The sequence below is a fragment of the Prunus mume genome, linkage group LG1, assembly GCF_029339155.1.
Source record: "Prunus mume cultivar Tortuosa linkage group LG1, ASM2933915v1, whole genome shotgun sequence".
NCBI lineage: Eukaryota > Viridiplantae > Streptophyta > Magnoliopsida > Rosales > Rosaceae > Prunus > Prunus mume.
The window spans coordinates 29640971-29927823 of record NC_142698.1 but is presented as its reverse complement, the minus strand read 5'-3'; the positions used below and the strand labels follow the sequence as shown (position 1 = coordinate 29927823).

The 286853-nt window shown below is 36.7% G+C and overlaps 23 protein-coding genes, 5 long non-coding RNA genes and 4 pseudogenes across 40 annotated transcripts in view; 22 read left to right on the top strand and 10 right to left on the bottom strand.

Moving 5' to 3' along the window:
* HDA9 (histone deacetylase 9) overlaps window positions 1–4602 on the bottom strand; it is a 6874-nt gene extending 2272 nt beyond the window's left edge. For 2 of the 6 annotated variants that reach the window (XR_016126252.1, XR_016126254.1), the window contains exons 1-10: window positions 4427–4601; window positions 4120–4232; window positions 3842–3959; window positions 2991–3065; window positions 2690–2909; window positions 1844–1907; window positions 1469–1561; window positions 1269–1377; window positions 1050–1099; window positions 874–964 (exon numbers count right to left, since the gene is read on the bottom strand). Coding sequence is in view for 2 of the 6 variants with exons in the window: in XM_008229171.2 (XP_008227393.1) it covers window positions 874–964; window positions 1050–1099; window positions 1269–1377; window positions 1469–1561; window positions 1844–1907; window positions 2690–2909; window positions 2991–3065; window positions 3842–3959; window positions 4120–4232; window positions 4427–4463 (970 nt within the window). In the remaining 4 variants the exon portion in view is untranslated. Of the gene's footprint in view, window positions 1–873; window positions 965–1049; window positions 1100–1268; window positions 1378–1468; window positions 1562–1843; window positions 1908–2689; window positions 2910–2990; window positions 3066–3550; window positions 3640–3841; window positions 3960–4119; window positions 4233–4426 lie in introns of those variants that run through there. The other 4 variants (XR_016126251.1, XR_513747.2, XM_008229171.2 and 1 more) reach the window with 4 other exon arrangements.
* A 17397-nt stretch (window positions 4603–21999) lies between these two features.
* On the top strand, window positions 22000–24916 carry LOC103326912 (cytochrome-c oxidase/ electron carrier). Its single transcript, XM_008229163.3, has 3 exons — window positions 22000–22141; window positions 24400–24559; window positions 24676–24916. The coding sequence occupies exons 2-3, from the start codon at window positions 24401–24403 to the stop codon at window positions 24721–24723; spliced, it is 207 nt and encodes a 68-aa protein (XP_008227385.1). The 5' UTR covers window positions 22000–22141; window position 24400; the 3' UTR covers window positions 24724–24916.
* An 89-nt stretch (window positions 24917–25005) lies between these two features.
* Window positions 25006–25781, top strand: LOC107880235 (uncharacterized). The gene is made up of 2 exons (XM_016791394.2): window positions 25006–25011; window positions 25197–25781. The coding sequence occupies exons 1-2, from the start codon at window positions 25006–25008 to the stop codon at window positions 25779–25781; spliced, it is 591 nt and encodes a 196-aa protein (XP_016646880.2).
* Window positions 25782–38248: 12467 nt separating this feature from the next.
* LOC103326904 (pleiotropic drug resistance protein 2-like) lies at window positions 38249–46140 on the top strand. Its single transcript, XM_089053562.1, has 20 exons — window positions 38249–38888; window positions 39214–39334; window positions 39430–39518; window positions 39722–39806; window positions 39921–40211; window positions 40296–40386; window positions 40597–41497; window positions 41618–41778; window positions 41929–42032; window positions 42158–42317; window positions 42406–42483; window positions 42695–42831; window positions 43127–43459; window positions 43657–43947; window positions 44037–44120; window positions 44415–44548; window positions 44647–44874; window positions 45007–45178; window positions 45273–45527; window positions 45631–46140. The coding sequence occupies exons 1-20, from the start codon at window positions 38527–38529 to the stop codon at window positions 45898–45900; spliced, it is 4347 nt and encodes a 1448-aa protein (XP_088909688.1). The 5' UTR covers window positions 38249–38526; the 3' UTR covers window positions 45901–46140.
* A 122-nt stretch (window positions 46141–46262) lies between these two features.
* MC9 (metacaspase 9) lies at window positions 46263–47806 on the bottom strand. The gene is given in 3 exon segments (XM_008229146.3): window positions 46263–46748; window positions 46751–47041; window positions 47363–47806. Coding segments are annotated over 3 exon segments (978 nt in total). The 5' UTR covers window positions 47733–47806; the 3' UTR covers window positions 46263–46431.
* Window positions 47807–52676: 4870 nt separating this feature from the next.
* Window positions 52677–61599, top strand: LOC103326872 (pleiotropic drug resistance protein 2-like). Of its 5 annotated transcripts, none has more exons than XM_008229136.3 (20): window positions 52677–53038; window positions 53174–53294; window positions 53396–53484; window positions 55290–55374; window positions 55485–55775; window positions 55852–55942; window positions 56131–57031; window positions 57155–57315; window positions 57465–57568; window positions 57655–57814; window positions 57912–57986; window positions 58228–58346; window positions 58679–59011; window positions 59160–59450; window positions 59539–59622; window positions 59915–60048; window positions 60149–60376; window positions 60519–60690; window positions 60781–61035; window positions 61244–61599. In XM_008229136.3, exons 1-20 carry the CDS (start codon window positions 52677–52679, stop codon window positions 61511–61513), a joined length of 4326 nt encoding a protein of 1441 aa, XP_008227358.2. In that variant the 3' UTR covers window positions 61514–61599. The 5 variants fall into 5 exon arrangements, with proteins under 5 accessions (XP_008227358.2, XP_008227349.2, XP_088899307.1 ...); XM_008229127.3 differs by having other exon boundaries at window positions 58219–58346; XM_089043181.1 differs by having other exon boundaries at window positions 57912–58004; window positions 58219–58346.
* Window positions 61600–64118: 2519 nt separating this feature from the next.
* On the top strand, window positions 64119–71673 carry LOC103326863 (pleiotropic drug resistance protein 2-like). Its single transcript, XM_008229116.3, has 20 exons — window positions 64119–64691; window positions 64878–64998; window positions 65097–65185; window positions 65269–65353; window positions 65453–65743; window positions 65821–65911; window positions 66148–67048; window positions 67175–67335; window positions 67464–67567; window positions 67692–67851; window positions 67948–68025; window positions 68284–68432; window positions 68683–69015; window positions 69168–69458; window positions 69541–69624; window positions 69916–70049; window positions 70154–70381; window positions 70505–70676; window positions 70764–71018; window positions 71164–71673. The coding sequence occupies exons 1-20, from the start codon at window positions 64330–64332 to the stop codon at window positions 71428–71430; spliced, it is 4356 nt and encodes a 1451-aa protein (XP_008227338.2). The 5' UTR covers window positions 64119–64329; the 3' UTR covers window positions 71431–71673.
* Window positions 71674–100349: 28676 nt separating this feature from the next.
* Window positions 100350–107706, top strand: LOC103326846 (pleiotropic drug resistance protein 2-like). Its single transcript, XM_089055171.1, has 19 exons — window positions 100350–100961; window positions 101146–101266; window positions 101365–101453; window positions 101566–101650; window positions 101749–102039; window positions 102116–102206; window positions 102390–103290; window positions 103414–103574; window positions 103692–103955; window positions 104069–104146; window positions 104403–104551; window positions 104821–105153; window positions 105307–105597; window positions 105681–105764; window positions 106055–106188; window positions 106292–106519; window positions 106643–106814; window positions 106903–107157; window positions 107303–107706. The coding sequence occupies exons 1-19, from the start codon at window positions 100600–100602 to the stop codon at window positions 107567–107569; spliced, it is 4356 nt and encodes a 1451-aa protein (XP_088911297.1). The 5' UTR covers window positions 100350–100599; the 3' UTR covers window positions 107570–107706.
* A 261-nt stretch (window positions 107707–107967) lies between these two features.
* Window positions 107968–109408, bottom strand: LOC103326831 (uncharacterized; annotated as a pseudogene).
* Window positions 109409–113533: 4125 nt separating this feature from the next.
* Window positions 113534–121463, top strand: LOC103326818 (pleiotropic drug resistance protein 2-like). Its single transcript, XM_089053535.1, has 20 exons — window positions 113534–114219; window positions 114407–114527; window positions 114713–114801; window positions 115036–115120; window positions 115252–115542; window positions 115622–115712; window positions 116098–116998; window positions 117112–117272; window positions 117483–117586; window positions 117701–117860; window positions 117955–118035; window positions 118127–118272; window positions 118482–118814; window positions 118959–119249; window positions 119344–119427; window positions 119743–119876; window positions 119967–120194; window positions 120315–120486; window positions 120588–120842; window positions 121031–121463. The coding sequence occupies exons 1-20, from the start codon at window positions 113864–113866 to the stop codon at window positions 121298–121300; spliced, it is 4353 nt and encodes a 1450-aa protein (XP_088909661.1). The 5' UTR covers window positions 113534–113863; the 3' UTR covers window positions 121301–121463.
* Window positions 121464–121645: 182 nt separating this feature from the next.
* On the bottom strand, window positions 121646–126909 carry LOC103327747 (uncharacterized). The gene is made up of 3 exons (XM_016794574.2): window positions 124600–126909; window positions 122573–122880; window positions 121646–122090 (listed from the first exon to the last, which is right to left on the bottom strand). The coding sequence occupies exons 1-3, from the start codon at window positions 126654–126656 to the stop codon at window positions 121732–121734; spliced, it is 2724 nt and encodes a 907-aa protein (XP_016650060.2). The 5' UTR covers window positions 126657–126909; the 3' UTR covers window positions 121646–121731.
* An 8575-nt stretch (window positions 126910–135484) lies between these two features.
* Window positions 135485–137016, top strand: LOC103326809 (RAB6-interacting golgin (DUF662)). Its single transcript, XM_089053543.1, has 4 exons — window positions 135485–135843; window positions 136126–136236; window positions 136522–136602; window positions 136692–137016. The coding sequence occupies exons 1-4, from the start codon at window positions 135592–135594 to the stop codon at window positions 136764–136766; spliced, it is 519 nt and encodes a 172-aa protein (XP_088909669.1). The 5' UTR covers window positions 135485–135591; the 3' UTR covers window positions 136767–137016.
* A 5035-nt stretch (window positions 137017–142051) lies between these two features.
* On the top strand, window positions 142052–143444 carry LOC103327721 (two-component response regulator ARR17-like). Its single transcript, XM_008230093.2, has 5 exons — window positions 142052–142205; window positions 142638–142714; window positions 142863–142940; window positions 143123–143193; window positions 143312–143444. The coding sequence occupies exons 1-5, from the start codon at window positions 142052–142054 to the stop codon at window positions 143442–143444; spliced, it is 513 nt and encodes a 170-aa protein (XP_008228315.2).
* Window positions 143445–144453: 1009 nt separating this feature from the next.
* IPT2 (tRNAisopentenyltransferase 2) lies at window positions 144454–151092 on the top strand. 2 transcript variants are annotated; one of them, XM_008229044.3, is made up of 10 exons: window positions 144454–144712; window positions 144815–144894; window positions 145896–145964; window positions 147553–147625; window positions 147791–147912; window positions 148666–148740; window positions 149242–149661; window positions 150203–150278; window positions 150417–150580; window positions 150737–151092. In XM_008229044.3, the coding sequence occupies exons 1-10, from the start codon at window positions 144490–144492 to the stop codon at window positions 150887–150889; spliced, it is 1455 nt and encodes a 484-aa protein (XP_008227266.3). In that variant the 5' UTR covers window positions 144454–144489; the 3' UTR covers window positions 150890–151092. The 2 variants fall into 2 exon arrangements, with proteins under 2 accessions (XP_008227266.3, XP_016648481.2); XM_016792995.2 differs by lacking the exon at window positions 148666–148740.
* A 3833-nt stretch (window positions 151093–154925) lies between these two features.
* Window positions 154926–157928, bottom strand: LOC148921553 (protein FAR1-RELATED SEQUENCE 5-like; annotated as a pseudogene).
* Window positions 157929–158873: 945 nt separating this feature from the next.
* Window positions 158874–169880, top strand: LOC103326788 (MLO-like protein 1). The gene is made up of 14 exons (XM_008229032.3): window positions 158874–159288; window positions 159645–159702; window positions 159819–159970; window positions 165688–165804; window positions 165943–166000; window positions 166146–166240; window positions 166627–166701; window positions 166837–166925; window positions 167267–167316; window positions 167670–167710; window positions 168769–168978; window positions 169078–169145; window positions 169254–169314; window positions 169422–169880. The coding sequence occupies exons 1-14, from the start codon at window positions 159172–159174 to the stop codon at window positions 169620–169622; spliced, it is 1392 nt and encodes a 463-aa protein (XP_008227254.2). The 5' UTR covers window positions 158874–159171; the 3' UTR covers window positions 169623–169880.
* A 142-nt stretch (window positions 169881–170022) lies between these two features.
* LOC148921552 (MLO-like protein 1) lies at window positions 170023–174602 on the top strand. 2 transcript variants are annotated; one of them, XM_089041520.1, is made up of 12 exons: window positions 170023–170401; window positions 170506–170645; window positions 171335–171451; window positions 171587–171730; window positions 172071–172145; window positions 172261–172349; window positions 172763–172812; window positions 173201–173241; window positions 173562–173771; window positions 173873–173940; window positions 174036–174096; window positions 174201–174602. In XM_089041520.1, the coding sequence occupies exons 1-12, from the start codon at window positions 170338–170340 to the stop codon at window positions 174477–174479; spliced, it is 1338 nt and encodes a 445-aa protein (XP_088897646.1). In that variant the 5' UTR covers window positions 170023–170337; the 3' UTR covers window positions 174480–174602. The 2 variants fall into 2 exon arrangements, with proteins under 2 accessions (XP_088897646.1, XP_088897652.1); XM_089041526.1 differs by lacking the exon at window positions 174036–174096 and having other exon boundaries at window positions 174097–174320.
* Window positions 174603–175474: 872 nt separating this feature from the next.
* LOC148921551 (MLO-like protein 1) lies at window positions 175475–176615 on the top strand. The gene is made up of 4 exons (XM_089041530.1): window positions 175475–175730; window positions 175830–175897; window positions 175994–176054; window positions 176162–176615. Exons 1-4 carry the CDS (start codon window positions 175500–175502, stop codon window positions 176252–176254), a joined length of 453 nt encoding a protein of 150 aa, XP_088897656.1. The 5' UTR covers window positions 175475–175499; the 3' UTR covers window positions 176255–176615.
* Window positions 176616–177042: 427 nt separating this feature from the next.
* Window positions 177043–178319, top strand: LOC148921550 (uncharacterized). Its single transcript, XR_016123561.1, has 3 exons — window positions 177043–177134; window positions 177241–177380; window positions 178203–178319. It is a non-coding gene; the product is annotated as an uncharacterized LOC148921550 (long non-coding RNA).
* Window positions 178320–186169: 7850 nt separating this feature from the next.
* On the top strand, window positions 186170–186688 carry LOC148921549 (secreted RxLR effector protein 161 pseudogene; annotated as a pseudogene).
* A 7359-nt stretch (window positions 186689–194047) lies between these two features.
* On the top strand, window positions 194048–197174 carry LOC103326773 (beta-amyrin 28-monooxygenase-like). The gene is made up of 3 exons (XM_008229015.3): window positions 194048–195240; window positions 196110–196297; window positions 196725–197174. The coding sequence occupies exons 1-3, from the start codon at window positions 194211–194213 to the stop codon at window positions 197034–197036; spliced, it is 1530 nt and encodes a 509-aa protein (XP_008227237.2). The 5' UTR covers window positions 194048–194210; the 3' UTR covers window positions 197037–197174.
* Window positions 197175–204357: 7183 nt separating this feature from the next.
* Window positions 204358–207519, top strand: LOC103326766 (beta-amyrin 28-monooxygenase-like). The gene is made up of 3 exons (XM_008229007.3): window positions 204358–205553; window positions 206426–206613; window positions 207026–207519. Exons 1-3 carry the CDS (start codon window positions 204521–204523, stop codon window positions 207335–207337), a joined length of 1533 nt encoding a protein of 510 aa, XP_008227229.2. The 5' UTR covers window positions 204358–204520; the 3' UTR covers window positions 207338–207519.
* An 18143-nt stretch (window positions 207520–225662) lies between these two features.
* On the top strand, window positions 225663–226565 carry LOC103326757 (Stress responsive A/B Barrel Domain-containing protein). The gene is made up of 2 exons (XM_008229001.2): window positions 225663–225968; window positions 226154–226565. Exons 1-2 carry the CDS (start codon window positions 225817–225819, stop codon window positions 226380–226382), a joined length of 381 nt encoding a protein of 126 aa, XP_008227223.1. The 5' UTR covers window positions 225663–225816; the 3' UTR covers window positions 226383–226565.
* A 663-nt stretch (window positions 226566–227228) lies between these two features.
* Window positions 227229–228416, top strand: LOC103326748 (uncharacterized). The gene is made up of 2 exons (XM_008228992.2): window positions 227229–228030; window positions 228142–228416. Exons 1-2 carry the CDS (start codon window positions 227253–227255, stop codon window positions 228243–228245), a joined length of 882 nt encoding a protein of 293 aa, XP_008227214.2. The 5' UTR covers window positions 227229–227252; the 3' UTR covers window positions 228246–228416.
* Window positions 228417–228457: 41 nt separating this feature from the next.
* LOC103327703 (fructose-bisphosphate aldolase 1, cytoplasmic-like) lies at window positions 228458–230084 on the bottom strand (annotated as a pseudogene).
* Window positions 230085–238435: 8351 nt separating this feature from the next.
* LOC103326739 (DUF868 family protein (DUF868)) lies at window positions 238436–239907 on the bottom strand. Its single transcript, XM_008228981.2, has one exon. The coding sequence runs from the start codon at window positions 239453–239455 to the stop codon at window positions 238550–238552; it is 906 nt and encodes a 301-aa protein (XP_008227203.2). The 5' UTR covers window positions 239456–239907; the 3' UTR covers window positions 238436–238549.
* A 5629-nt stretch (window positions 239908–245536) lies between these two features.
* On the top strand, window positions 245537–247282 carry LOC148921548 (uncharacterized). The gene is made up of 2 exons (XR_016121929.1): window positions 245537–245893; window positions 246513–247282. It is a non-coding gene; the product is annotated as an uncharacterized LOC148921548 (long non-coding RNA).
* Window positions 247283–248674: 1392 nt separating this feature from the next.
* On the bottom strand, window positions 248675–250070 carry LOC103327695 (PPR containing protein). Its single transcript, XM_008230061.2, has 3 exons — window positions 249816–250070; window positions 249619–249719; window positions 248675–248959 (listed from the first exon to the last, which is right to left on the bottom strand). Exons 1-3 carry the CDS (start codon window positions 249953–249955, stop codon window positions 248928–248930), a joined length of 273 nt encoding a protein of 90 aa, XP_008228283.2. The 5' UTR covers window positions 249956–250070; the 3' UTR covers window positions 248675–248927.
* A 386-nt stretch (window positions 250071–250456) lies between these two features.
* Window positions 250457–255136, bottom strand: LOC103326730 (phosphoglycerate/bisphosphoglycerate mutase family protein). Its single transcript, XM_008228972.3, has 9 exons — window positions 254619–255136; window positions 253353–253458; window positions 253021–253237; window positions 252817–252935; window positions 252469–252567; window positions 251924–251977; window positions 251735–251833; window positions 251522–251629; window positions 250457–251105 (listed from the first exon to the last, which is right to left on the bottom strand). The coding sequence occupies exons 1-9, from the start codon at window positions 255002–255004 to the stop codon at window positions 250725–250727; spliced, it is 1569 nt and encodes a 522-aa protein (XP_008227194.2). The 5' UTR covers window positions 255005–255136; the 3' UTR covers window positions 250457–250724.
* Window positions 255137–255392: 256 nt separating this feature from the next.
* On the top strand, window positions 255393–260652 carry LOC107880804 (uncharacterized). 2 transcript variants are annotated; one of them, XR_016121928.1, is made up of 5 exons: window positions 255393–255600; window positions 258642–259406; window positions 259515–259629; window positions 259751–259883; window positions 260060–260652. It is a non-coding gene; the product is annotated as an uncharacterized LOC107880804 (long non-coding RNA). The 2 variants fall into 2 exon arrangements; XR_016121927.1 differs by having other exon boundaries at window positions 259497–259629.
* A 2359-nt stretch (window positions 260653–263011) lies between these two features.
* Window positions 263012–264669, top strand: LOC148921547 (uncharacterized). The gene is made up of 2 exons (XR_016123259.1): window positions 263012–263521; window positions 263640–264669. It is a non-coding gene; the product is annotated as an uncharacterized LOC148921547 (long non-coding RNA).
* A 9697-nt stretch (window positions 264670–274366) lies between these two features.
* Window positions 274367–275240, bottom strand: LOC107881417 (uncharacterized). Its single transcript, XR_016122639.1, has 2 exons — window positions 274717–275240; window positions 274367–274580 (listed from the first exon to the last, which is right to left on the bottom strand). It is a non-coding gene; the product is annotated as an uncharacterized LOC107881417 (long non-coding RNA).
* Between the last annotated feature and the right edge of the window lie 11613 nt (window positions 275241–286853).

Here is a 286853-nt window from a genome sequence, read left to right as displayed (position 1 = left end):
ATAAAACCATTAATTACAGGAATTTACTTGTCAACAGTCATGCATGCAGGTCACTGCTGGCTAGCGAGAAGATATGCACACAGGAACCAGCAGGGTATAGGTCATTCAACCCTCCGATGCCATGACAGTTAAAAAAGATAAGTCATATACAAAGCTGCATAACAACCCAAAACAACTTAAAATATCATACAGGATCTAGAATAAGAGCAACTGAATATAAAACCAATTCTATTTATCAATGAGTCTTGAAACAGCATTTATTTATTCCAGCACGAATCCTTATTAATATCAAGATATGCACGCTGAATGCCATTTCACATTCTGACAAACTTCTTGGAAGCAAATTAATTTTTTATAAGAAAGAGGAGAAACAGCCTCAGGAATTCTCCATGGGGATCAATATCAAAATATCATTAAAGTTTCAAATTAGATATGAATGGTTTTTTTAAATCTCAGAGAGTGAGGGAGTTATGTCAATATTATGAGTATAACAGTGCTTTTGAAATAATTTTTTTTAATATTTCGTTCCAGATGCTTATGGATATATTAACCGAAACATTAAAAATGTCACAATCAGCTTGAAGAATGTAACCTAGAAAATAATTATCATGATTATGCAATATATCTACCTGCTCCCAGCAAGCCCCAAAAAGAAGAGGGAAGAAATAGTTTATCGTAAAGTCTATACAAAGACAATGCACAACATTATGTTCAGCATTGGTTTATGAAGCCAAGATCATATCAGCTTGGTTATCTTACCTAGATTTTTTCTTAACTTGTGTTAATGAAGTTTTTCTGTTCCATTAAAAAAAAAATTAAATGAAAGTGGCAGAAATAGAGTGTATTTGATAAAACAAAAATCACTTGCTCTACCATTAGGAAGTTCTGAATCAAGAAGAACTCCAGTTTCAACAGTCCAACACCGAGCAACATTCTCTTTCGTGTATCCACCACCTCCTGTAACCTGTAGGCAGAAAACATTCCCTCTGTATGCTAGATGTATGACATTGATGAAAGGCAGGTAAGATTCAGTCCAATGAAGAACATACCAGTAAGGGTAAATTGAATTTCTTCACAAACCTAACACAATCAGCATGACCTGTAAGAAGGATTCAAATGACACCAGAGAGTAAATTTTACCACAAACCATATGCCACTACCAAAAGTTCCAAATAGCTTGAAACCATTAATAATTGAAGAATAAAACAAGTATGACATGGTTGAAGAGGAGCAAAAAAAAAATGCTTCAATTACAATAAGATACGCACCATCAATGGAGAGATTGAAGCAGCCCAAGCGGTCTCCAGCAAGAGAATCTGCCCCACATTGGAGAACTATCACGCCTGGTAGATATGTTTCAACAACCTTGGAAATAATCTACAAAATTGAAGTTTGCAAGTAAAGTTTTACACTTGACACCATCAAGCGAAAACAAAAGACAAAAATCTGCTTTTCTAAATGAACCTACAGTCTTGAAAAGTCTATTGAAGCTAGTGTCATCTATTCCATCCTTCAGTGGGACATTGATGGCATAAAACTTTCCTTCTCTTTCTCCTACTTCCTTCAAAATAAATAATGTTAATAAATACCATTAAAATTTCAACTTTAAAGACTAGCAACGGAACATAAAACATTTCCAGTAATACAACACCTCAGGTAACAGGTTATATAATGTAAATCTTTCATGCCATATTGTCATATACATGAATGCAAGACCCAAAAAAAAAAAACAAAAGCAAGCATGCTAACTAGTTGTTAACTTATTACCATGTGTCACATATGATTAACAATTTTCACCATTGAAAATACTACAAAAAACAAACAAAAAGGTTTAAAAAGTTACCTTAACATCACCCGTTCCAGGGAAAAACATATCCCCAAATTTGTGAAAACTAACCGTCATCACCCTGTCAATCAAATTTCAGTGATTCGATTAGAGTTCAACAAAATCACAAAACCAACATTAAAAATTCTGGTAACTGAACAATTAGAACATTTGTCACTATTGGAGAGCAAATTCTAGTTCTATCAACTTTTGAATTTTTATTTTATCACAGGATTGGCAACAAGCAGAAAACAGATACCAAGACTGCAATTCTTGAGTAAAAGATAAATAGGTTGGATGCAACTTAGCTTATCAAAATCTGAAGAAAGAAACTGTATAAATAATGGTGAGTGTTATTGACTCTTACATGCCTTAATTAACCAACCCAGGTCTTATCTGAGGAATCACATTACTTTCTGATAAGAACTTTTTGTTTTGACGAATTTTGATAGATAAAATAACTAATTAAGCTATACAAAGATTTAACAATTCATTATTGGACCAAATTCCCAAATACCATATGCATAAGATAGTATATTAAAACACTAATTTGTTCATCTATAAATAGTATATTACATACAGGAATGCAAACTTTTATCTTCTCCAGCAACAATTCTATCTCTTATTACCAACACCCTTTTGCTTGTAGTTTCAACATCATAGATGCAACAATTAGCAAGTTAAAAATTGTCCAGAAAAGGCACTAAACTTATATCAACACAATCAATTATTGTACATCTATTATTGCATCTAAAAATTTGAGGTAATTTTGCTAACATTAAGGTTAGCTTTATTATTGTCATAATTCTAGTGTTATTCAACTATCACATTCCTTAACCATATTATAATATACAGGTTATGTACCTATCAGTAAAATAAAAAGCTTCTTCTACGCCATCACCATGATGCACATCTATGTCAATGTACAATACTCGGGCATGATGTTTTAGAAGCTCCAAGATCCCCAAGACCAAGTCATTGATGTAACAAAATCCGGATGCCTCGCACTTCTTGGCGTGGTGTAGTCCGCCAGCCCAATTTATAGCAATGTCACAAAGTTTATTGTTCAACCTACGTGCAGCATCTGTAAAAAAAAAATTCAATCAGTACATATGGCAGAATAGTCAGAACCCACACTTTTTTGACTTCATATAACTAGAATTACCTATTGTTCCACCAGCATAAATTTGACAAAATTCAAACAAGTTATCAAATACAGGGCAATCTTCTCCAAGATTATCTGGCATAGTGAAAAACAGAAAGAATCAGTAAATTAAAAAAGCACATTAGATAGAGATTCCAGTGACTGCAGCCAAGTTAGATCTTTGAAGTGCTCATGTAGGAAGCAAACGAGAGCCACTCAAAGAGAAGAATAACTGAAAATTTATGTTGTAGAGCCAATCAGAGGTTTTTTTTAGCATCCTCTATTACAGCAAAAACACAGAAAGGTATAACAAACATTTTGAATTGGTGATTCCCAGAACCTAACTGTGCAGTCAATGACATTTCCTTTCTGCAAAACCTATTCATTGAAATTAAACTAATTAACATGGGCTGTTGATTAACACCAGATCAACCTTTTTTTGTTGATTCACATGTAATTGAGCGATAATATTAACTCGCATAAGAGCAATCAGTAAGCATTAAAAGGGTCAAGGAGAACTTCAATATTGTGGTTTAATAACTTGTTAAACATTAAAGTTGACCATGCCAAAAATCAGAAACCAGAAACACGGTCAGAGGTCATCCAATTGATTTTGACTCCACCACTTCTGCTCAACCGTGCCCTCAGGAAGTTCTAAAATTCCCCATCCCTGCATAAGAGGGTCAATCATGATTTCTTCTTTTTAGTATTCTGTAAGTGTAGTGAACAATCCTATCTCATGATCAAATTTTCTATTACAGCTCTGGCGAAATACCCTCACTTAACTTTTTTGTGTTGAAGCTCATAACAAGAACAATCTATGCACACATACAAGCAAAAAATAACAATATATAAATATCCAAGAGTCATACATCTTGCCAGTTCATTCGAGAACAAGTGCTGTGTGTCAGGCGTAATCCGATGTAGAAACTCGACATAGTCAGCTGAATGGAATTGCGCAAGCTCCACCGGATAGGCCTTATGGGGCCGCTGAGAAACACGATAATAATCAACAAAAAGATTGATACTTAAAGTCAAAACTTGCATACCCAATGATACAAAAAATGAAACCAGTTATTACTCAGTACAATAACAAAAGTGGAAATAAATAAAAACAAAAACAAATTCAGAAGTATTATGGGATACTAACATAAATTTCCATCTTCTTGTGGAGGTCATATGAGAGGACAAGATGATGGGTCATACATAGTCGGTGTGGTTTCATGGGATGGTTCGGTCCAAAGTAGACGCTACCCACATCCCCTGCAATACCCATTTTTATTGTGAAACTCAATTTCTCAACTTTCCATAATTATATGATTACAAAAACTAAATGTTCGAAGAAAAGCTATAATCCATAATTAAAGAAAACCCAAAAGGGATTATGAAGCACAAAGAGACAGAGAAAGTTTTGCTGGGGTGAGGGGTTAGGGTTGGAGGAGGAGAGAGAAGTGTACCGTCGTAAAAATAGGCGATTTTGTCCTTTGAGCGCATTTTGTTGCAAAAGTTGGAGGAGGAAGGGCAAGGCAGATGATGGCTACTGAGGTTGCGCCATTTTCAGAGCTCCAAAGAAAAAGAGAGAGAAGGTTGATATGTCCTGCTCAGTTGTACTGGATAAATCCCCTTTCTTCTTTAAAGTTTTCAACAAAAATATAACCTTAAAAAATATATTAAAAAAACCCTTTCTACGATGCTTTGCGGTCACTATTTTCAAATAGGGGGAACTTTGAAAAAACACAAAGAGAAATTTTTTGTAAAAGAAGTTAAAATGGATAAAATTACCCTTATTTATTTTTGGATTTTCTAAGGAATCTTTTACATTTGCATGTTTTTTGACAGACCCGTCCCAATTTCTCGAACCCCGAGATTTAACCCTACGGAGACCCGGCATCATACTCACGCCGGTTCACTCCTTAAATCTATGTCCTCGCTACCATAGAGGATTTAGGGCACGAGACTTTCACAAATTTCGCAGAGTCTCCCGTAAATTGAACATTTCCCCAAAATTTTCACCTGCACAAAACGCATTTTATAACCCAACCGGCAGCACGCACAATAAAATCTCATGCAATTTACATAAAGGGTCTCCGGCCTTCAAATGATTCTAGCAGAACTGCCCACCAAGTTTTTAAAATAACTTAATACATCAAACATGTATATAACAAATTCAAAATCTATTCATGCCCACCTTCACTCACTTAGTCCCAAGGACAAGCCTCAATTCAACCAAGTTTTGGGACCAACAATGAGGTCCAAACCAATCTCAATAAGACCACCTAAGTGGGGTCTAATCTGTGGCTGCACCTAGTAACTTCAGTGCCTACGTACTACTAAGGGATCAAGTCACACGTAGCTCTTTCATATCTATCCTGGCTCCTAATATCAGAGAAACCATTACAGCCATACAAATTCATACATTCTAGGATTTAATCATCACAACTCACCAAACACAATCATAATATCTCCCCATACACCGAAACATCCAAAATTACTTATGGGACCTATCCGCACGCCGGATAAACCTACGACACGTGAGAATTCATCAACATATCACATAATCCCCTCATACGACGGGACGCACCCGACCTCGAATGGGGTCCAACACGCCGCTAATCCAAAGACGTGTGCGATCTCACACCGGGCACGCTACATTCTCACCGGCCTCACACAATCATATCTCCTCATACGCCGGACGCACCCGCCACGTATGAGGTCCGCCAACACGCCGCTAATCCAAAGACGCGCGGCGACCTCACACCGGGCTCGCTACATTCTCACCACCCTCACACAATCATATCTCCTCATACGCCGGACGCACCGCCACGATGGGGTCCGCAACACTCCGCTAATCCAAAGACGCGCGGCGACCACACCGGGATCGGCTACATTCTCACCACCTCACACAATCATATCTCTCCTCATACGCCGGGACGCACCCGCCACGTATGGGGTCCGCAACACGCCGCTAATCCAAAGACGCGCGGCGACCTCACACCGGACTCGCTACATTCTCACCACCACACGGGTTTAAAGGCCTCAACATGATCACAATATGGGGGGGTACGTGGGGTAGTGCGTATAGCACTGTAAGCTAACATTCAATCACTTTATTTACCTTTATACATCCACACAATTTAATATATAATGTATAATTTCTACTCCTATACAAACATCAACCCTGGCATAGCATCTGATAATTCCGCAATTTAAATTATATAATAATATCCTAAATTCGCATAACAACCATTTAACTCGACAACGCTCAAGACCTGTCGCTAAGGTCATTCTAACCCTCCTGGGATGGTAGAACTACAACGAAAGTCTAGCGGTCAACACAGGGTCAAACTACCCAAACTTGGTCAAACAGGCCCGCGGGGCCCACGACCTCCAAATCATGATCCGAAAGTTCCTATAGGTTCTACAAGGTCTAGGACACACGTCCTGCAAGTTTGGTCCAGATCGGATGTCAGATCGCTCACGATAGCACAATCGGACGGTCACTAAAACCCTAACCCTAGGGTTGGCGTTTCTGGAGTATCCGGGACTCCATTTTATGATCCGTCAAATCCTTACATGATCCTGGTAATACCTAGATCAACATATTATAACTTCAGGACCATCCAACGGTCCAAACCTAGCGAACCCGAAAATACGCGATATGCGATATCCGTTCGGAACTCTAACGGTATCCAAAATGAGATCCGAGCACACCTACGCGCTCGTGACATCGAGAGGATCACAGGGAACAAAAGCCCTCAGCCCACGCCGCCACACGGCCGGCAGCGTGGTGTCTAAAGCGATATCGCATCGCCGGAAAACTTCCAAATCGTGAGCCAATACTCCTCCCCTAGGTAATACACCTAATTTGGAGTCACTTTTGTTCTTGGGCATACCCCAAAAATTGACCGGAGGTGGCCGGAATCGCGATCGCAAAACCGGCCGAAACCTAAATCGAAAATCGGATGATCTACACTCAAAATCGATGCAAACCTACCCAACCATCAGCTAGAGCTTGAAAAATAAGTGAGAAACCATACCTCACTTGCCATAATCGGTGGCCGGACGACGGAGAACGGCCGCGGTTTCGGCAAACAGAGCTTTTCTTCTATTTTCCGCGAAATCCCGGTGGCGGCATGACTGGATGGGGTAGGAAGAGGACGACGGCTCGGTCATTTTGGTACCTCAAGTTTGGTGGCGGACGAGAGCACGGCCGACCAAAACGTGGCTGGTTCCAGCCGTCGCGAAACCAGAGGAGAGAGGGAGAGACGCGCTGGAGAGAGAGAGAGAGACGGGGGCAATTCCGTCTTTTAACCAAAAACCCACTTCAAAATATTTACGATTATGCCACTGAGCTTCATTTGACCATATCTCTCTCGTTACAACTCCGATTCGAGCCCACTACGTGTCTACGAACTCATCTTACCGTGCTCTACGCAACGGTACAACCGAAATTCCCAAATTCCTTCTGGATAAGAAAATGACTAAAATACCCCTATCCCACGGGTAATTTCTCAATTCCACTTAAATAAATTAAAACATGGGATAAATTTGGAGTCGGGGTGTTACATTTTTTATTTGAAAGTTGAAAGGCTTTTCTGTCTTCTTGAAAAAAGTTTTGGCTTTTTCCAAAAGTGAAATTTTTTTTTTTGGCTAAAACTTAAATTTACTTTTTCCTCTTATTTAGAGGCATGAATGCTCTTTAATCTCCAAGTAACGAGTGAGTAAAACTAGGGGTGGGCACAGTTCAGATTCAGATGGGATCAATTTCACTTTAATATTGTTAACCTCAATTATAACAAATAAATTCTCAACTTATTCCATACTTGATTGATTTTTAAAGAGTTATAAAGTTGATGGAGTTTAATTGAATTTAATTGAGTTTGATTGAATTCTACAAAATCTACATAGATTTTGATTGAATTCGTGTATAGATTTTAATTGAGCTTGTTAGAATTTTATTATTGATTTTAATGGAGTTTGTAGCGATGACGGTGGTGGTGATGGCAGTAGCGATCCTGCTTTGTTGGGGAGGTAGTGGTGGAGGAGGTGAGGGTGGTAGTGATGGTGGTGGTGGTGGCGATGGTAGTGGCAGTGATGGTGTTGACATTGGCAGTGGTTATGGTGGTGGTGACAGTGGGGCTGATAGTGGGTGTGGTAGTGGTGGTGGAGATAGGGGTAAGGGTGGTGACGATGGTGGTGGAGGTTGTGGCGGTGATGGTGCAAGCAGTGTAGGTGATGGTGGTGGTGGTGTTGGGGGCTGGCGGCGATGACTATGGTGGTTGTGGCGACGACGATAACTATCATGGTGGTGGTGGTAGCGGTGGCGCTGATGGTGATAGTCATGATAAGATAGTGGTAGTATTAGTGGTGAAATTATATCTTGAGAATAAAAATAATACATCTATCAAAGTCTTTGGGGGAAAGCAAAGATTTGTCGTGGCCTAAAATTTGAATGGAGTTTAAAATGTCTGAATTGAATAGACCCAAAATTGAATATACTTCTATAAAATCATGATTGAATACACCTAAACTTTTAAACTTTTTAAAATCTAAATTGAATACACCCCTTAGTGCCCGTTTGACATTGCTTGTTTGGGGTGATAAGTGATTTTTCAAAAAATTTGGGAAACCCAACCCCTTTGGTAAACTGTGAGAAAATCACTTATTGTTAAAAATTGCTGTGAGAGAAAGCTATAAGAGAAAACAGCTAATGATGTGCTTTCATTTTCTAATTATGCAGGAATTAATTTCGAAGAAGTGCTAGGTTTAATGATTATGTGGCATTTATTTTTTGATTATGTGTAAAATCAATACCAACAATACTTTTAACAAAAATTTTACCAAACACCAAATTGCTTTCTTTCACAACTGATTTCTCTCACAGCAATGCCAAACTGGCCATCATTTTTAAAGTATTTCATCAAAAATAAAAAATAAAAAAAATCGTTTTCTAGAGTACAAAAGCATCCTAAAGCTCAACATGCCATAAAACTTCAAATTTCCATAATTAATATAGCTCAATTCATTTATATAGTTATACCCCAATTGGAGTATTACACATGTAAAATATAATATAAACAAATAAATATACACATATATGATCCGGTTTGGTTTATGTTAGTTTATAAAAGCTCAAAATCAAATCAAATCATATACAGTCCGGTTCAGTTTTTAAATCGTTTGGCTTTTTCTTGGTTAAAACCAAACCAACTGATAATTACAGTTTGAATTAGCTGATTTTATTGGTTCGACTTGATTGATGCCCACCCCTAAGTAAAACGGTGCCAAATCAACTTTTAAAAAAAAATAATACAAATTTATAAATAAACCCAATCCTAGACATGTATTTATAAAAAAACCCAAGCACTATTTAAACATAGAAACACACCCAAAATCAACTTTTTGTGTGTGTTTATAAATGGGTTTTGAGTGTGTGTAATGATGGGTTTTGGGTGTGTTTATAAAGTATTTTGGGTGTTGGGTTTTTTAATAATTTCAACCTCCATTTTAGATGTTTTAGTGAAACTCCCAAAAAATAATTGGATTTTCATTAGTCATTTAAATTTTTTTTAGGTTTATTTATTGATATGCCCCATGTGCTTTTAAAATAGTCTCAGATTACTACATATTCTTTGAAATGTCTCAATATACCACCTATACTTTCAATAAATGTCTCATGTTAGCTATTCCGTCATATTTGAGAGAAGTTCCGTTAACTGATGTGACCCCACTTCTTTTCAATATCCTAATAAGGGAGAGGAATGGTTAGTCAGGTTGAGAACATAGGGAATTTAGGAGAAGAATGTTAGGTTGGGGGAATTTCAGATTTGGGAGAAAAACGGGAATTTGATTTGAGGATTTCAGATTTGGGAGATCCCCACAATATTCAAACCAACCTTCTTCTCCCAAATCTGAAATCCCAAAATCCCTCATTTTCTCCCAAGCCTGAACCTGCAGATTCCTAAATGTGAAATTCCCTCAACCTAACCTTCTTCTCCCAAATTCCTCATTTCTCAACCTGACTAACCCTTCATCTCCCTTGTTAAGAGATTGAAAAGAAGAGGGGGCCACATAAGCTAACAGAACTTCTCTCAAATTTGACGGAATAGCTAGTGTGAAACACTTATTGAAAGAACATGTGGTAATCTAAGTCTATTTTGAAAGCACAGGTGACATATCCATAAATAAGCCTTTTTTTAAAGTCCTCTTTTAGCAATAAACTATCAAACCATGGTCCTTTATTTTTAGTCTACATATCAATTGAGTCTATAATGTCACATTCTCATAAAACTTCCGTTAAAAGTATTCTAGCAAAACTTTTGTTAAACATGTATTTTTATCAAAATAGTCTCAGATTATCACATGTTCTTTGAAATGTCTCAATATACCATTTAGATTTTCACATTTGGGTTCCACTAACGAGAGCAGATAATGGGAGCTTGAATAAAGATTTTAACAGAATACCGCTTTAAAATTGGTTACATGCATGTGAGCACTTTTAATGAAGATTTTGACAGAATACCACAAGATGGACCAAAATTATATGTGAGCTGAAAGATTAGGACATCATTGATTTATTTGAAAGTTTAAGGACTAAAATCGGCACTTTTTAAAACATTTAGGGATCATTCGTGATAAAAACAACAAAAATTGAAAATAAAAGGAAAAATAGACAAGAATTACCGTTTACCACTTATCTTATAATACACATAAGTTGCTCATTTGAGTCCACTGTAAAACTTTATTTTAGCACTCTTTTAAAAGATTTGAAACTTCTTTAATAAGGCTTTAATGGTCAACAATTGTGTTAAACTCAAATTAGGGTAAAGTTTGGGCAGGTCGTGTTGTTGTTGATCATTGATGCGAACAATGTAAATGTCATCACAATACAGTGATTTTTGGGAGTGACAATATTCATCTCATATTTTATTGGCGACTTGTTTTCGATGAGAAATAAATTTATAATTGGCTAATACTAAAATATGATTGTTGTGTTGATGTGACTCCTATTTAGGATATGATTTATATGTTGACCAATTTGTAATTAATTGCCAATTATAATTATGTTTTAGGCTTTTTATCACAAATGGTCCCTGAAGTTGGCAAAATTATCGCCTTTCGTCCTTAATTTTTTTGGTGACACAAATAGTCCTTAACGTTACACTCCGCACATTAAAATGGTCTCTCCATCAACTTTCGTCAAATTTTCTATTAAAATGCTGACGAGTACATATATGGCCCACACATCCAATAATATAGAGCCATGTGGCTTTTAAATAATATATTTTTAAAAAATTAAATTTTTTTAGGGAAAAAGAAGAAGATTAAAACTTAAATTTTTTTATTTTAATTTGAAAAATGAAGTTGTTTCTCGGCCCCTACCGCTCTCCTTCTCCTCCCAACCTTCCAACCCACCTCTCTCTCTCTTAGATTCGTTGGTGATGGTCAGACAAGCAAAGAATTGGGTCGTAATCTGGGTGGGTAAATGGATATAATGCAAAGGCATAATTGGTTTCGATAGTTGAGGAAAGCATGGGGGTCCAAATATGGAATGGGTATGATGGGCAAAGGGTTTAGTTGGTTTGAAGGGGTGGAGGAAGTGGCTATGAATCTATGATGATTGGATTTTGTTTTGTTTTTTTTTTTTTTATAGTCAGAGCTACTGAGAGAGATGAAGCTTTTGTGATTACTGTACTGTGTACATGCTTTAAAATTTGAAATTGTGTTGGTTTCTTGTTGTTGTTTTGTTTTAATTGAGTGGGAAGAGGGAAGAGGGAAGATGAGGGATTTTTCAGTGGGCATGGAAAAACAAGTGGGAGTGGGAAAGGGAGAAATGGCAGAGAGGCAGAAGCAAGGGAGGGCGAAGGGCTAAAAGAGGATGGCTGTAGGTTTTATTTATTTATTTAAGTTTTAATCATTTTTTTAATTTTATTTTAAATATATTATTTAATATCATATGGCTCTATATTATCGGATGTGTGGCTCATGTATGTGCCACATCAGCATTTTAATAGAAAATTTGAAGGAAGTTGACAGCATAGACCATTTTGATGTGCAGAGGGTAACTTAGGGACCATTAGTGTCACAAAAAAAATTAAGGACGAAAGGTGATAATTTCACCAACCTAAGGGACCATTTGTGATAAAAATGTTTTATTGTATAATTCTTTCCTTGTAAGAAAAAAAAAATTCCTTAGAAGAGAAGTCTTTGTACCTTATATATAGACATCCATTTGGAAAGAATAAACATTCAGAATTATCCAAGTACTCTCTCTTTCTAATATTCTTTTCTTCTCATTGATCCCATTTCACTACAAGAAATGTGACAATAGGCATCAGCGACAAATAATTTCTCTTATTTTTACCTTAATTCTTTAATAAACACGATTTGTTTTTATTATAGTTCTCTTGTTTTAGTTTCAAATTTAATTGCCTAGAGATGAATTATGTTAACCAACAATGACATTTATTGTAGTCATACATTTTAGGGCAAAAAAGAAGAAGGAATATTTCTTTTACATATAGGGTTTATAGAAAAAGTATTTTGTAGGGTGGAATTGATTTGGTAACCAACCCGAAATGGAGGAACCAACGAATCAACCAACAAGCGCCGGTATGGCCTAAAATGGAATCACCGACAGTCGGTTACTGACTTTTTAGGTCTCGGTCAGTTTCGGTAAATGACCACAACCCAAAACCAGAGAAATAAAGAGAGAATATCTTCACGACATCCACCATCACATGCATCAGTATTTCTTCATGAAGGTGTTAATAGCCTTAGGGTCTTCAAGAGGAGTTGATGATTTCATGGTGATAGAGACATAGATATAAAGAGGAGAAGAAAAGAGAGGATGATGAGGAGGAGGAGGAGGATAAGAAGAAGAAGAAGAAAAGACTTGGAGGAAGGAAAAAAAGAGTTAGGTGGCTGGAGAGAGAAGAGAAGAAAGGGGGGATTAAAACTATGGATTTTTATCATATTTTTTAATTACTCTAGGAAGTCATTAAATACCTTGATTATGCATTTAATTCACAAAACAATGATATCCTCTCTTCTCGAGAATCCATACATCCCTTATCAGTATATGGAAAACTATCTCTCGAGCACAAGTTTAGGTTCGGCCTCAATGGGAAAATAAAACTGAGCACCTAACAACGTATCTTCACAGACCAAGAACTACGAGATCACCCTTTTCATTCTGGGGTGACGGAGGGATTGTACCATTCGAGCTTTTTTTTTTTAATGCTTAATCGCAGTGGTAGGAGGACTTCATTCTCCAACATGGAGTGTAGAGGTTTGACTCCTCACAGGCGCATGATTTTTTGCCATATATTCGGTTGCCAGTTCGATTCATTGAATTGACTGTTTGAGTATATTTGAACCGTGGTTGAATAGATTTAGCGCGGTTTATAGACTGAAACTGAAATTTCAAAATTAAACCGAATCAATCAGTCTCAATTTGGTTAGTTTATTAGTCAATACAAATACAAATACATAAATTATGCCACAATACAAATACAATAGCCACAAGTGTCACTAGAGATCCACTGACAACATAAAACGACAATCACACACATTACACAGATTTAGAGTGGTTCACTCATGAAAATGGCTACATCCATTGTAGAGCTTGGTATTTATATTTCTCTATGATGAAGCATTACAATATACATGGAAAGAGGTTATAGAGCCTTAGAACAGTAGAAGAGAGAGTATGTTGAAGGTCTTTCATAAGCCCCTCTCAATTGGATATGGGCCTCTCCAATTGGAAAGAGGGTCTCTTCCATTATATAGGAAGAAGATGGGAGCCATGCATGCCCTTTATTTAATAAGCAGCATGGGTTGGGTCATTTGAGGCACAGGAAAGAGGCCAATCTTGGTACTTGCGGCATGTAGGAGACCAACATAAGTGGTCCACTTACTTAGGCATGTTAGGCCAGCTAAGATGAGGCATTGACTTTCCTTCAATTGCATGGGTTTCCTACCTTGTCAGATGATATGGTATATGAGACTTAACCTACGTGGGAGCCCACTATATTAGAGAGAGCACGTGAAGCCAATGATGGTATTAATAGGAGTCCCCAAGTTTCTAGTTAAGAATGAGTTCTTAACTAGGAACTTTCAAGTTAATGCAGTTGGCCGAGCCAAACAGCTAGCTGAGAGTCATAACCTGTCATGAGCTCTTTGCTGTGAATGGTTAGCAATCAGGCAAGCTATATAACTTTCGATGGTGAGCCTTCATAGGCCTAAGTGGCGAGTAGAGTCATGTCGGTCTTAGTTGGCAAGTCGAGTAGTGTCGGTGGCAAGCCTTTGTAGGTCTAGGTTGTTGTATAAGCTATAATGGAGTTTACGCATGAGATATCACATTATAACATTATGATGATGTATGTGATGACATGATAAGGGATGATGGCGTGGTGATGTTGTATGCTATGTTATGATGATTAAGTGTGATATGACACATTATTTGTTAACTGGCAAAGGTAGACATCTACCACCAGAAGATGTATTTTTCCTTGTCTCATTTTAACCATGGTGGGACTTCCTTGTCTCTCTTAAACCATGGTAAGAGATGTTGAAGGTAGAGAATACTTCCTCGTCTCTCTTTAACCATGGCGGGACTTTCTTGTCCTTCTTAAACCATGGTAGGAGATGTTGAAGGTGAGGTTCCTCTTCTCTCTTTAACCAAGATGGGACTTCGACGCCTATCTTTATCCATGGTGGGACATGTCGCAGTAGATAGGTGGCATTCGGACAATTACCATCCAACCAGATGTGATGTCTACAGTCCCCACTCCGAGCATGGTGGGACATGATAGAGATAATGCAAATGAACTGAGCACATCTCTGGAGATTTATTTTTCCCTCCATCTCTTTTTAACCATGGCGAGATTTCAATTTCTCTCTTTAACCATGATGTTGGAGGTTTGGTGAGGTCGATATACATGGTGTGCCCTGAGCACCCAAGTTTCTAGTTGATAATTTGTTCTCGACTGGAAACTTTAACTTAAACTTTTGTTTGGCCGAGTCGATCAACTTGTGCCTTAGTAAGGAGAGCTTTTGTTCCTTAGAGAATCAACCATGCAATATGGGTAGTCATGTAAGCATAGTGGTTGGCCATGCAAGGTGGCAAGGTGGTGGATGGCCATATATACAAAGTGTTTAGGTCATCTATGCGGCATGGTTCCGTCAGCTACAACGTGGAGATTGAGCATGCAAGGTACTCAGATCGGTCGTTCAACGTGGTGGATGGCCATGCAAGATGGTCGGGCATGCCATGCAATGTGGAAATTTTCCATGCAAGTTGCTTGGTCCGGTCATGCCATGTGGAGATCTGCTGCAAGTTGCTTGGTACGACATGCGACGTTGACGGTAAACATGCAAGATGGTGGTCAACCCATCAAGGGGAAGAGCTATCTATACAAGGTGCTCAAGTCCAACCTTGAAGTTAACAGTGCAATATGCCAAGTATGCAAGGTGAGCGGGTGGGTGTCATGATGACAAAGTCTGGTCCATAGCGATAGAACTGGCACTATGTAACACCCTGACTCCAATAAAATTTCCAATTTAAAGTGTTTAATTAAATTAAGTGTGAATTTACGAAATTACCCTTGGGGTAGGGTAGTTCGGTCATTTTCTTAATCCGGAGAGGGAGTTTGGGGCAGTGTTTGGTATTTTTGGATTGATCGTTTTGGATTTTTCAGTTTTATCTCTCTCTCTCTCTCTCTCTCTCTCTCTCTCTCTCTCCCGTGCATTTCTCTCTCCCCGACCCTAAGCTCACTCTTCGTTCTCCCAGTGGTCACGCAAGGGCCGGCTTGGTCTTGTTCGAATCGCCACTCCCTCTTCCACCTTCGACCGATCTCCTCCCGTGAAACCGCGCAAGTCACCGGAATTTTTGCAAGTTTCGGGCCGGTTTTCATACGAAATTTCCAACCCCGGTTCTCTCTCGATTCTTCATCATTTCCGCGGTTGAGATACTCACCACGCATACACAGCAGGTGGGGCCCTCTCAGGGTCAAGCAGCGTGGGACTACTTGTGAGTGGACTTTGTTTTTAACTAATATGCATGGTTTTATGATGAGGAAATTTATGCATAATGTTTAAGGGATATATTATTATTTATTCAATGGTGGAAATTGATATTTTTATGAAGTATTGGCCATGTATGGAGTACTTGGGGTACTTGGGTTGTTAAAATGAGTTTGTGGAAAGGGTTGAGTATTGAAATATCTGTTTTGAGTGCTTTAAGCTCTACCCTATGTACCTCCCCGGATTTGGAACTTGGTTACTGATACTTGAGATACTTGGACTTGTCGGAACTCGGGACATCCTTGATGGGATGTTGCTGTAGGCCCTGGATTTGGGGTAGTCTGCGCGCGAGGACTGGTTTTTCAGCGCACAAACTTTGAGTGTCTCGGTTGTACGTGCTAGCTGAGAGTTAGTCCCCTAGTTGGACGGCTCGTTCCCTATTCACATGGTGAATTGAGGAATGGCTTTGCCATGTTGACTAGTTAAACAATACCCCGGTTGGATTGTTTCCCTGGTACAACTAAATGTTGGTTAGAATTATATTTTATTATTATTATATTATATTTATACATATGAATATACATTCGTTCTTGTTTCTCGGTAAGGATACTTCATCGCCGGTCGTGCCAATGGGTACGTTTTCGAGAGTTTAATCTTTCAGGACTTTAAGTTTTGAATGGTGGGTTTGTGAAGTGTTGTTCACGGATTTCGGACTTGGTATCCGGTATTATTTTAGTATATGTTCATATACTTGCTTTTGACGATTTTAAGATGCATTTGGAATTCTTGCATGATTTTCTAACGGTGGGGTTATGCTACGTTGATTTATTTGAACTGAACTTTATTTTTTGTCCACTCAAAATTTTCTGTTTTGCGCCCACCAAGAGTGACCGAGCTCCGCAATGAGCCGGATCGGGTGTTTCTGAACCTTGAGTCTTTGTAGGGACTCCTTCATCTTTCTTTTCCAGTGGGACTTTGTTTATGTTGTATTTGAATTTCTTAGATATGCTCTGTATCGCCTGCTTATGGTTTGAATTGTGAGGCCGAGGCCTTTGTTGTAAATTATTTAATCGCTTTTAAAGCATGTCTGGTTGGGTTTATTAGCAGGTTGAAGTTTGGGAAATGTTCAATTTATGGAGACTCACAAATTTTTGGTAGAAAGTCTCGGCTTTAGTAAGTGGGCCCGGCATCGGGTGATGTCGGTAATTAGGCAGAGTCCGTCCCGATTTCCGAGGAAATTCGGGCGGGTCCTGTCACACTAAGCAAGATCAGGTCTATATACAATAAATATGGTGGGAGGCCTTGGGACTAAGCCAAGCTGTTTCTTTCTTTCTCCCTTGGCTGCTATGTCAGTGCAATCGGTAATGGGAGAGTTGAGCGGTTTCTTATACTTCGAAGATTCACGCTAAGAAATATATTGAGGGTCGACGTGTGTGGTCGAAAGCAATGATACCCAGTCAACAGCAATGCTGAAAGGATATTTTTTCTTGAAATGCCCAAATGGGTGCTCCTTGTGATGGTGAAGGTGCCAAAGCATGTGTGGGAACTCCCATTCCAATAGTGATTGTTGGTAACAACAAAGAACATACAGCTAGCAAGGGGAGACCCGATCCATGCAGCATGGTGCTGGGCAAATTATTGCTTGATAGTATGGTGGACGTTGACATGTTAGATGTTCGCATAGTGCCCAACTCGTTGATGTGGCTCTTAACGATACAGGGGTTGGTAGAGTGGTGCTCAACGGAAATCATAAGGTAGTTGACATGAGGTGTTTTGACGTTTGAATGGTGCAGAGCACCCCATGCCTATGTGTCCAAGAAGGCATCCAAGGCCAGAGACAAACTTGGAGAATAGTGAGGTTCATGAGCAACAAGTATGCCAACCATGTAAGTTGTATGTCCAAAGGTGCATTGGCTTCATCTCTTGTTGGTCCAGCAATGTGGTGGTCAACCATGCAAGGAGGTTGGTCGGCATGCGACGTGGAGGTTCGCCATGTAAGGTGTGGCATCAAGCTAAGCTAAGCACATTTTGGAAAGGTGATATTAGGATGGTTTGAGCACACCTTAGAGCTGTAATGCCGAGCTAATCACATAACAATGCATATTATGTAAGCATGTTTATAATGTATTAGCATGGTGGAGAAGTTGTATTTGCATGTAAATTTATTTGCACTTATATGCTAAGGAGTATATGCATTGGTGGTGGGGTGGTAATTTCTAACATGCATGGGCATTTACTACTGAGCCAAATGTAAAAACCAATGAATATGAGATAAAAGTGACGTGGCACAGTAAACATGCACAATAATAAAGTCAGCATGTGCATCTCATTTTTCAAACATATAAAAATATACATATTTTATGCCTTCACGTGGTTGGCTGTATAAAGGGTGCAATGGCCACAAGGCATCTTAATAGTACATAGGTTTTGCATAACATGGCAGGAAGATAGTAGTAGCATACAATATTATAATGTAAATATCACGGCAAGAAAAGATTTATTCTATCTTTAGTGGGCACATGGATAAAGTTGAGTCAAGCTCCCTTATAATAGTTTTAAAAGGATACATATTCCAATTGTGGGGAGCCATATATATATATATATATATATATGTGATTTTATAACTAGCTTGGTGCGGTTTGTAACATCCCACATCGACCAACGGAGAAGGGGTGATGTGCCTTATATGCACATACCTACCTCTATTTAGCACGAGGCATTTTGGGAGCTCACTGGCTTCAAAATCATGGGAACTCCAAAGTTAAGCGAGTTAGAGCTAGAGCAATCTCAAGATAAGTGACCTACTGGAAAGTTGCTAGTGAGTTCTTAAAAACAAAATCTTGAGGGCAGAGATGGGGGCCCAAAGCGGATAATATCGTGCTACGGCGGAGCCTATCCCGGGATGTGACAATTTGGTATCAGAGCCACTCTGCCGTGTGGTGCGAGTTTGTCGACAAGGACGTTGGGCCTTTAAAGGGGGTGGATTGTAACATCTCACATTGACTAACGGAGAAGGGGTGATGTGCCTTATATACACATGCCCACCTCCATCTAGCATGAGGCTTTTGGAGAGCCCACTGACTTCGGAGTCATGAGAACTCCGAAGTTAAGCGATTTGGGGCTAAATCAATCCCATGATGGGTAACCCATTGGGAAGTTGCTCGTGAGTTCCCAGAAATAAAACTATGAAGGTAGAGAGGGGGGCCCAAAGTAGACAATATCGTGCTATAGTGGAGCCGATCCCGGGATGTGACACGATTCATATTATTGACTCAGAGTATTTGTAGACCCAAACGTGGTTTGCCCAAATTATCACGCGATGGCCGATGAATATGGCTAAATATGATAAAGAAAAATGAGACATTTTGTTTACGTTTCCCACATACAACGCCAACTGTACGAGTGATTTAGCATAGGCCCTAAAAGATATACGAACAGTCACTGTAGAGCTTGGTATTTATATTTCACTATGAAGGAGTATTACAATATACATGGAAAGAGGCTCTAGAGTCTTATAATAGTAAATGGGAGAGCCTGATGAGGTTTCTCATAAGCCCCTCTCAATCGTAGATGGGCCTATCGTTGGAAAATGGGTATTTTCCATTATATAGGAAGAATATGGGAGCCATGCATGCCTCTTGTTTAATGTGCAGCATGAGTTGGTCACTTGAGGCACATGAAGGACGCCAATCTTGGTATTTGCGGCATGTGGGAGACCAACATAAATGGTCCACTTGCTTGGGCATGCTAGGTCAGCTGGGAGGAGACGTAGGCCTTCCTCTATGTGCATGGGTTTCCTGCCTTATCAAATGATAAGGTATATAAGACTTAACCCATGTGGGAGGCCACTATATTGGAGAGAGCACGTGAGGCCAATGATGGTATCAACAACGCTTATTCAACATTAAAAACTCACACCCAAACAAAACCAACCCAAGCCCATAACTGAGGCATGGAAGAAGAGAGACCCAAACAAAAACGAAAAGCAGTAGATCCATTGTCGTCGGTACCGCAGTGGGGACATGGTAAACATCACCAAAACTGTTGCAGCCTAAGAACCTACATGAACAAAGAAAGAACCCCCATAAATTTGGAGAGAGAGAGAGAGAGAGAGAGAGAGAGAAGGTTGAAAGGGAAGAGGAGAAAAGAAGAGGGAGAAGAGATGAAAGAGAAGGGAAGAGGGCAAAAGGACCTCCCCCTTGTTGCAACATTGTAGGGAGACTAGGGTTTGGGTTTGAGAGCAACAACACAAAAAAGTTTTGACTAAAGTATACCATGATTGCATGATACAAAATATACATTTGTACTTAAACGGTATTTTGATGCAAATTGGATTTTGATAGTATATAAACCAAGTCAACTGGTTGATACGCTCTTGCCTTGGAAGGTGCCAAGGACCTTATTATCTCTTTTCTCCTATTTCGGGGTCACAATCTGATTTGTCCTTTACTATTATTGTGAATTACTACAAGGACCTAAACGCAATTACTGAAATCACTACCAAAGTGAAAATCATTCAAATTATGGGCCGATTAAAAAAGAAAATAAAACTCATTTCCATTTAGAGGTGTTAAACAGACTAAGCCGGCTTGACATGGCACGAGAACAATTGCCGATTTAAGTAAGGCCTAGCACGGCACACCAGATATCTTTGGGCTGTGCCAAAACGAGGTAATTAGATCCTATGAATTGGGGTGGCCTGTGCCCTGTCAATAGCCGTGCCGGCCCAAAACTCAATGGGCCCGGTCCATTGAAAGCCCATTTATTAAATTATACTTGTTTTAGAGAAAAATAATATATAATATTATTACATTTATATCTTATATTCAAGTCTATTGCTATTCTTTAATAATATATATTAAAATTTAGTGTTTTATTTATATATAAAATAATGATTTCATTTTTCAATTTTCAATTTTTAAAACCTAAACAATAATCTAGCCATGTTTTATTTAAATGTAATATATATATATATATATATATATATAAAGCAAAAGACAGAAAATTGTGAAACATTTAAAATATCATAAAATGCCCTTAGTTAATACAAACATTAAGAATTGAAATTATTAATTAAATTATGATAATATGATAAATTCACACTTTTTCATATTTAAAAAAAATTAAAATTAAAAGAAAAATCAGATAATTGATTCTATTTTTATGGAACACAACTACTTATTATCTTTTTTAATTCTAAAATAAATTTAAATTTTTTTATTTAAAAAAAACCTCTCACAGATGCAGAAGCGCATACGAAAAGGCTATTTAAATAAAGTTATTGACCTATTTTTCATAACAAATAATAAATATTATTAATATATACATAATTGTAAAAATAAATAAATGAAGTAGTAAAAAAAATACAAATTTATAAATAAACCCAATCCTAGACATGTATTTATAAAAAAACCCAAGCACTATTTAAACATAGAAACACACCCAAAATCAACCCAAAAGTCAACTTTTTGGGTGTGTTTATAAATGGGTTTTGAGTGTGTGTAATGATGGGTTTTGGGTGTGTTTATATGTTTCAATAGTGCTTGGGTTTTTTTATAATTTCAACCCCCATTTTGGGTGTTTTAGTGAAACTCCCTAAAAAAAATTACAAGAAAAGAAGAAGCAATACATAAGTCAAATTTGAAGTGGGCCCATATCGATCTGTTTAGGAGCTCGACATGAGCACAACCCGAGCCACAAAAGCTCGAGCCGTAAGCTCAAGCTGGAATTGATGATTTTCCTAAATGGACGAGGCCAACTCTAAATAGATCGGGCCAGCCCAACACAGTTCGTTTAACATCTCTATTTCCATTAAAACCAAAGGCTTAACTCTTGATTTGCCCCCTAAACACATACTTAACTTTTAATTTACTCCCAATTCTCTCTTCTTCTTTTTAAAAAAAAAATAAAATAAAATAATGGATATTAACTTTTTTAACCCAATTTGGCCCCTGACGTCTTAATCCGCAACATTTATCCGCGGTTGGCATCGTCAGCTTTCCCAAACGTGACCTACCTAGCGTGAGTATACGGTATTAAACTATAAATCTCCATCTCATTTTCACCTTATACTATCTTCTCCCAGCCCTCGGCATCGTCAGCTTTCCCAAACGTGATTGTCGAGCTCCAGCCACTCCCAATTTCACGTAAGATTTTCTCCACTCGTCCCCTATTTCTTCATCCCATATTCGAATTCCCACCAATCTGATTTGGGCTAACGCTTAGATCTAGGGTTAGTGTTTGTTGCTTGTCTCTGTTTTCATTTTCCCGTTACATTTATTATTTCATCGATCCCTATTCTGTGATTTGATCGGCTTAAGCGGTTGCTATATTTTTATTCTTTAATGACCTGATTGGTTGCTCAATTAGGGTTTCCTGTTTTTTGAGGGAAAATTTCAGAAGGAATTCCGTTGATTCAATCTTGATGTGGGATGTCAATTTTCTATTCAATTTGTCATGACGTTTATTGCAAACTAGTAATTTTGTTTGGTAGGTAAGTTGTGGGTTGAGTGGGAAGGACTGGGGCTTCAGTAACTCATGCTCGACAGTTTTGGGTTTATGATGGTGTTATGTTTTAGACTTAAGAATAGAGAGGAACGATTAATTTGTAGAATTGCATTCTCAGAAATGCTACTTTTATGCACACACAAAAAGGTCGAAAGTCTTCAGTTTGAATCTGACCCATTGTTATTTCGAGGTGCTTCATTGGCTAAGAAAATGGCATTAAGATACTGTACTAGCAAATTTCTTGGTGCATTAAGATAGTGTACTAGCAAATTGTTTGGCACATATTAACTGAACTTTCATAAATTATCAATATGTTGGATTCGATTTTCAAGTTTGTGGGCTGATTGAGAAGGGGATTTATGGTTTTTCTTTGCTGTTGGTTTATGAATTTTGATTACCATCCTTTTGGAATAATCCTGGTGAGCGGATGATGAGTTTGGTAATGACATTCTTAAAATTTCTATGACTTTTTGTTTGTCTCTAAATTTCAAATATTCATCCAAGTTGAGTTTATAACAATTTTTCATGTATTATATGTTAAAGTTGTTGTCAAACTACAAAATTGGTTTTCAGATCATGTATTCCATGAACTGGGGGACTAAAAGTTAGTTTTGTTTGTTATAGCATCGATGTAAACACGATTTCTGTGTTTTCTATTTTTTATTATTACAAAACATGAATTTCTGTTGGAAATGCAAGCATGTGATGGGAATAGAAACGATGAAATATTTGAATAATTTTCTTTTTGCTTTCTTAATGGTTCAAGATAACTCATTCAGTCCAGCGTGATTCGTCTCCAGCATTGTATGTCACTATTGTCTGTGAAGTGATTCTTAACTGCCATTTTTTGACACCTAAGGGTCTTCCTGAAGATTGATAAAGTCACAGTATTGGATAGCATTCTGGAGCTTTAGTTTTGTGATCATGATGATTGAATAAACTATAAGCTCGTCCACATCATTATCAGTTGAATTGAACTGCACATGATAGTAGTTTCATAATGATTTATGTGTGCGCATGCACCTGAGTATTCATCATTATAAAGACAGTGTAAAGAATTCTATAGAAATAATGAAGCTTAAATAGAATGGAGCCAGATGATGTATTACTATTTTCTTTATACCTACTTGTTTTTTTGTTTTTTTTTGTTTCTCATTTTAGTATGTATGTTATTTTTTAAATTAGCGCATTGTTTTGCTGATCTGTTCTCTGTTCAACTTGGCCGTGTCGTGTTGAAAAAGATGAGTATCTAATAAATCCAGTTCGTTTGTGCTCTTAACCATTTGAAAGTGAATGTACAGTGGACAAGTAGTGTGGCTACTGATGCTGGTGTATAAATTGTGCTTGTTAGTTTACAATACCATTTTGTAGTACACATTTTGTGTTTGGAATAGGTCAATGAGTGCTGGAATTATTGCCTAAGTGGGAGGAGGGGTTTTTACCTAAGTTGAAAATGAAATATATTTTGAAAATATTTATTGACCTAAACCAAATTTAATAAATTCTGACATCACAAGTAGCTAATTGCTGCGTTTCTGCAGAAGCTTGATGCAGAGTTTGTGCATTGATTAAGTCGAATTAAGTCCATCCTGTCCTAATTTGGTAGACTGCCCCCTTCCCCTTCTTTTCTTTTTCAGTGTAACTAGAAGGATTAGTGTATGGTCTAATGGGACAGTTTGGGCGACCTTTGTCTCTCTTTAGCAATTGAGGCCTTGTGCTTTCCCCCTCTGGGTTTATGGTGCGTATCCAGTGTTGATATTTTTCTTGGTGCGACTTCAGTTGAACCCTAAATATAAACCAGAGAGCGCACAATGGTCTTTCCCCTTCAGGAGAAGTTTAGTTTTTGGAAGTTGCTTTCATAAAATGACGTTTAATAATGTTTTGATCTATAATACAGGATGTCAGAAGAAGCACCCTTCCGACCACGTGAGAAGCTCCTCGAGAAACAAAAATTTTTCCAAAGCGTCCACAAATACACATATCTGAAGGGACCCTATGATAAGATCACCTCTGTCGCCATTCCAGCTGCTTTAGCTGCATCTTCTTTGTTCCTTATTGTAAGTTTCTAATTATTTCACGTCTTTTAAGGCTTTCTAAGCCGTATTTATGAGGAAAGCGTAAATTTCCGTACTTCTTGCAATCTAATTGTAAGGTTTTATGACATTTCCTCCAGGCACGAGGAGTCTACAACATGTCACATGGTATTGGAAAGAAGGAATGAGGCAGCTCTTAAAAATGACCATTGGCTGGCAACCAAAATGCATAAATTTATGTGCTAGTCTCAAGTGGTGCTCTTGATTTTTTTGTGTTTGTTTGCTCTAATAATTGCTTAGTAGCAGATTCTGTACTTCCTTTGAAATCTGAAACTTTTCGTTTTAAATTTTTGTTAATGGAATTTTCTGCTTGGTTATAAATACTGCACCCTTTTCATTGAACGCTTCAGCCGCTCATTCGAAACGTTGTTATCCTCTCATTTGTGGTTTCACCTCATTCATGTTCAAATATGGATGTTTGCTTTTTGTCTCTCATCCTGCACTTTATTGTCACTGACAGTGAAAAATGTCCACGAACTTTATCAAATAGATGTTTTGATTCATCAGTTCCAGTTGAATCATTTCATTTAAAGATCAAACCCTATTATTGAAAGAATAGTAATGCTGACAGAACAAACTATCTAAGATTCGAACATTACAGGGAATTAAACTGAGTAGGGGAGGCCCAACTCTATCCCACTTATTTATTGCAGATGACTCTTTAGTCTTTTTGAGAACCACTAACCAGAAGTGCAGAAGCTTCCAGAATTTGCTTGATGGGTACTGCACTCCATCTGGACAACAGGTGAATTACAGCAAATCCTCCATCTATTTGTCTCCTAATGCTTCCCCCGAGTTAGAAGCTGAAATTGGGGTAGCTCTTCGGATCAACCCAACCACCGATCCCGGAGTTTCCCTTGGGATCCCAGCAATTCGGGGCATATCAAAAAAGGATGCTCGAGGGTATATTTGCGACAAAATTCAGAAGATGGTACATGGTTGTAAAGCCAGTTCTTTGACCATGGCTGGTAGGGAAGTTCTAATCAAATCTGTGCCTCTTGCGATACCTGCATATCTTCTGTCTTGTTTCAAATTTCTCTCCTCCACTTGCAAAGCTATTAATGGGGATTGGGGATCGCATGATGACGGAGGGAACAAGATTTATTGCAAAAGCTGGGAGCAAATCTTTGCCTTTCCAAGAGTGATGCAGGTATGGGCTTCAGCGACATTGAGACTTTCAATGTAGCCGTCCTCGCAAAGCAGTGCTGGAGACTCTGGAATAATCCGTATGCCATTTGGGCTGTTATTTTGAAGAGTTGTTATTATTGGGCTTTCCCGAGTTTGGGCAAAAAGTCCCTTCCTGCCCATTCTTGTCACCAGATTGATACTCATGTGTGGAAAACAACTTGGAAAATTGACGTGGTTCCAAAGATAAGGAACTTCCTTTGGAGGGTAGTGTCAAATGCCATGATCCATCCCTACCAAATTTAATTTATATAGGAAGAAAGTTAGTTGCAATCCTCTATGTCCTTTCTGTGAACTACATGAGGAATCTTTGGAGCATATTTTATTTCTTTGTCCGCGGGTGAAGGGTGTGTGGTTCGGCGCACCTCTGAGCTACAAACCGGATATGCAGAGAATCTCCAAGTTCGATGTTTGGCTTTTGGCCCTGAGCTCCAATTCTGCCATTCCTAGTCATGTGCGAAAGGAAGTGTTGGCATCTGTTAGCATTATATGTTGGGAGATATGGAAGGAAAGATGTAACGCTTTTCTTCTCACATTTCCCTCCCGATCCTGGTATTGTGCTCAGGAAATCAAAATCTTACCATATTTGGGTTGCTGGATTCAAAATCTTCCCACATTTGGGCTTAGCAGGATCCAATCATTATTAGTGCCTTTACCTCGCACAAATATTTGAAAAATCATCTTTAGTTGTCATTTTCAGTCCAAAAAAACTATAGTTGTTATCACTTTCGGAATCAATAATAGAGTACGGCAAAGGGGGAAAATCTGACAAATGCAAAACTAGATAAATCGATAAAGACCTAGCCAGCCAGGTAATTTAAACCAACATTCTCCCCAATTAACCGCATAGATTCGTCATGGTGTGATGTAGCCCCCGAGCCAATCCGCATATAGAATTTCATCTCAAAAGATCTCGGTACAATTTATACCACTTAATTAACCCATTTGTCGACTTTTTTAAATAAAAAAAATATGACATTTGTATTTGATTCACAATTCCGAACAAATAATTGTGCATGTTGGGCGTGATGTATATAAATTTTTTTACTGCTATGAGTCATGGCTGGCATGACCCAGAATGTGTCTGCCTCATGACATACTGTCACAGTCAACATTGACGGTGCTTAAAACGTGTGGTACATAATACATGTTACATGCTCATATTAGCTCCAACAACTTTTTACTCTCCCATGAAGCTAAGAGGTCAAAGGACCAAAGTGATTTAGGGTTTTTATAACATGCAGTTAGCAAAGAGGGTTATTGGGGCCACTCTAGGGACAAAGCAAAATTGAAAGAATCAAAAGCTTAAACTTTGTGTTCAATTATAATAAAAAATAGGGAAATTCTACCATATTATAATAATTGATGTCCTAACAAACTTAAATTTATTTGGGTACAATGAAAACCTGACAAAGACACAATAGAAGATAAATATCCTGCAATTGGCCAGGCACTGCCCTGGTGACAGGGTAAAGCACTTGGAGAGCTGTCCAAATGAAATGAATGCATGCTGCCTATATATATACAATGAGTTTTTATTGAGCTTCCATGTAAAGAGATGCTCATCTTTCATGCAAATCACAGTTTGACATATATATATAAATAATTCATGAAAAGCACGAAAGGAAAAATTTGTGCACGCATATCACATTGCTATTGACAACAACGTAAAAGCTCATACTTTCTTGGCATGGAGGGAAGTATTTTCCTTTGTTAAAAACTAGTTGAGAAATTCTAATTAATCTCACTAATCATGTAGATATGTTAGTGAATTAAATATATTTTTTAACAGACTATATGCGCGATTTAATGTTTGATATTAAAAGTCCTTAAATAATTCTTAATGTAGACTTTACCTCTATATTTGTCCTAATTAGAGCATTGACTGTGAGTATGTGACTTATTACTAGCCAAATCATTAAAAGGGAGGAGTAGGCTATGATGCTGATATTGGCATTTTTTTAAACAAACTAGATAGGGATTGTTCATCCTAAAGAGGAGAAAGAAAGGGAAGAGTAGATAATTGGACTCAATAGAGGTTGACAGAAGAGAAGAAGAAAGATAATTATAGTAAACCTAATTCTCTATTATCCATTAATAAGCAGCTAATACAAAACCAACTTATGATAAGGGCCTACTTGTATAGCTTAATCTTATCTTGGAATATCCAAATATTTTATAATATAACTAAACCTTGAATTTTACTCAAAAAAAAATATATATATAAATAATAATTCAAGGTTTTCCCTCTTAATTTTTATTAATACGAAAAAATTAAAACCGAATAAACAAATTTGATATCTAAAATGACCTCAATTGTATCCATCATCAAAATTAAACTAGTGGTTTGAATCCAACTTCAGGTACAAAAGTCAGTATATTGAGACATTATTGGTAGTTTTCCTTCCCCCCTCCCAAAAAAAAAAAAACAAGAGTCTTCCATGTGCATGAGATGTTCCCTTGGTGGACCGTCATCCTAGCTCCATGTCTCCAATAATTATGGACAGGGAAATCTCCTTTAGCATGACCTATGCCATCTTACTTCATTTGCTCCATTTCATTTACTCATTTTTCTTTCTAGTTTTCTCGAATGCGTCCATGTCAAGATCTTTTGGCTTTGCCCTTTTAATTAGCTCTAGCTTTTGACTAGTGCCCTCGAATGCCCGATTAATCTCTACACTAGGAGTGGCAGATTTTCTAGGGTGGTAACAAACTAGACAGTTCACTCATCAATTTAAAAGAACGGAAAATTTTGACTTACGTACAGTCATGTTGTTCTATAGTGTTGTTAATTTATAGCTAATAAGACTATGCGACTTTAATAAACTTGTAACACTATATGACAGTACGAAATGAACTTGCGCATCCTCCCGAAGATTCTGTATATTGAGGCTTTCCCATGGCTTTTCTGTGTTAACAACTCAAAGATTCTTGTGTATTGATGCTTCCCAATGGTTTTTTGTGTCAACTTAACCAATAATAAATTAGTGGATAGCCTAATGATGCGTACAAAATCTGCAAGTCACAGGTGAGACCTTCTAGATATATGAAACGTGTCCCATTGGTTGATTCCTTGCTTTGATTTCTGCTCAATTTCACGGACCCAAATTTCTGGTCAAACTTGGCGTTAAAACTTAAATGCATCCTCCTCCTATAAGAAGCGTCCAAGGAGGGTTCCTTAGCCACTTTTAAAATTTAGCCAGACCAAATATATATATATATATATATATATATATATATAAATTAATCACAATTTATCAATGATTGTTGAAATTTGAATAAAAATATATATATATTATTTTAAAAGATCATACTCGTATGAATATGCTGCCGGTATGAAGCAACTATCCTTTTTATTCCTCTGCTAGCTCACTATCACTGGAGCAGAATGTTCAAACGTCTTACAATATTGAAGTGGAGAGGAGAAATATCAGTTGACTATATATAGCTAGTTGGTGCCGACCAGTGGAAGTTGGATATGTTTCCAAATCACATCCTCATCTCCTAACACTTTTTGCTTTTATCTCATAGGCAATAAGAAGATTTTCCTATGCCAATATCACTTTGAGATATCTAAGTGGAAAGACCAAAGATGTCGAGAAATTTAAATAATAATATTGGATGCACTAACTATTTTCCCAACTCTTGTCTCATTTCTCTCACATAATATGAGAAAGTATGAAATCATATAAGACCTATGTACGTCTCATTCTATGCTTAGAGAGTTCAAAAGTAATAATTGATATACGTTTAGCATTATTCGGATGCAAATCATGGGAGATGGTATCTTATCTACTTTTCCACATGTGTGGAGTCTTCCCACGTGCCAGGCTTCGTCTTCCCCTTGGCTTTAGAAGGGAAACGATGGCTGGAGGCTTGGACTTGGAGCATCATGAACATATAATAGTAGTAGGGGTAGTCTTTTTCCACGGACGCAAACCTCCTACAGTTAAGTTGAAAAGTATGTTTGGCCCAAAGAAAAAGACTTTCGAAGTAAGCGGGTATCATTTTGGTGTTTGTCAAAGGCTCTCCAATGATGAAGTGAGTAAAAGCTTCAAAAGTTTCAAATTGCAGAGGCTATAATTTAGAGATAGAGGAAACTAGTTGCATGCATAAAAAAGAAAAAGAACTTATACTCAAGATAGAGAATGTCTCATTAGGGTTAGAGGTGTTGAAGAAGAAGAAGAAGAAAGTCTTGATTTCAGGTTGTAGGAAGAGATGAAAGCTTGTAGCTCGTTGTGTAAGGCTAAAGCTTCTCATAAATTGAAGAGTTTATTTGCTCTTCTAAGTTCTAATCTTGGACGTCTTCCCCCCATAACAAAATACTCACTTGGAAATGAAACGCGCCCTTTATCAAGTTTTGGTTTTCCCATTATATGCATTTCGTCTATCAGGGCCCCACTAATTTGTCTAATATTTTTCAAAAAGGAAAGAACCTACCATATATAAAAACAGTTTCTCAAATGAAAAACGTGCTGTTAAAACGTACAAAGTAGTCTCATCTGAACCGATTATAAAGTTAAAGTCCGAGAGACATCTCTCATATAAACTTTTTTATTATCCACGCTTGATACCAATTTGTCATAAGGGAATAGAATCTCGAGAGTACTTTAAACAAAGGTCATGAATTAGCTGTTAAGCATTATTATCCACGCTTAATGTATGCCCAATTTAAATTCGTTTCATTATAAAATAAAACACATATACAGACTGATAAATAATTGTGCCTGCATTGTTTCGTTCAAGATAGTTAGGTGACCATTATTTTATTCATGCCCTATTGTAACTCATTTCTTTTAGATTAGGCCATGTGCGGTATTGTGGTGGTGAAGATTGTCGGCTTTATGAAGAAATTAAAAAATAAAAAATCAATAAAGAAGTTTGTACCATAAGTGATTAAGAGTATTTATCCGAACAAATGTTCTAGGTTCAATTTCCTTCTACGATATCGCTTGTATAAAAAAAAAAAAAAAAGGAGTTATATGACCCCATTGACAGGTGTTGATTCAGTCAAAGTTAAAATTTGGTATTACTTATATACCAACTTGAATTATTTTATTATTACATAATTGGAATAATTCAAACTAGTATTAATATTCAAAACTTTCCCTTCCCCTAAGGGCCCAGTTTCTTCTTCCTCCTATGGATCCTTTTGCAGGAGCCAACCATCTTTTAACAAATTTCAATCATGGACTGAATATTTTTTTAGTAATAAAACTTCGATGCTTTTAGTCCGAATATCTGTCGCTTTACACCTAAAAAAGGTGTGGGGAGTGGATCTTTTAATCATGTTGAAGATTTTCTTTGCATTCTTGTATACATAGAGTGTAAATTAAGGATGACAATTTCCTAGGTGGCTTGAGAATTTAGTGGGTTTGAGTTAATATATGAGACAAACATTTTTGACACAACAAATTAGAATAATCATGAATAAAAAAAGACTTAGAAAATGACTCATTTACCTTATTTTTCAATATCTATGGTACGAATATTTCCGTTACACAAATATGAGGAATTTGCTTTTGAAAGTTTGTAGTTTTAAAAATATGTCTGTCAACTTGAATATAACATAAATCATAAACTCGTTGGGTTAGTTATTGACGAAATTAAAAAGTTGAGTTATGCGAAAATAATTTTCAATATAAACATGAAATGACATGATGTGAATGCCATATGCTAACTCAAAGTGTCAACTCTAATATGATTATGACTAGGTTAATTGAAGTTGCCCCCTAATTTGCCTCGAATTCACCTTGGATGGTCGTGTATGTTACCTATAATTTATCAAAGATTTTCATGAATAGGATACTATAAATTAGGATGTGACTAAAATATGGGTTGTTACTATCATCTAGAGTGTTGGAATTGGGCAGACTTTATCCATATGAACACAATCACAATCCCTACCTTACATATATATATGTATGTATATGATGCATGCCCCATCAAATTAAATGGAGAAGACGTTAAAAAGCATCAACTTGCAGCTTGAAAGCGAAGCTCGAATTAATTCCTCCTAAAAAAAATCCAAGTTGATGAATAGTTCATGGATAAGAAGGGTTTGGATTGGGACCCACAAATAATTCGATACAAGCTTATTTTCACCCATTCAGCAGCCGCCTTGGATTAATTTTCTTTTTCTTCCAGTTTAATATTACGAAAAGGGACCCCACAGATTGGCAAGTCTCGGGTGGCTGGCTGTCTATGAAATTGCAAAATCTACGTAAACTCCTTCTCTTGCCAGCTCAGTTTGTTTGTTTGTTTGTTTTTTGGTTTTTTGTTTCTAGAAGGCGTTGAAAATTATATCTGCCTACCGTACGTTGATTCATTCAAACAATTTAAAAAGTGTTACAGAGCATGCACACATTCGTTCCCATTACATTTTTCAGAAAGTAGATGCTTATTGAACGGCGTCTACGACTTTTTGTGTACTTTTTTTTTACTTGGTAATTGACAGTGTTCCGATTGTAACAGATTTGATATGAACTTTTGGTCGAAAATGAAACAAATGTCAATGCCACTTCGTCACATGATATTCATATCATCATAGAGTTACTCACTTTTAAGCTGTTATTAGTTGATCATTTGCATATACGGTTAGCATTTATGACATGTTTATTAATCTATAATTAGAATTAAAATAAGTAGTTGAATTCTATACAGATACTCCTCTATTTACTTCACATTGAGGAATCAAAATGCGAGTGGGACCCACCTAAGCCTCCACCCTCATTTGAGCCAAAGCTGGGCGCCCAATGATGACATTGTAAGCTGTGGGGCAGTCGGCGATAAAGAAGGGAGTAGTGACTGTCGCCCGCTGGGGTGCTGAACCAATAGAAATAGAGATATGGATGTTGCCAATGGGTTGGACAACATCACCAAATAAGCTCACAAGAGGTGTGATGCTTCGGTCTAGCAAGTGAGCAAGGACTTGGAGCTCGTTGAAAGCATCAACAAACAGCACACTGACCACGATCACTTGTCCTGGGAGGGTTGCTTCTGCTGGGCTGGTGGTGGTTGTCATGTCTGCCACGCTTGCTATTGCTGAAGGTATGCTGGTAGCTATCTTTTTTTTTGGGGTGCTGGGTACCCTGAGTACTTGGTGTGGGAGTAGAATGTTGGGGTGATGCTGAGGTGGGTACTGAAGCAAATGGATGATCACCAAAAGTGTTACGTGCCAGGGTGGCTGGGCCATGCTTGGAATTGAAGTACTCAGCCTTGGCATGAACTGTTGCTTGTTTCATTAGCTCCGCATATGTGTTCCAAGGGTTACTGTGGACTAGGTACCGGAAGTTGGACTCATGAGGCCACTCTTGAAAGCACCAAGGCGGTCGATCGTCATCTCTGGGCAACAAGAGTATTCGTGGTGAAGCGGGCTGCATACTCTGAAGGGTTCATCCTCACCTGTCAAAGCATGTACAAGTCGTCTGCGCGCATAATCACCGATCATGAAATGGTTCAGAAGGTCCGCTTCACAAATGTGTTGATGGTGCAGAGGTTCACCTGTAGAACCAATTCAGGGCCGAGTCGCTAAGGATGGAAAGGAAGATGAGACACATGCCTTCGTCACTAAGACCCTTGCATCCAAGAGCAGACTGGAATGAGTGGATATGGGTGATAGGGTCTTCTGTGCCAGTGTAGAAGGCAATGTAGAGTGGCTAGATGTCCTTCTCCTAGTGATAATTGAGGATATGCTCGTAAAGGACCCGGGTCGTGGCTATGATGCTGCTCACTTTCTAGATGCCGAACCTTCTCAAAGAGAAGCCTCATGGCCGGGTCGGCATGAGGGAGAGTGTCGAAAGTCCGGGTGTGGGTGGGGGAGCTGGGTCAAGTTCCCACTCTTCATATGCCTCGGTGTGATAATTTTTCCAGTTTTGAATGATAATTTTCCTAGTTGTCCGAGTCCCCTGCACCTTTTCCAGCGGGTAGGTAGGTAGGCTTCGGTGAGGGGCCTAGGTCTTGGAGATTAACAGCGAGGTAGGAATATGATCTTCTGACGGTCCAAGAGACGATTTCTGCAATCTCTATAGACCTTCATCGGTTCATGGGGCGATCCTTTGGCGGGAGATTCGAAGGAGCCTCGACTTGGTCATCTCGGATGGAGAGGGCTTTACCCTTCTTGAGTCTAGATGGACTGGGGCACTATGGCTAGTGTGCACGACTGATTTGGCGGTATGTTCAAGATCCTGGTAAAGTCATGTTGGAAACCCGGGCCCGAGTCTTCTCCGATTGCGCTTGGTGCGATATTCATGTTCTAGTTCAATGTTCTTGGTATGAAGGTGTTCGTATTTCTCGGACATCTTGGCGACGCTGGCGCGAAGACGCTCGACCTCTGGAGGTTGACATTTGCCGAAGGTTTCCTTTAGGAGGTATCCTCACGGGGTATGGTGCTGAGTATTGTGGCTATCCTCGATTAGCATAGCGGAATGTGGGGTGAAGAAGAGGTGGCGGGGCCTGATGGGAGAAGGAGGCAGCTGGGTGGTAGAGAAAAATAGGATTGAAGTTGATTCCCACATACGGGGCCAAACTGTTGATGCTATTTTTAGGAGGTCAACTTAGAGAGAAATGGATAGTCTTCAGTAGAAGAGAAGGTGAGGACCTTCAATAAGGGAAGAGCATGCGAAGACAAAGTAAAAGAAGCATCATTAAGCTTCGGACACTGTAGTGCTGCCAAAGGCTCTCCGATGCTTAAGTCAGCTATGAGTGGTAAATTGGCAGAGTAACAGTAAAAGTGAGAGAGAAGTTACCCTTTTTATTTGGGTATTGTTCCTTATTTATAGGGAATTGTAAGTGGGAGGCTTGCACAAAGTTTCGATGTGGGACTTTGTGCAAGTCATTGTGGTGATGACACGTGTCTTAGAGATTAGGTTTTGCAGTTGAGAGCTTGGCATCGGAGGTTTGATAGGTGTCTGGCACCTCGGAAGAATGTCTTCCTTCGGCAGGGGAGAATGCGTGTTTGCCTTGGTGCTAGTCATTTTGAGGTTGGACATGCTTGGTTGATTATGGTGTAAACACAACTCCTGATTTTGGAGGAATTGAAATCTTGGGTGGGAGGTAGTATTCTAATTCATGGAGAACGTTCCATTAGGAATTCATCTTTTTTACCCATTATATCCTTACACAATTTTAAAATTTAAAATTTTTCATCTACTTTAACTCAACAACAAGGGCATTTTAGTAGTCAATTTGGTTTCAATTCCAATTTGCGTGAATTTAGTAAACAACTTATAAAGAATTAGTACTGCTCCTACCCCAATTTTATACGGTTTAGTAAACAATTTTAATAGGAATTTGGAATCTAACTCTCCTCAATCCAACTTCTACTTAATTCAATTCTTTCTAATTCGATTACAGATTCATAAATATGCTTAAGGTTTAGAGTTGGAACGTGGTTTTTTTTTCCTTCTTATATTAATATCATCATAGAATTCTTCACGTTCATTTTCAAATTAAATAATTGTCATGACGCTAAGACTTCAGCCTTTAATCCATGTCAGCATTTGGCTTGTTAGTTGAGATGTCAAAAATGATTGTCTTTTGTCCACCATTTTTTTTGTGTGTGGCCATAATTAGGAAAGGAAATGAGGGTTTCTCACACACACTAAGATACTATGGAGGTTTAAATTCGAGACCATTAACTACAAGTCAAAGCTCTTTTATACTGGGTTAGACCCCATTAACCACCGATTCATTTGATATCTCAATTAGAGATGCTCTAAAACAAACATTATAAGTGAGTTAATTAATGGTGTAGAGTAGGTAGTTAATACTTGGCCTTTTCTTTTGATGAAGTGGTGCAATCACATAGAAAGAGAGATGGGAGTACAAAATAACTAATTTTAATAATTCATCAACTTTTTTGACCCACATACTTTGGGTAGAATAAATAGTCGAACATCTATATTCATATAGAAATGATCGTTTAACAAGTCGAGCATACATATTTATATGGTTGAAGCAAGCTTGAATGTTGAGACATTTTTATCCGAAAAAAGTAGAAGAGTTAGAATTATTCAACTTTTAGTTCTTTGATAAAAAAAAGAAAAAAAAAGAGAAAAGAATTGAGGAGTCATTAAAGTGAGTTGTTTCATCTAAAGAGCTTGGCTTGTGATAAGTAAGGAGCCAAGCTTTTTTCTCCATCTAAATCAAATTTTTTATTATTGAGAAATTATGGAATTGCATTAATAATTCAGTCAAAAAAAGCTACTAGCTACAAATAGACCATTACAATAATGGAGCGATCTAACATCAAAATTAAGACAATCTATGGCTCTCTCACTAACCATCACGCAAATCGAAGAAATTCTGAAAATAGGCATCCCAACTAAGAGAGAAGATTTAGAATAATAAAAAATAGATAAAGCTTGAAAAAACCAAGTCATAACAATACAAATAAAACTCTTACAAAGGAGAGAGAAAATTTTTACAAAGGAGAGGTGAAAACTATACAGAAAACCCAAAAAGTCTTTGCAACTTATTCCAAACATAACATCTAATTCATATACAAAGAGTTTCTTGTCCTATACTTTGTGATAAGTAAGGTAAAAAAAAGTAAATAATATAAAAGTCATGGGTCATTGTGAAAGAGACTAGTAAAGAAAAATTAGGTAAAGTAAAAGGTCTAATTTGAAACTTGATCCCAAATTTCAACCAGACAATGAAATGAAAGTGATTTCATTACTACTTATTTCACTCCATTCTCATTCTACTGAAATAGAGCCAAACATGCACAATTTAAGATTAATTTATATAATATTATATAATATTTTCAGAAATTCAATGTTGATATAATTTTTTTTAGAGTAAGCGATAATTGTATTCATAACTTAGGTACCAAGGCCATCAATCACAAGGACATAAACTATCAAAAAAAATTTAATACAAATGTGGAAGCATAATAACCACGCAACGTTATTCCAGATACATAGAAATACATCACATGATATATCTCCACTAATAGTGGCATAAAGCCAAATAAATTTCCACATGAAAATCGCAAGTTTGAACAAATCAGGCATGGACCACAGTGCCCAAAACTATCCAATACAACTACAACTTTTAAACTCTAAAAAGAAAAAAATACAAGTAGAGTCTCAACTACAAATAGAACACCCAACTCACAAAGAGTTGGTGTAATTATTACGACCCAAAAAACTCGAAAACCAACCGAGATGACAGAAAGTAGAGTCACTGCCGTCGCCACCAAAAAAAAAGAAACACCACCGTCGAAGTCCAGGTTGAGGGGAAAACCGCAACCACGCAGAAACCTACAACAGAAAAAACACAAAACCCACATATTTGCAAAAAGAACCCAAACAACACCAAGACAAAGCCACAACGCAAAGGGGCAACATAAGGTGAGAGGGATTGAAATAGATATGGGGCAACAAAACAACTAGCGGAAGGAGATTTATTTAATACAAGCTATAGAATAAACTAGAGATCTAGGTAGGTTAGCATTCTACCCATGAAATTATTTTAAAAATTTATTTAATATAAACTACAGTTTAAACTACAAAAGGAGGGAGATTTATCACACACATTACAAATATGCCATGAAGATTCAAACTTGAGACCACTAATTTACAAATTAAGACAATTTTTCATTGAGCTAGACGATTAGCTTCTACCCCTAATTAAAGTCCTAAGCAGCCACAAGTGAATAGCCATTTATATATCTTAATATAACTGCAACACTTGATATGGAATGCCATTTAAATACTTAAATCTAATTCAGATGTAGAATTCTTGTTATCTGCCATGCAATTATGGATGGAAATGGAAGCCATTCTGATGTCTTCTATGACAATCACATGTAATAAGTAAAGGTAAATTCAACCCCCACCTCACCGTTGGTTGACAGTAACACAAAAAGAATATTCCCACGAGCTCGACACCCGTGGATCCAATTTACAAGCTTTTTTCCACCAAGACAAGAAATAGCATTTCTTATTAAATTCAGAAAAAAGACACAATGCAGCATTTTTTTGTATTAATTTAATGTTTTTTTTCCAAGAGAAGCAGAATTATTGAGTGTGGCGTTAACCACAGTTGGTCAGCAAAATACAACACTGGACAATTTTCCGGGGTCAAAATTTAGGGAGGAAAGGTACACATGGCTTTCACCGTACACCCTCATTATAGTCCGTTAGATTCAAATCCTAAACCTCATCCTACGGTCAGAAAATATATATGACGTTCTTCTTTTTCCACGCTGATTCGCCGAACCCGTCCGCGGGACGAAGATATAAAGAAGCAGTCCCAGTTTGACCGACGACCATCAAACACACACAGGAAAAATTAAAGACACCAAAAAAAAAGAGACTTAAAAAATATTAAGAAAGTAAAACAAAAAACAGTTGGAGAGAGAGGAGACGACGACTCTCTCTATCTGTCTCACAGAAGACTTTCTTCTTTGTCCTGCTGGTCTTGTTGGTCTATATAAGGCTGACCCGAAACCCATGGCAAAAATATCTCTCTCTTTCTTTCTTCTCTCTTCTTTTCACATTTTCTCGTTCTTCACCAAAAACCAAGTGCAAAAGTGTGAAGAGTTTTAAGAAGGCAAGAATTAACAATTCATTCTTTGGGTGCAGATTTGATTTTTTTCAACTTGAGCAGTCCAAGCTGCTTTGAACATAGAGTTCAACCGGTTTCTAAAATTGGGTTCACCTAATTTGCTCTGTTTTTCAAACCCATCAGTTGAAATCTCGAGTTTTGAGTGATTTGATCGGTTTTGGGAATTAAAAATGGCGGCGGCATTAGCCGGAGATGATCTGGCAAGGCAGTCTAGCAGCCGGCGGAGCTGGCGGTCGACGAGTGTTCGGGAAATGTGGAACGCGCCGGACGTGTTTCAGCGGAGTGGGCGGCAGCAGGCGGTGGATGAGGAGGAGGAGCTCAAGTGGGCAGCTATAGAGAGGCTGCCCACTTATGACAGGATGAGGAGGGGGATGTTGAGACAGGCCATGAGCAATGGGAGGGTTATAACTGAAGAAGTTGATGTTGCAAACCTCGGAGCTCAGGATAAGAAGCAGTTGATGGAGAGCATACTTAAGGTTGTTGAGGAGGATAATGAGAGGTTCTTGCAGAGGCTCAGAGCCAGAAATGACAGGTTTGTCTCTATTTCGGTTTTCTGTAGTTTGGTTGATCAGAAAAGCATGAAGTGAAAAATTAGAGTTGGATTTGAAATTGTGAGAAAAGGGAAATAACTAAAATTTCCAATCTGAAATTGTTTGGTTTGGAGCTTGAGAAAACATAATCACTGCTTAATTGTCTGCATGATTCAATCAACTATAGCCTTCCGGGGAGGTCAAAGTTTAAATCTTTGAAAATAAAACATAAAACCAGATGATATAAAGATGTATTTTTCCTTTGGTTTCTTGCTAACCATGTTTGATTTGGATGACCTTGTAATTTGTGTTTTACTTTGGAAACAGGGTTGGTATTGAGGTTCCTAAGGTTGAAGTTAGATTCCAGAATGTATCAATAGAGGGAGATGCATATGTTGGCACCAGAGCACTTCCAACTCTGCTAAATTCCACCTTGAATCAACTAGAGGTATTGTTTCAGCGTTTCTTAATCCCAAACCTCACTTCTTAATCTTGCTTCTGCTAGTGAATCTTAGGTTTCTAAATTTCTATATCTGTGAATAGGGACTAATTGGATTGATTGGACTCTCACCGTCAAAGAAAAGAGTTGTCAAGATACTCCAAGATGTGAGCGGTATTATTAAACCATCAAGGTATGCTCATGGGTTTCCATATCTAAGATCTTTGCAGGACTAGTACAAGTTTTGTTGCATCAATGAAAAAAATCTAGTCAGTTATCATTAACAAAGTCATTTGTTCCTCTGAAAGATGATGGAAACTATTTTATTGGTATGCTACTCATGCGAGGTAGTTTTGTTTCTGAACTCCATCATGAGCTTATTGTTTTGTTTCTCAGGATGACACTGCTTCTTGGACCTCCTTCGTCAGGAAAAACAACACTGTTAAAAGCACTTGCTGGAAAGCTTGATAAGGATCTAAGGGTTTGTCATCCTCTCTATCTCCTTAGTTTTTTTTTTATCAGTTTATGTCAATTTTATTAGTGTGCATACATGTACACTGTTTAGCATGTATTAATAAGTTGGGGTTATAAACAGGAAACTGGGAAAGTGACCTACTGTGGCCATGAATTCAAGGAATTTGTGCCTCAGAGAACCTCTGCTTATATTAGTCAGCATGATCTTCATTATGGTGAGATGACAGTTCGTGAAACATTGGATTTCTCTGGACGTTGCCTGGGAGTTGGAACCAGGTATGATATGCTTGTAGAGTTGTCTAGACGGGAGAAAGATTCAGGCATCAAACCAGATCCTGAGATTGATGCATTCATGAAAGCCACATCTATGACAGGCCAGGAAACTAGTTTGATCACAGATTATGTTCTCAAGGTTTGTTGACTCAGTTAGAAGGTTGTCTCCTTGGCTTTCGTATTCTTATTGTACAAGGCTAACGTCTTATAATTATTTTGATAGATACTTGGACTTGATATCTGTGCTGATATTATGGTGGGTGATGACATGAGAAGGGGCATATCTGGTGGACAAAAGAAACGTGTAACTACTGGTATGTTACTCTGTCATGGAAATTTTGCTTGTTTACTTTTAAAACATTTCTTAGATTTTCTATATGCTTAGGCACCAATGCGGTTTATGTCCACTGGACCTTTTCTTTCTTACAAACCCTTTTTAGTCTGGCTTCGCAGGGTAGGAATGATAATTAAGGTACAAACATATGTCCTTGTATTATAATCTGTTGTGTTTGCTCTGAATGCAGGAGAAATGTTGGTTGGACCAGCGAAAGCATTTTTCATGGATGAAATATCAACAGGGCTGGACAGTTCCACAACCTTTCAGATTGTGAAGTTCATGAGACAGATGGTTCATATCATGGATGTGTCTATGGTCATCTCTCTCTTGCAACCAGCACCTGAGTCTTATGATCTTTTTGATGACATTATCCTTCTTTCTGAGGGTCAGATTGTCTACCAAGGCCCGCGTGAGAATGTTCTGGAATTCTTTGAATTTATGGGGTTCAGATGCCCAGACAGAAAGGGTGTTGCAGACTTTTTGCAAGAAGTGACCTCAAAGAAGGACCAAGAACAATACTGGTATAAGAAAAACCAACCTTATAGATATGTCTCAGTATCTGATTTCGTTCGGGCTTTTACGACTTTCCATGTTGGCCAACGGCTTGTGGAAGAACTAAGAGTTCCATACGATAAACGAACAGTCCATCCTGCTGCATTGGTGAAGGAAAAGTATGGAATATCCAATATGGAGATCTTCAAGGCATGCTTTGCGAGGGAATGGTTGCTGATGAAGCGTAACTCTTTTGTATACATATTCAAAACTACCCAGATAACAATCATGGCTACAATTGCTCTGACAGTATTCTTAAGAACAGAAATGAAAGCTGGACAAGCACAAGATTCGGCAAAATTTTGGGGAGCACTGTTTTTCAGTCTCATTAACGTTATGTTTAATGGAATGGCAGAGCTTGCCATGACAGTTTTCAGGCTTCCTGTGTTCTTCAAACAAAGGGATGCTTTGTTCTTCCCTGGCTGGGCCTTTGGCTTGCCCATTTGGCTAACCAGAATTCCCATTTCAGTGATGGAATCTGGGATATGGATCATTTTGACATACTACTCCATTGGATTTGCACCTGCTGCCAGTAGGTGAGCTTTAATTTATCAGCAATATTATTCTCGGAAGCTTTAGTTTTTTGATACTAAATAAATGATGAAGGATATTGCAACCTAGTTAATTTTTAATCTTACATATGCCAATATGTTCAGGTTCTTCAAACAGTTCTTGGCTTTCTTTGGTATACACCAGATGGCTCTCTCCCTCTTCCGTTTCATTGCTGCCCTTGGTAGAAGTGAGGTTGTTTCTGGCACAATTGGTTCTTTTACATTGCTACTCGTGTTTGTCCTAGGAGGTTTTGTTGTTGCTAAAGGTTAGAAATCCTTCTCATTTCAATATCAAAGCTACTGCATTGACCAATTTGATACCAGCACTTTCTATGGACTTCTGAATAATTGCATTAATGACTGTTATTCCTTTCATATATTTTCAAATGTTCACAATATTCCATTGTGTTGTGCAGATGACATTTTGCCATGGATGATATGGGGCTACTATGTTTCACCTATGATGTATGGGCAAAATGCAATTGCTATCAATGAATTTCTTGATAAAAGATGGAGCTCTGTAAGTTCTCTTAAGCCTTAAATTGAATTCTCAGTATACCTTGAAAATAAAATAATTTTTTTTTTTTTATAAATCTAAGTTGATGTGTGTGTGTGCTTAATGAACTTTTTAATCCCTTTCCACAGCATGTCAACGGCAGCATTGATGACACAGTTGGAAAGGTACTTCTGAGGGAAAGAGGCCTGTTTACTACAGAGACTTGGTATTGGATTTGTGTTGGAGCACTCTTCGGGTTTTCTCTTCTTTTTAATGTTCTTTTCATTGGAGCACTGACCTTCTTAGATCGTAAGTGAACAATTTTCATTTGTCATTAGGTATAGTTATGGTAATGGATAAAGCACTGATTATTTGTTTCTTTTTTACTCAATTTCAGCTCTTAGTGAAACTAAAACTCTAATTGAGAATGACGACAACTCTGAAAGTAGGAAGAGGCGACAATCCAATCCAGAAGGTAAATAATAGGAGTTTCTAAAAGATGACACGTGCTTTATACATTTAGAGAAGTAGCCATTTTGCATCATTATGCTAGCTAGATAACATTATGCATCATTTTTTTTTATGTCATGTGGCAGGACAAATTCTATTGCATAACAATTACATCTTGAGCGTTAGCTTTGCTATCAAATTATTTTCTACGCCTAATAAATAGTGATCAATGGCAGGTATTGATATGCAAGTCAGAAATGCTCAAGGAATTGTTAGTGCCGAAAATAACCAAGCCAAACGAGGAATGGTTTTGCCCTTCCAGCCCCTCTCGCTTGCTTTCAACCATGTGAATTACTATGTGGATATGCCTGCCGTAAGTAACTTGCACATTTTTCCTCTGAGGTCTGAAGTTTTAATTTCAAGAATCTATATGGGAACTTATCAGAAGAAGCCGACACAGAATTGGAAATGAGACAGTGTCTTCTCTTCATATATAGTAGAAATATTTTACTTTAAAGCATTTTGCATAATTCGCTTTAGTTTAGGTTGACTTTTTTTTAATGAACAGTTCCGCTGATTTAAGTCATGAATTCTAGAGCATATGATATAAAACAAATGTCATGGTTTAATGTGATTCTTCTTGGTAACAATTTTTGTGTCCTCACCAGGAAATGAAGACCCAAGGGATTGAAGAGACCCGACTGCAACTTCTACGAGATGTTAGTGGTGCATTTAGGCCAGGTGTTTTGACTGCATTAGTTGGTGTCAGTGGTGCTGGAAAGACCACCTTGATGGATGTCTTAGCTGGAAGAAAGACCGGCGGCTATATTGAAGGAAGTATTACGATCTCTGGTTACCCAAAGAACCAAGCCACATTTGCCCGGGTCAGCGGTTACTGTGAACAGAATGACATTCATTCACCATTTGTTACTGTCTATGAATCTCTCCTATACTCTGCCTGGCTACGTATTTCCAAGGATGTCAAGACGGAGACACGAAAGGTATGCTATTTATTTGACACCTAAAACAGTTCTAACCTTTAATTTCTGATAATACAATGTAATGTGTCTACATCAGTCTTTTTCACCTAAAAAGAAGTCATAGTTAATCGCCAAAATGACAATCATGTTGCTCCATATTTAAGAACAGGATGAGACGGATGATGTTGCTGACCCTGATTTTCTTTTTCTTATCTTAGATGTTTGTTGATGAGGTTATGGACTTGGTGGAGCTTAACCCATTGAGGAATGCTTTAGTTGGACTTCCAGGAGTTGATGGACTTTCGACCGAGCAGAGAAAGAGGCTCACCATTGCTGTAGAATTAGTTGCCAACCCTTCCATCATCTTTATGGATGAGCCAACGTCAGGTCTTGATGCTAGAGCAGCTGCAATTGTTATGCGTACTGTGAGAAACACTGTGGATACAGGACGAACTGTTGTCTGTACAATTCACCAACCTAGCATTGACATTTTTGAAGCATTTGATGAGGTATGATTTGATTTTTAATCTGTTAAATCTGTAGCATTGTTCATTATTTTAAGTACTATATTTCACATTAGTTTTGTTTTGCATTGCAGCTTTTCTTAATGAAAAGAGGAGGACAGGTGATTTATGCAGGTCCTCTAGGTCGCCAGTCTCACAAGCTTGTTGAATACTTTGAGGTAAGTTTATGCTCAAATCATTATCCATGGATCCAAAAGTTAATAGTTGGTCTAAACCTGACTTAGACCCAACTTCAGTAAAAAAAATCTTTCAAACATCAATCTCACGTAATCCATATACATCTCACTCCCAACATATTTATTTGTGGGCTTTAATTTGTTGTTATGCAAATGCAAGTTTCTAGAACCATGAATATTATTAAGGATCAAATATGTTTCAATCATGGAAAAAGTTGTCCTCTACCAAAGGGGTTTTATAGTTAAAAGTTTGACTTTATCTATTTCACCTTGCAGGCTATTCCAGGGGTTTCCAAGATCAAAGAAGGTTACAATCCTGCTACCTGGATGTTAGAGGTCAGCTCTGCTTCAATTGAAGCTCAAAATGATGTGGACTTTGCAGAAATATTTGCAAACTCTGATCTCTATAGGTAAGTTGCATGTAACTTCGTTTTTCCTCATTTCTATCATTGCCACTCACTTGTCGTTGTGTGTTAAATTTTTCTTCATTTTTGTTTAATTTGTTCAGGAGAAATCAGGAACTTATCAAGGAACTAAGCATACCAGAACCAGGCTCCAAGGATCTTTACTTCCCCACCCAGTACTCCCAAAGCTTTTTAACTCAGTGCAAGGCTTGCTTCTGGAAACAAAACTGGTCATACTGGAGGAACTCACGGTACAATGCCATTAGGTTTTTCATGACAATTTGCATCGGAGTATTATTTGGTATTATCTTCTGGGGCAAAGGAGATGATATGTAAGTTTAAGAACTTTATTATGAGCTGCATCTTTCGTACATATTATTCTTTGAATTTTGTGATTCAGTTGCATGTTCTTTGCTATAAGTGTCACGTATATGATGTTTAACTGTATATTATCTTGTGAACAGACACAAGCAACAAGACCTGATTAATCTTTTGGGAGCTACCTATTCTGCTATTCTTTTCCTTGGAGCTAGCAATGCTTCTGCTGTGCAATCTGTGGTTGCGGTTGAACGAACAGTTTTCTATCGTGAAAGAGCAGCGGGAATGTATTCAGAGTTGCCATATGCATTTGCTCAGGTAAGATATTGGAAGTTATGCTTGGTTACGTCTTAGCTTTTATATAACATTAAATCTCGTATCTTTGTTATTGATACATATATTGGTGTTGTAGGTGGCTATTGAGACAATTTATGTTGCAATCCAAACCTTTGTCTATTCCTGTCTTCTATTTTTCATGATCGGGTACAATTTTAAGGTGGAGAAGTTTCTGTACTTCTACTACTTCATATTCATGTGCTTTACCTACTTCTCAATGTACGGGATGATGGTGGTTGCCCTAACTCCTGGCCATCAAATTGCTGCAATTACTATGTCTTTCTTCTTGAGCTTCTGGAACTTGTTCTCTGGTTTCCTCATCCCCAGGCCGGTATGTCATTTGAAACTCATTTGTTCTTATACCAATGATTAATCTTGTTCCAAACCATCTCTTTTATTTCTGCAATCATAACAATTGAATCTCACTCTTGCAGCTAATTCCCATCTGGTGGAGGTGGTACTACTGGGGCTCTCCTGTTGCTTGGACAATCTATGGCATCTTCACATCCCAAGTTGGTGACATAAAGACAGATATCATAGTTAATATTGACGAAAGAAAAGCTGTTGATGTATTCCTTAAAGATTTTTTAGGTTTTGAGTACGATTTTCTGATCCCTGTTGTCATTGCTCATGTTGCTTGGGTCCTCCTCTTCTTCTTTGTCTTTGCATACGGCATCAAGTTCTTGAACTTCCAAAGGAGATAAGCAAATTCACTGTGCAGCAGTGAAGAACCTTAAGAATGTGAAATAGATAGCTTGAGTGTACAACATTATAATTAGAGAGACAAAATTTGTCCTCTCTTTTTGTCATTTCATTTTTGCTTTTGCTTCATACGTTTGTGTAATTTAGTTTGTCTTGGATACCTTTTCCTTAATACTTTGTATAGCTATTTTTATTCTTGAATATTTAATAGAAGGACCTTGTGAATGTTCTTTTCAACAAAAGATGTCTTCAACCTTGTCATAACTTAAAAAGGTTCGTGGTTTACTGCTATATTTTCCCCCACGGGAGGCCTGATGAGTAAGAATTTATTCAACCAAAGAATTCAGTAATGCCTCACTTGAGCTGAACAAAGAAACAGTAGATAATAGGCAGATTCTAATAAACTTGAGCTCTGAGAGGTTGCCACAAGAAAGTGGCAATATCAGTGCCCTCTTTATTTACACGAAGAAAACAATAAGCAAGTGATATGGTCTTACATTACTTATTAGACAAATCATAGCATAACCAATATCTCATAAACTTGAGCTGATATGAGATTCGCATAAGAAAGTTGCATCAGCATTCTCATCATTGCAATAGAGACAAGGGTGCTGCTCAAAGCCTTGTTCTCTCAAAACTTGTCTAGCAAGCATCACAACCTGTCTATTGCTTAGGTCAGCCTCATGCTCCTTCAACACCATTTGAACTGCATTGCTGAATGCACCACATGCCTTTCCTCTAGTCATGACCGGGTTCGTCATGTCAGCAGAAGTCTCATTTGCTTGACACCCACTTAGTAAGATTCCCTCATCAGGGTTCGATGACTCGAACATGTTGAGTAGTTCGAGGGAGGCAAACGAAACTTGAGGCTGGCATCTGCTGCAAACAACTCTAACAAGTGGGTTGCAATGTCAGATGTGTTTATGCTTGTCAATGATGCGAGGTGGTGTAATATGGACTCAAAAGGAATGCCCTTAGGCTTAGAGGAAACTGATGGGGATGTGTTGCTAATTTCAGTGACATGAGAAGGTCCAATCTGCTCTTTCTCCTTGTCAATGAGCCCTCCACTGTGGCATGAGTCTGACAGGATTGTAAAGCTTGCTCCCTTTGGCAAGCGGTTTACTAGTTGTCTGAAATCCACGTCTGCACATAAAAGTTACCAATAAATTAACCACGTTATTTTCACCGACTTCCAAGTTTACAACTCGTCTCATACTCACACTTGCTATCCGTGCATGTTGTAATTAGTTATATATTTAACTAATTGAACAATAGCAAAAATGCATAAGGGTCTTACTGTGAATCAGGAAAAGATACCACATTGTAGACCACATCTCTATGATAGAGGCGGGATGTATAAAGCGAAATCTCACCTCTATAATTACTCATTAGAACATTAAATTACTAAAATTAACATGTATACAAGAGATTAAACAATTGAACAATTAGATTAAAAGCACCCACCAGTGATGAGATTGAAATCACAAGGCACAATAGCCTCATCCTGCCTGAAGTGGTTGCCTGGCTTCAATGAAGGGATCCTTGTTCCATGGCCACTATAGTGAAAATACAAGACATCACCTGGCTTAGCTTGATCAACCATTGCACCAAGTGCCTTCTTAATATTTGCACCTGTGGGCATGACTGAGGAAGAAGAACCTGCAGCTGCAGCATCAGTCAACAGCTGAATGTTTCCTGGATCAAACCCAAAGCGATCCACAAGCGTGCCTCTCATGGCCACCACATCATTTATGCAACCATGCAGCTCATTTCTGGTGTTTGGGTAATTGCAGCCCACCAAAACTGCCAACCTCTTCTTGTTTTCATTCTCCATAATTATAATTTGCAGGCAATAATCTGAGTGTAAATTGTAGACCAATAAATTAATTTTGTCACCCAATTTACAAGTTTTTGTGTCTGCGATTTGGTCTCTTCCTAAGTTTTGGTTTTATACATATTGTTGCTGGAGTGTCAATGCCTCGCTTGAAATTTCATTCAAGTTACATTGGCATGCTTTGGATTGGCTTCCAAGCCTGGGAAGGTTTCTGCATTTTAAAGTCTAGTCCTTCTTCCTTTCAAGAATTAGAAAATAAAATAAAAATAAAAATTCGGTGAAAATAATAAGTTAACAAAGCCTCGCAAATAAAAAGTGGAATTGTCTCTCTTCATCATTTGTGGGAATAAATTCCCAGTTTTTTTTTTCTTTGAATACATAGAATTTGCTACTTCTATATTTTCTTTACATGACTTATGTTCTTTCTCACCCTAGGTTTTCTATTATTTGGGTGAACATGATTTAATTTCCAATGCCCATGGAGCTAGTTACTCATTCGACTCGATATTCATACTCTTCTTGGTAAGAACGTTGTTGTGTTTTAAGATTGGAGAAAGAAAATATGTAAATTTTAATAAGGTGCTATGTGGAGAACAAAAGTAAAGTAGACCATGGTAATGTAAATCAAAGCAGATGATCCGAATCCATAGAACAATTGTCAATGGGCTGCATTAAATTCAATAATTATTTACTTTCTTTTTTATTCCCATAAATAGCATTAAATTATGCAATAATAATGGGTTAACACAATTGTAGTAAAATAGGAACACAAAAAAATTGACTAATTGAAATAATAAATATCGGCTGACTCATCATCTTGTTGTGGTAAGTTTGCAGACATGGAAGGCTAATCATTGAGTTTCCATAAAAAATAAAAACGCGTGTGTGTTTTTCCTAGAACATCATTCCATTTCCTAAAATTTAATGACCAATATTAGTATTAGTACATGGTATTGTTCACTTATGATAACTAGAACATTTCCAAAGAGCTAAACATAATCAAGTGTCACTTCTGAATTAAATCCGGTCATTCCATTAAATATAAGAACCTAATTATTTTTAACCATGTGTTGTAAACTTACAAGGTTATTTTAGCTAGTCCTTTTTGAAGAGACTATTCCAACCATACTCTCATGATACCCATCATATGTGATTTTACCATTTTTTTGACTTCAAACTTGTTGGTACGAAGATTATATCAACTTTCAATCCACTTTTCTCTTGAAATTAACTTATGCGGCTAATAAACTGGGCATCTCTCTCCATATTGTAGAGAGCGTTTCCCCCAATTTTGTGATGGGTGTTAATTCTCCCCAGTTTTGTGTGGGGTTTTTTTTTTTCTCCCAGTATTTTTGATCGGATTTTAAGGTTCCTTTGTCTTGCGAAGGTGGGAGTCATTAGATCTAGGTGTATCTTTCATTACTGGGTTCACAAAAAGAAAAGAAAAGAGGATTTATGTTTGATACGCCATCACCATGCATCCCCTTTTATAGTCCGTCTGATTCAATATCCCAACTCTCATTTCTAATCCAACGGTCCAAAATGTCCTATTATAATATAACTATCTTAAAAGCGAAGCATGTGATTCGTCGTTTTGTGCATTTCACGTTAAATATTTGAGGAAATTCAACTGTGGGATGAACTGGAAAGTTTTTGACTAACGACCCTCTAATCAAAACACACACAAGAATTGCTCACCATTTTAACTAAAGGGTCTATAGCCATAAATAGGTTAAATGACTAGCACACATTTATCTCCCCCTTTTTTCTCCTTCCCTTTTTTATATATAATTTCTTTCCTCCTCCTGCCCCGACTCCTCTCTTCTCCCTTTTCTCTCTCCTCTTCCCCCACTCTCTCCTGCTACTCTTCGATGTCTTAATTTTTTCTTCTACATCATCAACTGGCAACTTCTAATCCAGTTTAATAATTAATTACTATTAGTATCGTGGAACGAAATTGGAGACTCCATTATTATAGTTCTGTATTTTGTCTCCAGCCATATGTATACATAATACATATTTAGTTTATTTATGTAATAAAAACAAGAAAATAAGAAATGAACTAATTTGCATTTAAATTTCATTGATCAATCTAATCATACTAAGATCACAAAAAGCTTAATCTCAATAAGAAACCATGCATGTAATCAAAATTTAAACTGAGGGAGAGAGAGATACATAGGGGAGAGAGAAGGGTTGGGGAGGAGGAAATGAATCTGGTTCTCTTTTTCAATTTTTTTTTAAAATTTTCATATAAAAGAAACTAAGGACATAATCTTCAATAGTGGTGGTGAATCAAGTTCAAAAATGCATTTGGTCTAGCCTAATAGGAAATGACTTTGACTTGTAGATATTCTAATCCTCATTGCATCTTGATAGTTATTAGAGAGAGAACTCATGAATTCTCATAGGGGTGTGAATTGGTTCGAAACTAATATAATTTAGTTAATTCGCAAATATAGATTGAATTATAATTTTTCCAATCGAATCCGATCGGATTAGAGGTTTAAATCTAATTCAATTGATCCGTTCCAGTTGATATTAAATTGGATTGGATGATTGGTTTTCATAATGAAAAAAGAAAATAATGAAATATGAAACATTTCTCATCAAATTTAATATAATCATTTTAATATATGTAAATGTAAAATATAAATGAAATATGATGCATCGGCACTTTGAGCAAGACGAAAGGATACACGTTTGAAACAAATCCAAGTTATGTTGAGTCTGGGGGGTGTATTTAATTCTAACTTTTAAAGACTTTTAATGAGTTTAAAAGTCTGGAGGTAAAACTATGACTTTTAAATAGTCTTTAAAAGTTTAGTAGTATTCAATTGTGATTTTAAAAAGTCTTTAAAAGTTTTGTGGTATCCAAAAAATTAATGACTTTTAAAAACTTTGTTACAATGAATGATTTTTCAATACTTTTAAGCCTAATTCTTAACACCAAAAGTCTAGCTAATTTACCCAAGAATTTATCAATGAATTCAATCATGCTGCAGCTTTGGCCATTCGAGGGTGTGCCACCATGTTTGGGTCTCTAGACCCCCTCCCTCTTCAGTCGGTGTACTATCAAGAGATGGCCTACTACACCTCCAATTTGAATTTTTGTTTTTGGCTTCCATTATTTGTCTTGGGAATTGTTATGATGATGAGCCATTTCTTGCTTGTTTTTTTTTTCTTTTCAATGCTTGAAACAATTGCTACATACAAAGAGCTACGGTGGGACTGCATTGGTTTCTTCCATAAATTTTTTTTGCCTCCATTTGAAATTTTTAAGGCCAATCTGTAGGAACAGATGATTTTGTTACAAAACCCACATTCTCCAATAGCAATTTAGCTCTTAGCATCCTAGGGTTTACAGCTAACCCCACATTCTGGTGCTGTTATTTGGCTTGGCGCTATCACCATGCCACTTTACTGGTATCTCCCACCCAAACAAAGTATACTTCTAGAAGGTCTTGAGGATCTCAACTTCGTTCCAGCAATTAGATAATCTGTCCCTTCTTCCCCAAGACCCAGCACTACAAACTAAACTAATTAAATCCATAATATTGATTGCACACCTTATATTTGAGTTGCATCCAAGAGAAGCAGCCTTATTTTCTCCATACTTGACACTATTCTCAAGTGAAAAGTTCTTAGACATGGAAAAATATTTCTTTGCTTTTACAAAATTGTATCCAATTGTTTTCTTTTTTGGCTACTTGTTCCATATGCAGACTAGTTAATTCACCATACAAAACATATATATTAGAAGCAATTTCTTTTTTCGTTATACTACTCTATGATAAATATTAAAAAGATAAATACTATTCATAAATAAATGTTACAAAAAGTAGATAAAAGTATGTAAAACTCTATGAAAGTATATCACTTTACTTTATAAAGTATGTAAAAGTCATTAAGAATCTGTCAACTCTATAAAAGTCACTTACTTAAAAAAAGTCTTTAAACGTTAGAATTGGATACACCCCCTAAGAATACCCAGAACAAGAAGAGAATGTAGGTTTCCAAGCTTTGTTGATTCTAAGAATACCAAAAACAAGGAGAGAGTGTAGTTCTCAATAGTAGAGAAAATCTCAATTTGTTTCTATAACTCAAACTAACAATTCTAACAACTATTTATAGATAGTAGGAAGATGTCACTTACATTGAACCAAATCCCCCAATTTATTATAGACAATTATGTCACTAACATTGAACCAAGTCCCCAAAATATGAACTACAAGGCTAATACATGAATCTATGCATGAAACATTTATTTTAAACGCATGAATTCTATTCCAATCCTAGAGCTTTTTTTTGGTTTCGATTTTATACTATATAAAACATAACTCCACCAAATGACTTAAATGTTCATAACTTTCTATTTGCAATTATCTACATGAGCAAACTAAGCACTAACTTGATTGGATTGGATTTGATGTGATTGGATTCTCACAAGCAAATCCGTCATCCGATTCAATCATGTTGGTTTTGGAAATTAGGGATCCAATCCAATGCCAAGTTATCGAAACCAATTAAAATTGGATTGAATTGAATTGAATCGGTCAGTTTGGGCGGATTAGATTGGATCTTGCACACCCTAGAGTCTCATGAGTTTCCTCTGTTTTTCTTCTTCTATGTCTATAAAAGGGAGACCCAAGTCTCACCCCCAAAAAAAAATCTCTTTCGTTTTCTCCCATTTTCACATTCATCACCAAATACTAAGTGTGAGTGCAGACAAAAGAACAAAAAAGTCTCATTCTTTAAGTGTATGCATTTGTTCATTTAATTCAATTCTTTTTGAACTTGAACAGTCCAAGTTGGGGGGAAAAACTAGTGAGTTCAAACTTCAATCAGTTTCTTACATTGGGTAAGCCAAATTTGGCTGAAAAACACAAACCATTACCAGAAATCTTGAGTTGGGAATGATTTGATTGGTTTTTTGAGTTAAAAATGGCAGCTGCATTGGCCGGAGATGACTTGACAAGGCAGTCCAGCAGCCGGGGGAGCTGGCGGTCGATGAGTGTGAGGGAAATGTGGAATGCGCATGACGTTTTGGAGCGGAGTGGGAGGCAGCAGAGTGTGGATGGGGAGGAGGAGCTGAAGTGGGCAGCCATAGAGAGGCTGCCCACATATGACAGGATGAGGAGGGGGATGTTGAGACATGCCATGAGCAATGGGAAGGTTGTGAGTGAAGAAGTTAATGTTGCAAACCTTGGGGCTCAAGACAAGAAGCAGTTGATGGAGAGCATACTTAAGGTTGTTGAGGAGGACAATGAGAGGTTCTTGCAGAGGCTCAGAGGCAGAAATGACAGGTTTAATACTGTTTTTGTTTTTGCTACATTGGGTTGTTGATATATATTTGGCTTGTTTGGTTGATGAGAAAGCAGGAGGAAAATTGGGTTGGATTTTGAAAGTCCTGGTTCTTGTTTTTGGTTGATTGGGAACAGGGTTGGTATTGATGTTCCTAAAGTCGAGGTTAGATTTCAGAATTTATCAATAGAAGGAGATGCATATGTAGGCACCAGAGCACTTCCAACTCTGCTAAATTCCACCTTGAACTCAGTGGAGGTATTTTCTTAACATTTATTTACAGTAAACTTTCCTTGTTAGTCTAGTGTTCCGATAGATGGTAAATTCACAGATTTCTAAATTCTTATAAATGTGAATAGGGATTAATTGGAATGCTTGGACTCAGACCATCAAAGAAAAGAGTCGTTCAGATACTCCAAGATGTGAGAGGTATCATTAAACCATCAAGGTCTGCTCATGAACTTTGCAAATTTAACCTCTTTTCTGGACTTGTATTATATTTGTTGCACCAATAAAATCTCACATAATGGTTTTTAAAAAGTTTATAAATAAATAAACAAAAAGTGTTCGTTGAGCAAAAATGTGAACAAAATCTCCCAACACAATTTCACCCGCATTCAATGAATAGGGTTTTATTATTTTAAGTCCGACCCACTTGAGATTAAAGAATCTCTTGATTATACCCTTGTTATGAATTAAAAGAGAAGATCCTTTGATTAAAATTACAAACGAGTGTGATTTGGGGGGGAAAATGGTTTGTTTGGTTTTGTGGCTGCACTTGGAACGAACACCAAGTTGACTACGTCTCCTTTTGAGGGAATCAGGCCAACTCATAGTTTATTGGAATTTGTTTGAGATTTTTGGTGAGAAAATTTGGATGGAAATTTGTGTCGTTTAGGATATAGAAAGTGTTTGTGGCAAATTTGGTTAAGGTGAAGAGATTCTGTATGGGCTTGACTTTGGTTGGTTGGAATCAATGATTTAAATTCGGTTGCGGTTGTGTCTGGTGGGATGCTAGACTGCCTACGTACCCTTGGCGGGATCAAACCAACGTAATTCATTTTTGGACTTGGGTGGTTTTGTACCACTTGGGTTTTGGAGTGGTTTGCACGCACCACTTGGGCTTTGTGGTGGTTTTGTACCACTTGGTTTTGGTTTATTTGGGGAATTAATAGGCATTTTGGATTTAAGCCCATTAATCCAAAATTTGTAGATATGAAAATTTGGACCAATTGTATGCCAATTGGATTTTTTCATTAGAATTTTATAGTGAGAACCTTATATATAGCCTTTAGATGATGCATTATCTCTTAACTGTTGGATCAAATTCGTTAGCCTAATCCAACAATTAAGAAATATGACTCATCTAAGGGCCGTATATAAGGCCCTCACTATAGAATGACTCAATTTTTCCAATGAACTTGGGCTCTTCAGTGAATTGTTTGCCAATTGAAATTTCTTCCCTTGATGGGGTTTCTTTTCTTTACTTCCGGAGGTCCATTGGTCACCATGACTCAGTCCAAAATGTTTACTTTGGCATAGACTGTATTTACTTCCTCCTCCATTGATTTCCCGACACCATGAGTTTTTTCTTGGACATAGAAGTTAGTGCAGCGAGCCTTTAGTCCAACATCCAATTAATTCTTGGAGTTTCTAATTTTTTCTTTCCGGCGGCAATTATCTCATTTTTGTGCTTGGGCAGCATAGTGGTTTTGGAAATTGCCCAATGAATTATTGGCTTCGTTAAGTTATTCGTTGTTGCTGGTGTTATTTGTTTGGACCCACATCCTGCAGTGCATGTGCATGTGACGAAGTTAGGCTCTACAGCTTCAGTGCCAAAATAGGGAGGATAAAACAAACAGCTTCTTTTATGTCTTGGGTCCTCATGAAGCTTTGTCTTGCGCATCAAGGAACGGACCAGATTTGGGAAATTTAGGATAAAACAAACAGTACCGTAAGGTACACTTTTTATGATGGCACAAGTCCACTGCAAATGGATTGAGAAATTTGTTTCGATGCTCAAGAGCATCAACTTTTGTTGTGATGACGTGCAATCATCAATTTGGCTCAAGAACCTGGTGGAGGGAGATGGAAGGGAACCGCCATCTACCTTGCTTTTTGCAGTTCTTCACGAGTTCTCTCCTTGCTTTGGAATTTTGCTCTCCTAATTTTAGTTTCTAGTAAAAAATTAATTTCCTTTCCTGCAAAGGATAAGTGATTGATTTCTAGTCAAGTGAAGTAATTTTGTCCCAGGTTGACACTGCTTCTTGGACCTCCTGCATCCGGAAAAACAACACTTCTAAAAGCACTTGCTGGAAAGCTTGATAAGGATCTAAGGGTTTGCCATCCTCTCTATCTCCTTACCTTTTATTGGTTTATTTTTATTGCCTTAGTGCACCTGCTTGTTTAGTACTTCATACGTATTTAACAAGATGGGGTTATAAACAGGTAACTGGGAAAGTGACCTACTGCGGCCATGAATTTAAGGAATTTGTGCCTCAGAGAACCTCTGCTTATATTAGCCAGCATGATATTCAATATGGTGAGATGACAGTTCGTGAAACGTTGGATTTCTCTGGACGTTGCCTGGGAGTTGGAACCAGGTATGATATGCTGGTAGAGTTGTCTAGAAGGGAGAAAGATTCAGGTATCAAACCAGACACTGAAATCGATGCATTCATGAAAGCCACATCTATGTCAGGCCAGGAAACTAGTTTGATCACAGATTATGTTCTCAAGGTTGGTTGATTATCATAAGATTGTGTGCTTGCTCTCCTATTGTACAAAGCCTAACAATTTTTTGTTCTTCTAACAGTTACTTGGTTTAGAGATCTGTGCTGATACAAGTGTGGGTGATGGCATGAGAAGGGGCATATCTGGTGGACAAAAGAAACGTGTAACCACTGGTATGAGACTTTACGCCATATTACATAACTAAAAGAAAACTGGGTTTCCATCATGGTTATGCTTTCATATGTGTTTCGAAGTGTGAGTGGCGGAACTCTGCATGAATGTATGTTCAAATAGGAATGATTATTGATGTGCAAACATTCTCTGCAATGATTTTAACTGGTGGTGGTTGGTCTGAATGCAGGAGAAATGTTGGTTGGACCAGCCAAAGCTTTTTTCATGGATGAAATATCAACGGGGCTGGACAGTTCCACAACCTTTCAAATTGTCAAGTTCATGAGGCAGATGGTTCATATTATGGATGTGTCAACGGTCATCTCTCTCTTGCAGCCAGCACCTGAGACGTATGATCTTTTTGATGACATTATCCTTCTTTCTGAAGGTCAGATTGTCTACCAAGGTCCGCGTGAGAATATGCTTGAATTCTTTGAATATATGGGGTTCAGATGCCCCGAAAGAAAAGGTGTTGCAGATTTCTTGCAAGAAGTGACCTCAAAGAAGGACCAAGAACAATACTGGTATAACAAGAACCAAGAATACAGATACGTCTCAGTGCCCGACTTTGTACAGGCTTTCAGCTCTTTTCATGTTGGCCAACGACTTTTGGAAGACCTAAGGGTTCCATATGATAAAAGAACAGCCCATCCTGCTGCCTTGGTGAAGGATAAGTATGGAATATCCAATATGGAGCTCTTCAAGGCATGCTTTGCAAGGGAATGGCTTCTGATGAAGCGTAACTCTTTTGTATACATATTCAAAACTGCACAGATAACAATCATGGCTACAATTTCTTTGACAGTGTTCTTAAGAACAGAAATGCAAGCTGGGACGGTACAAGATTCAGCAAAATTCTGGGGAGCACTGTTTTTCAGTCTCATTAACGTCATGTTTAATGGAATGGCAGAGCTTGCAATGACAGTTTTCAGGCTTCCTGTGTTCTTTAAACAAAGGGATGCCTTGTTCTACCCTGGCTGGGCTTTTGGCTTGCCGATTTGGCTAACCAGAATTCCCATTTCAGTGATGGATTCTGGGATATGGATCATTTTGACTTACTACACCATTGGATTTGCACCTGCTGCCAGTAGGTAAGCTTTGATTTGTCCAAAGTATTATTGTTGGAAGCGTCTTCTTTGTGTTGCTACATATGAGTGATGAAATATAAAAAAATCTAGTAATTCTTGCATCTGACGTATGTGCAATATGCTCAGGTTCTTCAAACAGCTCTTGGCTTTCTTCAGTGTACATCAGATGGCACTATCCCTTTTCCGTTTCATTGCTGCCCTTGGACGAACAGAGGTTGTTGCAAACACTATTGGTTCCCTTACATTGCTAATTGTGTTTGTCCTTGGAGGTTTTGTTGTTGCTAAAGGTATGGGGTCTTTTGCCTTCATTGCCAATGCAGGCACATATATCAGTTTGATACTAGCATTGTTATCATGTTTCAATCAATACAATGACAGAGTTTTGGATTTTTTTCATTTGATTTGACATTCACAAGATTCTCCTTTTGGTTTGCAGACGACATTGTTCCATGGATGATATGGGGCTACTATGTTTCACCTATGATGTATGGACAAAATGCAATTGCCATCAACGAATTTCTTGATGAAAGATGGAGCGCTGTAAGTTGTCCTAAATCTCAATTGAATTCTACTTATACATTAATATCAACTTTGAGCTTAACAAAATTTGTTATTCCTTTGTACAGCCTGTCAATAACTCCATTGAGCCTACAGTTGGAAAGATCCTTCTCAGGGGAAGAGGCTTGTTTACTGAAGAATATTGGTATTGGATTTGTGTTGCAGCGCTTTTCGGGTTCTCTCTGCTTTTTAATGTTCTTTTCATTGCAGCATTGACCTTCCTGAATCGTAAGTGAATAATTTTCATTATGTACCACTCATCAGGTACTACTAATTTTATGGACTTAAGTACTGATTTTTTGCTCTCTTTTTATCTAAATTTTAGCTCTTGGTGATACTAAAACTCTAATTGAGAATGATGACCCCGAAAGTAATAGGAAGCGACGACCCAATCCAGAAGGTATAATGTTATATTCTTGTGGGTCTTAACTTGCATATATTCTTGCTGTAAAACAATGTATAAGCTAGATAAGCACTATCAACCCATGTCCACGCTGCAAACCCCTTATTCACCACATGCACCGTTCTTCATGTATGTCATCATGGGGTTGTACCAAATCTACTGCATAAAACGTACATCTTATTTAGTGCCTTTGCTATCAAATTATTTCCCTTTTCTAATAAATAATGAGCAATGTCAGGTACTGATATGCAAGTGAGAAATGCTGCAAACAATCAAGCCAGAAAAGGAATGGTTTTGCCCTTCCAGCCCCTTTCCCTTGCTTTCAACCATGTGAACTATTATGTGGATATGCCTGCTGTAAGTAATGTTTTAATTATATTTTCTTTGAGGTTTTAATTTCAAGAAATCTAATGAGAAGTTATATCTTAAAAAAAAAAAAAGAATAGAAATGAAAACGAAAGTTTCTGCTCATTTTTTTAAGAAAAAACAGAAGACGAAAGCATCTTATTTTAATGCATTTTTCAAAAGTCATTTGAAGTTAGATTGTCATTAGCTATGAATTGATTGTTATAGTCTCGAAACTATGAGCACGATATATGATGCCAAACACGTCATGGGTCTAATATGATTCTCCGAACCTTTATTAATATGATTCTCCTTGGTAACATTTTTTTCGGGTTCCTTACCAGGAAATGAAGAGCCAAGGGATTGAGGAGAACCGATTGCAGCTTCTACGAGATGTTAGTGGTGCATTTAGGCCGGGTGTTCTGACTGCATTAGTTGGTGTCAGTGGTGCTGGAAAGACCACCTTGATGGATGTCTTGGCTGGAAGAAAGACTAGTGGGTACATTGAAGGAAGTATTACCATCTCTGGTTTCCCAAAGAACCAAGTTACATTTGCTCGGGTCAGCGGTTACTGTGAACAGAATGACATTCATTCACCATATGTTACTGTTTATGAATCTCTCATATACTCTGCCTGGTTACGTCTTGCCAAGGATGTCAAGAAGGATACACGGAAGGCATGTTTATTTATTTAATCACTTTAATTTTAGCAGTTATCCCATTTTAATTTCTTATTATATGCATTTTATCTCTCTACAACCGTCTCATTCGTTCGCGTATAAAGAAGTCATGTTAATTAATTTATGTTTTCATTATTTTCTTTAGATGTTTGTTGATGAGGTTATGGATTTGGTCGAGCTTAATCCATTGAGGAATGCTTTAGTTGGAGTTGCGGGAGTTGATGGACTTTCAACTGAGCAGAGAAAGAGGCTCACTATTGCTGTAGAATTGGTTGCGAATCCGTCCATCATCTTTATGGATGAGCCTACATCAGGTCTTGATGCTAGAGCAGCCGCAATTGTTATGCGTACTGTAAGAAACACTGTAGATACAGGACGAACTGTTGTATGCACAATTCACCAACCTAGCATCGACATTTTTGAAGCTTTTGATGAGGTATTATTTGATTTTAATTCTGTTAATCTGTAGCACTGTTTATTATTTCATGTGCCATATTTCACGTTGATTTTGTTTTCTATTGCAGCTTTTCTTAATGAAAAGAGGAGGTCAGGTGATTTATGCTGGACCTCTAGGTCGCCAGTCTCACAAACTCGTAGAATATTTTGAGGTATGTTTTTGCTGTACCTTTTACGTTAAATTTCCTTCCAATGATCCAAACTGCAACATCTACTTCAGTAAGAATATTTTCGAACATGATTTCATGTAATCCAATATACATTTCACTCCAATATATTTCTGTCTGAGCAATGAATGGTTTGTTTTCATTACAACTTTCTCGAAGCATGAACGATTTATTAAGAATCAAATTCTCTGTTTCAGTGAAACATCAAAACCTCTTTTTTATACACCAATGGTTTCTGTAGTTAAAAAGTTTGACTAATATCCAAAACATGTTGCAGGCTATTCCAGGGGTTAGCAAAATCAAAGAAGGTTACAATCCTGCTACCTGGATGTTAGAGGTCAGCTCTTCTGCCGTGGAGGTTCGACTTGAAACTGATTTCGCAGAAGTATATGCGAACTCAGAACTCTATAGGTTATTAGCATATAAATTTGTTTTCTTTTCATTTCTATTATTGCCAACTGCTTGTCCGTGTGTATTAAAATTGTCTTCATATTTGTTTTCACTTGTTCAGGAGAAACCAGGAACTTATCAATGAACTAAGCACACCACTACCAGGTTCCAAGGACCTCTACTTCCCCACCCGATACTCCCAAAGCTTTGGAACTCAGTGTAAGGCTTGCTTCTGGAAGCAACACTGGTCATACTGGAGGAACTCACGGTACAATGCCATTAGGTTTTTCATGACAATTTGCATTGGAGTATTATTTGGTGTTATCTTCTGGAGCAAAGGAGACCAGATGTAAGTTTAAGAAGTTTATTATGAGCTATCCTTCGTACATATTATTCTTTGGATTTTGTGATTCAGTTGCATGTTTTCTCCAATCTTTTGTTTTTGTGAAAGGTTCTTTGCTGTGTTTAACTGTATATTATCTTGTGAACAGACACAAACAACAAGACCTGATTAATCTTTTGGGAGCTACCTATTCGGCTATTCTTTTCCTTGGATCTAGCAATGCTTTTTCTGTGCAATCTGTGGTTGCGGTTGAACGAACAGTTTTCTACCGTGAAAGAGCAGCGGGAATGTATTCAGAGTTGCCTTATGCATTTGCTCAGGTAAGATATTGGAAGAAGTTTGCTAGTTTACATCTTTTAGTTTTCATATAACATTAATCTTTGTTATTGATACATATATTGGTGTTGTAGGTGTCTATTGAGACAATTTATGTTGCAATCCAAACCTTTGTCTATTCCTGTCTTCTATTTTTCATGATCGGGTATAATTTTAAGGTGGAGAAGTTTTTGTACTTCTACTACTTCATCTTCATGTCCTTTACCTACTTCTCAATGTATGGGATGATGGCGGTTGCCCTAACTCCTGGGCATCAAATTGCTGCAATTGTTATGTCTTTCTTCATGAGCTTCTGGAACTTGTTCTCTGGTTTCCTCATCCCACGACCGGTATGTCATGAATTTAACGCAGTTCCTCTTCTTATGGTCACGCCTGAGCATGTTGAACTGACGGTTTCTAAGGAAAAACGTCCAACACATTTACATTAGAAACACAATGTTCAAGCATTACAAATGAAATTTTCTGATACTGGATTTATCTTTTCCGAAGTATCTCTTTTATTGTTGTAACCATAACATTTTAATCTCAATGTTGCAGCTAATTCCCATCTGGTGGAGGTGGTACTACTGGGGTTCTCCAGTTGCTTGGACAATCTATGGCGTCTTCACATCTCAAGTTGGTGACGTCAAGACCTTTATTGATATTCCTAGTCAAGAACCACAGAGAGTGGATCTGTTCATTAAGGACTATTTGGGTTATGACTATGACTTCCTAATACCTGTGGTTGTTGCTCATGTTGGTTGGGTCCTCCTCTTCTTCTTCGTCTTCGCCTATGGCATCAAGTTCCTTAACTTTCAAAGGAGATAAGCAACTTCACTCTGCACCAGTGAGCTGAACCATTCAGAAATGTGAGATAGAGAAAACAAAAGTACACAAGGCAAGTATTGACTAAGGAAATTTAAACAGATCAAAAAGTCTCCAAGCATTTTCCTATTACTTTTTAATGGGAATTTTCTTCATAACTGTTTCCAACATCTGCTCCTCTGTATGAATCTTTAGTCTAAATTATGTTATTTCTCTCAAGCCAACAGCATTTATATAACCTTTTTACCTTTTTACCCTTCACATTGTCATAGAAGTTGAGACTGACACTTCTCCACCTGTATCTTGAAGCTACACTTCTGCAGTAGAGCGACTGACTGTTAATTGACTGGTTGTAGGTTCGAATTCTACTTGGGGAGATTTGATTCATTCCGAATTAAGGATTTGCTTGACCGTTAAAAATAGATAACACGTTCCCTGTGTCTTTGTTGCTATTGCATTCTATATCATCGTATCATATTTTGTTCTGCAATATTTGAGAATCACTGTTAATTCTAAATCTTTGGTAAAACTACATTCAGAAAACAAGTGATGAAACTTCACTCTGTCCCTTCCCATTTTATAACCCCCCCATCTTCTCTCTCTCTATTCTGACTTTTACTACGTGTGTGTGTGTGATCCGTCCATTTATAAAAATAAAAAAATGAAAACCATTTCTTTCTCACATGGAAGCACATCAACTTTTACCCACGACTTTTCAACATCTCTTACATACTTTTCAACGCCCTTTCTAGAATTTGGAATTATCATAACATATTCAGCTCCTCATCTCACGAAGTAAATAAATGAAAATGACAAACGTTCGAAGAAATTGTAATGCAGTGTCATTTATCATAGCTTAAGAAGTTTATCCATCATGATCTTTGTCCTTTTGCTTACAATCAACACCCTAAAATGACAACTGCTGTGTTAGTTGGATTGACTAAGACCTTCGATGTACTCTCAAATTGTTCTGAGTTTAAGCCCCATAATACCTGTGGCATGTAAGCTAAATAATAAAATCAGTGTGTTTTGTTTAGTCAATAATTTGGCCCGGGTATTCAAATAAAGGAAAATATTATCAAAAAGATTTTTTAAATAAAGTATTAACCCTTGACAGTTGGAATAAGAATGTTATAATACAGTTGTCTTAGTTCCCTCACAGAGGTGAAGCATGGGAATAAGGACAATGTAAAATTTGATGACCATCGTTTCGTATGAATAATCCAAAGAGTATTTGATCAATTTAGACGAACCAACTGACTCTTTTTCTGATTGGTTCAAAGTACGAATTCCCTCCCCAAAATCTTTTGCAGGGAGGCTAGTTTTGAGAATCTCCTTGGTTTTTCAGACACAGACTAAAATTTTATACTAATTCCCATATTGAACGGAAAAGTTCAAACTTCTCTAGAAGATTTGTTGTGGTTAAATTAATTAATTATTTATTATTTAAAAAGTCAGATGGGAATTTTATAGTAATTCCCATATTTAAATTTCAAATTTGATTAGTTACTAAATAACCCCTCCCCTAAGATATGCAACTATTCATAGAATATGAATTTTCAATTTAAAATTAATTAACAATAGATGAAGAGAACTAAAATCTTTTAAGTATTTAAGGTTAATCTTTTCGTTCTATGTGGGCGCCACATTGCCGATGATATGATTTAATGGTGGAACTATATACCTCCAAAGGCACTCATGTATGACATGGGTTCTAGTCTAATAAAATAATTAATTTGTAATCCCTAACAGCCATTCACTTTACTCATTAGGCATCAATTCTTTGAGTCTTCAATACAAGCAACATTTGTATGAAACGGGCATAACATTGTTTTGTTATTTTTATCCATTCACATTATATGAGGTGGTGTTTGATGAAATGTCTCACATCACAGGTTAACTAAAACAATAGATAGTGAGAAGATATGCGGGTAGATTTTTTTAAGATCCTTTTCATCTCGCTCATAAGAAGAAAACCTTAACTTTCAATATTGACGTTCAAACATTCTCATTGTGCCGTACAAGTAGTTTTTTTAAATTTTATATACAAGTAGTATTGGAGGGAAGGGAGAATCAAATCTGGAACTCGGATAAATGATCCTAATCACTAGAATTACAAATTCCTTACTGTAATAGTTGTATTTTATTCATACAATTTTGAAATTAGTTAATACCATGTTGTCAATCACATTACGGAAGCTTTTTAATAAATGTCATGACTATTGTGACAGTTGAATTACGCACATAAGAATAAGACCATCTAGAAATGTTCAGCTTCCGCGAACGTCAAGGGACTTTTGAAATTTCCTAAGCCATCATAAATCGCCTTTTTTCCAAATGAAAATATCTTCTATCGAGAATTTTAATAGAAAGAACGCCTCCACGGCAGCGGCAAAGATATTATTTTCACACGTAAAAATATGTTCAAGAAACAACGCGAGAAAGTCCCATTTGGTTGGTTTTTTTATTTATAAATATTTTGCTGACAATTCCCACCTGAGTTACACGAAGTAGATATTTTTCTCGCTTTTTTTATATATTAAAAAAGTTTAGAGACTTTTCTTCCTCACGTGTCTATAAATTCTCACCCAAAGCTCCTCACAAATGTAGTTTTTTCCTTGCATGTTCTCATTCTTCACCAGACAACAATGATCTCTGTGTGAAGAATTTTGAGAAGACAAAAGAAAAGCATACTCTGGGAGTATATTTGATCATCAATTCTTTCAATCACTTCCCAAACAATTGGGTTGTACTTTTCCAACCCATCATCTGAAATTTTGAGTTGAGAGTAATTATTTGATTGGTTTCGGGCCATCAAAATGGCGGCGTCTTTGGTGGGAGATGACTTAGCTAGGCAGACTAGCAGCCGGAGGAGCTGGCGTTCTTCCAGTGTTAGAGAAATGTGGAACACACAGGATGTGTTCCGGCAGAGCAGCAGGCAGCAGACGGTGAATGAGGAGGAGGAGCTCAAGTGGGCCGCCATAGAGCGGTTGCCAACGTATGATAGGATGAAAAGGGGGATGCTCAGACAATATATGAGCAATGGGAGGGTTGTAGCTGAAGAAGTTGATGTTGCACACCTTGGAGATCATGACAAGAAACAGTTGATGGAGAGCATACTTAAGGTTGTTGAGGATGACAATGAGAGGTTTCTGAAGAGGCTAAGGGCCAGAAATGACAGGTTTGTATTGTCTTCCTTTCTGTTATGTATAGTTTGTTTGGTTGATGAGAAAGCAGGAGGAAAACAAAAGTGTTGAACTCTGAAAGTTTAGGTTGTCTTTGGCTTCATAAAACATACAATTGAAAGATGTATTTTTGCTATGTTTGATTTGGATTACCTTGTAATTTTTTTTTTCTTGGGAGACAGGGTTGGTATTGACATTCCAAAGGTTGAGGTTAGATACCAGAATATATCAATAGAGGGAGATGCATATGTTGGCACCAGAGCACTTCCAACTCTGCTAAATTCCACCTTGAACCAACTAGAGGTATTGTTTCAACATTTTTTCAATACCGAACCTTATTTCTTGATCTAGCGTTCCGCTAGTGAATTCCTAGATTTCTAAATTTCTATACGTGTGAATAGGGACTGATTGGATTGATTGGACTCTCACCCTCAAAGAAAAGAGTTGTCAAGATACTTCATGATGTGAGCGGTATTGTTAAACCGTCAAGGTATACTCATGTTTCTTTGAAAAGAAGATGGAAACTATTTCTGAACTCCAACCGTGATATTGCTTGTTTTGTCTGCTTTTCAGGATGACACTGCTTCTTGGACCTCCATCGTCAGGAAAAACAACACTGCTAAAAGCGCTTGCTGGCAAACTGGATAGGGATATAAGGGTTTGCCATCCTCTCTGTCTCTTTACCAGTTATCAGTATTAGTGTGCATACATGTGCAGGGACTTTTCATATGTATTGACAAGTTGGGGTTATAAACAGGTAACTGGGAAAGTGACTTACTGTGGCCACGAATTCAACGAATTTGTGCCTCAGAGAACCTCTGCTTATATTAGCCAGCATGATCTTCATTATGGTGAGATGACAGTTCGTGAAACGTTGGATTTCTCTGGACGTTGCCTGGGAGTTGGAACAAGGTATGATATGCTAGTGGAGATGTCTAGACGAGAGAAAGATTCAGGTGTCAAACCAGATCCCGAAATCGATGCATTCATGAAAGCCACATCTATGTCGGGCAAGGAAACCAGTTTGATCACAGATTATGTTCTTAAGGTTTGTTGATCCAATCACAAGATTATATCATTGCTCTCTTATTCTACAAGCCTAACAAATTTTTGTTCTTATGACAGATACTTGGATTAGACATCTGTGCTGATATAATGGTGGGTGATGGCATGAGAAGGGGTATATCTGGTGGACAAAAGAAACGTGTAACTACCGGTATGTTACTCTATTCTTTCCAATCTGTTTCTGAATATGAATATGTGTAATATATTGACCATGATATTTCTGCATATGTAGTTTTAACCTTAAATATATTTTACTAGAAACGTAGGTACTAATGCAATTAATACCAAGAAGTGAAATTTTTTTCTTCTTCTAATAATAGGAATGATTATTGATGTGCAAACATTCTCTGCAATGATCATAACTGGTGGTGGTTGCTCTTAATGCAGGAGAAATGTTGGTTGGACCAGCGAAAGCTTTTTTCATGGATGAAATATCAACGGGGCTGGACAGTTCCACAACCTTTCAAATTATCAAGTTCATGAGGCAGATGGTTCATATTCTGGATGTGACAATGGTCATCTCTCTCTTGCAGCCTGCACCGGAGACGTATGATCTTTTTGATGACATTATCCTTGTTTCTGAGGGTCAGATTGTGTACCAAGGTCCGCGTGAGAATGTGCTTGAATTCTTCGAATATATGGGGTTCAGATGCCCTGAAAGAAAAGGTGTTGCAGATTTCTTGCAAGAAGTGACCTCAAAGAAGGACCAAGAACAATACTGGTATAAGAAGAACCAAGCATACAGATATGTCTCAGTGCCTGACTTTGTACAGGCTTTCAGATCATTTCATGTTGGCCAACGACTTTTGGAAGACCTAAGAGTTCCATATGATAAAAGAGCAGCCCATCCTGCTGCCTTGGTGAAGGAAAAGTATGGAATATCGAATATGGAACTCTTCAAGGCATGCTTTGCAAGAGAATTGCTGCTGATGCAGCGTAGCTCTTTTATATACATATTCAAAACTACCCAGATAACAATTATGGCAACAATTGCTTTCACGGTATTCTTAAGGACAACAATGAAATACGGGGAAGAAAAGGATTCGGCAAGGTTTTGGGGAGCACTGTTTTTCAGTCTCATCAACGTCATGTTTAATGGAGTGGGAGAGCTTTCAATGACAGTTTTCCGGCTTCCTGTGTTCTTTAGGCAGAGGGATGCCTTGTTCTATCCTGGTTGGGCTTTTGGCTTGCCCATTTGGATAACCAGAATTCCCATTTCGCTGGCGGAATCTTTTTTATGGACAGCCATAACATATTACACCATAGGATTTGCACCTGCTCCTAGTAGGTAAGCTGTAATTTTTTCTCACATTGTTGTCACAAGTTTTAGCTTTGTGATGCTAAATAAATGACGAAAAACAAAACAATTTTGTGGTGGTGGATCTTCTGTCTGACATATGTCCAATATTATCAGGTTCTTCAAACAGTTCTTGGCTTTCTTTGGTATACATCAGATGGCAGTCTCCCTCTTCCGTTTCATTGCTGGCCTTGGTAGAAGTGAGGTTGTTTCGGGCACACTCGGTTCCTTTTCACTGCTGTTGGTTTTTATTCTAGGAGGTTACATTGTTGCTAAAGGTTAGAATCCTTCCCTGTTTACTGTTAGAGTATTTTGTTTCAAAGTAAGCTACTGTTTAGATCAATTTTCCTGCTAGATTTTTTTATATGTTTTGAAATGTTCAACATATTCTCATTTTTCTGTGCAGATGATATTGAACCATGGATGATATGGGGATACTATGTTTCACCTATGATGTATGGACAAAATGCAATTGCTATCAATGAATTTCTTGACGACAGATGGAGCACTGTAATTTCTCTTAAATCTCTCTCAACTAAATTCTCACTCTACATTAACAATTATAATTTTGAGTTTTACATTCAGGTTCAACTAGTGTTTTAGCTTAATCAAACTTTTTTATCCCATGGCGCAGCCTTTGAATAACTCCCGTATGCCCACTGTGGGAAAGACCCTTCTCAGGGAGAGAGGCCTGTATACAGAGGAATATTGGTATTGGATTTGTATTGGGGCACTCTTCGCGTTTTCAGTTCTTTTTAATGTTCTTTTCATTGCATCACTCACCTTCTTAAACCGTAAGTAAACAATTCATTTATTTTCCTTGGACTATTGTTATGGTAATATGGATTGAAGCATTAATTATTTCTTTTCTTTTTGTGACTCAATTTTAGCTCTTGGCGAAACCAAAACTCTGATCGAGAATGATGACTCTGAAACAAAGAGGAAACAGCAATTGTCCAATTCAGAAGGTTGAAATATTATATATCTTGTGGATTTTAACTTAGATGGTTTCACTGTTTCTGCAAGATGGGATGCGTTTCATATGTTTGATAAAGAATTACTTCAGCCTTTGCTAGCTGCAAATTCTAGTTACCACTTGCATATTTTTCTTTGGTGTCATCACATTGTGCTTGTAGTACAAATTCTACTGCAGAAACCTTACATATCGTGTGGCAGATTAGCTAACAAAATAATTTTTTGGTCTCATATATGATGAACAATTACAGGTATTGATATGCAAGTTCGAAATGCTCGAGGAAGTACTAGTTCAAATGTTAATGTTGCAAGCGGTCAAACCAAACGAGGAATGGTTATGCCCTTCCAGCCCCTTTCACTTGCTTTCAACCATGTCAATTACTATGTGGATATGCCTGTGGTAAGTCGCTTTTTCTTTTTGCTCCACTTAGCTTTATATTTCTAGAGTTATTATATGATAACTTATCTAAAGAAAAGCTAACTCTAGTTATAAACTGGAAGAACATTGTTTCATCTTTCACATTAGTTACTTTCTATTAACCGTTGACATGAATTTATGTCTAAGAAACTATGACCTTGATTTATTGATGACAAATACTGTTCTGTGTCAAATATGATTCTTGGTAGTAACGATTTTTTGTGCTTTTCAGGAAATGAAGAGCGAAGGGATTGAAGAGACTCGACTGCAACTACTTCGAGATGTTAGTGGTGCATTTAGGCCGGGTATTCTGACTGCATTGGTTGGTGTTAGTGGTGCCGGAAAAACCACCTTGATGGATGTCTTAGCTGGAAGAAAGACTGGAGGGTACATTGAAGGAAGTATTAGTATCTCTGGATACCCAAAGAACCAAGCCACATTTACTCGGGTCAGCGGTTACTGTGAACAGAATGACATTCATTCACCATATGTTACTGTTTATGAATCTCTCGTATACTCTGCCTGGCTGCGTCTTTCGAGGGATGCTACGAAGGATAAACGAAAGGCATGTTTTTTATTTAACAACCTCAATATTTAGCTGTTCCAACATTTAGTTTCTGACTACATGTCACTGAACTGACAATCATATTGCTCCATATAAGAACGGGATGAGATGGATGATGTAGCTGACTTTGATTTTCTTCTTCTGTTCTTTAGATGTTTGTTGATGAGGTTATGGATTTGGTTGAGCTTAATCCATTGAGGAATTCTTTAGTTGGACTGCCAGGAGTTGATGGACTTTCAACTGAGCAGAGAAAAAGGCTCACTATTGCTGTAGAGTTGGTTGCAAATCCATCCATCATCTTTATGGATGAGCCAACATCAGGTCTTGATGCTAGAGCAGCCGCTATTGTTATGCGTGCTGTAAGAAACACTGTCGATACAGGACGAACTGTTGTATGCACAATTCACCAACCGAGTATTGACATTTTTGAAGCTTTTGATGAGGTAGGAACAACTAATACAATTTATTGAATTTGTAACGTTGTCATTTCATGTACCATATTTATGATTTTTTTTTCCCTTGCAGCTTTTCTTAATGAAAAGAGGAGGGCAGGTGATTTATGCTGGACCTCTTGGTCATCAGTCTCATGAGCTTGTTGAATATTTTGAGGTAAGTTTATACTTTACCTTGTATGTTCAGTTCCTATTAACTAATATCCAAACAGATTATACTGGAACTGAATTTGGTTAGCCCTTTTTTTCCTAAATTTTCTTAGGTTAGCCCTAACTTACTCTGTCTCCTAAGGACGCATTTAGACTCTGGTGCATATTGTTGAATATATTAGTGATTGAATCCTCCATCTCAATGCAATTCTATGATCTTATCCAGCAAGAAATATTATCCTTGGACCCATGAGTTTTAGAGTTGCAAAGTTTGAATAATATCTTAATCCTCTTCCAGGCCATCCCTGGAGTTCCCAAGATCAAAGAAGGCTACAATCCTGCTACGTGGATGTTAGACGTCAGCTCTGCTGCAGTTGAGGCTCAAAATAACATTGACTTTGCAGATGTATATGCAAACTCTGAGCTCTACAGGTAAGCAAGATGTACTGTATTCAATTAATTTATATTTTCTTTTTCCCACAAACCCCTTCATTGTATGCACAAAAATTCTTCAACAATTATTTTCAATTGTTCAGGAGAAATGAGGAACTTATCAAGGAACTAAGCATTCCACTACCCGGCTCCAATGACCTTCACTTTCCCACCCAATTTTCTCAAAGCTTCATAGTTCAATGCAAGGCTTGCTTTTGGAAACAACACTGGTCATACTGGAGAAACTCGCGATACAATGCCATTAGGTTTTTCATGACGGCTGTCATTGGCATAATCTTTGGTGTAATCTTCTGGAGCAAAGGAGACTCGCTGTAAGTTTAAGAACTTCATTGTGGGCTACATTTTTTGTTAATATATTCCTTTGAATTTGTGATTATACGATTTAAGTTGCATGTTTTGTTCAATCACTTATACTAATTTTATCTTGTAAACAGACATAAACAACAAGACCTGATCAATCTTTTGGGAGCTACCTATTCTGCTGTTCTTTTCCTTGGAGCTGGCAATGCTTCTGCTGTTCAATCCGTGATTGCAATTGAGAGAACAGTTTTCTACCGTGAAAGAGCAGCGGGAATGTATTCAGAGTTGCCTTATGCATTTGCACAGGTAAGAATACTGGAAATTATACTCGGTTATGCGTTCGTTTTTCATATTATTAAAATCTTATTATTGATGCATCTTTTGGTGTTATAGGTGGCTATTGAGACAATTTACGTTGCAATCCAAACCTTTATGTACTCGTGTATTCTGTATTCTATGATTGGGTACACTTGGAAGGTAGAAAAGTTTTTGTACTTCTACTACTTCGTATTCATGTGCTTTACCTACTTCACAATGAACGGAATGATGATGGTTGCACTAACTCCTAACCATCAAATTGCCGCAATCGTTTCGTCTTTCTTCACGAACTTCTGGAACTTGTTCTCTGGTTTCCTCATTGCCCGGCCGGTATGTCATTTGAAACTCAGTTATTCTTCTTATTTTCATGTCTTGACAGGTTAAACAGGTGTTCAAATTTCTAAGGAACCCAGTTCGAGTCGTTGTCTTAATTTATCATTGCAACCATAATAACAATTCATGCTTAATTTTGCAGCTAATCCCAGTGTGGTGGAGGTGGTACTACTGGGGGTCTCCAATTGCTTGGACAATCTATGGCATCATGGCATCTCAATTTGGTGACAATAAGACCTTTATTGATACTCCTGAAGGATCTCAGAGAGTGGATCTATACCTTAAGAACAATCTAGGTTATGAACATGACTTTGTAGTACCTGTGTTCTTCGCTCATATAGGTTGGGTCCTGCTCTTCTTCTTTGTCTTTGCCTATGGTATCAAGTTCCTTAACTTCCAAAAGAGATAAACAACTTCACTCTGCAGCTGAGCTGAGTAACCTTCAGAATGTCAAATACATTTTTCAGGGTAAAATTAGCATAGTAGTGAGTCAGAGAGAAGAAATCTCATCACTACTCTTTTTGTCTTTTTTATATATACATTTTGTAATTTTGATTGGCTTGGACAGCTTTTCCCTATTAATTTGTATAATCAATTTTATTCTTCAATATCTAATAAAAAGCCTTGTGATTTGTTGTTTTTAATATGAAAATACTGGTTATGCTCTTCATTATCACTTGTGGTGTGAAAGTATGATGAATAAAAGGATCTACACCAAAAGCTCTTCACTTGAGCTGTACAAAGAAAAACATAGAATAATCTGGTCTAATATTGCAGAATATACATCATCAGATTTTGGTTGATAAGGATTGATCCTGAGATGGCCATCCAATCAACCAAACAGAAACACAACAGATTTTGACCTAAGCTACTGAAAAACATAAAATTACAGATGAAGACTAGAAATTAAGATTTAACTCGGAATGAGGCTGATGTTGTGGGTCTTGTAGCAACATGGTTTGAAGAGGCGCCAAAAATTCACTCAAGTCATTGTCACAGAACTGCAAATCTTCTTGCATCAACCCAATCTCACAATCAGTCAACAGCAACCTAATGTCATCATGCTCATCATCAGTAATATGATTAGTGCTATGAGGTTGCACATCATCTTCCATTGCATTATTATCATTTTGATCTTCATCACCCAATACCCAACTGAGAAAATCATAAATAGTATCCACAGTTGGCTCATAATCATCAAGGATCATCACAAAACTGCATATCATCTTCCATCAAACCAATCTCACAATCACTCAATAGCAACTTCATATCATCATCACTAATTTCCACACTTGGCACAGAAGGTGATTGCGACTGCAGCTGCTCTTGTGGTTCTTCTGGCAATTCAAGATCACAAAGTTGCAGATAATCTTCCATTAGACCAACATCATTATGATCATCATTATCCAATACCAAACTGAGATAATCATTTGCATCCACAGTTGGTTCATGAATTGATGAAAGATAATCTTGCTGAAATTGACCAATTAAATTGGGTTTGGGTGTGGGTATGACGACGTTATCTGGATCAAGATTCAAATTAATCTGACCAATTAAATTGGGTTTGGGTGTGGGTATGACGAGATCACCTGGCTCAAGATTCAAATTAATCTCACCAATTAAATTGGGTTTGGGTCTGGGTTCGACGAGATCAGTTGGATGAAGATTCAAATTAAGATTAAGAGATGATAGTTGTTGTTGATCTGCTGGATCTGGTTCCATGATATTCTTGTACAAGTCCATGAAACTGCACTTACCGTCATCCTCATCATCATCTCCATCGTCACAGCTCCGATCCTCTCATTCAAAGACTCCAACTTGGCCCCCAAGCAATTATCCTGAATACCCAAATCCCGATTTTCTCGATCATCAACAATTTCCAAGAAACCCTTTTCGACGGAGAACAGACCCTTTTCAATTTGATCTTTGAAACCCCTCTTCAGATTCTTGTACTTGAGTAGAACTGATTTCAAATCTTGTTGGTTTTCCGGCCAATCGTTGATCTTGCCGTCGGCACCAAGAGCGATCATGTAAACGGCAATATCGCACAGCTTCGAGAGTCGGCCGGCCTTATTCTTCAGAGTGGAGCCTCTCTTGGCCATGGCAGTTTTCTGAGGCTTCATAGCATCAGAGACCCTTTTCATCTTCATGGACGCTGAAACCCTAGGGTTTGATTTAGGAAGAGCCATAAATCAATAAATCAATTTCGAGTGGAAATTAATTGAATAACAGAGAGATTAGCAATGTAGTCAGTGCGATTAATTAGCGACTGATCAAAACTTGTAGAGAATGGCAGTGAAAGGTAGCGAATGTAGCGATCGTGAGAAATGAGAGAGTGTGAGCGAGGAAGGTGAGAGTATGGCGGTATTTATAGAATCTGTGACCGAGGGTATAGTTGGTATTACAAGGAAAGTAACCGTTACGCGGAAAGTAGCATATCATCACACTATCGGTATTACAATAAATACAGTATTTTATTGTCTTATTTTATTTTGTAGAGTTTTGTTTTTTTCCTCTTTGCAATTGAATAAAAACAAAATTTGTTTGTCGTTTCAACATTATTTAGGTATATGGTTTGTTGTATTTAAATTGTTGTACATAATTGTATTATTCAAGTGAATGTACAATTTGGTACTTATTTTATATGTATTTCTTTTAATGTTAAAGTCTTTCTTATAGTATATACATTAGCTATAAAGCGTGACTCGTTTGGTTGAGTTAGTAGAATTAGAGTGCTGCTAAACGAACTCTAAAATTAACTAAGTACACCATATTTACAAACTATTTATTAAATTACTAATTTATCATAATATAAAATGACTAAAAAGGATATATCAAATTGTAAAACAAATATAATTTTAATAAATACACTACTCACCATATTAAACTTTAATCAAATGTAAAGAAGTTTTCATATTGCTTGATGCCCAGGAATAACCCATCGAGCACTGACAAAGGCATAAAGAGGTGTTGTTAAATGTTCGAAGGAGCAAGGAGGTGGGTTCTAATACCGACACTCATTTCCATCCATTGCTGGAAGAGATTTGTGTAGCAGTACAAGTTCAACGCCAAAAAAAATAAATAAATAAATAAATAAAAATAAAACAAAAAACCAAAACCCCCTGAGGTTGACTTCAGATTCCTATGCTTTGATATTCTTGTAATTTCAAGTTTTGTTAGTTATAATATCTTCAATAATAGTTATAATTTTATTAATTTGTTTACTCATATGAGATCATGAAATAGTCATCTAAGATTTCAATATGTAAAGACAAATATTCATTTGAAGTTCTGATCACAAAACTTTACAACCAATCAATGAATGGTTTCTTGTTCTATAAAAGAAGTGTAGAACACTTTCATTTTACCCTGTTTAGGCCTAATTTCTGCACATCAGCCCATCTGGCTATTGGGTTATTTTTAACAAAACAAACTTGCGCTCTATTTGCCAAAATTGGAAAATAGCCCAGGTCATTTCAAAGAAGGGGGTTAAAATAAACATTACCCAAAGTAATTTTCACAGGATAGATTTTAATTACCATCAATGGTGATTTAATCTAATACCCAAATTTAATTAGTTTATTCTTTATCCAGTTTCCGGATTACATATTTTGAGCTTGAGGTTTGATCATCACCGTTGGTTACCAACTCAAAACCAAATTAGCAACTCTAGAGCTAGAAAGGTAAAAGCAGCACTCGACACTCTTCTCAACCACAGCCAGGGGGATTCCCAGGAAAATAGGCAACTACAAGCCAAGGAATAATCTGCCGAGATGAGGCTTTTGCGGAAATGGGTTGAAAAAAGCAAAGCTAGAAAGCTAATTTATTCTCTTAGAGCTACCAAGGGTTAGTGGGTTAACACTTTTCAGCAATTGTGCTCTAGTTCTCATCATGCATTTCTCTATAAATACAAGAGCACGTGAATTGGAGCAAGGATAGCCAAAAATCAAATCAACACAATAAAATCAAACCAATAAAAACAAACAACCAAGAATTCTCAGTCAAACTGACAAAAATCAAGCATGATCATACGATCTCAAAAGCCTTCAAACTCAGAAGCAATCAAGCTATCTAGTTTACAAAAGCCATCTAGCTCTCAACAAAACAAGTAGAACTTAGATTTCTGACTTCAATCCAGCTTAGAGAAGCAGCTAACCAACAGGAAAAACGAGATTTCTCTCATTGCAAATACGATGCAGCTCAAAAGAATCAAGCAGAACTCAGCTTTTTGTTGTTACAAATTCAGTTAAGAACATGTGAACCAGGCAAAACTCAGGTTGTTCATCATATGGAAACCTCGACAAATGCCCAGAAACACCTTGATGCCCTAAGCTCACCAGAATAACTCACAGGTGATCCTCACCAAGGTAACAAGCATCAAGTGCAATTACATGCCAACAGCTGCCAATTCTGCTACTTTCTTATTAAAATATTTTTGACATATTTTGCTAGTTTTATTATGTAATGTTGCTATCTTTCTACCTAAATTAGGAATGAAATTGCTAGCATAATTTGATAATTCTAAAAATGATTGTAACTGCTTTTTATCTTCTAATTTATCTAAAAATTTCAATATTTTTTTTGGGAAATAGCTCTAAATGCCACCCTTTTTATAATTTTAATTGAAAATACCACATCTCCCCAAAAATTTGCAACTATCACCTATAAATATATATTTATTGACCACTTATTGCACACATATCACTTTTCTTAAAATTTTGTTTTCTCTCTATCGCGCCTCTCACTCTCTTTGTTGCTCAACTCTCTCTGTCTCTGTTGCTCAGGTCTCACTCTCTCTTTGGTTAGCTCTCACTCTCTCTTTTCTCTTTCACAGTCGCAGGAAGCTCTTGGCCACTCTTGTGCAACTTTCTCTCGTGTAGCTTTCTCTCTCTCTCTCTCTCTCTCTGACGCAGTGGTCTTCCTCTTCCATCGTTCACCTGCAAAAGGCACTGTTCATCGTCAATTTGAGTTGGTTGAGGGGTTTCTGTGAAGTTGGTTTAGGGTTGGGTTTCTATGAAATTGGTTTAGGGGTTTCTATGAAATTGGTTTAGGGGTTTCTCTGAAATTAGTTTAGGGTTGAGGGGTTTCTTTGAAATTGTTTGATTCTGATGATTCCTTGTTTGAAACATTGAATGGGTTTGTTCTTTATGGATTGATTCTTGCGTTTGATTTGGGATTCTGTTGTTTTGCTGCTGTTATTGATGTTTTAGTGATGTTTTTTGCTATCATATTGCCAATTTAGTGGTTTTGTATTGGCATTTTAGTGCTGTTGTATTGCTAGTTTATTATGATTTTATTCCCGTTCCATTATGGTTTTAATGGTTTTGGCGATTTATGCAATTGAAGTCTGTGTTTCCTGTTGTTTTTTTCATCCAAAGAAGGGAAATTGTAGGTGCCATTTATGGTCTCTACATTACCTATTTTGTGGCATCCAATGCTTAGAAATTCCAGTAGGTCATTCTTTAATATATGGAAATATATCAGAATGACAACATTGAGTTGCAGAGACTATAAATGTAAAAGTTGCCTCAATGTTTTGATACTTGTTTTTTACATATCGAATCGGATGCCCAATACTAGATGGCTGCTTGGGCGGTGGGATACCATGCAACTCAATCTTTATTTGCTTCCACTTGTTCGAGGCCACCAAAACTGAGAACTTTAAGCAAACCTTGTGTTCCATGTTGTTTGTATTACCAATCTGATGCACACGATCCAACAGTTCAGCAAATGTGGTTCGTGGAACTATTAAGCCTTTTGAGTCACCCCCTTCGTATTTGCACATCTTCTTTGAGGTTACTCATTTTTCATTGTAGCAAACCAAAATAACAATTGTCTCCATTTCTGACCATGACAAAATAACATTTCATTAACACAATACAACCACAATAACTAGGCAACACAATGACAATATAACATAATATAACAGCAATATAACAATAACATAACAACAATACGACAACAAAATAACATGAACAGAACAGCAATACAACACTAACACAGCAGTGAACAAGGATTCATCACAATCACACTATACAAATCTCCTACATCAAATGGAAAAGTCCAAGTTTCAAGATTCACATATCCAAAATCTAAATGAAATTGGTAAAAACACAGATGGATGAGCATGAAGATTCAAAAAATCTAACCAAAACCAATTAAAGCCAAAACCAATTTAACAAAAACCCAAGCAATCAAAATAAAACCAATTTCACAGAATCCCACAGATATTAAAAAAATAACCATCAACGCTACCTATTTGAGGTCGACAATCTAGTAGAGCTTCAAGGTTGCAAGCAGCTATTCAGAAGACATACCTAAAAGATGGGGTCGAGGGAGGGTTTCACGGTTCAAAAGAGAAAGCGAGAGAAAGCTGCGAGAGAGAGAGAGAGAGAGAGAGAGAGAGAGAGAGAGAGCAAGCGAATACAGAGAGAGTGAATAGGGAGCTGAGCGAGGTGAGAGGGAACAAAATTTCAGCATAAGTGATATGTGTGCAATAAGTGGACAATAAATATATATATTTTATAGGTGATAGTTGCAAAAAAATTGGGGAGGGGTGGTATTTTCAGTTAAAATTATAAAAAGGGTGGTATTTAGAGCTATTTCTTTATTTATTTTTTTAGCTATATGTTCTTGCAATTGTATTGTTCCTAATTTAATATACATGACTAAAAATTCATGACTTGTTTATAAAGTTCTACTTGATTTCTACTTATAACTATGGACAAGTATATCATCTACATATACACTGCAAAAGCTATTATATTTTTTAAAAATTTGATCCATCTTTGTTTGAAAGATCCTTCTAGGGTTAGGGTTTTAACAATTTGTTTCCAACATGAGAATAATGCCCTTACATTTCCATTGATCATAACTTTTTTGCTACAACTTTGATTCACTTGCAGTACACGTCTACCAAAAATCGTCCCGAACAAAAGTGGACCAAAAAGTCACCATTTGCGAAGGGCAAAACGATCAATTTCCTCAAAAATTTCAAAAAGTAAGAGAAATTTTGGGACGGGTTGTTACAATGTTCTATTCAAGCTTGGTGGGTATGGAGAATAAATTAAAGTGATGGCATATGTTTCATGATTATCCAAAGCTTGAGAAATGTATAATTAAGTCCAAATCAATGGCTTTAAGATTTCTAACAATATTATAAATGTGAAACAACCAATTTCATCGGGTGGTCAGGTTACAAATTTCCTCAATTCAGTCTTCACTACATGGTAAACCTGCTAAAATATGAAAACTATGAGAGAATATTTGTTTGTGGAAATTTTCTGTGTATTCTTCTCCTTGTAGGAGGTTATATTTATAATACAACGAAACCTGAATGGGCAAGTAAATAATAAATTCCTAAATCTATTTACAGTAGGAAATCATAAATTAAAGTAAATCAATTACAATTATAATAGGAATTCTTGGTGTGTAAGGAAAGTAAGTCAATATCCACAAGTCACACCAACACTCCCCCTCACGTTGGTGCATAAATGTCGTCAATGCCCAATTGATCCAGTGAATTGTGGAATACTTTACTGGAAATCGCCTTTTTCAAAATATCCGCCAGTTGATCCTCGGATTTCACAAAAGGAAACTGAAACACTTTAGCCTCAAGCTTCTGTTTGATGAAGTGTCGATCCACCTCAACATGTTTAGTACGATCATGCTGAACCGGATTCTGTGCAATGGCTATAGCAGCCTTGTTGTCACAAAAGAGATTCATTGTGGATGTAGGTTTATACCCAAGTTTAGTAAGCAACTTTCTTAACCAAAGAATTTCACAAATCCCTTTAGTCATGCCTTTGAACTCGGCTTCTGCATTAGATAAAGCTACTACATTTTGTTTCTTGCTCCTCCATGTCACCAAATTACCTCCCACGAATGTGAAGTAACCCGATGTGGATTTTCTATCTGTTACATTACCTGCCCAATCTGCATTTGAATAACCATCAATATTTAGATGACCATGCTTTGAGAACATAAGTCCTTTTCTAGGTGCAGACTTCAAATATCTAAGTATCCGAAGAGCTGCATTCATATGGTCTTCACTTGGAGAGTGCATAAATTGACTGACAATATTCACCGCATAAGCAATGTCTGGTCGAGTATGTGACAAATAGATCAATCTTCCCACTAACCTTTGGTATCATTCTTCCTTAGTTGGAACTTGATCTGGATATTCTCCAAGATGATGATTCTGAACAATAGGAGTGTCCGCAGGTTTGAAATCTAGCATTCTTGTGTCTATCAACAAGTCCAAGACATATTTCCTTTGAGAGAGAAATATTCCTTGCTGCGATCGAGCCATCTCAATTCCCAAGAAATACTTGAGTCCACCTAGATCCTTCATCTCAAACTCAGTAGCCAAATAGTCTTGTAACTGTGATATTTCCTGTTTATCATTCCCAGTAATAATCATATCATCAACACAGATTATTAATGCTATTACCTTCCCTTTCCGATGTTTCAAGAACAAAGTATGATCTGAGTTGCACTGTTTGAAACCATTGTTTTTCATTGCCATGGTGAACCGTCCAAACCATGCACGTGGTGACTGTTTCAATCCATACAATGCTTTTCGTAACCTACAAATTGTTCTAATTTGAGTAGTATTATATCTAGGAGGAATGTCCATGTACACCTCCTCCGTGAGTTCGCCATGTAGAAAAGCATTCTTTACATCAAACTGGTGTAGTGGCCAATCCAAATTAGCTGCAAGGGACAATAAGACTCTGAAGGTGTTTAACTTTGCAACTGGTGCAAAGGTTTCTTCATAGTCTATACCATAGGTCTGTGTGTACCCTTTTGCCACAAGTCTTGCCTTGTATCGCTTGATAGATCCATCTGCATTGTGTTTTATAGTAAACACCCATCTACATCTGATAGTCTTTTTTTCTCGTAGTATAGTCTCCAATGTCCAAGTCTGATTTTTCTCACTGAGCTTTCATCTCCTTTTTTATAGCTTGGACCCACTTAGGATACTTCAATGCTTCAGAGACCTTGGTTGGAATATTGATAGTAGACAACTGATGCACAAAATCCTTGAGTAGTTCAAACAGCTTCTCAATGGATACATGATTTGCAATTGGATACTTTGATGTCTTGCCAATATAAGGTGAATAACGGTATGGTGGCTTCCCACGATTTTGCCTGAAAGGTAATTGATATCCAATAGATTTATTCTATAAATGCACAAGTCTAGTAGGAGTAGTTACCTCAAAGATATTCTTAGGAGATTGGTCCGTTGGTACTGTTGAGTGAGAGGGGGTCTTCATTTTGTTGTTCTGAGTTGTCTGTAGGAGTATGACTCGAATCAAAAACAGCTTCACAAGGGTTAGGCGATCGATCGTTGTCTGGTAGAGAGCATTCGCACGTGCCAGACTCGGGACGATCGATTGTTATTGTTTCTTGGCCGAGAGCAATCTTCATGCATAGATGAATATCTTCATTTCCCAAGCTGCTCCAATTGAGCTCTTCACTCCGTATCTCCCCCTGAAGAGTAGAATTGGATGCTGGGTCGTAGAAGAACATCTCTAATTCCAAAAAGGTGACATCCAAAGTGACGTAGGTTCGCCGAGTAAGAGGGTGATAACATCGGTAGCCTTTCTGATGAGTGACATAACCCAAAAAAACACAACGAAGCACACATGGATTGAGTTTGCTTCGTTGATTTTTCTGGAGATAAACGAAGGCCACACAACCAAAAATGCGAGGGGTAAGCACCAAAACAGAGGGTAGAGGCCCGTGTTGTACGAGCACCTATAATGGAGTTTTGAAGTTCAAGACCCCAGAAGGCATGCAGTTGATAAGGTGGACAACAGTGAGGACAACATCATCCCAATGATGACGAGGAACATGGCCACCAATGAGAAGAGCATGAGTTGTTTCAAAGAGATGACGATTCTTCCGTTCGGCAACACCATTTTGTTGGAGGGTTTGGGGACAAATTGTCTCATGAATAATGCCATGTGTCTGGAAGTAAGTCTGAAAATCATGATTAACAAATTCTCCATCGTTGTCAGAGCGAAGAATCTGTATTCGAGCATTGAACTGTGTTTCCATCTGTTTGTGAAAGGATTGGAACAGGGAAAACACTTCATTCTTATTTTTCATCAAATAAAGCCATGTCATCCATGTACAATCATCTACGAATGTGACAAACCAATGAATATCGGAATGAGTAGAAATAGGTGAGGGTCCCACACATCAGAATGAATTAAAGCAAAAGGAATAGTACTTTTATTCATACTTAAAGGATAGGATGCTCTATGACTCTTGGCTAAAATGCAAGTGTCACATTTAAAATCTGAGTCCTTAAATACATAAAACAACTCGGGCAATAAGTGTCGCATATAACCAAAAGATGGATGCCCCAAATGTCGGTGCCAGAGCCAAATCTGTCGGTGCTTGTCATCAGACGGATGCTTGACACTGTTGGCACGTCCCATACTGAAGTCATCCACATAGTACACCCCCATCTTTTAGTACCACGCCCAATGATCTCCTTGGTGAGAATATCCTGTAGTAAACAAAAATTGAGATAAGTTAGTGCACAACAATTTAGTTGTTCAGTTGCCTGACTCACATACATTAATTTATTGGACAAAGATGGAACGAGTAGAGTATTGGAAAAGGACAAAGAAGGTGAAAGGGCGACAGTTCCTGCTCCTGTCACAGAATAGGTAACTCTATTTGCATTTGCAATACTTGCGCGACGGGGTGTAGTGGTGTGCAAAAAATCATTCGGATCAAAGGTCATATGATTAGTGGGGCCAGAATCAATTATCCAACCAGTAGTATCTCGTAGATCGAAGTATGAAATGCATAACTGCATTACGAGACAAGAGCGACCACCGAATTACTAGCGTTTCTTTGAGCTTGAAGCGCGGAGGTCCTCCCACCAATCAAGATAACCATTTAGCTTAAAACAGGTGTCACGGGTATGTTTGGGGTTGCCACAGTGCGTGCAACCACTTTCGTCATCGGAGCCTTAGGACGATGGTGGAATGGTTTTAGGAGGTGGCGCACCAGAATGTGAGCATATGACCGGATCTGAAAGTGGGCCACATAAAGGAATTCGGGACTATCCCGCACGGAGGGGGACTGATCGAGGTGCACTCTTGGCCCCTAAGCCAGTGCTAGTAGGTACAGATGAACCGATCATCACAGCTTGTCGAACATCTTCACGGCGAACATAGGCATAAGCTTGGTCCACAGTAGGGAATGGAGTCATGTGAAGAACATCACTTCGGGCCTTATCAAGACGATCATCAAGGCCATCCAAAAATATGTAAACTCGATATTCCTGTAGAATATCATTATAGCGCTGGATATCACTTTCATACTCCATCATATTTGGACAACGGAAATCAATCTCTCTCCATAAACTTTGGAGAGTATTGTAATAGGTTTCAATGGAGCCGCCAGTTTGTCACATACGGGAGACTCGTCGTTTCAGATCACAAACCCGAGAGGTGTCAGTGCCATCATAGTAAGTTGTGGCAATTGCATCCCACACTGCTTTTTCGTTGGAAAACGAATGAAATTGCCAATCAAGCTCTTCTCTAGAGAATTGATGAGCCATCCATTCACAATAGAGTTCTCAGTGCGCTAGCGAGAAAACGTTGGAGTGGTAGATGGAGGTTGTGGAAGATAGCCATTAATAAATCCCAATTTGTCTTTGTCGGAGATATACAACTCAACAACTTGGGACCATAGGGAATAGTTGGTACCATCCAACTTTATGCCAATCTGTGCAGCGAAAGCTTCATAGGTAATTGTCGTCGGAATCGTCGTCTGAGTCGAGTTCGGGGTCATCGTCTAAGTCGAGTTCGGGGTCGTCTTGGTAGAATCCTGATTTAGGATCGAGTTCGAAGTCTGAGTCTGCATCTTCATAGTTGAGCCACCTGGGCACTCAACTCGACTATGGTTGGTTGAGAAGGAGAGGAGGAAGCAGTGGTGCTACCACCATGAGGATTAGAAGAGTCATCCTCCCCCATAGTGGCGGCTATGGTTTAGAAACTAGAGTCAGCAATCCCAAGATCGCCGCTCTGATACCATGCTAAAATATGAAAACTATGAGAGAATATTTGTTTGTGGGAATTTTCTGTGTATTCTTCTCCTTGTAGGAGGTCATATTTATAATACAACGAAACCTGAATGGGCAAGTAAATAATAAATTCCTAAATCTATTTACAGTAGAAAATCAGAAATTAAAGTATATCAATTACAATTATAATAGGAATTCTTGATGTGTAAGGAAAGTAAGTCAATATCCACAAGCCACGCCAAGAAAACCAAGAAAACAAAGACTATGCCATCATTTGGAGGGTATCAAAATGCTAGTGCAAACAGAATACTGAAGTCGGAGCACCTCTCAGCCTGTTCATTTTCTAGATCATGTTTAAGTAGGAAATCGCCTACTACTAAAGAAAAACTTCATAATGGAGTTAAGAGATTGGTTTCCAGTATGTGTGATTGTTTATTGGTTCTTTCCTTTTTTCTTTTTTTAATTATAAGGAAATTTATTTTTTGTTTTAAAGGCTATGTGTGAGTGGAATAGAGCAAAAAGAACACTATAGCTTTTAGGATCACACTAGATAAGGAATTCAAACTGACATTGCCCTGCTCTGCCCTTCAAATTCCAATAAACCCAACAAAAATTGACCTACTCTCTCAACCATCCATTAACGACCTAAACTACATAAGAAGAAAATTACAGATAAATGCTAAAAATTAATAGGCTAATGGGGAAGCCAATACAGAAGGAGGCTGCTTCTCCTGTGGGTGTTGTAGCAACGTTGTTTCAAGAGGGGCCAAAAAATCGCTTGGGTCATCATCACGAAACTGCAAATCGTCTTGCATCAAACCAATCTCACAATCACTCAAAGCAACCTCATATCATCATCAGTAGTAATAGTATCCATACTTGGCACAGAAAGTAGCTGCTGCTCCAGCTGTTGTGGTTCTTCTGGCAACATTGTGTCAAGATCATAGAGTTGCAAATCATCTTCCATTACAGCAATATCATTATGATGATCACCACCCAATACCCAACTGAGAAAATCATCAACAGTATCCACCGTTGGCTCATAATCATCCAATTCGAAACCATTACAAGGTACGATGAGATCACCATGATTAACAGCTCCAATCCTCTCATTCAAAGCCTCTAACTTGGACCCCAAGCAATCATCTTGAATACCCACATCCCAATTGTCTCCTCCATCCTCAACAATTTCCAAGAAACTCTTTTCGGCAGAGAAGAAACCCTTTTCAATTTGACCTTTCAAAACCCTCCTCAGCTAAGAGAGTTCGCTGGTCTTCTTCTTCCTAAGAGTGGAGCATCTCTTGGCCATGATCGTTTTCTAAGACTTCATAGCATCGCTAGTAATCCTTAAATGTTTAAAATGGTTTAATATATTTGTCTCTTAAAATGGGCATATTTGTGGAAGGTCCATAAGTCAAACCATTAATGCTTGAAATGTGCTTAATGATTACGACTGGTCAATATTTATCATTGAGCTGAACATTGTTCTCATAAATATATAAGTTCACAAAAATATCTGTTAATTATGTAACTAAGATTAATAACTTTAATCGGTTTTATACATCACTTAGAATGGTCCAAATTATGGATATACTATACCAAAATAAAAATATGAATTATGACAAAATTTGAAAGTTGAGGATCGCAAAGTGATCATCTTCAGCCTTCATTGGCTCCGCCGATGCTAGCTTGTAAATATTGTAAGATCATTAGTCACTAATTCTTGATTTGTTACCAAAATTGACTTTAAGCTATAAAAATAATTTAGTCTCAAGAGATTTTGAACTAAACTAGTGGTTTATATTTTTAGTTTCTAATTGAAAAATAAAATGGTTACCAACAAATTTAATAATTCAATGTAGGGTACATTTTAGAGTGACTTGCAATCACTGTCCTACTTGCGATAGACTGGGGTAAATTGCTAAAATGTAAACCATTTTTCTTCCCTTCCTCCTTGTGTAGGCTTGGGTCTTAAATGAAAGACCTCTATCACAATCCAACGTTTCACACTCTAAAAAGGCATTTATAATTAACACACATTATTTGGTAAATAAATTTAGTGGAAAAAGTTGGTGTGCCTCTACTCAAAAGTAATTAACTGATATGTTTATTCTTCTCTCAAGGAGGGATATATATATACTACATATAGAGTGAGTACAAATAGGAAATATACACAAATTAGGTAACTATAATTAAAAAAACAAATAATTACATAATTCTATTTCTAATAAGACTAGTTGACACAAACCAACATTCTATTCCAAATAAGACTAAGTTGACTCATGCCAACACTCCCCCTCAAGTTGGTGCATAGATATCGATAATGCCTAACTTGTCAAGTGAGTCTTCGAAACGTCGTTTTGAGACGACATGGGTTAACATATCTGCAAGCTGCTCTGAAGTTAAGGCACAAAAGGTACATCAATTAGCTCATGCTCCATCTTCTCTTTAATGAAATGCCCATCAACTCCTACATGCTTAGTTCGACCATGTTGCATAGGGTTATTTGCAATTTCAAATGCAAACCGTTATCAAAGTGGAGCTTTGTAGCACTACTCTGCATAAACCCAATTTAAGTAAGCAACTATCTCAACCATAGGATCTCACAAACCCCCGGGAAATCCTTCTGTACTCGGACTCTGTAGAAGACCGAGATACAATATTTTGTTTCTTGTTAGGCCATGAAACTAGGTTACTACCAACAAAGATGAAGCAACCTGATGTAGAACGCCTCTATAATATTCCCTGCATAATCTGCATCAGTGTAACTTTCCAGGTCTAAATGACCATGTTTTCTAAATAATAAACCTCTACCAGAAGCAGACTTTAAGTAATTCAAAATATGCATCAAAGCAGCCATATGATCCTTACTTGGTGAACACATAAATTGGCTAGCAACATTTATCGCATAGGCAATGCTAGGACGTGTTAGTGATAAATAGATCAATTGCCCAACCAACCTATGGTATATCTCTTTGTTAGTTGGGACCTGATCCTCATAAATCCCAAGTTTGTGATTCTCCACAATAGGTGTCTCATATGGTTTACAGTCAAGCATTCCAGTATCTGCTAACAGGTTCATGACATACTTCTTTTGTGAAAGAAATAAGCCATGTTTAGATAGAGTGGCTTCCACTTCTAGAAAATATTTTAGACTTCCCAAATCTTTCATCTCAAATTCAGATGCTAAATGTTTTTGCAACTCATCGATTTGTATAGTATCATCACTACTCACAATCATATCATCAACAGTTACAATCATATCATTAACGTAAATAATCAAAAGAGTCATCTTACCAACCTTATGTTTAATTAACAGAGTATGATTAGTATTGGGCTGTTGGTAACCAAACTTCTTCATGACTGCAATAAATCTGCCAAACCATGCCCCGAGGAGACTGCTTTAAGCCCTATGTCACCAGTGATGCCATACGCTAGTTGAAGGTTCATCTACACCTCTTCTTCTAGTTCACCATGTAAGAATACATTTTTTTTACATCAAATTGCCTTATGGTCCAATCTGGGTTTACTACTCTAATAGTATTCATCTTAGCCCCGAGTGCAAAAGTATCTTGATAATGAACTCCATACGTCTGAGTGAACCTTTTAGCTACTAATCTTACTTTGTACCTTACCACGGTACCATTTGCATCGCATAGGCTTCGTTCCTTTTGGTGGATCAACAATATCCTATGTATTATTTTTTTGCAACGCCTCCATCTCAATATTCATGGCTTCAGCCCACTTTTGATCATTAAATACCTTCTCAAAATGGGTTGGAATTTTAATACTATCCATTTTGGTCACAAACACCTTACACTCAGGAGATAACCTATGATCAGACACATAATGGGCAATAGCACATCTTGCTTTGCCTTCTAATGAGTAACGGTCAGGTGGAACCCCACGGTTCGATCTAGGTGGTAAAATATAAGAATTTTCAGCAGTAGAAATGGAAGTGCTTACCTCAAGATTATCAAGGAGAGCTTGATAAGGTACTCTTTAAGAAGCAGAGGGCGAAATAAGTTCAGCACCAAAGCATGAGTTTCGGTCAAATCAGTAGGTTCAGCCAAAATAGTAGGTTCAATGGTCTCCCCTTAGAAGACATGCTCAGGTGTATCAGAGAAGAACATATTATTCCCAATAAAGGTAACATCCATAGAGACATATATACGTCGAGTAGTAGGATGATAGCACCTGTACCCTTTCTGGTGAGGAGAGAAATCCAGAATGACACAACGAAGAGCACAAGGGTCCAACTTGCTCATCTGATTTGTATGGAGGTGAACACATGCGACACACCCAAACACTTTTCGAGACATAGTCATCATAGAAGAGATCGAAACATGGTGGGTAAGTACCTGCATAAGAGTTCGAAAATTCAAACTCGTGAAGGTAGACAATTCAAGAGATAAACTACGTAGGTCACACATTTCATCTAGAAATGCTTTGGAAATGACGCACCAAGCAATAGAGCAAGGACAGCAGCAAGGATCTGCCTATTTTTAAGTTCAACAACCTTATTTTGTTGTGGTGTCTAAGGACAAGTAGTTTCATGAAGAACAGTTTGAGTTTGGAAAAACCAAGATAAAGCTGAATTTACAAATTCTCCACTACTATCATATCGAAAAACATTGATAGGGAACATAAATTGAGTCTGAATCATCTGATAAAACCGTTGAAAGATAGTGACCAAGTCACTTTTATATTTCATCCCACATTACCACATTATAAGAGTGCATTCATCCACAAATAACACAAACTAGTGAATACCCAAGGCAATAGAAATATGGGAAAGATCCCAAATATCATAATGAACTAAATCAAATGGCATAAGCCATTTATTGCAACTTGGAGGATAGGATACCCGATGGCTCTTAGCTAAAATACAAGTCTGACATTGGAAGCAAACTTAGAGACGCCACTAAATAATGCAGGAAACAAATTTTGTAAATAACCAAAGAAGGCATGGCCAAAACAGTGATGTAGCAACCAAATCCAGCGAAGCTGAGAAGTTTCGGCCCTACCAGCATGAAGAACTCGAATAATTGCCACGTTATCCACATAATAAAGCCCCTCATTTATAGTACTAGGACCAAAGATCTCCTAGTCTGGATATCTTGTAGTAAAACAACATATGGATACATCAGCACAACACAATTTAAATGCTCAATAACTTGTGGTATAGATAATAGATTGCTCGACAAAGATGGAACTAGTAACACTTTGTCTAATGGCAAAGTAGGTGTTAAGAGTACAGAACTAGCCCCTGTGACAGGAGCAGTAGCATTATTAGTAGTTAGAACATGATCACGATGAGGCATGATAGTGGTAAAGAATAAATCAGAATTATATGTCATATGGTAGGTACACCAAAGTCAATAATCTAAACTGTATCGTGTGCATCATGAGTAAGGAAAGCTGTGCCAAAGTTACCTGAAGACGACGAAGGTGCATAGGATGGTGGGATACCGGAAGATGTGGACATGGCTAGAGCAGAGGCGACGACCAGTAGAGATGTCGGCTACAAGGGTGATGGCATCAGCCATATGAACTTTGTTGCCAAGTTATTCCTTTTTCTAGCGCATCTGTTCTATTTCCCACTTTGGGAACCTATGAAACACCTAGTAGGTGTCCATAGTATGCCTTTGATCACTACAGTGTTCACACTTCAGTTTGTCTTTTTTTGCAGAAGTCGACGACAGGACGGAACAATAGAAGAGCCAAATCCTGAAGGTCGAGCCAAATCCTGAAGGTCGAGAAACCAGAGCAATGTTTTTGGAAGCAAACATAATAGCAAGTTCCCCGGGTTTGGTACTAAATCCAAGCATAGTAATCTGACGTTGAGCCTTGCAACTAATCATAAAAAATACATTCTCAATACTTGGAACCTTATAACTCCTTAGAATATCACTGTGCACCTTATCATAAGTATCATCAAGGCCAGCTAAAAAATCATACACACGATCTGTCATAACATTAGCTTGAAAAATCTTCATATCATTAGTACACTTCATCTGAAAAGGACGTCTCTTGTCCTGTTCAAGCCAGATGGTCTTGAGTTCAGCAAAATAAGTGGAGATAGGATGACCCCCTTGCTTAAGATGGGTAACCTGGCACTATAGTTCATAGAGCTGGGATATGTCAGAGCCATCATAAAACATCTTATTAATAGCATCCCAAATATCCTTGGCAGTAGGGAGAGTATGAAACATACTCAACAAACTAGGTTCCATAGTTCACAATATCCAACTTTTCACAGCATCATCAGCAATCTTCCACTTCCCAAATTGTGAGTCTTGGGAACCCAGGGCAGCGGTATTGTCAGTTAGGTAACCCAATTTGCCTTGTGTAGTAGGATGGTGTTCGATCATTGAAGTTCATATCTCATAGTTGGGTAGATTAGGGGATGACTTAATGTGAATCGTCATAATAGGGGTAAGAGTAGCAATAGGTGAATTAGGTGAGACAATGAAGTTGTTCGCATCCGACATGGTGACAGGCGACAGCGGCATCGATGGAGGGGGATACGGCGACAGTGGAGTAAGGGACAGCTAGATGCGTTAGCGGTGGAAATGGGATTAGAGCGGCTATGAATATAGTGTAGCGGAAAAAAATAGGTAGTGTTTAGGGTTAGGTTTTTTGATATTGTAGAAACGGTTCGTAAACCGCTCTCATACCAACTCAAAAGTATTTAGGGTTTAAATTGATAGGTTTATTATTCTCTCACAGAGGGATATATATACTTCATACAAAGACAGTACAAATAGGACATATACACAAATTAGTTACATAATTCTATTCCTAATAAGACTAGTTGACTAACGCCAACATTCTATTCCTAATAAGACTAGTTGACTCACGCCAACATCTCTTGTGTTATTGCATTAATATTATGCCAAAACATGTTCCCTACTCAAGAACTAATGTTCTTTCTTTCTTTCGCTTTGTTTGTTAATTACTTGTCAATAATTATGTTTGAATAGTGATGAGTCGATTTTATATTATATATTTAACCCTATTCTTAGTATATTTTGGTTAATATTTTGGAAGAATTTTGATACTTTGAATTATATTTCTAACATAGGTCATTCAACTTCCTCTGGAGCAAAAAACAATCAAATGGACGAATTTTGGAGTAATTCCAGTTGGAGGACGTACGTGAGTCACTTAGCTTGATCGTATCAAAATATCAGACTTTTTCACCAAGCGATGATTTCCTGGCGAATAAATGAAGGAGCAGTGCGCTATGCTGGAATAGTGACGTTTTGGGCTTTTATTGCTTTTTTGGAGACCAAGATGACCTCAGATGGGTTCGTGGCCTTCTGGAGAAGTGTTTGGAATATTTTTATCTTTAAAATGAGCTATCTTGGGCCATATTTGGAGGATATTTGAGACCAAAACATGGCTGGGCATATTGTGGGCAGATTCTCCTAATCCAATTTGGACTTTATTTCCTAGTCTTATTTTACTTTAACTTAATTTTCTTGTGGGGATTGGGCAGCTAGGTTTTAGGAGGTATTTAAGCTCCTTTTCACAGCAATTTAGAGTAACTCCCTTTTGACTTCTTTTTGGATTTTGGAGCAATTGCTAGGGTTTTGGATTTTCGCTACTTTTAGATGTTTTCATTCTTAATCCTTTGAATGATATTTTCTTGGATTTCAATGATGATTATGTGTAACTAATTCCTTTTGCTAGGGCGAGGCGGTAAGCCTTAGCATGAATATGTAGTTTTATTAATTTGCTTATGAATGGATGCATGTTTGCTTTGAATTATTAATCACTGTGTTTAAAACTATCTATCTATTTTAATGACTAATCACCATTAGGATATGTAGACAAGTAATTTGATGCAATTTCTGTTGGAACATCACCCTGAAATTGAGGAGGGCTTCTTGTGATTAGTAATTGTAAGTTCACTTAAGGCGAACATCACGCTCTTAAGGGTTGCATAGTTTTTCAAAGGGTTTTCACAAAGCTTAATAAGTCTTGCATGTTTATATTTGATATGAACATCACAGACGGATTGCATGTTAGATATACGTTTTCGCTTGAACATCTCAAGGAAAATATGCATTAGGAAAACCTAACCTTCAAAGCATATATGTGGAAATACATAAGTAATTGATAGAATTGCATAGGATTGCGACGGTGTTGGCTAAACCCTAGTTTTCTTTAAATTGTTAGTCTTTAAAAAGAAATCGTTTTTCTTCTTTGCTGTCATTATTTCCCAACTTTCAGATTTCTTTTACTGTTAGTTTAATCTTTTCAAATTCATAAACTTCAAATCTTTGATAAATTCTATTTTAGTTATTAATTAAGAGTTAGTTTAATTACAGATTAGTCAAACAATCTTTGGGGACAACGACCTTGCATGAGCATTTATACTACAATTACCTTGTATTCTTGCAAGTATTTTCAGTGATTTTAACCCTGTTTGCGCAAGTACTAAAAATCCTATCAAATAGCCTTGTGATTCATGAAATTTCACGATTGAATTTCCAGAAAGCAAAATTTGTGACGGATTTGCTCGCTGACCCGAGTTGATGATCAATGTGCTTTTCTTTTGTTGTTACATTTCCTTTCTTTTATGTTGCCAGTAGGGCTTGTTTAATGTAATGCATTTGGAATGCTTTAAAACCCAGCGAGATTTAAAGAGAAAAGGAGGGGGGAAAGAAAAAAGAAACAAAAACCAGAAAAAGGTGGAGGGAAAGAAGAAGAAGGAAAAAAAAAAAAAAGAGGAGGGGGGAATTATAAGGAGGAAGGGGAGAGGGGAGGAGGATCAGCAATCACGGAATGGAGGAAAAGTAAGGAAGTTCAACTTTAATCTTGTGAGTTTTTGTTTTTTTCTTTAATGTGGTCTCAATTTGGGCATTAATTAGGGACTTGTTGGCTTTTTTGAATAATTTTTATTTCTGGGAAATAGGGTGGGAATTGAGGTTCCTGAGATTGAAGTGAGATTTGACACTTACCAGTTGAGGGATATGCATATGTTGGGCCAGAGCACTTCCAACTTTGTACAGTTCCACCTTGAATGCAATAGAGGTATAAATTTTCAGAACAGGAATTTTTAGTTGTTGCTACTTACGTAGAATTGCCGTTGGTTGTTTTTTTGTTTTGGTTTCTGAAGTCCTTTTTTATTTATTGTGAATTGTTTTTCAGAATGTGTCTGCTTCTTGGACCCCCTGGCTCGGGTAAAACAACTTTTTTAAAGGCACTTTCGGGGAAGCTTCATGGATTTTAGGATATGTCTTCCTCTCTCAATTTCTTTCACTGTGTGTGTGTGTCTCAGTCTTCGTTTGTGTATGTGTGTGCTTGCACCTATTGTGGCCATGAGATGTCAGGACTTGTGCTTATATTAGCCAGCATGATCTTCACTCCATTTTCAGTACTAAAGGAAAAAAAAAAAAAGGACTTAATTTCTTATTCGATTCAAGGGAAAAAAATACAAAAAATGGAGTGCAAGTTGGAAAACTAAGTATAAAGAAAAAGAACAAAATTAATGTAAGGTAAGGGTAGAATAGGAAAGAGAGAGAACAAAATTAATTAAAAAGTATTAAAAAGCAAAAAAGAGTGAAGGAAATCATATCCTTATTACGAAGGTGAAATGGACAAATTTCATCAGGTGGTCAGGTTACAAATTTCCTCAATTCAATCTTCACTACATGGCAAACCAAGAAAACAAAGAGCACGTCATCAATTGGAGGGTATGAAAATGCTAGTGCAAACAGAATACTGGAATCAAGAGCAGCCCTGAACCTGTTCATTTTCTAGATCATGTTTAAGTAAGAAATCGCCTACTACTAGAGAAAAACTTCTTAATGGAGTTAAGAGATTGGTTTCTAGTAGGTGTGATTATTTATCGGCTCTTTCATTAAAACACCCAAAATGGGAGTTGAAATTATTATTTAAACATATAAACACACCCAAAACCCATTATTACACACACTCAAAACCCATTTATAAACACACCCAAAAAGTTGACTTTGTTAATTTTGTGTGTTTCTATGTTTAAATAGTGCTTGAGTTTTTTTATAAATACATGTCTAGGATTGGGTTTATTTATAAATTTGTACAGTTGTTATAATTGCTTCATGTCATGACAGAAGAAAATAAGACAGAGAGTGAGGGATATTATACAGATTTTCTTCCTGTAAAAATCCATACGAAGAAAATGTTTGGGTTGGAGAGGAGCAACGCAAGCCAAATTACCTCATTGTTGAACAAATCTAAAACAGGGCTCTAATAGAATCTGTCTCATCCTCTTAGGACAAACTGAGCTGGAAAAAGAAGAAGTTTACGTAGATATTAAACTCTAGCAATTTCATAGATAGCCATCCGACCGAGACTTGCCAATTTGTGGGGTCCTTTCGTAATATTAAACTGGAAGAAAAATCCAAGGCGGGTGCTGAATGCAGTAGCGGATCCAGGATTCAAAAGTCAAGCAGGTGAAACTTATCTTAAAAACTCGACGGTACGAGTGAATTTTATTCATAAAAATAAAAAGATACACCTAGTTAGTGGGGACGTAATGAGCCTTACCCTCAAATATGCATATCTACATATAAATAAAAGCTTAACAAAAAAAGAAAAAAAAAGAAGTGAATGCAATGCAACGCAAAACTAAACTATTTAAATCTAAAACTTTACCCTACGAGGCTTAGAAATTTTAAATTCCTCAATTATCTCTTCATTATCGATATTATTAGCAAACTCTCTTTCAATGTGGAGAATCATGCAATCAGCAGGGAATTCATCAGCTATGGTGCTCCAAAGTCTATTCTTAATAATTCTCATACATGAAAAAGCTCGTTCTATTGTTGTTGTAGAAACAAGAAGAGTCAACATCAACTGAATCAACCTGTAAAGCAAATGGTAGTTTTCTGCCAAAGTTGTTTCCACCAATTGTTGACATAATTGAGGAAGAGTGGTAAGGTCCTTAATGTTGGAAGTTTGAATGAAATTCAAGAACCTTAGTCCCACATTGGTGGAAAGTAGAAAGAATGAGGTCTTTATAAGTGTGGAAGTCTCACACTTGATAAATGGAAATGGGCCAAGTGGAAGCAATTTGGGCTTCAAAAACAATTTGGGCTTTGAATATTATATAAAATTATATAATATTTTGGTTTCGAATAAATAATTTTTTATTAATTCGGATTAGTTTTGTTAATTGTTTTCTAACAATTGTAACTCTTCTGATAAGGTTACAGAAGTTTATTTAAATCAAACAAGGCCTCATACGTTCAATACAGAAAAAAGCATTCACAAGCATCTCATCTTGTCTGAGAGGAAAACAAACAATGTTCACTAGATTCTAAGTCTAAGTGCTAGGGCTTAGAATACAGATAGTTAAATCCTAGGAGGCAGTCACCTGTAGAACTTCAAGCACCGAGAAGGGGTGAAATTACTGTCTTTAGGACATTGCATCAAATCTGCAAGCCTCTATCTCGAATCTAAGTCAGTTTCATTTATTTTTTATATACTGTATTCTGTATTATAGTTTATTATAAATTCTGTTATATAATTGTTTTAATTAGTCACTGATTGTTGTTTTTCCAACACCTTAAAGCAGGAAAGGCGATGCATATCATTTTGAAAATACCGCAACTCAATTTCTAAAGCTTTCAAGTCACTTGGAATGAAAATCAGTAGGATAGAATTTCTCAGCAAGTTTACATAGATGCCCAATATCGAATGATTTGAATGAATTACGAAAATCCAATGCTGAGCTAAGAATAAGAAGTTCAATTGTTTGCTTTGGAAATTTGTCATTCAACTCCCTCAACATGCAATCTATCACATCATTAAATATATCAATGCGATAGTAATGTTCAACTGTAATAAAATATTTTTGTTGACAAAAACAACGTGTGCCCAACATATAACAAGAACTCATATGAGGAACATCTACCATGTTGTTCACAAAATGATACCACACTCATGAATAAATCACCCCAGCTATGTGTCCTCATATCTTGGAACTGTGATTTTGTGTTTTCAACAAAGTTTAAAGCACTTACAATATCTTGAGTTTTTGTTTGAAACACTTGACAAAGAAAGTTGGTCAATCCCATAATTTTATCCATCAAAGACAATGAAAACACAAACTCAAAAGACATCATAGCAATATAGTTACTCTCTACATTGCCAAAAAATTGTTGGTTAGGTCCATAATCACTGATTTCCTAGATAAGTATTTTAGTCTCTTTAAATAAACTCATCAAACTTGTAATAGAGGCAAAGTGAGATCCCCAACGAGTGGCTCCAACTCGTTTCAAACTATGACCTTGATTAAGTCCTCTACTTGTCTCAAATTCCCCAGAATCCAACAACTCTTTGAGTTCAACTTTTCGAATTAAATTTAACTCATTACGGTGCTTAGCAGAAGCACTAACAAAATTCACTATGTTCGTCAACGCTGAAAAAAATCTCCATACAACTTTCACATCTTTCACATGCTTATATTGCTTTTTATTGTTGTTGTTAAAGGAGAAAGTTTGAGTGGGTTGGGCTATTATTTTTGTTAAAGGGAAAAATTTGAGTGGGTTGGGTTTGTGTAGGCAGAAGAAATTTGATTGTATTAGGTACACTGGCAGACCCATAAATTTTTTAGCGGAGGTGCAATATTGACTAAGTATGAAAAAGGGTTTTTCGGAATAATCATTTTCTCAAGATAATTTTTGGCAGCTTTTATTCCTTACACATCAAATAAGAAAACTTGATTTTATGGGATTTTAGTATGAAGTATATATTGACTTAATGAGCCATCATTTTTAGCCTAAATTGTATTTTGCACTAAAACCGATTTTTCATATTTTGATTTGGTGGGAATTTGATTTTCTAATATTTTTATTTGAATTCAAATGAGAGGTATTTCCTTATTTACATTGTAAGCTTAAGTAAATGGAGTAATATAAAAATAAATGAAAGTAAAAGAACAAAGATATTTACTTAAATGTTGAAAATAGAAATAAGGTAATTTATACACCAGTTGAGCAAATAGGCAATTTGAAGCACCTACAATGGTTTTTCCGACGAGGAGGTGCAGTTGCACCTCCTTGCGCCTACCTTAATAGTCACCTAGTGATTAGGTATTTGGTAATTTTCGGTTTGACAAAATATGGAGTAGGTGGCTACCTACCCTGCTCTTAGGGTGGGGGTTAGGTTTGAACAAGCAAAATTGATTGTATTGGGTATTGAATAATTTTTAGTTTGGCAAAAAATAGAGTACGCGGCTGCCTACCCTGCCCTTGGGTTAGGACCGCACCTAGCTGAATGGGTTATTATAAGCCGCCCTATCCGCGAACGATTCATCAACTTGGATACTTTTTAGCAGGAATTAATTTGAGTCGCTCTCTATTTGTCTTCGTGCAGTTTTTTCCTGTTTGCTTCGCTTTCAAGCTGCGGCAAGTTGGTGCTTTTTAACGTTTCTCATTTAATTTGATGGGGCATGGCGCATGCATATGCATGGGGACGTGATATATATTTTACAAAAACAAATATATATATATATATATATATGGATGTATAGGGTTAGGGATTGTGATTGTGTTCATATGAATAAAGTCTGCCAAAAATCAACGCTCTAGATGATAGTAACACCCCACATTTAGTCGCATCCTAATTTATAGTATCCGGTTCATGAAAATCTTTTAGAAATTATAGGTAACATACACGACCGCCCAAGGGAATTTGAGGCAAATTAAGGATTAACTAGTTATAGTCAAGGTCTAAAATATCAATGATTTTGGAAATATTGGCGGTCTAAAAAACGAAATTTTGATGGAAATATCGGAAAATTATCGATATCAATAAAAATTGATTTTAAAGCACGGAAATTGTAAGAAAAATTTCAAATTTTCCTTGAAACTTTGGAGGATCTTTATTTAGTCAATTATCTATTACCTTGTCACAAAAAAATGGAAGAAATGCATTGCATGATAGATTTAGCTGATTTAAGTTGATTATAGAGCGAGCTAACAAATAGTAGGAGTGTAGAAAATATGTAGTCATTAATGAAAGAAGATTATATACACCCATGGGCAGAACCAAGTTAATGACTAAGGTGCCCAATGATGTTTTTGGGTGGAAAAATAAAAATCAAACCTACATATTTTGTTTGTCTTAAATAAAACCCAGTATGTATTAATTTAATAAAGTCCAAAAAAAGTTTAATTATTTATTAATTTAGTTGCAATGTAGCAATAAAAATACATATTGAAATAGGTATACTTTCAATTTTGTTGTTGAACATATTTTCATTTTGATAATATCTTTTTGTTGTTGTGCATTTAATATGTATTTGTTTTATGTGAAAACACAAGAAACCTTAGGGGGTGTTAGAGTAAATAACTCTTCAAATTTGTCATTGTCTTCATCATCTCAATATTATCGATATTATAGTGATATTTTGGCCAAATGTTGCTGAAGTGTGAGAGAAATTATCGACATTGATATTTTTTGATATTATCAATATTTATACGATATGTGTATGGATATGTTCCAAAATATTCTTTACTTGGAAAAACAATACTATCCTCGACATTTCGTCGATATTATTGATATTTTAGTCCTTCATCACAATCATATTAGAGGTGACAATTTGAGTTAGCATATCGCATTTACGTCATGTCATTTCATGTTCATGTTGAAAATTATTTAAGTATAACTCAACTTTTTAATCTTGTCAATAACTAACCTAACAAGTTAATTATTCATGTTATATATAGACTAACATACATATTTTTAGAACTAAAAACTTCAACAACAAAAAAAAAAACAATTTCCTTTTTTTTTGTGTAACTGAAATATTCGTACTATAGTTTTTTGTTTTTTGTTTTGGTGTAACGGAAATAATCATACTATAGCTTTTTTTTTTTTTTTTTTGTGAACGAAAATTTGGGGGGAAGAGAGGCTACACCATCCCAAGATCAGAGCATACCAAAGCCTCTTTGAGAACTTATAGAGGGGGTCATAGCCCCTTTTTTGGTTTTTACAAATTATCTACCAAGAGAGATTGTCGGCAACAAAACTTGAACCTAGGCTTTGATAGCGAAGAGAACAATCCTTACCAACTCAACTAACCCACCTTATAGATATTGAGAAATAAGAGTAATGAGTCATTTTCTAAGTCATTTTTATTCATGATTTACTTCTCCTTTTTTGGTTAAAAATGGGTCTCATACGTAGATTCATGTCAAATATAGTACCTCAAACCCACTAAATTCGTGCCAGGCTTCTCAAGCCACCTAGGAAAAATTATCATCCTTAATTTACAATATCTATATATATAAAGTAAAAGACAGAGAATGGTGAAACATTTAAAATACCAGAAAATGCCTTTGGTTAATGCAAACATTAAGAATTTAAATTATTAATTAAATAAGAATAATATGGTAAATTCACATTTTTAATATTAAAAAAATTAAAATTAAAAACAAAATTAGATAATAGGTCCTACTTTTATAGAACATAACAACCTATGTTATCTTTTCTTAATTTTAAAAATAAAATAAAAATAAAAAAAGAAAACCAATTGGCACATGCGTGAACATGTGCCAAGGGGCTAGTATACAAGAATGCAATAGTACTAGTGGACGGTTTTCATAAAATCTTCAACATGATTAAAAGGTCCACTCCCCCCATCCTTTTTTGGTATAAGCGACAGATATTCGGACTAAAAGCATCAAAGTTTTAATACTAAAAAAATAGAGATATTTAGTCATATATCCACTTTTAGCACTAAAACTATAAATAAACCCAACATCATTTAAATCTTATAAACATACCCAAAAAATGACAGCTTGACCTATTGAATTTAATTTTGATTATTAAATTACTTTGATTCCCTATTGAGTATTTTGGGCTTTTTTTTTATAAGGTTTTGGGGTTGGGTTTGTTTTAAGAAATCAATGACAATTTTGTAATTTAAAAGAAGTTAAAAATCTTTTGTTATGTTGTAAATGGGCTTCGGTTGTGTTTCTAAAGTCCATTTCATACAAGTTTTTTTTTTATAATTTAGGCTCCTATACTGGGTATAATAGTGAATCTCCCAAAAAAATATTCAGTCCATAATTTAAAGGGTTAATAGTTTTATTAGTCCCTAAACTTAGACCTGATTTGTATTTGAGTCCCTCAATTTTTAAAATCGTTCTCCATGGTCCTTTAACTTCACTTTTTTTAGAACAAATGGTTATGCCGTCAATTTTGTTAACTTTTTCTGTTAAATGTAGAGGCAAAATAGTATTTTTTATATTAAAATTAAAAAAAGAATAAAAAATCATATTTTTAGCAAATAAAAAACCAACAAAAATTAAAGAAAATTAAATTTTTGGGAGAGTAGAAATCGAGATAGAGGGGAGGAGAGAGAGAGAGAGAGAGAGAGAGAGTTTAATTTTAATTTTTTTATTCATATTTTAATCAATTTAATACAAAAATACCATTTTGCCCCTGCATTTAATAGCAAAGTTAACAAAATTAACGACATGACCATTTATCCCAACGAAACTGAAGTTGAAGGACCACGGGAACTATTTTGGAAATTGAGGGACTCAAATGCAAATCAAGTCTAAGTTCAAGGACTAATAAAACAATTAACCTAATTTAAATTTGTTAAAAGATGTTTGGCTCCTGCTAAAGGACCAATAGGAAGAAGAAGAAACTGGGCCCTTATGGCAGAAAGGAAAGTTTTGATGGTGTATTTACTAATTATGAATTTGAATTCTCATCAGAAATTGAATTTCAACTGTGGAGAATTTGTGCGTTTACTTCACATTAAGGAATTAAAAAGTCAGTGGGCTCACACAAAATTACGAATTGAATTCCTGATTTTGGAGGTAATCAATTCTTGAGTGAGAGATGGTATTCTAATTCATGGAGAATTAATCCATTAGGCATTCATCTTTTTTACCCATTATAAATTTTAAAATTTCCAAATTTGTCATCTACTTTAACTCAACAATGAGAACATTTTAGTAATTAAAACTACTCCTAACCCAATTCCATATAATTTAATAAACAACTCCAATAGGTATCCGAAATCTAGCTCTCCAAGATAAATATCTTCTATCAAGAATTTTACTAGAAAAAACACCTCTTAATATCAAACAGGCGGAGGGCTTCTCATGAAGTCGCACAGTCAGTTCAAGTGAACCTCCAAATTTATTTATATGCAATGCATAGGGTCGTTTGACCCCGTGGCCCACTGTGGCCCCGTTCCTATACCAACGCTACCACTTCAATTTTTCATCAAGACAGTTAACACGAAGTAAATTCTCACCCAAAGCTCCTCACAAATGTAGTTTCTTCCTTGCATGTTCTCATTCTTCACCAGATAATAATGATCTAAGTGTGAAGAATTTTGAGAAGACGAAAGAAAAGCATACTCTTGGAATATATCACTTCCCAGAGTATTGAGTTCAATCACTTCCCAAGCAATAGGTGAACTCAATTTGGTTATACTATTCCAACCCATCATCTGAAATTTTGAGTTGAGAGTAACTATTTGATTGGTTTCGGGCCATCAAAATGGCCGCGGCTTTGGTGGGAGATGACTTAGCTAGGCAGACTAGCAGCCGGAGGAGCTGGCGTTCTACCAGTGTTAGAGAAATGTGGAACACACAGGATGTGTTCCAGCAGAGCAGCAGGCAGCAGACGGTGAATGAGGAGGAGGAGCTAAAGTGGGCCGCCATAGAGCGGTTGCCAACGTATGATAGGATGAAAAGGGGGATGCTCAGACAATATATGAGCAATGGGAGGGTTGTAGCTGAAGAAGTTGATGTTGCACACCTTGGGGATCATGACAAGAAACAGTTGATGGAGAGCATACTTAAGGTTGTTGAGGATGACAATGAGAGGTTCTTGAAGAGGCTCCGGGCCAGAAATGACAGGTTTGAATTGCCTCCCTTGAAAAGTTCAGGTTTCGTGGAAGTTGTGGGGAAAAAAATGAGTTGGGATTTTGAATCAGAATTTTTATTTTTTATTTTTGTTTGAGGCTATAGGAAACAGGGTTGGTATTGACATGTTTGTTTTGGATTACCTTATAAAAAAAAAATTATGTTGCTTGGGAGACAGGGTTGGTATTGACATTCCAAAGGTTGAGGTTAGATTCCAGAATATATCAATAGAGGGAGATGCATATGTTGGCACCAGAGCACTTCCAACTCTTCTAAATTCCACCTTGAACCAACTAGAGGTATTGTTTCAACATTTTTTTAATGCCGAACCTTATTTCTTGATCTAGCGTTCCGCTAGTGAATTCCTAGATTTCTAAATTTCTATACCTGTGAATAGGGACTGATGGGATTGATTGGACTCTCACCGTCAAAGAAAAGAGTTGTCAAGATACTTCATGATGTGAGCGGTATTGTTAAACCGTTAAGGTATGCTCATGTTTCTCTGACAAGAAGATGGAAACTATTTTATTGGTATGCTACTCTGTGAAGTAGGCTTGTTTCTGAACTCCAACCATGAGATTGTTTGTTTTCTTTTCAGGATGACACTGCTTCTTGGACCTCCGTCTTCAGGAAAAACAACACTGCTAAAAGCACTTGCTGGCAAACTGGATAGGGATATAAGGGTTTGCAATCCTCTCTGTCTCCTTACCTTTATCAGTATTAGTGTGCATACATGTGTAGGGGCTTTTCATATGTATTGACAAGTTGGGGTTATAAACAGGTAACTGGGAAAGTGACCTACTGTGGCCATGAATTCAACGAATTTGTGCCTCAGAGAACCTCTGCTTATATTAGCCAGCATGATCTTCATTATGGTGTGATGACAGTTCGTGAAACGTTGGATTTCTCTGCACGTTGCCTGGGAGTTGGAACAAGGTATGATATGCTAGTAGAGATTTCTAGACGAGAGAAAGATTCAGGTGTCAAACCAGATCCCGAAATCGATGCATTCATGAAAGCCACATCTATGTCGGGCAAGGAAACTAGTTTGATCACTGATTATGTTCTTAAGGTCTGTTGATCCAATCACAATATTATATCATTGCTCTCTTATTCTACAAACCTAACAAAATTTTTTCTTATGACAGATACTTGGATTAGACATCTGTGCTGATATAATAGTGGGTGATGGTATGAGAAGGGGTATATCTGGTGGACAAAAGAAACGTGTAACTACCGGTATGTTACTCTATGCTTTCCAATCTGTCTCTGAATATGAATGTGCAATATATTGACCATGATATTTCTGCATATGTAGTTTTAAGCTTAAATATATTTTACTAGACTAATAATTGGAATGATTATTGATGTGCAAACATTTTCTGCAACGATTATAACTGGTGGTAGTTGGTCTGAATGCAGGTGAAATGTTGGTTGGACCAGCGAAAGCTTTTTTCATGGATGAAATATCAACAGGGCTGGATAGTTCCACAACCTTTCAAATTGTCAAGTTCATGAGGCAGATGGTTCATAATCTGGATGTGACAATGGTCATCTCTCTCTTGCAGCCTGCACCGGAGACGTATGATCTTTTTGATGACATTATCCTTCTTTCTGAGGGTCAGATTGTGTACCAAGGTCCACGTGAGAATGTGCTTGAATTCTTCGAATATATGGGGTTCAGATGCCCTGAAAGGAAAGGTGTTGCAGATTTCTTGCAAGAAGTGACCTCAAAGAAGGACCAAGAACAATACTGGTATAAGAAGAACCAATCATACAGATATGTCTCAGTGCCTGACTTTGTACAGGCTTTCAAATCATTTCATGTTGGCCAACGACTTTTGGAAGACCTAAGAGTTCCATATGATAAAAGAGCAGCCCATCCTGCTGCCTTGGTGAAGGAAAAGTATGGAATATCGAATATGGAACTCTTCAAGGCATGCTTTGCAAGAGAATTGCTGCTGATGCAGCGTAACTCTTTTGTATACATATTCAAAACTACCCAGATAACAATTATGGCAACAATTGCTTTCACGGTATTCTTAAGGACAACAATGAAATACGGGGAACAAGTGGATTCGGCAAGGTTTTGGGGAGCACTATTTTTCAGTCTCAACAACGTCATGTTTAATGGAGTGGCAGAGCTTTCAATGACAGTTTTCCGGCTTCCTGTGTTCTTTAAGCAGAGGGATGCCTTGTTCTATCCTGGGTGGGCCTTTGGCTTGCCCATTTGGATAACCAGAATTCCCATTTCGCTGATGGAATCTTTTTTATGGATAGCCATAACATATTACACCATAGGATTTGCACCTGCTCCTAGTAGGTAAGTTGTAATTTATTCTCACATTGTCGTCACAAGTTTTAGCTTTGTGATGCTAAATAAATGACGAAAAACGAAACAATTTAGTGGTGGTTCTTCTATCTGACATGTGTCCAATATTATCAGGTTCTTCAAACAGTTCTTGGCTTTCTTTGGTATACATCAGATGGCAGTCTCCCTCTTCCGTTTCATTGCTGCCCTTGGTAGAAGTGAGGTTCTTTCGGGCATAATTGGTTCCTTTACACTGCTGTTGGTTTTTCTTCTAGGAGGTTTCATTGTTGCTAAAGGTTAGAATCCTTCCCTGTTTACTGTCAAAGTATTTTGTTTCAAAGTAAGCTACTGTTGTTAGATCAATTTTTTCATATGTTTAGAAATGTTCAACATATTCTCCTTTTGGTGTGCAGATGACATTGAGCCATGGATGATATGGGGATACTATGTTTCACCTATGATGTATGGACAAAATGCAATTGCTATCAATGAATTTCTTGACGAAAGATGGAGCACTCCTTTGAATAACTCCCGTATGCCCACTGTCGGAAAGACCATTCTCAGGGAAAGAGGCCTGTATACTGAGGAATATTGGTACTGGATTTGTGTTGGGGCACTCTTCGGGTTCTCAATTCTTTTTAATGTTCTTTTCATTGCATCACTCACCTTCTTAAACCGTAAGTAAACAATTAATTTATTTATTTTCATTGGGCTATTTTTATGGTAATATGGATTGAAGCATTGATTTTTTCTTTTTCTTTTTCTTTTTCTTTTTCTAACTCAATTTTAGCTCTTGGCGAAACCAAAACTCTGATCGAGAATGATGATTCTGAAGCAAAAAGGAAACAGCAATTGTCCAATTCAGAAGGTTGAAATATTATATATCTTGTGGATCTTAACTTGGATGGTTTCACTGTTTCTGCAAGATGGGATGCATTTTATATGTCTGATAAAGAATTACTTCAGCCTTTGCTAGCTGCAAATTCTAGTCTCAACTTGCATATTTCTTTTGTGTCATCACATTGGGATCGTAGTACAAATTTTACTGCAGAAACCTTACATCTGGAGTAGCAGATTAACTACATAAATAATTTTCTCGTCTCATATATGATGAACAATTGCAGGTATTGATATGCAAGTTCGAAATGCTCAAGGAAGTACTAGTTCAAATGTTAATGATGCAAGCAGTCAAGCCAAACGAGGAATGGTTATGCCCTTCCAGCCCCTTTCACTTGCTTTCAACCATGTCAATTACTATGTGGACATGCCTGTGGTAACTCGCTTTTTCTTTTTTCTCCACTGAGCTTTATATTTCTAGAGTTTATATGAGAACTTATCAAAAGAAAAGCTAACTAGAATTATAAAGTGGAACAGGCTTCAAAGGCTTAAAATTTTAGTTTTACTTCATCTTTCACAATAGTTACTTTCGATTAACTGTTGACATGAATTTATGTCTAAGAAACTATGAGCTGGATTTATTGATGACAAACACTGTCTTGTGTCAAATATGATTCTTGGTAGTAACATTTGTGTGCTTTTCAGGAAATGAAGAGCGAAGGGATTGAAGAGACTCGACTGCAACTACTTCGAGATGTTAGTGGTGCATTTAGGCCGGGTATTCTGACTGCATTGGTTGGTGTTAGTGGTGCTGGAAAAACCACCTTGATGGATGTCTTAGCTGGAAGAAAGACTGGCGGGTACATTGAAGGAAGTATTAGTATCTCTGGATACCCAAAGAACCAAGCCACATTTACTCGGGTCAGCGGTTACTGTGAACAGAATGACATTCATTCACCATATGTTACTGTTTATGAATCTCTCGTATACTCGGCCTGGCTGCGTCTTGCGAGGAATGCTACGAAGGATAAACGAAAGGCATGTTTTTTTATTTAACAACCTCAATATTTAGCTGTTCCAACATTTAGTTTCTGACTACATGTCACTGAACTGACAATCATATTGCTCCATATAAGAACGGGATGAGATGGATGAGGTAGCTGACTCTGATTTTCTTCTTCTGTTCTTTAGATGTTTGTTGATGAGGTTATGGATTTGGTCGAGCTTAATCCGTTGAGGAATTCTTTAGTTGGACTGCCAGGAGTTGATGGACTTTCAACTGAGCAGAGAAAGAGGCTCACTATTGCTGTAGAGTTGGTTGCAAATCCATCCATCATCTTTATGGATGAGCCAACATCAGGTCTTGATGCTAGAGCAGCCGCTATTGTTATGCGTGCTGTAAGAAACACTGTCGATACAGGACGAACTGTTGCATGCACAATTCACCAACCGAGTATTGACATTTTTGAAGCTTTTGATGAGGTAGGAACAACTAATACAATTTATTGAATTTTGTAACGTTGTCATTTCATGTACCATATTTATGATTTTTTTTTTCCTTGCAGCTTTTCTTAATGAAAAGAGGAGGGCAGGTGATTTTTGCTGGACCTCTTGGTCATCAGTCTCATGAGCTTGTTGAATATTTTGAGGTAAGTTTATACTTTACCTTGTATGTTCAGTTCCTATTAAATTATATCCAAACAGATTATACTGGAACTAAATTTGGTTAGCCTTTTTTCCCTAAATTTTCTTAGGTTAGACCTAACTTACTCTATCTCCTAACGACGCATTTAGACTCTGGTGCATATTGTTGAATATATTAATGATTGAATCCTCCATCTCAATGCAATTCTATGATCTTATCCAGCAAGAAATATTATCCTTGGACCCATGAGTTTTAGAGTTGCAAAGTTTGAATAATATCTAAATCCTCTTGCAGGCTATCCCTGGAGTTCCCAAGATCAAAGAAGGCTACAATCCTGCTACCTGGATGTTAGACGTCAGCTCTGCTGCAGTTGAGGCTCAAAATAACATTGACTTTGCAGAAGTATATGCAAACTCTGAGCTCTACAGGTAAGCAAGATGTATTGTATTCAATTGATTTCTATTTTCTTTTTCCCACAAACCCTTCTTTGTATGCACAAAAATTCTTCAACAATTATTTTCAATTGTTCAGGAGAAATGAGGAACTTATCAAGGAACTAAGCATTCCACTACCTGGCTCCAGTGACCTTCACTTTCCCACCCAGTTTTCTCAAAGCTTCATAGTTCAATGCAAGGCTTGCTTTTGGAAACAACACTGGTCATACTGGAGAAACTCGCGATACAATGCCATTAGGTTTTTCATTACGGCTATCATTGGCATAATCTTTGGTGTAATCTTCTGGAGCAAAGGAGACTCACTGTAAGTTTAAGAACTTCATTATGAGCAACATCTTTTGTTAATATCTTCCTTTTAATTTGTGATTATACGATTTAAGTTGCATGTTTTGTTCAATTACTTATACTGATTTTATCTTGTAAACAGACATAAACAACAAGACCTGATCAATCTTTTGGGAGCTACCTATGCTGCTGTTCTTTTCCTTGGAGCTAGCAATGCTTCTGCTGTGCAATCCGTGATTTCAATTGAGAGAACAGTTTTCTACCGTGAAAGAGCAGCGGGAATGTATTCAGAGTTGCCTTATGCATTTGCACAGGTAAGAATAGGTGGAAATTATACTTGGTTTTGCGTTCATTTTTCATATCATTAAAATCTCATTATTGATGCATCTTTTGGTGTTATAGGTGGCTATTGAGACAATTTACGTTGCAATCCAAACCTTTATGTACACATGTATTCTGTATTCTATGATTGGGTACACTTGGAAGCTAGACAAGTTTTTGTACTTCTACTACTTCATATTCATGTGCTTTTCCTACTTCTCAATGAACGGAATGATGATGATTGCACTAACTCCTAACCATCAAATTGCTGCAATTGTTTTATCTTTCTTCACAAGCTTCTGGAACTTGTTCTCTGGTTTCCTCATTTCCAGGCCGGTATGTCATTTGAAACTCAGTCATTCTTCTTATTTTCTTGTCTGAGAATGTTAAACAGATGTTCAAATTTCTAAGGAACACAGTTCGAGGAGTCGTCTTAATTTATCATTGCAACCATAATAACAATTTATGCTTAATTTTGCAGCTAATCCCAGTGTGGTGGAGGTGGTACTACTGGGGATCTCCAATTGCTTGGACAATCTATGGCATCTTTGCATCTCAATTTGGTGACATTAAGACCGTTATTGATACTCCTCAAGGACCACAGAGAGTGGATCTATACCTTAAGGAAAATCTAGGTTATGAACATGACTTTTTAAGACCTGTGTTCTTCGCTCATATAGGTTGGGTCCTTCTCTTCTTCTTTGTCTTTGCCTATGGTATCAAGTTCCTTAACTTCCAAAAGAGATAAACTACTTCACTCTGCAGCTGAGCTGAGTGACCTTCAGGAAGTCAAATAGATTGTTGAGGGTAAAATTAGCATAGTAGTGATCTTCAGGACAGCTTTTTCCCTATTAATTTGAAAATACTGGTTATGCTCTTCATTATCACTTGAGTGCCAAACTATTGCAGAATATACAAACAGTACTTGAATTCTATAATCTGGTCTTCATTAAGTGCCAAACTATTGCATAATATACATTAGATTTTGGTTGATAAGGATTGATACTGAGATTGCCATCCAATCAACCAAACAGAAAAAAAACAGATTTTGACCTAAGCTACCGGAAAACATAAATTTACAGAAGACTAGAAATTAAGATTTAACTCTGAATGAGGCTGATGTTGTGGTAGACTAGAAATTAAGATTTAACTCTGCAACATGGTTTCAAGAGGCGCCAAAAAATCACTCAAGTCATTGTCATCATCTTCTTGCATCAAACCAATCGCACAATCAGTCAACAGCAACCAAATGTCATCATCAGTAATAGACATACTTGGCCCAACATTAACAACATCAGGCCCATCAATTTTCAAACCCTCCGTACTGGAGACGCCATTATGATTAGTACTCTGAGGGTGCAGATCATCTTCCATTATACCATTATCAATTTGATCTTCATCACCCAATACCCAACTGAGAAAATCATAAATAGTATCCACAGTTGGCTCATAATCATCAAGATTATCACAAAACTGCATATCATCTTCCATCAAACCAATCTCACAATCACTCAATAGCAACTTCATATCATCATCACTAATTTCCACACTTGGCACATAAGGTGGTTGCGGCTGCAGCTGCTCTTGTGGTTCTTCTGGCAATTCAAGATCATAAAGTTGCAGATAATCTTCCATTAAACCAACATCATTATGATCATCATTACCCAATACCAAACTGAGATAATCATTTACATCCACAGTTGGCTCATGAATTGATGAAAGATAATCTTGCTGAAATTGACCAATTAAATTGGGTTTGGGTGTGGGTATGACGACATTACCTGGATCAAGATTCAAATTAATCTGACCAATTAAATTGGGTTTGGGTGTGGGTATGACGAGATCACCTGGATCAAGATTTAAATTAATCTCACCAATTAAATTGGGTTTGGGTGTGGGTATGACGAGATCAGTTGGATGAAGATTCAAATTAAGATTTAGAGATGATTGTTGTTGTTGATCTGCTGCATCTGGTTCCATGATATTCTTGTACAAGTCCATGAAACTGCGCTTACCGTCATCCCTCATCATCATCATCTTCATCGTCACAGCTCCGATCCTCTCATTCAAAGACTCCAACTTGGCCCCCAAGCAATTATCTTGAATACCCAAATCCCGATTTTCTCCATCATCAACAAATTCCAAGAAACCCTTTTCGACAGAGAACAGACCCTTTCAATTTGATCTTTGAAACCCCTCTTCAGATTCTTGTACTTGAGTAGAACTGATTTCAAATCTTGTTGGTTTTCCGGCCAATCGTTGATCTCGCCGTCGGCACCAAGAGCGATCATGTAAACGGCAATATCGCACAGCTTCGAGAGTCGGCCGGCCTTATTCTTCAGAGTGGAGCCTCTCTTGGCCATGGCAGTTTTCTGAGGCTTCATAGCATCAGAGACCCTTTTCATCTTCATGGACGCTGAAACCCTAGGGTTTGATTTAGGAAGAGCCATAAATCAATAAATCAATTTCGAGTGGAAATTAATTGAGTAACAGAGAGATTAGCAATGTAGTCAGTGCGATTAATTAGCGACTGATCAAAACTTGTAGAGAATGGCAGTGAAAGGTAGCGAATGTAGCGATCGTGAGAAATGAGAGAGTGTGAGCGAGGAAGGTGAGAGTATGGCGGTATTTATAGAATCTGTGACCGAGGGTATAGTTGGTATTACAAGGAAAGTAACCGTTACGCGGAAAGTAGTACATCATCACAGATCACACTATCGGTATTACAATAAATACAGTATTTTATTGTCTTATTTTATTCTGCAGAGTTTTGTTTTTTTCCTCTTTGCAATTGAATAATTTGTTTGTAGCTTTCTTTTTGCTTAACAATTTGTTTGTCGATTCAATAGAAGTTGCTCATACTGTAAATAACTCATAAACTTTCTAAATCTGCGGCTGGAAGTATAGAATGTATATCACTACATTTTCATGAGGCATATCTACAAATTTTTTTTTTTTTTCAGATTTAGGTTCCTCTTTACGCTTTTTTTGATATAGAATTCATGTTTATCCTATTGATGATGCATCTATCTCTACTACATATTACAATATTATTTGTCTAATGCTAATGGTAATAGTAATGCAAGGGCGGAATCATGAATTTTTCAACAGGTGGGCTAATTAAAGTTATTAACTTAAAGAAATATAAGTAGATGATCTTAGTTAAAGGGTTATGTGTGAGTGGAATACGTGTTTGTTTGAAATATTCTGAAATATAAAGATGATCTACTTATAACTATGGACAAGTTCTCTTCTGAAATATAAAGTTTCTGAAAATATTTGTAATAACACAATAACTAAGATTAATAACTAAGGACAAAACAGATAAGGAATTGAACAGAACAAGAACAGAGACAAACAAACAACATGCAGTTTTCATTATGTCCAAATATAGCTTTTAGGATCACACTTGATAAGAAATTCAAACATAACAAGAAGAAAATTACAGATAAAAACTAAAACTTAATAGGCTGCTGCTCCTGTGTTACATTGTTTCCAGAGGGGCCAAAAAATGGCTCAGGTCATCATCACAAAACTGCAAATCATCTTGCATCAAACCAATCTCACAATCACTCAAAAGCAACCTCAAATCATCATCACTAGTAATAGTATCCATACTTTGCACAGAAATTGGTTGCTGCTCCAGCTGTTGTGGTTCTTCTGGCAACATTGTGTCAAGATCATAGAGTCGCAAATCATCTTCCATTACAGCAATATCGTTATGATGATCACCACCCAATACCCAACTGAGAAAATCATCAAGAGTATCAACCGTTGGCTCATAATCATCAAATTCGAAACCATTACAGGGTAGTTGTTGATCTGCTGCTTCCGGTTCCACAGAACTCTCCACGATCCTCATCTTCCTCATAACCGCTCCAATCCTTTCATTCAAAGCCTCTAACTTGGACTCCAAGCAATCATCTTGAATACCCAAATCCCAATTTTTTCGATCCTCAACAATTTCCAAGAAACCCTTTTCAATTTGACCTTTCAAAACCCTCCTCAGCTTAGAGAGTTCGTTGGTCTTCTTCTTCCTCAGGGCGGAGCATCTCTTGGCCATGGCCGTTTTCAGAGGCTTCATAGCATCAGCAACCCTCTTCATCTTCATGGCTTCTGATTTCTTAGGGTTTGATTTAGGAAGAGCCATTGATGAATTAATTAATCAATTTCGAGTTGAAATTAAATAAATTACCAGAGAGATTAGAGATGCTGCAAGTGCGATTAATCAACCAGACGATCAAAAACTCAGACAAATTTAACTGTTGTGGAAAGTAGTGAATATCGATGGTGATGAGATGAGACAGTCACAGAGAGCTATAGCGGCATTTATAGACTTTGAGATTAAGGGCATAATGGATATTATACCATACTCCTTCCAACGGGAAAGCAGCTGTCAGCCATAAGGGAGTAATGACCAGTCTGTCCTCTCCTTATCCTTAATTCATAAATTGATTTTGTACAGCTAACAAGCAAATGAGAAACTCAATTGGACAACTAACACGTTTTTTTATTTATTTCTCTTCCATTTTTTCAATTGACAATTTTTTTTTCTTTGTAAGAAAGGACAATTTGTTACATTTATTCTGAACAAATTTTCAAAGGAAAATCACAGTAAATGCAAATGATACATATATAAGTTTGTAATCCTATGTTTACGATAGTTTAATGTTTGTCTCTTAAAATGAGCTTATTTGTGAAAGCCCATAAGTCAAACCATTATGTTCGATCTTAGTGAATATTCAGTACTTGAAATGTGCTTAATGATTACGATTGGTCAATATTTATCATTGAGCTGAACATTGTTCTCATAAATGTTTAAGTTTATGAAAATATCTGTTAATTATGTAACTGAGATTAATAACTTTAATTGGTTTTATACATCATTAGAATGGTCGAGATTAAGGACATAAACCAAAATTAAAATATGAATTATGACAAAATTTGAAAGTTGAGAATCGCCAAGTGATCATCCTCAGCTTTCATTGGCTCCATCGATGACTTCATCACAACAATAAACTTAAGAGATTTTGACCCCCAAAAGAGAAAAAGCTATTTTTACCAAAATAATTCATATCACTTTTCTATTTTATTTTTATTTTAAAAAGAGACAATTTTTTACCTTTGATTAAATCAATTTTTATATGCATAGCAAACTCTATTAAGAAATAGCTAGCGTTAAACTCGCTAGATTTGTTTATCAAAGAAAGTTGCTAGGAAGACCACTTTCTATATATTCCTTGTGAGAGTCTAACTTGACACTCATGACACTCGGTTAATCCACGAGTGACCATCAGTCCCAACCCTATCACCCCCGAACTCGACTAGGACACCCTCGAGCCCGAACCAATAACCACGGACCCACACCAATGATCGTCAAACTCGATCCCATAACTAGGGCTCAAATGGGTTGCGTGTGTTCACTGACGGAAGAGTGCCAACTCTATTTTTTATTGGATTCGGAGTTTAAAACCCAACCACATCTCATGCCCAACCCATTTGAGCCCAATGCCACTCGGCATGTATAGGCCCGCCTATTTTATATTTAACAATATAATTTGCAAATATTAGGTCCATAGTACGCATGCGAGCGAAATGGCGAGGTCCAAACCAACTCAAGCTTGAATCTTTTAGGCCAAACTAGTCTTGCGAGACCCATTCACAAACCCTACCTGTAAGACCAGCAGACCCGAAATGGCTAGACCCAAGACCACCAGACCCGACGCAATGACCTCCGAAGCCTACCCACGTTGATTGGCGAACCGAGCCAGACCCGATAACTTTTACATCCAACGAAGTGACCATTGAACCTAATCCAGTGATAGTGAGGCCTAACCCGATGTAATTAGGAAAGTCATGCTGAGCCTATACCAAGATTGCAAGTCACTCTAAAATGTACCCTACACTGAATTATCACTATTATTATTTATTTATTTTTCGGAAAAGAAGAAGAAGAAACATCTGATATCCATTTTAGCTTTCAAACGGGAAATTTTTTTTTTTTTTAAAAAAAAGGCATTTATAATTACTCATGCATTATTTGATGAATAAATTTAGGGGAAAAAGTTGGTGCCTCTTGTGCCTCTTGTGTTATTGCATTAATATTTTGCCAAAACATGTTCCCCCACTCAAGAACTAATGTTCTTTCTTTCTTTCTTTCGCTTTGTTTTCAATTACTTGTCAATAATTATGTTTGAACAGCCCTGTGATCCATGAAATTTCACGACTGAATTTCCAGAAAGCAAAATTTGTGACGGATTTGCTCGCTGACCCGTGTTGATCAATGCGCTTTTCTTTTGTTGTTACATTTCCTTTCTTTTATGTTGCCAGTAGAGCTTGTTTAATGTAATGTATTTAGAATGCTTTAAATCCCCCAGCGAGATTTAAAGAACAAGACAGAATAATCGATTGCTTTGCTGTAACTTCACGCATTTAAATCATTGTATGTGAGTTGGATATAATGCTAGCTATTTGTCCTTCATTTTAAAGCAAAAAGCACTTTAGTCGTATCCATATTCGGAATCTGGTTGCTTGTACTTGTTTTTGTTTATCTTATCAATCAAATACTCTCACTTTTCTATCTAAAAAAATAAAAATAAAGCAAAAGCACCATATTCCATCACATCCATAAATATAATTTCAAATAGCATTGTTTTCCAACACCTGCTCTAATTCTGACTTTATAAATATGCATATGAAAAGTGAGATTCTTCTTCCACATCCATACGCCTTCTCTTCTCTCTGCTTCTCTCTCTCAGCAGTCAGCAATATATCCAATGGCTCAGGCGTAGACTCTCTTCTGACTAAGAAAGACTGATCACTATATACATTCTGCCTGTCACGTTTTTTGTAAAGATTTCCAAACTTGTTAATTTCCCTTTCACTATTCATTTATTCATTCATTAATGGTGCCACTGTGTATTCTCATACAAATGCATATATAGTGTGCATGAATATATTTGGCCAATAAGAAAAAATAGTTGATATTCTTTTGGATTTGTTAGTACCTATCTTGAATATCTGGTGGCCGGAAACTTTAAAAATGGCGGGAGCATTGGCCGGAGATGGCCTGGTGCGGTCTGCAAGTAACGTGAGTTGGCGGACGATAAGCCTTAAAGATATGTGGAATGAGCAGCCAGACGTATTCCAGAGGAGTGGGGCGGCTGAAGAGGAGGAGGAGGAGCTGAAGTGGGCGGCCATAGAGCGGCTGCCTACATATGAGAGGATGAGGAAGGGGATGATGAGGCAGGTGATGAGCAGTGGGCGAGTGGTGCATGATGAGGTTGATGTTACTAAACTTAGGACTGAGGACAAGAAGCAGTTGATGGACAGCATATTAAAAGTTGTGGAGGATGATAATGAGAAGTTCCTCAAGAGGCTCAGGGACAGAACTGACAGGTTAGTATTTTCTTGTCTACAATGTTTTGAATCATTGTGTTATTTTGGGTGGTGAGGAATAGAGGAAAAGTAAGGAAGTTCAACTTTAATCTTGTCAGTTTTTGTTTTTTCTTTAATGTGGTCTCAATTTAGGCATTAATTAGGGACTTGCTGACTTTTTTGAATAATTTTTATTTCTGGGAAATAGGGTGGGGATTGAGGTTCCTAAGATTGAAGTGAGATTTGAGCACTTATCAGTTGAGGGAGATGCATATGTTGGGACCAGAGCACTTCCAACTTTGTACAATTCCACCTTGAATGCAATAGAGGTATAAATTTTCACATTCTTCAACCTTTGTCTGCATTATATGCGTCAAAATGGAATTCCCCTTGATGATCAGATAGTTTACAGTTTGAAATTGCAGATTAGTAGTTTCATGTTCTTGCTTATTTCTTTTGTTTTTAGTTGCATAGAGGGTTCTTTCTTTTTCTCATAAAGTTGCAATTTGTATAGGGGGTTCTTGGACTTGTTGGACTCTCTCCTTCAAAGAAAAGGGTAGTCAAAATACTTCAAGATGTGAGTGGAATAGTGAGACCATCAAGGTATATTCCATATATTATAGTTGTTTGCAAGATTATAATAGCATTTTAGCTTTCACGATGCAATTTTTCGTGTTGTAGATGCTAAAAAACCTTGTGCTAGCTACAATTGGTATACTTAGACTAGCATTGCCTGTCAGAAGAACAGAAGTTGTTGCTACTTAAATAGACTTGATGTTGCCTGTTGTCAATTTTGGATTCTGAACTTCCTTCTTCATTTTTTGTGAATTGTTCCAGAATGTGCCTACTTCTTGGACCGCCTAGCTCAGGTAAAACAACATTTTTAAAGGCACTTTCTGGGAAGCTTGATGATGATTTAAGGGTATGTCTTCCTCTCTCAATCTCTTGTGAGGTCATTTGTTTGTGTTTGTGTATGTGTGTGCTTGCGCAGGAGTGTTTTTTGTGTTTGTGTCCGCAATTCCAAGTCCACTTACTGGTAAAATGGGTGAACAGGTAACTGGGAAAGTCACCTATTGTGGCCATGAATTGTCAGAATTTGTTCCTAAGAGAACTTGTGCTTATATTAGCCAGCATGATCTTCACTACGGTGAGATGACAGTTCGTGAGACGTTGGATTTCTCTGGACGTTGCCTCGGAGTTGGAACCAGGTATGAGATGTTGGTAGAGGCATCAAGGCGCGAGAAACAAGAAGGTATAAAACCAGATCCTGAGATTGACGCATTCATGAAAGCAACAGCAGTGGCTGGCCAGAAAACCAGTTTGATCACAGATTATGTTCTCAAGGTTAATTTGTTGCCCTGACATGAAACCAGTGTTTTCATCTGCTGCTCTAAAGGCATAACATCTATTGATGCTTCAACAGATACTTGGATTGGATATTTGTGCTGATATTATGGTGGGGGATGACATGAGACGGGGCATCTCTGGAGGACAAAAGAAGCGTGTAACTACTGGTACTTGTTAATTTTATAAGGAACTTCTGCACTGTTGTAATAAAGAATGCAAATCTTTAAAAATAAAGTTCTTGGACATGTTTGATCAATTTATTTTAAATGCAAAAGTAGTAATGTACAAAGTTCCTATGATATATAACTTTCTCTCTTTCTCACATACACGCACAGACGCACGCATACACACATGTATATGGACTTGCCTTCTCTTTATATTAATTTGTAGATATCTTATTCTTTTCATCTGATCCTTCAAGTTAGTTTCTACGTAATGTAGGTTCTCAAATATCACATGAACAGTATCATATAACTAGCATCATTTTTAGAAGGAATATTTGTGTTAGCTGTTAATGAGGATTAATTCAATCACCTTTTACACTGGATGCAGGGGAAATGTTAGTTGGACCAGCAAAAGTCTTTTTCATGGATGAAATATCAACAGGCTTGGATAGTTCCACCACATTTCAAATTATCAAGTACATGAAGCAGATGGTTCATATTATGGATGTAACAATGGTCATTTCTCTCCTGCAGCCTGCACCAGAGACATTTGACCTTTTTGATGACATTATCCTACTTTCAGAGGGCCAAATTGTCTACCAAGGTCCCCGTGAGAATGTCCTCGAATTTTTCGAACATATGGGCTTCCAATGCCCACAAAGGAAAGGGGTTGCAGACTTTCTGCAAGAAGTAACTTCCAAGAAGGACCAAGAGCAATACTGGTTTAGAAAGAATCAACCTTACAAATACATATCCGTAACTGAGTTTGCTCATGCTTTCAACTCCTTCCATATTTTCCAAAAGCTTTTGGAAGATCTAAGAGTTCCTTATGACAGATCCAGTGTCCATCATGCTGCATTGGTGAGAGCAAAGTATGGAATCTCCCATTGGGAACTCTTCAAGGCATGTTTCTCAAGGGAATGGCTGCTGATGAAGCGCAATTCATTTGTATACATATTCAAAACTACCCAAATAACAATCATGGCTACAATTGCATTGACTGTATTCCTAAGAACGCAAATGAGAGCAGGCCATTTAGAAGATGCACCAAAGTTTTGGGGAGCACTGTTTTTCAGTCTCATCAATGTCATGTTTAATGGGATGGCAGAGCTTGCAATGACAGTTTTCAGGCTTCCACTATTCTTTAAACAAAGGGATGCTTTGTTCTACCCTGCATGGGCTTTTGGCTTGCCCATTTGTCTCCTCAGAATTCCCATTTCACTAGTGGAGTCGGGCATTTGGATCATTCTTACGTACTACACCATTGGTTTTGCACCTGCTGCCAGTAGGTAGGTGCTAAACTTCCAATTTATCTATTTTTAGCTCATTGGTTTAATTAGCCTGGATCTGGTAGTTTGACGAAGGAGAGGTCCTCCTGCTGAAAGATTTTCAATATTTACAGGTTTTTCAAACAATTCTTGGCTTTCTTTGGAGTGCATCAGATGGCTCTCTCCCTCTTCCGTTTCATTGCAGCTGTTGGAAGAACAGAAATAGTTGCAAGCACAATTGGCACCTTTACCTTGCTAATGGTCTTTGTGCTTGGAGGCTTCATAGTTTCCAAAAGTAAGGATTAATCTCTCTCTTTTAGGGTTAGAGTTGTCATGAATTTGAAGTAAGCTGCTACATATATCAGCTTTGTACCAGGAATCTTGCAAATATTGATCGGTATGTTCACAACTCAAAAAAAAAAAAAAACACAATGGCGGGTTCTTTGATGAGTCTATAAGAGTTTTGAATGAGTTGCAAGAATAAATATTACTTTTCTTTGTGCAGATGACATTAAACCATGGATGATTTGGGGCTACTATATTTCTCCTATGATGTATGGACAAAATGCCATTGCTATCAATGAGTTTCTTGACAAAAGATGGAGCACTGTAAGTTATCCTAATGCCTTGCAAAAAAAACACACTCCACATATTTCTTTTTGAACTTCAGTTGGCTCATATATTTGGCTATTGCCTACGTCTCATGTTATTCTCTTGTCCCAGCCCATAAATGGTTCTAGCCAACCCACAGTGGGAAAGACCCTCCTTAAGGAAAGAGGACTGTTTGTAGATGAATACTGGTATTGGATTTGCATTGGAGCACTTATGGGATATTCTCTCCTTTTTAACATTCTTTTCATTGCAGCACTGACATTTTTAAAGCGTAAGTCGCGGTTTCCCCTTTCTAGTTTGGTTCTGTGCTTTGAATAAAATGAGGAACCCTGTACTCATTGTTCCTTTCCTGCACTCAACTTTAGCACTTGTTGATTCAAAAGCTATAATTGCGGATGAAAACTCTGAAAGCAATATTAAGAAGCAAGTGACATCCAATCCAGAAGGTTGGTGGTTTATGCTACTTCTGCTCCCAGTAATTGATCATTTATTTGAAGCACTAGTTCTAACTTTTCTAATTTATATCTGCAAATGTAGGCACTGTTAATCAGGTGAGAAACGCTAGAGGGACTGCTAGCTCAATCAGTTCTTCAAACAATCAATCTAGAAGAGGAATGGTGTTGCCCTTCCAGCCCCTTTCACTTGCTTTTGACCATGTGAATTACTACGTGGATATGCCTGCTGTAAGCAATGTTTTACTTATATTTACTTTGAGGTTTTCATTTTAAGAAATCTATATGAGAACTTACATCTTTAAACAAAACATTAACAGAAATTAAAAATGAGAGTTTCTGCTCATTTTCTTTAAAAAAAACAACAATACATACTAATAGATATAAACTTTATATAAGACGAGGTATAAACTTTAATAGATCTGTTCTTTTACCATCAGGAAATGAAGAGTAAAGGGGTTGTAGAGAGCAGACTGCAACTGCTACAAGATGTCAGTGGTGCTTTCAGGCCTGGTGTTCTAACTGCATTAGTAGGGGTCAGTGGTGCTGGAAAGACTACCTTGATGGATGTTTTGTCAGGAAGGAAGACTGGCGGATACATTGAAGGAAGTATTAGCATTTCTGGCTACACAAAGAACCAAGCTACATTTGCTCGAGTTAGCGGTTATTGTGAACAAAATGACATCCATTCGCCTTATGTGACTATCTTTGAATCTCTTTTGTATTCTTCATGGTTGCGTCTTGCTTCAGATGTAAAGAAGGAAACAAGAGAGGTACTAAATGATTATTGTATGGAAAAATTTATCCTGTTACAAACTACGACTTACTCTTCCAACCTAAAGTTTGAAATATTATCAACTATTGGAAATATGCTTATGCCATATCATAATTTACAGTAATTTTCGTCTATTTTATAGATGTTTGTTGAAGAAGTCATGGAACTAGTTGAGCTTTACCCCTTGAGGAATGCTTTAGTGGGACTTCCAGGAGTAGACGGTCTTTCAACCGAACAGAGAAAGAGGCTCACTATAGCTGTAGAGTTAGTTGCTAATCCCTCCATTATCTTTATGGATGAACCCACATCTGGCCTTGATGCTAGAGCTGCTGCAATTGTAATGCGAGCGGTAAGGAACACGGTAGATACTGGTCGAACCGTGGTGTGCACAATCCACCAACCAAGCATAGATATCTTTGAAGCTTTTGATGAGGTAAGTTTCATCCCTGGAATCTATTGTATTAGTAAATGTTCTGTTCGCAACGTTTTTATGCTCTGTCTCAAATTGATGTTGTTTCTTTTTGCAGCTGCTTTTGATGAAAAGAGGAGGAAAAGTTATTTATGCTGGACCCCTAGGTCGTCATTCTCACAAACTTGTTGAATATTTTGAGGTGAGTTTTTGTATATATGCTTGTCTCAATTTGAATATACTTTGAGGTGAGTTTTTGTAAGAACTTTGGATGGAACATTAGTGATAAGATAGTTAAAACAGAAGATAAAGACCAAGAGGCCACAAAGACTACTTGGGAAGAAATAGCACAAAAGATCTCAAGAAAAAATTAATTTAATAGGAGATATTGCATGTATTATTTTAAAATGAAAGACGGGATTTTACGTATTGGCCGAGTTCATTTGATTAGGACAAGGCAAGAATGATGATGGTGAACATATATGCAAGTTTGACTGGTATCTGAAACCTCTTGTAGGCTATTCCAGGGGTTCAAAAAATAAAAGAGGGTTACAATCCTGCTACATGGATGTTAGAGATCAGCTCCACTGCAGTTGAGGCACAACTTAAAATTGATTTTGCACAAGTTTATGCCAATTCTGACCTCTATAGGTAAGTAATATACTGCATCTTATTCTTCTCAAAATCCTTCCCATCGTGTGTGTCCTGAATTTTCTCATGATGTTTTCCCAAATTTTTCAGGAGAAATCAGGCGCTCATCAAGGAGCTAAGCACTCCACAACCAGGTTCCAAGGATCTTTACTTCGCCACGCAGTACTCGCAAAGCTTCATAACTCAGTGCAAGGCTTGTTTCTGGAAACAGCACTGGTCTTACTGGAGGAATTCACGATACAATGCAATCCGGTTCTTCATGACAATTGTGATTGGTATCTTATTTGGTATAATCTTTTGGGGCAAAGGAGACCAGATGTATGTCCGAAGTTTCTTAAAACAAGCTACACTGCTTTATGTTCCCATAAACAGATGCAAAAACTTAGATAGCACATGGAAATTCATATGAAGCTAAATGGCATAATATATTGTATGCAGACACAAACAGCAAGACCTGATCAATCTGCTGGGAGCTACTTATGCTGCTGTTCTTTTCCTTGGAGCCTCGAACGCTTCTGCAGTGCAATCTGTTGTGGCGATTGAGAGAACAGTATTTTATCGCGAGAGAGCAGCAGGGATGTATTCTGAGTTGCCTTATGCATTTGCTCAGGTAATAGATAGGTGCACGTCTATCTGTTTCACATTTTATCCACTCTGTAAATCTAGATGATGATATTCGTTCACTCGTATGTTCTTCATTTTGTGCTGCAGGTGGCTATAGAAACAATTTATGTTGCAATACAAACCTTCATCTATGCTCTTCTGCTCTATTCTATGATTGGTTACGACTGGAAGGTGGAAAAGTTCTTGTACTTCTACTACTTCATATTCATGTGCTTCACATACTTCTCAATGTACGGTATGATGGTGGTTGCACTAACTCCTGGCCATCAAATTGCTGCCATTGTTATGTCCTTCTTCCTCAGCTTTTGGAACTTGTTTTCAGGTTTCCTCATTCCTAGGCCGGTATGTCATTACAACTAATCTTCATTTATTAGGATGAGAAAGCAGATAAGATACAACATTGCAGTCTGAAAAACAGAGCAACTAATCATCAATTAGATGGCAACATAGTAACCATCCAATCAATAACAATCAAACCGTACCAACAAACTTAATCTGTGACCAAAGTAATTCATGCTCTACTGTTGCAGCTAATCCCAATATGGTGGAGGTGGTACTACTGGGCTTCCCCAGTTGCTTGGACAATCTATGGCATTTTCACGTCTCAAGTCGGCGATAAGAAGACATTACTTGAAATTCCTGGTTCAGCACCAAAGCCAGTGGACGCATTCCTTAAGGAATTTTTGGGCTATGACTATGATTTCCTTGTGCCTGTAGTGCTTGCACATGTTGGTTGGGTCCTCCTCTTCTTCTTTGTCTTTGCCTATGGCATCAAGTTCCTTAACTTTCAAAGGAGATAAAAGCCTCCACATGCTTCAGATAGGTGTATCAGTATATGTCCTCATTTGTAACTGTAATTTCTTCTGCCTTTCTGTGAGTCAATTTTTCTCTTGCATGTAACTTTTGTATATGAGAGACAAAGGAAAAACAAATGTTTAATATTAAACATAGTGGTTTTGCTCATTTTATTTGTTGCACTAACAAATTTATTAAAAAATGAGCATTAAGTTCAGAATATAAAATTTTGATGAGGATGTCGCAACCCTTGAGCCCTAAACATTGCGAGTGCTTTTGTCCTATTTCTCAATGAAATAACCACAAGTAATAACAAAACAGGTCAGCTCATAAACCTTGAGCTACATTCATAAACTGAATTTTTGATTTTCCATTGAACAAAAACCAAAAGGGCTCATTTGAGAGTTAAACAAAATTCATAGATATATAGTTAACGTCATTCGTTTCTAAGCGAAGTACAAGCAATAGCCTGGATCTCTCTCTTGCTCTTCACCACACACCGCTTCTTGGTCTCAGTTTCGAGTTTATCCAAATCCTCTGCAATTCCCAAATAGCCATATAAACAATTTGCTTCATCTGCCAGCAATTCTTGCTTTCCGTTGCTGCCGTTTCTGAGGCCAGCAGAACTGATTTTCTGGAACTCCACCCTCCCGTGTTTGTTCTCAGCGAAAAGCTTGTGAAGTCTTTCTGCTTCTCGTAAACCAGAAAATGTGGCATTAAATGTCACTACCAAGATACTTTGATTTGCAGGTTTCCCGCAGCACACCTTGGTCTTCCCCCCACCAAATCCTATACCTACACGACAAGTTGGGATGAAAAATACAAAGCAAACAAAAACATGTCATGCAAAAAACCAACAAAGCATTACACCAGCTATAAGGTCGACTAGAGAAAGCATGTTAAAAGGGAATAAAGGCAGCAAGTTGGTTCTTGAGATAGACAGATGCAACTGCCCTGATAGCTTCATGATTTAAATATTGACCTTACTAAACTAGGATCATAATGAAGATTTTAAATTTGGAAAACCAATCCCCTCCCCAAAATATTGTAACTGATCAAAAAGATTTTTGCAAGTCTTGGTGCTGAGAAGAATTCGGAATTGGGAGGAAATGATAAGTGAAAGACAAGTTGATATCATAGAATGAAACAGAAATATGACAAGAAACATAATCTCAGTGGAGAAGATGGAAATTACATTAAACCTACCTGCTACAAGAGTAGCCAAAAAGAGAGTCATTGATATGTGGAAGATGAGGAAATTTTAATTAGTTACTTACCTTTAAGAATAGCCCTAAGCCCTTCAACACTTACAATCACCCTTTCATCCGGTTTTTTATTTGCTATGGAACTGTTGTGGATGACAACAACTGGAGGCCAGATAACTGCATCCTCCTTCAGAGCCAAGGCTTCAGCATCAGGCAAACACCGTTGAATCCATGTACCATTGGAGACTGCTGCACTGTCCCATCCCAACAGCACACAAAGTGCTTTATGAAAACCCAAGTGCTCTGCTCTGGAACCAACCATAGGTGACATGAAGGCATGTGTTGCCAAGGGTACCGTGCCTGCAAATTCTTTCGAGTTGCTGATACAACAGGCAGACAGATTGAATAGTCATTAAGCAATTCCTTTGAAGCCTAAATCAACAAAACGTGGGACAAACTACAGAATCACTTCAATCATTTTTTGGTCTGAATCACTTCAGAATTAGTTTGTAGGACATGAGGTGAAATGGGGAAAAACAGAGCCAATATCTTGGTTCAGATACTAGAAAAATATCCCTAGAATGTGAACCATGCAGTAGTACATGGATAAAGTTCCTATACTATCAGTGACACTACTAAATAAGTGCCTTCCTAATCCAACTTCAAACCCGGAGGAGTGAAGAGTTACTAGGTTACAGGATTTGAAAGTGCAGAAAGCCGAAGACTCGGAATACTGGGTTATCCAGGCACCACAGATGACACAGAAAATGTAGCCACCTACGAAGAAACAAATATGGATTGCCATGGAGGGATCTCTTTATAAAGTAGCAAGCAGGAACTGCAGATTACTAGAGGATGGAAAACCTACAGCAAACATCTTTCAATCTAAGTCTCTGCAACCATTGGTTCTCCTCTGCCACTATAGTTCAAATGAAAGTAGTCCATCCTATTCAAGTAGAAAATGCATAAGCAGGATTATCTGCAAAAATGTATTAATCACTTACTTAAAAGCTTTACGTCTTAGAAAAATGCTTCCTTTGAAAGCCCAAAAATTCCTTATTAATAAACAAGGCACACTCGCCACCCTGGGTTTCAAGCAGCATAGAGGTAAATAGAACACTCAGCTGAAGAGATGCCCAAAAGAAAGGAAAGGACATTCTCCCTGACACCATAACCACCTAAACATAGTCTTCTAGGCTCTAATTTCCAAACGCTAATGTACCACTCTGGCATCAGCCGTTCAATAAATAATATTTTCCCTGGCAGAAGGATCTCATATGCCAATTCTGGTAGCCCAAAGAAAGCCTTAATTCTGTGTGCAATGCACACGGATGCAATTTCAAAAATGTCGCTACTACAAGAAGAAATAGACTGATAAAATTCAATAATCTAGCAGTTAGAGTATGAACTTTAAATCGTGGGAATAACATCTCTGGTTGCCTACCTTCTGCCAACACATCACTACCCATCATAACCAAGACTGTAATTATCATCCTGAGATTACTAACGCTGTCGCCATGACCATAAACTTCATCAGCATTTCTTCTTATGAAAAAATAAAATAATAGATGTGTTCCATCATTTTTCCTTCCATCTACAATTAACATCCTCTTCATCTTATAGGTTGTGGATGGGAGAATTCACACTTGGTCATGTTACACGAGCATCATGAAACTAAAATAAAACCATTTCAGGTTTGCTCCTCCAATAGCACTCACCAACTATAAGGAAACTGCAACTCATGCAGTGGTAGTGGGAGTTAAATTTTTGGACATCCTGAAAAATCTTCTAGGCCAATAATTAACCTTATCTTCCCATGGCAGAGAGTTCAAAAAGATTTAACCTTAACACTCGCATTTTCAGTCACCCAACAATTAAGAGCCACAAAGTCAAAGCCTCAAGACAACCAACATTTGGAAAAGTCCCTCCAAGACAGCCAATACTCAGAAAATTCAAGAACTAAAACTTAAAACTACCTAACGGCAGTTTTATCCTATATTAAATTTCTATAAGTTCTAATCATACCCGAATCCTTGTTCAGCAGAAAGAGCAAAATTTAAACTTAAAGATAGAAACATATTACGTCTTAGATGACAGACCTGGCACATATGCAACACTTTGTAGTAACAGTTTCTCCTTCCATGAATTTCCTTTTTAGAGCTGGGTTCTCATGCAAACCCTTCATGTACTTAAGAAAGGCGCTATCTACCAGCCTCTTGAACTCCTCAGAATCTTCAGGGAGTGCTTTTTTTGCAAGTTTCCCCTCAACTTTTGGAAGACCACCCCCTTGAAGATGAATGCTTCCACTAAAATCATCTGTTTCTCTTATTCGAGATTTGTATTGATCTTCAAGTTTATGACCTAAGTATTTGGGATCAGGAACATTTTGAGCAGGCGCCAGATGTTTCTTTACACTGCCAGGCGATTTCAAAGGTCCCAAACGTTTTTTTACACTGCCAGGCGTGTTCAAAGGTTCCAAACGCTTCCTTATACTGCCAGATGATGTCAAAGGTCCCAAACGCTTCTTTATATCTACCCTGGCAGATTTGAATTGTTCGCCATGATGCTCTTGCATTTTAGAGGATGGTAACACATTGTCAGAATTCAACTTGTTGATATCTTCAGCATTCCATTGGGACTCTCGATAGCTCACATCTTGTTCAATGTTCCATTGATCCTCTTCGCAGGTCACATCTCGGGCAATGCTCGGTTGATAGTCTCCAAAGTTCATATTTGGGTTAATATTCAGCCGATCCTCTCCCAAATTCAGAGCTTGGTCAATGTTCCACTGACCCTCTCCAATGGTCGCATATTGTTCTACATCATCATTAGTCAACTGATTGTCCCCATAACTCAAGTCAGGTACATTGCAAGAGTCGCTCAAATCATGGAACAACTCAGATTTTGAGTCATTCCCTCTTCGTCGCTTAGCCAGAGCTCGTTTTCTCATTGCGCACATTTCCAGAGTGGTCACATCGTCCAAACCTGGATCACCCTCAAGCCGAGCTAATCTCTTCAATGCACCCTCATATGACAAAGCTTCAAGCCCTGTTTCAAGAGCATCATCTCCCCCAAATCCGAAGTCCCGGGTTCTCGAACTGGAACCCAAAGCTTCAGAATAATCAGGCAATGATTGTTCAGTACCCAAGGATTGATAACTGGGTATAGTCGGTTGTGTCTGTTCTGTAAAGTTATGATATTGGTTCCACTGGCTAATCTCCTGAGTACCTACTCGAAGTGCGCCATTGGCACCATCAGTTCTGTCCATAATGGAATCCACAATGCTAGGCCTCAAATAGCTTGGAGGTCTGATGTCTTCTCCAACACTATTTGCAATATTTTTACAGAGAAGGTCACGAATGGGAAAGGTACCCATTTCACCATGCTCGCTTCTCTTCACTCCAGGGTCATTGTAGTCCCCATTTGGGCTATGCTGAGCCCAATTTGAGTCCAGCAACTCATTCAGTCGTGGTGCTTGACCTTGTGAAGAATACCCACCAAGGCCAATACGTCCCTCCGCAGCCATTTCTCTGCTTCTGTTGAATTGATCTGAAAGGCCGCGAAAACCCTCCTTTAAACCACTTGAACGCCCCGGTCCGGAGCCAAACACGGTCTTATCTTCTTGACCCATGTATTGACGGTGGTCCCCATGCCTAAAGTCGTCAACTTTTGGAACACCCACATGGGATTTTGCCAATGGCGACGTCAAGCCACCATGAAAATACCCATATTTCCTGCTGGGGTCCACACCCGGATCCGGAACCCCACTTTTCCCGCTTCCTCCGGCATAACCATTTTCAGCATTCAGCCTGTAAGAGCTACTGTCGTTGCCCAAACCGAAGCCGGGTCGGTTCAAACCCGGATTCATGGTCGGGTTCGAACCGTCGGGTTTCTGGGCGAGCAAATGGTTCCATTGAAACTTCATCGACGTCGAGTGGGAGACAGGCACATCCGCGCTCAACCCTGACAGTTTCAGCGGCTGCCTATCTCTGCCGCCGTCATGATAACGACGCGTATCGTGCTCCACCCGGGCTTCCGGTTCGGGTCGTGAATAACGAGAAACCCGACCCGAGTACGATCGACGATTCTCGTCGGTCTCCTCGCCGTCCCTAGCCGAAGACCGACTCGGATAGTCCCCAAACCTCCGCCTGCTCATGAAAAGCACTACGAGAGAAAAAGCAAAACACTAACCGTACGCCTAGACAGCAAAGTCTACCGTAACAACGGCGTCGTAAGAGGACGACTGAGTTCCTAAGCTGATGACGAAAACGGGGTGAAACTCAAGAAAAAGTAAAGGTGTTAAATGACGTCGTGTGCATGGAGAAAGATGAGAAAATTTTGTGGGCGGTGCGGCTGCTGGCTGCGGTTGTTTTCTTTTTTGTTTGGTAAAGAATAGAGCTGTTGCTGCTGCTGCTGCCGTAGTTTTGGGGGGATTTTAATGTTTGTGGGAAGCGTGGAGAAGGAGGTGGTGATCAGGTAGGAGATGGATTGGTGAGTCTGGTGATGTGGCGGGCTGGGAGTGATGGACCTGAGATGGCAGGAGGTTTGATTGAGAGCATGGGATTGGACCCTTGCATTTTGATTAGCGGGATTTTACATTTTTCGGCTTTTTTAAGTTTTTGGATAGACTAGGCCGTTAATTATGGACGGATAATCTCTGGCAACCGTCTACTTGGGCTGGATTTTGGAGGACCAGTTGTGGGCTGCTTTGGTTGGGCTTTACCCACTTAGGATTGGGCGGAGTGGCTGATCTGTTTTTGGTTTGAAGAAGCGGTGCTTCAATTTGGATTCAAATTTTTTTAGATACCTCTTGTGGGTTTTGACAGAGGAGCCCTATGCCTTGTTGATTAAAAATAGCCAGGAGTAAAGGGCTATATAGCTTATTGAATATCTACTTACTATTAGATAATTACACCTAGATATTCCCTAAACATGAAAAGACACTTAAATATGCATAAAAACTTGTATGAAACGGGAATAATACTGTTTTGTTATTTCCAAATCACAAATCACGTGGAAAAGTTATGGAGACTTTGGAAAAAGCAAAAGGAGAGAAAATTTTTAAAAGAAGCCAAAATGGACAAAATTGCCCTTATTTATTTTCGAATTTCCTAAGGAATCCTTTACATTTGTATGTCTTTAATTTAAAAGTTAAGAGGTTTTTCTGTCTTTTTTGAAAAGCTTTGACTTTTTCAAAAGTGAAAGTTTTTTTATGGCTAAAACCTAAATTTACCACGTGGGGGGGTGACATATTGTGATTGAACGAGGGTAGCAAAATAGTGATATTTCCGTTTCATGTAAGTGTTTCTCCTTAAATATGACCAATGGGGTATAGCTTAGTTAGATGAACTTTTTCACCTCCACCCATAAATATAAAAAAAAATTGTGTAAACCCTTCTTCCCCAATTGCTTGTACTAAAAAAAATATCCCTAACTATGTAAAGACACAAATTAATTAGAACTAATAACATGAACCTTGATAATCCCCAAATATGAAAAGACACGTATTTAGTATATATAGTATATATATTTATAACCACTTTGTATGTAGTATATATATTCCTCATTGAGAGAAGAATAAACATATTAGTTTTAAACCCTAATTATTTTGAGTTGGTATCAGAGCGGGTTCCGATCCGTCTCTACAACATCAAAACCCTAATCCTAAAAATACCTATTTCCGCTGCACCTAGCCTATACACCTAAGCATGTGCTGTCTTATATCTCTTACTGTCGTCGTCACCTAATCTTTTGCTGCCGCCACTATCTATCACCATGTCAGATGTCATTGACTCTTCTTCTTCTACTCCTATTGTGACGGTTCATACCGAATCGTCCACCAACCTACCTATGGGATTCAAATTGAATGGATCCAACTTTGATATATGGGCTTCGATGATCGAACTCCATGCTACTACACAAGGCAAATTGGGTTACCGACTGGTGAAACTGATGCCCCTGATTCCAAATACCCGAAATTTGGGAAGTGGAAAATTATTGATGTGTTGTGAAAAGTTGGATGCTGCGAACTATGGAACCCAGTTTATTGAAGATGTTTCATACTCTAACTACTGCTAAGGAAATTTGGGATGCTGTTAATCAGATGTTTTATGATGGCTCGACATATCCCACTCTATGAATCATGCGGTGCCAGGCTACCAGTCTCAAGCAAGATGGTCATCCTGTCTCTATCTATTTTGTCGAACTTAAGGCAATCTGGCTTGAATTGGACAAGAGACATCCTTTTCAGATGAAGTGTCTGATGATATGAAGACTTTTCAGGCTCTGTTATGGCAGATCGTGTGTATGATTTTTTGGCTGGCCTTGACGATACTTATGACAAGGTCCGAAGTGATATTCTACGAAGTGATTAAGTTCCAAGTATCGAAAATGTATTTTTTATGGTTCGTCGAGAGGCTCAATGCCAGATTACTATGCTTAGATCCAGCACCAAGATTGGAGAACCTACTTTTGTGTTTGCTTCCAAAAACACTGCTTTGGTTTTTGAGCGTCAGGTGGTCTCTTCTGCTGTCTCCTCACCGACTTTTGCATAAAAAGATAAATTGAAGTGTGATCACTATGGTGAGAAGAGACATACTATTGACACCTACTGGGCATTACATGGGGTACCAGATTGGGAGAAGGAGCGGAGGCGTTTCAAAAAGGAACAATTGGACAGCAAAGCTCATGTGGTTGTTGCCCCCACTTCTGTGGCTGACATCACCACTAACCACGACCACCTTACTGCTACTCCTCCTCCGACTTTGACCGTCGTCTCAAGCACTCTAACACCTCCTCCTCTAGGTAACTTTGGCAAGGCTTTCCATGCCCATGATACCCAAGATACAGGTTGGATTATTGATTTAGGAGCTACTGACCATATGACGTATAATTCTGCTTTATTCTCTACTACTCTTTCACCTTATCATAATCATGTTCTGACTACTAATAATGTTGTTGCTCCTGTCACGGGGGCTGGTTCTATATTCTTGACACCTGCTTTACCATTGGACAAAGTGTTATTGGTTCCATCTTTGTCTAGTAATTTATTATCTGTACCGCAAGTTACTGAGTAGTTAAACTGCATTGTATTGATGTATCTGTCTTTTGTCTTACTACAGGATATCCAGACTTGGGAGATCTTTGGTCGTGGTACTAAAAATGGGGGGCTTTATTATGTGGATGATGTGGCAACTAGTCGGGTTCTTCGTGCTGGTAGCACTGAAACTTCTCAGCATCGCCGGATTTGGTTGCTACATTACCAATTTGGTCATGCCTCATTTGGATATTTACGACATTTGTTTCCTGCATTATTTAGTGGTGTCAACGAGTCTGATTTCCAATGTCAGACTTGTAGTTTAGCTAAGAGTCATAGGGTATCCTACCCTCCAAGTTGTAATAAACGGCTTATGCCATTTGATTTAGTTCATTCTGATATTTGGGGACCTTCCCCGGTTTCTATAGCCTTGGGAGTTCGTTGGTTTGTGTTATTTGTGGATGATTGCACTCGTATGATGTGGTTATATGGGATGAAAAATAAAAGTGATGTGGTCGAAATTTTTCAGCGTTTCTATCAGATGATTCAGACTCAATTTATGCTCCCTATCAAGGTTTTTCGATCTGATAATGGTGGAGAATTTTTTAATTCGGCGTTATCCAATTTTTTTCACACTAAGGGTGTACTACATGAGACTACTTGCCCTCAAACACCACAACAAAATGGGGTTGCTGAACGTAAAAATGAGCAAATCCTTGCTGCTGCCCGTGCTTTGCTGCTTGCGTGCGTCGGTTCGGATGGATGTTGTTACCTATGCAGCCTATCTCTTGAATCGTCTACTTTCACGAGTTTTGGATTTCCAAACTCCTATGCAGGTACTGATCCATCATGTCTCTGCCTCTTCTATGTTGACTCTGTGTCCAAAGGTGTTTGGTTGTGTCGTCTATGTTCACCTCCATCAGAATCAGAGGAGTAAGTTGGACTCATGTGCTCTCCGTTGTGTCTTTCTGGGTTTCTCTCCTCATCAGAAAGGTTACCGATACTATCATCCAGCAACCCGACGTCTATATGTCTCTATGGATGTTACCTTTGTTGAGGATGAAATGTTCTTCTCTGATACACCCGAGCATGTCCTTCAGGGGGAGACTAGTAGTGAAGGACATAGCTGGCTAAATTTACAATGGGGAGTAGTATTGGATAGTTTGATACAAAGGGAAGAACCGACCGAACCTGCTACACCGCAGAACCTACTACACTAGCTGAACTGCTATTTTAACCGATGTCACTACATCACTGAATTGATTGCCCCCATGAAGCTTTTCTAATAGTACCCGATCAAGCTCCCCTGGATATTCCTGAAGTAAGTGCTTCTATTCATACTTCTGATAATTCTTATGTTTTACCGCCTAGACGGAACCATGGGGGTCCACCTGATTGTTACTCACCAAAAGGTAAAGCGAGATATGCCATTGCCCATTATGTGTCTGATCACAGGTTATCTCCTGAGTGCAAAGCGTTTGTGACCAGAATGGATAATATTAAAATTCCAACCTATGTTGAGGAGGCATTTAATGATCCAAAGTGGGCTGAAGCCATGAATATTGAAATGGAGGCGTTGCAAAAAAATAATACATGAGACATTGTTGATTTACCAAAAGGAATGAAGCCTGTAGGATGCAGATGGGTGTTTACAGTTAAATATAATGCAGATGGTATTGTGGAGAGGTACAAGGCAAGATTAGTAGCTAAAGGGCTCACTCAGACATATGGAGTTGATTATCATGATACTTTTGCACCTGTGGCTAAGATGAATTCTGTCAGAGTTTTGTTGTCCTTAGCAGTAAACTTGGATTGGACCCTGAGGCGATTTGACCTAAAAAAATGCATTCTTACATGGTGAACTAGAAGAAGAAGTGTACATGAGTCTTCTACCAGGGTATAGGGTTACCGGTGAAACGGGGAACGTATGCAAATTGAAAAGATCCTGTATGGGTTAAAGCAGTCTCCTCGGGCATGGTTTGGCAGATTTACCACAACTACAAAGAAGTTTGGTTACCAACAGGCCAATACTGATCATACTCTATTCATTAAACACAAGGCTGGTAAGGTGACTTTGTTGATTATTTATATTGATGATATGATTGTGACTGGTGATGATACTGTAGAAATCGAGGAACTGCAGAAACGTTTAGCATCTGAATTTGAGATGAAAGATTTGGGCAGTTTGAAATATTTTCTAGGAATGGAAGTCACTCGATCTAAACATGGCTTATTTCTTTCACGAAGAAAGTATGTCATGGACTTACTAGCAGATACTGGAATGCTTGACTGTAAACCAGCTGATACACCTATTGTTGAGAATCATAAACTTGGTGTTTATGTGGATCAGGTCCCAACTAACAGAGAAAGATATCAAAGGTTAGTTGGGAGATTGATTTATTTATCATTGACATACCCTGATATTGCCTATGTTGTAAGCGTTGCTAGCCAATTTATGGATTCACCTAGTGAGGATCATATGGCTGCTGTAATGCGTATTCTGAGTTATTTAAAGTCTGCTCCTGGGAGAGGTTTATTATTTAAGAAAAATGGTCACTTGGATCTGGAAGGTTACACTGACACATATTATGCCAAGAATATTACAGATAAACGTTCTACATCAGGTTACTTCACCTTTTTGGTGGTAACCTAGTTACGTGGCGTAGCAAAAAGCAAAACGTTGTGTCTCGGTCCTCCGCAGAGTCTGAGTATAGAGGGATTGCCCAAGGGGTTTGTGAAATACTATGGTTGAGGTGGTTACTTGCTAAAATTGGGTTTAAACCGAATGCTGCTACAAAGCTCCACTGTGATAATCAGTCCGCATTTGAAATTGCTAACAATCCGATGCAATATGATCGAACTAAGCATGTAGAAGTTGATCGGCATTTCATTAAGGAGAAGCTGGAGCATAAGTTAATTTATATACCTTTTGTGCGTTCTTCAGAGCAGCTTGCAGATATGTTGACCCATGCTGTGACAAAGCGCCGATTTGAAGACTCACTTGACAAGTTGGGCATTACCGACATCTATGCACCAACTTAAGGGGAAGTGTTGCTGTAAGTCAACGTTCCTATTATGAATAGAATTTCTATTTTATTGTAATTATCTAATTTGAGTAGAATTAAGATATTTTGTACATATTTCCTATTTGTAACCACTCTGTATGTAGTATATATATTCCTCATTGAGAGAAGAATAAACATATCAGTTTTAAACCTTAATTATTTTGAGTCATTAAGACACTTCCTCATACATGAGTCTTATCCCAATGATCAATGTATGTAGGAGCCCTTCCATCCGTTGCCTCTAGCCCGAGCAGGACAGGGCCCAAGGCAAGGGAATTGCTTCTAGCGGGCCACGCTTGCCAGGACAATCTGTGGGACCCACACAAGGTCAAACCACTGACTTCTAGCTGGGTTTGTCAAGTCAAGAACAATTTTTTATTTTTTTTTAATCTAAAAAAAACCTAGAATTTTCAGAAATTTTTTATAATAAATACTTAGTCATATTCTTCACTTCCCACACCAAAACTCTATACAAATTCATCTCCTCATATCTCATACGAATAGTGTTTGCCATGGCAATTGGTGGAAACACCACAACCTTTTGCAATGATTGCTACTTTTCATGTGAATAGTAACAGCCATTGCCTTGCCCTTTGCCATGGCAAATGGATGAAAGTGCTCTAAATACTAATCTCACAGCATCATTTCTTTTCTTTTTTTTCCTTTGAAACTCTTATGAAATCTAAAATTGATCAACAAGTAAACAAGTGCAGAATTGATATTACATAAACTTTATGGGTGTGATGAGTGAGATTAGTTTATAAAAGATAGAGGACAAGGTGAAGGGCTGGCCGGCAATGGGGGGGAAGGGGAAGGAGACGGAGGGGGAGGTGCCAGCGACAAGGGAATGGTAGATGCCTCTTCCTTCCTCATTACCTTTTTGCTCGTTTTCGCTTTAGTTTTATATGATTTTTTCTTAGGGTTTGGTCTATTTTGTTATGAAAAATCGAGTGTTTCTAGTAACCTTTTAATTTTAAAGGTCCATAGATTTTTATTTGAATGAAATTTTGATGAAGTTTCCAATTGAACGAGACTCTTAATCCGAATCTTCCAAACCAGGTTCTTAGTCTAAATCTCCTGGCCACATGTAAACAAAAATGAAATCAAGCAAATTCTGGCTCTTCTTTTGGGTGAACATGCGGACCCTGCTGGCTTCAACTGGTCTCTGACCACCCTGGCCCAGCACAGGCCACCACCAACAAAAGAGCAAGAGAATCACTAGGAAATGGCAACCAAACAAGCATAGACATTTTGCCACATTGTTCAAAATCTAGTCCCGCCACCACCAAACTCAATCAAAGTGGTCAAATTGTTCCTTTCTTTCTTCTCTTTTTATTATTTTCTTTCAGAATCTTTGCAAATTTGATATGGACCCAACAACAGGGCAGACATGGATAGATTGGTTTAAAGTTGAAACAAATTAAAAACCCAAAAAAAACAAAGTGGATGTCGCAATACTAATCATATAGTCCACCACCTGTACTGTATGGAATGAGAGAGAAGAAAAGATTGATGCATTTATAAGATTGGTTTTAAAATCAGGACCATACTGTGTTATGCTGGAAAGTCTTCATTAGCATGATATGTACTCATAACCAAGTGCTCATAGGGTCCCAAATCCTATCAACTAATCATGTGGAATCAAAAATAGTACAAACGCGTGGTGTACCTAGCTTTGGAAATTTAAAACAATATCAAATATGCATATATATATATATGCCTGAAAAAATGAAATTGGAAATTAAGAATGTTAATTACAAAACCCAAATCAAATCTTAAGTTTCTATACGGTAGACGCACTGCGTTAGGCTCTAATAACAATCATGTAATATCTACCGTATAAGAGTGGCTTTTGTTAGTGTCCTACGCAAAACACCAAACGTAAGTGTTTTGAGTCTTTTCCAAACATTCATAATTTTACCTAAACCTTTGGTGTAATTAGCCATATAATTATGTTTTCAAATGGAGATTCTTTCTTGTAGGAGAGAGAACTTAGTTGCAATGACACTGTTTTGCTATCTTATGTCACGTGAAAGTGTTATGCGTGTCATAGTGTTATTGACCAGGGATAGCAAAATAGTGGCATCTCCGTTTTATGGAATTCTTTCTCCTTTCTTGTATGCCCAAGCTGGAAGGAGAACTATATGTGACAAAGGAAGCTAGCTAGCTAGCTTAGCCTGCCAATCTCTCCTAATCTGTCTTGTTCCCGAAGGTTCTCAGCAGTATTGATGTGTAGGTGAGCCCTTACAGTCCACTCCTCAAAACAAAACTTCCACCCCAAGCACCTCTCTTCAAGGACAAAGAATAATTACCAATACTCTGTTAGACCCTTCAACCAATTTTCACTTATGCAAATCATATCTGGCATACAAGTAGACTTCATTTTAGAATTATTATGAAGAACTGTTCCTGCATATTACACCGTAGTGTATTTCTTCATCTGCACCCTAGGTGGTTCATCTGCACCCTAGGTGGATAGTGGGCTAATAAAGTATAATATAAGCAAAATAAACAGTGTAATTTTGTACATAAAGACATGAGAAATGAAGTTGGTTAGCTGAATCTGCCAATATACCAACTTAAGAAAATAGCTACCTTACCAAAACAGCTCCATCTAGACCCTCCATCAAAGTTTATATTTATTTAAAAGGGAAAAATTGATGCATTTTATCAATAATTAATTAGAGTAAAGGTGGAAAAGAAGATAAGAGGTTTTTGAAGTCCTCATTCAACAAAGGTAAAACCCACCCTTAAACTTTATGATTATAAAGGAAGTAGGTGTTTTTTGTCTTTTGAGGTAATTGTAATAAGTTAATGCTGTAAAGTAAGTTGGGGGGGTTCCATACCTTTAAAGCTAGCTTTGCTATAACCAACTCCAACAGGAGAAAGATAGCCATCATTTGAAGGAAAAAAGAGCAGAAGAGAGAGAGAGAGAGAGAGAGAGAGAGATAAGAGAGTAGTGCTGTAAGGGAGAGAAGAAAGAGGAACCAATGGCGACGCCGAAACAGATGTGGGAGCAGCAGCAATCGCAGATGCAGCGAGTTAAGAACTCCGGTATTGTCAGTTACAATGGGAGCCCTGTAAATGATGACAAGGAAGAAGAAATGTCAAGGTCTGCGGTTGCTTTGTTCCTGGCAAAGGAGGAAGAGATTGAGAGGAAGAAGTCGGAGGTGAAGGACAAGGTCCAGGCTCAGATGGGAAGGGTTGAAGAAACAACTAAGCGCTTGGCTGAGATTCAAGAAGTAAGTCATGAACTAAAATTGCCAAACTATGCTAGAATTCAAATGGTTTATTTTCCAAATTACAAGTTTCTATCTCTTCCACTTAGGATGGTCAAGAGTTTAATATTTTAGTCGTTCTCTTGTCTACAATGATGGCTTATGATTGAGAAAAAGGAAAAAAGATGTATATATAGATTTCATGTGATGAAAAAATATGTGTTATTATTTATTTGCTCATCTGAAACTTGTCAATGATGAGATATGGAGGTTGCTTCAAGACTATGTTTCTATGATATATTTTAGGAGCTTGAAGCACTGACAGATCCAATGAGAAAGGAAGTTGCAAATGTTCGGAAGAGGATAGACATAGTTAACAAGGAGTTAAAGCCACTAGGCCAGAGCTGCCAGAGGAAGGTGAAACTTTGTCACCATTTTCTCTATAAGTTGGTTTCTTTATGCTATAGCTCTCATGAATTCAGTTGTATGGCAATTACTCATGTTATCACAGAAGAAATTGAAATTACTCAGTGGTGAACCGCCCCTACTTTTAAGCTGTAGATAATTGTGGTACTTGTCCGATATAGGATCATGGTCTTTTCCACATCTATGACTTGTATCGAGCCACACAACCCCAACACATTTCGTGCAAGATTTTATTCGCGTACTAAGCCCCTTGATGGCTCTATAAATTTTTCACAGGAGAAAGAATACAAAGAAGCACTCGAGGCTTTAAACGAGAAGAACAAAGAGAAAGCTCAACTAGTTTCCAGATTGAAGGAGGTGAGTATTCATTCTTGCCTGCAAATACAAGCAATTAAATCTAATAAGAGCTTTCATATAATATAAAATATGTACATGTTTTCTGTCAGCTTGTGGGTGAAAGTGAGAAGTTGAGGATGAAGAAGCTGGAGGAGCTGAACAAACATGTAGAGACTCTGCGTTAAGATGTGCTAATCAAGGATTAAGATGGGCTGCCTGTGCGTGTGTGCTATTAGGACCCTTGTGCTTACACTTGATATCATTTTTTTGATTTTTTTGTCTCTTTATTTCACTGGTTATATTCAAGAAAAGGTTTTCTCTGGCATTGACATAAACACCCCCAACAATATTGCCACTGAATGTATGTGTAGAATTGTGAGATATGTTTGTCTGCTAATGAAATTGTGAAATGAAAAGGGAGCTATTTTTATGAAATTAATCTTAATCACCAAAGTGATGTGTCATCAAGAATATTGCTAAGTGGGGGCTCACACACATTATTATGTGTCTTGCGGGTTCGAATTTAAGACGACTGGTTTATAAGTCAAGACCATTTTCCACTGAACTACACCCCATTGACATATGCCCTGATATGTTAGCTAATCTTTTTACAATGTAGTACACCGTGCACAATAGCACTACTTGAGATTTGGCCTAGAAGTATTTCACCACAACAACAAAGTTAAAACTTTTCTTTTGATTAGAACTTGAAAACCTCTTTTAATGAAGTAGAAAGAAATAACTTCATACAGGATTCCGAGCTTTAACATTTAGCATCCACGCATTTATATGCATTTAAAAAATCTTAGTCATTCAATTATTTCGCCTCAGAATAGTTGTATTATATTTAAACTCACAATTTGCATTGTATCAAAGAACAAAGTGGCACCAAAATGGCAATAAATAATCAATGTTTGTTTTGGAAAATAGTAATAATGATGTTGATAATGTATGAGCCAAAAAAAGGTTTTTTTAAGAGAAAGCAGGAGCCAAAAAGGTTAATTGCTTGATATCAAGCCTAACAATTGATTGCGATTCAATAATTTTCAATATTTTAATAGCAAGTTTTGAGCTTTCCTTGCATTTCTTTTCATGGTCCTAAAAGTCAAGGAGAGAAGCATGTGTCTTTCCCCCTTCTTGAGAATCTGAAAATATTTCCATGGTTGTATGGTTTGTTGGTCGATGTGCAATTAGTCTAATTGTGATTCGACCAAAAAATACATGGTTCATAATATATATGGATGAAGGGAACAATTTACGGATTTGGATAATAATGAAAATTATATAATTATTAAAGTGAATGAGAAAGAAAGACTGTAAGAGAGAAGAGTAAGTGATTCAATGTAACGAGTGAGTTTTTAGATTAATCGAATGGTTAAGATTCTTTTCAATGCGCATAAATCCGTGAATGCTAAACATAGAGAGGGAGAGGGGAGGAGTATTATATTGGGTTATCTCAAAAAAAATTCCTATGTGAATCGAACCCAGATGCACTTGGGGGTAGAAAGAGTTTGGCCCACTTTTCAACTGTGGTGTTACCCATGTGCTTTATTGTTGTGTTATCTACTTAATAAATTACTAATTTTGACAAAAATAAGCAATAAAAACATATTATGGAATTTTACTATTTTTTTTATACTTATTTTTCCATATATTCATATCAAATTGTTACCATGTTCTATAAACCTCATGGATTACCATAAAAATGCAAATCATACACAATTTCTTTTGAGGCCATATGGTACCAAATTATCAACTATAAAAAGCATGATTTGTCATACTGTTTTTTCACCAAAACAAAACTTCAGACAATCATGGGCTTCGTTCATTAGAAATGTACTCTGGTTTTGTTGTTCACAATTACAATTTGTGGTGCAGATATTGGTCCCAAGGAAAGACGTGTTAGAGTGACAAATGATTTGGGCGGAGGCTTGACCCTCACCGTTCACTGCAAATCCAAAAACGACGATCTTTCTTGGTGTCAAAGTGCTCCCCCCTCCTGACTTCTCCTTCGAATTCAGTTTTAGACCTAACGCCTTCACGGTGAATACACTATTCTTCTGTAGTTTTGAGTGGCCAGGTACATCTCACTATTTTGATGTCTATATGGACAGGAGAGACGGACCAAATTGCAGTAAATGTTTCTACAAGATACGACCAAATGGGCCATGCAGGTTTAACTTTGATACCAGCCAATACGACACATTTGCTTTAAATGGAACTAACCAATTGCATCGTCTGGATTCAAGTGTGATGAATACTCAGCTAATAAGTCATTTTTTGTTTGTGGTAGTTGAGTGAGATGAAGAATGAGCACCAACCAACCATCATGTATTTACTTATATCTTGAACCAATAATAAGTTCGATTGTCTTTATATTACCTTTTCAAATGAATTTGATTGTTGTGGGTGGGGAGTGGGGATATACAACATGATTCATATAATTTGATTTTTGAAAATTCAGTTCAAATTGTGGCACGAAATTGGAGACGGTCTATACCTAGTCATATATAACATGAATTTATTGATAACACCAAAGTCACAACAAAAGTAATACGTATTCTGTTTTTGTCCTTAATGTTGTTCCGTGAATGACATGTATGTACCTGCTTTTAATTTCAATGATCCATGCATAATTATTAATTAAGGTAACTCTTGGAACTTTTATATTCTTCACATTTCAATCTTGAAGAAAAGTCATGAACTGACTAAAGAATGATCGAATGGAATAAGCAGTGTGGAACAATAAGATCCCTATAAACATAATCTAGATTGGAAGATGTTTGGTCATCCAAAATACCACAATTCTTTGAGCTTATTTTTTTTAATCAAGACGTACCTACGGTATAAAACTTCATCTTCATGATAATATTTTTCTTTCATTTTTCGCAAGGTTTAATGAACTAGTAAATAAACTAAAAGTATATATATATATATATATATAGAGAGAGAGAGAGAGAGAGAGAGAGAGAGAGAGAGTTTTTCCATGCTAAAGGAATCTTTATTGTAAGAAAAGTCTACACATCATCCCCATCCCTATGGCTACCCAATAATGTATTTCAACAATTGGAAAATGTCCACACGTCATCCCTAAACCCTAAATTGGTCGATAGGCTAGGATTAGGATGTCTATGTTTTAAGGGAAATAAGGACACCTTATTTCTAATTTGTAATTTAAGAGAAACTTTTTAATGTGACGGTCACACCGTCACATGGTGTTAATAATCCACAAATTATAATATAGGTGAATGATGAGGCTAATACGTCATGGACTTACGTATAATAATATGAATAAATATGTACATATATATAACATGAATGGAGTAAATATCACGTGATGCTGTTACCATCCCAACGAATCTAATCATTAGAATGATTTAATTTTTAGGTTCTCTTTCAAAGATGACCCATGCAAAAAATAAGGTAAATCATGAATTGTTTAGCCATTTGATTATCCGCAATCTTGTTTCAGTTTTATCTACCGAACTATGTTATTTTGCACATTTTAGAAACCCTTATTCAATAAATCCTTTCTTTTCTTGTTTATTTAAGCTCAATACTTTAGAGCACTTCCACCTATTTGCCATGGCAAATGGCAACAGCTATTATTATTCACGTGAATAGTGGCAGCTCTTGCAAAAGGCTTGTGGTGTTTCCACTCATTGCCATGGCAACCACTATTCACATGAGATATGATGAGAGAAATTTGTATAAAGTTTTGGTGTGGGAAGTGAAGAATATGACTAAGTATTTTTTTTTTTTTAAATTCTTAGATTTTTTTGTTGTTGCTAACGTCATCGTTGACGCCAAGAAACCTGGATAGAGCACGGGCTCGTTTGCCTTTGGGCTGCCTGTTTCGTGGGACCCACTGCGTAGCTTAGGCCCTTGGAAGCAGGGCTTGGGCCCCCTCCTGCCTTGGCAAAGGTAACGGCTAGAGTTGCTCTGAGAGATGGGAATGGAACGAGTTAGATTGGGTTGGGCTTTGCCATTATCATCCAGACCCTCCCGTCTAAATGAAGAGTCCACTAGGCAATGGCAAAATTAGGAATTTCCAAATGAGTGGGCTAAATTTTATTAATTTGATATATCTCAAAATTGAAGATGCATATGCGTAGAAATTGTAGTACAAAAGAAACCATTACAGGGAAAAGAAAAGAAAAAAGACAGCTTTGACAAAAAACCAATTATATGAGTGTTAGAAAGCATTCAAACCACGCAGTTGAGAATAACAAAGCATTAAAAATCTTAATTTATGAGTGTTAGAAAGCATTAAGGAGCATTAAACATCATTCGAAGGAAAAACGAAGCTTAATATCTTTTAAAAATGAGTTAAAATTGGAGACAATGAAATCTTAAACAAACCACGCAGTGGCTCATTATGCCAAATCCTTATCCCACGGTGATGACTCCACTGCCAAAAAAAAAAGTGGCAACAATCACTATTATTTGGTGACATTTGTCATTTTTTTTTTGTAGTGCTCATGTGGTACAATTAAAGGGCAATGATTTCCCCACTCCTATTTTATCCACTTACACTCCGTTTTTATACTAAAAAAAGGAGTGTAAGTGGATAAAATAGGAGAAAAAGGAGTGGGGAAATCACCACTCTAATTAAAATACAATTTCAAAATTTTGCCTTGGGAGCCCATGGGTAGTTCCACCGTTGCCATCAGGTATATGATAACCTTTTTTTATTAAATATTTTCCTAATAAAATGGTAAAATTTTATTTTATTAATTTTTTTATTTTATTAATTTTGTCAATGGTAAAAAAATCACAGTCTAGTACATGTAAAATGCAATAGCACATACCTAATTTGAGTGTTTGTACCAGCCAATTGTTCTTAAAAGATTGCCTAATTTTCATGTCCTTTATTTGATTAAATAGAATGTACATAGTTACAAATTGCTTTTTCTTTTCTCCTTTTCTTTTTTTTTTTTTTAGCCGATTTTTTCCCTTGCTTGCTCTCTAATTTTGGTATTTCCTGGCTCGTGGGATACTAGGATTTATGAGATACTATATAGTTCAGTATCTTGCAGATTTTGATTGACCTGCGTACTAGGAATTAATCACGATCGCTTTCTTTGCTTTGTATATATGATGATGCAATTAAGGATACATAATCCCAGAAGTTTACGATTTATCAATGAATTAGACGAACACGAAATCTTGATGAGCTGGAGTGGATTATCAAAATCTCTAATAAGCACTGAATCTGAAAGGAGGCCCTATATTCTTCCTTCCGGAGATGTTCATGTAAAAACACACATTTTATCATATCATATCATATCATATATAATATATATATCACAACAAACACCTAAAAACATGACAAAATATCTGTGACAATTTGATCTTTCTCTGATTTTTCCCTGATTTTGTACGCCTTGTTTGGTTATATATTCACCTAAGGGCTGTGTTTGTTATTTCGTGGCTTTATTTGTCTGGGCTTCGAGAGATTTAATTGAGAATGGCTGCTGTTTCTGCTTCTCCTTCTTCTTCTTCTGCTGCTGCATCAATGGGGTTGGACAGTGGTGATAAAGTACCACATGTTTTGGCCGTTGATGATAGTTTTGTGGACCGCAAAATCATTGAAAGGTTACTCACCCACTCTGCTTGCAAAGGTATATTTATAATCTCTCTTTTTCTTCTTTTTTACTAGTCTATCTCTGTTCCTTTGAAAAATTAATTAGTGGCCGTAACGTGGTGTTACAAATTCGTTAAAATTATAAATAACATATGTCGGATTTTAGATTTAGTCGTAATGATTGTATACCTGTGATATAATTTAAGTGAACTCGTAAAAATATCGGTTCGCCTTAAAAGAAAATAGAGAAGAAGCTTTAGCACCACCAAACTAGTGTGGTTTAATATGAGGAGCGTCAGTTAATAGGGAGCTGGCTATCCCTTGTTGGTATTTTCTATGATTTTGATCTTTGCCAATATCGTTTAACAGAATTTTTTTTAAAAAAGAGAAACGGAAAATTTATTTACTCATTGTATATATAATTATGGTATAAATTTTAGTAATAATATTGGGGTTCCTGTTATGGCAGTGACCACAGCAGAGAACGCACATGGAGCATTGGAACTCTTGGGCCTGGCAGACGGGCAACAAAACTTTAGCAACACGGTAAGTCAATTTACCATGAGTAGATTTTGTCAACCTCATCTGCCTTTATTATTATTTTTTTTTTCATTTGAAAATATTTGGGGGTGTAACTATCACACTGCCACGTGATGAACGTTCAGAAATTCAATGTGCATTCGTGTCTTTGCAGGTTTCAAATGTAAACATGATAATTACGGATTACTGTATGCCGGGAATGACAGGGTATGAGCTTCTAAAAAAAATTAAGGTAATGTTAACTCTTGATTGAACCTTAACATTGCAAAACTGATCACTCATTTAATCATGACTTGAACATTTAACATGCCATGTGAAACATGAAATTCATGAGATAACTATTTGGTATGCCATTATAGTTGACTAATTAATCTAATTAATCTAAGCCTGCCAATTATCTCTCCCTCTAAATAGGAATCGCCAAAAGTGAAGCAGATACCAGTAATTGTTGTTTCATCTGAGAACATACCCACCAGAATTGAGAAGTAAGAACTTGCAATTTAACTACCAATTTATATATTTTCTCTTTTTTTTTTCTTTCTTAAATGATGAAATTAATTAGCAGTTTAATTAACGATCCCTCACATTTATTGGCTTGAATAGGTGCCTCGAGGAAGGAGCTGAGGAGTTCTTGCTGAAGCCTCTCCGGCTATCGGATGTTAAGAAATTGAGATGCCATTTGACGTCGAATGCCGGAAACAGTAGTGATGAAGGGCTAATTTGTGTAGGAAGATGATTATAGAGACAAGATTTATACAAGAAAAGAATGTGTAGGAAAGGCTTAAAGTAATACCTAGCTAGCTATCAATACTTCAAACTTGTTTGATGCAATGTCATCATTGTTAACTTCTTTTTTTCCTTTTTTTGGTCAGAAGGAAAATTCCATTCAAAGAGTGATCATTGTTAATTTCTTTTCTTCGAATCCCATTATGATTAGTTTTCTTACAATAGAGAAGTTTAAGGAGATATTGTGTCTTGCTCCTATTTTGCTACTTGTGGTAAGAGTTTTCATTCCTCCATTATGCCGTTGTCTTGCAGCTTTCTTTCCATGGTCCCATTTCTGTTTTTAGTATTTATATTTTGGATATATTTTTTCTTTTAAATCAATTTTTTTAGCTTTAAAAAAAAAAACTTTTAAAGCATTTTTTTAAAAAAATTATTTATTTATTATGTAATTCACATTGCGCTTTATATCAACAAACTTAAAAGGACCAAAATTGAGGATTTCAAATACCTCATATGCGTGGAGGACAAAATTGATCGATTAAAAATATAAGGATAAAAATTATGAATCAGACTAACCAATTTAATTCAACAATAAAAAAATAGGGAGTTTCACTAAAACACCTAAATGGGGGTTGAAATTATAAAAAAACCCAAGCACTATTTAAACATATAAACACACCCAAAACCCATCATTACACACACTCAAAACTCATTTATAAACACACCCAAAAAGTTGACTTTGGGGTTAATTTTGGGTGTGTTTCTATGTTTAAATAGTGCTTGGGTTTTTTTATAAATACATGTCTAAGATATTTATAAATTCAGTATAAAAAATAAGACCTTACCTAAAAGCCATATATACAGCCTCACCCTCACTATAGAATTCTTGCTCTAGGGAGATCCTTATTAAAATAATATTCAATGAAATGGGCTCGAGTAGACGAGAATGCTATTGGGCCCAAAGCCTATGTTCATGTAGAAAATTCAAAGTCCATATTCCAGTCTCCTCTTAAGTAATTTTTATACCTCGAAACGCAGACAGAGAGGAGGGAGAGATGGAGAGAGGCGTTGCTTCCATTGAAACGCAGAGAAACCCTGGACCCAATGAAGAGAAGCCGAAGGTGGTGGTGATAATGGGACCCACAGGCTCAGGGAAGTCCAAGCTGGCCATTGATTTGGCATCCCACTTCCCCATCGAGGTCATCAACGCTGATTCCATGCAGGTCTACAATGGCCTGGATGTTCTCACCAACAAGGTTCCACTGCATGAACAAAAAGGTACTTACTTTCTTCCCATCCTTCCTTTCTTTTTTATTTTTGAAGAAAGTTAAATTAAATTGTAAGTTTTGATTGTGCAAATGGGTTGGTTGCATGATGCAGGAGTGCCTCATCATCTTCTTGGGACTGTGAGCCCAAACGTGGAGTTCACAGCTAAAGATTTTAGGGACTTTGCCATACCTGTAAGTAATCCCATTTCTGTTTATAGTATTTATATTGTGTTTTTATGGGTTGTTGTTTCGTGTCTGTACAGTATAGGTACCCAACAATTCATATGCGCTTATATGTAATAAAATGCTACACTTTGGAGCCCTTTACGTTTTTTACTCTGACCAACTTCTGAAATATCGGTGATAATGGTTGGTATAATATTGATTTTTGTATTGAACTCGAGGCATTTGCCAAATTCTTGTAGCTTTAGGTTAGACATTCTTGGTATTAGTCTAATGTTTGAGACTTCTCTATAAAATTATTGGTGAGGGGCCTAAGACCTGGGGAGGCGAGGCAAGAGTTGAACTTTTGTCATAGGTGTGAGGGTAATAGCTCCTTCTAACTGGGCTGTGACGGGTACTTTCTCGAAAGTCACCCATCCTAGTTGAATTCTTTCCTAAGGCTTTGTGAAGCAACATGGTGTTGGTTTTGTTTATATTGTTGAATAAATTTTCAGTTGGTTAATCTGTCTGGTATTGATAAATTAATGAAGATTATGTCTTAATCATCAATCTTAATAAAAGTGAAATCACAAATACTAATGTGAAATGTAATTAGACCCTATCTGGTATAGTCCAATCTTACATCAACATAATTGGAATCCTGTCCAGTCAAATTCAATGTTATTAGACGCAATCTGGTGCTGTTTGCTAGTATGGTGATTTTAGGTCAATGAAGTTCACGATGTCCATTTTCTTTGACTTAGCAAACAGTTAATTTCTATTTCCAAGACTTTATTTTCTGCCCTAGGATATGGATCAGATCGGACTGTAGTCAGCTTCTCTCTATGGAAACAACTGCAGATGTAGAGTTTTAGTGTTTGAAAACATGTTTGATTGCATTTGCGCATTCTTTGTACCTTCTTATATTTTCTGTTTCATTCCACTCTTTTCCTTCTATTTTCACGTTGCAAATCTTCATCAATATTGCAGTCTGTGTATTTTTGAAATTGACTCAGCATATGGGTTTTCAGCTCATCAATGACATCTTGTCTCGCAACTGCTTGCCAGTCATAGTTGGGGGCACAAATTACTACATCCAGGTAGAAGCCTGTTTCATTCTGTCATTTGGTAGTACATAAATTTCATATTATTTTATTATTTTTTGCAATTTTATAGTTGATGGATCATGCTCTGGATAACGTTCAACTTCTGTTAGCTTGTTAAATATTTATTGGTGGATTGGCCCAAAACATGATTGAAGCCATCTCTTTGTGCATATTCTTGAATCTAGAGTATAGTGATGTGCTGGCTCTATCTGAAGGTTATGTCTTATTTTTTAAAACACCAATTGTATACCCTAGAATTATTCTTAGGCATTTGAAAATTGTATTGATCCAATGCTTAGAACCTAAGGCCTCGTTTGGTTTGTGGAGTGAACATTTTTCATTATCCAGAAGAGTGTTTTTGTTTAGAAAGCTAAGGCATTTGAAAATTGTATTGATCAAGCAAAACTTTTTTCGTTTTCAGTTTCTGAAATTCTTTAAAAAACTGTTAATTAGTAGAATAAACCAAAACAAACAATTTTTTGGTTGGTTTAATTTAGCTTTTGGCATTCAAACCAAAATGAACTTTTTGCCTTTTGAAAATGGTTATCAATTACAAAGACAAAATTTGGGTTTTGAAAAACAACTTTAATGATTACCAGACCAATTGGTAATCTGTCTGTTTTTCAAATTTGAAATATTAAAAAAAAATGTCAGTATTTTTTTTCGATAATGTTAGAATTGTATGCAATTAAGAGTCTAATATAAGTTAAGGGTTCCAATTAAGTATACTGTATTATGGCAATTAAGAGTTTTAGAACTTGTAATACATATATCATATGCTCACAATATATCGCTGAATGTTTCGGTAAATTTCAATTTTGGCTTTCTCAACTTTGATTTGTGAAAATGTTTAGCAAAACCAAAACAAAGCCCTTCGGAACTTAACTGGTTGGATAAAAACCAGACGAAACATAGTCCTAACTCTTATATAGGACTCCATTCTTCTACTTTCACAAAAAGCACAAGACGTTCATTTCTTCGACCCAAAGTTAAAACTCTACCCTTGGACTTGCTTGAAATCTTATTAGTGATGGCCATGGGAACCTCAATCTTTCCATATTTTCTGAACACAGTTCTCAGGGTTTTGATGGTGATGTCCCAATCAAGGCCATGCACGAAGTATTTACGGTGGCCATGTCTTTGTCTTTGAGCTGGTGCATCCTCTTGATCAAGTCCAGGTACTTGTTGGTAGCTTGCTTCACAAAATAAGCCAGGAGCTCTCTCTTGATAAGGGTTCCAAAGGTTTTCCAAAAGTGACTAGTATTTTTTTTTAAGTAAATTTAGGTTTTAGCCATTAAAAAGTGCCTTGTTTTAGTTGTCAGTGAAAATGAAAACTGAAAAGTGATTGCTTTTCAAGAACCAACGGGGCTTAAGCACTGACTACTTTCTTTTCCTCATGAATAGAAGGGTGTTGTTACCTATATATGTGTGTTGTGATTTCATGTTGGGCAAATCTTAGTGATGACATGGAATTTTTGAAAAATCAACAGAACTTTTTTTCATTTAACTTATATGTTTGCCAGCTCACTTATTCTGGTTTTTTTTGGTTTTTTGTTTTGGTGTTTCCCTCTTACTACTCTAGGCTCTTGTTAGTCCATTCCTTCTAGATGACACAGTAGAAGATATGGATGAAAGCTTTATAGGTGATCAACCAGGTGAATAGCTACTTTTATACTTCAAACTTCACTTTACTTTTTCATAATTAAGAATATTTCATTTTCACATAGTTATTTATTTTTTACTTTTTCTAAGTACATGATTTATTCGGATAAAAGAAATACACTCACACTGCCTTTTTATTTATTTATTTATTCTCCCAGGAGATGGACAACCACAGGCTGACCTGGTTGCTGAAGTAGACAGTTCCAGTTATAATTATGACCATCTTAAGGGCATTGATCCAATTGCAGCAAACAGAATCCATCCAAATAACCATAGAAAAGTAGGTTTCTGAATTATTATGTACTGTCCTCTAGTTGTATGTGCATAGTGATTTGTGTGTTTGATATGCCTCAGTCTAACAAATTGGATGCTCAATTTAATGTTTCTGCTAGAGCCATTAAGCAATCAGTGATCATGAATATGGGGTTGCCTTGAGGTTATCTAGGTTTCCCTGATTTTGGGGTCATATATTGTGCATGTCAATATTATATATAGGCAGAAAATGTTGTATGGACATTATGCATGTTACGATAGTCAAATTTAGATTTAACATCGTGTGCCTTTAGGGTGGTTCCAATTGCCAACTTTCTCTTCATATGTGGAAGTTATTGAATAGGTGATCAAATAGTGAAGTAGCAATTCCTTCAATTTAGATTGTCTTTTGAAGTAATCACTGTGTTACAGGTCAAGAACTTTATAAGTGTTTTCTTAGATTCTTTTTCTCTCAAATTGATACTTTTGGATAAAGGTTACAAAAGATTTGACCCTTCAGTAGATAATCAGCGTGGAGTGGAGTAGTCCTTTTGGTGTAATAAAATTTTCGTATTGTGCCTTTAATCTAGTTGTCACCCAGTAATTCACAATTTTTGTTGTCCTAAATGGTTATTTAGGAGTCCCGTCTTTGTGTAATGAGTTGAAAAATTTTCTACTAGCTTTTATGTGCTGTTCATTTGTAGGTATGGTACACCTGATGCCTTGTAGCAGGCAGGTGTATTTCAGTGGCACATCTTATATGTGGTTGAATCTTTTGCAGATTAGTCAGTACCTTAGTCTCTATGCTCATCATGGTGTTCTCCCTAGCCAACTTCTTCAGGGAAAGGCTGCTGAAGTGTGTAATCTTCCTTTTCCTATTCTTAGTATATTCTGTGATATTCTTGTCTGTGTGCAAATTTTAGTCTGTATTAATATGATATCTGTGTTTCACTGTCAAACTGAACCTTCTGTGTCCTTCCTAGAGGAGCTATGTTTGATTTTGGACAGGCCATTTATTATGTTTTTCCTTGGATTTTGACGTGTCGTTTATGACGTCATTCTAGCTTGAGCATAATGCACCATTTCTGTTGTCCTTCATTTTGTTTAAACCAATGCGTTCACTGTCAAAGTTTGAATTGCAACAGGACTTGCTTATATAACTCCAAATTCCTGGTTGCTCATATATTAGTTTTCTGATTTTTCTTGATTCATACTCTTCCCAATCTTAAAGCTGCAATATAATTGCCCTAGTGAACATTGAGATTGGACCTCCTTACATTGCCAATATACTCATATTGATAATAATATTAATAAGATGAAGCCAACATGATCTTTAATCTTGCATGTGGCTTGGCAGAACTGGGGTCGAGTTGATAATTTCAGATACAATTGCTGTTTTATATGCGTGGATGCTTCTCTCCCTGTGCTGGACCAATTTGTGGAACAAAGAGTAGATTGCATGATTGATGCTGGTTTGCTTAATGAAGTCTATGAAATTTTCACTCGGAATGCAGATTATACTCGAGGTCTAAGGCAGGCCATTGGTGTTCGGGAGTTTGAAATTTTTTTGAGAGCTTACATTACTGAAGCCAATGATGAAGCACATAATTTGATAGATGAGCCAATGTCCTTGAAGTCAGTAGACCTGCCTGATAAGATACTGAAGCAGAACATGAGGGTAATCCTTAAGTCCTTCAATGACAGCCAACCCAAAATTGCATTAAACGAAGCTATTGATAAAATGAAAATGAACACCCGAAGACTAGTTCGTCGTCAGGTAAATTGATTTTGTCACATATTTTACTGGAGTTTTTCATGTATGAATTTCTGTTGAAATTCTTTTCTTACTTTTCAATATAGATGTTTACACCGTAGAAAACATTCCATTGGCTAAACTTTCTTAACTTCTGGCCATTGTACTTTTTCGGTACAAGTACTCCCAATTTATGAACAAACCTTGTTTATTTGAGCACCTTTTCTGCCGTTATTCATCCATGGAAATCCTTCAATATTTCAAAGATTTATACGTTTAATGAACATGACGCCCTTGATATTTTCAGTGTTTTAACAACCAATTCTAGATCTTTTGAGGTATAAGTTATCTCTTGCACTTCAAAAGTCTTTCCTCTTTGTTAAATTCCTTTGATCTCCCAAACTTTTTATGGAACCTATAGGCTACCCGATAGTCACTAAGCTAAGGTTTGTTTTTTTTTTTTTTTTTGAAGAGAAAATATGGTGAATAATTGTAAGTCTTACAATGTTGATCAGTTCATGAAACAAAAGTGAGAATGCTTATAATGTAATTTGTTGTTCCACAGAAACGAAGGATAAACCGACTGGAGGCATTGTTTGGATGGAACATACATTTCCTTGATGCAACGAAATTCATATTATGTATGGCTTCTTGGGGCCTTTTCTTTGTCCTGCTGTTTTTTGTTTGTTTCTATGTTGTTCTGCGGGGCTGGAGCCTAATATTGCTCTTGTATGAACTTATCAACTAAACATTTTCTGCCCTTTTAAAACATATTGTAGGCAAATCAGATGATACATGGGCTGCAGAAGTGGTTGTACCTGCAGTGGAAATGATAAGATCTTTCCTTAATCGGGATGCGAGTTTGGTGCCTGATTTGGATACATCAAACAGCAGTGGGTTGAATGTGATTCAGAGGGACTTATGGACTCAGCATACATGCAAGGTTAGGAATGGTTGAATACCAAGTGGCATAGTATTTATTCGTTCAATTTCTCTGTCCCGCATTTTTGTTTTTTTATTTATTGTTGGTTGTGCTTATATACTGCTGGTTCAGTTGAATTTGGCTAAGTTGGTATGCAAATGACTTTTCCATTGCTAGGCTTGTGGTGACAAGATCCTCAGGGGAGCACACGAGTGGGAACAACACAAGCAGGGTCGTGGCCATCGCAAACGAATGTCTCGGCTTAAAAAATCTCAAGGATTTTTCTCAATGGAGCAGCAGCAGCCGCCTCAACATAGAGGCAGTAGTTAGTGATCTTCAGTTTTCATTCTAGTGCAACCCTCTTTTTTGAGAGTTTAAGGACTATTAAGAAAAAAGGCGGCGTATATTTTAGCTGGGATGTAATGTTTTGTAATTTGCTCCACTGTGCCAGTGCAACATTAGAAACTATCAATGCAATGTAATGGTTTGTAAACATAAAATTGTCCCAAAAAACCTGTTTCGAGATAGAAAAATTTGCAGACGCTTGTTTTTTTGGTTTTTTTCTGGGTCGAAGAGAAAAGTTTGAGAACAAAAGTTTTTTCATTCTGGAAAATTAGCAAAAATATTTAAACCTGACTAATATTTTTAGCTTTTGTAATTCTGAAGAAAAGGATTAGAAATTTCTTGATGTCATGTTGTGTCAACCAAAAAACAGATAACTAGCGATTACTAAAACTTTTATTATTCTTGGAAGTGTTGTCGGATTATGGCTGATGCGTGGCAACCATAAGGCCGGTCCTGGGCCAGAACAGGATGGTATATAAAAAAATAAAATAAAATTATTTATTAAATTAAAAAAAAAGAAGGGATTTTGAGGTCTGGAATGATGTGTATAAAAAAAGATATTTTAGGTCTGGTTGATTCGGGGTTGTTAAAATTTTCTTTGAAAATTCTAATGGTTGCAATTGATGTGTATGTAAAAAAAAAAACAGGAGATTTTTGGTCTGATGTTTTGAGAATCTATCTAAAAAACAGTTTAATCTTTTTAATTGGAAAGGAATTTGTAAAACTATTGTATAGAAAAATATTAGGGCTCGTTTGATAACTATTTCATTTTTCATTTAAAAAAAATTAAAAAAAAGTTACTAAATAACTTTTAAATAATTTTTCAGTTTTTCTAAAATCTAAAATTTGTTACTAAACAAAAACTCAAACTAAAATATTTGAGTGGACTTTATGCTTATTAAATGTAAACAAAGAAAGCCTCTGCAGTCGGTGGTTACTTTGTCTATAGGGGAACATAATTTAGGCCTTTGCTCTGAACTTAAAAAACTCAAGACCAACCATGCCAACTTTGAAGCATTAGTTTTGGTCCCAACACAGTGGTGGATCTAGGATTAGAAAGTTGAGTTGGCAAAATTTACATACTAAACTTTATGAGTGAATTTCATTAATAAATATAAAAAGATTCACATAATTAGGGGGAACGTAACGAGTCTTACTCTCAAAGGCATCTTTATACATAAATAAAAGTTTTAAAAAAATATTAAAACAAAAACCACAAGTAAATGTAATGCAAAACAAAACAATACTATTTAAATAAAAAAATTACCTTGCGAGGCTTAGAAGTCTTAAATTCCCCAATTATGAATGCATTATCCATATTATTAGTGAACTCTATTTCAATGCGGAGAATCATGCAATCAACAAGAAATTTATTAGCTATGGCGCTTCGAAGTAACTCTTTAATGAAAAAACTTATTTTGTTGTTGCAGTAGAAACATGAAGAGTCAACACCAATCGAATCAACTTATTAATCAAAGAGTTTTCTGCCAAAGTATTTTTCAATATGAAAAAAATGAGTTTTTTAAGCTAATCCACTTTTGCATAGCAAGATGATGCGGTGAATTTAGCTTGCCTACATGATGTTGAAATGCACATTGACTCTCATCAATTCTCTTCCAACTTTGATATCCATGAACAATAAAGGTTGGATGTATCTGATTCCTATCAAAAGGGAAGCACGGAAAACAAAATACATTATCCTTAGCAACTGAATAGTCAAGTCAAGGGAATTGACCGAACCATTTTTTATTAAATTGACGAAAGTTCTGCCATTCTAAGTGGCTTGGATAATCTTCTAACTCGGGTTGACATGGTCCTAAAAGAATATATGCTCTTCGCACATTATCTTGTTCATTGACCGGATATTTACATATTAGACTACGTAATCTTGAATCACACTCAATATAACTGATATTAAAATCTTGATTATTATGGACTCTTTGAGACTCAAGTCTTTCAACTAGATGATGTGATGCATGATTACGTTGTCTAATATGTAAATAAAAGGACAATAATAAAAGATGACCTATAAATGATGTGGCAGAAGGAATTTTATTGGATGATGGCATATATTATAGATCATCTTTTATACGTCCTTAATGTCTGACATAATAAAAGATGACCTATAAATAATCAAACACACAAACAAAAAATCAAACAAATTCTCATAATATCATCTTAACAATACCAAATCAAACAAATTCTTATAATAGCATCTCAACAATATCAAATCAAAAATTAAAGTCCTAATTAATTTCAACAAAATCCCTAACTTATAATTCATTTATAATTAAACCCTAGAATACCCAATTTTAAATTAAAACTAATATTAAACATATTGGGTTGGTTTAGGGAATGAGAGAAGAATACTTGTTGTGTACAAGAGGAGAAATCACACAGTGATACGAACTACCACGTGGAAGTGCCAGGTGGTAGTACGAACTAATAGAATTATGACATCTGGCACTACTGTTATTAGAGAGAGAGAGAGCGGTTTCATTAGCACGATTGTTAACGCCATTTACTCTCTTCCTCTTTTTTTTTTTTTTTTTTTTTTTTTCTTTCAAAGCAAAGTAACCCTAACACATGAATTGTCATTGGAGTCTACACCAACATTCATAAAATACTTCAGAGAAAAAGAACACCTTTTTCAGCCAGAAACTATGGATCTCTTTTTCTTACAATCTCTGCTGATTTTGTTTCCCCATTTTTGAAGATCTTTTCCTCTTCTTCTTCTTCTTCCTCCTTTTTTTTTTTTTTTTTCCAATTTTTGCACTCTGTTTCCTTTTTTTTTTTCCCTCGTTAGTTCCTCGATTTTGTTTTGGACAAAGACTTATGCGAGATCTCATCCCAGGCTCCAACTCCTCTTCTCTAAGTTTGAAAGTAAGGCTACCTTCCATTTCGTAAGATTTTCTCACCAGTTTTCCAACTAGACTCTCTGTATTCATTTATTTTGGTAGTCTTTTAGTTTAAGTTTCTTCAAAAAAATTTCGAATTAGAATCTTACTGCAATTTTTTGTTTTATATGTTTGGCATGGTTTGCTTCACTTTTGGGGTTTTGGTTTTGTTTAAATTGTTATTTGGAATGTCTTGATTTGTGAGATGGAAGGAGTTTGATTTAGATTTGTTTTTCGTAGCATAACCCGCAGATTGGAAAATGATCTGGCACTATTGGGGTTTTATTTTTCTTGCATTTCCTTATTGCAACTGATACATGATTTTATTTCTCAGTTTTCCAGGGCGATGAGTAAGTTAATTTGGTATGGGTATATTGTTAATGGAACGATTTGGTTAATTCTATATGTCCTAACAGATTTTTTGTTTCTTTCATATGATTTGAGTAATTGCTCTGTTTATTCAAACACAAACAATTTGGGCAGCAAGAGCAACCCTTTCTCTGTTCTTTTGCTATTTTGTTGTATCTTACAAACAATTTGAACATATTATTGCTTAATTGAGCTTGTTTCTCTAATGTTTTTAGGGTGTAAACTATTGGATATCCCTTGTTAGTGGAGTGAAAAGGTGTATCTGGTGTTGATTGGTAGCAATAATTCTTCTCTATTTGCTGTTGTGATTGACAATATCAATTAGCTTTATGGATGGCTTGTGCTTTCAGCTAGCTTGTGTTTTCGATGTCCACTGTGTGCATGTGTGTGTACTTGTGTGGCACCACAGAGAGAGAGAGAGAGAGAGAGAGAGAGAGAGAGAGAGAGAGAGCATGGCAGAGAGGAAAAATGTGAGGGAGTGGACGCTTGTGAGACTCAAGCAAGCAGTCCCACGAACTTGAGGAAGATGTTTCAGCTTGATGGGTATGTTTTTGGTACGCTTTTCAATTTATATGGTTTAGACCCATACTCTACTAAAATCTAAATGAGAAATTTTGTAAAGATTAGTAAAAATAAGAAAAAAAATTTATGCTTCCAGTGATTGTAGAACAAAAATATGATCATAATAGTTCATTGCAAGTTATACGATAGAAAAAACACCAATAACAAATATTGATAATAAAGTATATTCGAGTTTAAATCAAAATGAGTCCGGATTTCCAAGCATAAACAACTCTTGCACCTGCACCCAAAATTATACATAAAGTTGAGTCTACGAATTAGATAACTTTTTATTTTTGGTAAACGAATTAGATAACTTAAAATATAAGGAGGCATTACTTATATTGAGTAGACAATAATTATAACTATTTGTTCTTACACAATACCTTATAAAATATGAGGAGGCATTACTATGTGGATTATGTTGCCACTCATAACCATAAGATTCTGAATTCTGCATTACATATAGCTTCATCAAGCAAAAACTCCTAAGTAGACATAAGGTATAAGCTACATCTATATAATCATGATTGAATTATTACCCGATTCAGCTGTGTCATCAAATCACTACTTTGTAGTATACTTGTGAAAGAAAAATTGGATTGATATAATGTCCCTGTAGAATTGTAATCCTAAAAGAAATATATATATATATATATATTACACCATTAAATTTTCTAGGTTCATAAATGAAAACACAAAACTTGATGTTTAAACTAACAAATTGGATTACTTGGTTAGATGGAGGCAAATATGCATGACCGTTGGTAGTTAACGAGCTTATAGCTGGATAGACCTATATAATAGTGGTAACATAATATATACGATTAGTCGAATTTACTGTAAATAATAAGGTAATTTTAAAAATCTTAAAACATAAATGATTGTTAATATTTGTACTCATGGGTACACCATCTGGATGAAGAAAATTTGAACTGAGTGGTGCATGGGATGAGTTATATGAAGGGCCTATATTGCTTGGTTGCTTGGTTTTTCCTGAAAAAAAAAGAAAAAAAGAAAGCATCATTGTGGAGTATTAATAAGAAGAGACTAGTGGGATTTTATGTAAATCAAAGAAAATATGAAACTTTCTCCATAACGCTTTTCAATCTGGCATTGCTTATACCTTTTGGCCTTACACTAGAGGGATTTTGTACTGGCGTCTCATCAAATGTGGTTGCATTACAATCATCAAGACTATCATGAATTTTTGCATTAACTTCTCCCTTTGACTTTATCATTTCTTTTTCAATCAATCCTGCTATCTCTCTCAATTTTTGCAGAGCAATTCTAGTAGTATTTTCTGTCTCTGATGCCTTAGTCAATATACATCATAAGTTGTTTGCATCAAAGTATTTCGCTGCAATGTGACCGATGATTTACCCTTTATTTGTAATAATTCACCATGCTCACTTGCCTCCAATCCTTTCTTTGCATTTTTTGTCCATCGCTTCAATATATATTGTTTTGGTATTTGACTCCAACATTTCACATTTAATACCCTTAGAGTGTGACGACACAATAAACCCATATACTCAAACATTTTGCAGCTACATGAAATACTGCAATTTAATGAATTTAGTTGGACAATGTAAACTCTTTTATGACCTTCTTCATTAAGTTCAAATGAGTGTATTGTACCATCACTTCCAACTTCATGCATCATCACTCCCAGACTATCTACAAACTCATTTTCAAATAATTTGAATATTTTTCTTGTGTAGACAGTAGTAGCATCATTCAGAAGGTCACTGCTTTTGGAAATTCTAGAAGGGAGTTCTTGATTGCAACGAAAAGATTCTTCTAATTCACTTGAACGCATTTTTTCTGCTTGTTTATCATAGTGATGCACAAATTGAGTAAGACTTATTGTCTTAGTAGACATCTGATGAAAAACATTATTTGTGCTCTCACTTCTTTGTGAAGATTTTATCTTAGCAGTGAAAATATGTTGGCTAAATACTGGACACTATTTCGCACGAAGACTATACGATGTCTTCAACCACAGGTTGCCTACAAGGTTGAATTTTGCCAATAAGTCATCCCAAGTAGACTGAAATTCCAATTCTGTTTCACAATATCCTTGAAGACACTTGTTGAAGATATGGTTAAACTCAAGATTCCCATAATAACTTCCCAAATTTCTTGTAGCATTTTGAGATATATGCCACGAGCATAAACAATGACATATCCCAGGAAAAACTTTTTCAATGCCATTTGCCATTGCCTAACATTGATCAGTAAAAATAGTCTTCGGTTTTCAACCTCTCATTGATTCTAAAAATGTCTCAAATAACCAAATAAATGAATCAGTTTTCTCATCCAATAAAAAAGCACAACCGAATAGTACGCTTTTCCAATGGTGGTTGACTCCAACAAAAGGAGCGCGTATCATGTTATACCTATTAGTTCGATATGTAGTATCAAATACTACCACATTCCCAAAACAGTCATAGTCAATTCATGACCTTCCATCTCTTCAAAAGAAGTTTGTCATTCGGTTTTCTTGATCCACTTGTACTGTGTAAAAGAACATAGGATTTTCAGCTTGTTTGCGCATGAAAAGGTTTATCAAGCTTTAAGCATCACCTGCTTCAATCATGACCATTTTCTCCTTATTGACAACATTGTAGCATCTCTTTTTGTAAAACCAACATTTTGAGACCCACCAACTTCTTCTGATAAATAAGAGTATGTATTTGTGGTCCTTATTCCTGCATCCACCATGGTTTTAATCACACCTAAATGCGCTTTTGACACTTTTCCATTTGATCTCAAAAATTGCCCCTCTTCCGGCATAGCAAGTTCATGGTTATGTTCAGAAACAAAATGAGAAACTTTCCACATACCATTGTCATCTTGGAAGGCAAATCAAATTCTAGCTTCGCAACATGTTCTCGTCTCAAATTTGTTAGCCATGCTCACTTCTGAAGGGTCATTATCTAGTCGAAAACCTTCTTTTGAACAAAAATAACTAAATTGCGGCAATTTTTTTTTTGGGTATTATATCTCTTTTGTCCCATCCGAACACTAAATCCAGTTCTCGTAGCATAACTGTTGTAGAGATTATAAGCTTCCTCTTCAGTGGACACAACTTTTCCTAACAAATCTTCTTCAAAACTTTCCATACGATTGACGATCATTGGATTTTCTTCTTCACTTTCAATATCAAGAACTGCTTGCACATGCCACAACATCATTTTAAAAACAAAACAAACAAAAATTAAGAGTATAATTGTTAATAAAATACTTATTAACAAGTACATCTGTGTGCTACTTAAAAAAAAAAAAAAATTTCATGCAAACAGCCAAGTTAACGAAATAGATATGCAAAAAGTAATTAGACTATATATGTGCAACTAACTATATGTGTGAATGTAGTTCCACTTTATCGGAATAGTAAAAAGAACAACCTACAGAAATCGAGAAAAAAAATTATAGCCTGCAACAATTGGAAACAACATGCAGAAATTAGGGGAAAAAAAAGGGAGCTGTTTAAAGTAAAGGATTGTTTGATTGATTTACCATTATCCATTTTTGTCAAAGGCAAGTCTTTTACTTTTTTGGGGCGGCAGGTGGTCCTTTTCTTCGGCTGCAGAAGTATTTTCTGAGTGTTGGTGCATACTCCAATGACAATTCATGTGTTAGGGTTACTTTGCTTTGAAAGAAAAAAAAAAAAAAGAAAAAAAAAAGGAAGAGAGTAAACGGCGTTAATATTCGTGCTAATGAAACCGCTCTCTCTCTCTCTCTAATAACAGTAGTGCCAGATGTCATAATTCTATTAGTCCGTACTACCACCTGGCACTGCCACGTGGTAGTACCGTATCACTGTAAGAGAAGCTACTGCCAAAGAGAAGATGTTGCTGCCGCCCAACCCAAGATCTTGCTTCCCAACCCAAGATAAAGAAGAGAATATGAAGCTAAGAGAGAGAAGAAGATGATGCTGCATATAGCCAAGAGGGAGAAGATATGGGACTCGGGTGGGCAGCATGTGTATACGGAACCTTTTTTAAGTTTGGGCTGCGCTTATGTAGGTTTTGTTTTGGAAACCTTTTTTTTAAGTCGGGACATAGTTCCAGTTTTCTTTCTTTCCTTAACCCGAAATAACACCATGAATGCAAAGAGTCAACAAGTCAACCCAAGGCCCCACCTGTTGTTCCTCATGTCAACCTCCATCCAGATCCAGTACGAACGGAGGACAATTTGGACGTTGCTACAATGGTGGAACCAGAAACGGAGGACAATACTAAGAGGCACTCACGTGGCCTCCAAACCAAAAAGTAATAAAAAACAACTTATATTAATATACATGCAGTGGGAGTAGGAAATACCTTATAAAATTGACCAAATCAGTATACCAAGAGCAAGAAATCAAGTCAACAAGTCAACCCAGCTGGAACCTGTCTTTGGAGGACAGAGAGATCATCATCTTGTTCTTTCATGGCGGAGGGAGAAACAACCTTGGAGTACACGCCGACATGGGTGGTGGCTGCGGTGTGCAGTGTCGTAGTGCTCATCTCTCTAGCCGTCGAGAGAGTCCTTTACTACACTGACAAGGCATGCATTCATTTCTCATCTCATCTCATTTCATGCATATATATATTTATCTAGGAATTGTTTTTTTGGTGGGTTGAGATGAAGAGGCTAAGTAAATTTCAGTTGCTTGCTTTCGTGCTTGCGCTTGCCTCAGCTTCTTTGAGGCATTTTATCGAGCAGCTTCTTGGGTCAATTCAATGGGTAGAAAGAAGGTTGAGTGGGGGCAATGGCCTTCACTCGGCCTTATATGGATCCTCCAGTAAGTTACTGTGTAGGTTTTTGCAACTGATCTATGCTATAAAGAATCATATGTATACTTCATATCTGCAAATTGCAATGATGGGTTTTTTATAAATAAAATGATTAAATGTTTGCAGTATCTCAAGAAAAAGACCCAGAAACCTGTCTTTGAGGCCTTGCAGAAGATCAAACAAGGTCCACCCTCCACTGATCCAATTGATAGTGAATATATGAGGCCTACCCTTCTGTTGTAGATATATGCGTATAATGAATTACAATCAACTAGATGATGATGTACATTCACGTTGCAGAATTGCTTTTGGGGCTTATAGCACTGCTGCTGACGACGTTCCAAGACCGTTTAGGAAAAATCTGCATAACGGAGAAACAGGGCAGCCAATGGCTGCCTTGTAAGACACAAGACATGAGTACTAGTACTACTGCTCCTCGCTACTGTTCAGAGGTGCTTTTTCCCCTTTTTCTTTTTATTGATTATACATATTGCCAATATCCCATTTGCAACTAAAAGTGGTTGCTTTTCGATTTAGTTATGAATTTATGATTAGTTTCATGGATGGATCAAGGTGATATTGGTACCATTAAACAAACATTGATCTTAGCAGCAGCCACGAGTGTATTGTATGATTTGTGTGCAAAAAATGAAATCTTCTCATCATCCCTTTCTCTTGAAATTACCATAAAATTGTTAGAGTTTGTGTTTATCTGGGTATGAAAATGAAGAAGAAAGAATAAAATGATGATGAATGAAGAGTTCTCCTTCTCTCTGCAGAAAAGCAGAGAGGACTATGTTTCTCTTAATGAAAAATGAGCATGCCAAAGAGCATCTCATAACCGTTAGCCTTAGCTTGGATCCACACACGTCATATTAGATCTCAGCCTCACATCTAGATATTCTTAAAGTTTCTACATATGGCTATTTTAGCCTTACATATTGAAGGCCTCTCACTTGTCATTTAACAGACTAAGTGCATACACAATTTAAACACAAGGCTTATTTATCCTAAACTCAGATTAGCTCAATGCTTATACACTAACACTCCCCTTTAAGCTTTGAGCTGATATAACTCCAAGTTTATCTCTGAGGTAATTGAACCTTTCCTTCGGTAAAGCTTTGGTAAAGATGTCTGCTACTTGATCCTTGGTAGGACAATAGACCAGATCAATAACATCTTGCTGCAAAGCATCTTTGATGAAGTGGTACCTTTTGTCAATGTGTTTTGTCTGTTGATGAAACACTGGATTCTTAGTTATTGAAATTGCAGATGTATTGTCACATTGCAAAGGAGTTGCTTCTGTTGGTAGTTCCCCAAAATCCTCCAGAACAAATCTGAGCCAGATAGCATGTGTTGTAGCTTTTGATGCACAGATATACTCTGCTTCCGCAGTTGAGAGTGCAACACAATTATGCTTAATAGATGCCCATGAGAAAACTCCACTTGCAAATGAGAAAGCATAGCCGGATGTGCTTTTGCTATCATCAATGGAACCTCCCCAGTCACTGTCACAATATCTAATTAGGACTGCCTTCTTGCCTTTCTCATACTTTAAACCATAATCTAGTGTCCCTTTAACATATCTGAGCACTCTCTTGGCTATCCCATAGTGCTTGTTGGTAGGACAATGCATATATCTAGCTAGTAAACTAGCTGCGTACATCACATCCGGCCTTGTAGCAGTGAGGTATAACAGACTTCCCACAATCTTTCTATATTGTTCTTCACTTGCTGCACCACTTCCATCATCTTTGCTTAATTTCTCAGTAGCAACAAGAGGGATGGAGACAGATTTGCACTCTTTTAAGCCAAATTTATCCAACAAGGAAGAAGCATACTTCCTTTGATGAATGAAAATGCTTGAATCAGTTTGTATCACTCCCATTCCTAGGAAATGATGAAGAAGTCCTAAATTTGTCATTTCATATTTCACCTGCATATCTTCTTTGAATTATGTCAACATTTTTTCATTGTTTCAAGTATATACTATGTCATCCACATAGATAGATACAATTAGGATTTCTTTATCTCCCCTTGTCTTAGTATAGAGAGTTGCTTTGCTCAAGCTTTTCTCAAATCCACATTGAATGAGATAGTTGTCAATCTCTCCATACTAGGCTCTAGGTGCCTGTTTTAGTCCATAAAGGGCCTTGTGCAATTTGTAGACCTTGTCCTCCTTGCCATCAAGTATAAATCCCTCAGGTTGGTCAACATACACCTCTTCTTGTAATTTTCCATTCAAAAATGCAGATTTAACATCTAGTTGGTACAACTTCCAGCTTTTTTGTGCAGCAAGAGCAATCAAGGTTCTAATTGTATCCAATCTAGCAACTGGAGCAAAAGTTTCATTGTAGTCAATTCCTGGTTTCTGCACATACCCCTTGGCAACCAACCTTGCCTTGTTCTTTTGTACTGAGCCATTCAAATTCAGCTTGGTTTTAAACACCCATTTCACTCCAATGACTTACTTATCACTTGGCCTTTCTACAAGCTCCCAAGTTCCATTTTTCTCAATCATTGACAGTTCTTCTTCCATTGCTTTTATCCAGGCCTTGTCTTGTGCAGCTTCTTCATATTTCTTAGTTTCTACAATACAAAGATTGCACTGTGCCAGAATGTCACTTATATTTCTCTACTTCACTGGGGTATGATCATAAGGTTGTGAAATCTTTGCTGACTCATGGATGATCCTTTCTTATTCTTCAGTATGTGAAAGAGTACAGGGACTAGAGGGACTTCCTTCAACCACGTGAATTCACACCAAGCACATTTTCAGATTGATTTTGAATGTAGGTCACAGCAACAAAATTCTCTGAATTTTCATTCCAATTCCAGGACATAGTTTCATCAAAAACTACATCTCTTGACAACATTAACTTCTTGGTGCATGGATCAAATATCTTGTATCCCTTCTCACGTGTTGCATATCAAACAAACACACCTTTGACACTCTTTGCATCGAGCTTTTGTCTTATCTCAATTGGTACATGCACATAACAGGCGATCCAAACACTTTTAAATGACCAATACTTGGTTTTCTGTCACTATAGGCCTCAAATGGAGTTAGATTGCCAAGAGATTTTGTAGGTGACCTGTTTAAAATATAAACAGCTGTATGTATAGCTTCTGACCACAGAAAGTATGGCATACTTTTATCATGAAGCATTGCCTTAGCCATCTCTACAACTGTTCTATTCTTTCTCTCCACTACTCCATTCTGCTGTGGGATATAGGCCATAGATAACTGTCTTTGAATTCCTTCAGTCTCTAAGAACCTGTCAAACTCATTTGACACAAACTCACCCCCTCTGTCATTTTTGAGACACTTCACTTTGAAACCACACTGTAATTCCACCATTGCTTTGAACTTTTTGAAACAATTTAGAGCCTCAGATTAGTGCCTTAGGAAATAAACCCATGACATCCTTGTGTGATCATCAATAAGAAGCATAAAATATTTGTTCCCTGCAATTGATTCATTTTGCATGGGACCACACAAGTCACTGTGTATTAGCTCCAGTTGACTATTTGCTCTCCAAGCTTGCTCTTTTGGAAACCAATCTCGATGCTATTTTCCAAGTTGGCATCCTTCACATACACCATCAACATCTTCAAGATGTGTAAGACCATGTACCATCTCATTCTCCCTAAGCTGCTTAAGACTCTTGAGATTGAGATGACCTAGCCTTTTGTGCCAAGTCCAGGTACAAGGAGTGATACTTGACCTTAACATCATCTGATCATCATGCATTAAGTGCAGAGAATAACATCAGTTCTCTTTCATTCCCACTTTTATAACCAAGATATCAAGTGATGGTCCATCAAAAACACTGCATACTTTTCCTCCAAACAACAAGTAGTACCCATGCTCATCCATCTAACCAACACTTAGCAAGTTCTCCTTCTACCCTGGTAAATACATCACCTCTTTGATATATTTCCTTCCTTTAGTTGTATCAATCATAAGAGATCCCATTCCTGCCACATTAACTAGATCACCAGTTGGCATTTGCACTTTTCCTGCCACATTGGTTCTCACATCAACAAGAAGATTGACATTTCCTGTCATGTGGTTGCTGCATCCATTGTCAATGTACCAATTTCCATTCACCTTTGCTTTGTAGTTGCACAATTAGCATAGAATAGATTACCAGATATCTCCACTTGATTTGCACAGTTAGCCTTGTGCACAGATTTTCCTGCAGTGCACTCTCTAGCCAAGTGACCAAATCGGTCACAATTGTAACACTTTGGCTTGCCTTTATATCTACATTCTCCAAAATGGTACTTTGAGCACACTTTGCACTGAGGCTTTACAACTTCTTGATTTGCTGGCTGTGATGAACTGAAGCTGTGATTTGGTGCAGGATTGTTATGTTGAGACTTTCCTTTTGACTCCCATAGTTTCCCCTTAGGATTCCAATTCTTTTGAGACTTAAGACCATTGGACTGAGAGTTAAGTTTTGTTGCCCTTTTGAGCTCATAGAGAAGGAGGTAAATGCCTTATCAGTAGCATCAACAGTGTGCATATCAAAACACTATTCCTAGCTTTTAATAATTGCTAGAACCTCCTGTAATTCAACCGTTTCTATGCATTTCGTATTCTCAATCACAAGACAGATGGGATCATAGGGTTTGCTAAGACTGATTAAGACCTTTTGCACAAGTCTTGCATTAGATAACACTTCACCAAACGTCTTCATTTGGTTAATCAGTTCATTCAGACGTGTAAGATACCCAGATAATGTTTTATCATCACGCATTCTAGTATACTCAAATTCACGTCAAAGATTTTGGAGTTTAACCGACCGTACCTGATCACCACCGTGGTATTCTCCGTATAACAGTTCCCATGCCATCTTTACTGAATCGGCGTTGGCAATTCAAGGGAATATTTGATCCGAGACTGCACTTTGGATAATAACCAGAGCTTTTGCATCTTGCATATATGCAGCCACTATTTTCTCATCGTTCCTCTTCTGTGCTTTCTTCAGCCTTCTTCTTCTTGTTTGAATTTGAGGTCGTAACCCCTTTTTCAACTAATTTCCATAACCCATGAGATTTGAAGATCGTCACCATCTTGATTCTCTAGAACTCGTAGTTCTCACTAGAGAAGATCGGAGTTCTCACCTCAGAACTTCCAAATCCAGCCATCTCTTAGCTTAGATGCTGCGAACACAAATCGAAATCGGATTCTAAGGAGTTCCGGCGACTTCACTTGAACTGGAACGAGTGTGAATGTAGCTCGATTTCACAATTTTGAAAAATGCCTAGATTCAATTGATCGAACCTGGCTCTGAGGCCATGTTAGAGTTTGTGTTTATCTGGGTATGAAAATGATGATGAATGAAGAGTTCTCCTTCTCTCTGCAGAAATATTTCTCTTAATGAAAAATGAGCACGCCAAAGCGCATCTCATAACCGTTAGCCTTAGCTAGATCCACACGCGTCATATTAGATCTCAGCCTCACATCTAGCTATTCTTAAAGTTGCTACATATGGCTATTTTAGCCTTTACATATTGAAGGCCTCTCACTTGTCATTTAATAGACTAAGTGCATACACAATTAAAACACAAGGCTTATTTATCCTAAACTCAGATTAGCTCAATGCTTATACTGCCATAGAGGGCAGTTCAGCAAGTATCACCGGACATTTGGAAGAAGATTAGCTAGTTGCCTGGGAAAGTTTAGGTCTTGCAATAGGGAGGTTTCAAGAAATTTTCACCTGAGGATATTCTTTACAAGTGAACTTGGAGATTCTTATGTCATCCTTTTGAACCGTCCACATTTTTGGGCAGAGAGAAACTTCAGAGTAACTTGCCATGATTTATTTTCTTTTCAAATTCATTGGTTTGATAAAAGAAAGAGAAAAAGAAAAAAAGAAAATGGGAGTAGATGCCTGCCTAAAGAAAGCCTTTAATTATAAATTGTTAGGGTAATTTCCCTGAGTGTGTTTGTGTGTGCTTGCTTGCTCTCAAATAATGTTGGCATTTGATTACGTCACCAAGTAGTACATATCCAACTGAGTTATTTTACGTCTTAAATGGCTTATAGATGCCCCTTGCTTCATTCTTGCACTGGACATATCATGCTATCAAAGGGTGATCACACACCAAAGAAATAGGAAATCTGATATATTATCCTTTTATCCAATTTATTTTCCAGGGGAAGGTCCCATTGTTATCCGCCGTTGCATGGCATCATCTTCATATCTTCATCTTTGTGCTAGCTGCGGTGCATGCAACTTTCTGTGTGCTAACCATTCTTTTTGCAAAGGCAAAGGTAACTTCTGATCTTTCACTCTTCTTGTCTGTCTAATTGATTAATTCTATGTGCCATCAAGTTTCTCTGTGCTTACAAATTGTTATTTTATTAATTTAAAAAAAAGAAAATTTCTTTTCTATGCTTTCAATGGAGTAGATGAGTCAATGGAAACGTTGGGAGGATTCTATCAAAAGGGATTACCTTCCAGAAGAAGGTAATGCTGTTAACAATTACATTCTTCATAGTATCATAGCTTCATATCTCAAGTGCTTCAAATTCTTTTGTTTTTCTTTCATAGCCAACTTGGTGAGTGCTTTTTTCTAAAATATTTTTTTATTACTAAAATATTATGTGCGCAGTTTTGAAAAGGAAGGTCATTGCCGTCCATGAACATGGTTTTATCAGGAGTCGCTTTCTGGGTGTTGGAAGGATCTCAGATTTCATAGGTTGGTTGGTAAGTCATAATATCTTTTTGCATCAAGTTGCTCCATCCTCCTGGTAGATAAAGTTTAAAACTTAACTAAAGTAACTAAAACACTCTTAAAGTATTTCATCAATCTTAACACAGTGAAACATTACAGATAATTTTTCTTCTATATCACTTTTATATTTCAGTGACAAGAATTCTTAAGAGTTTCTGAGATTCTGACAAATGTGGATCATAATATCAAAATCTGATAAACAAACTAATTGAAGGAAAATATACTATGCTCTGTAAGGAACCTTTCCTTATCAATAATTTGATATATCAAACACTAATTTCAAAAGCCTGCCTATGCAATGTGTTATAAGCAATATCGCACATTTTGATCCATCATCTCATGGCTCCTCATTTTTCAGTTTGCATTTTTGAAACAATTTTATGGGTCTGTGAGCAAGGAAGATTATTTGACAATGCGACATGGCTTCGTTCAGGTAAGTATTTTAATTTTTAGATTTCCTATCATATGTTTTCTTTAATTCTGTTTCTTCTTTTCCTGTAATTCTATTATAAATTTTGCTTCCACACGATACCTGTCTCAAAATTTATGGTACTTAATTCTTTGGTAGACCCATTGCAGGGGAAATCCGAAATTTAATTTCCACAAGTATATGATACGTGCCCTTGCAGCAGATTTTAAGAGTGTAGTAGGAATAAGGTATCACATCATGCTCTTAATTTCATTATTTGCTCCTTTTTCAAGGTTAGCTCACTGCCTCACTCTTTAAGGATAAAGTCACAGCCTAGAGGTCACAGGTTTGAAGCAAACAAGAGCACCTCTGCTAAAACGGGGATAAGGCTATGTGCATCTGATGACCTTCTCCCAACTGTTTCCCATCCATTGCAAAAAAATATCTCAAATGTTTAAACAAGCACATCAAGTGCAGCGAAAATATCTCAAATGTCTCTTCCATGTTCTCTCTGTTTATAAAACATACTACTTTTAATTAATCATTCTTACTCTATGGATCTTTGTAAGTTTTGAACTATCATTTGCAGTTGGTATCTTTGGATCTTTGTGGTCATCTTCTTGTTGCTGAATGTCTGGGGTAAGATTTTGCATTTTGGTTTATTTTTGGTTCATCTACACTGTTTTTGTTCTTTCTCAATAAAATTCTGCTAAGCTCATTAAAGGTTACACTGTTGTTCTACGATGTTTAAATGGAAATGAATATTTTGATAAGCAAGTTGTACAGTTCATTTTCCTTCCATAAGATAACCCCATCTCCTTGCCTAAAAGTGAAATAGATATTTATGGTAGAGGTGTTTATTGACAAGAATCCGAAGTTGATGGAATTGGCATTTAACAGGAACCCAGCATATAGACTTGCCATAATCTTCACTTGCATTTTTAGACTGTTGAACGAAGGTCGTTACTGACACTTATTATCTTTATATGCAGGTTGGCATTCCTATTTTTGGATAGCTTTCATTCCCTTAATTGTAAGTTTTCCAAATTTATGCTTCTAATGCAGTGCTGATTTTTTCTTTATTACAACTTTGATGTATGATGCGATATGTGCTCTAAAACTCAAAATGCTTTTTAATGCCTTTTTTGTGTATGAACTTTATTTGACTTAAAATGTTTGCATAATTAATCAACTACATGTTGAGAGTATTTGTCCCACATTGAAAAGTTAAGGGAGCAAGCCTGGGTTTGTAAGGAGTTGGGCTATTCGCCCCATTGCCAATTGGTTTTGGGGTGGAACCTCAACTTCCTTCATGGGAGCAAGGCTTCACATATTGTGCCCAACAGCCACACATGCTCTCACGTCACCCAATATGTGTTGTTCACGTGTTAGGCTTGAAAGTTCGCCACACGTGCGGGGGCATGTCGAGAGTATTTGTCCCACATTGAAAAGTTAGGGGAGCAAGCCTGGGTTTATAAGGAGTTGGACTACAACACCCCAACAATTGCCAATTGGTTTTGGGGTGGAACCTCAACTTTCTTCAACATATCATAATTACAAAAAGATAAAACCACTGATATGATTCTCTATGTAATTACTCAACTATAAATGAATGTCATTAATAAGTGTTTTACCTAAGTGATCATTGAGCCTTACTTGTCTTTTAGTTTCAACATTAACACACACACACAGACACGCACATATCAAATGAAGAAAGTCGCATCACTCCTTATAAGTGATGGGGAAGAGTAGTTAAACTAGTTTTCACATGAAGGAAAACCAGAACGATATTCAGAAAGTCATTCTTGGCACTTTCTGTTAATTTGGGTTACAGAGCATGAGACAGGGAAGACATGGGAAAGGCTATTATTGGTGGTTTGACACATCTGATCGTATCTGTTTTAGCATATGCTCATTCTTCGTAGTAGTGATGTATAATTGAAGCCACTTGATGCATGAGGTCTATTTTTGCTCATTTGTTTTGTCTTCCAGTCATCCAAAATTTTGTGCATTTTCTCCACAAATATGTAGACTAAACCAAGGAACCTAAAGATAGGGAACTTAATATTTATGGTGATTTCTTTCCTACAGCTATTACTTGCTGTTGGCACTAAGTTGGAGCATGTTATTACTCAATTGGCCAATGAGGTTGCTGAGAAGCACGTTGCAATCGAAGGGGACTTGGTTGTTCAACCTTCAGATGATCAGTTTTGGTTCCACAGGCCCAGACTGATTCTCTTCCTGATACATATCATCTTGTTCCAAAATTCTTTTCAACTGGCATATTTCTTCTGGTTATGGGTGAGAATGGATTCTAAAAATTGCCCACTAATTAATTTTTAATCCATATCAAAATGGTAATGGTAGATTTATGATATTTGGTGGCTCAATCTCTTGCAGTATCAATATTCATTTGATTCCTGCATAATGGGGAAAGTCGGTTATATTATCCCAAGACTCATTATTGGGTAAAATCATGTTCATATGTGTGTTTTTATGTGTGTCCCAACACAGTTTCATAAATCTGATATGTACCTTTTTCCCTTTTCTTCCTGAATGCCAATATCCATTCTCAGAGCATTCATTCAGTTCGTCTGCAGTTACAGTACCTTCCCGCTGTACGCAATTGTCACACAGGTGAGGTTTGCAGGATTAAATAGAACTGCTGCAATTGCATTCCTTTTCTTGTTATCCTTTTCCAGATTTTAGAATGAGATTTCTATCTTTTGGTTGCAATGATGAAGATGGGAAGTTCATTCAAGAAGGCCATATTTGAAGAACATATACAAGAGGGCCTTATTGGATGGGCTCGATCAGCAAAAAGGAACAAGCCGTTGAGACGCGTAGATCCCAAAGAGGCTTGTGTGACAGTTAATGAGTCGTCAGTGGAAGTTGGCACTACAGGAGAAATTGAGCCTGAACTGCCACTGAGGTCACCAAAATGAAAAATCTCACCGTCTCACTCAACCCCAAAGTGATAAATTAAGTAGCAAAACTTCAACAGAAGGAAGTTCAGCCATTTGATGTACATGCAGAAAGTGGAAGGAAACCTTGAGAAGATCACTTGTTCCACGTAGTTTTGAACATTCATCTCCTTTTTCTTGTAATATTTTTCATCCAGATGCCAACTTTATATATTCACATGTAATCAGAAACTATTAGAAGAATTCTATTGCTGAATACATGTCAGCAAGTCAACCCTATTCCTTGTTTCCACCTCCTAAATTCCAAATTTAAGACCAATTTGGACATAGCAAGCGCAGTGAAACCCCCACGAAATGAGCAACATTGTCCTACATGTACAAAAAAGAAAAAGAAAAAGAAAATTTAGGAGCCTCCGCAATGTATATGGATGGAGTATATAGAGACCAAGAAACCAGTCAATATGTGTTTGGAAGGGACACAACAGAAACATAAGATAGACCATCTTGTTCATTCATGGCACAAGGAGAAACAACATTAGAGTACACGCCGACGTGGGTGGTGGCTGCGGTGTCTTGTGTCGTAGTGTTCATCTCTCTAGCTGTTGAGAGAATCCTTTACTACACTGACAAGGCATGCATATCCACATATATCTCAGTTCTCATCTCATCAGTCATGCATGCATGCATATATTTGTGTGTGTGAGAGAGATTAATTGATTTATAATCAGGTGTTTGCATGCAGCATCTGAAGAAAAAGACTCACGAACATGTGTTTGAGGCGTTGCATAAGATTAAACAAGGTCCTTCTTCCTCCATCCACTGATCAAATTGATCGATATTGAATATTTGAAGCTCCGTGGACATATTTATATATCACCGCCGGTGTATATTTAACATTGTGCAGAGTTGATTTTGGGGATTATAGCTCTGCTGCTGTCGGTGTTTCAAGATCGTTTAGGCAAAATCTGCATAACGGAAAAACAAGCCAGTCATTGGCTTCCTTGTAAGAAACAAGGTCCTCTCTCCAAGGGCGACTGTTCAGAGGTACTTCTGTATCATTAGTTTTTGTCTCTTTCTTTTCCATTTTAAATAATCTTTTCATATATATATATATATATATATATATTTATTGATATTATTTAACTTTAGTGACTTTTGCACTCCAAATTGAATATTCTATAAATTTGTTTGCACTCACAGGTACAATGGATGATTCCAACTAATTGAATCTTTTTTTTTTTTTTTTTTATGAGAACCTTTCCTATTGAGAGGGGCGATAATATACAAAACTCTTACACACAACACGGATGCTAAGACTTGAACCCAGAACCTTGCCTGGAAGAGCAATTACTTCAAACCACTACACTAGTGGTTTCGTTGCCAACTAATTGAATCTTAAAGGGTGACCTTGTAAAACAAATTACAAGAAGATAAACGATACATCAATGACATGTTTAGTTACTTGGATTGAGGGAACTAATAAGAAAAATGAGGGAACTTAGGAATAGGGGAGTAATGAATTGAAATTTGATCAAGTACCCCCTATTTGATCAATTTCCTCTTTTAAAGGTATTAACTGGATTACTAATTTCAAGTTGTTTAATGTCTTGAATGGATGGCCCTTGCTTCATTCTTGCACTTGAAATATCTTGCTGCCAAAGGGCGGTCACAGTACACACCCAAGAACTAGAAAATCTGATATATTTTCTCCTTCAATGTAATTTGTTTTCCAGGGGAAGGTCCCATTGCTAACTGCCACTGCTTGGCAGCATCTTCAGATGTTCATCTTTGTGCTAGCTACGGTGCATGCGACTTTCTCTATTCTGACCATTCTTTTTGCATGGGCAAGGGTAACTTTCTCATATTTTCTCACCTTTTGCTGTTCTTGTCAGTCTAATGGACTAATTCTGTATCTTGTCATGATTTTCTGTGCTTTCAAATTCTGTATCTTGTCATGATTTTCTGTGCTTTCAACATTGGAGTAGATTCGTGAATGGAAACAGTGGGAGGATTCTGTCGCAGACTATTTAGAAGAACGCAATGGTACAGTTTTCAGAAGTTCATCCACACACGCCCGTAATTTTATCAAGGATCATGGTGGAAACAAGTCAGCTTTTCTAAGTTGGTTGGTGAGTCATAACATCTTCGGCCGTCAAACTTTAAACTTCAATAAAGAACCTAAAAAACTCTTTATCAATCTCATCACAGGGCAATATGGCGGATGCTTCCTTTTTTCTTGTCTGTTTATCATTTAAGTATAGAATTCTTATAGTTTATGAGACTCTGACAAATGTGGATCATAATATCAAAATCTGATCAAACAAGCTAGTTTAAAGTATGCATTGTAAGGAACCTATCCTGATCAACAATTGATGTATCAAACGGTTGATGACAAATGCCCTCTCCAATGTCTACTAAGCAATGTTGCATATTTCTCTCCCCCATCTTATAGCGATCCTCTGTTTTCAGCTAGCATTTTTCAAGCAATTTTTTGGGTCTGTGACCAGAACGGATTATATGATGATGCGACTAGGCTTCATGCGTGTAAGTTATGTTAACCTTTAGATTTTATAACAGACCCTTTATTTAATTCAGACTCTTTTTTCCTCCCTTGCTATACACAATTCCTGCTTCAAAATTTATTGTAATTCTTCTGTAGGCCCATTTCAGTAGAGGTTCAAAGTATAATTTCTACAACTACATGATGCGTGTCCTTCAAGAAGATTTTAAGAGAGTTGTTGGAATAAGGTTAGTTACAAGTATCATGCTTTAATTTTCATTAGTTGCTTCTTTTTCGGAGTTAGCTCATCACTCTTTGAGGATGAGCAGCAACCTAGAGGTTGCATGTTTGAAACAGAAAACAATGTCCCTGCTAAAATGGGGATAAGTCCGAAACCCTGTGACGGCTGGAGCCTCATTGACAGGGCCATCCTTATTGCCTTACTCTTTCCCATCCATAACATAAAATAAATATCTTAAATTTTAAGGTTTAAACAAGCACATGAAACAGAGGCAATTTTTTTTAAAATTTAATTTTTTTATACTTTAACTAATTTCCTATTTAATTATAAGCCGTTGTCTAAATAAAAGATCAAATTGATATCTATGGAATCCGCCCTCTGTTAATAAATTACACTAATACTTTTAAATGTCATTTGCAGTTGGCATCTTTGGTTCTTTTTGGTCATCTTCTTGTTGCTGAATGTCTGGGGTAAGCTTTTACATTTTGGTTTAAATTTTGGGTTTGTAATGACTACACTGTTATTTTTCTTTCTTAGTAAAATTTTGGGTTGCACTGTCAGCTACCATGTTTAGAATGGAATTGAATACATTGATAAGGAAATTGTACAACTCATTTGCTTTCCATAAGATGCTCGATCTTTGGGGCATGAAAGTGAGATTGATAGTTTATGGTAGAGGTCTTGAGTCCTTAATCACTTGATGCATCAACCAAGGCAAAGTGAGATTGGTGTTTTATTGACAAGAATCAGAAGTTATTGGATTTGGAGCTTAAAATATCCACCATAACGACATGCCATAATCTTCATCTGCATTTTTGACCTGCTCCATGAAGATCATTATCAACACTTTTCATGCAGGTTGGCATGCCTATTTCTGGATGTCATTCATCCCTCTCATTGTAAGTTTTCCAAATCTATAGTTCTAATGCAGTAATGATTTTGTCTTTATCACAGTTTTGGATATTATAACATGACTTGCATGCAATATGTATGACTATCACTGCAATGTGATACAAGCGTGCTATATGCTTAACAAGCGTGCTCTAAACTTAATAAGTATAGATGATGTTTGTATGTCGAGAAATATCTAGTGGAGCATGAATTACACATTAGCAGAATGCTTTTATCTTTTGTTTATTTGACCTAAGAATCTCATAATTACAAAAGGGAACCTTATAGGATAGGGTACTCAATATTTATGCTGATTTCTTTCCTACAGCTTTTACTTGCTGTTGGCACTAAGTTGGAGCATGTAATTACGCAATTGGCTCATGAGGTTGCAGAGAGATACAATGCAATTGAAGGGGACTTGGTTGTTCAACCTTCAGATGATCACTTTTGGTTCAAGAGGCCAGATCTGCTTCTCTTTTTGATTCATATCATCTTGTTCCAAAATTCTTTACAACTGGCATTTTTCTTCTGGACATTGGTACGACTATGACCTAAACATTACCTAGTAGTGACTTTTTATCCGGATCAATTTAGTCGCGGTACATTTCTATCATAATTGGTGGATTAAATGTGTTGCAGTTTCAATATAAATTTCATTCCTGCATGATGGGGAAAGTTGATTATATCATCCCAAGACTTGTTATCGGGTAAAACCTATTTATTTATTTAAGGATAGTTTCATAAATCTGATATGTTATTTATTTTTTAATCTTGTTCTTATTCTGCATGCCTATGCAAACAGAGCATTCATTCAGTTCCTCTGCAGTTACAGCACCTTACCATTGTACACAATTGTCACACAGGTGAGGTGCAGGATTATAAAGAATTACTGCAATTGCATTCCCTGTTTGTTATGCTTCCTTTTGAAGATTTTAGACTCAGATATTTTTGGTTACTTGAAATGAAGATGGGAACTCACATGAAGCCGGCAATATTTGAAATCAATACAAGTAGTAGAATTGCTAAGTGGACTCGGGAGGCAAAAAGGAAAAAGTCGTGGAGAGAAACTGCTAGTGGTTCTAGCCAAGTAGATCCCGATCAGGCTTCGGTGGCAGTTCAATTGGCTGAAGTACGACATAATGAGTCTGCAGGAGAAATTGCATCTGAATTGCCACTGAGAAATGATTATGAAAGTTTTCATTTTGTGGTCCCTTTTGAAACCTCACCCTCGCATTCAAACACGTAGTGATAGATAGATAATAGTAAAACTTCATTTAAATGAAGTTCGTGTTATAAAAAATATAGTTTTCCGTTTCCGTAAGCTAAATACAAAACATTTATATTATATTTAAAATGACAGAAATTAATATTCTAGAATTTGTAAAGTTTCTTGTTTGAGTGACGGATTTAAAACATGGAATTTAATCTTTATTTGTAAAGTTATCATTTGTAAAAACTCAATATCTCTTGGGATTTTAGAAATGACGACTTTTCGATAGAACTAGCAAAAGGTGCCCGCGCGATGCTGTGGGTTTTAAAATTGCCTGAAATGTGTACAAAGCGATGAAAATAGACAGGGAACATCTCGACTACCCAACTGCCAAAACACTCAAAAGAATTTACCAACATGTTCAAATATTGTAATCATCTAAACCTATCATTACAACAACAAATTAACACCAACCAATTGTCAATTGATGCCATTAGCTAATTGGTTTTGGGGTGGAACCTCAACTTTTTTCAACATATCATAATTACAAAAAGATAAAACCATTGATATGATTCTCTATGTAATTTCTCAACTATAAATGAATGTCATTAATAAGTGTTTTACCTAAGTGATCATTGAGCCTTACTTGTCTTTTAGTTTCAACATTAACACACACACACACACACATGCACATATCAAATGAAGAAAGTCACATCACTCCTTATAAGTGATGGGGAAGAGTAGTTAAACTAGTTTTCACATGAAGGAAAACCAGAACGCTTCAGAAAGTCATTCTTGGCACTTTCTGTTAATTTGGGTTACAGAGCATGAGACAGGGAAGACATGGTAAAGGCTATTATTGGTGGTTTGACACATCTGATCGTATCTGTTTTAGCATATGCTCATTCTTCGTAGTAGTGATGTATAACTGAAGCCACTTGATGCATGAGGTCTATTTTTGCTCATTTGTCTTGTCTTCCAGTCATCCAAAATTTTGTGCGTTTTCTCCACAAATATGTAGAACCAAGGAACCTAAAGATAGGGAACTTAATATTTATGGTGATTTCTTTCCTACAGCTATTACTTGCTGTTGGCACTAAGTTGGAGCATGTTATTACTCAATTGGCCAATGAGGTTGCTGAGAAGCACGTTGCAATCGAAGGGGACTTGGTTGTTCAACCTTCAGATGATCAGTTTTGGTTCCACAGGCCCAGACTGATTCTCTTCCTGATACATATCATCTTGTTCCAAAATTCTTTTCAACTGGCATATTTCTTCTGGTTATGGGTGAGAATGGATTCTAAAAATTGCCCACTAATTAATTTTTAATCCATATCAAAATGGTAATGGTAGATTTATGATATTTGGTGGCTCAATCTCTTGCAGTATCAATATTCATTTGATTCCTGCATAATGGGGAAAGTCGGTTATATTATCCCAAGACTCATTATTGGGTAAAATCATGTTCATATGTGTGTCCCAACACAGTTTCATAAATCTGATATGTACCTTTTTCCCTTTTCTTCCTGAATGCCAATATCCATTCTCAGAGCATTCATTCAGTTCGTCTGCAGTTACAGTACCTTCCCGCTGTACGCAATTGTCACACAGGTAAGGTTTGCAGGATTAAATAGAACTGCTGCAATTGCATTCCTTTTCTTGTTATCCTTTTCCAGATTTTAGAATGAGATTTCTATCTTTTGGTTGTAATGATGAAGATGGGAAGTTCATTCAAGAAGGCTATATTTGAAGAACATATACAAGAGGGCCTTATTGGATGGGCTCGATCAGCGAAAAGGACAAGCCGTTGAGACGTGTAGATCCCAAAGAGGCTTGTGTGACAGTTAATGAGTCGTCAGTGGAAGTTGGCACCACAGGAGAAATTGAGCCTGAACTGCCACTGAGGTCACCAAAATGAAAAATCTCAACGTCTCACTCAACCCCAAAGTGATAAATTAAGCAGCAAAACTTCAACAGAAGGAAGTTCAGCCATTTGATGTACATGCAGAAAGTGGAAGGAAACCTCGAGAAGATCACTTGTTCCACGTAGTTTTGAAGATTCATCTTCTTTTTGCTTGTAATATTTTTCATCCAGATGCCAACTTTATATATTCACATATAATCAGAAACTATTAGAAGTATTCTATTGCTGAATACATGTCAGCAAGTCAACCCTATTCCTTGTTTCCACCTCCTAAATTCCTAATTTAAGACCAATTTGGACATAGCAAGCGCAGTGAAACCCCCAAAAAATGAGCAACATTGTCCTACATGTACAAAAAAGAAAAAGAAAAAGAAAATTAAGGAGTCTCCGCAATGTATATGGATGGAGTATATAGGGACCAAGAAACCAGTTAATATGTGTTTGGAATAGACACAACAGAAACATAAGATAGATCATCTTGTTCATTCATGGCAGAAGGAGAAACAACGTTAGAGTACACGCCGACATGGGTGGTGGCTGCAGTGTTCATCTCTCTAGCTGTTGAGAGAATCCTTTACTACACTGACAAGGCACATGCATATCCACATACATATATCTGAGTTCTCATCTCATCAGTCATGCATGCATGCATATATTTGTGTGTGTGAGAGAGAGATTAATTGATTTATAATCACTTGTTTGCATGCAGTATCTCAAGAAAAAGACCCACGAAAACGTGTTTGAGGCGTTGCATAAGATTAAACAAGGTCCTCCTCCTCCCTCCACTGATATCAAATTGATCGATATTGAATATTTGAAGTTCCATAGACATATGTATTTATATATCACCGCCGGTGTGTATATATTGTGCAGAGTTGGTTTTGGGGATTATAGCACTGCTGCTGTCGGTGTTTGAAGATCGTTTAGGCAAAATCTGCATAACGGAGAAACAGGCCAGTCATTGGCTGCCTTGTAAGAAACGAGGTCCTCTCTCCAAGGGCGACTGTTCAGAGGTACTTCTTTATCATTAATTTTTGTGTCTTTCTTTGCCTTTTAAATAAACTTTTCATATATATATATATTTTATATATATATATTTATTGATACCTTTTTAATATTGTCTTTCTAAAAGTATATATTTTTATATAGTTTTATTTGTAAGTTTATGGTTTAGTACATGGATTTTTATCTTACCATATCAAAGGGAGCTTCATTACTCAATAATTATTCAACACTAGTGACTTTTGCACACTCCAAACTGAATTCTATAAATTCTTTTACACTCACAGGTACAATGAATGATTCCAACTAAAAGAGGAGTGTTGTCATTTTTCTAGATACAAAGAGTAGTGTTAAAACTACTATCTTTAAGATAGAATTGAATCTTAAAGGCCTTGTAAATCGAATTACAAGAAGATAAACAATACATCAATGACATGTTTAGTTAATTGGAATGAAGGAACTAATAAGGAATTAGGGAACTTAAGAATGGGGGATTAACAAATTGAAATTTGATCAACTACCCCCTATAGTTGATCAATTTCCTCGTTTGACGGTATTGGAATACTAATTTTAAGGTGGCACACATAAATTTTTTTATTTCTTGTGTGTTAGTAAACCGGGGGGTGTTTATATGTGCTTCAAGTTGTTCTCAAAGAATTTTGGGATTTCATTACATCACAGGGTAGTACATATTCAATCAAGTGGTATAGTCTTGAATGGATGGCCCTTGCTTCATTCTTGCACTTGAAATATCGTGCTGCCAACGGGTGGTCACACACCCAAGAACCAGGGAATCTGATATATTTTCTCCTTTAATCTAATTTGTTTTCCAGGGAAAGGTCCCATTGCTAACCGCCACTGCTTGGCAGCATCTTCAGTTGTTCATCTTTGTGCTAGCTACCGTGCATGCGACTTTCTCTATCCTAACCATTCTTTTTGCAAGGGCAAGGGTAACTTTCTTATATTTATTACCTTTTGCTGTTCTTGTCTGTCTAATTGACTAATTATATCTATACTGTCATGATTTTCTGTGCTTTCAAATTCTTTACTTTTCTTTTTTCCTTTTTTACATTTGCCTTTTCATGTTTTCATTATTGAAGTAGATTCGTGAATGGAAACATTGGGAGGATTCTGTCGCAAATGAGTACTATACAGAAGAAGGCAATGTTACATTTTTCATGAGTTCATATCATTATCAAGTGCCAATTCTAAGCTTTTCTTTCATAGCCAACTTGTAATTGCTTCATCAGTGCTTTTTCCTATTATGTGTGCAGTTCGGAGAAGGCAATCAACACGCCCGTCTTTTTATCCGGGTTCGTGGTGGAAACAATCCAGCTTTTCTAAGTTGGTTGGTGAGTCATAACATCTTTGGCCATCAAACTTTAAAACTCAACTAAAACACTCTTGAAGTACTTTATCAATCTCATCGCAGGGCAATATGACAGATGTGCTTCCTTTTCTTTGTTTTGTTTATCATGTAGTCATATTAGTATAGAATTCTTATATAGTTTCTTAGACTTTGACAAAAGTGGATCATAATATCAAAATCTGATGAGTTAGAGACCAAACTATAGTATGCATTGTAAGGAACCTTTCCTGATCAATAATTGATGTATCAAACAGCTGATGAAAAATCCCTTTCTATCCAATGTCTAATAAGCAATGTTGCATATCCAATGTCTTATAGAGATCCTCCTTTTTTCAGCTGGCATTTTTCAAGCAATTCTTCGGGTCTGTGACAAAAGCAGATTATAAGATGGTGAGGCTAGGCTTCATTGATATAAGTTTTGTTAACTTTTAGATTTTCTATCATACCTTTTATTTAATTCTGACTCTTCTTTCCTCCCTTGCAATACACAATTCCAGTTTCAAGATTTAAGGTAATTCTTCTGTAGGACCATTTATGCAGAGGTTCAAAATTTAATTTCTACAATTACATGATCCGTGTCCTTGAAGCAGATTTTAAGAGAGTCGTTGGAATAATGTTAGTTACAAGTTAAGATTACATCAAGCCCTTAATTTTCATTAGTTGCTTCTATTTCGTAGTTAGCTCACCACCTCACTCTTTGCGGATGAGTCACAAGAGGTTGCATGTTTGAAACAAAAGACAGTGTCTCTGCTAAAATGGGGATAAGTCCAAAACCCTGTGACGGCTGGAGCCTCATTGGCAGGGCCGCCCTTACTGCCTTACTCTTCCCCATCCATCACATAAAATTTCATTAAGCACAGGCATAGAAAGCCTATACTTTCAACTAATTTCCTATTTAATTATAAGCCATTGCTTTAATGAAATCTCAAAATGATGTTCATGGAATGTTCCCTCTGTTAATAAATCACACTACTACTTTGAATCTGTCATTTGCAGTTGGTATCTTTGGTTCTATGTGGTCATCCCCTTGTTGCTAAATGTCTGGGGTAAGCTTTTACATTTTGGTTTAAATTCTGGGTTCATAATGACTACACTGTTTGTTTACACCATAATTAACCAAGCGTGCCTAGCACCAAAGTGACTAACACCAAGGCAGACATGCCTTCCTCTCTACCAAAGGGATATGCTCTTCCGAAGGGACAACCACCTGCCGAAGCTCCGAACTGCCAAACCTAAACACAGGAGACACGTGTCATCCTCACAGCAACCTGCACAAAGTCCCACATCGGAACTTTGTGCAAACCTCCTCCTTTTACTTCTCTATAAATAGGGAACAGTAACCAAGAAAAGGGGTAAGAACTTCTCTCTCACTATTATTGTTACTTTGCAAAAGTCACTACCCCTAGCTGACTCAAGCATCGGAGAGCCTTCGGCCGACACCACACCGTGTCAAGCTTAACGACTGCTTCTCTGTTTTGTCTTTTGCAAGCTAGCCCTTTATCGAAGGCCCAAGCCCTTCTCTTGCTAAAGACAAACCCCTATCTCTAAGTTGACCCTCTCCGAAAAAGAGCATTATGACTTAGCGCCTGTGGAATTTGATACTTAAACCCATTTTCTCTACCCCGATTGGCTCCTTCACCTATCCGCCCTGTCGCCTCTTCTTCACTCCACACTCCGCTATGCCTCATCGAAGATAGCCACGATGCCCAGTACCCCCAGGAAGGTACCTCCCGGAGGGGACCTTCGGAGGTCAATCTCGGTGAGGTGGAGCTCCTCCGCCTTGGTGTCATCAAGATGTCCGAGAAGTGTGACCATCTTCTTTCTAGAAACGTTGAGTGGAGCATGACTACAGACTGCGTAATCGGGAAAGGAACCAAGCCCGGGCTCCCAGCGTAGCCTTACCCAGGAACTGGCGCACACAGCCAAACCAGCCGAGCATTCCCACCATAGTCCCCCAATCCACCTAGGCCCAAAGAAGGTAAAGGCCCCCTCCATCCGAGACAACCAAGTTACGGCTTTTCCATATCTCCTGCCGAGGAACCGGCCTCATGAACCAACGAAGGTCTACAGGGATTGCAGGGGACCGGATCTTGGACCGTCGACGGGACCCCTTCTTATCCTCGTTAATCTCCAAGACCCAAAGGTGACACACCTAGGCCCCCCACCAAAGCCAACCCATGTGCCTGCAGGAGAGGGTATGGGAGACTCGGATGACTGGGGCATGATTACTCAGAGGAGCACGAGTCTTATCACACCGAGGATTTGGTGGACTGACCATATCTAGCCCCTGGCCACCCACACACAGGACCTCCAAGGCCTCGAGACTCTCCCTCATGCCGACCCGGCCATGAGACTTCTCTTGAGAAGGTCCGGCGCTGGAGAGTGAGCAACAATACAACCACCAACCCCTGCAGGCAAAGCCACGACTGGGCCATTTACGAACACATCCTAATTACCACTAGGAGAAGGAAATCCAGCCCCTCGCCGCCTTTTACAGCGACACAGGCGATCCCTCACCCACATACATTCTTTCCAGGTTTGCCTGGGATGCAAAGGCTTAACCGCGAAGGCATGTGCCTCATTTTCCCATCCACTCGGTGGAGCGGCCTGAATTAGTTCTCTGGTGAGCCCCGCACCATCAACACGTTTGTGATGCGAAGCAAGCCTTCCGGACCATTTCATGATCCAGGTGATCGCCTCTACTCCGCGGACTACTTGTACATGCTTAGGTAGGGTGAGGATGAGCCCTTCGGGAGTATGCAGCCGAGTTCACCACGAGTACTCCTACGCCCAGAGACCGATGATCGTCTGCCTTTGGTGTTTTCAAGAGTGGCCTCAGAGTCCAACTTTGGTACCTAGTGCACAGCAACCCTTGGAACACATATGCTGAACTAATGAAGGAGCATCGATTCATGCCAAGGTGAGTACTTCAACTCCAAGCGTGGCTCGGCCACCCGGCACATCATCCTTTCACGATCCCTACCTTTTTCAACACCCAACTCAGCCCCACCTCAACATTCTATCTCTCCATCTTGGCTACAGCGGTCAGTTCTGTACTTATCCGGACAAAGGACTGAGCACCTAGTGCATTACGTCGACAAAGCGTTACAAGACGCAGAGGTTCGCGGACATTGAGAAACGGCATTTGCCTGGTGGTTTCAGCTCGGCGCCTTAGGCCATACTTTCAAGCTCATACCATTCATGTCTTAACCAACCAACCACTCAGGCAAGTGTTGCAGAAGCCGGAGACTTCCGGGAGGTTAGTCAAGTGGGCCATTGAACTTGGCAAATTTGATATCCACTACAAACCCCGCCCAGCCACAAAGGGCCAAGCCGTGGCTGACTTTATATCTGAATTCACTGAACCCCATGCCGTGGCGGTCCACAGTTACGATGGAGCCTACTCTACCTTGAGCCAAGTCCACGTCGCGCGGACCCTAGACTCGACTCACCCTTATGGACCTTGTATGTGGATGACTCTTCCAACGCCGGGATGCGGGCTGACCTTATTCTCATCACTACGGACGAGGTTGTCCTTGAGTACGCCCTCCGTTTCCAATTCCATGCCTCCAACAATGAGGCCGAATACGAAGCACTCTTAGCTGGCCTTCGGTTAGCCAAAGAGATGGGCGCTAGGCAAATTCAGATTTTCAGCGACTCACAGCTCGTTGTCCACCAAGTCAACCAGGACTTCACCGCCAAGGACGTGTCCATAACGGCCTACCTCCAACATACCCGCCATTTGATTACAACCTTCAATGCTTATCTCATAAGCCAGGTGCCGCGATCGGAGAACAGTCATGCCGATGCCCTAGCTAGATTAGCCTCAGCCATAGAGCAGGGTATTGGCCGCAATATCCACATGGAAATCTTGGATCAGCCAAGCACAAGGGCACCACTCATCTGCCCCATCGATCGCAGCCCAACATGGATGGACCCCATCCTCCAATTTTTGCAGAACTAGATGCTACTGCTGACCCTCGAAGCGCGGCGTGTCGCTTATCGCTCTGCGATACTTGATCATTAATGGCTCTGTCAGACAGCGCGGATTTAGCTTACCCTACCTTCGGTGCTCGACCCGGAGGAAGGTCACTATGTCCTCCAGAAATCCACGAAGGCATCTGTGGTAATCATTCGGGCGTCCGCTCACTAGCGCACAAGGCCATTAGGCAAGGATACTTCTGGCCTTCATTTCACGTTAATGCCCATACTTTCACCTAGAGGTGCGACAAGTGTTAGTGGTTTGCCAATATCCCTTAACTCCCAGCTGAACCTTTAACAGCCATGGTCAGTCCTTGGCCATTCGCCTAATGGGGACTTGACCTCATTGGACTTATGCCCTAGGGTAAGGGCTAGGTCAAGTACGCAGTCGTGGCCGTCGACTACTTCACTAAGTGGGCTGAAGCTGAGGCCCTCACCACCATCACTGCGGCTCGCATTGAGACGCGTTCGTCTGGCAAAATATCGTGTGCCGCCGGCATCCCCAACGCCATCGTCACGAACAACGGCCGGCAATTCGACAACGCAAAATTTAAGCAATTTTGTTCCAACCTCAAGATTAAACTTTGCTTCACTTCCCCAGCCCATCCTCAGTCCAATGGCCAAGTCGAAGCCGTGAACAAAATTATCAAGAAGACCCTGAAGACCAAGCTTGACAAAGCCAATGGGTTGCTGGCCAGAGCTACTCATAGAAGTTCTTTAGGCCTACCGCACCACCTTCCGTACCTCAACAGGAGAAACACCGTTCTCTCTTTCCTTTGGTACCGAAGCCGTGGCACCAGTGGAGATTGGCCAGCCCACATACCGAACCTCCACTTTTGAGGCCGAGGCAAATAACGAGCAGTTGGCCTCAACCTCGATTTCATTGACGAGCTTCGTGACCGGTCTAACATGCGCAACGTCACTTACAAGCAGCGTATTGCCTAGTACTACAACTCCAGTCAAACCCCGAGGTTTTACAGGGGACTGGGTCATGTGCAAGGTTTCCACTGGCCACTAAGAATCCTAATAAAGGTACCTTGGGCCCTACGTGGGAAGGTCCATATGAGATCACCAAGGTTAGCCGGCCCAGGGCTTATCAGCTTTGGGATCCCAAGGGCAAAACCTTGCCTCATCCTTGGAACGCTGCCCATCTCAAGTACTACTACAAGTAGACATACCTAGACCCTAGGACATTATGTTTTCTTGTACTTCGGTATTGAGCCTTGACTCACACCTACCATTGTACTTTCTGCCCTTCAGGCACTCATCTAATAGAAGCACCCAATTGGGCCCTATTTCTACTCATTCACACTTCGAAAGTTGGCAGAATGCATAAAGCAAAAAGATACCAGGCTATCATAAAAATCAAAGCAACCCTGCCTTAGGGCAGGCAATATCCATACATGTCAATGACCGCATCATAACAAAAATATACACAAGCGCTCGGGCATCGGCATGGTGGTCCGCCTCCTCCTCGGCGGTGTCCGGGATCCACGGCCGACTCCCTTCGCCGCATCGGCACCTCCCTCGTCTCGGCCTCGGAAGGACTCGTGGCCTCGCGACGGAGTAGCCGCAAACAATGACTCCCACCGGAAGGAATGGGAGGGGAACACCACCGGTGTCGGTTTATATCCAACTCGGATTAAACCTCGCAATTAGTTTCTCCCACCCATCGCTCCTCGACCATTGCGTCCCAAGACAACGCTCTTGAACTTGTCAGCCACGATACTATTCCACACCTCGCACGAGCGAGCGACAACAAATATTTCATGTTGATCATTGATGACTACACAAGGATGATTTGGGTCTATTTCTTAAGAAACAAATATGAGGCCTTCAATTGTTTCAAGAAATTTAAATCCATGACTGAGTTGCAATCTGGACACAAGGTGAAATGCTTGAGGAGTGACAGAGGTGGAGAATTTCTATCTTCTGAGTTCATACGGTTTTGTGAAGATCATGGCATTCAAAGGCAGCTCACAATGGCCTACACTCCTCAGTAAAATGAAGTGGTAGAAAGGAAGAACATAACAGTGGTTGAAATGGCCAGGGCTATGCTACATGAGAAGGAAATACCCTATTTCCTTTGGGCAGAAGTTGTTCACATAGCTATGTACATTCTAAACAGATGCCTTACTAAGGCTTTGAACAATGTCACACCTTTTGAGGCTTATAGTGGAAGAAAGTCGAGCATTGCTCATCTAAAAGTCTTTGGCTCCTTATGTTATGTTCATGTGCCTAATGAACTAAGGCATAAACTCGAGCCTAAGAGTGTGAAGGGAGTGTTTGTAGGATATGCAACCTGTGAGAAAGGCTATAGGATCTATGATCTAATCTCCGAGAAGCTCACTCTATCAAGGGATATTATCTTCGATGAAGAGAAATCTTGGAACTGGTCAGAGCACTCAAATGAAGAAGTGGCATCATTTAGAAATGGATTCAAAATGAGCCTAGTTGTGATATGGAAGATGAAGGTGAAAATGCTACCCTGTCTCCTCAGACACAAACTCAACAAGAAAGAGGTCCAATGCTATCTCAAACTCATTCTCAGCACAGGTCAAGTGACATAAGCAATGAAGAGATGAACACTCAAGCTTATGATCACTCACCATTGAAGTGGAGAAGGTTAGATGATGTGCTTGCACAGTGCAATCTCTGCATCATTGAACCAGAAAAATATGCAGAGGCAGCTCAAGATAAGTCATAGCTAAAGGTTATGGAAGATGAACTCCAAATGATTGAGAAAAATGGTACTTGGGAATTGGTTGACAGACCAACTGAGAAACCAGTTATTGGAGTCAAGTGGGTTTACAAAACCAAGCTAAACTTGGATGATTCAGTTCAAAAGAACAAGGCAAGGTTAGTTGCCAAAGGGTATGCTCAGAAACCTGAACTGGATTACAATGAAACCTATGCTCTTGTGGCTAGATTGGACACCATTAGAACTCTCATTGCCCTGGCTGCTCAGAATGAGTGGAAGCTATATCAGCTTGATGTAAAATCAGCTTTCCTAAATTGTGTATTGCAAGAAGAGGTCTATATAGACCAACCAGAGGGTTATGTGATCAAAGGCAAGGAAGATAAAAGTGTATAGGCTGCACAAAGCTCTTTGTGGTTTGAAACAAGAACCTAGAGCTTGGTATGGAGAGATAGACACTTATTTCACGCAATGTGGTTTTGAGAAAAGCCTAAGTGAAGCTACCTTGTATACCAAGACAAGGGGAGATAGAGATATTCTAATTGTCTCTATTTATGTTGATGACATTATGTACACAGGGAGCTGCAAGGAATTGTTAGATGAATTCAAGGAAGAGATGATGATGAAATATGAGATGACAGATTTGGGCCTTCTACATAATTTTCTTGGCATGAGAGTGGTTCAAACAAACTCAAGCATATTCATCCACCAAAAGGAATATGCAAGCTCTCTATTGAATAAGTTTGGTTTAAATGAGTGCTGGTTTAAATGAGTGCAAGACTGTGACCACACCCCTTGCAACAACTGAAAAGCTAACTAAAGATGATGGAAGTGGAGCAACAAATGAGGAGAAATATAGAAGCATTGTGGGTAGTCTCTTGTACCTAATTGCTACTAGACCAGATATTATGTATACCTCCAGCCTGCTTGCCAGATTCATGCACTGCCCTACAAGTAAGCACTATGGAACTGCCAAACGAGTGTTGAGGTACATCAAGGGGACTCTAGACTATGGTCTAGAATATGTGAAAGGAAAAAATGCAATGCTAATTGGTTTCTGTGACAGTGACTGGGGTGGATCAATTGAAGACAGTAAGAGCACATCTGGATATGCATTCTCCTTTGGCAGTGGTGTCTTCTCTTGGGCTTTAGTCAAGCAAAACTGTGTTACATTGTCTACTGTAGAGGCAGAGTACATCGCTGCATCGAAGCTACTGCACAGGCCATTTGGATTAGATTTGTGTTCGAAGACTTTGGAGAACTTCAGATGAAGCAACTCCATTGCAGTGTGACAATACACCTGCAATTGCCATCACTTAAAATCCTGTGTTTCATCAGAAGACAAAGTGTATTAATCGAAGATATCACTTCATCAAAGATGCATTTTAAGAAGGCATCATTGACTTGGTGTGATGTCCTACTAAGGAACAACTAGCAAACATTTTTACCAAACCGTTGGCTAAGGATCAGTTCAATTACCTCAGGAGTATGCTTGGAGTTGTTAAGGCCCAAAAAATCCACGGTTTGACCCAAATGAATCACCGGCCCAGCGCAATGCCTTATTAAGAAAAGACCCAATTTGAAGCGCGCAAAAGTTCGTTATTCACATTCGCACGAGTCATGATCCACGTGCCATGCCAAATAAATATGCAATTCGTCATGCTAAAAATTGAAATGAGCCTATAAAAGGCACTGGCTCTACAAGCCCATGAAAAATTGAACTTCATGTCCCTTTTTAGGGACGATAAAATTAAAGCATGGCAAGTAGGAAATCATTATTTCACACCCAACCACGCTACAAGCCTAAGTGGGCCCAAGCCACTCAAATGCTCTGGGCTTGCTTGAGTGGGTTGTGGTATGGATGGTAATAAGTTAACATGAGGCCCGTTGATGGGCCAAGAAATGGAAGTCCCGGCGTTGCTTGGGAGCCTCAGAACTCAAGCTCATTTCTTAGGCCCAAATATGTGGGTGAGCATAAAGAGAGAAAAATAGCCCATTAGTTCAACCAAAGTAGCCCATTAACTCAACCAAAATAGCCCAACTCTTGATAAGGTTAGCCCATTTACTTGGTAAATCAACTTGTTTTCTTAGAAGGCCCATACAGTTACAATAAAGACCTACAAAGCCCCAACACTTGGCTGGAGAACAAAAGCCACGAAGGAAAGTCTGGAGGTCCACTACGCAGAGCTGCTGGGAGGTTCCAACACATGGGGGGGAACAAGTTTCAAGCAAAAAAATCTAAATGACCAGGGGATATTGGCGTGCAGACTGCTAGGAGGGGAATCACCCTTTGAATCAGCATGCATACCCATTTCTTTCCTTCATTAGACCTGGCTATGGAAGAAGGAAGGAAAGAAAGGAAGGAGATGGTTGGGAATAGAAGTTCTCCACTGAGGCAGCTTCGGGAAGAGCATTGAGCTCCCAAAAATCCCTGATTATGTGAGATTGGGCAGAGAAGATCTTGCCATAATAAGATAAGTCAAAAGAAGGAGGAAAAAGGAAGGAAAAAGCTTGGCCAAATAGGATAGAAACCATTAGGGTTTCTTGGAAAATGATAGCTTTCAGCGGCTATAAAAGAGACCTCTTCTACCCAACCTGCAACAACCCACATCTAGATAGCAAGTTTCATCTCTCATCTTTGAAACTCTGCAATTTCGTGCCTTATTCCTTCATCTCCTCCCATTTCTCTTCTGGCAAGCCATTCTAGAGTTTGACATAGCTTTTGTTAGGCTGCTAGAAAATTACCCAAAACACCCAATACTTCACCACTAGCCACAACCCACATCCAGAGAGCAAGCTTCCTCTTTCACCTGCAAAACCCAGCAAATTCGTGCTCTATTCATCCTTTTCCCCCATTTTCCCTCTTCTGGTAGATCTGTTCTAACACTTGATGAGCCTCTGTCAAGGTGTCGGAAAAACACTCAGGCCATCTATTTCTCTCTCTTTCCCTCATTCTCACCAAACCTTCCTGCAGACCCTTTTCTCTTACCTCAACACCCCTTTTTCCCCTAAGAACGCATAACTTTCTCTTCAGTGCTAAACTCATGTCAATTTTGCTTCCATGCCACAAGCCTCTCATGCCAAGCTAGAAAATATATCTGTAAGCTGTTGTTATTTTTGTTGGTGAAGGTAACCAAGGTGTTTCCTAAGACATCTCTTTCCTTTCGAAGCATTTTTGGGGCTTGATCTTCAAACTCAGACACATGGGATAATTTCATCCATCTGCCCTTTACGGCAGCCCAACCCATTTAAATCAGCTCAAGACTTAAAGGGGAGTGTTAAATTATAAGCCTTAAGCTGATTTAAGAGTTAGCTTAATTAGTTTCTCATTTTATTTCTTTTAAGACAAGTGTAAGCCTCCTACTGGTTGCCTAAGTGAACAGCTGAGATCACCTTGTGATGTAAGGGATCCAACTACTGTGCCTAACGGATATATTCCTCACACTAAGTGTGTGAGGTTGAAAGAGTGAGAATAGTGAATGGAATAGAACATTCTGCTGCTACATGTTTAGCACAAAAATCTTTGCTCTCAATTCTTCTTTTCTTCTTCACCAGTCTGCCCTTCCAAATATGTGAAAACACTAACACATGCTTCAGTGTTTGTCCATTGGAGGATGCAATAGTTGTTCAATACATGGTGGTAGATATCTGTAGGAACATCTTTCATGAAGAAAGCAACTTCATTTGAGAATAGAAATATACTGTCGGATACAATGCAGCTGACTGCAGCTATGCTTGATCATGCTTGGCCATTTTTTTGGCTATATTCTTGTTGAAAGAGCAATATCTCCTATTCTACGGTAAAAATGCTATTTTTGGTCCAAACAAATTCAAATTAATTCCATAGATATCCCAACTTGATAGATTCACATATAATAAAAAACAATACGGAATTTTTACTACTTAAAACTTCTGTTGTGGAGAAACTAAAGAAAGCAAAGTTATAGGTAAAAGAGGGGAGAGCCAAAGGGATGCACAATAAAGAAAGAAGATGCATAACCTATTCTATTCTCTGATGCATAATGGTGCCCACAAAAGTTCTTTTCGAGAAATTCTAATTGGATGATGATGCGACGATGGTGTCAAAGCGAGCAACTAGGTTGTGCTCTGTTAGGTGGTGGTATGTCTTGTTCAGTTGGTTGAGCCTCTTTTGGTCATCAACAAGAATAATACGCTGCATGGCTTGTAAGTGGTTAAGAGCAATTAGCACTGCACTGAGATTCAACGTGAGTAAGTAATATGTTGGTACCATGGACTTTATTTTGCTTAAGAAAATAATAAGTGAGGAAAAGTGATAAGATATGACATAAAATTATTTTAGCGTGGGGGTAAAGGTAGTGATATACCATGGCAAACCAAAGACATTTTTTTCAAGGAAATTTGGAATTTTCGGGCTACATGTTTTCACCGGTTACATTAATAGTGGCCGTTTGATCTAGGAATATGGACGATTTACATGATTGTCAAGAAAATGTAAATGCTAGATAATTACCAAAACAATCAATCTATATATATATATAAAGTAAAAGGTAGAGAACGGTGAAAAAATCAAAATACCAGAAAATACCCTTAGTTAATTCAAACATTAAGAATTAAAATTATTAATTAAATAAGGATAATATGGTAAATTCACATTTTGATATTAAAATTAAAAACAAAATCAGATAATATGTCTTACTTCTATGTAGGGCTCGTCAATGGGCGGGCACTAGCCCGGCCCAAATTTAATGAGCTTGGGCGGGTCGGGCGGCTTTAAAGAGGAGAGAGAAATATCGGGCCGGGCGGTTTTAGAAAATTCAAAGCCCAAGCCCGACTCATAAGTCGGGCTTGAGAAAGCCCATTGGGCCTGGGCTAAGCCCAACGGGCGGGCTAAAACGGGCCTACTTCATTCGAAAAAAATCATAAACTTAATCATAAGGGCATTTTAGTCTAAATTTGAGATTAAACTCACTTAATTCCAATATTTTCACATCAAACCAAATTCATAAAATACTCAATAAAGTTACACAACTTAATAAGATTTTCCACAAAAATAATAAAACAAAGTATTATTTTGAGGTTATTACATAATTAGACCATAATACGTTTTAAGAAATAATTTAAAAAAATAATAAGTATCAAAAAGATATTTTTTTTAAAGGATGGTATAAATAAATATGTAAATGTTTGGTGATGTGTTCAAGAAAAACATGATTATATTTGGTGGTAGTAGTACGATTATGTTTCGTGATATGATTATGTTTAGTGATATGATATATTGTTCATCTTATTTCTATATATATATATATATAATTGTTGTATTAATAATTGACACAAATTAATGTGCTAATCATCCAATTATAAACTAGGAATGAGTAAAGAAAAGTAAATGAAATGAAACAAATTATATATGTGATTTAAGTGATATAATCATAATCCTAAACTCTTATTTATACATAATTATATATCTATGCGGGCCTAACGGGCCGGGCTTTTGTGGGTGGGCGGGCCGGGCTTTCTTGGGCGGGGCCGGTTTCAACACCTGCCCAGTAAATCTCAAAGCCCATAACGGGCGGGCTTTTTCCAATGGGCGGCCCCATCGCCCATGAGCCCATGGGCCAAATGATGAGGCCTACTTCTATGGAACATATATAACTACCCATATTACCTTTTTTTTAATTCTAAAAATAAAATATAAAATATAAAATAAAACCAATGCCAAGGGGCTAGTATGAGATTATGCAAATAAAAAAATATAAAAAAGTTTCAAGGAGTTTTCGTGTAATTATGAAACTTATTATGCAAAAAGAAGACAAATCTAGCTATATTGTTAGACTTGACAAGTTTTAGTCTAATTTTCCACACTTTTGGCCGCTGCCAAGCTTTGTTGGAGCTTTGTTGGATGTTGACCACCTACGAATAAAGATTTTATTATATGGCACGTGTATTTCTTCTTCTTCTTTTTTATATTTTTATTTTATCTTGTATGGAAATAAGCCGCATATACGTCAAGACTCCGGACTTCAGTCAAAGAAAGGCAGTAAATGAAAGCCAGGTCAAACAAGACAGCCATAGAATTCATTTTCCTATTGGTGTGAAGTAAATTAAATATTTAAAGATACCATTAAACGAACCCAAAAATGAATTGAGTACACCATACTACCAAATTATTTATTGAATTATAAGCTTATTAAAATAACCAAAAAGGATCCCTCAAATAAGTTTATATGAGAGACAACCCTTGTGGGGCCCACTTCAGATTGTATTTCACTAATCTAAACCTTTTATTTTGTAGATACTCATTTAAAGATCATCCCTACAAAAAAATCACTTGAATCCGATATCATTTGACAACTCAATTGAGTTATTGAAATTTTAGTACTTTCTTGAAGCACCGTGTTCATTGAAATTTTAGACCTTAATCATAATAAGGTGGGTTTGGTTGTCTGATAGTGTTAAGCTCTTGAACGAGTTTGGTGTTATTTGATACAGTGTATTGGGGTGTACTAGGAGTATTTTTGGTAGTTAAATAAGGTTTACTTAGTTAATTTTATATTTTCATTAAAATATTATGGTGTACTTAAATCATATGGTGTACTCACTTAATTTTAGGGTTCGTTTAACAACACCAATATTAAACACGACACATATATACTAATATCTCATGGTGGTGATTTTATACTCCTATAAACAAATTAATCATGATTTTTATCATAATTTTATTTTTTTAGTTCACATAGTAAGTAGCACACATTTGAAAAAAAAAAAAAACAGTGAGTGGCAAATACTGAAAGTTTAGGTCATATATGTGGAAAGGATATTGTTTGCCTCTTTTCCTGGGAACTTCATACAAATCATGGTTTGACATATCTGTAAAAATAATTAATCGAAAGTACAAAGAAAAACTTATGCACACATGTCAAACTATCATTGATAAGAATGTAGAAGTTTCTACTTACGGAAGAAGGAGGGAAGTATTTTCCATGTGGTAATCTCCTTTTAAGTCAAAAATTTTAAAATAAAAGTTGGTGGACATCATATAGGGCTAAAAGTCTAGGTAATATTGTTAGTTCAAATTTTCTATAATTTAAAAAGAGAATTTATCAAAAATAGCCAAAACCTTGATCCTTAATTTCAAAAATGTCAGTTTTTGTAAAATATTTCAAATATAGCAGAAAACTCACTTAAATAGACACAAATGCCCTCAAATTAAAAACCAGTATAAACCTAAAAAATAAACCTTATTAAATAAAATTTTGGAATATTTTTAACCCACATTTGTATAGAAGAACAGAAGTTGAAATATATCATCCTATTTATTGATATTTTAATCAATTTAAATTTAGTCCCAATTCAAGCATCACCAAACATCGGTTAAGTGTTATTCAACTTAAGCCAATTCAAGCCAAGACAATTTATGAGAATAGTTCATGCCAAGACAATCTTCTGTAACAAATAAGGCTGAAGGGACCAACTTGGCAAATGACTGAAAGCCTTGTTGCAGGATCAATTGCCCAAGTCTGTTCGAATGACACCATTTTTTTGTCTTCTCTGATGGATCAATATACCGAGTGTTCCCCACACGCATAAATACTGCACCGGCTTCTCAAAGAAGCTAATAAGTTTCAAAATTGGCAGCCCATCCCACAGGTCACGTTGCCTTTTAAAAGCCACACAACCACATATTTGTACAATTTGAGTGACAAAGTCAAAAGAATTTTCCACAAAAAAGAATTGATTTGTAGGCCAAAGAAAAATCAAATCATGATATAAGTCAGTGTTCCCAACATTTTCCACTAAAAAATTATATCCTTGATGTTGAGCTTTGTTGGATTTTACTTTTTGTTGTATTGTTGTGCCTTTTTGTGGTTTCTTAATAAAATTTAGGGTTTGTCTAATATAGATTCCTACAATTTTTATTTCCTAGACATATACCCATCATTCTATAAATCTTTGTGTAAAACCCAATTTTAAACTTAAATGACCAGTAAGATATAAGAGGTCATAATATTCCTAGGTTTTTACATTGTTGCCATCAAACTTCATATTTTATTTATAATGTATTCCAAGCATTTCATTAACTGCCATAATTGTAATTAAAACTCCATATTAATACCTAAAATGCAAGTGAAATATAAAAGGGAAGTAAAAACCATGGAAGTTAGGCAAGGAAGTTTAAAGTGCAGTAATCTGCAGACAGAGAAAACTTTTATCTTGATGTGAATGGAAAAAGTCTGGCTTATGTCTCTTATGCTTCATAATTCAGATTTACTCCAACAAAAAAAAAAAACAATTGTTATTGGATGTCTACCCTATATGTAATATAATATAGTATGAAGAATAGACGAAGAAGAAACTGAATGAAGAATCAAGGAAGAACTACACTCATTGTTTGACTAGGGCAGCAATACGTCTGCAAACGTATGTACAAAGATTCCCAATCTAATAAGGTTTTCTTTCTTCGGTTTATGTGGGTTTTAAATTTGAGGGCTTTTGTGCCTATTTAAGTGAATTTTTTGCTATATTTGAAATATTTTACAAAAACTGACATTTTTTAAATTGGAGGTCAAATTTTGGCTATTTTTGATAAATTCTCATTTAAAACAGAGGTTAGTACAGTGCAAGGTGTACTATGCTAGCTATAAGTAAAAGGGTTGGGTTTAGAATTCGAAATGTAGCTCTCTCACTCCTTACAAAATCAAAATCACGATTTCCTTGGAGATTGAAACTTGCTTAATTAAAGCTAATTGCTTTCTAATGTCCATCCTTCCATTATAAATAAGGATCCAAATATAATTAAGTAGATCAAGCATAATGGAGGAGCTGCTCATGATCCAAATTAGTTCTGTGCTTGTGTGTGTATCTCTCTACTACTACATTTTTAAGATTCGTGTCAACGGCACGAAAAATGAACGACTTGATCAGCATAAACTCCCGCCGGGAAGCACAGGCTGGCCAATCATAGGTGAAACCCTCGAGTATCTAAGGACTGGAAAAAAGGGTGTCCCAGAAAAGTTCATAGCAGACAGGAGGAACAAGTACAAGAACTCTTCCTCCTCCTCTGCGAATTGCAAGGTCTTCAAGACATCGTTGCTGTTCGAAGACATGGCCGTGCTCTGCACTGCCGCCGGAAACAAGTTCCTGTTTTCAAACGAGAAGAAGCTGATCAAGTCGTGGTGGCCGCCTCACTTGGACAAGCTCATATTTGCCGACTCTGCTCCTGACGAGAAAGCGAAAGCATTCATCACCGAAGAGTCCACCCGATTTCGCAATACTATGGCTCCATATCTCAAGCCTGCGGGTCTCCAAAAGTATGTTGGAACCATGGACACTTTCACCAAAAAACATCTGGATATGTACTGGGAAGATGGAAAAGATGATGATCAAGTGATCAAGGCTCACCCGCTTGCAAAGAGGTATGCGGTCACAATGGCATGCAGGCTTATGTTAGACACAGAGGATCAACAAGTATTTAACAAACTAGAAAACCTAACGAAGGATTTGTCTTCAGGGTTCACTTCATTGCCAATCGATCTGCCCGGCACGCAGTTTAACCGTGCGATTCGAGGGTCCAGGCAACTCAGGGAAGAAATTAAGAATATTGTCACTCAAAGGAGGATACATCTTTCCACTCGTAAGGTGGACGAAGATGTTGATGGTTTAGATATTTTGTCCAGCTTGATCATGGACACAAGTAGCGACGGGCAAGGGCTGAGCGACTCGGAGATTGCCAGCAAGTTGTACGGCGTTATAGTTAGTGGCTATGACACTTTCAGCAGCACGTTGGCTGCCATTGTCATGTGTCTAGCAGAGCTTCCTCATGTCTATGATGCCGTCCTTAAAGGTAACCTATAAAATCATTCATTCTTATGGATTTCAATTAACTGCTAATTGATGAAGATCAAGATCTAATTAAGTCGTGCTCAAAGATTAGTCATAGTCATGTATTGATCCCTCAATGATGATCATGATCTAAGTCATACTTATATTTACGACCATGAATTGTGTAAGTGTTAACTTGAGTTGTAAATGTTAGATGAGTTATTTCTCTAATTAAGTTTGAAGTCACAAACACATAAAATGTAGCATGTGGTTAATTTGACCAGCAGCTGCATTTTTAAAATATTAATTAATTGAGGTTTATGGTATATTTATCCCTAGTTCCCTACTTAATTGTCTATAATGATAAGGTTATAGTTGTTGGTTGATATAATTGTAAATAAAGAATTTAGTTTCGAGTTGCTGGTTGATATAATTGTTGGTTTTTTTCTTTGAGAAATTTTGAGACTGTATTTATAATTCAGTCGAAAAAGCCACTAGTCACAAAATGTCAATACAAAACTAATCACAAAGGGGAATCACAATAATTGTTTATTGGTATAATTATTGGTTAGGTAGTCAACTATAAATTTGTTTTAGTTATCTTATGATATTTTAATGTGGTCGATCAAATTAGACTAACCCTATTTTATTTGATCGATCCTTTTCTTTTGAGAGAATCTTTTGACTATCGAGATTTGGTAGCTGTCTTAGGGCCAATTCCAAGATTAATAAATATTTATAGAAATAAACACATTATTGCAAGTATTTCAACTAATATAATAGTTTACGTACTTGAATGAAGATATTGTGAATCAAATCCTTGATTAATTATGTGTTTTGTGACTAAAAAATTTGGGATTAATTTGTGGGTGGATAATGAAACTGAAACAGAGCAAAGGCAGATTGCAGAGTCAAAAGCAGCAGGAGAGCTGTTGAACTGGGCGGATATACAAAAGATGAAATATTCATGGAGCGTGGCATGTGAAGTTATGCGATTGTTGCCACCAAATTCCGGGACTTTTAGGGAAGCCACTTCCGACTTCGTCTATGAAGGGTATCTGATTCCAAAAGGAATGAAGGTAACATAAAATATAATTTTATTTCATTTATAATTTAAGGAATCTTTATTTACAATCCAAAAAAAAGTCATAATTTCACTCATTAAAGAGCAAGACATTATGTTTTTATAAAAGGGAAGTACAATATTATTGTTTTTTAGTGACAATAAGAACTCAAAAAGTAATAATATTGTATAACTGGAGTATTGCCACGTATAACTCGTTCACTTGTTATATAAGTGTGGATCCTCAACATGCGGGAACTCTTAACATTGTGGTCCACCCATACTATAAAATTAAGAAGCATGGATTAGCAACATATTGACCGTATACTAGGGGACAGATATTGGACTGAATGGTTGGCTTAATTTAAATTATCTTTTCTTGTGAGACTTTAATTTTGAATTAATTTGTATATGTATGTATACATGGATATGGATGGATGCAGCTGAAGTGGAGCGTGCATTCGACACATAAAAACCCAGAGTACTTCCCAGATCCAGAAAAGTTTGATCCGTCGAGGTTTGACGGACAAGGACCACCTCCTTACTCATTTGTTCCGTTTGGAGGAGGACCTCGGATGTGTCCAGGCAAAGAATATTCTCGACTCAAAATGTTGGTGTTCATGCACAACGTTGTCACCAGATACAGATGGGAGAAGGTTTTTCCTGACGAGAAATTTGTGTGGAACCCAGCGCTTGTTTCTACCAAAGGACTTCCAATTCGGGTTTTCCCTCACAATAAATCAGAGTCCAACTAACAGCTAGCGAATTCATGGATGGATGAACCTATGAATATTATATATGTATTGATCGATGCGAATATTGTATTTGGTTTTGCTATTATGTGTGTGCACATCTCTGTTTAATAAGTAATCTTGTTTTTTTTTTTTTCTTTTGGTTTGAATACTAGTAATCTTGTTTTTTCTTGTTAGATTACGTCAAACTAAGCCAACATATTTCTCCCAATCGTGATGTCTTCGAGTTGATACAAATCATAAAAATAGACTTATCTTTTTAGTCTTAAAATGAAACTCATCAGTTATATACACCCAATAAAACAAAATTTTAATCAATCCAAAACAAGCAAAATCCTAGGCCTGTGAAAATGGTCCCGCAAAACTCGATCCCTGCTGTACATGAGATTTTTCCTTAGCTATAGGAGTTCACCGTCCTAGACCTATGTCCTCAATTTGAGCAAGAGGACCTGTTTGATCGTCGTCTTCGTTGCTAGGTCCTCGCTCTTGCGCCACAATCTGTGAGCACCACTCTGGCTTAAGATTAAGATCAAACCCAACTCCTATATCCTTCTGCATAATCAGATACAAATTCAGTAAGATGTACAGTCAAATCATGAGATTAATTAAGTAATTAATGCAAATACAATCAACACGATACCTCTTCAATACCCAGGCTGCATAAGACTTCCGTCTGGGATCGATACTGTTCTCCTTCTGGCTTATATAATAGGGGTTCTTAGATCTAGGTCCAAAACGATTAATCAATTGAAGTAAAGGCCCACATATTATACTAATCAATTAGGCAAGCATCCACATTAAATTATGTACCTAACATACGGGTAAATAGTGTTCTTATTAGCAATGAAAAAAACTTAGTGATAAATCGTGTTACCTATAAGTCATGAACTTAAATTAGAATACTATCTATAAGTTAGGAACATAAATTAGAAGACTACCTATAAGTCAGATACAAAAATAGACAAATAAAATTGTATGTTACCTATAAAAAATGTACATAAAATACTATTATTTATTGTCTAAAATATGAAAAAAATATATATATATATATATATATATATGCAATAGGCAATATGACAATATACCTACACCATAGGATAATTTATCTACAAGAGTATATACTAGACCCCGACCATAGGTTGAACAAAAATAAAAATAATTGCATATAAATTCTCATCTTACTCATTTTAGATAATAGGGATATAATAGGAACAAAAAAATTTAAATACAAAAGTTTGAATCAACATGTCAAACTAGTCAATGGATTTGTATCAATAAATAATAATTCGAGGAATAAACCCAATTATTAGTTGGATTTTTGGACTTCTATCAACTTTTCATATATAATACTGCACACAGATATTAGGTATGACAGAGTCTTAGTTTTGGCTATTGTATGAAAGAATTAAATTCACTGACATGAAATATATGAATCAATATGTGACAAATATAACATTATTAAAAAAAACTTGTTTGACCTTGTCTTTGCGACCAGCAGTAGTAGCCTTCCGGCGGGTTCTAGTTTGTATCTGCCAGTCTGCACGACAATGTGTGTATACGACTAGGTTTGGGTCTTCCCGGGCCACGCCTCGGTTTGGGCTGATCTTGATAATCAGTACTAGTAGTCACAAGCACTAGCTGATTCTGCTCTTGGGGTGGGTTGGCTCCTACAGGCAATAATATTTGGTTCTTAAGGTGAACTACAATTGGGTCTTGTTGCACCACCACAACAACATAATTTTTAAGAGAAAAATAATGTTGAATGTGCGAAAACATCATAATCGGAAACACCATCATGGTTGTTCTGGTTCATTACTTTGATTTCCTCAAGAAAACTTAGGAAAACTCAGAAAATATTGACAGAATAACAATGTCGAGTAGACCATTCAGTGAGGGTAGTAGTGCTATAACTACATACCAAAGAAAATGAAAATACTTGTAGGATGACTAACAAATGTCTAGAGGAGGGTGAATAGGCTAATTTAAGATTATAATCAAATAAATAAAAATAAACTTCGGTAGCAAGATTGATATGGCTTATCAATCATGGAACGTGCTAAACATAAAATAAAGAAACACGCAGGGAATTATTTTACGTAGTAAAACTCCACCTCTGGGGAAAATCCACGGGACTCCTCAATCAAATACAAATCCACTAGAGAACGATTATTACAAGAAGTACTCACACACTTATCCTAGACACATTCTAGGTAATGTTTACCGACTTCTTCGTAACTCAACTTCTGTGACAGGATGATTTTCAACACTTCTTATGTTGAATGCAATACTGGCCACGATTGCTTCAAGCTCGCCGGAGGAAAACTGCCACCACGGTCTTGGTGCCCTCAATCGTATAAGTCACTGACATGCATATGAATGCAATATGAATGAAGAAAGGATTTGATAAATCACCAAGTAAATAAGGAACACTTGATGACTTATCTAAGAAAAATAAGCACGGCAACTTTCTCGACAACAGATTCGGTATATTCAAAAATTTATGCCTTGAAAAGCTTCCAGTGAAAAGGAACAACAATCCTTTTTATTCAAAGCCAGTTTCTCAACTTGGAGAGAAACACCACGTCACAACACTTCCAATGCAACTATAAGACCCATTCAACTAAGACTTCTAAACCTAATGCAATATGAACTCACATTAAACCTATTCAACTATGACTATTAGTTGTGATTCAATATGGGCACAAGATGAAAAACGGCCAAAAACAAGGAGACCACTAATACTATTCAATTCGTCAGCTTATGCAAGGATTGTTATTCAAGATAACAGTCTTTATCAAGAAGACCAATTAGGTATTAATAAAATGTACTTTTCAAGTCAATGAAGAAAAATAATATTTTAATTTAAATTAAAATAGAGTCCAACTAGGAAAGTAATCTCAAGAGATAAAATCTAATCCTATTAAAAATAAGATTAACATAAAAATACTTGAGTGGAAAAAAAAAAAAGCACCAACTCAGAATCCTATAATGAATGCATGTTTATGTCATAATTTACCTAAAGTCAAGTTTCTCATATCGGTCAAGTCATGCCTTGGATGTATGGAGTTAAATGAGTTGTGCCAAAACGTCCAGTAACAATTCTTCACACACTAATTTTCAACCTATGCTAGAGTCTAGGAAATGACAACACTATTTTCATACTAACAGAAAACAATTCCATTTAAATGTCATTTGCAGTTGGTATCTTTGGCTCTATGTGGTTATCTTCTTATTGCTGAATGTTTGGGGTAAGCTTTTAGGTTTTGGTTTAAATTTTGGGTTCGTAATGACTACACAGTTATTGTTCTTTCTTAGTAAAAATTTGGGTTACCTTGTCATCTACCATGTTTGGAATGCAAATGACTACATTGCTAAGGAAATTGTACAACTCATTTGCTTTCCATAAGATGCTTAATCTTTGGGCCTGAAAGTGAGATTGATGTTTTATTGACAAGAATCAGAAGTTATTGGATTTGGAGTCTGCACAATACCCACCATGAAGATCATTCTCAACACTTCCAATGTTTGTATTCAGGTCGGCATGCCTATTTCTGGATCTCATTCATTCCCCTCATCGTAAGTTTTCAAAATCTATAGTTCTAACTTCTAATAATGTAAAAGATTTTGTATTTATCACAGTTTTGGATATTATAACATGAATTGCATGTATGACTATCACATTCGATGTGATACGAGCATGCTCTAAATTTAATAAGTATAGATGATGTTTGTATGGCGAGAAATGGCTAGTGGAGCATGAATTACGGATTTGCAGAATGAATTTATCTTTCATTTATTTGCCCTCAAGAATCTCATAATTACAAAAGGGAACCTTATAGCAGTCCGTCAAGCTTCTGTTGCTAATATCTTTCCTTCTGTAAGGTTCCCTTGCTAATTGATGGCCCTTGCTAATAGTTCAAGCCAAGTAGATCCTAGTCAGGCTTCTGTTGCAGTTCAATTAGCTTAAGTATGATATAATGAGTCTGCAGGAGAAATTGCACCTGAATTGCCACTGAGGGATGAATACGAAAGTTTTCATTTTGAGGTACCTTTCGAAACCTCACCCTGGTTCTCAAACCCATAGTGATAGATAGATAGTAGTAAAACTTCAATTAAATAAAGTTCCATGTAGCAATGTACACTTCCTATAGCGGCAAATGATAAGAAACTTTAATCTACTTTTTCTTGTAATTAAGTTGATTTTCATTGATATCCTGCACTTTGTCTACTATTAATAACTATAACCATAGAAGAGAGACATTTTTACTAGGGAAGATAGGTACGTTTTTCTCCTCCCTAACTCACTGGCCTAGTTTAATGTCAAACTGCTAGGCATGGAGTGTAGAGAATAAGTAGTTTCTCACAAAATGTGATCACTTTCTTGTTTGAGTGCTGAGATTATGGTGATTTGGGTGTTCCCTGACTAGAGGTGTCAAATGGGCCATGCTAGGCTGACCCGTTCCATTTAAACTAGTGTTTTTAACTCTTTCGTGCCGGGCCGGGCAAGCCCATTTAATTTATTGGGCCGTGTCGTGCCATTTAGTAAAATCATTGATTTTGGCCCGACCCAAAGCCTATGATCATATTGAAACGGGCCGAGCCGGGCTCGTACCGTGCTTGTGGGAGTAAAGGTAGTGATATACCATGGCAAACCAAACACATACATTTTATACAATGAAATCTTGAATTTTTGGGCTACATATTTTCACTGGTTACATTAATAGTGGCCGTTGGATCTAGGAATATGGACGGTTTACATGTGAAGAAAATGTAAATGCTAGATAATTACCAAAACAATCAATATGAGATTATGCAAATATAAAAAATATAAAAAAAATTCAAGGAGTTTTCGTGTAATTATGAAACTTATTATGCAAAAAGAAGACAAGTCTAGCTATGTTGTTAGACTTGTCTGTATGAACCCAAGTTTTAGTCTAATTTTCCACATTTATGGCCGCTGCCAAGCTTTGTTGGAGCTTTGTTGGACGTTGACCGACTACGAATAAAGATTTTATTATACGGCACGTGTATTTCTTCTTCTTATTTTGTATTTTGTATTTTATCTTGTATGGAAATAAGCTGCATATATGTCAAGACTCCATACTTCCGTCAAAGAAAGACAGTAAATGAAAGCCAGGTCAAACAAGACGGCCATAGAATACATTTTCCTTTTGGTGTGAAGTAAATTAAATATTTAAACAAACCCTAATAGCGTTCAGCGCTTGAATGAGTTTGGTGTTATTTGATACTGTGTATTGTGGTGTATTAGGGGTATTTTGGTAATTAAATAAGGTTTACTTAGTTAATTTTATATTTTCATTAAAATATTAGAGCGCACTTAAATCATATTGTATACTCAGTTAATTATAAGGTTCGTTTAACAACACCAATATTTAGACACAACGCATATATACTAATATCTCATGGTGGTGATTTTATACTCCTATAAACAAATTAATCATGATTTTTATCATAATTTTATTTTTTTAGTTCACATAGAAAGTAGCACACATTTGAACCAAAAAAAAAAAAAAAACAGTGAGTAGCAAATAGGTCATATATATGGAAAGGATATTGTTTACCTCTTTTCTTGGAAACTTCCTACAAATCACAGTTTGACATATTGTAAAAATAATAAATCAAAAATGCAAAAACAAAAACTGGCATTGACAAGAACGTAGGAGTTCCTACTTATAACCGAAGGAAGGAAATATTTTCCATGTGGTAATCTCCTTTAAAGTCAAAATTTTTAAAATAAAGGTTGGTGGACATCACATAGGGCTAAAAGTCTAGGTAATATTGCTAGTTCAAATCTTCTATAATTTAAAACAGAGGTTAGTACAGTGCAAAGTGTATTATGCTAGCTATAAGTAAAAGGGTTGGGTTGAAATTCGAAATGTAGCTCTCTCATTCCTTACAAAATCAAAATCACGATTTCCTTGGAGCTTGAAACTTTCTTAACTAGAGCTAATTGCTTTCTAATGTCCATCCTTCCATTATAAATAAGGATCCAAATATAATTAAGTAGATCAAGCATAATGGAGGAGCTGCTCATGATCCTAATTAGCTCTGTGCTTGTGTGTGTACCTCTCTACTACTACATTTTTAAGCTTCGTGTCAACGGCACAAAAAATGAACGACTTGATCAGTATAAACTCCCACCAGGAAGCACAGGCTGTCCGAATGACACCATTATTTTGTCTTCTCTGACGGATCAATCCGCCGAGTGTTCCCCACACGCATAAATGCTGCGCCGGCTTTTCAAAGAAGCTAATAAGTTTCAAAATTGGCCGCCCATCCCACAAGTCACGTTGCCTTTTAAAAGCCACACAACCACATATTTGTACAATTTGAGTGACAAAGTCAAAAGAATTTTCCACAGAAAAGAATTGATTTGTAGGCCAAAGAAAAATCAAATCATGATATAAGTCACTGTTCCCAACATTTTCCACTAAAAAATTATATCCTTGATGTTGAGCTTCGTTGGATTTTACTTTTTGTTGTATTGTTGTGCCTTTTTGTGGTTTCTTAATAAAATTTAGGGTTTATCCAATATATATCTCTACAATTTTTATTTCCTAGACATATACCCATCATTCTATAAATCTATGTATAAAACCCAATTTTAAACTTAAACGACCAGTAAGATATAAGATGTCATAATATTCCTATGTTTTTACATCGTTGCCATCAAACTTCATATTTTATTTATAATGTATTCCAAGCATTTCATTAACTACCATAATTGTAATTAAAACTCCATATTAATACCTAAAATGCAAGTTAAATATAAAAGGGAAGTAAAAACCATAGAAGTTAGGCAAGGAAGTTTAAAGTGTAGTAATCTGCAGACAGAGAAAACTTTTATCTTGATGTGAATGGAAAAAGTTTGGCTTATGTCTCTTATCCTTCATAATTCAGATTCACTGTATACAATTTTCTGTTTAATCCACCAAAAAAAAAAAATTGTTGTTGGATGTCTACCCTATATGTAATATAATATAGTATGAAGAATAGATGAAGAAGAAACTGAATGAAGAATCAAGGAAGAACTACACTCACTATTTGACTACGGCAGCAATACGTTTGCAAACGTATGTACAAAGATTCCCAATCTAATAAGGTTTTCTTTCTTTGGTTTATGTGGGTTTTAAATTTGAGGGCTTTTGTGCCTATTTAGGTGAATTTTTTGCTATATTTGAAATATTTTACAAAAACTGACATTTTTTAAATTGGGGGTCAAATTTTGGCTATTTTTGATAAATTCTCATTTAAAACAGAGGTTAGTAGAGTGCAAGGTGTACTATGCTAGCTATAAGTAAAAGGGTTGGGTTTAGAATTCGAAATGTAGCTCTCTCACTCCTTACAAAATCAAAATCACGATTTCCTTGGAGATTGAAACTTGCTTAATTAAAGCTAATTGCTTTCTAATGTCCATCCTTCCATTATAAATAAGGATCCAAATATAATTAAGTAGATCAAGCATAATGGAGGAGCTGCTCATGATCCAAATTAGTTCTGTGCTTGTGTGTGTATCTCTCTACTACTACATTTTTAAGATTCGTGTCAACGGCACGAAAAATGAACGACTTGATCAGCATAAACTCCCGCCGGGAAGCACAGGCTGGCCAATCATAGGTGAAACCCTCGAGTATCTAAGGACAGGAAAAAAGGGTGTCCCAGAAAAGTTCATAGCAGACAGGAGGAACAAGTACAAGAACTCTTCCTCCTCCTCCTCTGCGAATTGCAAGGTCTTCAAGACATCGTTGCTGTTTGAAGACATGGCAGTTCTCTGTACTGCCGCCGGAAACAAGTTCCTGTTTTCGAACGAGAAGAAGCTGGTCAAGTCGTGGTGGCCGCCTCACTTGGACAAGCTCATATTTGCCGACTCTGCTCCTGACGAGAAAGCGAAAGCATTCATCACCGAAGAGTCCACCCGATTTCGCAATACTATGGCTCCATATCTCAAGCCTGCGGGTCTCCAAAAGTATGTTGGGACCATGGACACTTTCACCAAACAACATCTGGATATGTACTGGGAAGATGGAAAAGATGATGATCAAGTGATCAAGGCTCACCCGCTTGCAAAGAAGTACGCTTTCACAATGGCATGCAGGCTCATGTTAGACACAGAGGATCAACAAGTATTTAACAAACTAGAAAACCTAATGAAGGATTTGTCTTCAGGGTTCACTTCATTGCCAATCGATCTGCCCGGCACGCAGTTTAACCGCGCGATTCAAGGGTCCAGGCAACTCAGGGAAGAAATTAAGAATATTGTCACTCAAAGGAGGATACATCTTTCCACTCGTAAGGTGGACGAAGATGTTGATGGTTTAGATATTTTGTCCAGCTTGATCATGGACACAAGTAGCAACGGGCAAGGGCTGAGCGACTCGGAGATTGCCAGCAAGTTGTACGGCGTTATAGTTAGTGGCTATGACAATTTCAGCAGCACGTTGGCTACCATTGTCATGTATCTAGCAGAGCTTCCTCATGTCTATGATGCCGTCCTTAAAGGTAACCTATAAAATCATTCATTCTTGTGGATTTTAATTAACTGCTATAACTGATGAAGATCAAGATCTAATTAGTCGTGCTCATAGATTAGTCATAGTCATGTATTGATCCCTCAATGATGATCATGATCTAAGTCATACTTATATTTACGACCATGAATTGTGTAAGTGTTAACTTGAGTTGTAAATGTTAGATGAGTTATTTCTCTATTTAAATTTGAAGTCACAAACACATAAAGTATTGCATGTGGTTAACATGGCCACTTGACCAGCTGGTGCATTTTTAAAATATTAATTAATTGAGGTTTATGGTATATTTATCCCCCGTTCCCTACTTTATTGTCTATAATGATAAGGTTATAGTTGTTGGTTGATATAATTGTAAATAAAGAATTTAGTTTCGAGTTGTTGGTTGATATAATTGTTGGTTTTTTTTTTTTTTTGTGAAATTCTGAGACTGCATTCATAATTTAGCCGAAAAAGCCACTAACCACAAAATGCCAATACAAAACTAATCACAAAGGGCAATCACAATAATTGTTTTTTGGTATAATTATTGGTTAGGTAGTCAACTATAAATTTGTTTTAGTTATCATATGATATGTGATGGATCATATTAGACTAACCTTATTTTATTTGATCGATCCTTTTCTTTTGAGAGAATCTTTTGACCATCGAGATTTGGTAGCTGTCTTAAGGCCAATTCCAAGATTAATAAATATTTATATAAATGAACACATTATTGCAAGTATTTCAACTAATATAATAGTTTACGTACTTGAAGATATTGTCAATCAAATCCTTGATTAATTATGTGTTTTGTAACTAACAAATTAAGGATTAATTTGTGGGTGGATAATGAAACTGAAACAGAGCAAAGGCAGATTGCAGAGTCAAAAGCAGCAGGAGAGCTGTTGAACTGGGCGGATATACAAAAGATGAAATATTCATGGAGCGTGGCATGTGAAGTTATGCGATTGTTGCCACCAAATTCCGGGACTTTTCGGGAAGCCATTTCCGACTTCGTCTATGAAGGGTATCTGATTCCAAAAGGAATGAAGGTAACATAAAATATAATTTCATTTCATTTATAATTTAAGGAATCTTTATTTAAACTCCAAAAAAAAGTCATAATTCACTCATTAAAGAGCAATACATTATGTTTTTATAAAAGAGAAGTAGAATATAATTGTTTTTTAACGACAATAAGAACTCACAGAGTAATAATATTATGTTATTGCCACATACAACACGTGGATATTTGTTGATACTATATGCTCAACAAGCGGGAACTCTTAACATCGTCGTCCGCCCATACTATAAAATTAAGATGGACGGATTAGCAACATATGGACCGTATACTAGGGGACAGATATTGGACTGAATGACTGGCTTAATATAAATTATCTTTTCTTGTGACATTAATTTTGAATTAATTTGTCTATGTATGTATACATGGATGGATGGATGCAGCTGAACTGGAACGTGCATTCGACACATAAAAACCCAGAGTACTTCCCAGATCCAGAAAAGTTTGATCCGTCGAGGTTTGAGGGACAAGGACCCCCTCCTTACTCATTTGTTCCTTTTGGAGGCGGACCTCGGATGTGTCCAGGCAAAGAATATTCTCGACTCAAAATGTTGGTGTTCATGCACAACGTTGTCAACAGATACAGATGGGAGAAGGTTTTTCCTGACGAGAAATTCGTGTGGGACCCAGCGCTTGTTCCTACCAAAGGACTTCCAATTCGAGTTTTTCCTCACAATAAATCACGGTCCAACTAACAGCGAATTCATGGATGGATGAACTGATGAATATTATATATGTATTGATCGATGCGATTGTATTTGGTTTTGCTATTATGCGTGTGCACATCTCTGTTTAATAAGTACATGTATTGTTGTCGAAAGCTTGTGTGATTTCAAAATAAAAAGGTAAAGACTATGTTTTTAATCTCAAAATGAAACTCATGTTATAAAACTAGAGGGAGAAAATATAGAGAGAAGTGATATGCTAAAGATAAAGTTTCACCATGTTTATTCTTCTCTTAATCTTTTGGTAGAACCACCTATTTATAGGCTTATAAGATAGAAGATTGAATACCATCATTTACAATATACCTATAGGTTACAAGCACTAATTACAAATACTTAGTGCATATGTTACATAAAATTCAACGGTGGAATACTAAGAGGTACGGTGGTCATCCACCAACTCAAGCATTTAAAACACTCCCCCTTGGATGTCCACCATACAATAACATAGTTCCCTCATTAAAAACCTTGCTTGGAAAACCCAGTGGGAGAAAACCGAAGTGAAGGGAAAAAGAGTGAAACTTTCTTCTGGATCATTGATATGGTGTTGGATGTGCTTATGTTGCCTCGTTAAAACCTTGCTAGGAAAAATCCAGTGGGACAAAAACCTAGTCGAAGGGAAAAAGAGTACAACGCGAATATGTCTTGTATGTAGTAGAATTGGGATGCTCCCCTTGATTTATATCTCCCCTTGATTTTCATTAACTTATGGAATTTAGGCTTCAGAAAAAGCTTTGGTAAAAATGTTCGCCAAATTATCTTGTAAACGAATTTGTTTAACTCCAATCTCTTGGCTTTTTTCTGAAACTATGTCACCCTTGATGAACCCTTCTCTAATTTGAGTAATACAAGCAACATTGTCTTCATATATGTTCGTCTATCACACTATTCGACCTGCTTTTCACTTTTCAAATGATTGAACTCTTTAGGAGCATCAACAACTAATTTAATAGTTAGAATATGTTACAACAATATCAAATTTGAATTCAAAATACTCAAACTCTTAGTGTTAACTCTTAATTAAGAATATTATGGTACTTTATATCCTTCAAGGGGTCGCTTCATCTAATATATCTCAAATATTTCATGAGCTTTGAGGATCTTCATGTATCATACAGTCTTAATAAATATGCATTTAACACATGCTATAAGTTTCGGGTTAAAATAACAACTATACTTATAGAAATGCGGATGCATCTATGATGAGATGGGAGAATAAAACCATGTCTCTACCAGGAAACCTTATGTAACATTAGTGATCTTATTTCACTTCCCAAGCACCAATTTGTAACCTTCATACTTAACATTTGTAATTTAGTGTTTGAGTTATAGGTTCAATATCCCGCACTTCATATTTAGTGATAAATGAAATTGTCTATTTCCATTTTGGCTAATCACTTAACTTGTCGACATTCATAAGGCGAGATTTAATATAATCATAGCCCTTGATGATTGTAGTAACTACTAATAAACCAAATGTATCATCAATTCGTGATCCCACAATTCTCATGTGCATGCGCATGCATAATTTATAAGCATCTCATTGCTTTGGGGTACCAATGCCTCTTCAGGAGCTGATGTTGTCACTTATGGGACAAATATCTCTTTTACGATGAATTCATTAGAATATGTGGATCATAACCTCATATAGAGCGTTATTTTTTGTAGGGCTTGAATTTTTCAAATAATCTCCACTTCTAGGGAGTTAAGTTTTTAGAACCTATATTTTTGTCATGCTTATAGTCACTTATTGTCATGTTAATGGATTGTGATACATGAATATCAATCCATGCTTGCATATTCATAACTTTATATATGCATTATCATGATGAGACAAAAGTGGACCGATTCAACACTATTTCACGACGTTCTTCAGGAACTGTCATTTCTCCCCTTAACTGCGGGAAAATTGTCTCAAAATTTAGGAAAATAAACTCATCATCATTATCAAGTCAAATTGACTGGATTTGATAATGTGGGAGTTGTGCTCGTAAGTCTCTTGACAAGAGACAAATATATGATCATTTTAGTAGGCACGTTCAATAAAAACTGGTGAAGTAATCCATAATTAAATGTTGTATAGGCTCACAAATATCCCCTTGAATTATTTAAGGAAAGAGGGCTCAAAGTCAATTTTTGATTGAGATGATTTCATGATAGCTTTTATTTGTGAGCATTTTGTGTAATGATATTTGTTGGACAAGACAATAATTTGAGTCCTTAAACGATGTCCTTACAAATTTATAAAAATCTTATGTATCATTGTAGAATATGGATTGCCAAGATAGTCATGCCACAACATAAAAGTTATCCGATCAATGAACTTCTAGTTCATGACATCATAATCTTCAACTGCTGTAATAGTTGTGTAATATTGGGGCCTCATAAACTTCTGGTTCATGACATCATAAACTTCAACTACTGTAATAGTTGTGTAATATTGGGGCCTCATGAACTTCTGGTTCATGACATCATAAACTTCCTACCCACAAAAGAAAGTAGGAAGTTTCTCCAATAGACGTCTCTGGCTGTTAACATTGGGGTGGTAATACAAAACATTACCATTATAAAACGAAATTAACCAATAACCCAACATAAATAAAATAAAATAAAATAAAATGAGTAAAGTGGTATAAACGAGGAATAAAATAAATAAATTAAAGACTATGAAATTCCAAGATAATCCAATATTAATGTGGATTCAATATGTAGATAAAACTACAAGTTTAAGAATTGGATTTCTAACCAATTTAGGTTCATATAAGCACAAATAAGTAATGAACTTCATATTCATATATAGTATTAAGATCCATGAAAAACTATGAACTTTAGGTTCATATCAATATATATTCGAAACTTCAGGTTCGAATACGTAGATCTAAATAAATTGAATTAATAGTTGTGCTTTGAACTTCATACTCAAATCGATGTATATGCACTCGGAAACTTCTAGTTCGAGTTCTTAACATACGTAGGCCTCATGGAATTCTGATTTTGATTAATACAAAATCGAGGAGTTTCATGTCTTTATGTGCTCTTTAAATTCGCAGAACGTCATGCCCTCAATTATTTGGAATCAAAGAACTTTAGGTTCTGATTCAATCAAAAGAACTCTAGGTTCTATAGTAATATGATGAGGATCGAGGAACTTCAGGCCCTAATCTTTTGTATAATATAAACTCATCATAATAATTAAGATCATACTTAAAATTAAATAAACAAACAAATTAAAAAAAAACATGGCATTATATTCATCTGTAATAAGAATAAGATTTTTTTTTTTCCTCAAACGAGCATGATGAAGTCTGATGATAAGTATAAAGAAACTCTATACCATGTGATGACTCTAGCTCATATAAGAAGAAATAAAATTCAGAGGAAGAAAACATACCAAGAGCAATGTCGTGCTGATAATGTGTTATAAAACTAGAGGGAAAAAATATAGAGAGAAGTGATATGCTAAAGATAAAGTTTCACCATGTTTATTCTTCTCTTAATCTTTTGGTAGAACCACTTATTTATAGGCTTATAAGATAGGAGATTGAATACCATCATTTACAATATACCTATAGGTTACAAGCACTAATTACAAGTACTTAGTGCATAGGTTACATAAAATTCAACGGTGGAATACTAAGAGGTATGGTGGTCATCCACCAACTCATGCATTTACAACAACTCATCAATTATATACACCCAATAAAACAAAATTTTAATCAATCCAAAACAAGCAAAATCCTAGGCCTGTGAAAATAGTCCCCCAAAACTCGATCCCTGCTGTACATGGAGATTTTTCCTTAGCTAGGAGTTCACCGTACTAGACATATGTCCTCAATTTGAGCAAGAGGACCTTTTTGATCCTCGTCTTCGTTGCTAGGTCCTCGCTCTTACGCCACAATCTGTGAGCATCCCTCTGGCTTAAGATTAAGATCAAATCCAACTCCTATATCCATCTACATAATCAGATACAAATTCAGTAAGATGTACAGTCAAATCATGAGATTAATTAAGTAATGCAAACACTATCAACACGATACCTCTTCAATACCCAGGCTACGTAAGACTTCCATTTAGGATCGATATTGTTCTCCATCTGGGCTTATATAGTACTGCACACATATATTAGGTATGATGATAGAGTCTTAGTTTTGGCCATTGTATGAAAGAAGTAAATTAACTAGCATGAAATATATGAATCAATATGTGACAATGACATAAAAAGCCTTGTTTCAATACCTTGTCTTTGCGACTAGCAATAGCCCACTTCCAGCGGGTTCTAGTTTGTATCTGCTAAAATATGAATATGGTTTGAATACTTTGGGTTAAGTTTTATTCTTCTCTATAAGGAGGTATACATAGGAGTTTACAATAGGGTTTTACAAGGAATTAGATACAATAAAGAATTAGGAAAGTATCTCCCAATTGTACAATGAATTATCACTTATATAAAAATAGGAAAGTAAATCCCTTAATTAATCAAGGAAGTAAATCTCCTTGAATAATTAGGAGACTCACGTCAACACTCCTCCTCAAGTTGGTACAGATGTCACCAATACCCAACTTGGTAAGTGAGTCATGAAATACTCTTCCACAAATAGCTTTGGTTAAGATATCTGCCAGTTGATCTTCTGATTTTACAAATGGTAGGCGGATGATCTTTTTCTCAATTTTTTCTTTGATAAAATGTCTATCCACCTCAACATGTTTGGTTCGATCATGTTGAACTGGATTATGGGCAATATCGATAGCTGACTTGTTGTCACAATGCAACTCCATTGGCTTTTCTGGCTTGAAGCCTAATTCTGTCAAGAGTATTCTGATCCACAATAATTCACAAACTCCGTGAGCTATTCCTCGATACTCTGCTTTTGCACTGGACCAAGAAACCACATTTTGTTTTTTACTCAACCAAGTGACTAGGTTACCTCCCACGAATGTAAAGTAACCAGAAGTAGAGCGTCTATCTGTAATGAAACCAGCCCAATCAACATCTATATATCCAACAACTTCAAGATCTCCATTTTTTGAGAACATTAATCATTTCCCAGGGGCTGACTTTAAGTATCTTAAGATCCGATCAACTGCATTCCTATGAGAAACACTAGGCGAATGCATAAACTGACTAACCACACTCACAGCATATGCAATATCTGGTCTTGTGTATGCCAGGTATATCAACCTTCCAAAAAGGCGTTGGTAATGTCCCTTATTGGTTGGTTCTTGGTCCATGTCTTCACACAACTTGTGATTCATCTCAATGGGTGTGTCAGCAGGCTTACATCCAAGCATTCCTGTTTCAATAAGTAGATCCATTACATACTTCCTTTGAGACAGAAATATACCAGTTTTTGACCTTGCTACTTCAATTCCGAGAAAGTACTTCAGATCACCTAAATCCTTCATCTCAAAATCCTCAGACAAATAATTTTGCAACTTCAGTTGTTCTTCTGCGTTGTTTCCAGTTACGATTATGTCATCTACATAAACAATCAATGCAGCAAGTTTTCCTTTATCATGCTTCAAGAACAAGGTGTGATATGAATTACTTTGTGTGTATCCAAAATTCTTCATAGATTTAGTAAATTTGTCAAACCATGCCCTAGGAGATTGCTTTAACCCATATAATGACTTTCTGAGTTTGCAAACTTGATTTTTCTTGTCAGGAGCTGAATTACATCCTATGGATAAGTCCATATATACTTATTCTTCCAAGTCTCCATGTAAGAATGCATTTTTGACATTAAACTAATGTAGTGGCCAATCGAGATTTGCTTGCTAGAGACAATAGGACTCTAATAGTGTTAATCTTGGCTACTGTGGCAAATGTCTCCTCGTAGTCTATCCTATATCTTTGTGTGTACCCCTTCGCCACCAATCTAGCTTTATATCTTTCAATGGATCCATCTACTTTGAGTTTCACAATATAAATCCATATGCATCCTACTATCTTCTTTCCATGAGGTAGGGTCACGAGTTCCCATATGACATTCTTTTGGAGAGCTTGCATTTCTTCATTCATAGCTTCTTTCCATTTTGGGTCTTCTAGTGCATCAGTTACACTATTGGGGATAGATATGTCAACCAACTGCTTCACATAGTGCACATGTGACTCTGATGATTTGCTGAGAGATATATAATTATTGATGAGGTATTTCCCTTTGGCTTTAAGATCTGCTTCATATTGTACTTAGGTTTACCACGGTTCTTCCTTTCTGGAAGCTGATATGTAGGTTCTATGTCTTCTAAAATCAAATCATCATGGGATATTTCATTAGTGTTATTAGTTTCAGGAAAAGATGTTACTGAATGACTTCCTCAGCATGTGATTGGTGTGGTACTAGAGTTGAAGCGGGCAAAATCTCATAAAATGGTTTCAATTTCCTCCTCCTGATTTTGACCTCGTGGAGACAACGGATCATTTTCTTCTGGCTGGCTGGTCATTTTGAAGCAGGTTCTTTGTAGTTGAAGAACTAAGGGGCGACCGGTTGCTTTCCATTGGCAACCGATCACTTTGATGCAGAGTGACGTCCTAGGGAAAAAAATCGAGAATTGGAGCAGTGGTGGATCCTCGATTCTCCTCCTGGGCTGGTGAAAAGTATAAGTCATGTTCTCGAAACACAACATCTATGGAGGTAAAGACCTTCTGACTAGAATGATAACACCGGTATTCTTTCTAATGAGGTGCATAGCCAATGAAAACACACTTTTTGGCTCGGAGATCCAATTTGCTTCCATGTAAGTGGACAAATACAACACAGCCAAAAATTCGGTGTTCCAGCTTTGGGGTGGGAGGTGTTTGGATATGGTGGTGAAGTGTTTGAAGTGGTGTTTGGAAATTTAGGATACTAGAGGGAATCCGATTGATAAGGTATGCTTTGTAGAGACGACGGCTTCGCCCTAAAAGGATCATGGCATATTGGCACCAAAGAGAGAGGCAAGAACGATTTCCAATAAGTGTATGTTCTTTCTTTCAACCACCCCATTCTGTTGGGGAATGTAAGGGCATGAGCGTTGATGTATGATGCCATGATCTTGTAAGAACTGGTTAAGATCATGGTTGAGAAATTCTCCGCCATTGTCAGAACGAAGAACTTGAATTCTGGCATGAAACTGAGTCTCCACCATTTGATAAAACTATTGAAACCTTGAACTGACTTCCCCTTTAGTTTTGAGAAGGGAAACCCAAGTCATGCGTGTGCAATCATCTATAAACGTGACAAACCATCGCACCCCTGCCGGAGTGGCAATTTGAGCAGGTCCCCAAACATCAGAATGAACAAGAGAAAATGGAACCAAACTCTTATTTGAACTTAGTGGGAACGGGACACGATGACTTTTAGCCAATTCACACGTATCACACTGGAAGCTTGGAAACATCAAGATTGAAAAATAATGATGGAAACAACTTCTTAAGATAACCAAACGAGGCATGCCCAAGACGTTTATGCCATAACCAAATTTTGTCTCTCTCCCCCTCATAACAAGTTCCACTGGTTGTGAAAGCTTGACCAACCTTGATCTCACTATCCGGTGCCCAGTCCAAATAGTAGAGTTTGCCCGGCGTCAAGTACCACAACCAATCGTCTTTCCTAATGTCCTAAAAAACACAATGATCTGCCAAAATGTTATAGTACACCCCAAAGTAGTAGTAAGTTGGGCAACAGATAACAAGTTATGGTTCAAAGATGAAACAAGTAATACAGAATCCAGATGTAAGGAAGTAGAGAGAGATATAGAGCCCTCCCCAACCACAGGGGAGGCGGTACCATTAGTATTAGACACCACCGACAGGAGTGGATGATTTACGACTAATAAGTTGGCCAGGATCAAATGTCATGTGATCCGTAGCGCCCGAGTCGATAATACATGTTGAGTTTTGAGAGGACATATGAAAAGTAGAACCTTTGGTGGTGGCGATAGAAGAATGAGTTTGGGTAGCCGGGTCAGCAGGATTGACCGCATGCTTCTGTGAGTCTACAATAAGGAAGAGAATTGTAGGGGTTCCTGACATCGCAGTGGAGGTAAGATGTGATATGTGAGGAATTGTGTTTGGAGGAATTTGATTTGAGGAATGGGATGTATGAATTTGATGTAGGAATTGGATTTGAGAGGTATGTGTATAAGATTTGAGGGTATGTGTTTAGGGATTTGGATAAGAGGATTTGAGGGATTTGAATTTATGGAAAAATATGAGGAATTTGATTTAGGGTTTTGGATTTGAATATGAGAAATTTGAGATAAAGGGTTTAGAGACAACCTAGGATCGATTGCTCTGATACCATACTAAAATATGAATATGGTTTGAATACTTTGGGTTAAGTTTTATTCTTTTCTCCATAAGGAGGTATATATAGGAGTCTACTAATAGGGTTTTACAAGGAATTAGATGCAGTAAAGAATTAGGAAATTATCTCCTAATTGTACAATGATTTATCACTTATATAAAAATAGGAAAATAAATTCCTTAATTAATCAAAGAAGTAAATCTCCTTTATTAATTAGGAGACTCACGTCAACAATATTTGCCAGTCTGCTGACAATGTGTGTATACGACTAGGTTTGGGTCTTCCCGGGCCACGCCTCGGTTTGGGCTGATCTCGATCATCAGTAGTCACAAGGACTAGCTGATTGCGCTGCTGGGGTGAGTTGCCTCTTGCAGGCAATAATAGTTGGTTGTTAAGGTCATGAGCTGGTTTTGGTCGAGCTACAATTGGGTCCTGTTGTTGTACCACCACCAACCACCACCAAAACAACAACATTATTTTTCAGAGCAAAATAATGTTGAAGGTGCAAAAACATCATAATCGGAAACACCGTCATGGTTGTTCTGGTTCATTACTTTGGTTTGCTCAAGAAAAGTGAGGGAAACTCACAGAAAATAATGAAAAAAAACAATCTTGTGGGGATCAGTCGGTGAGGGTAAAGTAGTGCTACATACCACACAAAACAAATACATTTATACAAGAAAAATCTGGCAATATCGAGGATATCGGTCTACATGCATGGTTGACAAGCGTCATGAGCTAGCTATTTCATGCCATACATGCAATTATACCAAAACAAGGAAAACTGCCATTTTTAATTCAAGTTTCCTGAAACTACCTTTACCTTTCTCTTTCTGTCAGCCATACATATAAACACACCCAAAACCCATCATTACACACACTCAAACCCCATTTATAAACACACCCAAAAAGGATTTGGGGTTTATATTGTTGTTTTTATGTTTAAATAGTGCTTGGGTTTTTTTATAAATCGCTAGGATTGGATTTATTTATAAATTTGTATAATTATATTCATAGATAGGTGAGGTTACATACAAAGTATAATGAGGAAAAAAAATAATACGAAGTATTTATCGATGATTGGTTCTGGATAGTCTATATGCATGATTGACAAGTGTCATGAGCTAGGTGTTACTTGGCATACATGCATAATGCATTAGCGTGCAGCGTAGTCATTTGTTCTTCTTTCTTATTTCTTTACACACAAAAATAATAGGACACTTAACATTTTTTCTTTTAATTTTCTGAAGATTAACTATTTTGTGTATTCAGATTATTTGTAAACAAAACACCACTCTAGGCTATATAAATGTACAAAATTCCTTATGGTTTTAGCAATAAACAAAGGTTGAAGTCGATATACTTAAGTATGATGCATACAATGCATGGCTGACAACCGTCATGAGCTAGCTCTTATATGGCATACATGTAATTATACCGAAACAAGCAAAATTACTGTTTTTAGTCATTTGAATGCCTAGCTAAGATGACATTTACCTCTTTATTCTATGTCAGCTATATATGGACAGTCATATTCACTGGCGGACTCAGAAATTTTGCAACGATGGTGCAATGTTTTGGCTACTGTAGTCATGTTTAAAAAAGTTTAGTTTCACTCAAATAAAGCTAAACAATATTTTCCTTGATTGTCATGACTCATAATGAATATTCTTCTTCATTCAAAATTAATATTCAATTATATATATGTACTGAAAAAATTAATATTCAATTTCCTCATGTCAATTCTCCATGGGGTCCAAATTCTGCGTAATCTTCTTGAGTCCATATGGATGCACTCCACCACTCCAAACATATCTTGATTAATTCATATGGGAGCCAATTGAAATTTTAAGATTTCAGGTTACTAACAAATATAGATGGATGGAGAGAGGGAACAAATTAATGAATTGTGGTGGGTTATTATCTTCAAAGAAGGAATTTTTGCTGTTTGTGGTGAATGCTGGTGGCCTACAGGGGTGGAGTGACATGAAAGTGACCAGGTTAACGAACTCCACAGGGCCAATGGGCCACAGGGAAAATAGGCCCACCCACGGCCCCACAAAAAAACCACAGCCCTTGTTCTTCTTTTTCATCTTTTTTTTTTTTTTTTTTTGACTGTATTAAATAAATAAATAAAACAAACAAACAAATGCGCACTACGCACATCAACTCAACAAAGTAACAGAAAAGAACAAGTCGCCCAGTCATTTAATCAAACATTTGGTGGGCAACTTCAAGATAGACCAAATGGGGTAACTTCCGGTGACTCCAAAGCTTTTTCTGATGAGGAGAGATGAAACTACACCTTTCTTGTACCTCTGTAGATCCCCCACTAGTTATACTCGCTAGAATAGATAAGTGAGGCCACATACAACACCGAATGTAGTAGTTTTATGAATCCTCTTATATGTTTTCAGTTCCTAATGAGCTAGGTCTTTAAGATATAAAATTGTTTTTGCGCATTGTCATGCAATAGTTGTGGTTATTATTTGTATCTTTTATTGTTTACAAGAGCCCTTTGTGGGCTATAATCTTATGATGCCCGTTTATTAATGAAATTGATGCAGCTAAACAAAATATGTGTTAAAAACACTCCTCTAAGGTATATAGATTTGAACCCAAAAAAAAGAAGTTATATAGAAATATATGTTGCATCTCTCTTTTTATTGTTAATTGGGATATAACTCAATGGAAATTGGTCTTGATTTGCAGACTAGTGGTCTTGGTTCAAACTCCTATGACATTTTAGCAGTGTATGTGTAAGAAACCCTCTCTCCTTTGTAGTTAAACTATCGCTTGCATGCACACACAAAAACATAATTTTGGCCAAAAATTAATTCGACAAAAAAAAAGAAAAAGCACATAATTTCCCATGATTTTGCAATAAACAAATAGTTGAACGCTGGACTGGAACGATAACTGTCAATTTAGTTTGATATAATATTGGACAATCGACCAAGAAAAACAAGTTAACCGACCAACTTGATGAAAAAAACAAAACAAAAAAAAGTAGATGAACTTCGAGTAAGAAATCTTCTTTCTCATTTGTACGAAGTAGATGCGTTCACATCTCTCTCCCTCTATACAGTTTATCAATTTTAGAGAAGACATCAATAGATTTTGCACACAAATACACCAACAGAATCTTCAGAATACCCTAAAAGGCCGATTTTGAGAAAACAAGGGGCCCCAATTTATGTCCCGCCGCATTACGGTTTTTTAAAATCTTAATTGGACGTTGATTACTTGCCACTCGTTGTTTCATACTTATCTATACAATAATGCAACATATTAATCAGCTGCTTCTCCCGCTAGTCTTGATTAAGATGCCATATTATCATCTTAAATTTTTAATCCATAAGCAGTTGAACAAAATACAAGGACATACACGTTTTTTATTCCGATTCTTGCAAGTTCATAAATATTTCAATGTTAATAGACTTTACTCTCATTTCGATTTGAGAATTAGTAAACACTTCAAAGGGCATACCCAATTCCAAGTACGCAAATATTGGGATTACCAAAACACTAAACTCGTGATTGGCCCTGAATTTGTACTTAATTTTCATTGACCCATATCCTTTTTTTTAAGAATATTAACATCTTTTTTTCACCAATTTGCCCCCGTCTAAATTCTTAACATTTACCCCAATTTGCCGTTAAATTTGAGGGCAAATTGGTCATTTAAAATGTAAAAATAATTAAATATTGTAAAATAAAATAATATGAAATCTAAAATGAAAAAATAATAATAATAACAGAGGGGTGGATGGGTTGCCCACCCACCACTCTTGACAAGACTCTGAATTTCCTCGGAATTGTGACGAACCCTGTAGTTTTTTAAACATCCAACCGATATCGAGCCTACTTACTAATTTCAAACATCCTCCTCCCCTAAAACAAAGGAAAAGAGGGTTGAGGCTTCTACCTAAATTTTGACAGTCTCTCCTGAAAAACAAACTTTTCCAAAATTTCAACCTGTTGAAACACAGTAATAATAGTCTAACTGGCAGCATGCAAAATGTAAAAGCACACATTTTACCGAATAGGCCTCCGACTTTAAATCCAACCCTACATGGGCAATAATAGAGCAATTCTAAGGAAGACTTCAGTTTACAACCAAAATAAAGTTCAACGGAAATTAAACAAATAGAAATGCCCTATAGAAGTTCAGGGCAAGAGAGTACAATTCTTGGCTTGGTTGCTCAGCTCAGATCAAGCTACTACCTGGGGGCGCAAAACAAAAAATTGTAAGAGAATTAAAACAAAGTTTCCACATATTTGCCCCACCGTTTGTAAAACGATGCCAAAACATGCAATTAAAACCATTTATGTACAATCGCAAGTAATTCTAAAGACTCAGGCCAGAATCAATCATCAATCCAATGGGTTTCAAACTCGTCATAACTACAAACACATTCTAACCATAACCATTCAGTAAAATTGAAATATAATCAAGCATTTAATCTCACCTCGACTGGGCTTCAAGCCCACCGACATATTCAAAGCCAAACTCAACGAAAGTAATAGTTTAATTCGCGTCTGCACCTAGGTGAAACCCCAGGCTACCTACGTACCCCGTGGTGAGGAATCAAGCCACACGTAGTTCTTATATCAACAATCACGAATCAAATAACATACAATCATTTTCAGTAATACCAACAAGTTAATTCTAGAATCATCTTTTCCCTTTAATTAAAGTCACAATATCTCAGCCCATGAACACAAACCCATTTTTCTTTACTTATTCCGTTCTTAAGACTCATTACTCAACAACCCTTTCCCTTTAACAATTCACATATGCTAAGCATAATTCTTTTAAACATTAATATTTTTCCCGATATAGTAAAATAATCATTTTCCTCTCCCCGTTACTTTACTATATGTCGAAGAGTCTAACGCCATGCGTAGTAAAGTAACAGTAACCAAAGTGTCCAGATCTTTTACCACACGTCGAAAAAATCAATGCCACATGTGGTAAGGTAATAACCAATATCCAAGTGAGAACACACGCCGGAAAATCCAATGTCCATGTGTGGCCCAACCATACCATGTCCTACATGCGCAAACTGCTTTTACCACATGCTGGAAAATCCAACGCCACAATGTGGGTATAATAAACATGGAAGGTACGTATAATAGTGAGATTCACAACCCATATATATATAATATAAAAAATATAATATACCATCCTTTAATTCAATTTTTCCCAAATTCTCAATATTTCAATGTATCCAATCCAATTATTTATTCATAGTATATTATAAAATAAAAAAAACTCACAAAAGCAATAAATTCCATAAAGACCCCAAAATAATTCAAATAATAATCAAAACTTGCTTACACATAATTTTCATAAAATACTATATTCCACAATTAAAACAATATCACCCAATCCATATACTTTAATAATCATCATAATAATAATAATTCCTGAAAAAACTATCACATTCTGATAAAATCATAGCCAAAACATATATAAAATCTCATTTATGCATGCAATTCCATATTGGAAAAGTAATGCTCATTTAAACAATGTCCACTCACTTCTCAATAATCACAGTTGAGTCCCAAGACTCGCTTTCACAACAAATCAATCAAGTATCTCATAATTATATATTCCACAACTTCAAATATCAAAATAATATTCAATAAGTCCATAAAATACTATAAAATAATCTCATAATCCAACATAATCAAAATAACTCAAATAACAATCAAGACTCGTTTACAATGTTACTCTAGTACTTTTCGAAGGGTTAAACTACCTTAGAAGACTCACGATCAATCGAGAGGTCAAACTTCTCATAATGGTCAACAGGGCCCGCGGCGCCTTCAACCTCCGATTTCCAATCCGAAAGTTCCTACGGGTTCAACAAAGCCTACTTAACACGTCTTGTAAGTTTGGTCTCGATCGAGCAGCTGGATCGTTCTCGATTGCATGATCGGAAGGTTAGCAATTTATCTAACCCTAGAATCATTTATTCAGAGTATCCGGGACTCCGATTCTCAATCCGTGACTTGCTAAACAATCCTAGAGGTACAGAGAACAACATAATTGGAAATGGAGCTAATCCAACAGTCCGAAATATTGATCCATAAATCGCCTAATAGGCGTAAATCCGTTCGACTATCAAATGATAACCAATTCCAAATCCGACCATACCGTTGTGATCATGACGACAATGGGAACATTTTGGAACATAATGGGCCACCGCATATTGGCCCACGAGCAGGGAGCGCGTGGGTGTCTTGAGAGAATTCCGGTGATAGAAAATTCTCGAAACACCTTACAATACATATACCAATACGTTCAGACCAACAAGATGAGTGATTTTTGTTCTTGGACTATGGCCAAAAACTAATCGGAACTAGCCAAAATGAAGCCAAAACCCTCGGCATAATTGGGGGTTAGAAATTGATCTCCAAAACCTCAAAATTAACCCAAACTCAGCACATAAACAGGTAGAGCACAAAGAGTAAATGAAGTTTCATACTTGGTTCAATAATTTTGGTCGCCGGAATAGCCGACAATTGCACGAACACCGCCAGCAACGAAAGGTGAGTTTTGGCTCAGTTTTAGTCCAAAATCGCCACCAATCTTGGAGTTTCGAAGGTGGAGATGGCTATGGATGAGTAGAGGAGGAAGAGACAAAGATTGTGCAACTTGTCCCATTTGATTTGGTGGCCGGACTGTGAGAAGGAAGGGAGAGAGAGACGCTCGAGAGAAAAGGGCTAACCTAGTTTTTAAAAATCCAACTTTGAAAAAATTACGGTTGTGCCATTGCACTTCCGTTGACCACAACTTCTTCATTAAAACTTTGATTTGGGGCCACTATGTGTCTACTAACTCGTATCGACGAGCTGTGTACAACAATATCACTCAAATCCCATAAATCCTTACGGATTGAAAAGTAGATAACGTGACCTTACTCCAAGGGCAAAACTATAATTTCTCAATTAAACAAATTGAATAAATGGTTAAAATTGGGTCAGGGTGCCACACCTCTCTCTCTCTCTCTCTAGAAACTCGAAGTACACTCTATCAACACACTCCAACAAGTCTTTGAGAAAGTCAAGTGAGTTGGACTCGGCGAGTTTGACAACGGCGTGTTTCACGTCGAGAGATATGAGGGCTTGGAGGTAGTGGAGGAACTAGATGGAAGTTAAGAGGTCGTTGATTAAAGGGTGGAGGTGCTGGGTAGGGTGGGATTGATTCGACAATTAGGGATGGAATGATGGATTGGACAGTGAAAAGGGATAGGGCTTGCGAATGGGTCTTAGGGAAGGGGGTGATCAGGTTATAAGGGAGAAAAAAAGATGGTGGGTGGCGAGACTAGGTCTGCATCTGTAGGTGGTGGGGATAAAGTTTGTTTTTCTTTTTTATTCTCTCTTGCTTCCATTTTTTAACATAAAATTGGATGAAATGTGGACGATTTAGACGGCATGGGCAAATTTCCAAAAAAAAAAAAGAATTTCATATCCTTAATTTTATTTTTTAAAAGGATAGGGATCAATTGAAAGTTTGATACCAATCAGCATTTTAGCCTTTCCAAAATGCCATTGTCAAGGGTGGAACCACTATATAGGACCTGATGTGAACTCAACCCTCTCTCTCTCTCTCTCTCTCTCTCTCTCAGACTCGGAGAGTTTTAAAACGACGTGTTTCACACTAAGGGAGGTAAGGGCTTGGAGGTAGTTGCCAGACTCAATGTAAGTTAAGAGGTCATTGATTAGAGGGTGGAGGTGGAATTGATCGGACGGTTGGAAATGGGATGACGGATCGAACGAAGAAAGGGGATGGGGATTTCGAATGGGTCTTGGGTCTGGGGTGGACATGTCATGGGGAGAAAAAAAAAACATGGTTGGTGGCACAACTGGGTCTATGTCTATAAGTGGTGGGAATAAGGTTTTTCTTATTCATTTTTATTCTCTTTAATCATAAATTGCTACATATGAGTTGGGTTATGGGTTAGGATAAAAACTGATTCAATTAACCCGTGTCCACCCCTACTTATAACTCCTTGAATAGCATTGACACCAAGGAACTAAAATCATAAAAAAATAAAAATAAAAAACCTATTTTCTCATTGCAATTTGAAAACTGTCCATAACTATTAGTAATACAGTATAAAAATTAAGATTTGTCATTGCTAACAAATGTAAAACTCTCTATTTTAGAGCAAGTCCACCCCAAAAGGCTTAGGCAAGGCAAAGGCAAGGCAAGGCAAGGGCTTCACTATTCACGTGAATAGTGGTAGCCTTGCCTTTTTTGGTTCCACTCCAAATGGCAAGGGCAAGGGCAATTACTATTTATTTTAATTTATTTTATATTTTTTATACTTAAACCATTAATTTTGACATGAGAAGTGAAAAATAAGACTAGGTATTTATATATATATAAATTCTGAAAATTTTGGTATTTTTTTTAGTTGCTGACGTTGTCAATGACGTCAACAAACCCAGGCAAGAGCCCAGACAAGATTTGCCTATGGGCCTGCCCAGTTTGTGGCCCCCATCAATTGCCTGGTCTTGCCTTCGTGCGCTAGAGCCAAAAGATGGGCCTAGGCCCCCTGCTGCCCGGGCAAACCAGTAGCGCTGGACTTGCTCTTATGCATCCATTAAATTTCATTAAGATTAGATTGCATCTAATTTGAAATCATTTGGTTCCGGACATTCAAAGTTAGCATGTGAAAAAACCTATTGAAACCGAAAGTTAGAGCTAATGCTTTGAGTAGGTGGTAGCAGTGTCGGTGGGGCAGAAAGTCTCTGCAATTTGACCTGCCTTGCCTTGGGGCTTTCTGAGCAAGCAAGGCATCAAAGTAGGGCTTTATTCCTTGCACGAGGGGTGCCTTTAATTTCCATTTTGGATCTTTCTAAAAAAAAGCCTATTTCTACAATTAACTCTATGGAAAAAACAAAATTGTATAATGTGACTAGTAAAAATGCCGTGGCTTTACCCAGTTTTACAGCAAGGTAATAGGGTAGGTAGTAAATTTGCCGAGGGACTAATTTGTTTGTGGAAGTGACTTTGTTTATTTTTTTTAGGTATCAGATGAAAGTGACATTGTTGAAATAATAATGATCATGCCTTATACACGCCATGGGGTCAGAAATGTCTAACCAGCACGTTATGTCAAGAATGAGGACAGACATTATTACTCATAAAATAAGTAATTCTGCGGGAAGATAGGTTATGGCGATAAATTAAGATCTTTAGTCTCACTCACACTAATTAATATAAATATTTTTAATTACTTGAATTATATAAATTAGAGCTTTTAATTAATATTGTGAACAAAATCAGTTGACTAATATAAAAGAATAATACTAGACAAGGAGACCATATTTACAGACGGCCTAATTATGCGTTGCAAAAAGCTGTTCTTCTTCGGTAATTTTTTTTAGAATAATATTGTATCACCGTAGCTATAAATCTTCCACTACATTAGTTTATTTCCCAAAAATTATAGATCTCAGAATTCATTATACCTTGGCCTGGCACATATATATATACTTTCTATCACCTTTGTAAGATTCCTTAAAGATTGTATGTGATATAATCCATGCATTAGGGTCCAATAATAAACCCTGGACCTGGAGCACATGGCTAGGACATGGAGAAAAGTCCAGCAACAAGAATTGCATTATAGAATATATTTATCACATAGATCAAAAATTCAATGATGGTTAACCTAAAGCCCTGAAATTTCAAAAAAAAAAAAAGAAAAAAAGAAAAAAAAAAGGCAGAAAGGACACCAGCCATCATATTCATATGAAAAAGCGAAGTTAGGACAAAAGCTATGGACAAATTTTTACCGTGTGGTTGAGCTATGTAGCTGAGCAGTGGGTCATAGGCCCATCTATAGCCCCATCAACATATGTACCTTTGAAACACACATATAAGAAAATATTGCCAAAAAAAAAATTTCACTTTTGGAAAAAGCAATAAATTAAAGATATTAAAGTTGTCCCAAGAAAAAAAATATATTGGGCAATAGATATTGTCCCCCCCAAGCCAGCCTTTTCTGATTGATTGCCTCCAAATAGGGTCATGTGGTGTGTGACAGAGGACAGATAAGACTGTGGAGGTTGACACACAAACAATATTGCATAATGTAATGTGGATATAAATTATGGGGTTTGGTCATTCATTTTTGCTTCATGGGTAGTGCTGTTGATCTGGGAAATAATAATATGGGGGAGTTCAAGCACTTGGTGATCGTTAAGTTCAAGGAAGATGTGGTTGTGGATGAGATTCTGAAAGGGCTAGAGAATTTGGTTGCTGAGATTGATGCTGTTAAGTCCTTCGAATGGTAAGCGTTTCTTTAGACTAATGTTCTTTTGTCAATATTTTATATTTAATATGTTATGTTGGGAGACTGTCACTTTAGCGAACATTTCTACGCATGATATAGTTATTTAGAAAATAATTTTAGACCCCAACAGGCATCCCATTTCCAATTGATGCTCTCACACTAGATAAAACAATGTGTTTCAGGGGACAGGATCTGGAAAGCCAAGAGATGCTTCGGCAGGGATTTACCCATGTCTTCGTGATGACATTCGACAAGAAGGAAGATTATGCTATGTTTCAGAGCCACCCTAAACATCAAGAATTTTCAGCAATATTCTCAGCAGTTATAGAAAAGCTTGTGCTGCTTGATTTTCCACCTACTCTTGTCAAGACACCACCCAAGGCAGCACCACCAGAGGCACCACCAGCATGATCTAGATGTGCTTCAAAATTGCAAATCTATGTACTCCATCAAAACAGAATATGATGTATGCTGTTGCTTGTGTGTTTTTTCCTTAATTAATGTTTGCTTACTGTTTAATTATGGGATAAGTCAATGAGTTTTAATGTAATTTTCAACTTGTGTGGAAATATATTATGGTCATTTTGCCTCTCATGAAGACATGAAGACATGAAGACATGAAGACATGTAGCTTAATTTCTGGGATTCGGTTTCAATCACTTCACTAATATAAATATGGCAAAAGGTGTTAGACATATGTACTTTTTGACTTCCAGTCGTGGATGGTTCAAGCAATAGAACAACTACTTGCTATGATCAAAATTCAAAGGCCCATGTTAACAATTTTGTCTGCCACTATATCTTGTCCAGAGAGAGAGAGAGAGAGAGAGAGAGAGAGCAAGAGATTCAAATTTTGAAAGAGGAAAAAAAAAATGAAGAAAACATTAGCAAAAATAAATTTCCTGCTGAAAGCTCATCAAGGTGCCATTTTGTTTTGGGGAACTAGTATAGGTTTTACGGTTCATGCATACAAGATCTTAAGGTAAACTACAAATACGTACAACAATTATCCGCAAACCATAAGTTATGGCTCATATTCATTTGTGAGCCATAATTTACGATGACAAAACATATAGCTTTGATGATCCATCAGAATCATATAACTTTACCAACAGTAAGGATAGAAAGGAGGAGATCAAGCCGGATCTAAAGGGTGGAGAAAAGTCATATTCCCTTGGGCCACTGGAAAGAAAAGGTGAAGTGCAAAAGGAAAATACATATCCCTGTTAAGATGCCAAAAGTCCACAAAAGCCATCAAGTGATTAAAAAAAAAACACACTAATGGTCCTCAGCAGATTAAAAGTTGATTCTCTGTTATCTTGTTCTTCTCTGTTTCCTTTTAATTCTAGTGGGAAACAAAATAACTCCAATAATGCAGTTCATTTGAAAATGCAGAAAATCAAGAAACTCTGCATCCTACATCCTTTCCTTCTGCTACTCAATTTCTGGTTAGCAATTTCAATTCCTCAAGATGCTTCAACAAGCATTCATGAAAAATTCAAGATTCAAACACCCTTTTCAAATCCAAATTCAACTGCATTATCCCTTTTAAATCGAACAGTCATCTGCAAATCTCAGAAACTATACCATAGTAATAGAACCTCTAACGGCCTCTTCCCAGTCTCCTACACTAACTACAAATGTAAAAGTCTGATAATCTCCAACCCTTCTTCTTCTTCTTCTTCACTCCACCATGTCTTCTCCTTAAACCCCTCCAACTCACTTTTACTCTACAACTGCTCAAACAAAACACCCTCATCATCACCACTGTTTCAAAACTTCACCTGCTTACGTGCATGTGGACTTGCATCCTCTTCTTGCTTACTAGTTGATGATGTCACAAAGCTTGACGTGGGATTTCATCCAAGAGATTTGAATTGCTCATGTTACAGCAGGGTGCATAGAAGATCTTTAGATGGGAGCTATGAAGCACATAAGTTGAGAACAAGAGTTTCTTTTGACATCCCTGACCACATTCCCAATATCTGCGATGAGTGTCAAAAGCCTAATGGCAATTGTACTGCTGGGTTGAAGTGCATATGCCATCCTAAAGAGTGCAGTAAGTTTCCCTATTTCATAACCTCTGAATATGTTTATATATAAATTATATATGAGATCTATCAATTATTTCAAAAATAGTAAGACTTGGTGTTTCCAATGGGTTTTGCAGAAAACAAAGTCATATCTAGGGCTGGATCCATCAATGCTTTGGGTAACATCCTGGTCTCTTTGCTTTCTCTTGTAGCACTAATGGTTTTGGCAGACAATCCTTGATGCAAGGAAATTAAGACATAATATATTGGTCTTGTTTTTCTTTTATTTGTAGCTCTTCAAAGGATCTTATTACTTTTAGATTTTTCTTGTGACAGCATTATGTATTATAGAGAAACATGATATCAATTGTAATTCAACAGAAATTGAGAATAAAATGAATCTTAAAGAAAATTACAGTCTTTATGATTTTCTGTAAGATACATTCTGTTTCACATGAACCTAATCAAGATCAAGGATACCGCTATACTAAAAATACTTGAAATGACAGAAAATAAGAGAAAATAAAATTATATTCAAAACTCAATAGCCTAATCCTGGAAATGTGAAATGCGACCTTTGCAAAAAACTACAAGGACGCAATCAGATGGAGATGATACACACGCTACCGAAGTTTAATCAGTTACTTTCCAAGAACAAAACCAAGTCTCATCTCTCCCTTAATGTTCTAACTAGTGGCAATACAGGAAACAGAAATTTAGCTGCAAAATCTTTAGTACTTGTAATCCTTCACATGAAGACTCTCCGAAGCACCATCTCCCAATGCAGCATCCCCTTTGTAGGTACCCAAAGTAGCTTCTGAATTAGCTTTGCACCTACCAAGGAAGGCAACTCGTGCCTTCTTCACATTTTCATCCTTTCCAGCCCATGATTTCAGAGTGCTTTGCTGCAGAGCCCGCCCAAAAGAGAACGAAAGTGACCAGGGTTTTCTTGGTATTTAGCTTATTCATAGCATTCAAGTTGAGGGTAGCTTCCTCCTCACTCTGCCCACCAGAAAGAAACACCACAGCAGGAACAGCTGGAGGAACCGTTCGCTGCAATGCCCTTACTGTATGATAAGCCACCACCTCAGGTGAAACCTTCTTGGCATCTGAACCAGGGGTAACCATGTTTGGTTTCAAAAGAGTACCCTCGAGAATGGCATGGTGTTCATTCAGCGCTTTGTAGCAAGCAGCGAGGACACGCTCGGTCACATCTGCGCATTGGTCAAGGTCATGAGATCCATCAACCGGTATCTCTGGCTCAACAATTGGTACCAAGCCATTCTCCTGGCAAATGTGGTCAATGTCATGAGATCCATCAACCGGTATCTCTGGCTCAACAATTGGTACCAAGCCATTCTCCTGGCAAATGACAGCATAGCGAGCCAAGCCATTGGCATTCTCATGTATAGCAAGTTGAGATGGCTCATTTGGGCCAATCTTGAGCACAGCACGCCACTTAGCGAATCGGGCGCCCAGCTTCATAGTACTGCTGGCTGCGCTGGGCAAGACCATCAAGACCCTGAGTTGTGGTCTCACCATTAGTTCCAGCAAGCTCAACAGTGCCCTTGTCCACTTTGATCCCAGGGAGGACCCCTCCTTCCTTGAGGACATCAACAGAGGGTTTATCACCAACTGTTTTCTGGTAAAGGGGTTTCCTCAAACAGGATTACACCACTGAGATATTGAAGTGCACCCGGGGCGCAAAAGAGGAGCTCACGCAGGGCTCGCCTGTTGGACTCATTGTTCTCGACATTTATACTTGATAGACGCTTGCCGATTGTTCCAGTTGATTCATCTGCGGCTAGGATTCCCTTCCCGGGGGTACCAATGTAGGCAGCATTGGCTACAAGTTCATCTGTAATACATGAATAATGTTATTTAGGGTCTCCCTAAATAAGCTATGGTATTAAAAGCAAGAGCATTTGAATCGGCGTCTCATATGCTACTTGACATGAAGCCACTAATTCTAAAAAAGAACAGACAAATACCGATCTCCACATCTTGAGGAATATATGAATGCCAAATTATTAAACAAAAGCACAAAACAAATCAAACCAAACACAGTATGCAAATGCATCTAAGAATAAAAATAATATATCTATCAAAAGACTCAAATCAAAGTTTTAGCAAATGCATCTTCTTTATGTTCTTTAATTTGTTTGGGCCTAATATTTGTGGGCTTAAGTTGCTTATCAAGTTTAGTTTAATTCATGGCTTTGGGCTTGATTTTGTTTTGTCTTATCAAGAGCCCATTTGAAGTTTCAGTTTCAATAAGAATTGTGAATTAATACTACTTTAAACTAATATTACGTTGTGTGCAAGAATTTGGATTGTTGATACAAGTGATATTTAAACTAAGTACTCTAACTTGAGTGCAATGAGGCAGCTCACTGTCCTAGCCAATTGACCTCACTCACTTCTACTAAAATTTGGATTGAAGTAAGTTAGGAAGTGAATCTTATTTTGCTTAGGATTATAGATTTAAAGGATATGCAATGAGGTCGTAGCTCAAGTGGTCCTTGAACCTGAAATCCTAAGTTCGAATCTTCCATCTTCTAATATCACTTGTATTATAAAATTTATAATAAATAAAAAAGATGCAAAGGATATTGTTTGTTTTAAAAAGATTCTTTTACAAGCTAGACGCAAAGTAATATATAAAGGGGGCCTTGTACAATATTTCGACTCACGCCCTAGAGGTCACAACAATTTTACATATTTTTATAAGCTTTTCAGATATCGATTCTTAGACTCAAATCTTAGTAAAATATTAATCCCGAAGATTTTCCCAAAGCCCTGTATATTGAATCGAAGATTTTCGAGCCACCCAGAACGTTAATTCTCTCATTTTATTTACTATATATATTCAAATATATAAACATTAAAAATATATATATAGAGGCAAGATAATATATACTATCTTTAAAACAATTTGAGATGCAATCAAACCTACCACCTAATGCTCTGTATAGGGCAAAAAGTGTTGCAAACTCTTATAAAGTCTTTGTAGCCTTTTTCTTGTGTGTATTGTTTGTATATGGTGAAATAAGTGGCTCAATACGAGCTATTGATGTGTAAGTCCCATAAGATATATATATGTACAATTAGATATCATCCGATATTGGTTTAATTAACTTCTAATTGCATTAACCTGTTTAAGTTAATAAGGACCCACACCTAAGGGTCTATTGGGCCTAAATACCCAAATGTATTGTGTATTGGATCTAGCTAGTTAAGGTAAGGACAATATTTCTACATTTTGACTTTGAGAGAAAAAAATAGGGCTCGTCAATGGGCCGGGCTAGCCCGTGCTTGGGCTCGGGCCGGGCTTTAAAGAGGAGCGGGCCGGGCGGGCCGGTTTTTTGAGCCCGCCCATAGTCGGGCTTGAGAAAGCCCATTAATAAACGTGCTCATTCGAAAAAATCATAAACTTAATCATAAGGGCATTTTAGTCTAAATTTGAGATTAAACTCACGCCCTTAATTCCAATATTTTCACATCAAACCAAATTCATAAAATAGACTCAATAAAGTCACACAATTAATAAGATTTTCCACAAAAATAATAAAACAAAGTATTATTTTTGAGCCCCCAGTTATTCTCTCATAATTAGACCATAATACGTTTATATATATATATAAAAAAATAATAAGTATCAAAAAGATATTTTTTTTAAAGGATGGTATAAATACCTACCACCTATGTAAATGTTTGGTGATGTGTTCAAGAAAAACATGATTATAAAGTCTTTGGTGGTAGCGATTATTTCTTGTGTGTATATGATTATGTTTAGTGATATGATATATTGTTCATCTTATTTATATATATATATATATATGATTGTTGTATTAATAATTGACACAAATTAATGTGCTAATCATCCAATTATAAACTAGGAATGAGTAAAGATAAATGAAATGAAACAAATTATATATGTGATTTAAGTGATATAATCCTAATCCTAAACTCTTATTTATACATTATTATATATCCCCACACCTAAGGGTCTATTGGGCCTAATCCCAATGTATTGTGTATTGGATCTAGCTAACGTTTTTCCAATGGTAAGGACAATGATGAGGCCTACATTTTGGAGGATAACGTGTTGAAATTTCTTAATGATTTTTTAATTGACATTTGTGTGCAACTACTCTTCAATTGGTGATTGACAAATTTTTATTTTTTTCATACACAGATTGATCATCGGTGGTAGCAATGGAGCTTATGGGGGCGTAAGAAGCTTATTTTTGTATTGAATATACTAATATTTAACTTTCTTAAATAAAAACATTAAAACTTTTAAGAATTTGATGGTGATTGTCATTGCATGCTAATTGACGATGAATTTTAGTTATAAAAAATTTGTTTTATGACATTAAGTTATGTCAAATTATTGTTGTTTTATGATTTTTAGCTAATGAGGTGCTTTCATTTTCTGATTATGCTGAAATCAGTTTCGAAGAGGCTATAGGCTTAAAATTATGTGAGAATCACTTTTTGATTATGCTGGAATTAGTATCAACAACAATTTTAACAAAAAATTTATCAAACGCCAAACTGCTCTCTCACAGTTGATTTTTCTCACAAAATCTGATAGCGATTATTTTCATAGCACAACAATGTCAAACTAGCCATTAGTATTTTTGTATTAGATTATGTGCCCAAATTTAAGTTTCGCACGGCCCCTCAAAATGTCAAGGTCAGCTCCGATTTGGTCCCATATAAGATTATAGAATAATAAGTTCAAATATAGATCCACTCCTAATTGTAATTTAAATTAAAATCCCACATATATATAGAGGTCCATTGGCCTAATCCCACCTAAGGTATTGATGCATAATTTGAACATATAATAGACTCCTATTGCCCCGTTAGTACAACATTCTCACGAGCTGGGATACTCTTTGTCAACCTGAGTACAACTTATTTGGAGTTGGTGAGCCTCCACTAATCAAGAATTTCAAGTAGTAGAAAATAGACTTGTGATGTGATAGAAGTTGTAGAAAATCAAATTAAGATGAACGGAGACAAGATGAATCAGTTAGTGTAGTGTCAAATTCGGTTGGCAATTAGGTTTTGATTAAGAAATGGTAGGTAAAGACTAAAAGGAGAAAAGCTTGAACAGAGAAATAAGAGCAAGATTGAAGAAAAAAAAAATATGGTCAAGATGACGCAGGGAAATTATAAATAATGGTATTCCCAATCCTAGACATGTATTTATAAAAAAACCTATATATTTAACAAATATTAACTAGCACTATTTATTTTCAACATAAGTAAATGTCTTTGTCATTTTACTTTTATTTATTTTTATATTATTCCATTTACTTAAGTTTACAATTAAAAAGTACAACTTTGGATTAAAATAAAAATACTAGAAAATATTCCACAAAGTATAAAAAATGGTTTTGAGTGCAAAATACGTGCTAAAAATGATGGCTCATTAAGTTATATATTTCATACTAAAATCCCATAAAATCAAGTTTTCTTATTTGATGTTTAAATAAAAGCCGCCAAAAATTATCTTGAGAAAATGATTTTCCGAAAACTCATTTTTCATACTTAGTCAATATTTTTACATAAAACAACTTTTCATATGATATGAATGCATGAAGGAACCTAAGGTTCTAGGTAAAAAGCCTTAGATGTTCAATCCATATGGTGTTAAACCCTATTTAATTTATGTTAAAACTTATTGAAAATTAGTCTATGGAGCTATGAACTAGCTTGGTATATATGATTTAATGTTTACTTTTATTTATAGAAAGACTATAGAAATTTGAAGTACCAAAAAAAATAATAATTAAATTTTAAGCTATAATTTAGGTATTTCGACATGCGCAATAGCTGGAACTCATTCTTGAGTCTGCTAATCATATATAGTGATGATATCTTTCAATTTCTTGGTGAGTTGGTTGTTTAAGATGTTGAATTTATTTTGCTTATTGTCTTGCAGTGGTTGTATTTATTATTTGTATCTTATTTTATTGTTTGCAAGAACCCTTTGTGGGACTACGTTCTTTATTTTCTCTGAATTTTGTATCTGCACTTTGATTATGAAATTGCTACGAAACGAATGTACGTTTGGAGTTTCCAATTGATGTGGTAGTGTTTTATTCGTTACTTTGAGTTCTATTCAAAGCTTTATCTATCTTTAATAATTAAATATGGTCATGTTATTCACGATATGTCACTTGAATAACAAAAATTTGAGAATGAAAAAATATCTTCTAAAGTATATCATTGCGGTAGGAAATGTGATCCATCCAACATTAATATATGAAGACGGAATGGACCTACATTTCAGCAGTGAGTTATTAATTTGGTCACAAGATCAAACACTATCGGCTTGTGGATTTAAAATGGTATTGACGCTAGGTTTAATTTTCTTGAATATTTTTATTTATTTTGTTCAAATAAAAGGTGTTGGTGGTTAAAGTTGGACTCAGATGTGTTTATTTGCATTTAAAATCTTTTTATATGCACCTAAATAATAATAATAAGTCTATCACAAGGCAAACGGCGCATGCAAGAAATCCAAAATAATGTGGTCCTCAAAGAAGAGAAAACTTTGTCTTTCATACAACACTCAAGAAAAGTTTGCTTCTGGATCATATTTGTAGTTAGGTCGTGAGGCAGAATCACAGTTCAAAACAAATATATTTTTCAAAATTGACTTTAGTTTTTATAGTGATCCTATGTGGGGAGGACGTGTAGAATGATGTAAAGTCTCACCTCAAAAACTCAACAAAATTAAATACAATACATAATTCGTGATTCCACTACTTGGTGGGCTGCTAGTTGTCATTATGAAATATAAAATTTTCAGATCTTCATCACGATCAAACTCCATGAAAATCAGAGTTTTTTAGAATATTTTCAACAATAACTGCAGTGAATTATTCAGTCGTAGATATGTAGCTAGGGATGACAATTGAGTTGCTTTGTGTTTTTTTCCTTTTTTTGTTGTTGCATTTGTTGTCTTGTGTTTAGGTGACATGATTTTTTGTTCTTTGATAATGTTCAGGTCAAAAAGCATGAAATTAACTAATATTTTAACATGAAATCAAGCTAAAACTCATCACTTATAGAAAATTCGCTTGATCTAAATGCTAGAAAATCACGAAAAGAAATCCCTCAAATAATTTTGTAAAGAATCATATTATATATCTTTTAGCATTTTGGTCTTTCTTCTTTGTGCAATATTGCCGGCCATAAAGGAAGCAGTATGGGAAGTTGGTAACTTTTCCACATGTAAAAAGCAGTCATCTCTTGTCTCGTTACAATTTGAAGAGCTCATAATGCTCATCTAAAAGTCAAAATGATTGAAGTCTATTTTAGCAAAAGCCAAAATATTAATTTGATAAATAATAAAATAAAATGGCCCAATAATAATATAATGTATCGGACGAAGGAGATGAAAAAGTTTTGATTACGATATAAAAGTTGCAAGGACCCATATCGTAACAACCCTTCTTATGTCCTTAATGTTTTGATGCAAATCAGCAAATGGATTTTCTAACAATGAAAAGTATTTCTTCTTTTATCACAAAATGCATAGCTTGTACTAGTAGTTGATCCACTCACACTTACATATATTGTAGATACCTTATATTGTATTTAGTGTGCGTATCAAAATGGGCCTAGAGGTTTCAATTTCATCAATTTGATATCCAACATTTCAAAATCTAACCAATTTACATAAACTGTTAAATTGACCTTCAGTCAAACGTTAAATCTTGACGTGGCAGATGCGAGACCCACCACATATCTTGACAACCTAATCCAAATTGTCCATGAAGAGCATTTCTAAAAAGAAAGAAAAAATATATTTCGCACTCAAACCTTGGCACCTATTCCAAGGCTGTCGTTCCAATACCAAGGATTGGACAATGAAATCGAACAAAAAAAAAAAAATCAAAAACTCAAGATTTCTAAGTTTTCAACTAAGATTGAGAGAGGGTTTCTTCCAAATCTTGAAATCAAGTTCATCTATTGCAAAAACCTCAATGATGTGAAATGTTGTTAGTCTATAAATTAACTACTGCTTCATCTAGTGATGATTTTATTCCCTAAGGCATCTCTAATTGAGAGGGCCAAATGTCAAATTTTGGCAATATAGTCTAGATGGAGCCCCCAACACATGTATAGGGTCAGGCAAAATATCAATCCAGTCAATATCTTGGGTGGAATAGCAGTTCACATTTTGTCTCGACTGAAATTTGGTGGAGCCCACTCACACAACCCATTTTCCCATGTGCAAAGTTAGTTTTGTGGACCCATTAGAGTTAAATTATTTTTAAACAATTTAATAAAGCTATGGATTCAAAATTTGAGTCCGGAGGGTTGGGGAAAAAATAATTTGAGTCCAAACGATACATGAATAGTTGTATTTTGAGATGTGAAAATTTGAATTTAGCTCTTTTCGCATTGGAAATAGGCTAACTATAAAAGAGATTTCAAATTCCAACTCTTATTGATGATACCATAATAGTTAAAGTAGTACAGTACTCCTGTTTTTGTAGAGGGCCCAACATTAACCTTAATGTAGTTGCAAATTTATGTTAGATTGGAGATGCTCTCCATGAATACAATTGCAACTTTATCATGAGAGTCTACAAACTTTGTCAGGGCATGATTGGCTTTAGAATTCAATGAAAAGCAGCTCCCATCCAACAACCGCCCTCACCAATACTCTGCATACACACGCACACGCGTACACACCCTGCCATCTAGCTAGGCAGCCTGGCTGCTTGTTACTTTATTGGGTTCTTTCCTGATGTATTAGATTATAGTATTGTACTTGTATGCTACACTTCACATATTTTCTTTCTGGGAAAAAATTACATTTGAAGTTCAATATAGCTGCGGTACGTTAATCTGGTTCGTTGAAATTAACGGCTGACATTATTGTCACGCGTTCACACGTGACTGATGCTATCACAATTCATCGCCTCTAGTCTGTACTGTAGGTCATCTTCCCCAAGAAGGACTCTTTTTATGGTGCTTTGGGAAGACATACAATCACTGGATTCTGCTAGTGGACCAAACAATTGTTTTAAGACAGGGGGACCATGTATTTGTACTGGCTGTGGGTCTAAGATGAAGGGACGCCATCCGAATATTTTGTTTGCATACGTTTAGAGTTTTGGTCTTATCCTGGTAACCATTTCAAAATCGACTTGCCCATTCTTATATTACTTAATGTTTTGGTATTTCTTTTGGTCTGAATTTTACATCAGGTGTGCTTGCTGTGCTTTCGTCACGCGATTTGAATTCAAAACCTCATCTAATAAAGTGGAGACAACTATCGTCTAGTAAATTTAAATTTATAATCTCCTCCAACAAAATGCCGACTAACTATCACAATTACCGAATAATCATTTGAGGATTTGTTTTAAATCCTCTTGGGATATTTGTTTTGTCAAGCTTTAAGTCAGATGAACAACTTATCCCAAAGACTTTTGCTATCTCTATGATAACTAATTTTAATTGAAATGTTGTTGTCAATCATTGAGAAACAAAAACAAGATTTGTCGTTGAACTGTTTTGTTTGCCCAACTCAAATGGTTACTTCACAATCACAATCTATATCAAGCCAAGCCTGATGGAGATCAATCTTTTTCTTGGCTTGTGAATAAGCGTGTGAATGAGCTGGCTTCTTGCACTAAAGGATCAGTAGGATTTTCCCTGACAAGTCAAGGCCAAGGTGGGGAAAGTATGACATGATAAATTAAAAATTAAATACTAGAAAAAAGGATCCTGTTTTTGTTTTCATTCATTAAATCTCGAAAAAGAAGGGAAATTCATTTTCTTTAATTTTTTTTTAAAAACACAAGCGATAGTCTAACTTACAAAGAATTGAGGGTTTTTCACATATACACTACCAATATGCTATGGGGGTTCAAATCTAAGAGCACTCCTCTATAAGTTAATGCCCTTTTACATTGGGTTAGATTCTCGTTGGCAATTTTTCTTCTAAATGAACAATAAAAGCAAGCAGTAATCTTGCATAATCCTACAAAACAATATATTCCAATCAATCAACTTTTTTCCGTGTTTTATAAGATGTACTTGTCAAATGAGGCTGAACATAATTGGGGGGATTCTCAACTTTATTTGATTTGATCCTTACAAACCTAAAAAGCAATGATAATTGATACTCAAAATTCCCACTTCCCCATTCATCAAATTTTAATTGATATCTCTTAGTATCTTTTTCCTTTGCCTTTCCAATTATTTGAACCTTCTACAGTCACCCCTCTATTCTAACTCATTTGCTAGCACTCTGCAATACTCTATTCTAATTTGCAAAACTGATCACCAGTATTATTGAGAGAGAGAGAGAGAGAGAGAGAGAGAGAGAGAGAGATCAAAACATGTCAAATTTATCTATCTATCTACAATCATATTCCTGAGACAATGATCAAAATGAATTAGTATCTATTCCTCTTTTGAAAGGAAGTTTAGAAAAATAGTAATAACAAGCATAAATTTCAAGAATTAACCCCAAAAAAATAAAAATTTAATGACCAAATTTCATTATGAGCTCTTACAGGCATAGATCAACAAGGAGAATTCAACTCTGTCCTGCTCCTTCTGAACCAACTTCTCTTCCAACCACAGCCTGCTATCCATTCCACTTCTTGTTCTGAACATGAACACTGCATACCTTGATGAAGGATTGAAGAACCAGTTATGAACATCCCACATCAGATCAACCAGCAACCCATCTAAAAAAATTGTCTGATTGCCTCTAAAATTCCACTGCAGCCTCTTTACGCGAATGACCGTCTTTTTGTCGATGGAAACTGATAAAACCGGATGCTTTAAGCCATCATTTTCTCCACTGCATCTGATCAAAATGTCATGTACAATGCCTGTGTCACTGAATTGAGCCTTGGTGGAATAAATGTCATTTCCTGAACAATGCTCTTGCCTTGAAACCAAAGAAACCTTAGCAACAGGGGTTGCACTAGTCTTGAACTTCTTGGCTAAAGCTTCTTCAGCCATGTCACCTAGAATTAGGCCTATTTCTGAGTCAACCATGACCAGGATATAAAAACCATCAACTGGCTCAGGACCACTAGTATCATACTTAGCTTTGGACAGATCCCAATAGATTTCCATCTTCGAATTATCCGATTCGAGGACTTTGGTGCCTTTCTTCTTCCGGAACAGACGCGAATTCATGTTCAATTTGAAGCATGCTGTTGGATCATCACCAAACTTAATGGTTAAGCCCTGTGCATAGTGGTTTTTGCACCAGGAGACTGTGACCAAGAACTGCTTTTTAGTGGAGAGAGTGATTTTGTAGACACATGAGACCGCATTTTGGACAGAAGGAGTTAACTTTGGAGAAACACAAGCAGTGTTTGCATAGCTAGAACATGAAGGATGAGAAACATTTACTGCATTTTCACTAAAACAAGAAATTTTGTCTCTCATTGTGTAAATAATATAATTCTCTGAGCAAAAACAAAAACCTGCAGCAGGCAGTACTTTTGAGAGAGAGAGAGAGAGAGAGAGAGATCTACAGGGTTTGGAGAAATGGATCTGTCTGGTTTTTGGCTTGGCTTCTTCTAAGAAATGAATGAGATTATGAAGGCTTTTGAACTGTTTTTGTTTCTTCAGATTTTCTAAATGGGAAAGTTTTAGAGGTTGAGAATGAGAAGGCAAGAAAGGATATGAATTTAATATGATTCTCTCTTCATTGTCTCACCTTAAAATCTGCATCTTATGAGAAGGGAAAGAGGTGGAAGATTGAGACAGAAACCTTCATGCTTGCCTTCTTTATCTCCTTTGCCAGTTCATATCAGACATAAAAAAATAAAAAGAAAAATAAAGGAAAGGCTAACAAAGGAGTTGGACCTGGTCTGTTACCATCACTATTTGTGACAGGATCATGGCTGCTTTTAATTCCTTACATTAGGTTTTGTGAATTAAATATAAGATGTGAGAAAAAGGGCAAAAGACAGGTAACTAGATTTTCATGTTGCCTAATTCATAGATTAATTACCTTTTCAATTTTCTCACAACCAATTATGACTATGTAGACAACTATACATCTTATCTTACCTTTCAGATATTTGGAAAAGCATCAACAATTAAAATAAAATATTTCAATGAAAAAATTTCTAGTAAGAAAATATTTTTGTGTGAAAAATATGTATGCAAAGAAAGTCAAGTGGTGATGACAGTCAATTTTGGAGATCAGAAATTGATCATATCTTGGTGGATATATATGTGAGGGAATATATTTCCCAGTTTATTTTTTCCAATTTTTTTTTTTTTACAAAAGATGACATGGGCATGCAGTGGGATGATTATGATAGTGAATGTTGACCCACAAAATAAATTTAGTCTGGAGACCCACCAACTCCTGCTCCCAACACACCTATAATTAAAAGTTTCCTTTATTATTTTCTTTTCTATTTCTTATTGACTAAAATTTTAAAACTAAACAAAGGAAAGGGTGACTTTTTAAATAAGCTCAGCTTATGCAGAATATCATGTGGTTGCTGGTTGGGAAGAGGAATTAGGAACAATAAGTTAATAGGAACCCCATCACATGAACCCCTATTTATGGGTGAGCAGTTCCTCCTGTCTCTTCCTAAGTACTGGTATGGATTATTAAATGGCATGAAAGGTTTTAGACCAAAAGAACTAGCTATGATTAGACTTTGAAACTAAGGCTTATAAATGAAAGGAAAAGCAGAAAGAGATAGATCATTTTGATTAGAACATGCAGGTATTAATTATGCAGCTATTAGGTTATGATGTTGTCATCATTGTGTTAATTACACCTATTAATATCATAGAGGAATCTTGCCTATCAATCTAAACCAATTTTTTTTTTTTTTTTTGAGAAATTATGGGATTGCATTCATAATTCAACTAAAAAAGGCACTAGGCACAAAGGATATTACAATAACGGAGTGATTTGATATCAAAATTAAGACAATCTAGACTCCTCCACTAACGATCAAGCATGATCGAAGAAAATCTAGCATAGGCATCTCAACTAAGATTGCAAACTCAGAACAACAAAAAAGAGATAAAGCTTAAAAAAAACCAAGCTATAACAATACAAATAAAACTCTCACAAAACAAAGGTGGAAAGCTCTCACAAAACAGAGGTGAAAAACTCTCACAAAATGATAGGTTGAGAACTACACAAAACTCAAAGAGTCTCTATGACTTATTCCAAACATGAAGAAACCGCAAAAAAGATGGCGATAGAGATTTGACACTGAAACGCAGATGGAGATTTGATGGCGAGACACATCCGCCTGTGATGAGTGAAGGAAAATCATAGCAAAAGAAAGACAAATATAGGGGAACCTTCTGTCTCTAAAAATAAGGGAGGAAGAGAGATGGGAGAAAGGGAGAAGGGGAGAGGGGAGGAAGAACATTGGCTTCCTCCCCCCTCAAAGTGAAAAAGGCTCTACAATGTTTTTTGGGAGAGAGGGAGAGCTAGGGTTTTCAATTGGAATCTAAACCATTCTTCTAATGAATGTCTTTGTTTCAAATTAGGAAAATGGTTGAATTTGCCAGTGGTGTGAAACAATGACGTTGAATATTGAGAATGAAAATATGAATATTGTCATCTTTGATATTAATATGTCATTACGTTATGCATATTAACAATCTAATAACACAACATATTATGTAGCATGCTCTATAAATTTACAATGCATATGAATAATATTTTTTGGTACAAGCGTGACACACTTTTGAGGTATGGACCCAGATGCTATGGTCTTAGGGCATGTTCATCATTGCTAAGCGCACATGCTTGAATTGAATATTGTGAAAAGAAGACTGAATCTGCTAGCTGATCATGAAAATTTGGAATGTCATGCGAATTTCCTGCAACCAACTTTGTACTCGCTATCCATTAACGTCCCCTCACTATGTACCAATTTTCTTGTTACAAGCTTACTTTCTAGTTTCTGTTTGTAAAATTATTGTCAAACACATCAAATACATTCTTTTGGCATATTTACTTTTTCTTTCCTAGCAATGTTCAATACCATGGCCCATATTTCATCATTCAGGTTGTACTATGCATTAGAAGATGTTCCAAGTTCGATTCTCTCCTCTTTAAATGTAAAAAAAAAAAAGGTTTTAATTAATTCCTTATTGTATTATTTCCAGCAAATAGTCTTGAATCATGAACTTGGAATTGCAACTTTGGAAGGAAAATCATGCCAACCAAATTGGTTAGGCAGATATTAATTGCATAAATTTATATAGAGTGGATCTGATATTCATTAACTAATCACGCATCAATAAGATTATGAACAACTTGACTTGGTTTAGTTTCCCAAAAGACTACCTAGAAGTGCAGACTTACTCAAAAACCTTTATATATCTATAAACATTCAAAATACCATAAAGTACCCTAGTTAATTCAAACATTAAGAATTGAAATTATTAATTAAATGAGGATAATATGGTAAATTTACACTTTTTCATATTAAAAAAATTAAAATTAAAAGAAAAATCAGATAATGAAACCTATTTTTATGGAACATAACTACCATTATCTTTTTTAATTCTAAAATAAATTTTAATTCTTTTTAAAAAAGCCTCTCGCATGGGTAGAAGCGTGTGGAAAAAGGCTAGTATATATAAAACAAAAGACTGAGAATGATGAAACATTCAAAATGCCAGAAAATGCACTTGGTTAATGCAAACATTAAGAATTGAAATTATTAATTAAATGAGGATAATATGGTAAATTCACACTTTTTTATATTAAAATTAAATTAAATTAAAAGAAAAATAAGATAATGGATCCTATTTTTACTGAACACAACTACCCATTATCTTTTTTAATTCTAAAATAAATTTAAATAAGTATCTCGCAGGTGTAGAAGCGCGTGTAGAGAAGCTAATAGAGAGAAAAAAGAAGAAGAAAAAAAGACAGAAAGAAACTAGTTAAGCTAATGCTGTGCATGTTCAGAAGGCAGCCGTCATGTATGTACGTAATATTAGGCGTATATTATGGTGGAGAATTCTGACAAAGAAAAAGTATTAGGGTAGTGAGCTTTGCAGTTGTAAATTTCTAAAAACAGACTTTAGATTTACTAATTATATATGTATGTAGACCCTAGGTAGCCTAACCTTTCGGCTAGGAGGATAAATCCCAAGAATGGACAACAAACGATAAAGTCCTTCCTTTAAGATTTGGTTAATGAGAACTCTTTTTTCAGATGTAAAAAAAACATTAAAAAGAAATTAAATTTATATAAATAAAAAAAAGCAATTAAAAAAACTTAAACATGGAACTTTTAAATCCAAGATAGATTGAAGATTTTTTATTATTATTTTATTTTATAGAATTAGTGATAGTTATTATTGATGAACAAATAAAAGTATAAATGATCAAATATTTTATGAAAAAAGTTTGGCTCCTTAAAACTGAGGAGGCTCCTCCTCAAAACAAATGGAGTTTTGACACTTGTCAAATTTTTAAATTTTTTTCTTTTGAATTCCTTGAATCTCTTTTTTCTTTTGAAATTTAGTAAGTGTCAAAATCTCATTTGTTGTGAGGATGTGTTCCTCTGCAATTTTAAGAAGACAAGCCTTATGCATGCATGATCCTTGTGAGTTGAGGTCAAGCTTAAAGAAGACCTACTCTAACTAAGTATAGAGACACACCTATCATTAGACCCGGCATAATTTTGAATATGAAAAAATTAAACAAAGGATTCTCACGGTTTTAATCTTATTTCAAATCTCATCTTAAATTCTCCCCTCCAAACACACATTAAAAGACTAGAAAATATGCCGCTTTTCAAGTTCAAATATCAACACCACCTAAATCAGCGGCCGCCAACGTGTGAGCACCGCTTGGTGAAAAAGGAAAACAGATGTCTCAGAAAAAGAAAAAAAGGATCTCTCTCTTTTTGGCCTCACATAACAAAAACTTTTACCAGTCTCTCCATGATGAACCATTGAAAATCATTTTGGAATATTATTTCTCATGACATATGCCTAAAGCCGCAGATATAGTTTTGCATGTGGACCACTTGTTTTGTTCAAAGGAATTAGGCAATGGAGGAAAATTGGAACAAGACCAACTTGGCCAGGTCATGGATTAACCATCGCTTAAAACTTCAACCCTAAATTATTCTTGTTTGGAAATTGGAAGGCAACTTGCAATTTGTTGGAGTGTCAGCTTCAACTGGTTTTAATATTATAGGGAAGTTGCAGGCCTAGGATGCTATTGAGGAATGACAGGCAATTAAAAAATTAAGGAAAAAAATTTATAAATTATAAATAAATAAATAAAAAAGGTTGGGACTTGTTTGCCCATTTGTTTATTTGTTTTCAGAATTCTGCTGATCTCAATGAACGTTGTCGTTTTGCTGGGTTCATGATCATGGCAAATAAATTTTTAAAACGCATGTGTAAGTGATGAGAAAGGGACAAAAGACAGAGGGACAGATAGCTCCGCACCGACAATATGGCAGTTTAGAGATCGTCATTTCAATTTCATATTGATGGTTGTTTAAGAGAGCTAATCGTGTTTCCAACTTCATCAAGAGACACACGGCTTTGCAAATTTATTCAGTTTTATAGATTCGTACATGATCATTGAATGCGCTTCGCATCCGAACAAATTTCTGTGAGATCCAATATGTTGGTGAGTTATGTGAGATTGTGTATGTTATATTATTGAGAAATGGATTATTCCAACTGCGAGTCTCTTTTAATGAATTGAAGATAATTATCATTAGACTAATAACTCGTTACGTCCAAAACATTCAACGTACACCCTAAAAAAATTCCATGAATTAGTGCAAATGGCTTAGAATTTATGTTTTATTCAGTCGGAAAGATAAGATAAAATTTGAATTTTTGTTATTGGTATGGAGATGAAGTGCACTATCCTTGAAGGCATGATAATGGTTGTTAGGCATACCAACAGTGTGTCTAAGGTCAATGCCAAAACAGCTTCTTGAAATATAGCTTTGTATGCAATACTACCCAATTTTCTATGATCAAGATGTGACATATATATGCAATCCCCTTCTATTGATGGATTCCTCAAATAAACACTCTTTAGGGTATCTTATGAATTTTTTTCTAACGATCCAAACCATCTATATTTTAAGTTTACATTCATAGATCATCCTTGTAAAAAATTAGACAAATCGGAAACCGTTTCGTCATCCAATTATATCCTATAAAATTAATGAATAAGGTGCTTCAAGAACATACTAAAATTTCAATAATTCAATTGAGTGGTCAAATGATATCGAATTCAAATGATTTTTTGTAAAGATGATCTTCGAATGAGTATCTACAAAATAGGCAGTTTGGATTAGTGAAATATAATATGAAGTGGGTCATACAAGGTTGTCTCTCAAATAAATTTATTTGAAAGATCCCTCAACTAAAGCTCCCTATAATACGGAGTGAAATGTATATATATATATATATATATATATATGTTTGTCGTGTTACTTGGAGTCAAGGGCAGGAACCTGCTCTATTAATCTGTACAACAAATGGACAGCACCAAATGTTTGATCTGGACGGCACAAATTTAGACCCCTCCGGATTGTGAACAAGACTGTTAGCCCTATATAACAATTTGCTTGGTGGTTTTTTTTTTTTTTGGGTCAAGAGAAACTTTCATTCAAAACGAAGGAAAGACAAAGGAGGGAAAAACAGACATAAACCGAAGACAGGAATAGAAACAAAAGCTAGAGACCAGAAAACACAAACAGCTAAGAACAACAAAAGGCTAGAGACCAGAAACTATGACGCCTCCAAAAAGGGAGCCCGTCCGTCTCCAGCACAGACGCACTAGCACCGCGGGGGGCAAGGAAGTCCGTCAGCTTGCAACACAAAAACCAGAGAGTGGATGTAAACCCTTCTCATTCCCTTCTCAATCTTCTTTCTCTTCAGTCTTTTCGAAATCACCCAAGTGGGCTAGTTCAATTTTTGGCCAATTATTATTTTATTAACATAAAGTTTAATGTGACATCTGATTTGCTAATTAAATAAAAGGCATGTGAAAACTTAGGCTTCCAAGCTATAGTCGATGTATATATATATAGAAATTTTCCAATGTGGATGTTCGGATGTTATTATCGTGTGGACGCTATGTATTTTTTACTATCCCTTTCTACTTTTTTCCCTTTTTACAGTAACCTTCGTACGATAATAACATCCGATGAGATAATAACTTATATATATTAAACATTATAATAAAAATAATGGCAGTGTATCTGGTAAGTCAAAGATATTGCACGTAAGCAAGCACCCAGTAAAGTTTGATGTGTTTGTGGCTTCTTGGAAGTCGTTGAAACTCCATCTTCTTGTAAACACTATAGATTAACACGTGAAAATGACACTTAAAATTCCCATTCAATTCCTCCTCCTGCATATCAGAATAATAATATGTCAGAAAATATTGGCCACATTTGTCTGCACATAGGTCGGTATTAATTTTTTATTTTTATTTTACAAATATAAAATGCAGATGGGTTGATGGACCAAACGTAATTATAGGGAGTATTTGTTGTAAGCCTTTCTATTCTTGGGGGAAGAAGCGTTTTTGGTTCAAATCTGTGCTGTCTGCAAAAAGGTTATGGATCTTAGACAAGAAGTTAAATTCTGGCAAAAACAAATCTTTCATGTTCAGATGGTGCTAAGAAAGCCCTTTTTTATTTATTTATTTATTCATTTTAAGTGTATGTTTGGTGTTTAATGCACATTCCAATCAAAATAAAATTAGAGAGAATTTGTTTTTATACAATTGAGAGAACAATTTTGCGCACCATGTATGTATATGTATGGGTCTTCCATAGGATGCATGACTTGCCTATGTCTATTTCAGTGTTATAGGCCCTTCGAGGTTTTTGGCACAAGTGGGAAAAGGCTTATAAACTGAAGCTCCCTGGTTGTAGTGGAAACGCTATAATGAGGGGGGTGGGAGGGGTTTAATCCCACTATCCAATTCATTGTAGGCTAGCATCTCTCATCTCTCTGGTTATAGATATGCAATCATGCACACGGAAAATTCAGTGTTCAGATTAAGCCTGAACGGATTGTGTAGATAAAGGGTGAACTTGTTGAAAAACGAGTCATGTTCGTGTTAACCCTTGGAATCCGTTCGTGACCCGCTAAGAAATGAAGTTATTGTATTTTATTTTTAAGCTATTGCCTATGTAATTTGGACATTTTCTTTAAGTGTTTCTTATGTAGGATGTTCGGATAAAGAGCTTATTTTGTAAAATACATTTTATTTAAGTTTTTTGTTGTAAGGAAAAAATATACTGTAGTTAGAATTGTTAACGGGTCAAACAGGACCCTGTTATGTTACCCGTTAATCTTGCGGGTCGTGTTCGTGCTTTGATTTTTCTACACTTTAGCTTAACAAGTGGTGTTCATGTCCATGTCAACACCTTCAAAAAGCAGGTTGTGTCAGACAAGACCCCGAAACGAAAAAAACAACCCGTTTGCCAGGTCTTCTTGGCTGCTTCAAAGTTATTCCCTGTTTCAAATGTGTAAGGAGGAATTTATTGTAGAGGAGTAGCTTGAAGCTATGTTTGATCTCCGCATGGTTAAAATGAAGGGCTAATACCGCCGTGATTGAGGTCCTGGAAGATGATACTTTCCAAACCTCCTAGCTAAATTTCCAAAAGTTCAATCCCTGAAGACAACCAATCTTAGGAAGTAAGAATGTTAGCAAACAGATGGACAGAGTCAGCAACTTGTTAACACTAAAGCAACAGCTAAGCAGGAATTTGTTGGTAGTTTGGTGGCAATGAGAAAGTATTCTGGGGAAAAAGGATTTGCCACAAGAATAAGTAAGAGTGTAGCATACCATCTACTGAACCTATGAAATAAAACCTAACAGTTGCTATATACATATCAACCCAAGCCAAAAACAAGTCAATCTAATTTGATACAAAAAATACGCCCAGAAAAAAAAATGCTCCGACTCTGAAGCAACGCTTCTGTTTTGTGTTTAAAAGCGGCTCAACAGAGTTGCACTAGTATCCCACCACACTGTCTCCAACAAACTAAAATGACTATTGTTTCTCAACCAAATTTTGCTTTGCACGATTAGTCGATAACTTTACCTGCCTAATAAGCACACAGATAGGTCTCCTTCAAAGAGATCTCTCATTCTAAAATTTCTCACACAAATCAATTGTATGAAAAGGAGACAAAGATCATTTATCAAGTCAGAAGACTCAAAAATACCAAATTTATGTAATTGCATACCCACCAATATCTTTTAGCTCTATTTCTAGTTCCAAATTTGATCTAGCCAGTCAAATTTTCTGACTCTATGGATTCCCAAAATATTTTTAAGGACTTTGGTTATCAAGGCTAGCTAACAAGTATCTAACAAACTTGTACACTAACCACTCATGCTAACTGAACCAAGATTTAATTCACCTAGACTGAAATATCATAACAAATTTCAAAATTGTGGACATAATGTTGGTGCCTGTTTAGTAAAACAATTCAGATCTAGCCCTTAGCATTCCATCAGGATCCCTTCTAGTAATTTCTTTTCCCAAAAAGAAACTGTCCATTGTCACACGTCTGATCTCATCTTTTATTCACTACTTTGATACAAATATCTAATACGACATGACTTCAAAGTTGAAGATTTCAGGAGATGTCATGTAAAATTGAACTAACATGACATTACTACAAATTATTTAATGTGAAATTACATCATCTCACTCATGACTGTTAAATTGAACTAATCATGTAACAACGTAGAAGTATTTCATGAGATACCAAAGATTGCTATTTAATTCAAAACAAACATGTTTCAGCAGTTAACATTAAAGACAAGCATTCTGACTTCCGAAAGAAACTTATCAGCAAATTCAAGAGCAAAGGAAGAACACTGGATCTCTGCTAGTATTCACTCCTAGATAGGACTGAGATAATTCACAAATCTACCTGTCACCAGAGTGGGGAGAAAAACATACAACGATCAGGTAAATCCCAATAACAACTAATAATTGCATCATACATCTATGCACATAAATCAGGTATCATTTCTATCTGATTTTTTTTTTCCTTTGGTTATACAACTGATGCTTGGTAGAATAAACCACAAATTTTTCCCTCAAACTTTAGCTTATGCTCAGCTTTTCCCTTAAATTCCTTGTTCACATTAGTGCCCAATTTTACTTCTGAGCATAACTATTTGTAACAGATTTACTAACGGCATTTCTGGCCACATTTCTCACAAAGCCGAGACACGCCTATGCAAGTAGATCCCACCTCTGTGAGAGGTGTAGTCATTTAACGCAGAACATATAACATTACTCCTAACCTTTACCCAGTTTAGACAATTTGATCAGCCAAAGGGTAAAAAGTGCTGATTCATGATTATTGCATTGTTCAAAATTTAACCTTGTCTATTTTCCTTGATCAGACTTTAACCTTGTTAATTAGCAATTTACATTAGGTAATTATAATGAGATTAAGGAAACCAAGAGAGGCAAAATTATATGGGTGGAGATCATAATTAACAAACGATAAGCCCATAAATGAGAGGAAGATGTAAAGATGGATAAACGGAAAATGAAGAGACAACGAGGAAGAATGGAGACCTTCGGAGGAGGTGGCTAGGGCGGGGAGCTTGGAGATAAGGCAAGCAGAAGCAATGGCGCTGTGGAGGGGTTGAAGAGAGCTCAATTCTCGTCGCAACAGCCTGTCAAGTCTTTCATAGATAAGATTATTGCATTCATAAACATTTTCTAAAATATACCATCTCTGCTAAAGAAGAAGAAGAAGAAGCAGAAACTACCTTGAAGAAGGAGAGCGACGAGGCATGAAATTGGACTGAATCGAAGGGCATGGCGTTGCTGAAATTCTTGTTCTTGTTGTTGTCGTCGCTCTGCAAAACGCACGCAGGATTGTCGATCTTCCAGCGATCGAAGCTGACATTTTCTTTTCTCTCAGTCTGTCTTTTGTTTCCAAACCCTAAAACCTCTGCAAAACCCCCATTGCAGACACAGCGACAGATACTGAGCTCAATTTCAACTCCTGCTTCGGATTGGGCTAGTTGGATCAACTCGTATCATATTTGTGCCCACAATATTCTGTGGTCTTTAAGTGAAATTTCAACCCACATGGACAACCCATATGGACGGGCCACAAATATTGGGCTTGATCATCAAAGTCACAGAACAGGCCTAGTCCGTAAACCCGCGTAAACGAAGGGGGAATATGTTTTGAAAACTCGTAGTTTTTTTTTTCTTCTTTTCTTTATACAAGTGATATTGGCGGATGGGAAATCAAATTTAGGATCTCATCCGCGCCCACCACTAGTTTTTATGCTTTAGTCTCTTTTTTATTTCTTTTTCTACATCACAAAATTGTAGTGTGAAAATTGCCACCCTTGATTTATAACTAATTATTTTGTAGTAGTGATGTGCAAACATAAAATGGAGCATAATCAATTTTCAATCTTCTTTTTGTTGTAGAGAAGGTTGGTCTTGGTTCCAATGCAGTTGAACTTATAAACTCATAAGCACCTATACAGCTTTTGGCTTACAAGGTTTAAAGTTTACACCCAAGTTCTACCCTTTTCCACCCACAGAAATGCCGCTTGAGCTAGGATTGATGGACAAGATACCTATACAGTTTTACTTAAAGAGTTCATGAGCTAAACTAATTTATACTCAAGTTCAATTCCTTCTATGATTATGTATGTTCACACTGAAAACTCTTCATCGTCTAGTGTTGATCTGGTGATCGGGATTGACCATCTCCCCAAATGAGCCGTATAGTTTATGCACCGAATAACGCCTCTGCCATTAGGACCATCAGGAAAATCAATGACAGTGATGCTTCCTGCATCAAGATGAAATGATCCCAGCCATTCCTTTGTCAAATTCAGGCAGTGCCCCATCAAAGCTATGTGCAATGCTGGATGACCAACTGCAACAACCACTTTTTCTGACTTAGCTTCATCAGCTACTTCATTTAGCAGAGACTGCCAGGCCTTCTCAGATTGCTCCCACACAGCTCCCGTCGATTTATCCTCAAATTCATTCAGCCAACCAGGCCGAAGAGGTGGAATCTCCTTTTTACCCTGCAGAAAGAGACGAGAAAGTATTGGTAACCAAGCACACTGAAAAACAAAGTTATAAGACTAGCATGTTTACCTAGTCTTATGGACTTTCTTACACTAAATAAGAAAGAGGTGGAAACAGGCATGTTTGATGCTATGTGGTCTATTGTTTTATTCTGTTAGGTTCTAATCATACAATTGTCCATGTCAGTTCAGCTCGGTTTAGGTTACTGCGGAGAACTGAAGCCAAAATTGAAGAATAACAAAACATATGATTGTTTTAGTTGACCTCATTCCCCAAAAACTGATGAGAGGACATAGATATTAAGATTGGCCAAGGCTGATAAGATGCCAAAATATTTTTAAATTTCCTACAACACCTCTGGGATTTAAACAAGAAGCAGAAGTTCAAGTATGCCAAGTTTTAGATGTCTTGCCTCAGATGACTGCTGAAGAATGTCTTCAACATCAAGGTTCTCCATCTGTTTCGTCTCCACATAGCGTGCCACACAGTCAACACCCAAGCAATCTGCAGCTTCTTGGACCTACAATTGTGTTAAGCACTTAACTCTGGAGCAAAAACTCTTTTAAACAGAGGATTTAATCTCCAATTTGACATACTGAGTTGAGAACATCAAGGATGAGCTTACTTTGGAGATGACAGTTGCTGTTTCAACACAAGCTTTCCTTGGACTGCTAACTATAGAACTCACTTTCAAATCAAGCAATAGCTCTGCAGTTTTCTGGGACTGTAATGTATCCGCCGAGAGAACATCAAATTCAGATCATATGACAATTTTTATATGGAAATGTGAAAAGATAAAAAGTATGTGATGTACCTTTATAATCCCAAGCATGTCCATTGGTTGATCACCAGCCGAAGGAAAACCAGTCTGTTATCCATTGAAGGTGATAATTTAGAAACACAATCTGTAATTATTTCCAGATACTGTTCAGAGTGCACAAATTTGTATGATTATCTGAACTGGGAAAGTTCTAGAGTCATGAATTTCAGTTATGGTGCGTCTCAAAACGATAAACCCCCATATATGAGCTACTATATATATTTCTTTATAGGTTCTGAACTATTGATTTTGCACTAGTTCAAGTCAAAAATTGTCATTTAGACATGTGTGAAGTTAGTACTCAGGAGCATTATAGATCTTATTAATTCCTCATTGTTCACCAGTCCAGCCTGAGTGAAGACAACTCAAACAAGAGCTCATAATTCCCCACAAATTGCAAAGAGAATCAAAGGAATACATAGCTTGACGGTTTTCCTTGACAATCCAACCAAGTTATACTCAAACAAACCATTGATGAAAGTAGTGAGAATAATGTAAACAAAAATTTCACAAGGAACTTTCAAATTATCTCCTCATACCTCTGCATTGCTCTGTGTGGATCCATGACAAACAAGTATGATCCGGTTGCTTGCTTTCCTTCCTCCTGAACTTCCAGCAGCAACAGGTGAACTTGGGGTCTGCATTAATAATGCAATACCATTTAGAGGACAGCATATCCAATTACACAACCTACATAACAACAAAACCTTCATGAACCACATAAATAAAATTAAATAACAGAGAGAGAGAGAGAGAGAGAGAGAGAGAGAGATATTTTGAGATGTTTGATCTCCATACTTCTGGCTCAAACCAGCAGTATATTCCCTAGTAAATAAGATAATAGAGAAAGTAATCTTCTTCTTTTTTTCCGTAAAGATTCCCTATACCTGGTTCAGGCGATTGAGGCAAATATATGGTGATCCACCCTCAGCTCGTGGGATGAAGTCCAGCACACTTACACCACAATTGCTCTGAACTAAAGTCCTAAAATACTCAGTTCCCAGTCCTGATTTTTCAAAGGGAAAAGCGTAAGTTCAGAAGACATTTCAGGTACATCTGCAAAAATTAGAATAGAGAGAAAGGGAAAGTACCAATGGCTGTTGCAACAAGAGCCTGATTAACAGCATTATGAGCAACCACAAGAACCGACCTGCTTTCATGCGAAAGTATTCTGGTCCAGCAGCTCCTAGCGCGTGCCCATAACTCTCTCACTGGATAATGACCATCAATATTAAAGTTTGCGGCATCTACCTGCCATTGATGAAAAGCTGCACCAAACTTTGCTTTTCCCTCATGCTTTAAGAGCCCCTAAAATCAAAATAGTATAGCAATCATAAGGCTATCTTCACCTCATTTTGCATCTAACTCGTGCTGATAAAAGTCAAAAATTAAATGTGGAAGGAATATAGCAAATGGAACTCACTTGAAATGCATACAAGTCGATTTCCCTCAAATCAGAGTCCATAATCATTTCCTCTTTGCGAGTTCCCCATATAATTTCAGCTGTTCTCTTTGACCGTGTCAGGGGACTGCAACATGCAATGCATTTTGGCAGGAATGAAATGCAACAGAACATGTCTTAATAAGTGACAGTTAATAACTCTAAACTAAACTAATAGAATTTGCAAATGCTCTCATGAATTTTTCTAGGCACAGTGATATATTTGGTATAAGCTAAAATATGGATTAGTGGGAATGCTTGAGAATGTTGGGCCATTAAACTTTGTATTTTTATAAGCAACACTGTGTTGAGAGTATTTGACCCACATTGAAAAGTTAAGAGATCTAGCTTGGGTTTATAAGGAGTTGGGCTACTCCCCCCATTGCCAATTGGTTTTGGGGTGGAACCTCAACTTCCTTCATGGTATCAGAGCAAGGCTTCATGTGTTGGGCCCAACGGCTACACATGCTCCCACGCCACCCAATATGTGTTGTCCAAGTGTTAGGCTTGAAATTTCGCCACATGTGCGAGGGCGTGTTGAGAGTATTTGTCCCACATTGAAAAGTTAAGGGACCTAACCTGGGTTTATAAGGAGTTGGGCTACTCCCCCCATTGCCAATTGGTTTTGGGGTGGAACCTCAACTTCCTTCACATTGACCCTCCCTTGTGGTGGTGTTGCCTCTCACACCACGAGAGACCACAACATATAGAATTCAATACAAATCGGAAGGTTGAAGTTTCAGGGATTCGAAAACAAAAATAAAACAAAGCTGTAGAATGTGGAAAACAGTAATTTTGTACACTAAACTAGAGCAACTGGGATAAGCCCTGTGAACAATACAGCCTATTTGGCTCGACAACTCTAGTTTAGTACGATATCTATTTTCGTTAAGGCCAGACATGAGCAAGCCTTAATCGGGAGAAGTTGCAAGAGGTAGTGATGCATACTGTCCTCTTATATGCCAAGGCCCCAGGAAATGCTCTCTTTCAATTGGATTTTGGGTTCATGATCATGGAAAAAGGTATTACCTAATTTCACACTGAAAATTCCACTTCACACAACACTGATGCACACTTATTCATAGACTCTTGCCCATTTGACACCTAACACCCCAATCATAACATTTAGTAATTATCAAGATAATTAATTATTAATTAGTTAATTTAATCAAAACAAACCTCAGATAAGTAATTAGTTTGAAAGTCAAAATTCTTAAGAATTTACCAAGGGAAATCGCAGAAGCGAACCTGGTGAAGCAGACTTCGAAAGAATCGTCGACGAGCATGAGGCGGGAAGTCTCGGCCTGAGCCTCACCTTTCTTGGTGAGCACAGAGAAATTGGAGCTCCCCTGGATCCTACCTTCCTCGTTCCACGTGCTCTGCCCGTGCCTCACCAGCACCACCCTCTTCGCGGCCTTCACCGCCGGGAACGGCACCGACGCGTAGAGCTCGGAGCTCAGCTCTCTCTCCTCCGAGGACTTGCGGACCTCCTGCAAGCCCGAACCCGAAGAGCATCGGATCCTGGAGGGGCTGCTAGGGCTCGGCGGCGTTTTGCGAGTTCGAATTGGGAAGACGAAGAAGACGGTAGAGTTTGTGTGGAGGACGAGAGAGGGACTGGGAGTGAGGGAAATCATAAGTTGGAATTTTGAAGCGTTTTTTGTTTGTGTGTGTTTTCTGATCCTTTTTCTGTGTTTTGGTTGTTTGGCGCTAAGAGTTTCGGAAAAATCAGTTGAACGGCCGTTTTGTATGGTTACCGTTGTTTCTGTGGGTCATCGCCACGTGAGGAGGGAGATGGTAATATAATGACGCGTGGCATTATTATATATCTTTGTATGAAATGAACCAGCTATTTTTTATTTTACTTTTTGAAAATATGAAATAAAATTAAGGGAAATACCGCTGAATGCCACTGCAATCCAAACTTAATATGCAAGTACCGCCTTTATCCACATATTTTGCAAATACAACTTATAAATACATATTGTCCACTTATTGCCCACATAACACTTTTTCTTAATTCTCTCTCTCTCTCTCTCTCTCTCTCTCTCGCAGTTCTCTTCGTCTCCCAGCACTCTCTGTCGCTCTGCAAAACCCATCTCATCTTCCCATCTCTCTCTTATGAATCGCGAAACTCCCCTTCAATCCCATCTTCTAGGTTTGTCTTCCGAATCGCCTAAGATCCCAATTGCTTGCAACCTCGAAGCTCAACTTCATCGCCGACCTCCAAAAGGTTGTCTTCTAGGTCTCTCATTGTTGATTGTTTTGGTTTCCTGCATTTAGTCTTGATGGTTGATGTGCTCATAAGTTCGATATTTATCTATGATATTTCTCCGTGTTTACACCTTTATTTTACTCTTTTATATAGGTTTTACATTCTTTTATTAGTTTTTTAAGTAATCACAAAAAAATTGTGGAAAATGAGCTAAAAAGAGAAAGTTAAGTTTGAAAGGCCTGTTCAGATTATTGAAGTTCATGGATTATATTGTACTAATTAAGAAGAACCAGAAGCTGAGCCACATATTCTTGGAAAGCTACGGATGTCTATTTTTTGGGGAATTTTATGGTTCATGAATATCATTTTTCTAGAGGAAGTTATGGTGGTTTTAGTATAGATAGTTCGGGCTACGTGAGAATTTGCAATCTTTTTTGAAGTCAAAGTTTTGAGGTCCAAATCACATCAATTGGCCCAATGAGGAATATTTCTATTTCCCAGGGGTTTATATGTCTGAATCAAACAAATATGTAGGTTTTAAAAAACGTGGAGAATACAATGAGCAAGAAACTTTTTTTGAAAAGAAAGAAAGGAGCGGCTGCTGTGCGAGAGATGATTTGATTTTTGAGTCGTAAAAATAAAAAAAAAGAAAGGAGAAGAAGAGGGCAGCCACACCATCCCATTCTCCTCCATCCTTCAAGGTTCCAATGTCTGAAAGACTTATGAAGCAAGGAAGAACAACGTCAAGGCGTCATCCAATCACTCTGGCTGACCAACACATCATCAAAGAGCTATCTTCTTCCTCTTTTTATTTTCTGTTTTGATGTTCTTGCTGTCTATGCCTTTATTCATGTTTCTTTAAATTTTGATATGTCTATTGTAAACTTTTGTGATGCTTAATTGATTAATTTCATATTATATTTTACTTTTTACATACGTTATGTTTTGCTTGATCACCATATGCATTATGTGTATTCAGTTTGTTACATAGGTAAATTTAGATGACCAAGTCTTGTGCCTATGAGAGTAACAAAAGAACTAGTTATAAATTCTTGAAATTAATCATCATGAATAACTAGAATAGATACCATGTTCTAGGAGTTGTGTGTTTGTAGATTTCCATTGTATTATGCGTTCTTAAAGTGAAACTTAGTAGATACCATGCTAAACACTTTAAGAATGAAAAGAGTTAGCGTATATACCCATGCCTAACTTATTGCTTAGGGAAATCAATAATTTAAAGAGTAGATATCATGCCTTTAGGTTGACAAACATGAGCATCTAAAATCTGTTTTGTAGCATTGTGCACGTCGTTTGCTTAAGGAAGAAGATTAGCAGTGAACATCAAATCCCTAACTAGTTTTCTCATTGTTTTAACCTCAATCCAATTCTATTTTTAATCAAAAGCTGTTTTTAATATTTTGTTTCGAAATTTTCAGTTTTCAAAATCATCTTAAAATCATCCTTTTGATTAGAAATCTTAGGGTTTTGAAATAAGTTTTTTAGGATTTTCTTTCACTTTTCCATTTTTAGTTTATGCCATTTGTTAGTAGTTCTAGGAAATTAATTTTAAACACATATTAATCCAATCCTCGTGGGAATGATCTCGTATTTGCTTTCCATACTATTTGTTTGATCTTGTGCACTTGCGAGTTAAAACGTGCATATAGTTGCTTAATTGTTAGGTTGCTATTTCTACAACAATGGTTATTTTCTTAATCTTTGTGGGTTTATCTGAAATTAGTTTTATTTTGATTGATCTGGGTTATGTGCTTTGAATCTTCATGCTCGTCCGTCTGGGTTTTCACCAAATGGGTTTAGATTGCTCTGGATATGTGAATCTTGAAACTTGAGATTTTTCATTTGATGTAGTAGATTTGTATTGTCTGATTATGATGATTCCTTGTTTGAAACAAGTGAATGGGTTTGTTCTTTGTCGATTAATTCTTGCATTTGATTTGGGATTTGCTTGTTTACTATTGTTATTCATGTTGTATTGCTGTTGTATTACTGTTTTTTGTTGTTGTATTGATGTTGTTGTTGTATTGCTTGTTTATTGTATTGCTTGTTTATTTTATTCCCGTTTTATTGTGGTTTAAATGGTTTTGGCGATTTATGCAATTGGATTCTCTGTTTCTTTGTGGTTTTCTTTCATCTAAAGAAGGGAAATTGTAGGTGTTCATTTATAGTATCTACATTAGCCACATGAATTTTTATAGTTTGCTTTGCAGTTGCAGTAGCTTTTTGATGTCTCTAGTTTGTACATACATAGCCATTTATGCTATACAGGCAGAGTCCATAATTTTTCTTTTGATGTTCCATTTGTATTGTATTTCATGTGTTCCTTTTTATTACATAGATGTATATCAATATGGTGATGAGTATATTTTAGGAGGCATTGATGCAGTTGAGCTAGTTCTTTTATCATTTTCTCCCAAACCCTATATCAAGTTGATCCCTGGGGCATGAAATCCCTTTGACACTGGTGTTGTTCAGTTTCTAGATGGAATGTAATCCAAATTTGGTAAAATAGAATGTAGATAAGAGTGGAGTGTGGAGAGAGTTCAAGAGTAGATAAGAAACTGAAATTTGGTACATAGTGCAATTTGTATTATTTCACATTTCGGGGGATTGACAGTTGATGGGAATGTCCATTTCATTCTAAAGTTTAATCCAATGAACCGAACACTATCTTATAGATAACATTATAAATGGAAATGATGTATCAAATGGAATTTCTGACATTTTTAAGCAAGCCTTAAGGAGAGAAAATATAAGAGAAGGAAATGGGATCAATAACTTCTGGTAGGTAGAAGGAATTTGTATTTTTTCTGTCATGGCACACATTAGTGAATATACAACTTATGTATTGCCCCTCTATTGAACTGTTATCACTGATATATCTTGTGCATATTGCCTTGATTTACCTCCGTATTGTGTGTTTATTGCTTTGTTATTATGTATATACATATATTTCAATGACTTGAAATTATTCGTTTCAATAATGTAGGTATCAAATTTTGGTATGTAATATCCATATGTATAATGTTGGTGTGCAGGGAATTATGGTTTCTAAAGTAAAGCTGATGATTGCTGAAGATCAAAAGTTGCAAGGAAAGACGTTGTCCTTTCCCATACAAAGACCACTATCAATACAATTAAGGCGAAGTTGAGTCTACAACAAGGACAAAGGTTGCAGGGGAGTTGTTTTGGTCATCTATTACTGATTGAAGACCTAAAGTGGACTTCACAAATTGTCCACGGGTTGTTGTTGAGGAAGGCTGATCCGAAGATAGTTACACAAGTCAACGGGATAAAATTCATTGTTGGTAGTAAGCTGATACAATTCACGGTACAACAATTTTGCCACCACAGGGCTAAGGTTTGGAAACCTCCCTTTCATTCCGATTGTGACTAACAAAAACTACTCATTGAAGAAGAAATATTTTTGCCACAATAAAGGTGTGATTCTTTCGGAACTAGAAAAAAGCTGCAACGACTGCCCTGATGAGGAGGATTGGTCAAGCTTGAATTCCTATGTTTTGGTGTTTTTGCACTGTTGGGTACTTAAAAACATGTCAACATTGACATGCAGTATTTAAAGTTGGCGGAAGACCTTGAAGAGTTTGAAAAGTATCCATAGGGTGTTGTTTCATATTCGAAGACAAATGCATCACTTTTGAGGGTACCTTGTGCAGATTACGATCGAGTTAAAGTGCCTTTAAAAATTACAAAAACTAAAACAATCTAAAAGAATTAACACAACAAAGGCAAGTGGTAGACCAAAAGAGTACCACATAAAAGGGTTTGGCTTCACACTTCAGGTGAGCAAGTATCCATAAATGTTTAAGTTCAATTTAATTTGTTTACAATGATTGATGTTTATTGTTCAAAACATATTTGGGCTTTTGAAGTGTTCCCAGCATTGGCAGCATTGCATTTCGTTGTGCACGAAGACAATGCCAACATCCCTCGTATATTACATTAGAGAAGCAATATGTCGGCGCTTTTCACCAGCTAATGAGTCAAGTATTCAAAAAATTTGAGGTTGGTTAAGTTCGTAATGATTATGGTATGCATATATGTATTTTTTGTGTTTAAATTGGAGGTTGATGTGAAACTTGTCCATCCCACTCTAATTGAGAAGCAACAACTTTATTGGACTTAGGGTGATGATGATGAAAACAATGAATAAATTATTGAATTGTTTGCCGATGAGGCCCAAGAAAATACCAGCACTTCCATTGAAGAAAAAAAAAGAGGAAGTTGAGGAAACAACTACCCTTCCCTCATCTTCTAAGGTGAGCATGTTTTTGCTATATATAGGTAATAATAAACTTAATGGTGCTGATATATAATCAGTATATAGTCAATGGACAATACGATAACAATAAAGTGGCAGTATTCCTATTATATTTTCTAAGCTTGGTAATAGTTGCATTATAACTGTATGCATGATAAACTCTCTTTGACTCAGTTCCGCAGTTTGAAGTGTGAGTTACAAAGCAAAAAGGATGAGTCGGCAAAGGTAGCTACTTCAAATCGAGTGCTTAGGAAGAGAGTGCGTGTCTTGGAAGGGATGGTAAAGAATGAGTCTTCAAATAAAAAGGCGATGGAGGATTTCAGCAAGACCCTTGCTTCAGTGGAACACTATTTTAAGTTGGAGATAGAGAAGTTGAAAAAACAATATGGTGTGTTGATTGAACATGTTGAAGGACATGAAGAAGTGTGTAGTCTTCATATCCATGAAAGAGGTGAGAATGACATGTTGCCCTTATAGGAATATATTACTCCAACTACAGAATCGGCTGAAATGGAAGCACAAGTCCCTGGTGATGGCCCCGAAGCCTTCGTAACCATGCAAGTCCAAAGGGCAGAAATGGATACTTCAGTTCCTGACAAACAACCGCAGCAAGAAGATGAGAAGCTTTCTACTCCGAAAACATTCTAAATGCTTAGGAAACATGCATCTACTACTTATGAAATGAACTTTAGCCACAACCTATATAACAAAAACATTCTAAATAGCGGGTTCATTTTGTTTATACTAGTTGAGCTAAACCTTTTTCATTTCAAACCAAATATCTTAGCCTAGTGTCTTTGAACACAAATAGAAAAAGGAAAAAGGGAATAGATCTTATACCCTTGATGACTTTTTCTTGATTTCTCAAGAATGAACACCTTTGTTGGAAAGGCCTTGATTTTGACTATTTCACCTTAAGGTCGAAGGTTGGAGTCTTGTACCTCACCACACCAAATGCTCCTAGAGATGAAGAGAATGCAATCAAGAAATATGGATGCTAGTCTACTTGTTGATTGGACCAATTTTTGGTTTATGGAAGATGAGATCCAAAGATGATCACTCATTAACCAAAGTAGAAAACCAAAAATCCTAACTAGGTTTTCTCCAACACTTAGCTTATATAGGACAACACAAAAGGAAATTAGGTGGGTATTTGGGGCTCTATTTGGTCCATGGGTCATCTCATCTTATACCACTTATTCCTTGGGCCCAATAGCCTTTTGGGCTATTTTGTCCCTTTCCTTTTAAATCATATTTAAAAGCCCAATCTAATATTTCTATATGTCAATATTAATTTCATAATTATTCTTTTAATTATAATTTAACTATTAAATTATAATTATAGTCTTACTTGACATGGTCGAACTATTTGACTTTGGTCAATTGCTCCGATCAACATGTTAACTTTTGACCGCTGACTTTGACATTTAATTATCAACCATTGACTTGTGTCTCCTCATTTCATTTCCCCTCATTTGTACCTCTAATCACATTCTTTGTGTGTACAGATCTGTAGGTTCCCTTTAGCAAGGTAGTGAGTTGACTCTACTCCTCAGAGATGATATACGAATTAAATTCCACAATTTAATTCTTCCTATTAATAAAGGTTAATTGAAACCTTTTAGGACATCCACAAACCATGGTTGTCGCCTAGCAGCAAGTCACGGTTATCCGAGCTAAATGAGACGTTGTGAAAGAACCTATTCAAATTGGAATGACCGTACAATTGAATCCTTCCCTATGTCAATACTCCTTATTCACATTATTAGATCATGAAATCCGATTGTCAATATCCTAATGTGAATCATTCATTTTATATGATTGTCCTGGTAAGATTTGAAGGCTTCTTCTTTTAAGTCTTATCCACTACTCTGCCTAGAGATTTGACCAATCATATATTTGAGTATTCTCTCTCCTTTACTAAGAGTAGAGATTCCTTGTTATACATTAATTTGCTTTCATGTCTCTATTGAGAATCCTGATGAGCACATTTAAGCTATGCCTAATTCAGCATGACTGTATAGTGCCCTTAAAGATTAACAACATAGCCACAAAACATCTATGATGCCTCAGGTTTAAGGATTAGTTTGCACAATTGCAATTTATGAGTTCCAACTTGACATGTGAGTAAAGACTTCCATGCTGTAACTCATGTGTTGGATCGCGTTTAGTGTAATTTTTCTTTTACAAGCACCTACACATATATCGATCTATCTCCACACTTAATGACTTGAGACCTTGCCATTCCCTACATATAGAGACGATACTGTGTGTACTGGTCTTTCCGAAATATTAACACCCAATCAATATTCCTGTGAACATAAACATATTCAGGATTTAGGGATGATGAGAAGTCTCCATGTATGCAATCTCATTACATAGCTCATATCATATCCACTTGTGTATTCTCTAAACTATGGTTGTTCTACATATTGAAAGATAATATAGGATGATTTAATGCATAAAACAACCTTTCTTGCCCATTGATAACATAATATGTCTTTTATCAAAGATGTCCTTAACTCTAACTATTACATAATTAGTTGGCTTTAAGGGCATATTTCTAACAATCTCCTACTTATAGTTTAAAGCCAATATGACATGTATCTAATACCCATCTTCTCCATGTGTCGGTCCATGGCTTGTGTGAGTGGATATGCTATGTTGTTTGCTGAACCTCATTAATATCTCCATCAACAACATATTCCCTGTTGTGATAGTGCACGTGGAATAATAATAACCTGACTGACTGTGACTCAATGCTTGGAACCACTCCAAGTTTAGTAATGAATTTCTTCATCCAGATGGGGGTAGAGTAATTTGCAAAAAACTGTTATCTTTATTAGAGGATTGGAAAAAGAGTGACATTACGGCGTTGGGAGGTCAGATGAAGCCTCCCATCATAACCAATGTTATTGTGGCTAGTGATGAAATGAATAAGGAAGGTAGTGACACGATTGAAAAACAAGATGTGGAAGGTAAAAGGTGCAGAAAGAAGCGGCTGACAACTACATTGTTGAGTCCATTTACTGATCCCTCGAGGAAAAAGGCGATTCTGTTTCGGATGCAGTTGCAACCCCACCATGTTTTGATCCAACAAAACCCGTGCCCATTGACGATGTCAAGGCAGTAATAAAGTTTTGCACTGCTTGGAAAACCAATATAAGGTTACGATTTTTAACCTTGGAAAACCAATATACATGTTTTTGTAGTATGCAGTCATCTAGAATAAGAATATATAGCTACCTTTAATATACATGTCTATATTTGTACTATCTTTCTGATATTATACAATGTTTCAATTGTTGAATGATTACAAAATTGACCCTTAGAAGTTTGCCTATTTTAGTGCGGAGGTGCAACTCAAAGCATCTTCAGTTGGCATATACTTTTTTTTACAAATTTATTGATGATACATAATGGATTAGCTCCATGGTAACAATTTCAACCCTACTTTATTAGGATAATTCAATTCTTTTCTCACCTTGCTATGTGTACATTTGTATTAAATTGAGGTGGTATTATTTACCTGAACTTTCAACACATGACATGACAACGTTTCTAATACGGAAAAGACAACTTTCTCATCCATTGGTGTTTGGAATCAACTGGACAACTACAGAGTATTGTTTGTAGGTAAGAATGTGTACATGTTAAATTAATTGCTGGGGTTGAATTGGTGGGAGTATTGTGGTTGCTTATGTTTGGTGCACTAGTTCCTAATTATGTAATGTGTTTTCAAAATTGTTTGCAGCAATTTTTAGAGCCGGTAAGACCGCCTGCAAAGAAACTTACTGTTGACCTTCCACCTACCTACCTAAGAAAGATACATCACTTTGTGCACAGTTCATGGCAACATGGGTATGCGCAGCCATGGGCCAAAATTCGGAAGGTGTATGTCTCATATAATCTTCAAGGGTGCCATTGGTTGGCAATAGAAATCAACTTCGTGAGACATACTGTTATTGTGTATGACTCTTATATTGCTTTCACCTCAAATACCAAGCTAGTCAAATATCTTGAGCCTATTAGTAATATACTTGCACGAGTGCGCAAAATGGGATTAAGATGTCCAAGTTTAAGCCATTCACAATTTGCAACATTGGAGACGTTCCTTAACAATGTGATGAGTAAGCTATGTCAATTTAATGGAGTTTATAGATGTTGTAAAGAAATGCAGTTCTAATTTCTCAACTTATTGGCCGGACAATACCTCATGCGGAATTATGACAATCAAATTCATCGAGCATCTCAGTGCCGGCAATTCTTTGAATACAATTGACCCATCCAAGTTTGCCTATTACTGATTGAAGCTTGCAATAGAAGCTTTGGGAAGGGAGGCGTATGTATGAGGTAAATGTGATAATATTTCTCAATAGAATTCAGTCTTAAGTACTCACTTGGGAATTCAATGTCAATAGAATTATTTTGGTTTTTGTGAACAGTGAGTGTCTAGCATCCCAAACTGTATTCATGTTAATTATGATTGGTTAATGCAGTTAATTCCTTAAATTAAGAGTTTAATTTTTGGATATACAATTTCCCCTTTATGAATATGCAGACATAGAAGTTATGGTGGAGCTGCTTTATATGGTGATCCATCTAGGTTCATAGAGCTATTTGCTTTAGTCATTTTGTGTAGCAACTTGAAAGCATTTACAGGGTCTATGGGCATGTTGTACATGGTGATAGGTAATATCATACATTAGGTAGCATCAACTAATTGCCTTACATGGCACATAAATTGTACCAATTTTGTAAATATGACAGATAAATTGTATCAACTTTGTAGACATGTCAGATAAATTGTACTTATTTTGTAGTAGAAATATGTATCAATTTTAAATTTGTATAACGAAATTCGTCATTACAGCTAATCGATACCACTAGGGATGTACTTACTTCTTATTTGGTTTTGAAATTGTGCTTTTTTTTGGAGTCGCCGTCGTCGTTAGCATACTTAATGTTTAGATTGTTTGCTTGAGCTATTTCGTAGAACTCGATATATAAACAGATCTATAGTTTCTCTTTATGGAGGTATAAAAGTGGCTCGTCACTGTTATGCAATATATAGGCAATATAGGGTTACAATTGCACAATAAACCATAAATACAAACGCAAAATACGTATTATAGGGTGGCAATATGAGGCCAATAAACATACAACACGCAGGCATCCAGTTTAGAGTACCTTTAATTTATACATTGAAAAGAAATCATCACCCAACCTTAATAATACCACGAAGGGAAAACAAAGACAACACATTAACATGGCATCACCCACCATAAAATTAAGCAAACCAGCACTTAACCTCACCCAGCTGCACAAATCCTACCAAATGCAAATTATTAGAGGTCCATTAAAAGATCCATGTCGTTGGTCTTCTTCCTATCTGTATGCACTAGGCTATGATGAGGCATTCCCTCTCCACCAATATTCAGCACTTGCCAGACACCAGCTACATCAATTTTGGTCCAATTGTAGTCTAGGTGAGACAATTGAAGCATAATCTCGGAACATCTCAAAGTCGTCGTTGAAACATTCAACCATTTCATGGTTAAATTCTTGGGAAATAGCTCTAAATGCCACCCTTTTTATAATTTAAACTGAAAATACCACATTTCCCTTAAAATTTTAAAACTATCACCTATAAATATATATTTATTGTCCACTTATTGCACACATATCACTTTCACTGATTTTTTTTTTCTTCTCTCTATCGCGCCTCTCACCCTCTCTGTCGCTTAGCTCTCTTTGTCTTCGTTGCTCAAGTCTCACTATCTTTTCGATCAGCTCTCACTCTTTCTTCTCTCTTTCACCGTCGCGAAGCGCTCGCCTCTCTTGCGCTGCTCTCTCTCATGTAGCTCTCTCTTTCTCTAACGCAGTGGTCTTCCTCTTCCATCGTTCACCTACAAAAGGTACTATTCATCATCAATTTGAATTGGTTTGGAGGTTTCTCTGAAGTTGGTTTAGGGTTTATGGGTTTCTATGAAATTGGTTTGGGGATTTCTTCGAAATTGGTTTAGGGTTTAGGGGTTTCTCTAAAAGGGTTTAAGGGTTTGTCTGAAATTGGTTTAGGGTTGAGGAATTTCTTTGAAATTGTCTGATTCTGATGATTCCTTATTTGAAACATTGAATGGGTTTGTTCTTTGTGAGGTTAATTCTTGCATTTGATTTGGAATTCTGTTGTTTTGCTGTTGTTATTGATGTTTTTGTGCTGTTTTTTGCTATCGTATTGCCAATTTAGTGGTTTTGTATTGGCATTTTAGTGTTGTTGTATTGCTAGTTTACTATAGGTTTTTTTTTCCCCATTCCATTATGGTTTTAATGGTTTTAGTGATTTATGCAATTGAAGTCTGTGTTTCCTATTTATTTTATTTTTTTTCATTCAAAGAGGGAAATTGTAGGTCATTCTTCAAGATATTGAAATATATCATAATGGCAACATATACATATGTGTATATATGTTTATTGTGAAACTGCATATGGAGTAGGAAGCCATTATTTGGATATGTAAAAGTTGTATAAAAGCAAGTATCAAAACATTGAGGGAAGTGGAATTTGACAGGGTTCTCAACGATTACACTTCATATTATGCTTATAGTATATATGAGGTAAATATGATAATGTTTGTCAATTGAGTTCAGTCTTGCCTTATTATTTGGGAATTCACTCTGCCCCTTCATTATTTCAGAAAATCCTTTATATGAATATGCACACATGGAAGCTATGCCGGAGGTGCTTTATATGGTGATCCATAATGTCGGTGGTGATGGCTAATTGCTTTACATGGCACATGAACTATTTCCATTTTGTACACACGGCAGATTAATTGTCCTCCATTTGGAGTACGAATATGCATTAATTTTAATTTTGTCAAACCCAATTTGGTAGTACGTGTAATGAATACTAGTAGGGATATGTTTGTCATTTGGTTTTCAAATTGGGTTTTTGTTTTCCAATTGCCGTTGTGGTTAACATACTTAATATGTACATTGTGAAGTTGAACTATTTCGTACAGCTCGATGTATAAATATACTTGCTCTTTATGGAGGTATAATAGTTTACTTGTTTGAAACGTTGTGTTTGTTTTCACTAAATTCTGTTCATTTTTGTATCCATTTTTTACATTTAGGTCCTTGTAGTTTTCTTCATTTTTCTGTGATGAATACAACCATATACATAACACAAAATTTGCATAATTGGTTGAAAAGTTAAAGGTCAAAAAATGGAGATATGTCAAAACTGAAAAACAAAGGAAGTGCATAATTCGTTTATGCCTAAAACGCGATAAACTACCGTAGGGATACAGTGGTGATAAAAGGGTGCTAAAAATTGTTGTTTGTGTTTATTTTGGGTTCCTTGTTTTGTTTCATTTCATTCACTTTTCTTTACTCATTACTAGTTTATAATTGGATGATTACAGTGGCGATAAAAGGGTGCTAGAAATTGTTGTTTGTGTTTATTTTGGGTTCCTTGTTTTGTTTCATTTAATTCACTTTTCTTTACTCATTACTAGTTTATAATTGGATGATTAGAAGATTAATTTGTGTCAATTATTAATACAGCAATTACATATATGAAGAATAAGACGAACAACATATCATTTCACCAAACATAATCACACCACCAAATATAATCATGCTTTTCTCCAACCCATCACCAAGCATTTGCATATTTATTAATACCATCTTTTTTGTTTTGTAAATAGTTTTTTCATTGTTATTATTTGATAAAATTATTTGTGACATCGTACGGTGTAATTATGATACAGCCGAGTGCATCTTTTTCAAAGGCACGTTGTTTCTTTCTCCTCTTCTTCTTCTTTTCGAATGAAGTAGCCTAAACCCTAAATCCATTGACGAGCCCTAGTCAATATACATACAATAGGGTACAATATTAGGCCAATATACATGCAATAGAGTAGCAATATCAGGGCAATATTTTTTGCAATACGATAGCAATAGTATGTCAATATACAGGCAATAGGGCGGCAATATTCGTACAATAGATATATACAATATAGTGGCAATATTAGTACAATACACACACAATAGGATGGCAATATTAGTTCAATCTACATACAATACGTAGACATCCATTTCATACTATATTTTACACATACAAAATAAATAGCCATCGAACCCTAACAATATTATCCAGCAAAGGGAAAACGAAGGCAACACTTTCCCATCGCATCACCCAACACAACATCAACCAAACCAGCATTCACCCTTACCCAGCTGCACAAAACATGGAAAACGCAAATTTTTAGAGGTCCATCAAAAGATCCATGTCTTTGGCCTTCATCATCTCTGCATGCACGAGGTTATGATGAGTCATTCCCTCTCCACCCATATTCACCACCTGCCAGACACCAGCTACATCAATTTCGCTCCAATTGTAGTATGGTGAGATGACCGAAGTATAATCTCGGAACATCTCGAAGCCATTGTTGAAACATTCAACCATTTCATGGTTATATTCTTCAGATTTTGTGAATTGTTGGACAACATATTTCTTTGTCTCTTCCAATTTTAATTTGAGGGACTCTAACTCTTTGCTCCGACTTATTGCGTTTAGAGTTTGCTTCACTTCTTCAGCATATGCTTTGTTCAACTTGTTGGCCATGAATATCACATTTGCTCTCCCACCAATCTATTGCCTTTGACAAATATTGGAGGTCGTGCTTCACGACAGAGATTTTGTCAAGCGGATCATTGCTCTCAGCCTCCACTTCCAGATGAAGTAGGATAGTGATTTGGAGTTAGAGGTGGAGATGGGAACGGCACATGCCATGGCTGGTCTCCCAGGTAACTGACATGGTCGTTTGGAGGGTGTACGTCGATATCTTTAAGTATTGTAGGGGACAATTCATAGCTGCAATCTGCAAAAATAAAATAAAATAAAAAATGAAGGTACATTCAGTCTCCAGTTTACGTTTTGAAAACTTGTAAACAACAATATGGTCAGCTTTACTGGACAATGTTTGCCTTTGAGTAAGAATAATTTCCTTTCCCAAACATGACGTTAAGAAGGTGCCTATGCTTCAGTTATATATACGAAGCTTCAGTGATATAGGAACTTCTCTAATTTATATTCTATTTAAGGAGTTAGTTACATCTCTATATATGACTAAATTGGGTATGTAGTTGGTGCATTAAATTGATGGGATTACAATGTACACCATTTGCTCCTTCGCTGTAAGTTAGAGTATTAGAGCATTACATGACAACAATAAAATTGGATTACAAACCAAAAAAAAAAAAAACCAAACCTTAATGGAAAATTGGAAATTGTGGATTTCAGGGCAAAAATGGACTATGTAACTAAGCAATGTTTGTAAATTAGAAAAAAAATACAAAACGAAATTGCAAAGTTGGCAAATCGGAAAATTACCTTACTAGGAAATTGCCAAATTCTGAATTTACTCAAATTAGGCAAAGATTGAAAATGACAAAATCTGAAGAACAACGAAAATACAGAAACATTATATGGCTGAAAAACACATACAAAGCGCTGCAAATAAAATTGGAAACCTTGTCTTCCCTGCTGTTTGTATTACCAATCTGATGCACACGATCCAACAGTTCAGCAAATGTGATGGTACGTGGAACTATTAAGCCTTTTGAGTCACACCCTTCGTATTTGCACATCTTCTTTAAGGTTACCCATTTTTCATTGTAGCAAACCAGAATAACAATTGTCTCCATTTCTAACCATGACAAAACAACATTTCATTAACACAATACAACCACAATAATTAGGCACTACAATGGCAATAGAACAACAATATAACAGCAACATAACGGCAATATGACAGCAAAATCACAGGAACACAATAACAATACAACACTAACACAACAGTGAACAAGGATTCATCACAATCACACTATACAGATCTTCTACATCAAATGGAAAATCCCAAGTTTCAAGATTCACATATCCAGAGCAATCTAAATGCAATTGGTAAAAACACAAATGGATGAGCATGAAGATTCAAAAAACCTAATCGAAAGCAATTGAAGCCAAAACCAATTTCACAAAAACCCAAGCAATCAAAATAAAATCAATTTCACAAAATCCCACATATATTAAGAAAATAACCATCAACACTACCTACTTCAAGGTCGGCAATCTAGTAGACTAGCTTCAAGGTTGCAAGTAGCTATTTAGAAGACATACCTTAAATATGGGGTCGAGGGAGGGGTTCGTGATTCAGAAGAGAAAGCGAACACAGAGACAATGAATAGAGAGCTGAGAGAGAACTAAATTTCAGAAAAAGTGATATGTGTGCAATAAGTGGACAATAAATATATATTTATAGGTGATAGTTGCAAAAAAATTGAGAAGATGTGGTACTTTTAAGTTAAAATTATAAAAAGGGTGGCATTTTGAGCTATTTCCCTAAATTCTTCAAATTTTGAGAATTGTTGGACAACATATTTCTTTGTCTCTTCCAATTTTAACTTGAGGACTCTAACTATATGCTCTGACTTATTGCTTTTAGAGTTTGCGTCACTTAGCATATGCTTTGTTGAATTTGTTGTGGCTAAGTTTCCCATAACTTGGCAATGAATATCACATTTGCTCTCCCACTAATCTGTTGCCTTAGACAAATATTGGAGGTCGTGCTTCACTTATGAGATTTTGTCAACCGGATTATTGCTCTCAACCTCACTTTCAGATGAAGTAGGATTGTGATTTGGAGTTAGAGGTGGAGATGGGAACCGCACATGCCACGGTTGGTCTCTCGAGTAACTTACATGGTCGTTTGGAAGGCGTACATCCGATATCTTCAACTATTGGTGGGGACAATTCACAGCTCCAGTCTTAAAAAGATAAAACGTTAGCTTCAATCTACAGTAAGTTGAGAATGATTAGCTTTCCCAGACCTGACGTTAACAAGGTGCCTATGTTTCTCTTATACATAGCAACTTGTCTATTTTATATTTTATTCAAGGAGTTAGTTAGAGCTCTACACTAATAGAAATTGGGTATGTAGTTGGGGCATTAATTTGATGTGATTGCATTGTACACCAATTACTTATTAGGTGTAAACTAGAGCATTAGAATAAAGGCAATAAAATTATAAAGAAAAAAAAAACCTTACTGAGAAATTGGTAAGTGTGGAATTAAGGCAAATTTGGAAAAACCTAACTCAAAAATTGCAAAATTCTAAACATACAAAAATAGGGAAATTCCAAATGTCGAAAAACGAAAATAACAAAATAGTGGTGTACATTAATAAATTGAGCCGACTTTGAATCGACTATTATGGTTTGCCAAAATTGGTACCGGCAAATCGGTATCGGTACCATTTCGGTACCAAAATGATACAACGAAAAAATGAACTAATTCAATATTCAACACCAAAATAAGTGATGCCTAAGTTACAAATTCAAAGATTCAACATATTTAATATCCATCAACATTTTCAATATTCAATATCTATTAACATATTCAATATCCAAATCCTAATCAACATATTCAATATCCAAATCAACCAAATCAATATTTATCCATCAACATATTCATCAAATCCAAATGGTTAAAACTCATGCATTATGGCTTACAAACAAAAGAGTTAAACTTATGCCTTATGACTTACAAAAATACAAACACAATCCAAACATAAATGACAAAAGCGTTTGAGAAATTGAAAGGCAAGCGAGAGACAGAGAGCGAGAGAATGAAAAAAAATTATATTTCAATAGAGTACTATTCGGTATACGGTATTGACCGGTATCAAAATCTTGATAACCATACCATACTCGATGCAATATCTATCGTATCAAATGAAACGGTATGAAATCGGTATAAGGATACGGTTTCGGTATTTCGATTTAAGATGCCCACCCCTAGTGTACATAATAAAAATGCACTAACGAGGCAATGGAAAGCGAGATTAAGGCAATATAAACGAGACATACCCACAATACATACACAATAAAGGCGCAAACAAACAGCCCTATAATAACAAAATAGTGCAGTACATAATACAAAGGCACTAATGACTCAATAAAAGGTCAGATCCATGCAATACAAACAAGACAAACCTATAATACAGACACAATAAAGATGCTAGCGAATGGCAAATATAAACGCAATAGATACTCGTTGTATAGGATCTTAGGAAAACATCTTCAACTGTAAATATATTAATAATCACAGATACAACAACCAAATATAAGGTCAATATATGGAAAAAAAAAATGGAGTAGGGAACTAAGCAATTTGGAAATTTGAAAAAAATTAAAAACGAAATTGAAAAATTGAAAAATCAAAAAAATGCCTCACTAGGAAATTGCCAAATTCCATATTTACGCAAATTAGACAAAGATTGACAAAATCTGAAAAAGGACGAAAATAGGGAAATTCCAAATGACGAAAAAGGAAAACAATAAAACAGTCATATACAAAAGCAAGAATAATACAGTACAAAATGAATAGCGGAGCAATATGTAAGGCAATAAAAACACAATATGCCCAGAAAACACACACAAATCATTGCAAATAAAATTGAAAAATTGGGAAAATATGAAAATTGGTGTAGGGGCATTTTTCTTCCAGCAGCTACAGATGGGCCTAGGTTGCTGTTAAAAGCAAATGGGTGGAGTTCCCCATGTGTCTGAGTTCAAGAATCAGGCCCAAGAGTGCTTCTAAAGGTTCGTGGAGCCTTAGGAAGAACTTTGGTTTCTTTCACCAACAAAACAAACAGCTGCTTACATATCAATATTTTGGCTTGGCTTGAGAAACTTGTGGCATGAGGAACTGAGCATTCATGAGTTTAGCATTAGAGAGAGAAAGCTTGGATTTCTCATGAGAAACAGAGGTTCAAAGCAAAGGGAAAGGAAATTTTGGGAAGATTTGTTGAGGGAAGAGAGGAAAAGATGAGGGCGAAAGAATGGGTGACTTGAGCAAATTTCCAGCCTTGATGAAAGCTTCGTCGCACTCTTAGAGGGTTTGCTAGAGGAGAAAAAGGAAGGAGATGGGAGAGAAGAGCTTGAAATTGAAGGGTTCAAGTAGTGAGTGAGGATGCTTGCTCTGGATGTTTTTGCTAGGTAGGAGATGCCCCCCTTTTTATAGGTAAGCTCCTTCTTCCCAAGAAACCCTAGCTGGTTCTCCCTAAATCTGCCAAGTCTTCTCCTCCATTTCTCTTCTCTTTGTTCGATTCAACCTTTCTTTTTTTATGAAATTTCCTTAATCCAAACACACTGAGACAAGATTTTTTGGAGCTTTAAAGTCTTCCCACAGCTGTCTTTGTGTCACCTTCCTATCTCTGGCAACACACTCTCTTCCTTTCTTTCCTTATTTTTTTGGCAAGAGTTGGCAGGGGAAAGAAGTGGATAAAGGTGTTGGTCTGAAGGGTGTTTTGCTACCAACAGCCTGCACATGTGAATTTCCTTTGCTTTTAACGATGGCTTGTTTTGGATTTGGCTCTAGTAATGTGCTGGAGATATTTTCAAGGGCGCTAGAAATTTTCCACAATGTTGGATATTTTATAAGGTGTTGGGCTGGGCTATTTTCTAAGGTGTTGGGACGTTGGTGTTTTATTTCCAGCTGCCTATAAGTTTGCCTTGGTTTCGTCAAGCTGTTGGAAGTAGCCTATCTGCGTGGATTTTGCTTTGGACAAGTTGCTAGATATTTTGATTGATGTGAGATAATTTCAAGTGTTGTAGGCCATTGGATATTTTCCTAAGGTATTGGGTTATCTCTCTCTTGCTTACCCATATGCTTGGGCTCAAGAAATAGATTTGAGTTTTGATGCTCCTATGCAGCCCAAAACTTCCACTCCTTGGACCATCAATGGGCCCGTGAATACTGTAACCATTCATACCACAACACGCTCAGCAAGCCCTATGAATTTGTATGGCTTGCACCCTCTTAAGCTTGTAGTGTGACTTGGTGCTTGAAATAAATATTTTTGGTTGGTGTTGCGTGTTATTTGGCGTGCTTGTGCTCGAGCTTTGCCATATTATAAAGGGCTATGGTGGCGCCTAATGGCGCTTGACTAGATAATAAGCACGGGTTCATAGAGTCAGTACATTTTACAGGCTTGTTACGACCTTTTGCATGGCAGTTACGTATTTGCTCAAGTGTGCAAGACATATGACGAACTCTTGCATACCAAAGTCTAGTTTCTTCCCAAGTTAGATGTCGTACTGGGTTGGAAATATATTGGGCCCAGCCTTTGATTTTTTGGGCCTCAACAATTGGCAAATAGAAAATTGGAACATAGGAAAAAGAAAATTAGGTAAATAAGAAAATTGGAAATCAATTGAAATAGCAAAACTGGTAAATAGGAAAATTACTGTACTGAAAAATTGGAAAAATTGGTAATTTTGCCAAATTAGGCAAATTTTTAAAATAAAAAAGGGGAAAACTAAGAAATTGGGAAATAATTTATTTTTAGCCTTAAAATTGCATTAACTTTTAACTCCATTAGTCTTTTAACTCTGTTAGTCTTTTGCTGCAATCGAGAATCTTTCCATTTTTTATTTATCAATTTCCAGTTTTTCAAACAAAACCGTAAAGCTACAAATTTTCTCTGACAACAATCCTTTTGCCGTCAAGGATAGCAGCCTGCTTACTGGAGGTAAGCCAACTAGGCGCAGAGCTGAACTTTCTAGAATTCTTGCAATGTTGTTTGGAAATCCCTTGCAAGCTTGGCATCTTCTACCTGCTTACTGGGCTGAAATTATCAACAACAAAAAAGATGGATTTTTTATTTAGAAAGAAAGAAATGTCAGAAGATGCAGGGAGAACAATGTTAATAATTGCAGATCAAGATTCAAAAGCAGTGATGAGAGAGAGAGAGAGAGACGCACAGCTTTTGGCGATGGTCGAAGAGTGTCCTTGGCAGTGTCGATAGCATCAACCAGTCGGCAGAAAGTGGAAACGGCAGTGTTGATCTAGAATATTCCGGCAGCCACCGCCTGTGACGGAGATGCTGATGCCTTCTTTCCCCTTCCTCCGCTATTCTGCACATCTTGAAAGCTCTTTTTTTTTTCTTCTTCCTAATTTCTTAATAACATCACACCTTATTTGAGATTGATGGAATAGTAAATGGAATTAGACCATAAGGAGTGGGATGGGATCTACCACGTCTTTGTATGTATCTGTAAAAGCAAGTCTGGGTAATTGGGCCGACCTTCATACGGGTTCAGAAGAGTGAGTAGACTCGGAGTTAAAAGACTAATGGAGTTAGAAGTTACTGCAATTTTAAGGCTAAAAATAAATTATTACACGTGTCGCATTCCCATTGGTGGGTACACCAGCCAGCTGGTGTACCGGGTACCTACAAAAATTTGTCCTACAACTCACATCACAGTAACTCCTAATTTTCCCCAATTAAGTCCGACACCAACCCAGAATAAATACCCAAAAATCATGGACTCTAACCCCACATCAAACCCAACACTTTCAATTATTGAAGGAGGGGAGACTGAAACACCAGCAAAGTCAGCAAATTCACTGACTGCACACTTGGTCCATGGGCTACTGCAATGTCTACCATGTTTTGGGAAAATCTCCATGCATACATAATTTCACAAATTTTTGAGGGCCAAGCTAGGTGGGGTCATAAAAAAATGCACAATTCACTCTCGTTATCATGCCCGGATGCATCTCCTACATATAAAGGGTGTGAAAGCAAAAAATTGTAAATACCCTGCCACTGCAGTTATGGTATTCAAGGAATCTCACGAAATGGCCCAGTTGAAGCCAAAACAAGTGGAAATTGGATTTGAACTATTTCACAAGTTTGTAAAAATAATGGATCCATAAGGAAACTGGGACAACATCACTGTGAGCGGGGTCATGAATTTGATGGGTCATAGTCGCCACAATTGAAAAGTATGCAACTCCGAATGTGTCCATAGCAGGAAACCTTTGACTTGTAATATGACTTTGGAGGCTATAAAATGTAGTGGAAACAGTATGTAAAATGGAAATATGAGGTGACCTCTTTTTGTATCATGTAACTATGTGGTGGCCTCTTTTTGTTTTATCTAAGTTTCCAAATTGGACTTGATAGAATTATGATGCATCTTTTTGTATTTGTGAGTATATAGTTTCTTTTGCCCATGTCCAGTTCAAATGATTATAGCGGCAATAACCTCACAATACACCTACATATAATGGCAATATGACACCAATAAGAGCACAATATAGTAGCAATAGGATCCTATTGCGGTACGTACTGCCTTAGACCTTGCCATTTGATTGACTTATACATCCCTTAAAGGACATATGGTCTACATTACACACCTTCAATAGTGAAGCTCATTGTCATTGATTTCATTGTTGCATTGTTCTGGTCATAGTATGACAGAACACCCACAGATTTGAAACCTCGGTCTGAAATGTTTTTCAAGATATCTGGGACATTGAAGGCTTTAACAAATAAGTTTCGGGTGGTGGTGGTTCTGACTAACTAGGCAGTGGATTTTATTGAGCCATATGATGGAATCAATGGGGTGAGATTGGGAAAGTTAGAGTGTTTGCATATATCAGGCAGAAGGGTGAGTCCAGCTTTGGGACTGGCTTGGGCACATTCCGTCAATTCAAGAGTGTTTTTGTCAAGATGTGAGGAATCTGTTTGGGTTAATAGTCCTAATGCTTTTTCAGCAACTATATCCAGTTAAACACATAGGACACTTCACCTTGTATTTGCTCTACATTTGCCCCATGCATCGTTTGAATTTGTAATCACAAAAGAATGTGTAGTAGGAGTATCACGGTAACTGCAATAGCAATTCACCTTGGAAGGACTTTTATGTAGGGGATCCATTTTGAGTAACCATTCCAAGCCTTTTCATTTCGTAGATACACAGTTTACATTGCAATAGCAATACTACTACAACAAAAGTACAAATAATGACAATCCTAAGGCAATAATTGGACAATACGATAGTGATACTGTCAATATAAATAAGGAATAAACTATGTTGTATAGCAATGCAAACCAAATTATGCAAATTTAACAGAATTCACAATCCACATAACACTAAACCCAAACTTTTTTTCTTCAATTTTTTTTTATGTAACATCCCTTCCCAAACTTAGCATGAAAAACATATCCAAATTAAAGCTCATGAGTTCCCTGGAAAGGTAAATACTTGTTTTTCAGGCTAAGACGAGGAAATATAATTGGTTAAATGAAAGAAAAGGCTTACATGTAGGCTCAAAATGGTTAACAATGGAAAATAATGCTTAAGCATCCATAAGGTTAGCTTGAAAGGCATAAACGATCTAAAGAGGGCCTTATCATTTCTTAAATGTCATGTAATCAAATTGCATAAGAGTGAATGACTTTTAAATGCTCAACCAAATCAATGAATAATGAGATCAAACAACAACTGAGATGACAAGAAAATAAGAGTACGTGTATAACACTCATGAATTCAAGCACAAGGCTCAAAAGCTCACATTATATGGTTACACAAGTCTAATTTAAGCTTGATACAATTCTTTGGGTCATGCAATTCCTTCAATTGGAGAATTATGAAACAAATGGCAAGTGCATAGAAGGTTTTCAAACATATCAAGCTAGAAAAATGCCATTAAGTGAATTTTTAATTTTTAATTTTTAAAATCAAACTTTCATTCAAGTTATGTAAACATTTATCACAATCTCATCATATTGTTCGGAAAAGTGACTCAAAAAGGAAAAAAAAACAAGACTTAAATAAAATAGAAAAACAAGCACACACAAAAAAATTAAAATTTAAAAAAAAACCAAAATTACTTGCTAAACCCCAGTCCCAAACTTTTTTTTTTAAGAGAACATGGTATTGCATTCCAACCCAAAGAGAACATTACATAGTAAGAACAAGTATGTTAATGGTGATCTCGTTAAAACTTTCCCGGGAAAAACCACAAAGGATAAAACCCTGGGGTAGGAAATAGTACCACCCTTGCTAATGACTAAACAGAAGAGTCAACACCCCTATTACAAAGTCAGACAAAATGAGACCTATCCTCCCTAACGTCATCTAGAAGCCTGGGGGCCCAGGGAGGTCCATCACCTGACCAATAACAAAGCTCCTCTGCTCGAAGACTATAACATGCAATACAATGAGCCACATTGTTGGTAGTACGGGGGACAAAACGAACACAGAAGGATAACGCCAGAAGAAGACGCCGAATTTCAGTCACAAGCACTCCCTCAGGAGCTAAACATTCATCCTCTTTCTATAGCAACTACATATAGCCATGGAGTCATATTCAACTATCAAGGGCAGAAGCGATGCATCTAAGGCAAAAGAGATACCCACTTTGAGAGCGTAAAGCTCAGTAGCCAACAAAGACAGGAGACTAGGTGCCCTTATTGCCATCACCTGTATAAGAATGTCATGTGAGTCCCGAACAATCAAACAGACCCCTCGAAGACCATCCCGCAAATCCAAAGCACCATCGACATTGAGCTTAAAATAACCAACCTAAGGACGATGCCAATGTTGGTCCGAAGCACCATACAACACTTTTTTTGTGAACACTTCATGTGAGATGTTCTATGCATCGGAAATTTGTTTGTTGGTACTATATAACGGACTCGTTCTCTTATGAATCTTTTAAATTGATAAAATACCAAAGTTACAACCTTTTGGTAGGTCTAAATCTTGTTCAATCCGGAAAACATGTAACATTTCAACATGTCCAATAATGCAGCAATTTTTTATTTACAAATTTATAAATAAACCCAATCCTAGACATGTATTTATAAAAAAACCCAAGTACTATTTAAACATAGAAACACACCCAAAATCAACCCCAAAATCAACTTTTTGGGTGTGTTTATAAATGGGTTTTGAGTGTGTGTAATGATGGGTTTTGGGTGTGTTTATATGTTTAAATAGTACTTGGGTTTTTTTATAATTTCAACCCCCATTTTGGATGTTTTATGAAACTCCCTTTTTTATTATCGCATATTATGTGAGTACAAGTACGCATCTTTGAATTTTTTCTCTTGGTGGTATTTATAACATGATATTTTTAATTAATATTTTTTTGTACAACCGAATGGCAAAAAGGGGTTTGCACAAATATTCCTTAGGTGCCTTGGGTCTGAACCTCTACCCACAAGGGTGGAAGTGGAAGAATGCATGACAAGTGATGTTTTGATGCATTTTATAAAGTTTTTATGCGAATTACAGTTTGTTTGTTTCTTTTTAGGTTACAATTTTGACTTTGAGTTCGTATAAGTTTTTTATCTTATAAAAATAAAAATCGCACAAATATACATAGAGAGTAAAATTCCACATTTTGGTAGCTTGGTAGAACCTTTTCATTCTAGTTACCGAAGAACCAATATGAAAAAGTTGAATGTAATTTCTAAATTTGGCTTTTCAAAACCATAAGTCCAATTAAAGGTATACTACCAGCATTTCTCTTTGAGCCACACCAATAATCAATAACAAAAAATAACAATTCAGGTTTAATCCCCAGCAAAATTGCCTAAAGTTGGCAAAGAAAATCACATTAAATAGAAGGTTTCTCAGTCTCGTACTCATCATCTCCTCCAAAATCCTCTCTCTCTCTCTCTCTCTCATAGTCCTCATTATCCAATTCTAGAGCCATTTGTAATTTGTTTTTAAGATCAAATGGCCATCTCCAAGACATTTACACTTTGCATTGTTGCTCTCTTGGTGTGCTCGATTTGCAGTGAAACGACGAATGCAAAATATATCGGTTATGGGACAATACGCCGTGATCAGCCGTTTGGATGCAAGGGGCAAACGTGCATGCCTTCACGATCCCACTCTTATAACAGAGGTTGTGAGAAGGAGAATGAGTGCAGAGGTGGTGGTCGTAAACTAAAATGAGTCTTCCGAAGCACAACATATAACCAAGAAGGGAAGACACCAAGAAATGGCGCTTAAAACACTAAAGAGGGATGCCCATTCTTTTACATAAATATATTTATTATACTACTCTTCATCTAGCCATATTGTGAACATGATGTAATCAGGGGCGGCCCTGGGGTGGTGCAAGTGGCGCCACCGCACAGGCCTCCGATTCTTAAAAAAATTTCTTTATATTATATATATATATATATATTAATATTATATGAATTGTATATATAGTATAGCGTCTGGATATTTGCACAACAGCGTTTTCAGGGGAGTTGGATGGAGCGCATGCCTCTTTCATAAAAGGGCCCGAGTTTGATGCTCCTTGAGGTCGTTCTACTGGCTAGCTTTTTTTGATATTATTTTTGCATTCAACTTTACATAATTATAAAATTTAAATAAAATAAAAAAACAGAGAGCCTGTTTGTACAAACAGGCAACGTGGAAGCTTAACCCCACCAAAGGAGGAATATATATGATATATCCCCCAAACGTTCTCAAAAATAAAATAAAAAAGGTTTTCTCCTCCAAGAAAAGTACTTTCTTCATTCAAAACACCATGAAAAAAGCTTCATAGCTCCTTCTTTCTCTTAAACTCTGATTTTTGGGTAAGTAATCATCATTGTTCATCAATTTCTCTTTGGTTCTTCTTTTTTCAATCCTTCTCTTTTGTTAATGACATTTGTGTGCAACTACTCTTTAATTTGTGATTGCCAATTTTTTTTTTCTATTAAACACAGATTGCTTATTGGAGGCAGCAAAGGACCTTACAGGGGCACAAGGAGCTTATTTTTGTACCAAACATTTAACTTTATCAAATGGAAACATTTAAATTTTTATGAATTTGATTTCTGATTGTCATTGCATATTTATTGATGGTGAATTTTAGTTATAAAAAAAATTGTTTATGACATTAAGTTATGGCAAATTTTTATAGTATTTTCGTATTAGATTATGTGAGCCCAATTTAAGTTTCGCCCAGGGCCCGACGGCCCTGGATAATAAAGAACAACATTAATAAATCAATTTCTAAAGAGTTCAACGTGTTGGCAATCTTTTTAAATAATTGATTCAAGTTTTTGTTTTCGGTTTTGGTCACCATATGTAAACATTAAATTACATTTACTTACTCATACTCAGACGTCTTAAGGTAAAAGAATAAATCTATTTGAGGAAGATATGTGAGATTTTCAAATGACCAATTTTATGCAAGTAAATCTTACTTCTCTATGAGAAAAGTGGTTTGCGATTTTGTTGATGAATATGGTAAATTTATGAATCTTTTAAACTGATAAAATACCAAAGTTACAACCATTTCGTAGGTCTAAATCTCGTTTAATCCCGAAAACATGTAACATTTGAACATGTCCAATAATGCAGTAATTTTTGTTTTATTATTGTATATTATGTGGGTAAAAATACGCATCTTCGAATTGTTTTCTTTTGGTGGTATTGATAACACGATATTTTTATTTAATATTTTTTGTCCAACATTGGGGAAAAGGGGTTTGGACAAATATTCCTTAGGGGCCTGTCTACCCACAAAGGTGGAGGTGGAAGAGCATAACGACCAGAGCTATACCCCACTAGGAAACACTAGATTTACATTTAGCATATATTAATTTATAGAGCATGATATTTCCATCGGAAGGATCGATCAGTTGCTTTGAATATGTTGTAGGATTAAAGAAAAAGTCTCCTTTCGACTAATAGTGCTACACTGTAATGAAATGAGTATTATTCCAAGTCTTCTCTATCTGTCTATGATCATGTAAATTTTTGGTTGTTCCCTAGTAGCTCAAATGAGAATCAAGATCATACCAAGGCTATAAATATCATTATTTCGCTTATCCAAGTCTCAACCAAATATTATGTGTGGTTTATGTTGAATTTCGGTCAAAGGTGCCAAGTCCAGTGCTTGTTAACTTTGGATCCTCAAATGAATACTATCATCACTAACTGCAAGTTCAAGTACGAAAGGCACCTACACATACTGCGTAGTATTATGTTACAGTGGCGGATATGGGGCACCTATGTATGTTACTTTAAAAATTATACTATATTAATATTATATTAAGCCCAAGTACTTTTTTTTAAAGCCCAATTATTTACTATAAAATTAAAAAATGGAAACCCAATTTTTTTAAGAATAATGCTACTCTTACCACATTTGTATACCATATTCTCATACCACCTTATGTGGCAGATGAGGTGGACAACACATCAATTAAAATTAATTTAAAGTTTTCTTAACTTGTATGATTTATTGACACTTTTTAATTAATGTGATTGTCCAATCTGCCACATAAGGTGGTATGAAAATGTGGGATATAAATGTGGTAAGTGTAGCATTACTCTTTTTTTAAAGTAAAACCAGTTTAATAAGTTAACCTAGTTGAATAGGTTAACCTGGTAGCATATACGTTAGATGGGAAAATCTACTCTAAACAACACAATAAAAAAAATAAGCAGTTTGAATATGTCTTCGTAAAAACCCCCAAGACAAATCCTTATATTGTATATTGAAAAATACATGGTAGAACAAATTGATTATGCAAAGTTAATTGATATTTTGGCATCGAAAAATGCATGACGAGTGATGTTCTGATGCATTTTATAAAGTTGTTATGTGAATTACATTTTGACAATTCTGACTTTGAGTTCGTATAAGTTTTTTAAATTATTGAAGAAAAAAAATCGCACAAATATACATGGAGAGTAAAAGGCCACATTATGGTAGCATGGCAGAACCTTTTCATTCAAGTTACCGAACAACCAATTGGAAAAAGTTGAATGAAGAATTTCTAAATTTGGCTCTTCAAAACCATAAGTCCAATTAAAGTTATACTACCAGTCTGTCCCTTTGAGCCACACCAATAATCAATAACAAAAAATAACAATTCAGGTTTAATCCCCAGCAAAATTGCCTAAAGTTAGCAAAGAACATCACATTAAATTGAAGGTTTCTCAGTCTCGTAATCATCATCTGTCCTCATTATCCAATTCTAGAGCCATTTGTAATTTGTTTTTAAGATCAAATGGCCATCTCCAAGACATTTACACTTTGCAATTTGCAGTGATGCAAAATATATCGGTTATGGGACAATACGCCGTGATCAGCCGTTTGGATGCAAGGGGCAAACGTGCATGCCTTCACGATCCCACTCTTATAACAGAGGTTGTGAGAAGGAGAATGAGTGCAGAGGTGGTGGTCGTAAACTAAAATGAGTCTTCCGAAGCACAACATATAACCAAGAAGGGAAGACACCAAGAAATGGCGCTTAAAACACTAAAGAGGGATGCCCATTCTTTTACATAAATATATTTATTATACTACTCTTCATCTAGCCATATTGTGAACATGATGTAATAAAGAACAACATTAATAAATCAATTTCTAAAGAGTTCAACGTGTTGGCAATCTTTTTAAATAATTGATTTAAGTTTTCGGTTTTGGTCACCATATGTAAACATTAAGTTACATTTACTTACTCATACTCAGACGTCTTAAGGTAAAAGAATAAATACAAATTTATAAATAAATCTATTTGAGGAAGATATGTGAGATTTTCAAATGACCAATTTTAAGCAAGTAAATCCTACTTCTCTATGAGAAAAGTGGTTTGCGATTTTGTTGACGAATATGGTAAATTTATGAATCTTTTAAACTGATAAAATACCAAAGTTACAACCATTTCGTAGGTCTAAATCTCGTTTAATCCCGAAAACATGTAACATTTGAACATGTCCAATAATGCAGTACGCATCTTCGAAATTTATAACACGATATTTTTATTTAATTATTTTTTGTCCAACAACTTGCACAAATATTCCTTAGTACGAACCTGGTGGAGGTGGATATACCCCACTAGTTTACATTTAGCATATATTAATTTATAGAGCTTGATATTTCCATCGGAAGGATCGATCAGTTGCTTTGAATATGTTGTAGGATTAAAGAAAAAGTCTCCTTTCGACTAATAGTGCTACACTGTAATGAAATGAGTATTATTCCATGTCTTCTCTATCTGTCTATGATCATGTAAATTGTTGGGTTGTTCCCTAGTAGCTCAAATGAGAATCAAGATCATACCAAGGCTATAAATATCATTATTTCGCTTATCCAAGTCTCAACCAAATATTATGTGTGATTTATGTTGAATTTCGGTCAAAGGTGCCGAGTCCAGTGCTTGTTAACTTTGGATCCTCAAATGAATACTATCATCACTAACTGTAGGTTCAAGTACGAAAGGCACCTATACATACTGCGTAGTATTATGTTACCCATATGTATATTTAGGCCAACTTTTGTTATTGTAAAATTTTGAAAACCTTGAACGGGACTTGATATTAAAACGTTTGTCAAAATTTTATTGTTTTTAATTTTTAATTAATTTTTAATTCTTTTTACCAAATTCCTCTTTATTTATTGTGGGGTTATAATATCTTAATTTTCAGCTTGTATTTTTATATTCAATGCTATAGTTTTCTGTTTAATGGGATTGGAAGTCTGTCAAAGGGCTATTCCTCCTTCATATTTGACACACAACTAGAGTTTGTTGTTCTGTACTTCTCTTCTACTACTTTCATATACATTCTTTATTTTCTACTATTATTTTTGGATAGGTTCTGTGTCGTATAGGCATATATCTGACTTTGAAAGTATGTGCTCAAAACACACCCTGAGCATGTATATTTGAGATCGTATCTTGGACTCTTGTAGACCGTCAGTACTTCCACCCTTAGTATAGGTGGGCAAGGCGGTCACCTAGGGCCTCCAAATCGAAACGGCTGCCAACTTTTTATAAACCTCTATATATACATATGTATGTTACTTTAAAAATTATACTATATTAATATTATTGTCCAATTAGACCCCTACATTTTCTATTTCCTAGACATATACCCATCACTCTATAAATCTATGTGTAAAACCCAATTTCAAATTTAAATGACCAGTAGGATATAAGAGGTCGTAGTATTTCTATGTTTTTACATCGTTGCCAAAACTTCATATTTTATTTCAAGCATATTAACTGCAATTTGTAATTAATATATCCCTATTAATAGCATATCAATCACCCCATTTCTTTTAGTTGTCATTCCCTCTCAATCTCGCCCACTAAAATAAACAAAAAAAAAATCTGTAAATTACATATCCAATAATGTACCTATGAAAAATATAATACATATAAAATATAGGTATATTATTTACAATCAGTTACTTTTAATTGCATATATTTTTCATAATTAAAAATAGGTACACAATAATTTATATAAAATATAGGTACATTATTTACCCACAGGTTTATTTTACAATATACCTGTACATTATTTGGAGAGGAAAAATAGGTACATTATTAGAGGAAAAAATAGGTTTGGAGAGAGAAAATAGGTTCATAAAAAAATTGCTCAAATAATAGGTACTTTATTCAGAGAAAAAAGGCTATATGTGGAAAAAATAGGTACAGATGGTAGTAGTGGTACAAATGGTAGGTACACATCAAATCCTAATTGTAAGTACATTAATTTAAAGTTTTAATGTAGGTATATTGGAATAGATAACTTAACTTGTAAATTATATTTTTCTTAAAACAAACAAGTAAGGTACATTATTTTTTTCAACATATTGACACTTTTTAATTTAATGTGTCATGTATAATTCATAAAAAGAAAATAACATAAACATTTTATTAAACAAACCGATTACCCAAATTTGAATTTATTGTTAAATTTTTTTTAAAATGTTTCCACATTCATCTTTCCAAATTCAACATCTGTCATTATATACAATCCAATTAAAAACTATTTACATATTGATTCCTACATTAATATACAAAATGCAATAATGGCTTAGTTGGGGGTATTTTTGGAATCTGGTACAATAAATCAGATTTTATGCTTAATTAGGTGAGTGGTCATGGGTTTTTACTTATACAAATTGGGTATATAAGGAACAAAAAGTCGGCAAATAAGTGTAAGCCAAATTTAGCAAGTACTTGTTTTTTTTAAAGCCCAATTATTTACTATAAAATTTAAAAATGGAAACTTAATAAGGGACCAATTTTTTTAAGAATAATGCTACTCTTACTTTTGTATACCACATTCTCATACCACCTTATGTAGCAGATGAGATGGACAACACGTTTAAAGTTTTCTTAACTTGTATGATTTATTGACACTTTTTAATTAATGTAATTGTCCACTTCATCTGCCATATAAGGTGGTATGTAAATGTGGGATATAAATGTGATAAGTGTAGCATTACTCTTTTTTTTAAAGTAAAACCAGTTTAATAAGTTAACCTAGTTGAATAGGTTAACCTGGTAGCATATACGTTAGATGGGAAAATCTACTCTAAACAACACAATAAAAAAAATAAGCAGTTTATTATTGAATATCTACTGCAAGAGGAAAAGATCTTCGAGGAAGAAAAAGAAGGTAAAAACCCCCAAGACAAATTCCTTATATTGTATATTGAAAAATACATGGTAGAACAAATTGATTATGCAAAGTTAATTGATATTTTGGCATCGAAAAATGCATGACGAGTGATGTTTTGATGCATTTTATAAAGTTGTTATGTGAATTACATTTTGTTCGTTTCTTTTTTTGTTACAATTCTGACTTTGAGTTCGTATAAGTTTTTTAAATTATTGAAAAAAAAAAATCGCACAAATATACATGGAGAGTAAAAGGCCACATTATGGTAGCATGGCAGAACCTTTTCATTCAAGTTACTGAACAACCAATTGGAAAAAGTTGAATGAAGAATTTCTAAATTTGGCTCTTCAAAACCATAAGTCCAATTAAAGTTATACTACCAGTGTGTCTCTTTGAGCCACACCAATAATCAATAACAAAAAATAACAATTCAGGTTTAATCCCCAGCAAAATTGCCTAAAGTTAGCAAAGAACATCACATTAAATTGAAGGTTTCTCAGTCTCGTAATCATCATCTCCTCCAAAATCCTCTTCTCTCATAGTTCTCATTATCCAATTCTAGAGCCATTTGTAATTTGTTTTTAAGATCAAATGGCCATCTCCAAGACATTTGCACTTTGCATTGTTGCTCTCTTGGTGTGCTCGATTTGCAGTGAAACGACGAATGC

Coding starts and splice junctions, on each gene's coding strand:
- LOC103326912 (XM_008229163.3), top strand. CDS start 24,401: ATGTCAGAAGAAGCACCCTTCCGACCACGTGAGAAGCTCCTCGAGAAA. Junction 24,560..24,675: donor CATCTTCTTTGTTCCTTATT/GTAAGTTTCTAA, acceptor CATTTCCTCCAG/GCACGAGGAGTCTACAACAT.
- LOC103326904 (XM_089053562.1), top strand. CDS start 38,527: ATGGCGGCGGCATTAGCCGGAGATGATCTGGCAAGGCAGTCTAGCAGC. Junction 39,335..39,429: donor CCACCTTGAATCAACTAGAG/GTATTGTTTCAG, acceptor ATCTGTGAATAG/GGACTAATTGGATTGATTGG. Junction 39,807..39,920: donor AGCTTGATAAGGATCTAAGG/GTTTGTCATCCT, acceptor GGTTATAAACAG/GAAACTGGGAAAGTGACCTA.
- LOC103326872 (XM_089043178.1), top strand. CDS start 52,677: ATGGCAGCTGCATTGGCCGGAGATGACTTGACAAGGCAGTCCAGCAGC. Junction 57,815..57,911: donor AGCATTGACCTTCCTGAATC/GTAAGTGAATAA, acceptor TCTAAATTTTAG/CTCTTGGTGATACTAAAACT. Junction 60,691..60,780: donor TGCCTTATGCATTTGCTCAG/GTAAGATATTGG, acceptor TTGGTGTTGTAG/GTGTCTATTGAGACAATTTA.
- LOC103326863 (XM_008229116.3), top strand. CDS start 64,330: ATGGCGGCGTCTTTGGTGGGAGATGACTTAGCTAGGCAGACTAGCAGC. Junction 65,186..65,268: donor GGTATTGTTAAACCGTCAAG/GTATACTCATGT, acceptor TCTGCTTTTCAG/GATGACACTGCTTCTTGGAC. Junction 69,625..69,915: donor AGCTTGTTGAATATTTTGAG/GTAAGTTTATAC, acceptor ATCCTCTTCCAG/GCCATCCCTGGAGTTCCCAA.
- LOC103326846 (XM_089055171.1), top strand. CDS start 100,600: ATGGCCGCGGCTTTGGTGGGAGATGACTTAGCTAGGCAGACTAGCAGC. Junction 101,267..101,364: donor CCACCTTGAACCAACTAGAG/GTATTGTTTCAA, acceptor ACCTGTGAATAG/GGACTGATGGGATTGATTGG. Junction 107,158..107,302: donor GTTTCCTCATTTCCAGGCCG/GTATGTCATTTG, acceptor TTAATTTTGCAG/CTAATCCCAGTGTGGTGGAG.
- LOC103326818 (XM_089053535.1), top strand. CDS start 113,864: ATGGCGGGAGCATTGGCCGGAGATGGCCTGGTGCGGTCTGCAAGTAAC. Junction 119,428..119,742: donor AACTTGTTGAATATTTTGAG/GTGAGTTTTTGT, acceptor AACCTCTTGTAG/GCTATTCCAGGGGTTCAAAA. Junction 120,843..121,030: donor GTTTCCTCATTCCTAGGCCG/GTATGTCATTAC, acceptor CTACTGTTGCAG/CTAATCCCAATATGGTGGAG.
- LOC103327747 (XM_016794574.2), bottom strand. CDS start 126,656: ATGAGCAGGCGGAGGTTTGGGGACTATCCGAGTCGGTCTTCGGCTAGG. Junction 122,881..124,599: donor AAGTGTTGCATATGTGCCAG/GTCTGTCATCTA, acceptor CTGTTGTATCAG/CAACTCGAAAGAATTTGCAG. Junction 122,091..122,572: donor GCTTAGGGCTATTCTTAAAG/GTAAGTAACTAA, acceptor CTTGTCGTGTAG/GTATAGGATTTGGTGGGGGG.
- LOC103326809 (XM_089053543.1), top strand. CDS start 135,592: ATGGCGACGCCGAAACAGATGTGGGAGCAGCAGCAATCGCAGATGCAG. Junction 135,844..136,125: donor GCTTGGCTGAGATTCAAGAA/GTAAGTCATGAA, acceptor GATATATTTTAG/GAGCTTGAAGCACTGACAGA. Junction 136,603..136,691: donor TAGTTTCCAGATTGAAGGAG/GTGAGTATTCAT, acceptor GTTTTCTGTCAG/CTTGTGGGTGAAAGTGAGAA.
- LOC103327721 (XM_008230093.2), top strand. CDS start 142,052: ATGGCTGCTGTTTCTGCTTCTCCTTCTTCTTCTTCTGCTGCTGCATCA. Junction 142,715..142,862: donor AACAAAACTTTAGCAACACG/GTAAGTCAATTT, acceptor GTGTCTTTGCAG/GTTTCAAATGTAAACATGAT. Junction 142,941..143,122: donor AGCTTCTAAAAAAAATTAAG/GTAATGTTAACT, acceptor CCCTCTAAATAG/GAATCGCCAAAAGTGAAGCA.
- IPT2 (XM_008229044.3), top strand. CDS start 144,490: ATGGAGAGAGGCGTTGCTTCCATTGAAACGCAGAGAAACCCTGGACCC. Junction 144,895..145,895: donor TTAGGGACTTTGCCATACCT/GTAAGTAATCCC, acceptor ATGGGTTTTCAG/CTCATCAATGACATCTTGTC. Junction 147,913..148,665: donor ATCCAAATAACCATAGAAAA/GTAGGTTTCTGA, acceptor AATCTTTTGCAG/ATTAGTCAGTACCTTAGTCT.
- LOC103326788 (XM_008229032.3), top strand. CDS start 159,172: ATGGCGGAGGGAGAAACAACCTTGGAGTACACGCCGACATGGGTGGTG. Junction 166,241..166,626: donor CAGATTTCATAGGTTGGTTG/GTAAGTCATAAT, acceptor CTCATTTTTCAG/TTTGCATTTTTGAAACAATT. Junction 168,979..169,077: donor CATATTTCTTCTGGTTATGG/GTGAGAATGGAT, acceptor AATCTCTTGCAG/TATCAATATTCATTTGATTC.
- LOC148921552 (XM_089041520.1), top strand. CDS start 170,338: ATGCAGCATCTGAAGAAAAAGACTCACGAACATGTGTTTGAGGCGTTG. Junction 170,402..170,505: donor GTTGCATAAGATTAAACAAG/GTCCTTCTTCCT, acceptor AACATTGTGCAG/AGTTGATTTTGGGGATTATA. Junction 170,646..171,334: donor CCAAGGGCGACTGTTCAGAG/GTACTTCTGTAT, acceptor TTTGTTTTCCAG/GGGAAGGTCCCATTGCTAAC.
- LOC148921551 (XM_089041530.1), top strand. CDS start 175,500: ATGGTGATTTCTTTCCTACAGCTATTACTTGCTGTTGGCACTAAGTTG. Junction 175,731..175,829: donor CATATTTCTTCTGGTTATGG/GTGAGAATGGAT, acceptor AATCTCTTGCAG/TATCAATATTCATTTGATTC. Junction 175,898..175,993: donor ATCCCAAGACTCATTATTGG/GTAAAATCATGT, acceptor ATCCATTCTCAG/AGCATTCATTCAGTTCGTCT.
- LOC103326773 (XM_008229015.3), top strand. CDS start 194,211: ATGGAGGAGCTGCTCATGATCCAAATTAGTTCTGTGCTTGTGTGTGTA. Junction 195,241..196,109: donor CTATGATGCCGTCCTTAAAG/GTAACCTATAAA, acceptor AAACTGAAACAG/AGCAAAGGCAGATTGCAGAG. Junction 196,298..196,724: donor TGATTCCAAAAGGAATGAAG/GTAACATAAAAT, acceptor GGATGGATGCAG/CTGAAGTGGAGCGTGCATTC.
- LOC103326766 (XM_008229007.3), top strand. CDS start 204,521: ATGGAGGAGCTGCTCATGATCCAAATTAGTTCTGTGCTTGTGTGTGTA. Junction 205,554..206,425: donor CTATGATGCCGTCCTTAAAG/GTAACCTATAAA, acceptor AAACTGAAACAG/AGCAAAGGCAGATTGCAGAG. Junction 206,614..207,025: donor TGATTCCAAAAGGAATGAAG/GTAACATAAAAT, acceptor GGATGGATGCAG/CTGAACTGGAACGTGCATTC.
- LOC103326757 (XM_008229001.2), top strand. CDS start 225,817: ATGGGTAGTGCTGTTGATCTGGGAAATAATAATATGGGGGAGTTCAAG. Junction 225,969..226,153: donor GCTGTTAAGTCCTTCGAATG/GTAAGCGTTTCT, acceptor AATGTGTTTCAG/GGGACAGGATCTGGAAAGCC.
- LOC103326748 (XM_008228992.2), top strand. CDS start 227,253: ATGGTCCTCAGCAGATTAAAAGTTGATTCTCTGTTATCTTGTTCTTCT. Junction 228,031..228,141: donor ATGCCATCCTAAAGAGTGCA/GTAAGTTTCCCT, acceptor TGGGTTTTGCAG/AAAACAAAGTCATATCTAGG.
- LOC103326739 (XM_008228981.2), bottom strand. CDS start 239,455: ATGAGAGACAAAATTTCTTGTTTTAGTGAAAATGCAGTAAATGTTTCT.
- LOC103327695 (XM_008230061.2), bottom strand. CDS start 249,955: ATGTCAGCTTCGATCGCTGGAAGATCGACAATCCTGCGTGCGTTTTGC. Junction 249,720..249,815: donor CGTCGCTCTCCTTCTTCAAG/GTAGTTTCTGCT, acceptor AAGACTTGACAG/GCTGTTGCGACGAGAATTGA. Junction 248,960..249,618: donor CCTAGCCACCTCCTCCGAAG/GTCTCCATTCTT, acceptor CTCTGGTGACAG/GTAGATTTGTGAATTATCTC.
- LOC103326730 (XM_008228972.3), bottom strand. CDS start 255,004: ATGATTTCCCTCACTCCCAGTCCCTCTCTCGTCCTCCACACAAACTCT. Junction 251,834..251,923: donor ACATGCTTGGGATTATAAAG/GTACATCACATA, acceptor GATACATTACAG/TCCCAGAAAACTGCAGAGCT. Junction 251,630..251,734: donor CAGCAACTGTCATCTCCAAA/GTAAGCTCATCC, acceptor ACACAATTGTAG/GTCCAAGAAGCTGCAGATTG.